We start from the raw sequence: 241,390 nt of genomic DNA, 5'->3' as shown, positions 1-241,390 counted from the left end.
GGTTTCTTGATCAATGCTCTGTCAAATTTAGCCTTTTCTGGCATTGATGGGGGGGGGGCGCAGGCAATTACAGGGAAGGGGAATTTTACTATTACTGTATTCTTAAAGCGTTTAGTTTAAATTCGCCTTCTCCTTCTGATTCGCTTTATTTTTCTTCGCTTGCAAACATTAGCTCCGCAATGTCCTCAGGATAGTATAGAAGGGCTCCGTGAACCAATCAATTAACAGATCTTCTAACCAGACGTGATTGGCTGGTTCTTCTTTGTTGATTATGCTTTGTAAAGCTTGTCTCTATCCCCTTGCTACAAAGTTTGCACGCTTTAAGTGTTTTTCGAGGCTGCTTTTACATGGGGGCAGCATGCAGGCCAAGGAGCGCTTGCTTCCGCAATAAAGATTGCGCAAAAGCATTAAGACCCAGTAGTCTCCTGTATTTTCCTCTTCCGTACTACATAAAGAAATGCAAGTTTTTAGCCTCGTTGGCTAAAAGGATAACAAGAATATCAACATCTCCAGAGCGCACAATGCAAACTGTCTCCTGTCCATTATTCATCCGTAGGGCATGGTGAAGTAGGTAGCAGATTTTGGTATCTGCTTTTCCATGGTTTGTGTTTGACTTTCCCACCTGAGTTACCCCTTTGCTCTCAATCTTAACACAATAATTTTTTCCTGCAAAGTATATTACTCGATCGTTGAGTTGAGACTACTTATTGTGGCGCTAGAAATTCTCTGACGGAGGGGCTTGACCTTTTGATAGGGGGCTATGCAATCGGAGAGAAAGCATGTAATCCCAATTGCAAAAAGACGCACAATCATTAAGATTATGACAGGACATGAATATAACAGACAAGAAAGAACAGCTACTTAGAGCGTGATTAATATTATTTTGTGGGGAACTCGCCTTTATAACAAAATATTCCTAAAAAGACAAAAGACATATGTTAAGAAAGTTCTTTGTAGGTCTTTTTTCATGATTTTTCTATATTCACAACGCTGTAAACTTTTCTGAGTAATAAAAAAAGATGTCATTTAATCATTAAACAGAATAGGAACCATGACACGAAAGTTAATACCTGAGACGGCACCATGGTTGCCGCAAAAGGTGGGGAAAATTTTTGAACTTTGATGCTTCCAGTTTGCTGGAAAATTCACTCATTAAAGACATTTTTACTACTTTACAATACAGTCTTATTCGTAAAATAAATATCCCCGGGTGGAACGCTATTTGACTGTTTTAAAGTGCCACTGAACTGAAAAAAATGAAATTTTTTTTATTGTTGATTCTGGTAGACCTATCATCGCTGATTTCGGAAAAAAGTTTAGTTTTTTAATTTGGGGCCCACAAATAGGGGTTTCTGGGGTTCTTTTGCGAGTAGGTCGTGCGAAAAGAGGCTGGGGCGAGTGACGCATTCAGATTTATATAGTCATTTCAGCCATAGTGAGGGCTGTAAGAAGATAAAACGATACAAATTGTGTAAAACATGACACAAGCATGAAACTTGATAGAGATAGGCTGTTTAATACGCCGAAAAAGATAGGGTGTGAATAGACGCTGACAAATATACCCTTGTGCTATTTATAGACTGGGGTACTAGGTTCCAAACCTCTAAGCAGTAATTGACATAATTTAGCCATTATATCGCGAAACCAACATGGAACGTGGTAGTAATAGGCAGTTTGATACGCTGAAAAAGATAGGATATGAATTGACCCTGAAAAATCCCCCTTGTGCTATTTATAGAGTGGGGTACTAGGTTCCAAACCTCTAAGCAGTAATTGACATAATTTAGCCATTAGATCGCGATACCAGCATGGAACTTGGTAGTAATAGGCAGTTTGATACGCTGAAAAAGATAGGATATGAATTGACCCTGAAAAAATCCCCCTTGTGCTATTTGTAGAGTGGGGTACTAGGTTCCAAACCTCTAAGCAGTAATTGACATAATTTAGCCATTAGATCGCGATACCAGCATGGAACTTGGTAGTAATAGGCAGTTTGATACACCGAAAAAGATAGGGTCTGAATAGACGCTGAAAAATATCCTTTGTGCTATTTATAGACTGGGGTACCAGGTCCTAGACCTCTAAGCAGTAATTGACAGAATTTAGCCATTAGATCGTGATACCAGCAAGGAACTTGGCAGTAATAGGCAGTTTGATACGCCGAAAAAGATAGGGTCTGAATAGAGGCTGAAAAATACCCCTTATGCTATTTATAGACTGGGATACCAGGTCCTAGACCTCTAAGCAGTCATTGTCATAATTTAACTTTTAGATCGCGCAGTTTGATACGCTGAAAAAGATAGGATATGAATTGACCCTGAAAAATCCCACCGTGCTACTTATAGGCTGGAGAACAAGGTTCCAGATAAAGCAAGTTTTTTTCATAATTTTCATTTTGGATCACGATACCATGACAATGATGCTAACAATGATGCTACTGCTATAACCAGGGACGCCAAGACATTCTGGAAGCCAAAACGGATAGGCGATATTTGCAACCACGAATTCTAGATTAGCCTAAATTGATTCTTTTTCATGCAAACGTTTAAAAAAGTTTTACTTTTAAAGGCATAATTTTGTTACTTTTAATCAATTCCATTTAAAATGAACTTCTCTACTTTTTGAGGCCCCCTGACCACGGGGCAATTTATCCCATCTTGACGGCCCTGGCGATAACTGATGCTTTGACAGTGGCAACGCAAGTTGGAAAGTGGGAAAAGCGCCGAAAAATGTGCAATTTGTTTGGTTCTTTAATAGAACAACTTTTTCCCTTGATCAATTTGCTCACTTTTATTCATAATTTGTAAAGCTGTTTGTAAGAGCATTCTTATTCGACACGCTCAATTATTCACAAAAGGTAAATGATCGGGATGAAGTCTTGGTAAAAACTGCACGCAAAAAGTTTGCTTATTTCGTATCGGCTCGAAATTTTCGCAAGAAAATACCTTGCACATGTCTTGTAGTTAGATAGCTAGTGATATTTAGAGCACAAGTATCGCACTATTTTCATCCACTTCACGTTTTTTTGGGTTTTTTATCGCACTCGAAATACAGCTTTCAGTACTGAAGCCCGCATCACTTCCGCGACTTATAAACGTTAATGCGTCACACATTCCTGAAATTCCTCACAGACCGCGCACAAATTTTCGCACAAAAAGTCTTGAAAATCGCAACTTTGAAGCGTTGTAGCTTCAAAACACTTCACAATTCCGAAAAATGAACTTCACCATCGGATTCAGGAGCACTGACTTGACTTAGAACATCAATAAAAATTTTTTTGATTTTTTCAATTCAGTGGCACTTTAATCGATTTTCTGGCAGTCATCCTCATCATTCGCGCAACCAACGCTGAAAGATTGTAATGTGGAGTTTAGCTCCCAGTGGTTTCAGTTTGCAAATTAACGGTTGAAATATTTACGTGCCGAGGGGCGAAGAGGAACAAATCGAAATGAAAATGAAAACAATCAAATATACCATCGACTATTATTGATTTTTTTAACTAACGCCACCACCAAGTTTGCTGAGTAAGCACAAAAAATGTCGAATCTGCTGAGAACATATTCAGAACTCTTGGGGGGAGGGGTGTTATCCATGTGTCCCAATGTGTGTGTGGGTTATTAGATCTCAAATGTTTTTTATGTTTTTTTAATGCTATCTCTTTATCTTTTGAAATTATGTTCCAGTGATATTTTAAAATGTTCCTTACATTGATAGTTCAACTGTCTCTTGGTATGCATCAAAGTATTCGATTTTTGTAACTTTCGATTTATGACTGTGCTCCAGATAATTCTATGTTGAAGGTAAAAATAACTTACAAAAAGTTTTCCAATTCTTTACTCCGAAGATTTTTCAAGTTCTCACCGAAATTTCACCGATTTTTTTTCCAGATTAATTTTTGGCAGCTTGTTTTTTCGTACTATGATTGATTTTAATGCAGTATGTAGTAGCATACACTTGGCTGTTTGGCATCTGTATCTTCAGTTGTTGCAAGGGCAAGAGGATTAGTAAGAGCTTTGTCTATATCAACGGATCCCTTTTCTTTGAACGATGTTGAGCAACAAGTTTTCAAAACTTCTTATATTTCAAGAACATACGTAATTTGAAACTATTATCACTGTCTTTTAGTTTTCGTAAGATTACTACATCAGCAGATAATAACAAAAATTACCAATTTTTAAAGTGTGATAGCAGAAAACAGTCAAATTAGGTCAAATCGCGTGTTTTTGGGCTTTGACCCCCTATATCTAGAAAACGCCCCCCTAAACGCCAAAGCAACATCCGGATTTGTAATCTACACAAAAAATCGAGTCAGAAAAAGTTAGTCTGGTTAATTGCCAGCTCAGGTGATAATGCTCCCCCTCTCACCTCTGGTCTATAAAGGCCGGGTTACACGATCGCTTTTTACTATCACTTTTTTCGATATTTGACCAACATGCTGAAAATTGATCGTGTAACATACTAAAATTGCCCATTTTCGCTGCAGAATTCAGTGCGCTTATCAATTGTTAATCCTCTATCATTTGAAATTTTACTCTGAACGAAAGCAGAGTAAAATCGAGTTCATCACTTTTTTCAAAGCCGCCGACAAATTCTTACGTCACATATTGTTTTGATGAGAAGGGAACGGCCTAGAGTTTCGAGAAAAGAAGAAAAGACGTGAATTGTGCTCAGAAACACAATTATTAGCAGAAAACGAATATAGATAATGATTTGGAGTAAATCGAAGAGCAGTACATTACATTACAGAAAAATAAATGCAGTTGATCATGGTAGAAAGTGATCGTGTAACCCGGCCTTAATAAGAACCAAAATTGCTGAAAATTCTAGCTCTTTTCCATGCAAAGGAATTGAGTCAAATTAGAAAACAGGGGCGGCGCCAAGAAATTCAAAGTGAGGGGGCTCGAGTTGATAACATTATCAAACTAAAAAAACAACTTTTGAAAAAAGCACTGAAATGCTTCACGATATTTTATGCCTATGATTTTATGGGGGCACTCGTTATGCTAGCGGTACATTGGAATGCTGGCGAGAGGTTGTTGAGGGCCCTAGATATATCCAAAGAGGAGGCTTCCTTGCGAGCGAAGCGAGCAGGGAATTTCTGCAACCACGCCCTCCAGATTAGCTTAAAATAAATTTCAGAATATTCATTGCGGTCCTTTTTTGCAAACATTTTGCTATTTTTAAGGCATGGTTTTTCACGTTTGATTAAATCCAGTCTTAAAATGGAATTCGTTACTTTATGAATGAGGCACCATAGACCCCTGCTCATTCCTTGAAAATTAAGCAACACTGTAAAAGAATTTATCGCACCATTCTTTTCTTCTATTTCTATTTTTCTTTATTTTTTTAATTCTCTTAAAAAAACTTTTTTGTAAAAAAGTGGGGGGGGGGGCTGGAACCACAGCTAATTAGCAAAAAGTGCGTTTCACATTTGTCATGGATAATAACCGTATCTTAACAGTCATGGAACATGGTTTTGATTGGGCCGACCGTTTTGTAAGTTGTGGACACCTAACACAACTTTGGAAAGTCTACTCTAACTCTAAGTAGTAGTAGATCATCTTGACTGGAAATCCTTTTTTGTTATTTTTTTGACTTTTGGTTTCACTTTTAGATATCTTCTCTGAATCGGACTGTTTATAAATAACAAATGAAAAAGCAAGTATTTTCTAAAAGGGGCGTGTTTGCCGTCTAAAGGGCTTGACCTCAAAAATTTCTCTTTCACCCCCCATTCAGTCCACCAACCTTTAGAATGGCGCGCGGTGCCTGTGCAGAATTTACAGAAGTCAGGTAACAGCTGAATCTACTCTGGCCAAATGTCTTATCGTCAAATCGACAAATCAAGTATCCTCTCCCTTTAGTTACTTAAAATGGCCGTGTACAACTCAACTTTTTTGAAATATTTTTCAGTTATCAATCTTCTCAAGACAACTAGCAAATTGGGACTTAAGTCGTGGAAATTGAGTTCTATTTTCTTTAATTTTAAATCTGCATGTAACAAAACAATTGGTGTTGTTGTGTCAAGTATCAAGTTCTGTTGCAGAATGAAGGAAACTTCTAGGTCAGTTTACCTTGCAGATCAAAACTTTACCTGGCAGATTAAAACTGAAAGATCTTGTCTTTTTCGGTAAATGAATTTAATATCTTTATTCAATGATAACTCGTTAAGGATAAAGAAAAATGTGTACACAGAATAAGAACTTTCACTTTAAAGTTAGTGATAAGCATCCATTTTCTTATGTTGACAGTGTAAAGATTTTTCAAAAGCATTGAATGGATTACCCGATCCCGATTCAGCTGGTTGTACTTGACCTTAGATAATTCTGTTTTTCTCTAAGCAATTGAACCACATATGATTCAGCTGTTCTTAAAGAAAGGAGTTTTTCAAGCACCCCATTATATTTCCGTGATATGATGCCAGTTAAGACCACTTACGTAACCAAACTCTTACATTCTCTGCTAGAAACATACATAGATTTCATGATAAAAAAAATGTGGCCATTTATGCTAAATTATTTAATAATGAATAAATTCAAGCTAACAATCTAAAAAAATAAAAATAAATGTACACTAATATATTGCAAAGCAATATTTTGTTAACAATCTTTGAGTGAGCTATCGGGTTTTGGGTTCATGCCTTTACAAGCTGGGAAGATTAACAGCAACAGGGAAAACCTGATTAAATCAGGTTTTATTTCCTGTCGTACCCACTTTGCTTTAGACTCTTTTGTTAGACTAAGACTCGTTCGTTAAAAACAAAACCATCAGAAAAAAGATAATTTTCCAATCGCTGAAAATCATTCTGATAAGATATGCAAATAATCGTTTTGCAAAACATCAGTCGAACTTGCGCAAAGCAACACTTTGAAGAATATAAGATACTGGAGTAGCTGATCACAGATACTTGAAAGAATCCTAAAAATTTAGACGGCTACACTTTGAACTTCAAACTAAAGAGATGATCGAGTCGAGTAAGCTAAATAGATGATCGATGTGCGAGGAATAGGATTCCTTGCACCTTTCTATCAAAGAGCCCCTTCATATTTAATTAGAAGCTGAATTCTGAATTCTTATTTTGAATAAAAAAACGATTTTGAGCATAGCGTTGATAAGTAAAAAATTCTAGCCAATCTGTTAGGAAATGTTTCCACTTTAAAGAATCCCAGCATAGCCTTCTCTATGCTTTGGTCCATAGGTTGTTTTCTCTACCAGGCTTAAATGTCAATAGACATTTTAAGAGGTTCATTCACACCATTTGGTTTACAGTAAAAAAAGGAGTTCGTCAGGGATGCGTATTGTCTCCATTTCTTTTGAAACTATATACACGTTGAATATAATGCATGAAGAAATGGTTCACGATGGTGCAGCATTGCTGTCAATGTTGAGGCTCGAACTGAGTTGTTACGTAATATTATCGAAAGTTCACAGTGAAAGCTATGGTCTGAAAATGAATGTGGAGAAGACAAAAGTAAGTTCACTGTAAAAATTCTATACTATAGAGAACGTGATCAGAAGTCTTCATAAATGAGACGGTTATTTTACTACTCTGAGCATGCTTTTAATTATAATCATGATGATTCATAATGATGATTCATGAATTTGCCTTAAAATGTGCCCTGTTGAAACCTTTGTCCATTAACATTCTACGTCACTCTCGTGTACAATTCACAAGCGATTAGAAACTTTATACTTCAATTTATTTTTGTGAGATCTTTTGAGCTACATGTTTGTCATGACAATATATATTTACATTTCATAAGACGCAATGCAATTCATTTCTTTTTCAAAGTAAATTGCTTGCTTTTGGGTGCTCGATCAACATTAGCTATACAATAGTTCGTCACTGCTGCAAAGCAGAAAATGAAGCTTTATTTTGAGTTTTCGTTTAGGTGCATTGACAATGTTGGTCAAGTACACTGACAATGCGGAGAGTAGACTGGTGTAAGATTTAGGGTTAGTTGCCCTTGGTTGAGGGAAAAGTATAAGTGTAATTTGTATACTCTTAAACTTAGCAATAGTTTTTGTCAAGTTATTTCAATTTTAGCATCTCGATATTAAACTATTTGGGGGGGGGGACTCTAAGCTCTTTAGACAAGGGAGCCTATAGTTGTTCAAAAGGATGAAAGGTGTCTTAGGATGAAAGGTGAATATACGCCTAGGTTTTATGTCAGCTTTGTGCACTGTCACAAACTTCTTATAGACACTGTAAATTTTGTCACCCAAGTTCTGTTGGCTATGAAAAGGACAAGGGGTGCAAAAAAGCAAGAATAGAAACGTGCATACTATTTAGTATCGACATGGTGGATGATCCCCTCTTCTACCCCACTCCCCCGCCACCTTGTACATTCACTGACTTCAATCTGTGCTACCCCAAACTACCAAAGGTCAAATTAAAGGAACTGAACCCTATCTTGTATGACGGGTGTCTGGAAATTTAAGCAATGATGTGAACGTGAAGAGGACAAGGAGTGACCATCACAGAATACTGAAAGCTTTGATGTAATATTTCTTACTGACACATCTAGAACTGGCTTAGCGGTGATTCCGATTCACTCGATTGGAAGATGCAAAAAGATGGCGGCAGGATTTGAATATGTACAAGATCACTATAGCGGATCTAGGTAACAATGGATATTCAATATCACTTTCTAGTTTGTCAAATATGCTTCAAAATGTCTTCGTATGATAATTCAAAGTAAACAGTTGGGCTCAGTTGGGCAGTTGAAGTTTGCGAAGGCTGAATTCATTGATGCAAAAAGATTATGGCATTATGAGTATTGTAGGTTTAAGACGGCCTAGCAGTGCAGCGGTTGCCTAAACGACAGGATTCTTTGTGTTTGGGTAACTGGATCATTGGCTAACGACACCCTGTTCGGAGTCCTAAACTGTATAATAGGCTAAATGCCGGCATAAAACGTTTCATTACCATTCATACATTGATCATTTCAACATAAAAATGCCTTATGATTTTTCTGAGAGGAAGGCCGCGATGTTTTTATAAAAAGAGGCCAAGTGATTTGCTCTGAAACAAGGTCTGTATGTAATCCAGATAGTCCCGTCTATTCATGTCAAATGTATCGATTTCTGTGCATAATTCGGTTAACATGACACATCCTGTCAAACCATTCTGCTAAAAAAAGACAATGAAGACGACCTTTCGAAGCGGTAACAGTAGGGTTATACTTTATGTCTTAATCAAGAACAGGAGCTAAGGCAATGCTGTGCTATTCAGTACAATAGACGAGCCAATGAAATTCTAATTCAACTCAACGGAAAAGTAGGAAAAAAGGAAACAGTGGTGCCAAGTTAAGAATGAAGAGAGAGAAGACCCAAATACCTGTTACATTATCGACCAAAAAAGCAAATGCTAAATAGAAATAAAAGGCCGGAAGAGATAAGAGACGTGGGATTTATCATTGATACTTATCGAAAATTTCAAAATCAAATTGCCACTTGTGTAACAAAATTAAAGGCGTTTTCCTTTCAATAAGAAAAAAATCAAGTTTTTAAACATTGAGACTTTCAAAACTTTGTACATAGCTTTAGTTAGACAACTATCAGAATCTGGAGGCCAAGCCTATGTCCTGATGGTCTATGTTTATTTCAAAGTCGTTCTTAACGGAAAAAGGATAATTAGGCCAAGGAAAAAGATATTGAGGAAAAAAGGATAATTGGACCAAGCAAGCGTTGTTTTGTCACTGATGAGATTTTTAGTGACGTCTCATTTGCCTCATTTACCAAAAGCTTTCACTAGATTCCCCCTGACAAAGCGATGTCTCTATATGATCCATTTACCGGAAACCGTGCACTGAGACCCCAAGACGGAGGTGAAAGTCAATGGGAAACTGAGTGTTCTTCTACGCACAGATATCTGTGTTCTAAGGTCGAAAAAGATAAGCAGTAGGATTACTGTGGGATTCTTGCGGTTCTTGCGAGGCCCAATATTGCGATAACACCAAAGCAAGCTTGGATTACTTCATTTTGATTCAGGACTCAGTTAGAATATAACTAACAAACTCTTTTATTACGTGAATAGCAAGCAAGCGGATGTAACTGGTTTCCAATTTCAACTCTTTGTTCAGCATTCACCTGAGAAATTAAAGTCAAGTTGAAGCAGTTACATGGAGAAATAAGATTTCCTTTGGGAAGCAAACAAAAGCTAGATACAACTGATATATGTTGCTTGTTGGAGCAAAAATATGCTGCTTGGTGTACTACACACGGTGAAATAGCGCTTATACTATCAAATAAATATCATGACAGAGACAATCGCTCTTATCACATCGTGTTTCTGCTGCTAATGGTTTGGTACGTTTTTGAGAAAGAATTACTCATTGCAGTTTTAGTCTAGTCTTTTTTTAATTAAAAAACATTTATGCTAAAATAGGACTGTTCGGTGGAATATGCTGAAGAAGATAGAAATGGATTTCTCAGACTTTTGGCTTGGTCGGAGGCTTTATGATTTATGAAATGGTGGGAGTTTTCTTCAGCAAGAAAATATTTGCCTGATAAAGATGAATGTTTCTTTTGAGCAGCGAAATCACCCCTGATGCGGCCTGCACGGTCTAAATATATGTGAGAGAAAGATCCAGAGAAGAAAAACTTTGATGACGGCAAAATTCGATAAGAGGTGTCATAAAACTAGAGTAAGCTCAATACATTCGCCATAGGGTTTAGTTCTTTGTCACCGCGTTATGTATTACTGTAGGTTTTTGCCAAAGCGTGTAATTCTTTGTCAGCGTGTAGTGCAGTTTTGTAGGTTTACACAAAAGCGTGTAATTCTTTGTCAGCGTGTAGTGCAGTTTTGTAGGTTTACACAAAAGCGTGTAATTCTTTGTCAGCGTGTAGTGCAGTTTTGTAGGTTTACGCAAAAGCGTGTAATTCTTTGTCAGCGTGTAGTGCAGTTTTGTAGGTCTACGCAAAAGCGTGTAATTCCTTGTCAGCGTGTAGTGCAGTTTTGTAGGTCTACGCAAAACGTGCAGTCCTTGTCAACGTGTTGTGTGTAGTTCTGTAGTTCATTGCCAAAATGTTTAGTTGTTTATCAGCGTGTAGTGTCGTTCTGTAGCTGTTCGCCAATGTTAATAGTTCTTTGTCATTCGATTTCAAGATAGCTTCAAACTTCAGTTAGATAACAATTTTCTTAAGTAGATTCCTTCGCTTCTCGAGCCCTCATATTGGTTAGAGAGAGCAGTGATGATTCTTCAGGTTAAGGAAGCTCAATGTGGGAGCCGCGGACTTAGTTGTGTTTGATGCATTCCTTTTCAACTTTTGCCATTTGCTTCTAACAGTTTTGTCTTGGGTGATATATAGATATTAAAGAACACTTTGGTAAAAAACAGCTTAGAAACTTTAGCTAGTTAAACATTAAAGCATTATTGCATCTATCTTCAGCTCTGCAAAAGCACCATAAATATCCTCATTGTTGATTAACTGCAAACAACTCTATCTTTAGCTACTTCGATCTTTCACGCAGGACGTTGATTATGATTGACACACCCCTTGATCCAAAGCAATGTGCACGTGATATTTTTCTACTTCAATAGCTAGATAGACTAAGATCTATAATACCATCAATGCCTTAAAAGCAAACAGTGCACTTATTCTTCAGTATTAGCATAAATCTTCAGAGTTTAATAGCTATTAAAGCATATTGCCATGTGATCTGAACTCATGTCTTCATAAAAGGGACCGCTAACTTATTGACCAGATGTGAAAATCCATTCATTTAGTGCAGTGCCTGCAATGCTCGGGCGGCAGTGGCAATAACGCAAGCAGTCCCTAGTACAATGCGCTAAACTTCTTTTTTCTATAAGAACCAGATAAACTATACTGAGGCTCGATGTTCTTGCTTGTTGGATAATTTGAGGCTGTGGTTTTCTCAAAGTTGTTCTTATCCCAACATCAGTTTTTCTACCACAAAATATTACAAAATTGCTTCAAAGATCTTTGAATAGCCAGTTTTCTTGACATTTTTTGTAACAAAATTTATAAACATGAGAGAGAATTTCAAAAACACGTTGCTTTTCTTTTAACTTTTTACCTGAGACTTGTCGTATTTTTGTTGCAAATCAAGCCTCGATGTGTTTATTATGTTCTAAATCAAGAAAAAATGTGTGTTATACTGTTACACGCTGTAGACAGGTGGACACTAAATGTCATACGTCCACCGTGTACACAGCAAGCAAGGCATTATGGCATAGAAACATCTGCATTGTGATGATTGTACCTATAGCTGCATATACCACTGATACAAACCAGAGAAACAAATAGCAAAAAGAAAAAACAGATTTGTTATAGTCTATTCTTTTGTCCCACAATTCTGGGCTTGTCTCCTTATCGTAAAGAGTTTTGGAAGTTTAAAGGGATGAGATGCAAAAGACTGCTGCGTTCTGGGCAGATTTTATGCCTATACCATAAAAGATATAGCAAAGCATTTCTTCTGGGCAGATTAACTGAAACTACCAACAATTCAAACAGGCTGCTCTGAAGATTTCCGAAACATTCTCCATAATGAAAAAATATTCAGAACTCAGGTCTTCCTGTTCTTTTGTAAAATATTCACAATTGGGGATTGGGTATTTGTGAAACATAAATTCTTTGAAAATCATCCCAAATAGTAGAGGCTGTGACGTTTGACATTTATATCCTTTAAACTTGAAATCGTTCGAGTCAAGAACATAGTGCTAATTGCAGCATTTAACTGAATCTACTGTGCATTCATAAACCTTTTATCAGTATTGGCATCCAGAGAATATAATCCGCAGTTAAAGATAAATACCCCGAAAAACTACTCTGGTAGCACAACAACTAATTTGTAACTATGCGTACAATTTATTTTTTTAGTCGCAATCAAGTGGATGTTAAAATGGAAGCAAAGACCAAGATTGTGATACTTGTCATGATGTCAGTTGTTTTGAACTTGGAAACAGAAGCAGGTGAGAAGTTTTCATGTGTCATTTGATACATCGCTGGCCTTTAACACAAAGTCAACATAATTTTTTCTTAGTTTATGTATAAATCTCTCTTAATGTAGGCCTAACATGTTTGTTTTCTGTGCTTTTTACTATGATTACTATCATGCTTGTATGTTTGCTTGCGTTCACATTTGACTTCGTGTTCAGTATTATTGTTCTCGTGCTTACTGTGATGTTCACTGCCAAACACGTGCGCTTGCTTAATTCCTTCTTGCGATGTATCATAATCTGACGTGTGTTCATGTCTGTGTTTACTTCAACGTTTAGCTACTTGAAATTTCAATTCTACATTATTTAGCACGATTGCTAATAAATTTTCATCCTTTGCCTTTTTCTACAATTTTGTTGTTCAACAGGCGTGTTTAAGGCGTTTGCTGTATGCTTGCTCCTATTTTGTGTTTGCTTCTTTGTTCACTTCATGTTTAATACATTTAAGGCTGTTATGCTCCTGCTTATCTTAGGTATTTTGCTTGAAAGACTTAAGTAGAAGTTATATTTTGATTATTTTGGTTTTCTCTGATTTATTCTTTCATTTCTTGGCTCCATATAGATTGCTCTTTTTGCAATGTTTGCGAAAACTTTATCAGTTTCTTTCAACAAGAGATTTAATTTTTCTTTTTCTTGTTTGATTTACTGTAAGGTCATTACTTTGGATATTGATTTGTTTTGTTTACTAGTATGTTTGCTGTTATCAAATTCCTATAACCTTCCCTTTTTACTTCTCCTACCTCGAGTTCAATCACTGGTCAGGAAACTGGCCCGAGTAGCAGAATACCCTCTGTCTATTTTCTCATGAAGCTTAGATGGGAAAACGTAGAACTTCCTTATGTGATTTGAGCCACATTAAAAACGATGTATTCAAATGACAATCTTGCTTTCGACAGTTAATAAAATTTTCTCAAATGCTTTAATACTAAGTTAATGACAAAATGAGCTTTTGATCCTTGCATAATTTAGGTGATTTTTCTACCTGTTTAATCTAAGTAAAAATTTATACGTTTTTCTGTCGGATGAGTGTCGGTCTATTGCAACTGATATTCAGTTTAAGGGGCGTAAGAAACATAACAATGCAACTCGTGTCGTTTAAATATTGAACAATTTCGCCAAAAGCATCTCTAGTATGCTGATTAAAGAAAACATAGTCAAAAGATTGCCTTTAAAGACTCATTGCTAACAATGAGCAATCGCGCTCCGCAAGCATCCCATAATGCATTTTTAGACAATCTGAAATCGATTTTGGTTAATCGGTAGAAGTTTACTGCCATTGTTTGGATCGTCGCTACGCTCGCAAAGGCCCATTGTTAGCAATGCGTCTTTAAAGTAGGGTAGAATTGCTGAAAACGTATGCATACTGATTTCTCACGCATGCTCGGTTCAACAAAAAGTACGTCTAAATGCTTGCTGATTAGGTTGTAGGAGACATGTGGAGAAAAGAATGTGCAGAAACCTTTTGGACAGTTGGGTTTCTTTGAAAGTCAATCTTAATTTAGATTGTTTAAGCACATATTACGCACGAAATGATTTGCACTCAGATAAAGGTCCATATTTTTTCATATCTTCGATTGCACGTCTGTAAAGGTTTGACACTTCAGTTTTCCAAAATGGATGTCTTTGTCCAGGCTTTAACATACTAACTAGGGGATGGGGGCTTTTGCCCCTGCAGCCCCATTGACTTTCCATTGTTTTATACACTAGACTATTGTTCTCCTCGTTTTATAAACAAAGGTTTGCCCTTGCAGCTAATTTTTCTTGGAAAAAGCTATGCCTTTGTCACATTGAATCTGACAAAGATTTCAGTTATTTTGTGCTTGAATTCAGAAATTCTAACGAGGATCCTGTCGACATCTGAATCAACGTGTTTCTCCACTGTACATAAAACGAGCCATGCTGCTTGGTTGATCCTGAATTCCCAAAAATCTAACAATTATTGTTTGATGTAAATGTTCACATAATCTCTATATGGCATGGATTAACTTGGCTTTGCAAAAGCTTATGATGAAAATCTTAAAGGATTTATGAAAAATGAAGTGCCTATCCAAACGATTTCATCCCAAGATTCTATAGCTTTCACAGCTTAATAGATATGAAAATTCTGAAAACGTGGTTTTAATAAACGAGTTCTATCACAGCAAACCAAATCTTATTGACACTCGCAGCATGAGATGATATTACATTTGATGATATTGCCTTTGATGCATACGATCAAGATTTTCTTCTGGGGCCTAACGTACTTAACAGAAATCGATTCTCTGCAATGCATCTTTCCTACGATGGGGAGTAGGCCTGGGTATATTGATAACGGCCATATGCCGAAACAGACGACAGACCATTAACAGGTGCACTGCACAAAGATTCATGCTTAAAAACCATGCCTGAAATCCATTAGCCTGCGCCGCAGACCCAATCCTCCAAAGAGAATAAGGGAATTGGGTCTGCTGCGCAGGCTAGAAAACCATGTGTTGAAGCCATTCTTTCTTTCAACACTACAAATTATTGGAAACCACCAGGAATAAAAATTATCCTAACATTCAAGCATTATCATCCTCTTTTCCAAGGTTTTCCTTCCCCTTTCTTGATGGTTCATACATTATCTTAAAATATTAGACAAAGGATAACTTATTATGTTGCAATATGACATCACAGTCATCTGCGTTGCTTATAGGGTTTCTTGTTTTTTTTCCTATGTCCTCCGTAGGATGCTATTGTGAAAATAATCTAGCTTCATGCTTGTAGTAAGAAGTAGACTATATCATTGTAAATCGCTCCTTTATTTTGTAGCTACTTTGCCATCGATGCCTGGCCTCTGTTACATAACAGGGTATTTTGCTGTTCACTCTCCTCTGTACCGAGACGGAAGAAGATATTGTGGGACAATCAACATTCAAGATGGCGTCCTTCTCCTCGAGGCTTTCCGTTACGCAATCAACGTTACAAACAATATCGGACTGCTACCAAAATCCTTTACAATTGGCTATCAAGTTTTTGATACGTGCAAAAGCACTTCGGAGTTAAAGAAGCACTTCATTCCAACAATATTAGCTAACAATAAGATCCTTGGAGTTGTAGGCCCTTACACGTCAAGTGCGTCTGTCCTTGCTGCAAATGTTTTCAGTTTATTCCACACAACAGAAATAAGCTACCGTGCCAGCAGCCTCGAGCTGGAAGATCGTGGTAGATACCAGAACTTCTACAGAACTGTCCCCTCGGATAGATACGAGGCCGAGGCAATAGTCGATATTCTATTAAAACATAAGTGGACGTACGTATCTTGTGCCAGCTCTCATGAAAAGCAGCTGGGGCTTCTTGTTTTAAAGTCACTTATAGAAAAAAAAGGTTGCTGCATCGCCAATCAGGTGTTGTTGCCAGAAATTCCCGAGGTATCATCATATGACGATGCTATAGATTCTGTCACATCAAATGCAAAAGTCAAAGTAATAATTCTGTTCACAACAAGAGAGGACACTTTGCAGCTTCTGCTGTCAGCTAAGAAAAGAGGCTACACCAATAGGGAGATAGTTTGGATAGGAGGGACAGGATGGGGAAACCTAATGCTACCGAACAATTTAGGCCCACTAGGACATGGCTCCATTTCATTGCATTATAAATCGCACAAGTATGACGAGGAATTTATAGACTATTTTAAGTCTTTGAACCCCAGTAAAAATACTTACTTGGCTTTCAGGGAATTTTGGGAGGCAGTCTTTGGATGTACGTACAGTACTAGTGACCGCACAAAACCACCTTGTACTGGACGTGAAAAGCTTACCGAGGGAAAAGGCCTGCCCCAATTAGCATCTCTAGGACCAGTAATGGATGCAGTGTTTATTTATGCGCAGGCGTTGAAGATCGGTCTAGAAAAAACATGCGGAGAAAACATCACTCCGAAATGCTTTTCAACTCATTTTGACGGAAATATTGTCAACTGGATTAGTACAAGTCTCGCTAACGAAAAATTCAAGAGTTTACATGAAAGCTCGAATATATCATTTGATGCTGTTGGAGGGGTTGAAGGAAAGTTTGAAGTCTTGAACCTGCTTTGGAAAGGAGACCGTTATGAATATCAGAAAATTGGCACGTGGGAATCGAGTGGTAATGTCCGATTAGTTGTTGTTAGAAACATGACATGGCCTAACGGAGAATCTGGTATTTTTATTTCGCGGTGTAGCGAGCCTTGCAAACGGGATAGGGGAGAAGTCCAACTATCAACTTTATCATTAAAAGGAATTAGCTGTTGCTGGAACTGCAAATTGTGCAAACCGAACGAAATCATTTCAACAAATGAATCCTGTCAACCCTGTAGTGAAGGCTTCAAGCCTAATACGGCGCGAGAACGTTGCGACAAACTTGCTGAAGATCATATATCATTTACACATCCGGTCGGAAAAATTGCAATCGCTCTTTCCGTTGTCGGAATATTACTTACAACATTTGTATTGGTTCTTTTTGTATGTCGAAGTAAGTGTCCGGTTGTCAAAGCATCTAGTAGAGAACTGAGTTACGTCATGCTCCTGAGCCTTTACATATGCTTCACAGCGGCTGTAATTTTTCTAACACCACCATCGAAAATCATATGCAGTATTCAACGTTTCATTGCAGGACTGAGTTTGAATCTATGCTACGCATCCTTACTTTTAAAAACAAACCGTCTATACAGAATTTTCAAGAACGCAACACTCTCAGTGACAAAGCCTTCCCTTACCAGTCCTACGTCGCAGCTTGCGATAGTCCTCGGGATTGCATCTATTCAAGTCCTACTCGGAGTTGTTTGGTCTATAGGTGACCCACCGAAAGTATCCCGACATTATCCTGATGATAAAGACTATGTTATGATATATTGCAATACAGATGCGACCATATTAAATGTTAATTTGTGCGTCTGCCTAATCCTGATGCTTGCTTGTACGTTTTTCGCGTTTAAAACGCGGAACTTCCCGAAGAACTTTAATGAGTCGAAAAGCACGATGCTCACGATGTATGCTAGTTGTTTCGTATGGGGCGTCTTTCTGCCGATTTTTATACTCTCCGATAACAAGAGCAACTACACAAGAACTTACACAATTGTTCTCTTTTGTGATATAATTGCCTACGTAACTTTAACTGGCCTGTTTGCACCAAAAGTCAGGATGATTCTTTGTCCTAGGAGTGTCGTCGATGAGAGCTCTGGTGGCGTGCCATCTCGCGCGGAAATCCGTACATTGAAAAAAAATACATTCATGTCACGTGCAATCATCTCTTCATATCCAGCCGTCACATCACAATACATAGATGCTGTGGAGGAGTCATCTCCTGACCATGAAAATGATGGACAACATCAATCCACATCAACAACAGATCTGCATCTATGATTACTGTTACCAAGAAAATATCCAGCAACGTGATTATGCGATTTCCCGGAAAAGCAAAACGCTACACGATATTTCTGAGAAAATCAACTCCCAGCTCGCTCTTCCTATAAAAGTTGACGTATGGCTTACGGTAGTCGGAACATGAATTGAATTCTCAAATAATTGAACCTGCCCTATGATCTGTAAAATATAATGTTGAATTTAGAGCTGAGCTGAGCTGCAGTGCTGAGAGCATGTAGCCAATTTCAACAATTTAAAAATAACAACTTCCTTAGCATGTCTCTTTACTCTCTAAAACTCTCTAAAAATATTCTGATAAATGAATACAATCGCTCTCTCTTTTTTTGCCTCCCTGATAAAATTCTTCTGAAAAATTAATGATCTTAGAAACACAGTGTTTGATTTCCTTTCTATCATTGTTTTTATTGTAAACCAGATATCCATATTTTCTCAATGAAAGCTTTTGTTCAAAGGCCCTTTAGGACTCTTCACCCTGTTTCTAATTTCAAATGAATTATAAGAGGTTAGCAATGGCCCTTATCTTTAGGTTCATTCAAACTCAATTATATCTGCGCCAGTTTTCCTTTGCGACATTTTTTTGTATGACGACAAAAATGACGAGGGAACGTTGTTTGTTGAAAAAAATATTTGCGAATAAAATTGTTATATCAAATATATTTCCACTAGTTAATTCGACAAATATGAAATACTTTTTTTTGTTAGAGAAAAGGTTTACAGAGCTTGATTAATAAGTATTTGAGAAAAACGTGAGAGAATGTTTGTATTCATTTTGAATTTTTGCTGCATCTTTATTATTCTTAAAAGTTCTTACCCGACGTGACAAAGCAGTTTCAACATCAGGAAAAGATAAATGGTTAGGTAGTTTTCAACCAGGTAACGGTGCGTGACTGGTAAGGGAGCGTAACTTTAGACATGGCATCTTTATAAGTTAGAGCTGGGAAACTGCCAGAGAAAAAAGGTCTTGAAAACAAATCGCTAATTTTTTATCCGTAGGCACGTCTTCTGGAGCTTTCGGACGAACCCGAAACAAGGCGCTGAAATAAATAATTCCTACAAACAGCAGATTCTCTGTTTAAAATGCTTCTAGCATCTGTCAAAATATTTCTAGCACCACTCTCAAACTACTGCTAGAAAAAGTAACGTCTCCTCTTCTATGCCTTTGGGTGTAGCCCGTGTCACTTAGTGTAACAAACGCAATATACATGCAACTAATGCATTACATACGTAAGAACCATCTGGTGCGGCTGACGCAACATAATTGCAACAAATGCTCTTAGGACAATATGCTGGGCAACAATAATCCTTTTCGTAGAATAAAGTTTGAAATTAGAAATTAAAATTATTATTTGTCTTTTTATAAAAATGTTCCCTTTTCTCGGGTTCCATTTTTGTCATGTTTGCATTCCAGTTCTTCTTAGGCATTGCTATATGGGTCTAGACCATCAAAAAAAGTTTATTCTCCGTATATTTGTCTCTCCTGAGGTTCCAGGAGAGTCGCAAAATCTTTCAAGCTTGCGATTTCACTATGGCCGAAACATAGTTTGCAACTAGCGCTAGTGTTTGCGTGTGATCCATTATGGCGGCAATAAGTTGGTCACGTGACAGGTGGGAATAATTTATTACCGCGTTCAGCTGTTAGAAAGCGGTATTTGTAATTTTTTTAAAAAAGCTCTTCCCGAGAAAAAAAAACCACAGCAAACAAGTAAAAGCACAGCTAGATACATATGTAAATGATTTTAGATAAACAATGTTTCGAAATCAGCGAAGATAACTGTCCGTTTCAAAATCTGTATGGTTCCAATAACGCGTTGCTATGTGTATCCAAGACTAGGTTGTCATCCATTATTGGCGGCAATAAGTTGGTCACGTGACAGGTGGTAATAATTTATTACCGCGTTCAGCTGAGATTTTTTTACATTTGCTAGATTTTGCATGAAAAATGTTTTCCGCAAGGCACAATAAAATTTCAAAAACTATTATTCAAATAGGTAGAGCTTTTAGGCCTATTCTTAAGGCCAAACACAAACCACAAAGCTTTTTGGAATAGTATGTGCGTCAGTGACTGAAAATTTCTTCTGAAGCTTGAACATAATTAATGAGCATGGCGCTGCAGGCTTAACAGATTTATAGCTGCTAGAAAGATACAACTCGTGAGAAAAAACATTTTCATTATTGCTTGATAAATCAAATACACATGTGTTTGATCACACTCGAATTACACATTAAAACAGCAGATCAAGCTTAAAATGACCCTATGCATAACATAGGCAAAGCTAAACGTCAGAAGTATGATAATCGAAGAAGAGGTCAAAATGACCCTCCCGAGCTTTAAAAACCAAACACCTTTACTATTATATAAAGATTACAATTCAGCGATATTTTACACCTTTACCAAGAAGAAAGAATGATATAATCAAAGTGCGACAATACAATAAAAGGGTACAATGACCCTCTTTGATGTCCTGGTAGCAGATTTGGGTACAATGCGCCAGCCAGGATGAGATTCGACTTTCTACCATTTGCATAATCCCAAATGAGCACAGTGGTGCATTTAAGGGGGCAACTAGGGGCAGTTGCCCCTGCCTCAACGAGTTGAAGCAAGTCTGGAACCCCTTTTTTGGAAATTGTGCGCCCCTTTTTTGGAAATTGTGCGCCCCTTTGAAAGAATGAGAATCAGATGAAAATGGTTCTGGGACCGATAGGTTAATTTGCTTCAAGGAATAACTCAGAGTTATGTTGTTTATTCCGAAAATGGATCTAAAATTGTTTGTCGTATATACAGCCTACTCTCGTGACCGATTTTTGAAAATTTTTTAGTGCCCCCACTACCAACTGTCCGTCCTTCAAATTTGCTCTGGATCCGCCCCTGAATGGGCAGAGGCTAATTTAGTCGTTTATGTTGGGAAGTTGTGTATAATGAAGTCAGTGGTACAACGGCCCCAGTAACCCATTATTGTTAAATAGCAATTTGTGTTGTAATAATTGACCATTTTAGGTGTTCTGGACATCGGTGTTTTCAATTGCTTATCGATGGTTCTTTAAATGTCATCATTCTAAAAAATGGTGCCGAAAGAAGTGTTTACCATCACTTTGATTACACCATGATTTTGTTCAGCAGTACAAATCAGAAATTTGACTAAAAACTAAAAATTTGAATTGAGGAGAATAACTCTGATAGGTGAAATATTTGGGTTTGAGCGAGTCCCTTAAATGAAACCTTATTGGTTTTGAAGCACTCTTTAAAGAGACTATTTTTGACAAATCTACTAATAATTCTATATTTAAGCTTAGAATCCTGGATTTTCGAGTTTTCGGTGATTATGACGATTCAATAAGTTATAAAAAAAGCTTTACAAGACCCTAATGTAAATTTAACTTGCTGGTTTTTTCACAAGGAGCCAAAGCTTGACTACTACGACTGCAGTTTAATGAATAAACAATCATGGGTATAGATTAGTCTGGCAACAATGCTTTGTAGCAATGCAATATGTATATGTATGCTCGAAATACCACAAAAGAGTGAGCGTTCATTGCCTGAAAACTTTGGTTAACTAGAGCTTGTTTAAACTGGTTTATTCATTGGGTCTAGTTAAATCATTTGCTTCGAGGCTGAATTCTGAACCTCTCACCTTGGAGGAAAAAGTGCGAGTTAGGTTACTGAAAGCATAAAATAGGTCTAAGAGTTTCCTAAAATGTAACTCAGGGAATGGTTCTTTGAAAAGGTGCAGTTTTATCTGATAGACTAGGAGTATGCAACTTTTGGGAAGGATTAAGACAGAATTTTGCGTTGGAGGTAAATCTACCAAGATGTGCTTTTGACATTCAACAAAGATAACATCGCCTGATCACACGTGATGGGTGATCTGTCTATGTATATATGGAACAATATGCGTTTAAATACCTTAGCCTTAATAGCAGTGTCGGAAATGGGTACCGGGGATGAGTTTGTTCATATTGCTTATGTTCTTTATCCAACAAATATGAATAAAAATCCGAAGAAATTACATAGAAAACCAGCTTATACAGTTTTTGACTTGTCTTTCTTTTTTAATAATCCTTTTTGTCATTTGTCATTTCTATTCTCTAAAATCTTCAATTTGAATGTAGATGCTGTATTAGCAGGGCCTTTGACAAAGGGGGCATGTCAATCACTTTTCCCAAATCAATAGAGCTTTTTTCAAAATATTTTGTTATGACTGTTAAATTTTTTCTCCCCCCCCCCCCCCCACTTTCCAACCTGTGTCGGAGCCCATGATTAAGGAACTCAATAGCTCACCTATGTCGTCTATTGAATGGCAATCACAACCTCCCCCCCCCTCCCCAAGCCTATAGTTTCAATTTGACTGGAATGGCTCTGAAACATATATTACAAGAAACTCGCCGACGTACAATATTGAAACGATGTATTGTGAAGTAAAGTATATTTGAAAGGCAATGTCAAGTGTCGAGATAAGCTCGAATGCAAATTAAGTGATCTTCCCTGTAATGTTAACTGTAAAGTTAAAAAAATGAATGTCTTGTATTAAAATCTACAACATAAACGTTATTATCGTGTAGCAGAGCTTATGAGTCATAGTTATCGTTCTGTACTGATAAGTTGGTTGCTGCAGTCAACATGCTTTGATTGGTAAGGCTGTTGTTGCTAAGGTTGTCCTCGAGTGGCTTTGGCGAATCTTCCACCTGCTCTCCAACGTTGACCCTGCGCACATCTTCCGTTCTCCTGAATGCATGATCCGTCTGCGACAAGATCATCGTTCCTGTCGCGGCACTGTCGTTCACTGCAGACTTACGGAAGAGCAGCTGAATCTTTGGGCCAAAGAAACCAACAAGGGATATGAAGCCGATTACGTCACAGAATATTGCCAAGGTGTACGTGCGGAAGAAAGACTCCAGATCGTCAGATAGCAGATATGTTGGCAAGAAAACACCCCAGGCAAAACAGCTGAAATAAAGGGTGTACATGATACTCTTTGTCTCGTTGTAGTTTTTGGGAAAATGTCGTGTACGGAAGGCATACCAAGTGCAGGCTAACATGATTACGAGGCAGATAAATAGATTCAGGATCATGGTGTATGGATCCGACCGGCAGAAGATGATGTAATCAATGCGAGCGCTGGGATAGACGACATTTACCGTTGGAGGGTCACCAATGATCCAGACAATACCTAGAAGCGACTGTGTAAAGATGATGCTGAGACTAATGAGGGTCTGCGAAAGAGGGCTGATAAGAGATGGCTTTGCTGTAGACGATTTTGCGGAATCAAAAATGCGGAAAATTCTGTTGGTCTTAAGAAACAGTGGTGCGTAGATGACGCTGAAACTCAGGCCCGCAATAAATCTTTGTATTCCGCAAACTATAACAGATGGTATGCTAAGAAAAATTAAAGGTGACACAAAACAGAGATAGATGCCTGAGAGCATGATGAAACTAAGCTCACGCCCAGAAGCTTTAACGATGGTCGATGAGTAGAAGTAGATAAACATGGCTACTGTGATTGTTGTTCCAAGAAACCCAATGCACGAAAAACAAACTACAGCAGCACCAACTTTATCAGAATACTTAACGGTTCTTTCTGGAAGCATAACACACGTGTCTCTATTTTCGTCAGGCCTTTGTCTCTCCGGACAAGAGACACAAGTCTCATTCACGATCATTTGATTAACTTTGCATTTCGAACAGGTCCAGCAACACAGCACTAATGCTTCGATTTTGTCCGGAATTTTGATCTCGCCTTTAGACCTTTGACACGGCTCACTACAGACCGACTTTGGGGCTACGTTTGATGCAACATCACCCCAAAAAATCTGTTTGTCATCAAGAAAAAGCTTTCCTGCTGTTGTGGAACTGCTATCCGCTCGCCAAGATCCAACAAGTTTGTAAGCAAAATCTGCTCCATTTGGAGCAAAATTCAAAACTTCATAATGACCAATGACCCCTCCTCTTGAATCAAAGGTAATGGAACGGTCACTTGGTAAAGACTGATAGGGTTTCTCTTGAAGTTTTTTTATTATATTCCTAGACACAAGAATCGCATGGAGGATGCACAAATGAGGAAGGTAAGAGCAAGATGGTAGTACTCGATAAAATCCACGGTAAGCAGCAAGAACTGCATCAAACACTGGTTGAACATCTGTGAAAGGATGCCATCCTTTGCCCTCTTCCAGCTTCTCCTTACCAGTACAAGGAGCTCTCCCATGCTTGTTCGGTGTTTGACCTGTAGAGCAGTTGAAGATTGCCTCCCAGTATTCAATGAAATATGTATAATTATTGTTTACTGGGTTTAAAGAAAAAAAATGTCTTTTAAAATCTTCGCTGTTGTTTGATCGTTTAGGAATCAAAGTCAAAGCACCAGAAGAGACATGTTCCAGCCCTTGCATTTTCAAGTCCAAATTTCCCCAGCTTGTACTTCCAAGCCACACAAGCCTGCCTGGCTCTAGATTGTTCCGTTTGGCAGAATTGAGCATACCGTAAGTATCATCCTTTGAAGTAAAAAATACCACAACGCGTACTTTCGAGTCCTTAAGGATGTGATTTAGCTCGTAATCGTATGAAGCAGCAGTGCGCTCGCAAGGCAAGACGGTCGAGCGCGCCAAACATCGCTCATTCGCATTCATAGCTGCACGGAAGCTGCTGAGAGTTTTTTGTTCGTAGTTACTACATGACGAAACTGTTGTGACATATGTCCAGTTGAAACGCTTTATTAGATCTACCAAGGCATTGACTTGATAACTGTCCGAGGGAACCGTTCTCAGAATTTTCTCGTGACGCACACGATCATCGAAAATCGGCGATCCAACGGCGTAACTCAGCATGTTTATGACCCAAACATTGAAAACCTGGGACATCTCAGATGCAGCATCTGCGCTGCTAGGTCCAACAACAGCTACCATTTTATTTGCGTATTGTTGCATGCATTGATCTTTTATGACTCTTTTTAATACTGTTGAACTATCACACGTGTCCACTATTTGGTAACCGATTTTGTAATCAGTAAGGTTAAGACTGTCACCAAACTTAAGAGCGTATCGGAAGGCCTCGAGGTAAATGATTGCATTTTGCGTGTCTATTTCTCCACAATTCTGAGTCACTGTACCGTCGGAAGAATGCAAAGAAAAGAATCCGCTGAACGTGTAGTCGCCGGGCGCTGAAGGCGTATCCGCTGTTGATCGATAAAACAGTTATTAACTTTTTAAAGCATGTTATCGAGCAGAGAACACAAAAGTCATGAAAACATTTTATAGAGTTATAGAGTAAGTCATGTCACTGGACGACAAAACATGAAGCAAAGTACTTCATGTGTGCATTTAAGCTCACGATTGGGGCTAGAAACAAGTGTGTTCATTTATAATGCTCAGGCACATGATACAAGACTGAATATTTTACTGTGATCGTTCATTTAGATTATAATTACAAAGATTGAAGAGAGTGAAGAAAAATGATGAAAACAAGTTCCTTGATTAATTGTGTGTATTTCTGAACCTATATATACTTAAAAGCCAGGCTGCTGCCAGACTCACTGCAAGTTGTTTCAAATATTCTGTAAGGGGCCTAATTCCGGATGCAATCCATATGGGTTGTACGAGAACTGCAATTTTTCAACCATTTAAAGATAATGATGTGGAAAGATTGAAGTCTTTGGTAGGAAATCAAAAGACTTTTGCTCGGATGAAGCCCCGTATGCCGGGGCGAAATATTAGCCATCAATGATTTGTGTGTTTGTTGTTATTTTAATCTCGTCGCGTTGCGGTGTTCCTTATAAACTACTATTTTATCGATTTTTCGCCGCAATAATTCCATCGGAGTCCGTCGAGCAGCCTGCTATCGTGACCTTTTCTTCATTCACATACGGGACTTTATCAAAGCAAAAGACAAATCTGAGAATTTTACTGACTGATAGCGCAAATGTTTTTTTTTAATTTGAAAGAAAAGTATCCTTCGTAACTATCCTCTTAATAATTAGTCTCTTTTATAATCTATATTTGCCTCTTTGACCTTTTCGACCCTGATTCTAACGATTTACGCTCTGAGGAGTGGCCGACGAAAAGATTAAGTAGTTATAATGAAAAATGTTTGTTTTTTCAAAGCCATTTTTAATAATTAGTCTCTTTTATAATCTATATTTGCCTCTTTGACCTTTTCGACACTGATTCTGACGATTTACGCTCTGAGGAGTGGCCGACGAAAAGATTAAGTAGTTATAATGTAAAATGTTTGTTTTTTCAAAGCCATTTTTAATAATTAGTCTCTTTTATAATCTATATTTGCCTCTTTGACCTTTTCGACCCTGATTCTAACGATTTATGCTCTGAGGAGTGGCCGACGAAAAGGTTAAGTAGCTATGTTGCAAAATGTTTGTTTTTTCAAAGCCATTATACTTTTCAGGCCATTTCGGATAATTCAAGCAAATTTCTGTTTCTATGAATATTAGAATAATTTGACAATATACAACATACCTGTAAAAACTAAATGAATGTTGGCGATGACCGTTGCAAATAAAAGAAGAAGCAGTGGTGGCTTAGCCATGTCTGCTAATCTTCGATGTGGTCCTTCAACCTAAAACCAGATTGGAATCGATTACAAATCCGTTATTGTATTCTGAAACAGAAAGATTCAGAATCACATAAGATGTTGTTGGCCATCTCTGTATCACACAATCATAGAAATTCAAATTGACAATCGTTAATCACGTTATATTCATATTTCAATCGTATATGTCTGTTTTAATGTAATAATGATAACGATAGCCTTAAAACATGACAGGAATGATAATACATTCTGGTTAAGAGTCATTCGTATATGCTAATGGGGAAGGCCAGAAACATTTCAAAGTGATTTCTGTAGCATTACGAAATAGCAAAAAGAAAGTCCCAAATGTGGATCTTGCAGTACACCTGAAAGGTAAGATTAGTCAAAAAAACATGATAAGTAGAATTTTGACATGTAATCTGTGAGCTCTTACCAAATGCTGAATTGTTCTTACAGCTCTGACCAAATATCTTACACAAAACTCATACAGGTCATATTGTTTCTATATTACCGTAAAAAAGTACTTTTTCGGGCATAAAGCAGCAGAAAGATCTTAAAATAGAGCAATCTAACTATTTTAGCATGTTTCTCGCCCATTTTCACTCAGCTAATTAACCACAACTACCAGTAGCTGAGCAAGCCACTATGTTGTGAAGAGGGGTTAAAATAACGAATGTTGTGACCACGCCCTTTAATGTGATCCCTGTATAAGAAAAACAACGGCCTTTTACCAACACGGAGCTCTTATTTTTGAAACACCCATGACTAATTTTTGACTACATAATTCGTATAGGCAGTTCCGGATTCATAAAATGGCACCTCAGAGAATACTTTGCCATTATATTTCTCCCTCACTTAAAATTGTGTCATCGAATTTTGACGATCCTGTCGAGAACTGGAGTAGACGGCCTTCGAGTCATACCCTTGGCGCCGCTATTGCCAACAACTGGTGACGACAAAGCCCACTGATGATACAAGAGGATTTAATAACAAGTTAAAATTGTGCTTTTATTAGCTTGGAGTCTTCAAACAGAGTTAGAGAAAGAGAGTTGAGCAGATGACGACAGGAAAAAGAGGCTAAATAATGTGTAAGAGAGATATAAGACGTGGAAAGAGCCTGGACGGAGCAGATGCTTAGCGTTTAGTGGGATGTAGAATGGAGATTCTCCGCATGAATGCTTCACCGGAAAGAATTGCCCGAATAGAGACTGAAATGCGAAAAATGCCTGATTAGGGGGGAGATGGGTGGTTGTAGCCAGGTACTGCCCAGGGTCCACAGAGACTGCTTATATGCTAATAATTTTAATCTGCCTGAAATTTACGAATCTTTTCGAGAACTGTATACGCTGTAAAAATTATCTTGATATTCTAACAAGATCGGAAAAATATTTTTAGCTGTGCAATTTTGTTTTATTTCCTTAGGATTAAGCTCTATAGAAACATTGAAAAATGAAGTACTATGGTTGCAGAAAAATTTATAGAAATATGCAGACTTTGACACTTTGACTCTTGTGAAGAGACTTTGACAAAAGTTACGTCATAACAAAGATGATCTAGGATGATTATGATTATGTTCATAGTTGTGATCAAAACAAACCTGATGCTGATTACGGCGACGATCATGCCAATGATGGCGATGATGTTGTCGTTTATTAAGGGGATGTTGATCACGATATAGATTGCTCACGATGTCGATTGATCACGATTAGATTGATCACGATGTGAATAGATGACGATGTAGATTGATATTGATGTGGATTGATGACGATGTGGATTGATCACGATGCAGATTGATCACGATGTAGATTGATCACGATGTAGATTGATCACGATGTAGATTGATCAAGTTGTTTATGACTAAGTAACATCTGCCCTTGAAAATGACTGTGCGATCTGTGATGAAAGCCAGGTCATAAAAGATGATAAAAAAACATCTAGCATCTGTTGTCGAATTTGGTCCGCTTCGCATCATTCCATGGAAAACAACAAACAAGCTTTTTGAATCGAGCTGTTTTGAGCAAACAATACAAAATTTCTTTCATCCTTGTATTATCACGCTTTCAATGCTTGATTGTATCTGCACGAGAGATACAGCGCAAGGATGTTCGCGACCACGTGTAACAGTTAATCTTTCAACAAAATTGAACCGAAATTCACACCTTAATAAACTGTAACCAGCTAGTGCAGTTAATTAAGGTACACCTTTGTTTCAGGTACATACAGCTGCTAGCATCAGTGACTCGATCGCATAATCATAAAAATAAAAAAATTACTCATAATTTTCTTATATAAAAGAGATCGATCAAATTCTTATAGCTACAAAGAAATGGGAAACTGTTGATCCTTCAAGACTTTTGTAAACATATGTAGCAGTGTAGTTTTGGTTTTCACTGTAAGTTACTGCGAGTTCCTCAGCGCATCAGTTCATATTGCTATTTCTCTTATCTAGACTTCTCAAAAAACGATTCTCTTGACTGGTATCGCCGATAAGGCTTCCATTCTCGTGCCAATGAACGTATGCAATTGCAGAACGTTACTGCAACCCTGTGTCTCGTAAAATCTACTAACTAGGTGGCTATGCGCCAATCCGTTTGGCTGAAAACCCCCCAAAAAAGCAATATCTTGAACGTCGTCACCGATAGAGTGTACAAAGAAAACATCGTTAACATCAGTTGCTATTGAGTCTACAAAAACATTAGCTCTCTCTCTCTCTCTCTCTCTCTCTCTCTCTCTCTCTCTCTCTCTCTCTCTCTCTCTCTCTCTCTCTCTCTCTCTCTCTCTCTCTCTCTCTCTCTCTCTCTCTGCGTATTCGGCTTACAACTGTATCATTGTTCACCTTGCATGACATGACATTTGTTCATCCATTCATTACTTTTGTTTGCAAGATGTCTTAGGATGTTAAGATCTTCTCTTGTTTCAAAATATCTTATTTGCAATCGTTGATGGTATTTTGCTGCATCTACTATGTCATTGTCAAGCAATACAGCCGGGTTATTCTTTTTCTTCCACAAAATTTCTTTGCTTTAGGTGGACTTTCAGAGTAGTATTTTATAGACTGTTGACATGGTGTGCTTGTTGGTAACCGCAGTATATGACCAAATATTCTCCATCTTGCTTCCTTCATTTCAGCGCTCAGAGGTTTTCCTCTGCTCTTCTCGTATGTTGTGTTTTCTCTTATCATTCCATACTTCGATGGATGCAATCCAGTTCTTTGCTATCATTTTTTGTGAGTGTCAGTGTTCCAAGATTGTATGTTAACACTGTCTTTACAATTGATTTGTAAATCTTCGTTTAAATATTGACTTGCTTGCTCATCTATAATTTTTTGCCGTTGCTTGAACTATAATTGAAAGTTTCTCCCTTCTATTCATATCCCGGTAGTCACCAATCAAACTTCCAAGTTTTTTAGACCATCTCCATTTTTCTTTCCTATTTACCTTCTTATCTTTTATATTTCTGTTAGTATGCTTGATATATTTTTTCTTGTTTCTTTTCATTTAAATCTTTTCATAATGTTTGCAAGGCACAAACGCCTGATATTCCATCTCCTTGTGGGGATTCTATATTTGTTTTCACTTTTTCTCTCTTATGTTTTCCAAACAGAAGCTATTTCAACTTGCTTAGATTTTACGCAAAAATTTATTGTCCCTTTAAACCTAAACAGAAGAGCTTTTTGTGGAATCTTTTGTAATGTGTCTTTTGGTTGCCCTTCTCCACCCCCTCCCTCCCACTGTCCCACTTGCATCAGAGCCTATGGTGATAAACGCCTTGCCTAAACAAGTTCACCCGGCAAGTTAAAAGTTGGTACCAAACGGTCGTGAAAAGTAGCCAAGCAAAATTGGTTGCGTTTGAGATAAACAGTTATTCTTACTCCGGCACCGGGCACAACCTCTAGGACGCTGGAAAACGTCTCACTTAGAAAATGCATCTTTCCAGCAATTATTTATAACCAATTCGGTTGAGAGAAAATTTCAATTATTGTAAAAATAGATATAATAACTTAAAGATAAAACACCAAGCCAACTAAGTTAGGAAAGTCAACATATCGTAAAACAAGATTAAACACCAAGAAAATGAACAGAAAAGGGTTCCCAACCAAGAAGAACTGGTACAACTTAGGCCCAGTTGGAGTAAGCATTCTAAAATTACTTTAGTGTAAACTTTCCAAAAACTTTCTAACCTATTAATGCAGAAATGTTGGGGGGGTGGGGCTATAGCCCCTGCTAACCCAATAGCTGCGCGGTGCCTGTTCTTAGTATGTATTACGTAAAGTTGATACACAAGGTACTTCACCAATCGATCTACAAGACTGGGTACGATCTCTCAATGCTCGTTTTATTTGGCGATCAGATAGGAAACAGCTCTGAAAAGGATCGCAACAGAATGCAAAAAGGGGAAAATACGGAAAAATTGAATGAGGCAACCGTCTCTCGTGTTGCAAAGAGAGCATTGCCAGTAGAAGCGAAAAGAACATTAAAGTTTGGCGAAGCAGGCATTCGCTAGCTGATACGTTTGAGCCAAAGCGCCGTTTCTACCTGATAGGTTTTCAATTCTGAAATTCCCAGTGCGCCAGCCTCAATTAATTTAATGGAATAATAATTGTTTTGTCAACTTTGCTCATCGGCCTCCTTATCAAAAACGTTGTCTGTTGCACTTAATGCTGATTTCCACTAGGCGAATTCTTTCGCACGAATCGATTTTTTGCCAATGTGAGCATGCGCGGTGACATGTCCTGAAATTTCGCAGCGATAAATTTCGATTTGCAGAAAGTGCATCATGGTCCTACTCTATCGCTACGACTATTTATTCGATTCGCGCAAAAGAATTCGCCCAGTGGATGCACTTGACAATCAGGCTTTACGCGCTCTTTAATCAACAGAAGTGTCACAAGATCAAAACCTGTGGTACAAAAACCATCGCTCAAAACAACAACTGCCTTCCACAACGACCCTAGATTCCACTCATGGCTCTTTGCTGCAGTCATTTGGACAATCCTTGTAGGAAGCACGATTTGCTGAATGTCATTTTTGCACCAAAACAGATCCTGAACAGACAGGCGACCGAAGGAACACTATTTTCATCATGTTAGCTCCTTGACCTAGATGACAACTGATACATTTTTTCTGATTCTTAAAGTCTGCTGCTACCCTCAGTGATGGAAAACAACCGCTTTGATTTCACTTGCTTTCGGACGCTTTCGCTTCCGTACATAACCTAAATGCAATTCACTCTTCCAAGTTTGGTGGCTCTGAGCAGAGACAAGAGCAGCGCATTGAGCGATTCATGGGCTCCGACACAGTTCGGAAAGTGGGGGTGGGGACAGAGAAATATTTTTCACCCATAACAAACAACTTTGAAAAAAGCTCTATTGTTTAGCAAAAAAGTAAGGGGGCAATTGCTAATTCAGTTCAAGAAAAAAATTTTCAACAAAAAATTTAGTTTTAAACTTCTAAGCCACTACGCGATTATTGTGATGAAAGTAAAGAACACAAACATCGTGTCTAAAACTAGAGACTGTTTCCACTGCACAGCAAAGCGATTAATGATACAAAAAGTACGCTCTCTACAGTCAACATGGCACACCTTCGAATGAGCTGCGCATTAAAACGATCAGCAATGTTTATGCTATAACGAAAAGGCAAAACGGATACGACTTGAGCTGAGAAAGGGAGACTAGATTTGTGAATAGAAGCATTTTCCAGCAGAAAGCTCCAAGCTATCCTCAATAAAAATATGAAGAAGAACTGCAAATGTAACTTCTAACTTCTATTTAATGGAACAATATACAATTCAAGTGCAAAACTCTTCGTTTCCAAAAGTTGCCGCTGTAAAATGGTGTTGCATTGCTAAATTCCCAACAAAATTTCTGGTTTAAGATGATTATCACAATTATCCGAGCGGTTTTCCTGTTTCCATTGCATTTATCGCGCAAAGGCGAAAAATTCTTCCCTTTACTTTCCAAAATCAAAATTATCCTGCAGTGGAAACAAGACTTGATCGACTCAAAATTCAATCATCTATTGCAAATGCCATTTTTTTAAAAACGTGAACGTTTCGAACAGAAGAATTTCAGAAATAGATTCGTTAAGACCCATCATTACTAAAGCTAGCGCTGAAATCGCCATCATTCCTTTCGGGGTGATATTATCAGCCAAATAAAGGTCATTTGAACTTCTTTTCTCTAAAACAACTATAAAATTTGCTCATGAGAGTTCAGCATCCAATAAAACATAATATTTTTTTGTATGTAATTACTCTGACGTCCCGGTTACGAAACTCTCTTAGGTATTTCTGTGCATACACTCATTTGTTACAAGAACAATTTTTTTAAGAACGCGAGCCTAAAAATCGGTCAAAAGTTAAGAACAAATTAAGAACAAGCTGAGGTTGAGCTACTGTAAAATACAATTTTGAACGACACTTTATCTCAAAAAACGAGAATTTTTAGCCGTGTGTGGGTGTTTTTTCAGTGAATATTCAAACTTGTCGGCAAATGAAGGTTGTCTCAATCACTTTGTTGGCAAATGAGGCCTGAACACCTCTCTAGAGCGAACAAGCTAGCAGATTTTCGAAAAAATCAAAAACATTCAGCCTGATCTCAAACTTACTAGTTCTTGTAAAAAAAGAGTGTAATCGTTTAAGTTATATCTATGAAATCAAATATGAGGATTAATCATTGCCACCAGAAAGACTGAAGCTCTAAGAAAGCCCCGCTACATACTTATTGTTTGGATTAGCAGATCCATCTGCAGGGAATCAAAGTAAGTTTTAAACAACTAGAATCGAATCAAAGCTTTTTATTTTGTACCCTGGGTGTCAGAGCCTCAGTGAAAGAGTAGATCGGCGAAACAAAGCTCGACCATCTCTTGCACTGTGGCTCTGGTACCCAGAGTGTTCATTCTGCTATTCAGGCGTAGATTTGATATTCACACAGAAAGAATAAAGTTCAAAACAAATTTACTTACTGCATCCAAGTAGAATGATCTTTTCACTGCTAATATCGACCTGGAAGAGGATGTCCAAGCTTTTACAGGCTTGCCAGACTTTTTCGGTTTCCCACACTCGCAAAGACCAGTGTTTCTGCTCGAGAGCTTCACCAGACTTGAGCTGAAGTGTGAAGACAGCGCAAGTTTAATATGAACTTGACGTTAATTAATTATTTAAATGATGCATATGTTTGAGAGAGATTATTCCAACTATAGACCTATGGAGCGTTACCAGAGCTTGACCTGGCAAAATGTTGACAGAAATTAGCAAGCCAACATCAAACTAAACTCGATGAAATATAAGGAACTTTTTAATCTGCCAACTCCATTTTGTAAGGGCCGTTTTACTAAAGTATACTTTATTAAAATTCGCAAAAGCCCGTAAAAGTCAGTTTTCCAATTCGCTCGTCAGCTTTAAACTCTATGTTCATATCTAAACAAAATATGAGAAAAAATCTGCTGAACTTAATTTCTTCGGATCACTTTTTGCATGACATGGCTCGAAGGCTTATTGTATTTTGCGAAAATTTTCACATCATGCGAAAATGCGAAATTTCGCAAAATACAAATTTCGAGGTGGTATTTTGTAAAATGAGAACACTGATTTTAAAAACTTTATTTGCTATGATCAACGACCGAAAACATGCAATTAATATTCAGGGCGACACTGTTCATGCAAATAGCCTAAATGGGACACGTTAAATGGAACATGAACTAGGCTATTTGCAGGTGAAATAAGCCGGCTCGAAGAATAAAACGGGCGGGGATTTTTCGGCCCAACATAGGTACTGTTAAAACTATTTAACATGGTCCAGGCCAGTGTGGGTACAGAAAACTCGGATAGTGCCCAAACTAGTATGATCACTGGGTAATAACAACATGGACAGAAATTTGGCCTATATTTCATCTCTCTTGAGCCTTTGCGTAAAGCAGTGAACTTATGCGCCGCGTTATGTTTGTTTTCAAAGGAAATTGTAACAATTCAACCAGCAATTCTTCAAGCATAAGAAGGTTCTGAAAATTCCCTATCTTTAACTTTGTCCATATTTTCGGCAGAAAAATACCCTGTCCTACACTGTCAGAACTGGGGCTCGTCCTAGCAATATTTTTTCTAATCTCCTACCATTCTATAGGTAAAAATCAGCAAAAGACATTCACGGGGTCATGCTATTCTAGAGGTAATCCTTTCAAGAAAAGGATTGTCACTTTAAAGTTTAATATTTTCCATATAACTTTGATAGGTGAATCATTTCTTTACCTTATTTCACTTCCCTGCTTGCTCTTTTCATAGCATCTACGAGCAAGATCCCTCTTTCAGCCTGCCCACCCTCGCCACCGGCTTCCCCACCTCCCACGCTTTTCAGTTGGATTAATGCCCAATCTTTATAGTTTCATGAAACCACAGGCCAATTCCCTAAAATACACTGTAGTAGCTTCAGGCTTTTCAAATAACTACAACAATCCAGTTAAAACGCACAGAAAGTATTCTTTTACAATGTCTAACAACAAAACAGTGTCAAGTTTTTGCAGATTTTTTAGACCAGAGCCTGGGATGCAATTTAACGTAATTGCCATAATTCTTCAATCTCCTCGAAACCTTTTTCTGTCTTCACGCGGAGGCGAATTGAAAAACAACTCAAAACTAGCGCTTCTACGCTAGCATTGCAAATTAATGGAATTAGCCAGAAGAACTAACTTTGCTTGCTGTGGTTTAGCAGATTCTGACAGTGCCGAACGGAGGGATTTCAAATTAGACAGGAATACATCTAAAAGAGTTAAGGCCGTTATCTACCGAAATTTCATTTTAATGTCTAAGGCCATCTAAGGCTCTGTCATTTTGATGCAGTCTGGTAGCAGGTGAACACTTGTGAAGTGTTACATTCAAACATGAAAAGGAGAGTGCAGCTGAAAAAGAGGTTACCAAAATAGAAGCTATAGCAATAAGGTTGTTGATGACCTTCAGTTCGTTATGTGGTTATCAATAAATGTCGTTTTTAAGGACCCGTTCTCAATAACTTGCTCCCGAATACACAGAAAACTATAGACGGTTTCGCTTTTCATAGACTTTGCTCCATTTTGAGGTATTGACGAATTTGAAAATGTTTTGCACGTAATATTTAAATAGGCTATAGCTCCACGTCGACATACCCAAAAATCGTCCTTAGAAATCAGAAATTTTCCAGAAAAGGGGTGTTGGAATAAGTGATTGGTCGGATTAGGAGGGAGCCTGAATATGTATGAGGGAAACAGGGTTGCAGGGGAGAAAACCAGAAAAAAATTCAAAAACAAATAAAAAAATTGAAAAACTAGAGTCCCTAATTTTCTTTTATCAACTTCTTATCATTTACATCAGCACCATACATACAGTTATTCTTTGGGGGCTGGGACCTATAATTAAATAGAATCATAAAGATCATTTGTTATAAATGAAAATTTCCTTTTTATTTTTGTTGCTTTCGAACAATGATGTCCCGTATGAGTTTACTCCTTATATTATACTGCATATGCAGAATGCAAGCGCTCAAAATGATACAAAATAAAAATTGTGCTGTTTTTGTCTAAATTTAATTAAAAAGATTCATCGCTATTTATTGTGTTATCACTGCACTGGTTTTGGGTGGGAAAAAGAAAAATAAATACGTGCATCAATTGGGCTTGAATAACGTTTTCTTCGGTGGAAATTTGTTGCAAAAATAAGGTACTTATTTAATAATCCGGCCTTCTAGAGAAACGGGATTTCAAGAAATTCTGGATAATTAAAAAACACGAATAACGGCAGAAGCCAGTGTAAATAAACAAGATAAGTGTTGTGAAAGTTTATTTCTAAAGGAGGCATTGCAATCTAATACACTAAATTCTCTTGAAATAGCAAGCGCGGATCCAGCCTAAATTCTGACCTATGCAATGCCAAGGTTGTCAGAAAGAAAAGCCACGCCCTTTTGTTTTGGAAACGCCCAAACTTTTCTCAATAAAATTTGTATCTCTGATATTGAATAGAGGATTCAAGAAAGGAATTCTAAGGAAACGACTCTCAAAGAAAAGACTAAATTTATCTGCAATCGAAGGAAAAAGGTGCTGAGAAAACCTACTCCGGTAGGATTCGAACCAAGGCCCTCCACTTTTCAAACACAGTGGTCACATCAGCAGCGATTGTCAATTGCCATTTCATTGGTTGTAACAAACAATTGCATACGTCTACTCTAAACAATTGCATAGGTCAACTCTGATTCCTATTGGTTGGCTGAACCGCTGCAGAGGCCAACTCGGCTTCTGATTTGCTAAATCAAATCTCACCTATGCTCCCGCCAAAGATTGCAGAGGTGAAATACACTCTGATTGGCTTACAAGCCGTTCGCAGAGGCCGAGCAAGCGGTGATTGGCTCTCGAGAAACAAACAAGTTTCTGGATTCAGAAAATACGGACCAGATAAATGCCACTCGACTATTCTGTGCATACGCCGAAAGGTAGTCAGCAAAGTATATGTCCTGCTGTCTTCTGCATATTGTTGGTATCAACGGGGGCAGATCTAGGACGGACGTTGCTGAAGAATTTGCCAAAGAAAGAATTGATTAAAAATTTTGAGAGTTTCTATTTTATTTTGTTGTTGTGAAAATCTGACTTATGCTTCTGCATATATTGCTATAGTCTGGATCCGCCTCTGAATAGGATTGAATTTTTGGCTGAATGCACAATGTCTCGCGCTTTCTGGCAGCCATTTACCGTGACGAAAGTTTCTGTTAAAGGTTTTTCACATTTTTACAGACCGGATGTTCGATGTCCGGATAAGTGATTGATCGGAAAAATGATAAAGTACTGTATTCCGAGGCGCAGTGATCCCTCTGATAAAATAATCACCGGTAAAAGCCGTTTCTTTGCAGCTGCAAATTCAGTTAGGCCTATACGACGTCAAAAACATGAAATCAACATCCCTGAATCACAGTTTTGTCCAGACTAAATAAAGTCATTTCTTTTTCGTGAAAGTGCCTCCATTAGAATTAGTTTTTTTCAATTATAAAGCACGTTAGAATAAGCTAGCATCTTGAGTCTGTTTATAGCTCTGCGTCGTATGTTTTGCACAGTGACTCCCATGGATGGTCGTGCCCATTGGCCACTGCGCAACAGAAATGCGCCTCCGCAATATTATCCCAAAAAATATTTCAGTGATCTAAGGAGCTCATATAGCAATTGCATGGCACTGCATTACTTTTCTGACACGACAGAAACAAACTAAATTTAAAAGTATAAAAGCTGCTTTTGTGTCTCCCCTGCCTCTGGCTGATACTCAAAATTCATTTTCTTTCCAAAGTGTGATGGAGGTTCCTGGCAACTTTTTTTTATTTTTGGTATTATTTACCCAAAAATCAGTTCACAGGATAATAAAGCTTGAACAACAAACTTTTTCTAAAATTTTATCAAATTATTGCAACAATGGGACCAAAATATACACCTGTGGACTCAGATTTCAAATGTATAATAATTGCAAGCACTATTTGTTTTGCACACATAAAATTTAGAATTTCATTCAAAAAAGAGGCAAAAGTTTGGCTTTAAAGGCAAACTTGACTGTGAAGTGCAAGGCATGTATCAAGAATTAGATGACAAATGAAACAGATGAAACAGAAATATTAGAATATCTGCTGAAGACAGTACTGTCATGCAGCATTATTGATCTAGCCACAGTTAAAAAGCACTAAATAGTGAGTGGCAGAATGAAGGCAATCTTTCTTTAAAATCCTTGAGACCTGCTTTTTCATCAGGTTTGTTGCATAAAGATTTGTAGGTAGCCACTTTGTTAAGCTGAACCAAACCACTCACAGAGATTCACCAATCAATTAGATACTTAATTTAAGGTTATGCCTTATGAGATAATGATAAACTACACCATGTATGACAATATTTGAAAGTTGCATAAGATGAAATAACCATTATAAGGTTTGAATAAAATTCCAATTGAAAAGCAGCATTAAATTAATCATTGAAAAACAGATCATGACAATTTATGAATAAACAGGGCAGCATACACAAATGAAGAATGTTCAATAAATTTCTTCAGTGTCCAGCTAGGTGGAAATACTGAGATCAGATGACTGGGGTCAAAAATTTAATACAGAATAATCATGAGCCTGAGAGCTATTGCAGACAACAGTGTTTCTTGAGCAAAAAATTAAGGGGGGTATGTGTAATAGCTTAAAGATTATTTTACCCTGCTTATTTAAGACAAACTGACTAATTCATGGAGAAAGTTACCTATATTAAGGAAAATATATGCACACCCAAGGAAACTGCACACAACCAAATTACATGGAAAGCAAGGGAAAAAATCAGAAAATCACTAGGCTGAGCTTGAAAACATATCATCAGAAACATAAACAAAATCATCAACAGGTTGATCAATGCTATTTCATTTTTCCCTTTCACGTGTTTTAAGGAGGGTAAAACTCCAGTAGAGCTAATTTGCAAAGAGGTTTTCTACTATAAATACTTTCAAAATTCAGAACTTTCTACTGGGAAGATTCTAGTCCAAAAATACATCAAACACCTCGTAACTAATGTAAAATGAATAGATATTTATGTACATTTTGCCCCAAATGTTCATAATACTTTCGTCTTGAACACCTAAGTATACTGTTGTCAAAATAATTATTGATTATTTTATTGATTGATTGATCGAGTTTATCCTGTTCAGTGTGCGTCTCTCTGGTACAAATCCGAGCGAAAAACTGCCATATTTTCCATTCTGATCACGTTAAAAACATCCAGATGATATTCAGATTATTGTCCATTTTCTAGATAAGATAGCATCTTGCACATTTGAAGATCTTGATTCTGTTTAGGTGAATGAGAACTTGTTCACCTACCAAAGGGTTTCATTGGATTGATTCCATATAGGCTGAGTCAAAATAACTATGAAACAATCCCTCCACAGTCGTTAACCAGTTTCCTGATAAATTACAACGGTTTATTGGACTGGAACATTTACATGCACCATTTAAATCACCCTGATATCACACCAACATCCACAAACGCCTGCAGTATTGACAAGTAGGCCCCAACAGGGTGCAGATAGTCTTGCCTTCAGAAACGGGCACGACCTCGTGATTGATTTCCTCCAGCTTCAGCCAATCAAACGCTGGAAATCGTACCTCAACTATTATTATTATTATGACGAGGTCGTGCTCATTTCTGAGGGCACGACTAGAATTGTTTTTCTCTATTGTTGGGCACGACCAAATCACAAGGTACCAGATTTTGGGCACGACCAATATGAAACCCTGTGGATTTCTACTCCGCTCCTGAAATAATTCCAGGGGCCCTGGGCGATTCGAGTAGAATTCACTTATGTCTGCGCGATAAGCTTTGTCGATTTGTCGATTATACGACTAATTTTTGTCTATATTTCAAAACTTTTCGCGGAGCAAAATAAATTTTTGCCAATATGTGAAAACCTTACTTTTGGAAGTTTATGGTCGTGCCGGGCACGACAGGCACGACCTTTGGCTTCGCCACTGGTTTTGCAATGAATCTGACAGCAATTAATATTGGATGTAGTGCGATATGGCGCTCAGTTAATAATGTTATACAACTAGTTTTGTCTGTCGTGCATCGTGTTTGCGTCAGTCATTTTGTTTGTCATCGTGCCATCTCTATTTTAGTTGTTATTAGTCCATTTACCGTTAATTTGTGTCATTAGGATTTTGTGTGCGTCACTCATGTTGTTAAATACGTATGTTCTTTCAGTGCAAGTCCAGTCGAGTCGAAGTTGTCGGTAAACGAAGTCGTTGTGTTGTAATTATTGCTTGCTGCTAGTTTATACTATCCCTGCTGAAGAATCTTGGTTTTTAAGAACGTTATTGCGAACGGCAGTCTGGTTTATGATCTTTATCTGCCCTGTAAAACTTCGTAGTTTTACATTGGTTACCACGACGTGACAACTCGTGACCTTCATTTGGAGCTGAAAAAATGATGCCGCTATGGATGTCACGGAGTGGCAAATGTCCCCCAAAAAATTCAAATGAATCCCTGTGAGTAGCCGGAGTCTAGAACCTAGCAGACAACGCTCGGAATATCCAGGGCCATCCACCTAAAGTTTGGGTTTTGGTAAGAGTCAGAGTTTGTTCAATCTGAACGTTGATCCTTGAAAACGTTCTAAACGATTGCAAGAAATGTGTATGACACACCCAAAAGTTGATATGTTTAGGCCGTGCCCTATTTTGTCGGCATACTGATGACTGGCACCCCCCCCCCCCCCCCCCCCACGTGAAAATGTTTAGCGACTGCCCTACACATTGAATCCAATGCAAAACCAGAGATCAGGCCAGTTTGGTAATATTTTTGGCAGAATTCCCGCAGAAGATGTTTAAAGTGGTCTGTCGTGGGCTTCAGCAGCTCATGATTCCCAACATGTAGTTAAAATCATACCAAAACTCTTGGTTTTTATCATGTTTAGCTGCCAATAATGTTCTAGCCCCCTCAATCTGTAATATGCTCCGCGGTCTTTGTCAGTGGTTGACTCTCTTTGAAGCCTATTCTGTTTCTAACTTCGAAATACCGCAGGTGATTCCATAGTCCGTAGAACGTGTCCGTAAAGAGTAAGGAGTATGCTAATTGCGGAGACCGTTAGTTCTTAAATGGAAGTGGAAATGATGTGACAGACTGAAATCGCTAGCAAAATGCAGTATTGCCTTTGTATAATGGTCGGTTAAGCAAGAGCCATTTTTGTATTATTCAGCAATTTAATGAAGAATGCCATGTTTATTTGCTTACACACGTGTATTTGCTTTGGGATACGAAGGATTTATCTCAGGCCAAACCTTGAACTGGAGCGGAAAAGACACGTCTCTCAGAAAGAGAAAAAGACACCTTACTATGCAAATGAATCAAGACCGCTTTGTTAAAATGCTGTTGTTGTCTCCCTAAGCAAAGCAACTCATTTCTCTTTCCCAACAAGCTGAATGTTCTACACCGTATGTTCTAAATGACGTGGTTATTTTGTCAGCCTGAAGCAAAAAGTATGCAAAAATAACCTCTTTCATCAGTTGCAGTCAGAGTCTACTTTTCCCATTGGCAAATGCCTTTATTCAAAATCAGAGAAAAAAGAAATTCACCGTCTTGCCCGCCAAATGTCTTGGTAAATTGCACTCAATATTTGCACCATGCCAATAGCAGCCCCTCTAAGTAATGCCATTCTATGTCATGTTAAGATCTTCAGTTTTGTTCGGTTGTTTCTTCCCGGTGGTACGCATAGTAAACTCTTTAACTTCAGGTAGTTACCATAGAGAACTCATTAGGCTATCGTATGATCGTATCTATGCTTTTCCAATGCAATCCTGAGATTTTTTGCACAACCATTAAATATCAGTTTCTAATCACAATGACTCTACTTTTCCCCATTTGTTGTATTAGGATTGCCACGTCGAAGAGAAGTGTAGCCATCAACCTCCTATTATCTTTTCATTATATGCTTTGCTTAAGCCCCAGTCCACAAATGACGCCCACATTCAACCAAAACTGTTCAATAAGGCTTAAATATATATAGGGTGGATTTATAAGCCAAGAATACGACGTGGCCTTCAATAAGGATCACGCAGTGGAATGCCTCTGCAGTAACGCATAAAGCACGTACACATTTGCTGGTTTAGAGTGAATGGTCCCATGTCCCATGATTATTCGCTGTGTAGGCAGGGTTGTCGCCAAAGGGGGTATGGGGGTGTCCCCAAAATACTGTGTTCGTCGATACAAAAAGGGTTTTTGCAGGCAGAGAAGAAATTCCTTATCTCACCCTGTTATGATTGTAACCGTTTTATAACAATTGTAAGGTAATAACATTTCTATAGCAGCTGATCTTTCATGGCATTAAAACTACTTAAAAATGAATATTTCGAACGCTAAATAATGAAATAAAACGCATCGAAGAAGCATAAAAAATTATTTATCTTATGAATAATGATGTCCTACTGAGAAGAAAAAACGCCTGGCCGCATGCCTGTTGTAATCAGAAAATACTTGTTTGAAGCTTTAAAGATTTCTCCATTGTAAAGATATCGACCAAATTTCAGCAATGAAATTTTTATGTTTCACATTAAAGACCTCATGTACAAGCAAGTTTGAACCAACTTTTGAGCATTGCCACTGGTAGTCCTACTCAAGATTTGAAGGCTCTGTTACTAAAGGTCTTGATATAGTGTATCCGTTTAGTGTCCTCTTTAAAGTGTTAAAGTGTAGTGTACTTTTAATGGAAACCTGTAATAAGCCAAGAAGTATTGTGCTAAAACGTTTTCAGTGTATCAAGGGCTAAGAGCAGAGGATGTTTAAAAGATATTTCTTACATTTGTAGACCCCCTCTGACCCCCCCGACCAGCTCCGAACAACCACCTAATTCAAAATATGAAATAAGCATGATTTTTTCGGGTTGGTTCCAAATCATTTTTACCCTGTTAACCCAGCTCCTTTAGAAACGTCCGTTCCCTATCATGCTGTAGTCTTTTGGCCAGGACAACAATATGAACTTGGCACCTGAGTATTCAATTAACGTAATGGCCTGTAACAAAGACTACACGGAGGGGCTAATAAAAGAAGGTGGGCTAAATTGAGAGGGGGGCTTAAAAAGAAATTACAGTAATTAACATAAGGACTGTAACAAAGATGGCAGTGGTAAGTCTGGTTATGACTGCTCTAATTAGCGCTAATACCAATAACATTTTACTATGACCTTTTAACTTCACTAGGATCTTACTTCTCAACAGGTTTTGTACTTTTTAAAGTAAAATCTATCGTCTTAGCTCAATCACAGACATCTAAAGTAATTACAGAAATGTTGACACCCTCTTAACTAAGCACCGACTGCTGTTCCAATAAAGTTCCAAATTAATCGATGTACATCGTTCATGAATCAGTCAAATCGAAACTACGATACGCTCATGTCGAAAATGGAATGGTCTAAAGGGTCTTGAAAAATTGATCGTTATCAAAAGCCTTGCAAAGAAAGGACCCGTTTTAATAATGCGACTGAAGACATGTATGATGTCTGGGCATACAATTGGAATTCGGGCTTGATTTTGCCGCCCGTAGCTAACGTTGTGCCGTCTCCAGAAGTGACCGCGACGCTAACAGTTGACGCTTACAATTAACGCTAACACTTGACGCCAAGAGGTGATTGCAAAATGTACTTACCCACTCCCAGCCTTGTATTTCTGCGTTCAGCCAAACATTTTGCTATGTTAACCGTTGAGAATTTTTTCTAGTAGTCTTGCTATCGGGTCGTCCTACGAGTGCAAATGTTTTAACATCAAACAGTACGGAAGCAGAGTTAAACCCTATGCAAACGCACAACACATGTTGACAAAGTTGGTCAATGCAATTGGAGATTCGTAGAAGAGATCGTCCGAATACGTCTTAGCCTGCTGGCGATGGCGATCAGTGGGCATTGATTCAGCGCTTGATTAATCAATTGCTATAGCTATTACCGCATGGTTGCGACACCAGTTCAAAATTTCCAATGGAGATCACTGATGAACCATTTCAAACATAAATCACACCACTAAATCAGTGTTTGTCGAATCAATTGTCGTTCAGTGATGCAATATTTCAAACAATGATAGCTCAACCGATTCTGTGTTTGTCTTGTCGGTGAAGAAATGGATAGTGATTCCATTCACGAGGAAATAAATCAAACAATCACAACATTAAAATGTAGTGTTCAAGTATTCCTTCCTAGTTAGGAGGATATCAGCATTCACTCGGTTCAAAGGTGGCAAATAAATCGAGTACTCGGTCTATTTAGCAATACCTCTAACACGCAATCTTTTCTTTCCTCTTATCAGGAACCAACCAGATCCGTGAGGAATTACATAGTTTTCTCGCCAAGAAATATTGACTTTAATTAAACAAACAATCATCTGATAAAATTTTTGGCAAAGGAAACGAGCGCTTCCCTGCAGCTCAAAGTATTGTACAACAGACAGGGAGGCAAAATTTTCAAAATTTCATCAAAGAATGGCTTGTAAACTTGATAAATTTTTTAATGAAAATCAAACGATAGAGGTTGCAGGCAATCGATAGATATAATGAAACCAATTTAACTTTGCTGGTGGCAGGAACAAAAGCAGAATTTATTTACTTAACAAACTTCTTGTGAAATTCTTTAGCAAGCATCTAGGGCAACGGATGTTCGGTGCATAGTGGCAGAAACTTGTAAGACACTGTCCGTGTATTAGTGATGATAATATTTCGGCAGCGCACTTTTCTTTTTATAAACAAAGTAGAAAATATCCATCAATGCCAATAAAATCATGCAATTTTGATAAAAATTTACTACTCAACTCAAAAGAGACTAAACTCAAACAATCTAATAGTATATCCGTTAAGGTGTTATTTAGGGTAGGAAAAAAGTATTAATTTCTTGTCAGAAATATGTAAAAGTGGGTAGAAAATCGTGAATTAACTGACTATGTAACGAGAATATCATAACAGCTCGGCACAATGGGTATCCTATAGAAAGATTTCTTAAAAGACATTTTGTCAATGAATGGCTACCCTGGCTATTTGACTCATTCGAGTGTAATAAACTGAAAGCATAAGATGAACTGAATTGGAGGATTGGATTACAGAGAAGTCGCTTTTTAGTAGCTCTTTAAGAATTATGATTAAGCAGCCCCGTAGGAACCGGGGGGCTGGGGGGCTGGAGCCCCCCAATAATTGTCAAACTGTAGCATGTTTCCTTTATAACAGTGTACTGAATGAGAAGGAAAACAATGGGCAGCCCCCCCCCCAAATATGAATTTCGTTCCGACGGCACTGTTAAGATTTAAAAACACCACAAATATCTCAGCCAAAAAGAGGAGTACCTGCTCTAGGATTGATTTGCCTCTGATTAATTATGTTACAATCTTTTGCATTTGATTGGCTCTCCTTTATACAGAGATATAAACCTGAACAAACACTCTGGTCTTGGAAGCCAAAAAGAACGCAGTAAGGCCTGCAGAAAGGCCAAAGTACATTGTCTAGTTTTAAATGCACTACCACGCCATAATTACGGCCACATCACTCTTTTTAGGCCATATATATAAATGATAAAATATTTTATTTAAATACTTCACTATTTCATCCGTGGTCTTCAAAGGTATTAACCACTAGAAAAGAGAATGAAACTGAGTCGAAAAAAAGAGAAAAATAAAAGATAAACAATTAAAATGCAAAACCTGTTTGTTGTTTTTTTTCTTGATATTTTTTGGTTTTGCTTTCGGTGAAGAAGTTGCAAACATGTTGGTATTTAGAATGACACTTCAAAAGATGTAACACTTATGAATTTTTCTTCTAGTACCTTTGTGGGAAAATGACATTGCTCACATAAATAGTGTAAGTAATCGTACGTGATCTGCAAAAATCTCCTCGCCCAAAATCTCCCAATCCCAAAATGTGCAGTGAGAAATTTTCCTTGAAATTAGATATGGATAATGTAATGACTCAACATATTTTCTTTCTGCAAGCAAGTGACAATTATGCTAGTTTCCTCATTTACTATAGATTTAACAATATAAACTTTAATTCATATCTTTCAATAAGACCCACTTCACGGAGGCCAGTAACCCAATATACTCTGACCGTTCGGTGTACTTAAATCTCGATGTATTAACATATTGTAAAATGATCATTTGTGTACTACCACCTTGTTGCTTTGGTGACAAAGCCTATAAGATAAATCAACGGTGGACCAGTTCATTCATTAAAAGCGATATACTTTTTGAAACAAAGGAATGAAATATCGTTGCTAACATGGCAAGTATCTATGCGTGGTCAACTCGAAACTGCACATCTTTCACTGCTTACCTTATCCGATCCGGGCTAAAGGAGAAGTCTCTTGCTAAAATGGCAGCTTGGGCTCGACACGACGTTTGGCAAAAACGGCAATCGTAGTCATGAATAAAGTTCCCGCTTTTTTCTCGAGCATCCACAGTTTTGTTTACAATCAATCAGTTTCACTGCTTGGTACAAAGTTCCAAAACGTAACATTTCCCAATAGCAAAACGAAGGCATTTTCCATGAAATTGTCCTACTCATTTCAATCACAAGTAAGTAATATTAAACAGACGATCGGAGATATATATACCATTTAAGCCCTCGGCATAATATGCAGCACTTATTTCTTGGAACCGAGGACTTTGAGTTGTAAGTCCCTTCTATTTGGGTCAAGGGAAAAAACCCATGACTTCTCTCAACTTTGAGGTTATCTAGAGTGAATTTCTGGTAAAGTCAAAATTCAAACAGAAGGGGGTCACTTGGAAACAACAATCCCCCTTCTTACGCCTCTGAGATGCATTGTGTGGAACAGATTGTTACATTATACTTTCACCATAGAACTAACAGATTTTCACCATAGTTCAGGTACTTATATCGAATCGATGAGTAACGATGTCCACGTGCTTGATTCATGTAAAACGTGTCCCTGGTTCTTTGAGGCACTGAAGAATGTGGTATCAGAAAGTTTTCTAGGGGGGGGGGAGGAGGGGCTGATTTATGAATCACTCCCAGGCCAAAGCTGGCTCTCGCCGGACCTGCGTGTTGGGAAATCGTAGCTAAAGCTACATCAATACGTGAAGCCACGTGGTGACATTGTGTTGTGCTAGGGACAGGGCCGAGACACCTTGTTAATGGACCCTTGTAGTTAATAACAAAAAGCCTAATCTCTTACGCACTACCTTTAAGCTATTCATTCATTTTTCTATCCCTCATCCATTATTCGGAACGTAGAGAGAGAGGACTTAGTCGCAGCTAATCCTTGGCATCAACTCTATAACGCTTCGAAATTGACTAAAAGATCATGTTATCAGCATATATGAATTCTTACTTAGACTTGGTGCTTTTAAACTCTCCCTTCAAAAGGCTGTTTTGATTTGCTTTTGAATCAAGTGAGGAGGATGGGGTGGTATTCGGTTACTTTTGCATTTGTGTGAATCGGAGCATCTTGTTACCTGGGTAACAAAACATCGCTGGCAGGCGACAGAAAAAAATTGATGGAGCAAGGTAGGAGAGATGCAGAAGTGGCTCTTCATTGAACATGTTGGTTTACTCAGGGGCATACTCTGGGTACCAGAGCCACAAAATTGATAACGGGAAAATGTAAGTTGGCAGCGGAGAAGCGGAGGTGCATCTACAGTGTCTTAGAAACTCCTTCGCTTGGTTTCCATCAGGGCCATGAAAACCCTGGCAATGCCACTATACAGCCCTGGCAATGTCATTGGAACGGAGTCATTATCAGGGCAGAAGCCTATGGGGGCGGGGGGCGGCGGGGCGGGGTGGCCATGCCCCCCTTTTTTGCGAAGCAAGTAGTTCCAAAGTTGCCGTAAAAGGGGAAAGAAGCCTTGGTCCCCTACTTTTGCTAGCCCTGGCCCTCCACTTTCAAATTCGTGGTGTGGGCCTTGATTGAAGAGCACAGGCTAGCTATGATTGGAGATATCTTTCGACAAGCAAGGCTATAAAGACAATGCTTGAATGTGTAAAATGCAAAGGTAGTATAGTACTTTCTGGCCTCTTCATCGAATATACCTCCTTTAAGTCAAGACGCCGGAACATATTACAGATCGAAGGAGCTAAAATGTTTTGGGGGGCTATTCGTGCTATAAACCAAGAGCAAGGCAATTTTTGTATGGTTTTAAGAACATTTTGAAATTATTTGAGGGGAGGGGGCTAAAGCGGTCCCTACTTTAAGTCACGACAATAATGCATGATCTTAGGCACTGCAGCCGTCTACAATACTTTATCCTCGAATTCACGAGGCTCTGGTAACCAGGGTAGGTACTAACAAAAATATTTTTACATGTTGCAAGTAAGATCTTTACTGTGGAAGGCGGGTCGAGTGTTACAGTAATTCCTACAAGAAATAAAGACTGCAAAAGCGAGAGACATCAAATGAATTTCATCGGACATTGTATGATTGCACTTATGGGTATATTAAACAGAAGGAACTTTCGCTCGATTCACTGGGTACTACGCCAAACTGTCTAACCTTGCATGATTCGGTTGCATATCACAGTTTCAAGAAAGTTTGCCTTTGCCCATCTTATACTGGGCGTTTACAGCCTTTCAAGTATTGCAGTTTGATGCATTTGGGTATGATTAGAATTTAACTTACCTAGCAGCGCTCCAAAAGCTTTCTTTCGTCTGTACTTCCAAGAAAAGTTTATCCTGATTACTCCTCTCGACAGCATGGTCGCTTACCTTCGAGCCTCTGAAGGATGCATTTAATTGTCAATGTTACTTCACCTCATAATGCCCTTGGGAAGCCATCAAGCATCACCACGATCTCTGCAAGCACATTCACACAAGCGTAACAAAATTTATTCAAATTAACTCAAAACTATTTAAAAAGGAATCCCTTAAAACAATAGAAAGTATTTTCTTCTTTGAATTCTTCCAGGCTCACTTTAAGGAAACAAACACTAATTATTCTTCAGCAAAATATATATTGCTATATATTTTTGCTTTTGCTACAATTATTGCTAGAAACTATTTTATGTTTAATGAGGGCTGCACGAGTAATGTGAAAGTTTTGTTTTTTATTTTGAGAGATAGTTGAAAGATTTTGGCTGACAAGCAGCTATTTATAATAGTCACTGTATTTCAAAGTAAAGAAAATCAGGTGGGTGTTGTCCTAGAACCTTCAGTTCTTCTTTTTGATTTAAAATTGAGAAAGCTCCCTGAAATTTGCATAAATTCACTTTTATTTTGCACATATTTGATTTTCCAAAGTTGTTTTTAGATTTAAAATGGTGGGTACCCATAAATTAACTAATTCATGCATTTATTTGTGGACACAAGAAACAAAGAAGCACATTTGTTTGCAAATTTTGTGAGAATCACCTTTCTAGTTCGTAATCTTTCGATTCTTGCTTTGCTGCCATTTTTCCTTATTTCTTTTACTTTCATTTCTCTCCTAATTTGTAGGCTTCAGTTTTTTATTTGTCTCTTTTTGCCAGGTTTCACTTTTTTCTTCTTTGTGTTTTCGTTGCCATTTTATTCTATTGATCGTCTTACTTAAAATTCTTCTTTAAATTTCCTTCTTTTGATTTTCTTTTTCTTCTTTCTTTCCTCTTTGTCTCTATCGTGCTTTTTTCTCTTTTTACTCTCTTTATTGTATTCTTTTGTACCTTTCAATTTGTTATTAAATTCTCTTATTCTCTTTTTTTGTGTTCTCACCATTCTTTTCTTCATCCTTCTCCTTCAACTCTTTCTTTTATTTTCATTCCCAAAGCTCGACCACTGTTGGTCTTACATTTACGTGTGTTGTATATTTTTTGTACTTAGATGCAATTGATCTTTAAGAGTATTTTTTCTCAGCCTTCCTCGATTTTTTCATTTTAAAGGAGATCCAACCAGTTAAGCACAAGGTCTCCAGGCCATCTTCTTCACTCTCTATATAGATTGTGAAAATCTTTGTTACATATCATTCGAAAAAGTTTTAAAACAAATACAATATTAACGATAAGATGTGGTGATAAAAAGCTAAAATTCAATTTAATTAAGTAAAAATCTTGATACGGATGAAGTATGAGAGGGAATAATTATACAAAGTTTCGCAAATATTTAATCAGTCAACTTACAACGAGTTTATTAAACTGCTGGAAGCGAATTTTTACGTTGAAAGTATTTTTGCTTGTCAAACATCATATCATGTATCAAAGTAGCAGAGAGAGGCAATAACACGCAGTTTGATCTAATGCCAAAGCAAATGACGTAATCAAAGCTGGTGAAGAAGAAAACAGAGATGATTGGCTTTTCAAAAATATGCAAAGGGTCGACACGCGAAACAATACAGCCTCTGGGTTGATAATCATTTATGACAACACTATCAAATCAAAGAGATGAGAACAGTGTCAGCGAGGAGATGATACTTAAGGTCGTGCTTCTTCTACTTTCATAAAACACCATTTTACGAAAGCCAAACCTATCAATGCATGACAGCTTAGTGGCAATTAAATAAAACACTTTGCTAAAACATTACCCCCTCCCTGTAAATGACATAAAGAATCTCTGAAATGAAAGTTATTAGAATCATGAAGAAATAAAGATCACGATTCGACAAATGAGGAGTGATGCCTTGAGAAAAGAAAAAAAAGTGATTGGAAAATAGTGGTGAAAGAGGTTACAATTTTAGAAAGAAAATGAGAAAAAAGCACGAACACGTTGTAGTAACGAGACGGTTTTTTGCAGTGATAAACAGTAGAAGTGTGCAGTGACAAATATACGACTCTATAATATATTGTCGTATAATATATAGTGTTAAAAGATTTAGAGATACTGCTAAAAAACATCACAAAAACATTTCTACTCGGCAAATGAAAAATTTCAACGAAGAAAACTTTCTTAGTGATCTTCAACAAATTGACTGGAAAAGCATTGTTTCGAATACCGATGATATCAACCTCATCGTTGAGCAATGGACAAATATGTTCTCGTTGATTCTTGAAAAACATGCTCCTTTACGCTGCAGGAGGGTTTCAGAAAAGTTTTGCCCCTGATTGACGAAGGATTTCAAATGTTTGTCTGCTACAAGATACAGGTTAAAATTGGCAACTGTACGCTCAAAATCCAAAATTTTCATGGATGCTTATAAACAAATGAGAAATAGGGTCAATAGATTAAACAAAGATTTAAAGCGCGACTATTTTACAAATAAGATTGCCCTTTCCCAAGGTGATCTTAAAAACACTTGGAAAACCATTAACATGGTTCTCAATAAGAAATAAAAAAGGACTCAAATTCAGTCACTTGATGTTGATGGTAAGCATGTTACCGATAATAATGCTGTTGCTCAGACAATGAATGATTTCTTTTGTGATATTGGCAAATCTCTTAGTGACAAAATTCCACAGAAAGCCAACCCCCTTGTTGAAGATAAGCTGGAAGTGAACCCTGAAAATTTACAGTTTAAATTACAAGCCTTTGATGTTCCTCAGATAAAAAAGGTTTTTGGTAAATTCAAAACGTTCAAGGGTCTCGGTCCTGATGGCATTGCTAACAATTTCCTAAAGATAGCATTCTCTGTCATTGCAGAATCTCTCTGTGACATTTCCAACCTCTCAATTGCCACTGGAGTTTTTCCTGAAAATTGGAAAACTGGTTGGAAGGGTTGCCCCTATCTTTAAAAGTGGAGAAAAAAACAATCGTTCCGATTATAGACCGATTTCTGTGCTCCCATTTCTGGCAAGACTCTTTGAGAAATTGATTTGCAACCAACTATATGATTATCTAAACAAAAATAAACTTCTGTATTCTGGCCAATCAGGTTTAGAGCTCTGCATTCCACTGTAACCTGCTTGCTTTCTGGCACTAATGACTGGCACATTAATATTGAGCGTGGAAAATTTACAGGAAATATTTTCATTGATTTGAAAAAGGCTTTTGATACTGTTGATCATGCCATACTTATTCAAAAGCTATCAAAGTACGGAATTCAGGGTCTTGAGCTTCAATGGTTCAAATCATATCTTAGCAGTAGGCAGCAATTCACTAATGGAGTGGAATCTGACATCGGAAGCATCAACTGTGGTGTCCCACAAGGTTCTTGTTTAGGTCCACTACTCTTCCTAATCTATATAAAAGATCTGCCATTCGCCTTGAAAAGCTGCAAAGTTACGATGTACGCCGACGATACTAGCATATCCCATTCCTCTAAGAGCATTGAGGATCTAACTGAAACGCTCAACAACGAATTGAAATGTTTGAAAGAATGGCTTCAGGGCAATAAATTGTCTTTGAATGTAATCAAGACTCAGGCAATGGTAATCGGATCTAGACCAAATCTGAAAAAGATTGGTGAAAACACTGTGGGATCACCTGCATTCGTTATCGATGATTCCCCTGTAGAACTCGTCGACAGTATCCAAGTCTTGGTGTCCAAGTTTACCAATACCTCGTGTGGGACGAGCAAATTAAATCTGTTCAAGCCAAAGTCTCCCGCTCGTTAGGTTTTTTAAAATATGCAAAGAAATTTTTGCCAAAAAATGTACTTTGCAAATTATATAGAGGTATTGTAGAGCCACATTTTCGGTACTGCTGTTCTGTGTGGGGGAGCTGTGCAGAGTTCCGACTGGTTAAGCTTCAAAAATTGCAGAAACGAGCCGCTAGAATTATTAAAAATAGCAGCTACGATGCTCCTGCTGAAGCTTTGATTACAGAGTTAAAATGGCCAACTGTGAGGGATATGATCAGAAGTGAGACTGCAACAACTGTATATAAATCTGTTAATAGTCTCGCGCCTGATTATCTCTCGCATTTATTTGTTAGAAATTCTGAAAGCTTTGTCAGCAGAAAATTTTCAAGCGCTCCACCTAAAATCCCCTATTTTCGTCAAAACGTGCTTTGATAAATTTAGCTTAAAGGACAAGTGACACACTTTTTACCCTATCTTTTCTTTTCATTAACTTAAAGATTATCATTTAGAAGTAAGTTTTTCCTGGTTTAGAATAAAAAATTCTAATCAGGGAGCGCAAAGGGCGCAATTTTGCTTTTTATCACGTGACCCTATGACGTACATTGTGATAACTCGGAATTTTCCTGTCATTAATAGAGAGTTTACGAAACACGACGCGACAGGTCCAGACGAACTGAATTCGTTTAGAAGCGTGTTGTAAACGTTAATATTGCACTGTATACCAGTAGCAGCAATAACAAATTATCACAATCTACGTCACGGTGTCACGTGATTCATTTCCCGCCATAATTTGAAAAGGGTTTTTAAGTAGAAAAATGAAATCAGAAAGGAAAAATATTTCAACAACACTCTCATACAGCATTTTACTTTAAGTTAAAAGAAGAAAAAAATTTGGCGCCAAAAGTGTGTCACTTGTCCTTTAAGCGTGACTGCGAATGACATCTGTCATCTGTTAGCTGTATTGTAGACTCATTTGGAAAGGGGATTTAATTTAAAGGTGTGTTTTTAAGGTCAAGGTCGGGGGTCAGTATCATGGATTATTTAATCACAGGTAAGTTGATGTTCAGTTATCCGTATGCATTTACCAGCCCCCCTGATATTTCAGTCGATCATATAGGGACGAATATCGACAATTTTAAAAGCTAAGCTGTGATTACCCTGGGCATCAGAGCCGCAAACCTTTGCTTCGAAAAATTTGAGATCATTAAAATTTACTCCTTCGATTTCTGGTCGAGAATTTGCGTACAAAATTAGAAGTAACAGCTTTTATAACATCGCGGGGTTTATTCTCCCCAGTCAATCATGCAAAATTCAATTTATCATGTACGCTCGGAAAATTTCAAAAAATCTTTATAAATTGATGCCATAAAAGTTAATTTGACATTTTTGGATCCAAATTTAAAGGCAACAATCAAATTCAAAAGCAGCAGAGAACTGTTTGAAATTTAGTTGCTGGCGTAGGACTGAAAACAAGTGACGTCAGCAATAATAATCTTGGCAAATGCATATTGAGTTCAAAGTTTCACTTTCAAGTAGTCTTCAACGGAAACCAATGAAATAGGTCCAAAGAAATCCAAGACTTCCACTTGTGTCAACTGTAACTTTGCAAAGAAGAAATCTGTAATGATAAGGATAAGATAAAGATAAAAGATAAAAAAAAGCTAAAGGAATCATAAAGGTGCTTTATCACTAGAAAATCTTGCTTGAAAGACAGATATATGCTATCATTGTTTTTCCCTCTGCGGTATGCCAGCAACTCTATAGGGACGATTATAGAAAAATAGAAAAAAACATCAAGAAATTATTCCATTTCTTGAAGCACTCTAGGGCAATGCTGTTCGAAATCTTCTATCATCCAATTATTTTGTATGTTTTTAAGAAGGCATAAAGAAAACCTAGATGCTTGATAATACTACTTCTTAGTGTACTTGTTTTATCTAACGAGGTAGAGCTGTCAGACTTATGCATTAAACTGGAATTTATTTTGTCTTCCATTTTGATTTGCACCATCAAGACACAATTAATCTTGGATATGCATATCACCACAACTATAACAATTTTTTGTACAACTTTCAAGAAAAAAAATACTGTGCACCAAAAGGGTCGAGAGATTACTTTGCTCCAAATAAATTAATTTCCACAGGTTTACCCGGCAAAAACTGAATCATTATGCAAGTACTATGCATGTACAAGGCATGCAGCACTATGCAACAAAATCAAGAAATGCACCAGTACTGTAAATATTATGACATAATCGTCACACATGCTTACATTCCATAAAGTCAAATATATGGTTTCAAATGTTGCCAACAGAATCAAGCTACTTTGATACCAGCTGTGTTAGCATTAAGACAATTTTTTCCTTCCACCGAAAAAAGAAGCAAAATTCATTCGACAGTAAATGATTGTTCAGGCTTTGCACCTTCACTTCAGTGAGAAACGAGTCTACATGGCGTGATAAGACAGGCTTTCGTGCTATCAAGTACATTGGATTGGATTCATATCATATCTGATGTTTGATACCAAGACGCAGCTCTCGGTTGATCAGGAAAATCAATACCCCTCTTTCGATGCAGTTAAGCCAGAATAGATTCTGGCAAACCATAGTGATCAGTGTGACTTCAATTCCTCGCCAGCAACATTGTTAAAGGGCGATTGCTTTAGGCGGTGTTGCTTGGTTACGTAGGTAATTAAAAGGTGAAACTGTACTACATAGCCGTATTCTCTTCTTTTGACTGTGACTTCTTGTAAGGCAATGGCAGACACTTTGGATGAGGGAGTGGGCGATGGGGTAGTCACCCCCAATATTTTGGAGGACAGAAGTCTTTTGTTCTAAAACAATTGAAAAAGTGACGTCATCTTGTCAAAACAATAGGCTGCCCCCTCCCCAAAACAATATGCTTGCCCAACCAAATGTCCACCCTTGCTGTAAAGAATAAGTGTTTCTGCATTTTCAACTGTTTCTTCTTGATGGCGATCTTGTGTGCACTGGACGAAATATTTGCCCCGGGTTTTTTCGTTCCGCATACGTCTTTCGATTAGCTTAATGTAGATCTTACAGGAGGAGTGTGATAATGCTGTCTTGGGTGAAGCAAGTAGAACCAGTTTTACTTCAGATGAAAACCTGCGATATTGCTGTAGCTTATACAAAATAAATTTTGACCCGGCCATTTCAATCAAAAACTACAAAAAAATTAATTAAACTCACGATGTGATTCAGGCCATTCGACCATTTCAGGATGCCTGGAAAACATGGCTTTCCTTGCGGCTGGGACCTCATCTGCGGTTAGCTTTACCATCTGGAAACAAATTGTTCAACAACTAGTATTTTGATGTTGTGCACAGTCGCAGATTAATGATTATAATCGATGCTTCAAATTACATATAACCAATGAATCAATTTGAACGTGGAGAGACGGAAAGTCGGGAAGTCATTGAAGACATGCTTAAAATACTACATTCCTTGCAGTGCGCGGAGAAGATCTTCATCAGCTGTATCCGCGCCATATCGCTGTAAAACCCTTCTCGGGTCAAATTCTTTATAAATAATTAATGAAGTGTATAAAATATTTAAAGAACATTGCCAAGTAGTCTGTAATAAAAAAGTAATCAATGCCAATTTAAAAAGGGAATGGTCTTAAGAATCTTTTCATGGGGTTTAAATCCTTGCCTTTCCCTCCTGTTCCGTGCATATTTTTCTCTGAAACCGCGTCTGAAATGTGTCACAATTTATTGTATAACGGCCTTTTCGTACCGAAATCAAGGAGTGAAAACTAGGCCCAATCATAACAATAACTACTAGACGACTAACGCTAGGGATGATCGCGTTTATACGGTTAAAAATCACCCAAACCAAATTATAGAATGAAACTGCACACGTCTAGAAAATAAGCATAAAATCAAAACATATCCTTGATCAATACATATCCAAGAATTGAATATCCAAGAGCTGAGTTTAATATTAGAAACTGAAAAAAACATTCAATATAAAACCTGCTTCTACTATAATAGCTTTGAAGAAGCCAAGTGGTCAGAGCCAAGTGAACAGCAGTGCTAAATTGATTTCCTGTGGCAACAACTTTATTCTATTAGTGACAACATGGAGTAGAAATATTCTACTGGAGAAGAAAAACAATATGATCCTTGAACCTTACAACATCCATTTTATCTTAACAATAACAAGAAATCAAAAAGTCCTACTTACTTTTCCGAAAAGATGAACTCTTGTGCATCTGGGGTCCTCAGGATCCATAGAATGAGTTCGACACCAGTCTCCTTGTGCCTCCGAGAACGTGAAGGACGTTTTTGAGTTCAACTCCAAGTCTTGTGCACCAACATCCATTAGCGAAATGTAGACCAGGGGGATGCCTAGAATAGCACCGATGAACTTTTAAGAAAGCTTCAAACAGCTTCAGTTCAAAACCGTTAAATCTGCCGTTATTCTAAAAAACATTCCCAACTGAGACGCTGCAAGAAGTGTGAGTCAGGGGGGGGGGGGGCATAAACGCGAAAAAAAAGAGCAAAACAAGGCAAATTGAGAAAATGGTATATTTTCGAGTGATTTAAGGTTTATGATGAAGAAGAAAATCAGCATGACGAAAACGTTTATATTTCAAATACCTCAATATACCCAGGTTGTACCCCTCTCTGACGTAATGAAAATGCCTACTTATCAAATTGCAGACCAGATCTAGCCCCACAGTTTAGCCTGACATCCCTTCAGTCATTTAGAAGGTATAGATCCATTTAATGGGGATCAATAGGAAACATAAGAGTATTTGCAACAGGGTCCTAAATTGGGGTACTTACCCAAATTTTCAATATGCGGTAATTGAAAATACTAGCAGCTTATTTCAAAGTGAAGAAAAAAGTTAGAAAAGAACGGCAACCCACCAGTCGATTCGTTAAAGTGGACGTCAGTGATGGAAACAACTTCGCCCCAGGGATAACCTGGCTTATGCGTGCAGAAAGTCGTCATTACTGCCCAGTCCATCTGATGCACAATGTAACGTGCTGCAATTTAAAGATTAATCAAAATAGCATGTAAAGCATATCTAAATAAAGCATATTTTTAAATCATTTGGAAAACATTTCACTTTCAATTCAACTTAAACTGCAATCATACCAACAGGCTTAAACTACAGTAAAATACAATAAAACATAAAAGTTATCTGACCTATTAGCAAACAACTGAACTTCAGAGAAGCAAAGGAAAAGTTTCGAAAAGCATAAATTTTTGCTTATTGGTCAGGTCAAATCGATGTTTTCTACATGATAACGATGATCAGGTTGCAGGATGTTTTTACATACCTTAGCGCTTTAAATCTAATTTGTTTTTTACATTATGTACTTCTTATTCAATATAAGCCATGTTTTTACATAGTTGCTTATATTTTCAAAGTGGTTTTTAATTACATATTTTAAAAAATCTGTAATAAGCAAAGGCATTTTTCCAAAAAATTCGATGGTTGGAGGCACTAAAAAATCATTTTCACCCCTAAAGGCAGGTTGCTAAATTGTTATACAAAATTTCCCTGTCTATACTAAGAAAAGTTAGCAAGGCACAAGGAGGTAGATACTGAAATTCCTTTACAGCCTAGCACCTCTTTGGAGAAGCGAAACCTTTGGTACATTAGCTGTTTTGCATGCCTGCAAACCAAGTTATCATTATCATCGTTTTTTCTCCTTAGTTGATTTGGTAACTGCATCCTCTCTAACTGCAGCAATGTCTCTTTGGCCTACTCTATTATTATCTTGGCTATGTTCCTAGTTATTAATTATCCTAGTGATGTCATCAAAAAGGTCTCGAATAATGCCCAAATTTTCGATGTCTACTCTTAACAAGGTGCTTTTTACAACTTGTCATCTTATATAACGCTATAACCTATTTATGTTTATATTGATCTTTATGTAACGGGACGTGATCTTAAAAACCCTAATAAATCTTTTCTTTTCATAAGGTAAGTGGCAATGTAAGAGGTTGTATATCTTATAAACTACATGGCAAAACGATTTGATAATTTTCATTACTTGATATAATTTTATGGTTATTAATATAAAATTTGATTGGTTACTTTTTAAGGTAGCTAGTTTTGGGTTTGGTTGTGTCATTATCAGAAAGTAGGGTCTATTATTGGCAGTAGTAGGATAGAAAAAATGACATAAAAGATTCAAGCAATGTTAGATTTACTGAAAAGTGATTTTATATCACAAAATTCGAGTTTTTTTCTTGATTGCAACTCAATCGAGCCAGCGGATGAAAGGAATGTTTTCTATAGAGAGTTTATGTAAATATTTTAAAGAGAATAACTACCCATTTTTGCTTTCTCCTGATAAGGTGGCCTTTCTTTCACCATTTGTTCTTTGAAAACGATGCCTGCAAAACAATAATATTCGTAAACAAAAATACATAGATATTATTCTCTAAATCAAAATCGAAAAAATTTGGACAGAAAATTTTCTGCAAACAACTTCGGAGGAGTCACTTTCATTAGCATTATCAAGAATTTTCGCTAAAAAAGTTTCGAATATACACTTTATTAATGTTACTGTAATATATGCTAAAACCAGCTAATATATGCTAATTTTATGCTAATCAATCATAGGTTACTTGAATTAAGCACATAGGTGCAATAGAAAAGCTGGCGGGAGGGGACAAGAATAGCAAAGCTGAAATCTGCATCAAATCCCTTAAACCCTTACACAAAGTGTTTATCAAGCATTTTGCAATGAATATTAACGACTACGCTGGGTTTCAGAGCCACATAAATTAGCACACCGAATGAGAAGATATGAAACCTTCAAAATTTTATTGCTATTTAGGGGATATCTGGGGAAACAATATTCTAGAGCAATTTTCATGTAGAAAACAAAGTGTCCAGAAAAGTGGCTAACCTTCCTCCAGACAAAAACATCCAAAAAAGGCAAACCTTAATCACAAACAATAGAAAGTGGGCGTGATTTGGGTGTGTCATAGGAGCTCTGTAAACATATGAATCCAAATCACATCAAAATCTTCGTGAAAACCATATAAACAGATATGATATGCATCAATGCATTAAATGACTACTTGCATCATATTGTACACTGTTTTACAGGCTAGGACGGACAAAAGAAAAACCAAATATGTCACAACCTTCTTTGATTTGTCCGATGATTAAAGATCTTCTTCCAGATCTATCTACATACAAACGAAAAAGCCGCCATTTCGTAGATAAAAGGAGTTAGTTTGGACTCCAGTGGCACTGGTTGGACACGAAAATCGATATCAAAGTAAGAATAAGAATCCTAAAATGTTACATCATTCCAATCCTTACATATGGTTCCGAGTGCTGAACAGTATCTTCTACGATGAGGAAGCGAATCGAAGCTTCAGAAATGTGGTTTCTTAGACGAATGTTAAGAATATCTAGGACAAGACATGTCAGCAATAAGGAATGCTTCAGATAGCAAAAACACAAAGATCATTGTGGAAAGACATCAGAAAAAGACAAGGAAAATTTATAGGTAATATGAAACGGAAGAAGAGTTGGAACAAATTGTAATGACAGGAAAGAGTCAAGGCAAGAAAGCGAGAGGAAGGCAGAGACAAATGATGTTACCATCCATGGTAGAAGATTTTATGATGACAACAAACGACATGCTAAAGATCCAAGAAAGTGGAAGGCCATGACCACCTACGCCAATGATGAAGAGGGAGAGAGAGAGAGAGAGAGAGAGAGAGAGAGAGAGAGAGAGAGAGAGAGAGAGAGAGAGAGAGAGAGAGAGAGAGAGAGAGAGAGAGAGAGAGAGAGAGAGAGAGAGAGAGAGAGAGAGAGAGAGAGAGAGAGAGAGAGAGAGAGAGAGAGAGAAAGAGAGAAAGAGAGAGAGAGAGAGAGCTCCTACTAAAATATACGGGGTCTTAACGTCTACTATAATTTTATAAGCCCCGCTCCTTCGTATAAGCCACTCTCGAATAATCTGCCAAACAACAAGAATAAATAAGCCCCAGGGAGCTAATTCGAGGATTTACGGTATTTCAGAGCAAATCTCCAGACCCACTATAGCTTGGAACAATGAACAAAACTCTTGATTCGTCTTAATTTCAACACCGTATTCCCTCTATAGAATACTGTGGCGTTCATTAAAAAATCAAACTTTTGGATGCGGCATTTAATTGAGGGTGGCGTTTATCAGAGGGCGGAGTTTGTCAGAGGGCGGCGTTTATCAAAGTAGAAGTACGATGAAAAAGATAAAAACAGATTTTAAATAAGTTTTCTTGTCCCAAAACCACGTAATAAAGAAGGTGTGAAAGTTCCTTCAAAGTTCACAAATATCAAGGAATGGAAAATGTCAAGAAATGTCAATATCCCTGTCTCCGTCAGAGTCCTCGTCTCTATGAGATAAAAACTTTTATGGCTTTCGAATAGTAAGCTTTTATGGCTCTTCGTTACTTCTTGTTTGGTGTGTTTTCTAATGAACGCCGCTTTTCAAGATGGGTGGGTTTTTATATAAATGGCGCTGCGTTCACGTTCTGCGTTATATACCTTGTCTGTCGTGAAATCGTCACATTGTTCGAAATATTTCCGATGCATTGTGCTGACACATTGTCAGCATTGTTTGTTGGTAAATCGCATTTGATATCCAGATAGGCTGTTGTCCAGATACGCGGATAACAGAGAAGGAATTAACACTTGTAGAGGTAAACACTGTGGATTCCGAGAATCAAGCGCGGATAATTTGACTATAGCGCAAGCTACGGTTACTATACCGTAAATCCTTGAATTACCCCCCCCCCCCTTCGAATAAGCCCCCACCCTAGAACTAAAAAATTTTCAATAAGCCCCCCTCGCATAAGCCCCCATCCAAAAATATCAAAAATCGGGGGCTAATTTGAGGATTTACGGTAGTCTGGAGTACAGAATATAGTAAACAAATACCCGCATATAAGAACCTGTGAATTAAGAACTTACAGGCTGAAATTATGAAATTAGACCCCCTTATTTTCCTGCAGTGGTTTTCCCCTCGGTGGGGTGGGGGTTTCCATTGGAAACTTCTTCGATTTACTTCCGGGAATGTGACTGTTATGCGAACAGCCAGTATCGTTTAGTGCACAAGCACAACAATATTTGTCGTAATTAGGTCGTATTTGCTATGTCCGATCTCTGCAATCCTTCAAAAGTACGCAATAAACTGACCTTGCCGGTGCAAGAACACACCAGAATACGTCACAAATTCCTGATATTCTTCCTGGGCTGCGTTTTTTTATTCGAACAAAAACTGACGAAAACAAGTACCTTAGAGCTTGAAAAAATTATGTTAACGAAAAGATATGCAGGAAGTAATTACACCATTCGATTCAGCACTGCCGGATTTTATGAGGTTTTTTCATTTTTCATGTCTTTTTTCATTTTCCAAGTAGGCCGTGCCAAGTACGTTACATCAAATACATCAAACAAACATTACAACAATAGTGGAGCCATAACATATTATTTGTTTTGATAATCGCCTATACTTCCGTGTCTTCCCAGTTTCTGCGATTCGAAATTGATAGAAATGTTTTAAAAACACAGTCTTACCTTTGGCTTGCACGCCAAGATGACAGAGAATGAATAAAGTGAAAACAATCAGCATTGCTTTGGAGTTCATTGCGTTTGTTTCGACAGGATGCGTTTATGGCGTCTTGCTAGGAAATATGGCCTAAATAGAATACTAGACACAGATATCACATGACCGCTATCACATCACCTGCTTATCACTAGACGCGTTTTTTGTAAGCAAGCCGTTCCTCTTTCTTTGTAAACAACAGCGGGACAAGAGGCATGGCCGGGCTATTGAAAACACTCAAACGCCAATATCGCTAAAGAAACACTATTTCGTACAAATATTCTCGAACTTCCCTCAAAGCCTGATGCAATGCAATGACTATTTGAAACAAATTTTCGCTGACCCGATAAAGATAGAACGTAAAAATATTTCTTGCAGTCATTTTCTTGAAATCGTTTAAATATTTTGCTTTTTTAAAGGCATCCTTTTAGCACGTTTGATTAATTTCAGTCTTAAAATGGCTTTCATTACTTTGCAATAAGGAAAAGAATCCAGCCTATCTTTGTATCGTCGAGACAAATTGGTCCTTTCATCAGAAATGAAGCAATGAGACAAAATCTACTGACCCCCACATGAGCAGGTCTCTGAAGGCCAGCAGAGCCAAAGAGACTCATCGAAAATCAAAATTTTCCCTGGAAGGGGGGCATGAGTCCGGACCTTCTAAACACAGACTGTCCCTCAACACCCTAAACACAGTCTGTGTGCACTATGAGTGCTGCGTTCTCCACACGTAAGTTTCCTGACAATCCTCTACAAAATTGATTAATTTTTTTGCCTCTGCGAACAGTGCAACTGTTTTGTCTGGATAATACAGTACTGAAGGGCACAAAGACTGTGTGAATGTGAGAAAACTTGAAGTGAGAATGTTCTGGGGGGTATGGGGGCGCCCCAATAAAGTTTTGAATTTTATCTTCTTTGTCTTTGCTGGCCTTCTAGAGACCTAATAGCAAGACAAGTCGGTCGTATCAAACTTTTTTAGAGTTTTCGTCGCCCTATTCAAGCTTTGGTGCCCCTGAAAAATGTCAGCTGGGGGGGGGGGGCCTGGCAGGCTGCCACTGGTACCAACATATGTAAATAACGGCCTGTTTTAATTTGGCCAATCTGCCTATAGGCACCTTTATTCCACTGTTACCTACTAACTAGAAAACTCGATTCAATAAATGCGTTGCGTGTGGTACTACGTCAAAAATAACGATAATATAGTTAGCAAATGTGGAAGGATTGGTTTTGGTTGGTGATAGTGGTCGATTGGTTTATGTGTGTGCAAAGGATCTGACTTGGTCAGAACAAACTTAAACCAAACGTCACAACAGCCTGGTACTTTCCCCTGCCAGCATCACCTCTGTCGGCCTTGCAAAATATTCTCAAGAGTCTAAATGAGGATTTGCATTTGGCGTTGTTTAAATTCCAAAATGGATTGGCGCCTCGACTGTTCAAAGATTATTTCAAGAAAATTGTACACCAGAAGGAAACCCGTGGGAATAACACCAATCTCTTGCTCCCAAAAGATCGCACAGCAGCTGGTCGAAAGACATTCCTGTTTCAGGGATCAAAATTACATAACAAACTACCTGATGCGTTGAAACAAGAACAGTCTATAATGAATTTCAAGAGACAATACAATCAACTTGACAGTGAATTTTAACTTCTAAATAAGTAATTTTTAGATATTTTTAAATTTGATATTGTAATTTGTAATTTTAATTTTCTTTTTAACTTTAATTTTAACAGGACCTTGATTGATAGCAGCTTCTGAGCAAGCTGACCAAGTATATATAATCCTGTATAAATCATTATAGATTATAGATTATAGATTATAGATTATAGATTATAGATTATTATTAAATTAATATCGTCAGCTCAGATGCTTGCCTTAGAGAATTTAAAGCACTTTTCTTGGCTATTCAAGTAGATAATAAACAAGTGTGGGCCTAAATTTTATTATAGAAAATTTTTAAAATGCCAATAAATTTTCTTTTGTTGTGTCCGACATGTGTTCAGGTTAAAGTGCCTAGTAAAATATTGTAGTTTGCACAAGAAAGAGGCGAAGAAAAATACACAATCTGGGACGATAAATAATTACAGGATCTAGAAGTCGAATTTAAAGTCATAATACGAAGGGTCGAATGTATGAACTCTCACGTAGCCATCTTCACCGCCGCTGCTGTAACTGCAGAGGAAAGGAATACGAGGTTTGTATGGAAATGAGATTGTTTTAAAAAGTAAATCATGATAAAAAATATCAAACGTTTGAGCACAGGATGGAAACGAAATATAATAGCTATTAAGCGGGTGCAGAAGATGTGCATTTTGATCGATCGATCAGTTATGACATACAAAATAATCAGCTGACAATGTCCCGAAAGCCTTTGGGATAAATATCATCATAGGACCCAGCAATCCAACTACAGAACAATGAATTGCAGGGACCTACAAATCCCAAGAAATAACCTTGAATTTGTCAAGAAAGGCTTTCACTATTCGGCTGTGAAAGCCTGGAACGATATTCCCATCAATATCAGAGAGCTCTCTACAGTTGGTAAATTCAAAAAGCAATTGAAAAGTTATTATACGAGCTGAACATAACATAAAACACGACTACCTGGAAGAGCAGCTGCTATAAGATAGATAACTGTGCATAATTTAGCTTTAACTGTAGATAAATTATATTAATGTAACTAGGGTATTTATTTTCTTTTTTGGTATTTAGTTGTAAGCTGAAGGGATTTTTGTGTATAAAGAAGTTAAAATGAAAAAAAAGGAAAATTTCGAAAATAAATAAGTTAGATGATGGGTATCAGTTAGGGACAATCGCGGAACAGGATTGTCCGTTGCCATGAATTAAGTTGCTTCTGGTGAACTCACCTTTTACCATCCGGATGAAAAAGAACACTGTTTATTGGACCGAAATGTCCCTTGACCCGCCCGATTTCCTCTTCGAATATCATATGGAAAAAACGAGCGTCAAACTTCCCAACACGAGCTGAGGTGGTTGTCACATCCATAGCTTCTTGGCCGCCACCCATTACAACCTGAGACAACAAACGAAGACAAAAAATAATAAGAGTTATTCTATTTGGTTTCATTCCTGACATATTATGATATCACTAATCTGTTGCTTTTAATGCACCAGCACTTGTTCTTTCTCATACTTTGACAAAATGAGCTTTAAATGCTTATCAAGATTCTAAAGGGAGTCCCAGTCGAGACCTCCCTCCCAAATCCCATTTAAATCATGTCTATCAGTGAGAGTATAGTTTGAGTAAGATTGAAATAGGAAAAGTTCAACTACAGAGAAAACAAGAAGTCACGAAAATTCTGCAAAAAAATCCATTATCATAGACTCCTCTTCAAGATTGGAAGTACCTACATTCCTGTAATATCCTGAAATCTCCAGAGACATCACAAATAATATGAAAACATCAACAGGGTGAGTAGTATCAACAGGTGCCTGATGATCGCATTAAGCGTTAAACTCTCAGCAGCAGCTTAGAACCGTCCTTTTGTATGCACAAAATATCATGAACAGCTCTGCATATACGGCATAGAGCACTTTATGCAAGACCAGAAAACAGTGATGTTCAAGACATCCGTACGACACTGTACTCTATTTTCCAGGCTTTGAAGAAGGTGATATGAGGAAAATTTACTTAATTCTAAAGCGAAATCCAACGACGATGGTAATACTTTCAAAGCCCCTGTTGCTTAGACTACTTTTTATTCCCAATTTCGTAGGCTGCTTTTTGAGCCCCTGTTCCAAGAGTAATAGCCTCAGTACGGAAACGAGTTCAACACATTTTTCTCGGCCTAGAGATGTGAAACTATATATCGAGTTTCAAATAAGTCTTTTTCATATTCTAAGGCTTGGAATTGCAATAAACGACACTTACATGATCCCTGATTGGCGATAACGAGGCTGAATTAACAGGTCTCTCGGTTTTGAAAGTCTTCAAATGTTTGAATGAGTCAGAGACGAAAAGCTAGGAAGAAACAAAACAAAATCATCAAACATCGAAAACAAATTCAATTAAGGACAATTTATGTCGCAAAATGTAATTATAAAATATTTTAAGATGGAAAAGTTAGGAACATCTCCTAGGCTTAAAGGGATTGTGGAAGGATAACAGTGTGTATTTCCAACGAGCAAAAAGTGAACACAGATCAAGCCTACTGCATTACTTTGAGAAAACATTTCCTGACAGCCCCTTCCTATGATACAAATATTTTCATAACAATTAAACGCAAAATATTGTCCACTTTTTTAAACGCCCCCCCCCCAAAAAACACCCTCTCATAAAAAATCGGAATTTTTCGAAAAAGAGAGAGCGGTTTTCAAGCTATTTAAGTTCATTGCAAAAAGAGACTTTTCAGTACTAAAAGTGAATATCCTCTTCGTAGATTTTAATTTAAATATAGGAAACAATTTTTTTCAGAAGCCCTTTTCCAGTGTCACCACACAACAGCTGGCAAAGCCGCCACACAAAAAAGGAAAAACAATAAAAATCAATTATGAATATTCATTGACATTATCACAACTTGGAAAATGTCTCAAAAAATGCCAACTCATTACTAAAATTTACATATGAGCATCTAACCAAAATAAAAATATTCTAGAATGAAAAACTTATAGAGGAATTAAACTAAAAACCTCAAGAAATATACGAAATATGTAAACTATATGAGTACCTTGCATTTTAAAAACACCCCAACGCTAACAAGAAACAAAATGATTTATTTCAGATTTTTATAAAATTACCAACTTAAAATCTCTTGTTAAGATTCTCAATTGTTGAAGAGAAATGGAATGACAATGAAGATAAAATAAATTAAAATATATACCTTTGCTGTTGTATCTTTTGATGCTGTGATGAACATTAAATCATCTTTTGATTTCTGAATATCATTAATAAGCTTTGTGTGTTCATGTATACGATCAATTTGTTCACCAGTCTATAAGAAAAGAACCAATTTTCATTTGAAATTTGAAATTTCATCACATTTACATTGTCAGGGTTTAAGTTATGTTTTTTGTAAATCTTTGCTGGTTTGAAAGTTTGGCCTTGATGTTTATTTCGAATAATTTCTTCATCCTCTATCATAATCAATACATTCTGCAAATGGAACCAAAGGTACAAAAGTTGTGGATTTAAGAAAACAAGCTCTGAAAGAAAACATCCAAAGAAAACAAGGCTGGAAAACCTTTGAGTCATTGCAACTTTAGGTAAAGATGGGGATAGCCTAACAAACAATATGGTAAAGATGGGCTAACTCCAGTCCAACAGTTAAAGTGAATACTTTACAAAACATATCATACCCATTTCAAATGGAATACAGCTAGGGGGTCAAGCCTGTCCTCTAATGAAAAGGGGACAATAGATTGTTGTCTTCAAAAAATAAATTTAACAGGAGATAGCAGAGTAATATCATATAGGGGATAGCATTGGAGTCAGGATGGTAGGAGTACAAGTTAAATGTTGAACTTTCCTTACAATAAAATTGAAGTTTCCACTTCTAAATGATTCAGAAACTAAGCAGTTGTATGATATGCAACAGGTAAATTAATAATAAAGGGCTTGTATAGAATATAATTTCAAAGCAAAATTTGTCAATAAGGCTTAATTAGAATTTTGAAATCATGCATATATAATGTTACAGTGAGTCTTTTAAAATATATCGTTCTACACTGCAGGGAAAATAGAAGGAAGACACAAAAGGGGCTAGATAGCAACATTCCTTTAAAGAGAATACTTTGAAAAGACTTTAAACAAAAGGCCACACACAGACAGTAAAGTATCTGATAACAAATTATCTGGTGTCTTTATCAATATATAGTATCAGTAGTTTAAACAGATAACAATATACAAACAAATCATTAGACTGGCATGATGTCATATCCAGCACAAAACTAATTACCTTCACATCCCATTTGCAAAGCAACCCGTTTTCATGTCCAGTTATAATGTAATCATCGCATGGTCCCCATACAGAGGCAGTAACTTTTGGTCCTTGAACAGGCATGACTATAATAGGCTCAGGTCTTTCACCTGCGTAATTGACATGAGAATCCACATATTATGACAAAAATCAGATTATAAGATGACATATACATACAAAAACTACTGTTATTCAACATAAAGTGCTTGATGAGGTATAGGCAGAGCTGTGCACACTTTTGGTGCAAATCACAGGATGGTTCTAAGTTCCTACTCAGAGCATAATTGTATATGCATATATGTAAAAGTCAATGTGTTGTCTAAAGTTCTTCATTTTTCTGAAGTATCAATGAGAAAAGCAGAGGCATACCTTGACTAGATCATTTAAAGATCATATAGCCAAAGAGATAAGGACAAAGACAATGTGTTCTTATTTCACCTATTGTCAAGCAATTTAACTGACTGGCCCATGTAACTAAAGATTTTATTGACCACACGTGCTTTTGGATGTCAGATCAATGAAAACTGCAAGATGGTAGTGACTTTGAATGTTTATTAAATGAACAGCTTCAAATGCTCTGTTTAAAATTTTAACTGCCAATCCTTCAGTAACGTAAAGGAGAAGAGGACCATAAACAAAGTCAAATATGATTTACTAGTAGTATTGATACAGTAGACAGAATCACATCAAATTTATGATTGGATGCAGAATGTGTCTGAATGGGGAAATGAATTGAATGGCTTTCTGTGGCCTCAGAATCATGTGGTTAAATCGATTGACTTTAGCTTACTTAAGTAAATAATGTTTGGTAAATTCTAAGTGATTTGAAACATGCAAGCAAAGAGATTTACCCTGGTAACAATTAATAGAACTAGCAGCAAAGGAACAGCAGATAAAGTCACACCAATATCATACTACGGTGGTAACAAAACAGCAGATAATTATAATGATGTTAACTTACTCAAGCATTGCTGAAGATCAAAAATCTGAATCTGACACATTTTCCCCATGGCCGCATCAGTTGAAATCATAAACTGCTTTGAACTATAGGCAAAATTGCATGTTCTTACAGCAGATTGAGTGGGGATTTCTGAAAGCTTTTTTCCAATTTCTGTGTCCCAAATTATAACAGAATTGTCAGCAGCACCAGTAACAAAATGGCGGGTATCCCCTTTTATACAGTCATGGAAAAACTGATTCAGAGGTAAATTTAAATACAATTGAAACTGATAAGAAACCCTTAAATATGTATGTTGCGTGTGGTACTTCATCCAGAATAACAATTATATAGTTAGCAAATAAATCTAGTAGCAGAATGAAAATATAATAGATTGATTGTTAAAAACACAAAGTTTCAAGCATGTACTCGTTTTCAAGTGTTTCTTTTCTAGCCACTTGATAACGAGTACATGCTCAAAATGTTGTGTTTTTAACAATCAATCTATCATATTTTCATTCTGATACTAAATTTACTTGCTAACTATATTATCATTTTCTTTAATATCACTGCCTTTGACTTTAACTACATAAAATACTGGAATAAATTATGAACAAAGTAGGCCAACACTTATTTATATGCTTAAATTCAAGGTAAAGAATCCTTATGTAATTATAGATTTGTAAACTTTTTATAGCTCTTGCTTCTTAAAAACCTAATTCAATCTCTAATATATTTTCTTATGCTTTAAATCTTAGCATTGTTGAATTTGAAAGTAAAAATGTTTAAAATATATTCTTGACGCTTAATTTGATTTGAATAAGTACGATATTTCATCTCAAGCCAAATCAGACTGAAAAGTCAATTTTTTGTTGGAACAGTCTCTATTTACTTCTTACTGAAACAGCATCCAAATTATGCACAAGTGGTCATTAAACAGGTTTCGATCAGAAAACACCACAAAACCAATATACATGCCAACCAAATCCTAAAAAACACTTCACTACTATTTGTATATTGAAAAGTTATTGTGCAGAAAAGGATACATGAAATATCGTTTGTCCACACTGCTCCATTATGCCCATTGTAAGTCCCAAGTCTTTCCCCATTCAGTGAATACCAAACTGTTGGCTTGTTGTCCTTGGCTGTTGAGAAGAGAAGATCCCCTTCTCTGTTGTACCTAATTTTTGTAATTGACCGCTCATGGCCATGAAGCAATAGAGGTTTCTGGGGAAAAAAGATGAACAACTTGTGGTGCTGTTTTTGTAATCATTAAACAAAAGTAATTGTCATTGTATTTTGTTATATGAACCAAAAACAGAAAAAGGTGAGTGTTGCAAAATTTGTTGCAGTCCACACTCACCAGTGTGGAATCCAAGTAGCTTGCGCCGGATAAATCTGGCATGGACTTACGATTTCACATTGTCTTTCTATTGTTTACTGGTATATATCTGGCATGAGCTTTACATGGATTCCACCCTGGACACTCAGAATCTTCCTTAAAGTATTCCAAAGTATATCTAGCTACTAAAACGTTAGCTACACATCTATAAGTTTATATTGAGAATGGAAGTAAACACCAAAATAAATGAAATGGAATTACTAAAGAGAAATGCTCACATCCATGGGTGTTTAAATCATTATATTTAAAAATCTGCTTTAATATTTTTACTTTCTATGTGAATTTGAAAGATACATACATTTATCTAGAAGCAAGAACTCCTGATAAACTTTTAAAGAGCAATTGAAAACCATATACCACAAGATTGTCCCACTCAAAGTCTGATTGACCAGGGTAGAATCATGTGTCTTCTTTGCCATAGGCTTCATATGGTACACAAGAGAGTTTTTGCCAAGACTTTAAAAAGCGATGAATATGGAAAAGACCATTGTTGCTAAACCTTGCTGAATGTGGCTCTTTAGGAAATTACTTTAGCTGTCAATTACTAATAAGTTTACATTCTATCAATTAGTGTGCTATTTTATTACGTTTCTTAGCAAATATTTACTATAGAAAAAAATCAAATATTTGCATAAACAGAGGAAGGGTTAAAATGAATAACAGCATTCCTTTCTAATTCCTTTCGTTACAGTGCAAACCAAATAATTTCCCGAAGCCATTGATGATGGCATCGATGTCATTGTCATTACTTTCGAAAAAGACTAAATGTTCATTAAAGATACAAAAAATACGATAGCTTATTTCGAAAATTGATTCTTAAATAATGTTACTTACCATTTTGACAACGGTTTCCCAAAAATGATAGTTTTATTGGTACAGAACTGAGGACCTTCCTCGCATGCTTTAAGAATTTTGAAAAAGAATATGGCGCATCTAGCCTCCTTTTCAAATCGATTCGTCTGAACTTGAGACGAAATCCTACGCAGCTGAAAGACTATGTTGTGTGCACTGGTTGTGTGTGTTCATTCTGTTTTTATGGATACTTTAATTGGTTAATAAGATAACAGATCGCTTTACCAGTTACCAATTGGCCACGCACTTTTCACCGCCTGCTTTTTTGCTAACTAATCCTTGAGAAACTTAATAATTTGTCAACTATGCAAGAGAACTTCCCTTGTAACTCTATCTAAAATGGGTTTGATTTTTCTGCAATTCAAGCTGATCTCTTCGCTGAATAATTGAAACGCGTGTTTTCAGGCAAAAATATCGTCTTATTTTAAAAATTTATTTCGGTTTTGGAAAGAAATATCCGTTCAAGGAAAGAGCCTTGAGAATGATCAAGACACCAGATTCAACTATCGTTTCAATTTTCAATCTACATTCATTGATAAAATTTTCATTATAACAAGGGTATAAATAACATCATAACTGAGTGTCAATGCTGATCAATATTGATACCAATTGTAAATAACTAATCCAAATTTTTAACATAGCAAGAATAAATTTCAATACTTTTGTACTATTAACATTAAATCATAAACTTTTACAACACACGAGACTGCAACTAAAAAAGATAAAAATTGGCTGTCAAACGTTAAACATTACTCTGGGGTGTGGGGATTACACAATTTTAAAATAGGGATATGTCAGTCGATGGGGTTTCTATTCATGGAAAATTTCGGGGGTGTGAGGGGAAATTGGTGAGAGGTAGCTATAATCAAGGACCATTGAAGAGTTAAAAGCAGGAAGTGATCACGTATTAGCTATCCATACAAAGTATGAGTTTTGAAAATGCGATCAAAACTTACATATAAAATGAAAATTTTATGTCTTGCAGTATCTATCTTATACTACCCCTTAACCAGTAAAATAAACGAGAATAACACAGACAACGCATACAACACAGCGTCCAATGTTGTTTTTAACACATTCGGGGGACTCAGGTCAAATTCTGAAATAGTCTAATGACGCCATCACATTGGAACTCTATATTCTTTAGAAATGAATCATAAGAAGAGCACATGAGCATTATTCTAGTGGGTATCAAGGCTACAGTAGCACATGTCACTGTACGAGGGTAGTTACGATTTTGACTTTGAAGGGGGGGGGGGGCGAACATTTTTATGGTCAACAAATAGGAATGACTATGTTTAAAATAACGTAAAGCGCTAATGCCCAAACATGTAAAAACCAACACAGTCATAGGAGAGAGGGTTAAGAGGCGACATTTTCAAACTTAGTACGATCCACGAATGTCTTGTTTTGGGGACTCTCTAGAGTATTGGGTAGCCCTGCCTCTTGCCTACCCTCTTACTACCCCCCATCCCCTTCTGTGTTACTGTGTAGTTATTGAGAAGGGATCATTTTTCTCTACCTCTTCGCATCCACATTGGTGAAAAACATAAAAAACCGTAACAGTTAAATAATCGAAAAGTTTTAAATTTGGCGTAATATGAAAATCCGTATCTATGCGAAGTAATAATGCGCGATATCAAATTCAATAACTATTTCTAACAATTCATGTCTAGAAAAACTATTTGCAAGAAAATTACGGGCTACCGAAAGACGAGAAAATTTGGTGTCCCTGTGTACTTTTCAGCGAAAAGTCTTCCATCGGGTGTTGGATCGCTAAATGCTAGTTTTCCCTTGCTTATAACAACACCAAAAATGAAATTATTCCTGAAAAGAGAAAGCAAATTGTATAGTTTTTTATTTATCTAAAGTCTGTGTATAAAAACATTATTTGTAATTTCGCTCAAAATCAAATTTCAAATAATTGAACTCAATGCTAGCAGTTTTAGGCCTATGAGGATGGTTTGACTTTACCGTTACGTCCCCCCCCCTATTAACTTCATGGCAATTAACCCCTATTTATGAGCGTTGGACCACCCTTCCTTTACCGTAATCCCTCTAATGAACACTGCCCTCTGATAAACGCCGCTCTCTTTTAAACGCCGCCTCAATAAAAGTTTATACGCTTACTATTCGAAAGCCATGAAAGTTGTTATGTCATAGGAACGAGAACCATGACGAAGACAGGGATATTGACATTCCTTGACATTTCCATAACGTGAACACATCTTTTGTGAACTTTAAAAAATTTTTCACACAATTTTTATTACGTGTTTTTGGGAAAAGAAAACTTTGAGAAAAGTCTGTTTTTATCTTTTTTCATCGCACTTCTCTTGTCATTTTTCATTTGACAAACTTTTCATTTTGTATTAAACGTCACCCTCTGATAAACGCCGCGTTAAAAGCTTTGATTTTGTAATAAACGCCGCGGCGTTCTTTAGAAGGAAATACGGTGAGCCTTCTAGAAAGGAAGACGTTTATGGGCTGCGGGGATCAGTGGAACGGGCCTACTGGGGAACGTAACGGGCAACGTAACAGAAAAGAAGCAAAAGTCAGTTCTTGTCTGGCAAAGCTAAGTTTTTAGAAAACAGTTTTCAAGATAGTTTGTCTATTAAATAGCACCAAATACCTGATGGCATCCACTAGCCTTTCTGCAACTTTCTTTCGTCGAGACTGCTTCAAAACCCATATTCTACTAATACCGCATAATGCAGGAACAGGATTCGCACTGTCGATAAAAACAAAATAATACGTACGACTCAAATAAATAAGTCTAGTTTTAATAGAGCTTATTTTTGGAGCCTATGATAACAAATGTACTAATCTGAGCTATTTGGTGTGATTTGCAGAAAGTGCAGTCAGTGCGACAGCCTTGGTAGGCAAATTTTATGAGGATACATGCAGGCCAAAACAAATCAAGGTCAGGCACCAATCTTGATACTGAAAACGACTATTATAATTCACTTGTAATTTTCAGATAATCTGGTTGCTTTACACATGTATAAGGCATACACAGGAAAAGCACTTATTGATACAAAGTTTTACAATTCTACTCACGCTACAAATTTTCAGGGTCGTAGCTAGCGGGGGGTGTAGGGGGTGTGACATCACACATACACAATTTTCATTAGATTTTCAGTAAATTTCAAGTTGGTGCAAAAATTTCCTGTTTTTGCGGTAAAATCTTATATCGGTAGGTGAAATAGCACTTAAATTTCACTTTATCTATGTCTTCGTCGGCAAATTTTACTACTCTTGACTCTCCATCCTCCTAGTCTGGAAGGTCAAGCTACGCCACTGCAAATTAGAAACCAGACTTAATATACCATGCGTAAGCCACTAAAGGAAAACCGAGATTAGTATGAGATCGAGAAGGCTTAAAGATGTTTCGGGAACGGCAAAGTATATGCTATACATGCTTATATCCTTGGCAAAATAATTTTATTTTGATGATTTTATTAAAAACGTTGGATTAGGTAATGCCTTGGTACTTGTATCTTTGGACTGCAGTTTTCAAATGAAGTTTCTCGCTATGAATAGCCTTATGGCTCTAAATTGGTTGATATCAAGTGAAGCCCCTGTCCTTAGGTCATTATAAAGAAAGCCCCTTTTTAGAGGCTTGTCCGTCCAAATTATGATTCATAGTGAGACCATGTAACTTGAGAGACTTACCTGACCGGTGTCCGATATTCAACTTTTGCATCTGTTTTGTTTCTTAGTAATACTACGTAGAGTTGAGCTAAGATACGGACGGGTTCTTAAATCATTTTGAACCAAACATCTTACCTGCAGCACCATGACAATGTTGGCACCCCAGAATTCACTTCTGGGCTCGGAGTACCTTGATTAGCTATGACAGGGTAGGCCTACAAACAAAACAAGAGTCTTACAGAGTCAAAAATCATCGGCGGTCATACGGCCACTGGGGAGTGCCTTTAAAAAGGATTTTGTGAACCACACCCAAAGGATTTTATTTCCATTGCTTATTGGCTTATTTCCTTTGCTGAAAACTTTACTGGACCCAGGTCATATACCTAGCAAACGATTTTCTGTGTCCATTCGATAAAATGAAAACTGGTTTTCTGCACAGATTAAAAGCTTCAGCTTGCTTTCGAGAAAGTGCCAATTCTTCAATAATTTGGCAGCGTCAAGTCGCATTGACTGTCTACAATTCATAGAGAGCTTCCACAACTAGAGAGCTGTCCTTCAATATGTTCCTCAGCTCTGGTAACAATAATAATAATGATAGTGATATCGATTTTTATACGGGGTTAAACACTTTAACGTTACTGCTGTTATCAATATGCGTCCTGTCTAACGTAAAAAGGGAAGTAAAACTTTTGACACCATATTGAAGTGTGTCTAAAAGAATGCATGGATCATAAAACAATTACAGGAACTTTTCGAGGTTGGAGTGAGTTTTGAAAAACCTTAAGTGACAAGGATCTACAAATTATAATACAAACTTTCCTCTACAGAAATTTTTCTAGGGATCAACAAACCAATGTGTACCTTTGAGACGGGAACTGCGATGGCGCAGCCCACGATCTTTTGCATTGAGACGAAAATGAAAACCTAAAAAATTGTGAGCGAAATTGTTACAGCAATATCTAAAAAGAAACCTTGAGAGAATAGCATCTTGCAAATGATTACAGTAATCGTCATAAATTTTGGCCACGAAATGAAACGATGTCTGAATGCCTAGTTCGTTTTTGAAAGTGATACGAAATAACAATATGTAATTAATAAATCCTACTATAACGAATACAGACAGTTTTTTGGAAAGAATACAGACAAGGTTGAAGGCTTACAAAGGGTACTACACAAGTTCAATTTGACAACTTTGGCCGAAATTACTTTGGCCAAAACGTTATCTTTCGGCCCTAAATATACACAAATGAACCTAGAAAAGCTTACTTTTTCAAGTGATGAAAGCTCGATTACACCACGTGCGAATCCAAGTTCGCCATCAACAATATCGCGGACGTCTGAAATCTAAGGAGAAAGACAACAATAGGCTTGTTTCATTACTACGACAACCGAGTGTGATTACATTTGATAAAGATGAGTTGAAATAGTTTGAAATTAACAGAAAAAAAATACTTTGATATTTCTTGTCACTATAAATTTGTGAATATATTTTCAGTAGGTGTGAGTAATAGCTAGGATAAAAACCGACCTTCTGTACAGGACTTCGAAAAACAGTAGCAAACTAAAATATATCTGGTAATATATAGGTAATATAAAAATATAATGTGGAGAATGTAAATTAGTCGTAGTATTATTTAACCAGAAGAGGAAAGAAAGGATTTTTCGCTTCAATAATATTTTTGTTTCGAATTATTTGACACTGGATAACTTTTTGTTGACTTGCATCTTGCATCTGTTCACTTTATTGCATGATTTCAGATTACAAAAGTCCCACGGCAGGGGCGAACACTTGGTCAAATATTGGGGGGAGGGCAAGTCTATTGTTTTGATAAGATGACGTCATATTTTCTCATTTTTAGAGCAAAATACCATTGCTTTCCAAAATATAGCGGGAGTAGCTGCCCCCTTGCCCCCCCCCAGGTATCTGCCACTTTCCCATTGCACGTTCCCATCATTTGGCCACAAATTATAAAGTTATAGTAAAGATTTTTTTTATGGCTTATAATGTTAGGACCCAGTGGGGGAGGGGCCTATGTAAAGGCTCTTACAAGGGGAAAGTGGGAGAAGTTAAAAAGACAGGAGGAAGGTGATGTCAAGTTTGTTAATTATAGTTTTGGTAAGAAAGCTGGCTATTGGAAATGGAGGAGCAAGAAACAAACAAGCAAATTTTCAGCTAAGGCCGACTACTCACCTTTTTTAAATGCAAACTGTTATCTTGTGCATTCACTTGGATGATTCTACCATCATGAAATTCCTGTAAAACTCTCTCACTCTTCCATCCCTGTGTTGGAGACATTGTATGTATATAAATATTGTATTGTATTTATCATACTGAAGATATAGATAAGTAACATTTCTTAAATCGTGGATGCATTACAATAAATGACAATTTTACATAATTTTCAGGCTCAATGTCTTTGTCATGCGCATACAAGATACTGCTGTGAGCAAAGTTGAACATTATACTAAGATTCACTTATCAACAAATATATTGAAAAAGAGTGGAGCAACATCTGAGCACAGTGGAACTCCTGAACCAGACTTGCTTTACTTTGGCTTCTAGACTTAGTCTCACAGACAAGCATGAGAAGAAAATATCTACCATTTGAGAGAAATATCTACTTGTATAGTCAATCATGCAGTACCAGATACAAAGATTAAACTGTAATGCAAAAAAATTAATGGTAAATTATTAAGCAGATTGGCCATTCTCTTCATTGATTTTTTGTAGTAGCCCCACTGTAAATCGATGCTCTTGTGGCTTCTGTAAACTTGAAACAGTTTGGGCAATCATTTAATTGGAAAAAGATTCAGAATGAATACTGAAAAAGATTCAGATAATCCTAATCCCAAATTTTTTTAATCTCAAACAACACAAGCTGTACCTCAAGATCACATGCATCTATGAATACACAAACCTTGAACTTCAGTTTTTGCATGAGCTTTTGGTGATATTTGGAGTGTTCTAATGCATCCTCGGGTAAGGTCTTTGTATAAACCATTCCACATGCTTCACAAGTTGTATGTCCGAAATTCTTCTGCCCAACATCCTGAATTTAATGAATTTCAAATGAAAGAAGAAGACACCATTTGGTAGAAAAGGAATGTAAAAACTGAAAATAATAACAGGGGCCATATTAGAGGAGAACCAGGGTGGCAAAGATCATGGCCACTGCACTTTTCAGTATGATACATACTGTCAATGTTGAATACCTTTCTTTTCATCATTGTAACCCTCTACAGCTCTTTGACTTCAGAACAAATTATTATAAAGAGAAATGACTTCAATAAAAGTAAATACAAGTTAGAAATGAAAGGGCTATTACCATTAAAATGCTATCATGGTTCCATCCTAGAAAAAACATGAACAGCATTCCACACTTTGATATCAAATTCTTTCACATATCAACAACCTTGCAATTAAAAAAAAATAATGAAGGTACTCATTCCCTCAGGGGCGGCGTGCAGTGTTATTACCGTTATTACTGTAATAACACTTTTTCCAAAGTCTTTATCAGTTTGGTGCATTCATCTGCTAGACACAACCAATGACGTAGAAATAATATGGTATCTGTCCTCTATTCATCTGAAGGGGATGATAATTACCTGCTAATCCTTAACCACAGGAAGCCTATTTTGTTTTTCAATGGTATTTCAAAATCGTTCAAAGCTAGTTCGAGGCTCCCGGTCTCATTATTACTTTCGCGTTTCTAATAACGGAAACAGCAAAGTCTTTGTCACGGGACTCACCGATGACGTAAAATTCAATTGTTCTTGGTCCTTGAAATAAAGGAGCCTAGCATTCCCGTTATTACTTCTGGGATTCTAATAACGCGGCCATTTACCTTTCGCCAGTGCTGTTTTATGATTTTGCTTGTAAGTTAGCTGTTTCAAAATGAATCGTGTTGTGAAAGATCAAGTGAATGACCATCGTCTGGGTGTTCAAAGTGTTATTATTTTGTATCTCTAATTATTTTGAAACAGGTGGAATTAACTCACTAGCAACGTCTCGAACTGAAAGACCGTGCCAGATATATCTCGTCATGTATTTTTCTATAATAAATTTTTAGCCTGCATCTTTTCAAATTTTCTTTGTACATTTGTAAACTGTAGCTATTCAAAATGTTGCAAGTTGCTTATGTAAAGGCATTTAAAATGAATGATGAACTGAACTGAACCTTGAATGTATTCAGAGGGCTTTCACGCAGTGGTTTCCGTCATTACAATCGCGATTCTAATAACGGGCCCACATGGTGGCTCAGAGGAAGGGGCCGCCAAATATTTTTCACGACTAATCACCACTCGAAAGCCCTTCAGACAAATGTTACAGCCCTCCAGTTTGTTTAAAAAGACCAACAGGAAATCAGGCTCTTCATAGATTTCTTTTTGATATGCTAGCAAAGAAGTATCTGCATTTATTTTCTAGGAGATACAGCACTAAAATTGCCAATTAACTTAAAACTTTCAGCATTCGCTCAGATTCTTAGTTGCTTACAAAAATGTGTATACCCGACCAATTTATGTCTTTAGTGACTTTTTGTTTGTTGTTTAGAGTCAATTGAAGATATGCATATTTCCCCAACGTATGGCTGGGCCAGATTGGGGGGGGGGTTTGTTGCAAAACCCCTATACCCCTCCTGCTGAGGAGGTTCAAAATTCCTTCATAAAGAAATTGTTAATTTTCCTTTTTCATGCATTTTCCATACGTTTGAAAAAGTAATACCAAAAAAAATTTACTCCCAGCCGCCCCTGCATTCCCTTCACTCTCCGTTAATACTGATGTACATACAAGCAACAGCTTTAAGATATCATTAAACTACTCACAATATACAACTGCTCCATCTTTTTGGGACCCATTCGCGGACTCAGGGTTTGCCTCTTTTCCTTCTTCTGTTGCTTTTTAGGTACTTGTAAATCATCGTCTGTTTCTGGACTTGACTTTGCAATATCAAATATCAGCTTTTGATTGAAGGTTTTTTTATTATTAGGGGAATGTCTTTCAGGTACCAACAGCTGTTCTTTCCCTTTCTGAAAAGCACTAGAGACAACCTTCGAGCCACTATCATCTGATTTAGTTCTGTTATTTTCATCTTTTGGTGATGTTCTCTTGAAATATCTAAACAATCCAGTTCCATTTGTATGGTTCGATGGAGTATCAGTTTTGACATTTTTAATGCAATGTTTGTCTTGTTTTTTGGACTTATCATAATTTTCCAACTCAGATGAGGAAAAACAACTTCTTCCTTCTTCCTCGTCTTGCAAAGATTTTGTTTTATCTGATAATGACTGGTTTAATCCTCTACTTAGTATGCACTTTTTGCTAGAGGTATTTGTACAATTTTCAGTTTTCCCATCTTTTACAGATTTTAACTTATCAATGAATGAACACAAAGATACACCTTCATCATCACTTGCAATATTTAAATCTTCGGAGGATATTCCATTTCTGTCTTTGCAGTCTATTGCATTCTGATTAATGTCACATGAATCATGATCGGATGAAAATGAAAGAGAGAAACTAGAATTATATTCACCAATTTCCAAAGATTCTGAGCGGGTTTCAGATTCGCCATTGTCCAGAGAAAGAATATCATCACTATTTGAATCATAAGTCCTACAAACTTTATTAATCAAAGATGAAATTTTAGCTCCTACTGCATCTTGTGATTCAGTATCTGATGAAAACATTGGACTAATTGTCTTCTGTACATCAATACAGACAGGATGCTGGATTTTCTCATGTGAATCATTCATATCAATAGATACATCTGTTTGGGCATTCACTTTCAACTCAGTACCTCTGTTTCTAATGGGTTCCTTCCGTGATTTATTGATTTTCCTAACATAAGGGTTTCTCTGTTCCTTTCTTGTAATTCTTCCATGGCTGGCACCTTTCTTTGATTTACCACCTCCATTTATGTTTCTTTCTTTTGTAGAGCTACTAATTGCCTTTTTACTAAGAACATCTTTTCTTATTCTACTATAATCAACATTCCCAGATGCCACGCTCGATGAACCATAGAAACTTTTTGCCTTTATGACACCATTTTCTAGACCTCCAGGAAAGCCTTCAGAGAAATTGCTGACAACCTGTCTTTGCAACTGGCCTTCCTCTTTTGATTCGGAGCTAATTCCAATTCCATCTTCATTATATGAGTTACCAGGTACTTTCTTTTCAACACCAAGATCCATTTTATTGTCTAAAGTCTTTTAGTGATAAACCCATCATCTTTTTCCTTCCACAAAAATCTGAAAGAATAAAAAGTTTAATGATAAGGACTTTGGCGCATTACAAGTTCAAGATAAATATTCTCAACAACTTCAAAAAGAAATAATAATAAATTCATATATATTATATATACAAATCATTCTTCAAACCAGACAAAAAAGAGACAAAAACACACATCTGACCAAGTCTGACATTATGGATGCTATGATGAACACTATTCAAATGCAAACATTCTGCTAAAATAAAATGAGGCAAACAAACATTTTGCTAAAATATGTCTTTCTCCAAAAGGATATGGTTATTAGAACCCACAACTTTGGTTATTAGAACCCACATGAACACCACTCTGGACCAGAGGGACTGTGAGTGCCTATTTTCAAAAGATCTTCAAAATAGACCAGGGTTGTCCAAATTATTTTTTAGGTGGGACATGAATAAAAGCTTTCTGCACTTGCGGGCCAGGTGAATAGTTATGCAAATCGTCAACAAATTTTTATGGAACATTAAATGTATTGATAATTACAATAGTATGAATAATAACATGAAAGAAACATTTATATAACAAAGGCATTAATGTGAAATGTTAGTTTTCTTGTTAGCAGAAAGTTTATTTATATCGCACATTAAACTTGTAGTTAATGTGCCAAGAAGGTTGTGTGAATTCTTCTCTGTATCCTTTTGATTGTAGCTTTAATAATTCTGTTCAGCTTTGTAATAAAATCATCTGCTCATAATTATCATAATTATAAGCAAGTATGCCTAATAATGAATCATAAAATTTTTAGTGGGATGGAACTTCAAAGACATAGCTCAAGGACCAAATTATCAACAAAATTTATTGACTCAGCAAGGGCCACAGAATAAGCCTATGCAGGCTGGGGATTGTATTTTGAACACCCCCAACATAGACCACCAGGAAGATAATATTTTAATGCAGAATAGTGCCTTGATTGGCTTAGACACAGAAGGCTAGAGAACATATCAGCAGTTTAGTTTTTTGGACAAAGTGTCATCTCATTCAAAAAAACTCATTGATGTATTAAACTATAGTCAGGTGCAAATGCAAGAAATCCGGGGTAGCTGCAAGCATATACCAGGTTTACAATCCTCTTTGGTTTTTATAGAGAAGTTTGAAATTCATGCAAACCTGTGGCAATTTTGTGTTTGAAATAGAAGAAAATTGAGATGGAAAATGTCTATATATGTTTGGTTCATTTTATGCTTTTTCTTAGCACCTAAAGTTTGCAGGTTTCCCCTCTGCAAACTTAGAATCTTAGCCATAACAGTACTGTTGAATTAAATGAATATGGGATGCACTGGTTTAGGGATAGCCTTGCTTGTAGTGTACACATTAGCACAAAGAAAGCAATGACAAACCATCATCTTTGTCAAACTCACCCCTAACCAGACATGCTCCGGTCTGCAGAGTATGGCACTTTTCGATGAGATCTCTGGTGTACACGAGCAAAAAGCTTGGCGTGCCGGTGTGCACCACCAAAAATTTCTGGTGTGCTGGTGTGCCATAAAAACTTTGCTTCTTGCGCGAATAAGTTTACTTTGAAAATTTGAGACTGCGCGCCTGAAATCATACACTATTAGTTATTTTTATTGTTAATAATGTTAAATGCTATTGTCTAGGGATCTAGGGGATTTTGCGCTGCCAATATGCAAAAGCGGGCTGATGTGTGCGCGGGCAATTTATTGCGGGCGCGCAACAAAGTTTCCAGACTATTTTCACCTGTTGTGGTTAAAATTTGTAAATTTGCATTTCACCGTAATAATGTGTGAAGTACACTGTTGAAGATAGCGTAAGTTTTTTTTGTATATTTGTCAAGTGTTACTTGACTTGTTTTTATCAGCTGACATTTTCTATGGGACCTACCCAGCCACGCCCATCTTTGTTGCCACACCCAAAAATACCCGGCGTGCAACAAGTTTTGCACAAAAATATCTCCGGTGTGCACATGCCATACTCTGCAGACTGGGACATGCTCAATATGTTATTTAGGCCGATCATACCATCCATGCCCAAAATCGTTCTGAAAGGTGTAGCGATCGTTTAGCGTTCTTTCTCTAATCACAGTTCAAGTGTCGTATCATTCTATTTCTAAGTGACCATTACTAACTCTTCATTAAGCTAATAGCAAAGTAAACAGTAACAAAGACTTACCTTCGGCGAGGGAAACACAGAAAATGGCGCCAAACAGGTGGACAGCTGATGTAATTTGCGAGGGTAACTCCTTCGCAGTAGAAAATATAGAATAGAGTTGTCAAGTGTTGACGTCACAAAAATCTATTTTTTAGAATTTTTTTTTTTTTTCCAAAACCTGAAAGAGCGTCATGAAATTCATTAATCAGGTGTGTGGCAAAACCTCCAAAAGCAAGCAAATTTGCCGATAAATGACAAAGGTACTAAAAACTGTGTTTAACAGTGCTAAAAGCTGCCAACGCTAAGATTGCGACTGTCCACTTTGGTCTTTGTTCTAACTTTATAAACTCGTTCTTTTAGAAAAATTTTCTAGCAATAAATATGAAATCTAAACAAAGCCTTTATCAGAATAAATTTTTCCACATTTTCTTCGTATTTTTATTCAATTCTTGCCACTATTAATTCGTATCTTGCAATCTTTATATTAATTTCAATAACGCCATGCACCTGCGAGCCATTGCAGTCATATTAATGGAATGAATGTTTTATAAACGACCTGGGCACAGTAACTTGTTATAGTGAATCCTGGAGGGCTTTGTCATAAAATGGGTATGAAGGAGCGACGTACATTGACAAAGAATATCCAATATGTTTGAAAACACAAATAAACAAGGGAAGGTAAATTTACTTTATCTTCTTTCGTCATACAGGCCTTTTCAAATCAGAGATGTATTTGAGCTAATCTTGGGTTAGCTGGCTACCGATGAAATTAAATGCTAGAAAATGGTTGGTAGGCATCTGTAGTTCAGATACCATCCAATTTTTTTCATAGCAGCATATGAAATCTGTCTTTTTTTCAAACAGCGATGATACATAAATGTATATAACCAACACCGTAATTCATATATATATATATAACATATATAACCAATTGAATGGAATGATAAAGACAATTTTTCTGCTAAAATCTCCATTACTTGTTCTTTAAGCAAAGAAAAGGACAACTCTTTTAACCATTTAATAAAGCAAGCTTTCTTTAAAAAAATTTGCTAACTAGCATGAAATTTTGAAGTTCTCCATTGTCCTTGACAAAACAAGTTTGATCTTACAGTTAATATTTTTTTCCTTCTTCTCAGCCGGTCACGCCACTGCTGGCGGGTGGCCCCCAAAAACCTCTCCACGCTTGACAATCTTTTGCCGCTTGTGTCCATGTACAGCTAGTCTGTGCTCCAGACCCCTTACAGGCTACGCACAGCCGGCTTTTCCGACTCGCCACCTCCATTTTGGTCTTCCTCTGACTCGTTTCGTTTCGGTTAACATTGTTGTTATCTTATTCATAATATTTTAAAACATCTAAAATGGTTATCTGTTGCCTATTTTCAAACTATTGTCTCGGATCATTTATCTTTGCGCAGCTGCAAGTGTAGAAAAAATTTGCTTTGACTATAATTAGGCACCTTTTCAAAAGCCTGCATCAAATAGTTGACTATATTACATGTCTTCTGCATTCACTTTTTTAAAGAGCTGCATAAATATGACTGAAAGGAGGTCGAATCAAAATTGTTTTACAGTTATTCGTTTTGTATTATGATAGCTGTCATACATTGGACTCAGGAGTATATAGGAATGACAGCGTCGATGAATCCAACTGCAGAACGATAAAGCCATGGCAGTGTGCTCTCTTTCAAAAGTCGTTTTTATTTCTTACATCATTTTCTTTATTCACTTTGAGATTCAGGCAAAAAAGAACTATGAAAGACGGAGGACTAGCAGGACTGGCATAACAAAAAAAAGGTTAAAGATATCGTGTTCGCCAAAGTCTTGTGGCATATCGTCTTGGGATAACTGGGGAGAATGTTATACGAGTTGCGGTGAAGGTACGAAATCAAGGTATAGGCATGTTGTTGCTTCTGCAATATGTGGAGGATCATGTAAATATTCTCTTGGGGAAAATGCAATATGCTATGACTTCACAGAGAGACACTGTAAAGTTGGGTTATGGTCTGCGTGGCCTACGTGTGTGGGAGTCTGCCCAGGAGAAGCAGTAAGACGTAGTAGATATAAAACTATCAGAGAACGATGTGTAGCCTGCACATATGAAACGTGGGATCAAAAGATATGCAATGGAACCGGATGGACAAATTGGAGCACTTGCAATGCCACGTGTGGATTGAATGGGACAACGACAAGGACGAACAGGTGTCTCGGACCGACAACTTTGGTTGAGCAACTTGACTGTTTTGGGACATGCTGTTCGGACAGCTGTTCTCGCGGCTACTACGAAATTGGGGAGCTTCCAGATTGTAAATGCGTTGTGAACAAAACCCATTGGATCTGGAGAAAAAGTAGCAGCGCATATTTGGGCAACCAGTATTGCAAGCACGTCTTGCCAATTCTCGGGATCTGGTCATTGCTGTATATAGGATACTCTTAAAATCAGGTGCGAGCATGGAGACCCCTTTCTTTCCGTTTCGTCATTAATCGATTGCTTATATAGTCATCATAATAATGTCACATGTCATTGAGCATTAGAAGAATCAAATACAGTTTTTTTCAATAAAGCCAAACTCAAACAAAATTAGCTTTAACACGCCCGATTCTTTTAAGCATTCGCAAAGCAACTTTCATGGTTCTTCGAGATTGAAACAGCGAAAAATTGAGAAAAATGATTAGTCGTTCTAGGAAATTATTTTTGTCCTTTTGTGATCGATAAGTTGGAGAGGTCTTTTTGTATTAAATTATAGAACGAATACACCGATTATGCAAATTATTCTTTAGAAATAGGTAATAGGACGTTCTTATTTGCCCTTGCTTGGGGATTCCGAACCGCAGATCTATTGAACAAGGAAGACAAAGATATATTGGAAGAGACAGCCATGTTAGAAGACGCAGATAATGTGGAATGATGTAGAAGACGCAGTGAGATAAATTGGAAGTCGCAAATCTATGGATAAAGAAGACAGATTTATCAAAGACACTGGCCTATTGGAAGACGCAGAAAATGCACATTGAAGAAGAAGACGCAGTGATATTAGAAGACGCAGTGATATTAGAAAACGCAGATATATTCTGAGACGCAGATATATTCTGAGACGCATGAATAGTCGAAGACGCAGAAAAGATGCAGGTATAATAATTAGGAAAATGCCGATTCGTTGATAAAGAAGATGTGGATAGACAATATGCAGTTATATATATTTTCAAACGTTTCAAAAAGTAGCAAAAAGTGTACATATTAGTGGTACATTCCATTGTTATTGTTATGCTTTATCTAGGGGTGTCAAATGAAGAAGAATATGTTTCTTTAATTTTTTTTTGACTTGCAATGCACAAAGATTGTGATCTAATCATATATATCTATTCGATAAAACATATACTCGTGTTCACTTTATTCGCCGCTAATACTGTTGCTTGATTCCCTGCTTGATTCCCTGCTTGATTCCCTGCTTTCATTATTTCTGACCGTATAAAAAAAGCATCTTGAGAGAAAATGCGAGAGAATGAGACAACCAGGGTAGAATTCGAGCCCAGCCCGCGACCAAATTCAAGCGTTTATTAAAGTTTTAGACTTTAATTGTGCATTTATTTTGGACTATAATGTACAATTTTTCAAACATTTCTCCCGATCAAATATGTGAGCAATGATTGCAAATAGTAATAGATCAATCAATCAGTCACAGCGTTGAACTGATTAAACCAGATAATTATGTGATCACAATGGATGGACCTCATGGATGGATCAATTCGCTCTCTAAAAGTCCCTCGGCGATTGAAACTAATCTTTGACATGAATTTTGCGGAGTTTGTTCATGTTTCCTTCCTTTTCCTGCCCATCTTCGTCTTCGTCTTCATTCTCGTCTTCATCTTCATCCTCGTCCTCACCTTCGTCTTCACCTAGTCTTCATCCCGTATTCGTTCTCGTCTTCATTTTCATCTTCATCTTCGTCCTCACCTTCGTCTTCACCTCGTCTTCACCCCGTCTTCGTCCTCACCTTCGTCTTCACCTCGTCTTCATCCCGTCTTCGTTCTCGTCTTCCTCCTCGCTTGAATGCTAATCCTTGTCTTCGTCTGCTTCTTTGTTGTCCGTTTCTACCTCGCCCTTTCTTTGGGAAGCCTTATCAAAAATGTGTAGTTTATTTTTCCATTGCAGTCTTTAAATTTCTAGCTTTTATTTTGTTTCAAATGCATTAACAGATTCTAGATTCTACTTTTGGCAACTAATTCTATCTCGTTTCTCCTACAAATCGAAATAAAACATTTCTCAAGTAGAAGATTAAGCTTTTTATAATTTTTGGCCCGAGTTCACGACGCCGAATTCGTTTTTCACAACGGATTGGTTTTCATTTCTGATCTCACATTCAAAATGGAACTACAATTGCACAGGGTCGAGAAAACTCGTTAACCTTCTTCCAGACAAAAACATCCCAGAAGGCAAAACTTCCTCACAAAACAATATAAAGTGGGCGTGGTTTGGGTGTGTCGTATGAGCTTCTATTGTTTTTCGTGTACCTTCCTCCGGTCAGTGGCCATGCGACCGTAATGTTTTCCTGACTCTGCATTTGCAAAGTCTTGTCTTATATCGAAACAAAGCTAGATATGTTTGACTTCAGTCACTACGTCATCCTTCCAAGAACAAGCCTGGCTTCTATGTTTTACCAACAGTATTTCAGGGTCACCATGTGCTCAAAAGGCGGAAGCAAATATGCCACAAGGTTCTAGAAAAAATAATTATGTAATTCCATGAGTCAAGAAGATACCATGTCACAAGTTGAATAACGGCTTGAAACAAACCTTCATGTTAAAAACTTTCGTTTCACAAGACATGCAGAATTGATGACAGCTAACCAATTTAATAACCAATTTGACTAGGGTGCGTACGAAATATTTCCAATTATTAAAAAGAAAACATCGCAAGCGGAGATAAAACGTACGACTTCAATTTTACGCCGTAAGATTTGAAATCAGAGAAATAACATGAGTTCATGGATGTAGAGAAAAAGCAGAACCCTAGTCATATTCTCTGGAGGTCTACCAGGCAAAGGTGTTAAAACATTTAATAAACGTTGTCTAGGACAAACTGACCATAATTCCGATGAACTTAATCCGACGGATTAAATAACGTCTAACATTTCATCTTAAAGTTAGTATTTTGAAGATGAAATGGGAATGGTATTTTCCGACGATCAATTGCCTATTTTCTCTTTCATTGACACAAATTATAGAAACAAGAACTTGTTCGATGTTCAACTTCGTTCTTTGAGTTACTAAATAACAGCTTTTTGAAACATGGTATTTAAGAAACTTTTAGAAACATTAAGTACCAAAATCGAGATCAAGATCGCACAAGATTTTATGTATTGCGAAAATGTTACTTCAAACCAAATAACAACTACATATAGTGTAAAAATTCTTGAGAAGTGGCCTTGAAGACGTAAGAAATTTGAAGGATATCTTGGTAAGGTAGGATATCTACAACACCTGCCAAAAACCTCAGCAAACGACACCAGATGTTTAATTTACCATGCGGCTTGAAGGTGCCTTTGAGAACGTTCTGCGTTATAGGGAAACCTAATTGAAATGCTACATTACATCGCAGTGCCGTTAGAACGAAATTCATATTGAGGAGAAGAGTTGCCCATCGTTTCCGTTCTCATTCAATACACTGTTATAAAGCAAAAAAATACTGAAGTTTGACCATTATTGGGGGGCTTTATCCCCCAGCCCCCCTTGGTTCCGACGGCCTTGCATCATAACTCTATGGTTGCTCAATGCTCACATTTACAAATCATATCCAGTATTACACTCATATCAATGTTGCTGTGATTGCTTTTAAAGAAACATATGCTTTCATCAAAACTCGTTTTTCCAGAATATTCTTTTTGGCCCAAACACTTGGGGACCCTTGGCTTTGTGCTTAGAGGCGCACCCCGTGCATCATGCCACTGATGTAGAGTTGACGCATGCTTTCTTGCATCCACAGACTCTCGGAGAAAACGAGGTAATATTGATGTGTAATTTGTGAACTATTGTAAAAAACCAACAAGAAGATGAGTTGTTGTCTCCGTTACTTGCTTCTGTAACACAAGGCATGGCAGAGTAGTATCTATAGAATTCAAATCATTGGAAAACCTTATGATAGTACTTAACTTCTTATTAGGTACAAGCATTTCAGATTGACCAAAATCTGTTAAGTCTGCTGCGAAAATTAAGCAGCACAGACACCACCAACAGAAATGTTGAAAAATGAAACAGTGTGACCAATATTGGCAAAATATAATCCTTCTCGTGTAAGTGTTTTGAATGGGAAACAAACATACATGAAAAAGGAGTGATTTATAACAAAACAGAATATTTTTATTAATTCATTGTGAGACCTGGGCCTGTTTCTTATATCAATTGGGTGAAATTGGAGAATTTTCCACGACATATGAGAAAATATGCCGCGTGACAGTGGTTGACATGCACGCTAGTGTGCCACAGGACAGTGGTTTACATGCACTGTGTTATATGGTGTGCTCCTTATTTAGATTCGGCGACACGTTGAAGATTTCTCCATATCCACCTTTTTCCAGCTAAGCAGAGATTAAAAATAAGCTTAGACTTGAAATGCGACTAACAATCCCTGTATGAGTCTTTTAAAGTATTAAGTGTGATTGTGATAATCGCCGTCTTGGAGAAGACTTAAACTGTGGGTAGAATTTTCAGGTTCTGCTAAGCTCCAAGAAGGAAAGTAATTATTCTTATAAGATTTTTCGGTTGATCTAAAAAGAGAAGAGCTTTATTTCCTGCCATTATAGCTATCAAAATAAAACAGAGCTTAAATTTAAAACTTGCCTTAAAATGTTTACTAGGCTTTGCCGAATGAAATTTAGAAAAAAATTGCCTTTAACAATGTGATTTGTTCGGCACTAGCCAGGTACTCTTATTTTGCAAAATAAAGTAAGCGCCAAGTTATGTGGTAAATAATACCGTAGTAATAAGAGAACAAGTGTGTCTTAGTCTCACCAAAAAGAAACAAAAAAATACTAAAAAGTTCGTGGTAAGAAGTTCTTGGAATTGAAAGTGTCTACCCCATTGGACATTGCGGCATGTATTCTCACAAATTGCAAAACCACTCGACCTATGGCCGAAAGAGATAAAATATCAAAAAGTAGGTTTTGTTTGGATAAAAATTTCTTTGATAAGATGACGTTGTTGGAAAGATTTGTGCTCAGTCCTATGTACCATGTGACATGACATATCAGTCAGGGAGTATGAATCTTACATTTTGGGTGATAAGTTGTTGGTAGTGTGTTGCTAGACATTACTAAACAGTTTAAAACTGGCTTTGAAAAAATCAAACATTTTGAAACATGCTACTAAAGCTTTTCGTCAGACCAATACAATCCTTCGAATGTTTTAATAGACTAGAAGTGAGTAAAAGTAATTCTAACTATCCTCAAAGAATTGTTATCAGAAAATCAGCTTTGAATAGAAACCGCTTATTGATAGAAAGATAATACAAGTCAAACTCTGGGTAGCCACATCCTACAAATAGGTTGCTGTGCAGGCGCAACTCTGTCGGTGTTAACTATGGGAGATGGTGTTTGCCTGATGCCTGTTTAACAAAGATTTTCTTATCAGGTTTTTCAATAAATTCATCGTAAGTATATCAAACCAAAAGGTAGCAGCAATGTCTATGCCTTCTGTTGTTCCAAAAGCTCGTCATACGGCAACGGTAAGTTACTAGATTCCCTTATTTGATAACCATTCTTAGGCCGAACAAGTTTTATACTGTTATCGTCTAGAAAATCGTTATCAGAGGTTAAATGAGTAGTCTTTGCCAAATGATATACCCATGCTGTTTTAGCCGGAATCAAAGTGCGTTGCTGTGATTAAGGATGTATTTATCTCTGAAAGCTTTTATGAAATTTTGATTTTTAATGTGATTTTAAATAACATTAGATTGAAGCTCGGCGATTCTTCTAAGTAGTTAGAATAATCGTAAGGAAATAAACTTCAAGTTTAGATTCTAAATCTGTATTTACAATAAGCAGCTTACAGATTTGTCCTACATTATGGAAACTGTTGATGAGTTTTTTATTTCTATAGGTTTTAAGTACTTTTGTGATCCTTCTTAATTTCGACCAACATGATTTGTAGTTTGTTGAATTTACAAAACTAATTACACAGCAGCTGGCATGTAAATCAAAATTTGAGGCCTGCCTTTGAAGAAGTATGTTTTTACAGGTGTCTGTGGAAAGTATTAAGTCTTTTTATCCTTTGCTATCCGTCAGAATAGAACATTAGAGTGAGATCTATATTGTGAATTTCGTCTGGTGGGTGTGGCATAAATTTTCAGTTAACAATTCCAGGGGTATGGGAACCATTTTTGGTGACTATAAGTATTTAAGAATTGAAGTATTCAAGATCTCAGGCTAGTGAAATTGGCTGTATCAGCAGTCAACATCAGATGAATATCTTTATGTTTGTATATATATCTTGAGTGGGGCACAACTTTTCGGCCTGCTCAAGAACCTTGCCTACAATATCCTCCCAGTATGTGTTTATTAATATGAAACCATACTGTGGTTAGAGCATAGATGCAAAGTATGGTAGCGCATTACAACCCTTACTCTTTCTGAAAGAGCATTATGAACGTAGATCACCTGTAAGCATAATTTGACGGAAATTAAGGATATCAAAATCATTAATTTTCAACCTGTGATGTTTAAACACTGGTTCAACTTTACCTTGCATTACTTTTTGCCAAGGTTTTCAAATAACTTGAAATTTTGTGGTACCCATTGACAGATAACCCTAAGTGATTTTTCTTACCCGCAATTGATTAAACCAAGTATTTCATACAGAGGTACCAGAAGCTTCGTAATGCAATGGGGGCAGGACCGGCAGAAAGGGCACCTTGGGTGTCAAAGTTTTCTGATGAAGTAGATCGGGAATCCTCATTTAGCCAACCTGGTTTTGAATATAACTCCTCTGAACTTACTCTTTTGCTTTCTTTCTTCAAAGTTAGTACAATCTGCAGCTATATTAAAGCTGAATAAAGTCGAACAATTTAAATGAACAACATTAAATCTAATTCAAATCAAATATAACTGATGTTGCATACATATTTCTTCTAAAGATCACAGGTATACACCAATTCGACTCATAACCTCGTTTTGGAAATTTCTCCAAACTTAATTATACAACTTTTTTAAGCTCAGATTTGGTTTTAGTGTCATAATTTTTGGCATTGCTCTCAATCCCAATCTGAGGTCAAAAATTTTGTACAAAAGAATTTGAAGAATTTTTCAAAACGAGGCCGTAAGTCGAATTGGTGTATTTAATGATGAAAATTCTGACGTTTTTCTCCTTAATATTTGTAAAGTTGGGAGTACCACTTTTGTTTGGAACTGAGTTCCATATGTGGCTAAATCTGTTTGACAAAGATCTTGAGAGCAGAAGGAATCATATTATTCTACTATTGTTAAAAAGGCTTCTTCTTTCTCTTCTACTTCTTCTTCTTCTTCTTCTTCTTCTTCTTCTTTTTCTTCTTCTTTTTCTTCTTCTTTTTCTTCTTCTTTTTCTTCTCCTTTATCTTCTCCTTTATATTTTTCTTCTTCTTCTTCTTTTTCTTCTTCTTCTCCTTTATCTTCTTCTTCTTCTCCTTTATCTTTTTCTTCTCCTCCTTTATCTTTTTCCTCTTCTTTTCCTTCTTCTTCTTCTTCTCCTTTTTCTTCTTCTTCTGAGTAATAAGCTCTAAAAATGATTGTTTGCATCATTTATCTTCTTGTGAAAAACCTGCCTTAGGTATGTTGAAAGCATTCTGGTACGCTTTAGCTTTACCACTAAATTTGTGAAAAAGTAGAATATCAATCACAGAAACTTGCAACTTGTTTTAGGTCATTTTTCTACATGGCCTTGGTGACACAGGGTATGTGAACTCATTAAGTGACTTTTATTCTAAATATTAACTAAACTTATATCTCTCTTTTTATCTCAACTACCTTGTCAATTAAAAGGTATTACTTGCCATTTTTCAAAGGACAAATCTTTACTCATCTCTTATTTACTCTTCAGATTTTCCAGCCCACTTAACATTTCATTTTCATGTTTATATATTTTATAAGACCTAAGAAGTATTTACGATCTAGGTACATTAAAGGAATTTTCGAAAGCAACAATTTCAGATTTACTAGCGCAAAGTCTTCAACAATTTTAACACCTTAAAGTTTCTAGCATAACTGATAAACTGAATTTTTTTTCAGGCATGGATGGTGCCAAGCTTTTGAAGAAATTGCAGAGCCATTTGTTAAGTACCTCTTTCCAACTGCGTGAGTATCTATTTAGGTCATTGTAACATTATTTAGATATTCTTATCTCAGAATGGGCTTATAGTGCCCCTGACATGACCAAACTTTCTCTGTGAATGAGGAGAGTCACCAGCCTCTCTGTAGTTACAGACATAGGAATTATGAGGTGTGGTCACATCCAGAGAAAAGACCAGTATACTGCTAGATAAGCATCACTTTCCAGTGTCCTAAAACTACCTTCAGAAGCTAGATGGCAAACAATGCAATGCAACAGTACAATACCCAGAAGAATGACATGCAATACAATGTAATGCAACAATACAATACCCAGATAAAAAAAGAAAATTTATTTTGTCAAAAATATCTGAACATTGCAAATCCCCTAAAATTGATAGCAACTTATGTCTGTAAATGTGTCTGCCATGTTAGTTTTCAATATAGTTTTGCCCTAACTAGCAGCTAGAAATTTCAATAAACACACATGCTGGCAAGCTCCCAATATTGATAATATATTTCTACCTTTTTTTATTGCTCTCTGTTTTTCCAGCTATCGTTTCTTTATCTCTCGATGCTGGAGACTCTAACCCAGATTTGGTAAAAAATGCAAATATAATGTGTCAATGCATTCTCAGAATTAAGGTCTCCTCTTGTTTAAAATGTCTTATTTGCAATCGTTGATGGTATTTTTCTGTTTCTATGATGTCATTGTCAAGCATGCAGGCAGGGTTATTCTTTTTCCTTTTTCTTCCATGGAATTTCTTTGCTTTAGAAATTTCTAGTATCAATGCATTGAAAACTAATGATTTACTTTCACTCTTAGTTTTACAGCCTCCCAATTCATTTTCATCATTATTTTTAATAGGAAAACCACATAGATGAAATAAAATACATGAAATATTGTATGCATATTGAAATGTTGTTTTGCTGCAGCATTCTTTTATCAATTAGAACAGGTAATAAGCATCCAGCAAAAATCTGTCAGTATCTGAAGATCCCAAATAAAATCTATAAATATTGTTTTCTGTCTATTTTTAGAAAAACCCAACCAGTTACATTAAATTTTGGAATGAAAATGCCTTCTTGGTAAGTTTGTATCAAATAAATGGAAGTAGTAATATAAGCTGATAAATGCCTCAATTTGACTGCCTTTTACAATTGAGGCAAACCACTAAATCATTAAATAAAAACACAAGAGTTTATTTAATGGTTTTTTGTCTGTCTAATTACAAAATGGCATTTTTTCAGACAAACGTAATGTCAACAATTGCTTCTTAGAATTTCTCATCTCATTTAACATTGTTTCTTTAGAAAATCCAATCTCATTATCAAATAAATCCATTACTGCTAGGTTTGTTGAATCTGCCTAATTTTTCATCTTTTAGCTAAATCTCTTAAGTTTCGGTTACCCTCCATTTATCAATTATATAATTATTTTGCAAAACAGTCTAAATAATTGATAAATTAGAAACTAAACAGATTTGTTATTGTATGAAAAGTCTATAGGAAAACTTCACAGAAATTCTCATTAGCTGTGTAAATAGATCAAGGAATTCACTCTCTATTTAAATTATTTACTGAATCTAGGCTTCTGCAGTTTAATGTTTCATTTATGATTCTCCAGGTTTGATATAAAAAGTCTTAGTTTTGATGCAGACGAGGACACTGCTGGTATAAAACAATCATCAAATTTTTGTAAGTGAAAAAGAAAGCCTTTGCACATTTTTTATATGATGATATTGAACTTTTATATCATGATATTGTATGCATAATATCATGATATATCATTTGCATATACAAATAATATCATGATATTATCTTAATTCTTGTTACTTGACTTAGGAACCTACCCATCTGGAACACATTATTTTCTCTCTCAAAACTACATAATGAAAACCCCACATTATTCCTTGTGGCTGAAATGCTGATTCTACAGCCTTTTCTACTGAGCTTATATGCCAATCAACAGACAGAACAAGAACTGAACTTGACTATCAAGCTATGGTCAATTTTTCAATGTTATAATAAACAAATGTAATAAAAATCGATTAATCAAGTTAAAACTGACTTTTTTTACATTTCAATAAGGATGAAGCACGTTAGAATTTTCCATGACCATTTGAGGTTCCAACTGCTTTTGTGTGTGGAATGGGGACCACACCTTTATTCAGATTTGATTGTTATATATGATTTTATTTCTTGCTGGTTTTGGTACTAATTTATTGTTATAATGATATTTATGGTTACGATTGTACTAATAGTTTCATTTTCTTCTGGCAAATTGTAAGTATGTGATCCACCCCTACCTGGGAAATTTTCATCAGTCTTTCAAAGAATAATGTGGACCATGTTTCTAAAAGTGAGGTGGGAAGGGGGGGGGGGGTAATTACTCCTCAATAACCTCAAGGCTTTGTTACTCTCTATGCCTATGCTGGTTTATCTTTCTCACAGAATTAAGATAGTTTAAAAAGATTTAAAACATTTACTTTTGTGATGAAAAATATTTTACCTATTAATCTGTTATGAACAGGCTATTTCATGTAATTTTTTCAACTTTAAATCGATATATAAAATTTTGTTTTGTTTGTTGTTATCATGTGGAACTTCAGTCACTGAGATTTCTTTTTTCCACCATTGGTTAATTAGGAAACTGTTGCATTTTTGTTGTAGTTAATTGACTTGTATTTGATTCATGGACCCTCGACTATTTTGCTGATTTATGAGATTAGATATCCAAGGAGAGAGATTTGTGAATTGATTAAAAGATGAAAACCTGCAATCTTGTTGCACAGCAGTGAACTTCTAAGTAACTCCCTCTGTCAATTTGAAATTTCATTATTGAATTGACGTCATGAAAGAACAAATTTGTTTTAGAAACAGCGATCATAACTACAATCTAATTGTTAGCAAGCATGGCAAATTGGTTTTCTGCCTTCTACTCGTAAAATTGACGCTTAAAATCACAGCTAAATAATTAAATCTTAATTTTTCAGTGAGATCACTGGTTCAGGAAGAGATCAAAAATGGAATATCTCCTGACAGAATCATTATCGGTAAATTTTTCACCACAAATTCAGTTATTTCTTCGCAGTGTTTTCTTGCAAACCGCAGCCTTTTCGCTAGCATCTTATCATTTCCTTAAATAATTGCATTTGTCGCCTGCATTTCTTGTATTAAATGAGATACTCTACAAAGATAATGAATGATTAAGTCATAGCAGAGAAACAGCTGCTCAAAGACTCGATTCATTGTCAAATACAGTTCTCATGCAATCGAAATCAACTAACAGAAAACCATTCCCCGTGCCTTTTTAAGTTGCAATATCATCATAGCACTAAATTTAATAGACATATCACTGAACAAAAAATGTTTGCAGAGGTATATAATTTATTGTATATATATATCGTGATGTCTACGATCTATAGATATTCTAAACGCATTATCTTGTGCTATGTTTTAACATCAAAAGTATCATTGGTACCAGCATCGCCTTCTTTTTCCGGACTTTCTTCTGAGGTCCCGTTATTTATGGGCCCCGCAACTGATAATAGTCTTTATTATCATCTTTATTATCTTGGTCTGATTGCAGTAATGAGGCCCCGCAACAGATGTGTGTTCCCATGTTCCCTAAGAATTTAATGAATTAGGATAGATTATGATTTTTGCCAGCTAAACAGCCAAATATCGCATCATTAGAGAACGCCTGTATTAAATCTTCCTATTAAAATCTTGTCCAAAACGACGTTTCTCGTTGTACAAAAAGAAAAAATTGCGATTAGCTGGTTCAGATGGGATTAGCTAGTTCAGACGGGATTAGCTGGTTCAGATGACATAAGCTGGACTTAGTGGATCTGTAGTCGTACGAATCCAGACAGCAAGGTCTGAAAGGCTCTTGCGCAACCGGTATAGTTTGCGATAATATTTTCAAAACCGGCCTAATATCGTGCTGCTTGCCCGCAAAGCATGCCGGTTGCGCAAGGGCCTTTAATGCTTCGCTTGTCCTTTCAGAACGTATCCGATCATTACAGGGCTTCAATATAGATGTTTTTGTTCTTCTCGAATCTAGGTGGATTCTCTCAAGGTGGAGCCGTGGCGTTGCATGCTGCATTCACATCGGATGTGACGTTTGGTGGTGTGGTCGCTTTGAGCACGTGGCTTCCAATGCATCAGCAATTCCCTGCGGTATTACCTCGTTTTCATTTTTTGCCCAAGGCTACTAAGTAGAAAGCCTCTTGTCTTCCATAAAGATCATCTGCACTTCTCTTACTTGTCTTGTATCACTTACACGCCTTCTTTTACGCGTTTTCTCGCGTATCAGTTTGCGATCTTCCTGTGATCTCCCGTGTGTACATCTGTTGAACGCTTTCTTGCTTGTAAAAGAAGTCTCCATGTACTTTTCTATGGATCAAAGAATATTTTTCTTTCATTCCGGCTTTTGAATATCTCTAGCGCGCATCTTTGTAATAGTTAGCAACTTTTATGATTCATTCCCTATGTTAAGATCTCTATAGAGTGCCGGATTCTTCCGATTTCGAGTGAGCATAGGCGCTCTGTCAGCAGTAGCTTTTCACTCAGCCAGATCGTTATATGTTACCATCTGAGACAGGTGGCCTAACTGAACCCCTTGAAGATATAACCGACACAGAAGTACCTCTAGATATAGCTATGAAGATTTAGAAATTCTTACACTGTTGTCGGCTCTTCCCGGACAGTTCATAAATATATAATTAATGTTAATTTATTTAACTATCTGTTGAGTTATCCAGTTATCCCCATGCGTGTCCAAATGGCTCTTTATACATGGCAGTGTGAGTTTCAGGGTGTTCCAATATCTTTAAATTATTTCTGTAATCTGTTTGATTTTTAGGCAAGCACTGGCAAAAATCAAAGTACACCGATTTTTCAAGGACACGGTAAATTGACACCTTTCTTGTACACCGGAATTTCTTTGGATGATGATTTTTAGTGTTGTGATAATTATTACACTGAAAAAAACCGTTGACTTCTAACAACACACCGTGGTTTGTTAATCAGAAACACACAAAGGGGTTAGCGTGTTCTTTTTGGGCACCGGGGCTCCATCCCGACTTTTGTGGTTAAAATTGATAAGGTACTGGTTGGGCGACCTCAACAGTCTTGTACTCGCGTTTCCAAATGGCCTATTTCGTTCCACAACTTAGTTTATATATTTCCTAGCGTAGAGTTTTCAATCTATGTGCTGACGTTTTGTACGCTGATAAGTGTCAGACGAGAAGCTTAAGTAATTCAAAATGTTTGCTTTTTTCAATGCCGTTTTTAAATTTTGTACAACAAAAAGATCTACCACAGAAAGATCTATAAAAATTATACCGGTCTGTTTTATCACGATCGTAAAGACAGCACTTTTTGATGTGTAGAACAGTGTTGTTCAAGGCTGCAGCTCCGAGTCTCGCGCAAAATGCAACCATTAGGCAAGTGCGGCAGATTGTCAGGCAATAGTGTTGCTGATATGCATTCATCATCCCTGTGAAAGCAAAGGAAGCCACCATCTGCGTGAATTTACTTGAACAAATTGCCAATGACAAGTTAATGACGATAGAAAAATGTAGCAAACAGTAAGCCATAACAAAATCTTCAACAGTATCATTTTCTGATTTTTAAATGTTTTTGAGACTGTACAAAGAAAATTGCTGATTTATGAATTTCTGGATCCCCATTATAGTTCATAGAAAAGAAAACTAGATCCCGAAAGGAGGACATTGACCATTGACCCAAAAGGACAGACATTTGTATGACCCAAAAGGGTTGTTAAATGTAAAATGTAATGATGATGATGATGACCTTTACCGTAAGTCCTTCGAATAAGCATCCCTCGAAGAAGCCCAACCCTAAAGAAATAAGCCCCCACTCTCGAATACACCCCCATGGGTTGAAGTAACGGCAATGTGTTTGCTCCAAAACTAACCATCCTCAAGCAGAGGAAGAAAATTTATCTTCGTAATATTTTTGACTGCTGCTAAATAAGCCCCCACCTTCGAATAAGCCCCCCTTCGAATAAGCCCCCACCCCAAAAATTGTTTGTTAAATAAGCCCCCGGGGGCTATTCGAGGGCTTGCTGTTTAGTACTTTGTTTGTAGAAATTTTTGGTATCTTTGCAAAATTTGCTAAGTAGAATATGTTGATTCATACACTCTTTATTATCATTTTATGATTAAACTATTTGCTCTTTTAGGCGATCATGATCCCGTCGTACCATACCAGTTTGGAAAGATGACTCATGAATACCTGAAAAAGATGAATCCGAGTCCGGTTTTTAAAACGTATCGTGGAGTTTCTCATAGTTCGTGTGAACAGGTAAGCCAATATATACTTTTCTTGAAGGCGAGTTCGCATGGTTCTTTTCTTGTGACACTGCTCTTCAACTGACTTCCGTATAGAATTCTTTGGTGGCACGGACTGTCACACAGTCACTGCATATTCAGTAATGATTTGAGTTTTCTGACAATTGGGCCATTGAGGCAACACCACACTTTCCTATTCTTGTCACATGGCGTAATAAAAAAATTAAGCCAATGGTCCATATTCTCTTCATACATTATCTATCTTCTACTTCATTGTTCCACTAGAACTTTTTCAGTTCTGTTGTGATTCCCTTATCTGTATTAACGAGAAATGCATCATATGAGCATGCGCAACAGGCCAAAAGCAAAAATTTACATTTAATGGCGCCTCACTGCATTTAATCAAAGCTATTATATATCATGGCTCACTGCATTTAATCAAAGCTATTATATATCATGGTTGCATATGATATCATGGTTGTATATAATAAACAGAGTTTCGTTCCAACTCTTCTCATGACACCCTTTTAACTGCGCATGTGCATATGGTGCAAAATTTTGAAAAGCTAAGGGTCCTTCAGACAGATGCTGGTTCGTCTCTCCGACAATTTCGATTTCAGTTCGCAGCATAAAAAACTTTGGACAATCTTTAAGGCAATCGACAGATACTTGTGTGTCTTAAACTACCTATCATTCAACAATGGGCCAATCTACTCGCAAGCGTATTGATTGGCCAGATTTTAGTGTCAATAGTTGATAGACAAAGGGGTGTAAGCCACTCGTGTTTTGGTCGATTGCTTAGAAGATATGGAAAATAAAGATCCTCCTTGATTTTCCGTCTGTTGCTCCAAATGTCTTGTTATTTTAGAGTTTTTTCAATCGACCAATTGTTGCTTTCCTTTGAAAACTTGAATTATCCGTCATTTGCTGTATGTAGCAACATCTATCGATAAAATTGTTGTGGCACAGATTTTCATGCTTGCCCGTTACGAAGTTTAAGATATTTTCCGTAATAACTCCGATATAAACATGTCATGTTGCAAATTTCAAACTTCATTAGTCAGAGAAAGGGGTTAAAGTTGAACTAACGAATACAATTTTACTCTGCAATGGCAACATAAAGATCTCTCCGCCCTCGTGTCCTTTGAGAATGTTCATGTAGCCCGCGCTAAATCATTTAGCGGAGGATGTTCATGTAGCCCCCCCCCCCCCCCTCAATATTCCCTGTTACTGACGTCACTCATAAAAAGTTGTAACAAACGCAGAGACCGGCAACTCGAGTAGGCTGACTGATTAATTAATATAATTACACAACTTAATATATACGACATAAACATGAATTAACATAAATTAACATTTACATAAATTCGCATTCATAATCCAGTCATATTTAAGCAAAGCGTCATTGCGTAGGTAAACGAATACTGTAATGAATTGTTTGCTCCAGTACCTTATTCCTTGTTTTTTTCATAGGAAATGTGTGACGTCAAAGACTTTATTCGAAAATGCTTCACGTGAGCAGAATGTAATTACGTAATCAAATTTATACAGAAAGTGAACGTATGTGCGACGTAACGGAATTGAGTCCTTATAGACTGGACAATTGCAATAATATCAATTGTGAGAAATTAGAGCTATGTCATATCGTTTTCAATGATCACGTTTGCACCTAGAACTTAGAGGACAGGGTGAAGTCAAGTCGATGAATACGAATTAAAATTGCTATAACTATATAATGTCTGTTGTTCCTATCTAGAACGCCCCCCCTTTCCTTTAGCATTGTTAACATGTTTAGATGCGTTTCAATATTCTTGCGTAGGCCAATTAATATATAGGCTTGCAAGTTGAGAGTATTCCACTTCGCAGAAAGCAGCAATGAATCGATAGCCTGAAATTTTATCCCATATATTCACCCTAACCCTAACCCTAACCCTAACCCTAACCCTAACCCTAACCCTAACCTGCTTTTGTTACTGTGTTATTTTATGGTTAATTCTTTGAGTTATCTCCTGACTTGTCAAAACTATACGATCGAAATAAAAGGCGGCTCCATATCAGGAGTTTCATTAATTTTTTAAGTTGAAGGCTTACATTTAAAAATAGGCGTCTATAAGTTGACTAAAGTTTGTGCAGTCCTTGTACAGTCTTACTAAAGTGAGGGTCAAAGTAGGCGGCGAAGGTTTGGTGAATAAGCGGCGGACTTTCGCCGGTTGACGGCTTCTAATGAAATCTCTGTCGTGTTAAATAAAGAAAAACGGTAACGTACCGATGATAAACAAAAATGACAAAAAATAAATTATCAATAAAGGATATTTTGCCCCGATAAACATCGTTTCCTCAGAGCAGCTGAATATAGTTTCTTAGCCATATCCTGTTATTTAATCCGATTTTTAATTAAGGCCACTTTTTCTGATTTGTTGTTCTTTTAAAATTTGGTCATCGATCAGTTTGTTTTGACTTTTTTCTTTTCACTTTGTCAAACAAAAGAAGCCCGAGAGAAAGCGAATCACTTCGATATCCTTTGAGCCAAATCAACTTCATGTAGTCTTTTATCATAACTTATCTATATTCAATAATAAAACGAAATTGTTAAAATTCATTAAAGTTTTAAAACCGAACTGTTTGCTTCTGTATTGTGAGTCTCCATGTGACAGATTTTGTGAACCAGTCTGCGTTTCCACAAAGACCTGCATAGTATTACTGTAATACCTCGAATAGACCCTATGTATGATTGTTATTGGAGGAGAATTAGGGGGGGGGGGGCTTGTATAAATTATCTGAATTTTGTGATGGTCGCAAGGCCAACGACCTTAAAGAAGGCACGAAAACGAAAGCGTTGCAGCTAACTCTGTTACCGTCGCTTTTCAGAAGATTGTTTTCAAGTTTTGGCTTAATTGTTTGATGGAAGATGTTCACTTTGATGAACATCTTCTATTAAAATGATGAGCACTTTTGGGGTTTTTCGGATCCATAATGATTCGGTACTGTGTAACTGGGGTTTACAGGGGGCTGTGTTTCTTTGCTTTACAGAGAATGGGTTTCAAATTTTGGCTTATCGGTTTGATGGTAAATGAACACTTTTTAAAGTTTTTTTGGATCCGGTACTGTGTAAATGGGTTTATAGAAGACCGCGTTGAGTTCGGATCGAAACTGGAGCATGTCAGTTCTGATCCGGATTCATTTGTATCCGCTCTTGCTTAAACGGAGCGTTAATTTTATGAAGCGGACTCATTTACGAATTCCTGGTAAGAAAACTGTGCGAGAACGCAAATATATTTGTAATGCAAGCCTATTCTGATAGATTTTTTGTATTTCTGATATGGTCTTGATTGCAGCAAGCGTTGTGTTTCTACTGCTGCAATCTGCGCCCTTATCGGTTTTTATTCACACCCTGTGAAGCGACCGCTTAAGAGACCTGAACCGGTCGCTTTTAGAGGTAATTTTTGGGCAGGCGCTAAGTTGCCGATCTAAAAGCATAACTTATTCACTGTATTAGATATTTGGCTAAAGTGATGGACAACTGATAGCTTTATAAAGATAGATGTCACGTAGAAGCTATTGTTATTATTATTATTATGATCTCTTTATTTACAGTTGGTTTGAGCAATAGTTAATATATATATAGATAATTATGTAAAACTAATTAATACCAACTATTTATAAAAATAAAAATAAAAAAGTACAATATTAATCTACCTATTTACATATTTTACAGCTACATTTGTCTCCCTTCCAGGCATTAATGCCGTTTTTAAATTTGGCTAAGTTTCCCACATTTTTGATCGTATCAGGCAAGGTGTTCCAGAGAGTGCTTCCCCGGAATGCCAATGAGCTCATCCCAAATGATAACGTTTGGTAGGCGAAAGTTGCAGCGTATTTTTTATTCGTAAATTATAAGGCAATTCCTTCTGTACGAAAGACTCTCTCATAAATGAGGGACTCTCGTGATTTAATAATTTGTATATCTCTGTCATTAATTTCTGTAAGTTTTTTTATAAGTTTAAGCTGGACTTTTGGCGTCCTTAATCGAAGACATTGTAGCTTCTTTAAAACAAAGGACCATTTTACGATTTCGTCCTCAACTTTTGGCTCTAGTGTCACCCCACTGTGAATTGGTCCTTCAAGTTGAGTGACTTCAGGTCCTGGGAAATTTGTTATAGTTTTAATTTCTTTCATTTAATTTCAAACAAATATTTATTACTCTCAATGTTTCCACAGCAAGAAAAGTCAGCTTTGTTATGATGATATGCTCGACAATTAAACTAATATGATTAACAATAATCTGTTTATACAGCTCAAGGACAGCTTTTTCGCCAGACAAAGGTCTTGAAAAAAAGGAATTCACTTTTAAAAGCACTGACGAACTTTGACAGTGATAGTTATATCAAAAGGAGCATAACAATGATAAAAATAGTATAACATGCTTTGTTTGTGATTTCGCTAGTTCGTTGAATGTCAATTTATTCAAATATCTTTATCTTTATTTCTCCCATAAATGCTAGAAACGCTGTTTGCGCGTTCTCATTTTCTCACAGGATAGGAAGAGGCACCGAACCAGTCGGAAGTGGAGAGAAGTACAAGGTCAGATAAAGAGATAATCCTAATTTCTTTGATATTATAATTTTTCTTCCTTGTAGAACATATAGTTTTCTTCCTTCATTTGCTTCATTTTAAATTTATATCAAATGCTGACCTTTTTCTGTTGTATTTTGTTATTTTCTTGCTTCATTACAATGGCACAAGGATTCAACCAACACTTAATAGAACGTTGAACCCTTTTTAAACAGACACCAAGGTAATGTTTTTCAAAGTTTCGTTTTTAGCATTGATTTGCCACTAGTTGCCTGATGATCGCATTGACAATGAATCTCTGCGCGTTAAGTTCTGTTCCGGTCTGTTCTCCTCTCTTCTGTCCTGCTCCATTTCGTTCTCTTCTCTTCTCTTCTGCTCCATTCTGTCCTCTTCTCTTTTCTTCTGTTCTCTTTTCTTCTGCTCCGTTCTCTTCTCTTCTCTTCTTATCTCTCCTCCCTTCTATTTTTGCTGTATTCCTTTTCTGCTCCCTCCTTATCTCTTCTCTCCTGTTCTCTTCTCTCCTTTTCTCTTCTCTCCTGTGCTCTTCTCACCTGTTCTCTTTATCTAGAATATGAATACACTTCTTTATACACAAGGTAACTCCAGGATTACCTAGAAAGCGGTGGTTTTTGCTGCAATGATCTTGTGATGCTCTTTATCATCAAAGACATCTAAAGCGTAGATTTGAATTCGTAGAATGAAACAAGTGCTTATAAGAGCGCTTCTAGTTGTGAAACTTTTTATGAAGTCCTGTTTACTTATATTCTTTAGAAGTGTTTTTTTCAAAAAGTGATATATGTTTTATCAGATTAATTGTTAGAAATTTCACAGACAAGTAAACAAAATTTCAGAATCTGCGAGACAGAAGCAATTCGAAAGAGAACCAACCTGAGACAGAGTTTGACATGTTATTTCAAGCCATTTCAGTTTTTATGAATAATTTAAGAGCGTGGAGTGGCAATATTTATCATAATAAAAATCTCAGGATCATGCCTAATCGTTAACACCAAAAGCAGGACAAAGGGATGCAAAATCCAGTTTTTGGTTTTATGCTTCAAATTATTACCCCAAAACTTTGTACACTATGTAAATGAACAAATTAGCACTCGCTGAATCCCAGCTAAAATGGGGAATGAGAGTTTGTTAGCAAGTTCTCTAACCATCGGTGACCGCGCGCTTCAGTGGAAAAGCAATACCGCACTTTTACCACTCGAAACTAAAGAAAATGTTTTTGCAAAATTTCATTGCTCAAGCTGAAGAGAATACACAGTGATTTGTAGGATAAATCTTTTCCAAAAAAACTGGCACTGCATGTTTTCTGTAGGTTTTAGAATTATATTCTCAATAAAGCAGAGATTTTCTTCGATCTTCGATGACTGCCGAGATTTTCTAACAACTGTCACGCATTCTCAACACCCCTCCCTCTTCTATTGAAACGGGCTTTAGAATGCGTTTATTCATCTTTATATCTGAAGAAGTAACAGATAATCATTTGTTGCTCATAGGCCATATTGGTGTCGGCATTGATGTTTTTAGTATGTCATCCTCACTGTCAGTAGCGTATTACCTTTCATTTGTAAAGAGTTTTTGCTCAATGTGCATCCAAATCCAACATTGTGTCGATTTGCGCTTGAACTGATTGCGTCAAAATCAAAATTCGTATATTTGAAAAGATGCCTGGAAAATCATGTCGATGCATCAGCTGGATGTTAATGCGTTTTGGGCTCCTTTCACGCAAAGAAAACTGCGTTGAGTTATTGTTCCTTTCTTCTAAATTGCGTTATGGGCGGAATTTCTGGCAATGTATATTTGTAAAGCCTGACGCAGAATACAAATTTTCCAATAGGACAAAGGGCTCCTGGAAAACTGTGAAGTTGAAAAGGTGCTTTTAAGTGTCTTTAAGGAGATATTTCTCAAGATTTGCAGAATTTACGTTTCCGTATACGTAGAATCAAATTTGGGAGCTATTGTTCCTTTAATCGAAATTTTTTCAATTTAATTTGAGCAAAAGGTCGATGCTCTAAAGGCCACACACTTATCGAGCGTCAAATTAATTCAGCTGCAATTTCTTACGTAAGCAGGATACAAATCGTGAGGTGTGTATCTGTGACGAAAGATGGAGGTAAGCATGTAATGATTCAATGCTGCTAAGAATTTCTATTGAGAATGTGGTGCTTATACTCATTTTTTTGTTACGATTGGTTATAGAAGAAGCCGCTAAAGAACTTTAAATACTGGTTAAGGATTGTTTAAAGAAATTGTATAACAGTAGCTGATTTATTTTTAACAAAAAAATGCCTGTAATGTTGACTCAGAGAGTATGTAATGCGGTTGTTTGTTTAAGCATGGCAAGGAGTTGGTCCGTTTGACTTGGTAGCACGGTTACCTCTCTTGTGGATATGACAGCTAGAAAATAGCGTTATCTATCTGCCTTTGTTATTTCCGCCCGGCTCTAAACGTGAATAATCTTGTCCGCCGTTTAAGAATGGTACAGTGTAAACGGGGTCTTATAAGAATGGCACACATTTCATTCGAAACTTGTTAGCTCAGATATTGTGAGCTTCTTAAATTCGGTCAATACCGAAACGTTCAAGTTCAAACGATTCTTAGCCTACTTGAGAGTGTTTTAAGTTTATTGATGAAAATCTGTCTTTTCAAGGTGCAAAAATTCTTTGGCTCAGTGCCCGCATATTAAAACTTAGAGATTCAATGCGCAACCCTTGCAAATACCTTTTACTGCATTCTGATATTATATTGAATTCAAAATCTCAGCCGTTTTAATACCCCACGAATCTAACAGTTCAGTTTGCCTAAAAACCAAATTGATATAGCTATGGCAAAAACCATGGGCTTTTCTACCGTGGGTACCAGAGCCACATATAACATCTAAGCGGAGAGACGGAAAGATTGAGAATGGAGGAGCGTTTGGGTTAACGGATTGAATACCACAGAGATATTTTTAACCATACGTAAACACTCCGTCCTGGTGGAGTCGCTTACGTAAAAATCTTAGGTCCCTAGATGAATAATAAATGATAAAGTAAGTGAACCAAATGGAATAGTGAATAGCAAATCGTCCCATTGTCGACTGAATAGATAATTTGAAAACATGGTTTCTTCTTTGTCTTTCAAAGCGGGTATTGACTTTGTCTTTGCTTGTAAATCAAGTTGTATTGTGCTTGTGACTGCAAGAAAGATTCGAATTTGTTTATGCTTGGTTGGAGGAAACAAATGCAGACGTTAAAAGGATGAGGCGACTTCTTTTAATGCTTAAATGGTTGATGCATGCTCAGCCGGCTCATACAATCCGCTCTTTTGATTTTAGGCCAAGATGATTCTTCGAATTATGAGCTTCATCATTCTTTGCTGTTGTGCAACTGCTTCAGGTTGGTGTCGTTTTAGCATGTCTGAAGAAAATATTCAAAACCTTAGTTGATTAAAAGAGTCTGTTTTCACAAATCTAGTATAACAATATCCTTTACTCGTTATTGATTCAGAATTGTAATACAATTATGCGAATGTTGCTATACGTTTTCGAGTAGATACTTCTGATGTATGACTTCAAATGAAACTTACATGCCTACAAAGTTACCTTAATCATAATTAGATTATTCAACCTATTTGCTTGGACACAGCTACGGCTCTTTGAATTACAAAGCTGATTCCGTTGAAATTACACATATAGCGCTGGATAAAAGTCTACATTAGGTTTGTTCCTTTGAATTCAAATCTGTCTATCGTGCTCGTGCGAGTACTGGCCGTTTTACATACAGATTCAGAACATAGACAGTTTGGAAAATAGAATTTTCAGCCATTATTAATTGTCACCTTGCATTTTCACCTATAATCAAAATGAGTAACACATCACCCTGTTAACAGAACCACCGACAAATACCAACTTTTTGTTAAAATTCAACTTTGTGCAAAGATCGTTATTCAATCATCCTGAAGTGTATTCTAGAATCGAGAGTCTGGTTTTAAATACTTTCTATGCTTGGTCTGGTGTACCGTCACGCTGCATGAAAAAAAATTAATCCTGTGAAACTCATATATACCAATGAACCCAATATTTTTATTTTTACAAGCAACATTTTGTTACAACGTTCTACACAATGTCGACTCTTTAAAGTTAAGGGAAGCGTGATAGAAATAGTTTGGGCAATAGGCAGAAAATTGGAAGTACATCCAAAAACGTGTATTACCGTTGTAACATCTTTTATATTCAAGAGACCTGCAATACCTAAACATGTTCTTTGATTTTTATGGATAGGGCTTTAAGCTTTCGCATAGTTAACAAGAAATCCGTTACCATGGACAGAGCATTCAGTCAAAATGGAATCTAAAACTTTCATAGTGAATTCTATTGCAACGAGACTCGTCACCAACAGTGTTCTCGTATAAACAAGTTACCGCGTGTGCTTAACTTGTTCATTTAGGAGGGCTGCGCACTGCCCATGCCAATGCTAATCCGAAATGCAAAGACTAATTTAGTTTGTCATATGTTCTATATTCTGTGCCGTTTACGTCGTAATTCACTACTCTGTCCTCGTATTGGACAGACAGCCTCGATTTCACATAACACTACCCAACTAAAAACGCAAGCTCTTTGGTAAAATTCCTTATGAAGATTTTGCAGCCCTTAAATATGGTATTACACACTATGCTACCCGCGAAATTTTTACAGCCATCTTCAAGATTGAGTGTATCCACCATGGTGAATGCCACCATGCCAAAATCCTCAGTTTTCTGCAGTTTTTCTCAACTTTCCCTTCGTCTTTTTTGAAACAATTTTACTCTGGATGTTTTGTATAGCTTCAATTAGTTCAGTTGATTCCTGCTGGGGACATGTGGTTTGGGACCGCAGAAATAGGTTATCGGAGCAAGGTTGCTACATTCTTCGTAATGATTATCAAAATCTTAAAACCAGGCGATGAATCCTCATTTCTTTGGTCCTTAGCACACTTAAAATCTCCCTTAAACGATTTCACTACCCCCTCTCCTAATAGGTATCATGATCTGTGGCTAATGCTTTTATAAGAGGTTTCCAACTATCATTTATCTATAACTATAAATTATTCCCTTATAGTATGAAATGCAGGATCCTTTACGTGAGTGAGTGATGTCTCTTCATGGTGTTCGAAGGACTTGCTGCTATATTTGTGACAATATGCACTGACTACATGTGAATATTTTGTTATGCAGGAAGTGATGGCGAATATCAACTGCAACGATTACTGCTAAAAAGTCATGACCCAACTGTAATACCACGTAAAGATACGTCGAAAGCTTTGGAAGTCAAAATGGACGTTGCTCTGAGAAGTATCCAATCATTGGTGCGTTGTTAACTTTCGTTAAAGATTAATTTTAGAGATGAAGCTCCCGTTGAATCCCGATAAGCCGCATACCTGATTATTCGGACTTTTACTATATCGGACTGATATTCAATCCCATCGGATTTTCTACCTTATTCAAGTTAATGGTCGTACCCTAAATAAGTCGGACTTTTAAATTCGCTTAGTCGGATCATTTTCTTGCTCTTCTTTAAGGTCCAAATAGATACGACCGAAATTAGACCAAAATAGAGACCGAAATTAGAATAGTGCTCTAGTGAATATTGGACACAAAGCACTGCATTTCTTATAAGCTCCATTGACATACACAAGCAAATCATTTTGTTTTGCGATAGCTTCTGAAACCTCGACAAGACCGAAAAGGGACTAACTATTGGGTCACTGGGTGGGTTGGCATCTTGTATTGGAATGCATCTATTGGTTTTTCGCAAGTAATGGTGTAATAAACAGGAAACGGCTCAAAATAACAGATGTATACATTCTTTTCAACAGGATGGTAAGAACGAGAAGCTTCTCATATCAGTCTGGATGCGATTGGTGAGTGAGAAAATCTATTAGATTAATTTCAGCAATGGTTTTTTGTTCCTTTGGGACTGTGTTTATGGGTTTGACATCAAATCTTGCCTCTCGTGATTATGATGCATTGTGGGTAGTGCAAATGTGAAGAGTGAAGGCTGCATATAGCTTTATCATTAATAAACATGGAGAGTGAAGGCTGCTTGTAGCTGAATCATGAATAAGTGCAAAAAATGGAGGCTGCATTGAGCTATGTCATGAATAAACGTGAAGAGTGAAGGCTGCTTGTAGCTGAATCATGAATAAGCGTAGGTCAATTATAGCTTCAGTTTCAAAAGTTTCAACGAGAGTAGACTTTTGACACTTAACTTGGCCTTGAAAAAATGCGGCTTCATTTTTCTCCTTACCATTTTGTATTTGAAACTTCCCTCGCCGAATGTTTATTTGACCCAAGTTTTCCCTAATCCAGAACTGGAAAAATGATTTCCTTACTTGGGATCCACGCAACTATTCTGGCGTTGACATGTTACATTTTGAAAGCCGGAAAATTTGGACACCAGATGTTGTGCTTTATAACAGGTTTGTCCTTACTTGACGTTCTCATTCACTTGTACACATTACTGATACACATGCACATTATCCACACTAATTGGTCCTTACGGTGACACTGAAATTGAATACAGTGTTGGCATTTCATCTGTAAAGCAACAAAAAACTCATTATCTTTTTCAAATTGGAAAATCGGGAATACTTTTTCAAGTTTGACAAAGATAATCCGATTTTCGCTTGGAAATTTGAGCGCGCTACAGTTCGTGTGTGAAGTGGTTGTTTGCTGTTAGGCTAATGTAATGTGGTTTAAAACGAAGAGCGATTTGACTTTGGGTTTTGTGTGGCACCAGAAAATGCTTTGATTGCTAATCATTTCCGTTTTCCAGAGCTCGCCCTGCTCTGGGGCAGGACGACAGAACCTTTGACGGATTAGCGAATTTGGTTCAGTGGCCATTTGGGGTGGCCGCACTGGAAAATCAGCATTTGTTTACTAACAAGCTTAATCCATTTTCTCTATAAACAATAGAGATTAAGTGTGTCAGAAGTTCTTCAAGAAATCTTGTTCGGTGCGTCTAGGGCCTATGAGTACATTTGGCTTTGTGTGAGTATTTGACTGCAACGTTTTTCAGAATATTAAATTTAAGTGCTAAGAACCGCTTCCGTCGGCCCTGTTCCATGCTCTCACTGTACGGCAATTCCATGGATGTAGATAATTTGTTTCCTAACAGTTTTTGATTATTTTATGTTTGTAAAGTTCTCCTAGTGTATTAGCTTTAGGCAAATTAATATAGGGAGCATAGATGGATTTATTTTAGAGCAATGGATTGGTGAAGATATAGAGGTATCTGAATCTCCCTGTTTGTTTTAGCGCCGAGAATTCAGATACCGGACCTATCTTTGACAAGATGAAAACAGCAGTGGTTGTGAAATATGATGGAACAAGCCAATGGTTCTGTCCTATGCTCCTTAAAAGTGAATGTTCCGTTGACCTTTTTAAATTCCCATTTGACAACCAGACTTGTCCTTTGATATTTGGTCTATGGGCTGTGCCAATGTCTGACATCCCAAGGGTCAACTTAACATTAGTAAGTCAATCTGGAGATTTAAATCATTACGGAGCAAATGGTGTCTTTGAACTCAATGGAATGCCGGGAAGGCAGAATATTATCTACTTTCCTTGCTGCCCTGGGGTACCATTCACCCGTGTGCAATATGACATTAAAGTCACAAGAAAAACAGTATTCTATTTGATAGACTTCTTTTTCCCTTCACTTATCCTTATCGTATTACTGTTTATGTCATTCACCCTACCCCCAGAATGCGGGGAACGTATGACACTTTCAATTTCTCTTCTTCTTGCCTTTGTTCTTCATCTTTTGCATGTTTCTGACCACATACCCCAAACCAGTGATGCTGTGCCGATGATAACAAAATTGCTGAATGTATCTGTAGCCTTGAGCGCTTTAACACTTGTGTCCTCGGCAGTGGCAATCAAGTGGTCCTGCTACGAAAACAACGGCAAATCTGTTCCATGGTTTATCCGTGTAGTGCTTAACCGATTTGTCGCTGTTGTTGTATGTGCAAAAAAGTCATGCTCCTCAAATAGTTCTGGAAACACAGTTAAATCCGTGCAAACCGTCAATGAAGTTGGCAACACTGATCATCCGAGTATTTTAAAACCAGAATACAAAGAAAGCAATCTCAGAAGCCAGCTACGCGTTAACTCCGAAGAAGCTGACATAGCCTCTATTACGCTACGTGACAAAACTGAAGATGAGGCTGCTCCTGCTCAGCAAAGTGGAATCTCATCAAATGGTACGTCGAATTACAGTTACGAGCTTCTTCGTTCAGTTTGCGATGGCCTGCGCATTTTCACCAGAAAACTTGACGAGCAAAAGGGGGAAATATCTTACCTTAACGAATGGCGTTCGGCTATTGTCGTTTTGGACCGGGCTTTGTTCCTCTTTGCCCTCATTAGTATGTTTTTTATAGTCATTTATTTGTTGTTTTTTGTATCAAAATTTTACATTAAGTAAAGCAGAACTTGTAATATGCAAAATTATTTTTGTAGGTTCGAAAGTATTTCTTAAATGAAATTATAGTTTCCTCACTTTCGTATGAATTGTGTGAGTTGAGATTAAACGCCTGTGTATAGAAGGGGTGATTTTTGTATTGAGTGCAGGCATGTTGCCTTTCTTCGTAAATTTTTTATTTTTGAAGAACTTATTAAATTTCAAGTTTATGTAGGTTTTTCAATATCTTTATTGCTATTAATCTACACAATAATTTGGGGTTTTGTAATCGTTTCAATACATTTGTAAAACAATCGTTTAGTAATCTTAGTCTCATTGTAGAATTGTACTTGTTTTTAAATTTATTTGTTATCTAACAACAAGGGTGATGAATTGGTACACTTCCTTATTTCTACCTTGATGCTCCTTAATTTGTATCTTTAATTTGCCAAAATTCGACTTTAATTTTCATGTGCTTTTTCAACTTTGGGACTCTACAAATTCTTTTAAGTTACCAGTCAGAAGGATATGGTCGAATATGGTTAGAAGAAAATTGTCATAGACAAATGGCAGAGTAAAACATAATGAAATTTCGGAAAAACGAGTTTATTTTCATTTGCTTGGTGGAATATGATTTTAAAAAGAACCTACGAGGTCCTTTAAGCTGCGTAGAGATTGAGAGTTTGAAAAAACTTTTGAAGACAATATTTTAGCGACCTAAGAGGGAAAAATTTCTTAAAGATTATAAATATCGTCTTATTGTAATACACCATTCCCCATTTAATTTAAAACATTTCCCTCCGGAAATATTCTTCAGACCTGCAACTTCGCCCAAGAAAAATTTTGGTTTGTTTTCGATGGCCTTCTCGATGAAACCTCTCGTTAGTATAAGGAGCCACTATTTCTTGGAGACTGCTTGAATTTAGGTATGATGTTTTCTTTTGAAGCTATATGACCAGCGCTTGAATAACTCACGACTTGGTTTTGAATTGCCAAATTTCAATATCAGAGCACGTCTCCTGGCAAGCCCTTGGGATGCAGTTTCCCGTCCTAAAATATCTAGAGATAACATTTCGATAATTGGAATATTCTATAGGTTTTCCCTATTGGGCAATGCACCAAGCATTCCGTCGTGTCATTTTAATCAAGTACTACAAACATTTCTAACTAATTCCATTGTAGCCCCGCTCAATAAATACTGCTTTTCGGGACGCAAACTTTCAATGAGCTCTGTTGCCAGCAGTTCGTTAATTTTTAATGTATTGACCAAGAAATTAAAGTCGATTAAAGCATAAAACTGCTTAGACGTTAAAATATGGAACATGGAATGATACAGCGATGACTCGCCTATGTCTGAGGGCAAAATTGCACAAAGCTACATGGAGTGGCACGCTCGGTCAATGCTGTCGGACCAAAGTTACCATGGAAGGCCTAAAAATGGCCTCTGGAAGATATTTTGGTAAGAGAGAATAATCTTTTAGCTAACCACAACTATTGGAATGAAACTCAAAATTAACAATGTTAGAAAGACGGAAAACAGCTAATAAAGTAAGGTTTTTCGCAAGTGGACGCGTAGGGAGTTAAAAAGGAACCTCGCTAAAGAAGACTAGTAACTGGACTTTGTTCAAAGCATGTTGCCTTGCTATCAACCTTGCCTTTCTCTTTAGACCTATTTTTCCATAGACGCTATCTTACACGTATTAGACCAATCACTTTAATTAGCATATCTGCTAGAAGGGGCCATAGGCGTAGGAGACAAAGGGGCTTGGAGGGCTGCAGCGTTCATAATCAGGCAAAATGTATTGCATTTAAGGCTCCATTTGGGCAGTTCCATCTCAATGAAGCAGTGCTATTCGGGCGAGATCCATACTATACTAAGCCCCCTGAAAGCGTTCAGCACCCTCTACGTCCATTGAAGGGGCTAGCATTTGAATATGGTTTGGAGATGCTATCAATAAAAAAACCTTTTAAAAATTTTTGTTTAGTAACGCCTTTCGTTTGAAATTTCTTGGAAGAGGGAGGGTGGAAAACAGTAGGGGTTCCGTGGAAAACTCGCCAATTATAATTTTTTTGCATGACAGCAAACTTCAATGGAAAGTTTGATCAAAACTATTACAACAAACTCTATTAAATATTTCTAGTTACACAGAACAAATTACGGAATCGTTTATGGTCTTGTCCACTGGCGTAGAAGCCGGGTGGGCGCAAGATGCACGTGCACTTTTCTCCAGGACAGAACCCTTTTTCTTTTCAAATGCATTTTCGTCTAAAAAGTCCTTTTTGCTGCAAAAGTGCCTTTTTATTGTGAAATCTCCCTTTTAACGCAAAAACAGCCTTTTGCATACAAAACACCCTATTTTACTGAAAAATCGCTTTTAAGCAAAAAAGATTTGTCCGAACGTTAAGTAAGTAGGTTATTAAACTCAGAAGGTTATAATCTTATCTCTGTAGTCCGTGTTTTAGCAACTCCAAGATTGATCAAATCTCTTATTGGTTTATTTGTATTTCAAAATAGTACAGGGGGTGACCTTACAGATCATGACTGGCTAGCAACAAGGTGATTAGCATCTGAAGAATCGTGAGAGAAACTTTGATTTGAGAAATGGTGGTTTGAGAAGCTTTTGGCAGTGCTCGTGGGAAACCTGTAATCAAATACGTTTTTTAATCAATCAAAGAGGTCTGTGGGAATATTTCTTATCTTTGATATCCATTCTATCATATGAATCCTCTGTTGTTTCTTGTATTCTATAAAACGTATGTCAAAGGTTGACTCGTTACATCAGAAAATTCAATTATGGATGGCTACATTTGACGTAAACACTAACGGCGACATTAAAGTAAAGGATCGTCTTAAAGTATTGAGTAATTCAGAATTGCATTTTGTTGTTGCCACTTTTTGGAATTAAGACGTTAAATCTCCAACAAGTTTTCCAACAAACAATTAAACCCGTTTATACTTCTGTGGTATCTAATGATCGTATTTGGCGTGAAGTTTATAGGCGTATGAGATATAGGGGCTGGGGGATTGCAGCCCCCTCCCCCCTAATCATGAAAAATTATTGCAATCAGGTTCCATTTGGCAGTTTTGACGCAATAAAGCAATTATTTTTGGGCAAGATCTAAACTACGCCCCCCAAGCATATGATATCGCTCCCAGGCATACGCAAGACCTATTGTGTAACTTAAAGTAGTAAGTATGAGCCATTTCATTGAACAGTGCCATCGAACACACAAAGGCATGCAAATCACTTTCTACGCAACATCGTCAACTCTGCAGACTAGCATTAAAAAATATGTTGATGTACTCAATACATAATATAACACAATTATGCAATATTTTCTTCTTTTTTGTGTTCATTGTTTAGGTTGCTAAGCGTTTTAAGTCTATTGTTTTCTATCTTTTCCCATGTAACAAACATTGCCACAATATAAGAAAACTCCTAATCAGGAGTATGTTGATATAAAGAGGGTAATATGAATAGGTATAACATGTGGCAATGAAAGAAGGATAATGTCTCAAAGAAGTAAGATGATCACAAACTAGGAAAAAGGCAACTTCACTTGGAACCATTTAACTATAAGCTTTAATTCAAATAGCGGCTACGTCTGAACTCAAACTTTCAAAGGTTCACAATCCTGATAAAGTAATGCCGATTTCCTTTAAAGATTTCGTTTTGAGCAATCCGGCTGCTGAATATACTATCCCGGACGGTATTGGTTGAGACTTTTCAAGAAAATGTGATGCTTCTTTTCTCCTTTATAAACATTTTCCCCCACCCGTGATTCAATGTTGTATGCATGTTTCACAAAGTCCAAACATTTTGATGTATAGTTCCTATAGCAACAACACTTTGCAAAGATTGTTTTAGCTCGTAAATATCGTCGGTGGATTTCGAAAGATTATGCAACAGGCACTCACTTGACGTTCTGCAATGCTGTTTGACATTAAATTCAAGACCAATCTGCTGTACTGGGGTCTTTCATATGAATCTTCTTTTTGGGTAATCTGATCAGCTCAATTATGAATAGCTAATGCATATGATAACATAAGCAGTCTCAATGCATATTGTTTTTTGAATTTAAAAAACCCAATTTGGCTGATGCGCTACTAGCAAACAAAAAGAAACCAATGCTCGAAATAACTGATCATCTACAATATTTAACATATAATTAAGAAATGATGAAAAACGGTGTACGACAAGGTTGAGTCTTGGTGCCTGTAATGATTGGCGAGGTCTTTTAACTGGTGATTTGATACGTAATGCTACAGGCAAAGTAAATTAGCTGCTATGTTGATGATCCATTTATCTTGGCATTTGGCAATGATGAATATAAATCATTGTACGTAGTACTATCTAAAACTGCCTATAAAAGCATCTATGAAATTAGCAAAATCCTTTGCTTTCTGGGATTTCCCTATCAAAATCAGGTATTTTCTTTACAAATGATAGAAAAATCATCTCTGAATGTTTACATAAAGTCAACTAAATAATGTAACATAGGATTATGGCCACTAACTTTTATTTAGTTTTTCAGTTTTATATTTAATGAATTTCTTATGTTTTTAAACATTGCATTACAAATTAAGTGGTAGAGCCATTGCCAATCAACCATGCTGAAAAACAAATCTCTGAAGATTATTTTAAAAAGAAATTGTTTGCAAGTTCTTGTCAACTGTGCAAAATAAGTGCAAATAAATCTGCTTTTGGGAATCTAAAGACAGCCCCAAGATATCATTACTTCTCATTATATCATTGCTGTAGTTTGAAATTGTCATGTTACGAATATTCAATAAAAAATTGACATGAAATGCAGCACCCTTCATACGCTGCAAATTTTATGAAAGGGAAAGGCTTAGAACAGTAACAATTCTTCATCTGTGTCCAAGCTATAACTGTCACTTGCTAATCTAGATATTTTACGATAAGAAGTGTCAGGCCTAATAAATTAAACTCTTATAAATCAATTTTCTTTTCAAATTATTTCAACAACATCTTCCATACTTTCAATAGATGTGTTCATAAATGCCTATTTTGGTACATTGCTTCTGCCAGTGGACCAGCTAGTATAAATGATGATGCAAGATTGCGCTGGGGCTTAGGGAATGGATAGTCTCATTTTCATTGGCTCGATAGTTTGGTATATTATCTCTCAAAATAGTCCTTTGATATTCTAGATGGTGGTATAGAAATGGACATAAATTACTCAAAATAGCTCGATTGATTTTTGAGGTCACCCTACTAGCAGATCCCGTCTACCTTGTTCATTTATTTGGCATGCTAGTTTGATAGCGGCATTATCAAACGCCTATGTTGTTAACCAATTGTCTGGAAGGGCCCTTAACGTTGTTCAAACGTAATACACGCACCTGAAATCAAATGGAATACCCTATTGTGGGAAACACAGCGAATTGCAATGAGCCTCGCAATACCTGTCAGAGGCATGTCGAGGTATGCCCATTTATGCCTATTGGTATTGTGAGAACAAGTAGGTCAACTTTGTTTACATTGTTGACATGACTGGAAGGTAGTTTCCTCGTATCAAACATCTATTTAATAGTTAGAGTGAAATAACATGACAAACATGACTTAGTAAATATGATTTGGGACAACACTGCTCTATCGCTTGTGATCAAGAGAATGATGACGTCATATTCATGCGATGTATGGCTTAAAATACCATCACAGCCGATGGTGTAATTGGAAAGAAATCAAAAATAGCATCAGATATTTTCATTAAAGTAAGTCAATTCTTTTGAAATGTGTTTTGTCACATTGAAGGCCTCAACCCAAACATAAAAAATTTTTCTCATGAGTTCTTAAGATAAGAATTATGTTATTTCATAAGGCTTTGTAGAGTTTCATGGTAACCAAACAATGACAGGTTTTCACAGCTTCATGGGAAAGTACTCCTTAGCAAAAATGTCGTAATCTTATTAGGCCTTTGTGCTGTCATGTGAAATTATTACAGACTTGGTTGTCATTGCTAAAAATGTATCGCTCGTTATATAAGTGAATGTATGACGAAATGTTAAGGTGTCCAATCGGAACCTTATCAACCAAATAGTATGAGTCATCTGTATGAATATATAGAATAGCTTCGATGTAAAAAGCTCTATAAAAAGATGTTTTCATTCTTCCATTCCTTTCGTTCTTCCAAAAAGGAAGCTTTATTTCAAATTTTGGCATTTAAGTCTTTCTCTGTTGCAAACAACGCTTTTGTGAAAATCCTTTTTGACATTGGGCACAATCGTTGCTTCCACAAGAGGTTTCAAGAAGATTCTTCTTAGGAACTCTTTACGCTGACTTCATCGCCAGTAATGGAAAACGCACGAATACGTTTTTATCACATTTGGTATTGAATCTTCGATCAAGGTATGTGAACATATCACGGCAAATATTTGACGAAGATGTGAAAAACTTTCTTGAAGAATAACAAACGTGCATGTGTCCTGTTGTCTTCTACAGCAATTTCCAATATATAATTATTGTTTTGCGAGATGAACACACAACATTGAAAACACCAATATATTCATGTAAACATCAATATACAAAATATCTCATTACATACATCTCACCGTCCATCTATAATACTATATATACATTATACACAGCAATATAAAACTTATCCCTTAGTAGCGTTTTGTTCTATACATCCAAGCGTGCACAACTCTGCTTATACGGCATAGAGCATTTCACAACAGCCGATAAAATATTAGTGCTCGTCTACAGGTCTACAGATAGATGTGCACATAACCAACAACAGACACGTTAGGACCTTCACAATATGCTGCCAATAAACAGTAGTAAAGTACCCAATTTGAATGCAAAAATTAGATCTGATCAATGCAGAACCTTTAATAAAGATATCAAAACGTGGTTATGTTTCAGACAGTCTGTTACTAAAATCCTGGCGATCATCGTGAAAGGGCCAGAGCCACTTCATTCCACGACTGTTTTTCATTTGACGTTGACATTCCAGTATATTAATATTTCTCCTAATATTAGGAAAAATCAAGCAATTTTTGAAACTTTATAACTTCATGACATTAAAACTTTTCAAAATCTGACAAAGCGTTCTAAACAGGGCGATCAACATTCAATACTGATTTTCAATAAATGCCAGTTTCTCCAAGCTCAGTAATTTGCAGGGGTATCTAAACAGATTGTACCTTGATGATAAGATGAAAGAAAATGTAATAAAGTATCGAGCCATTTGGCAATATTTGTTCAAATTTTATGTAATTTACGCTTAGATTTAATATTAGCCAAGAAATCAAAGTAACGAGCTGAAGATTGTGTTACAAAGAGATGATAGAATAAATGCAATTGTCAATAAACCTTTTGATTCCATATCAGCAACTGTATTATTTATTTGCCTGCACAAATGAAGTCTCGGAGAAAGATCTTTTTGTCTTCAACTTCTCTGATTAAATATTTCTGCTAGAAGATTTTGATATTGAAGATTATTAGAAAAAATTGATAGTCGGCAGTAGAAAAACTCTTTAGAATCTTACCATTTTGTACAAAATAAAGTCAATTTATTAATAAAAATATTGAGCTTTGCAAAAGAATCAGAGCTTTGGTGATTTTAAGGGTGGCATGATTGTTTCCAACCTATCAAAAGAATCATCTGCACATATTACTCTTGATTAAACAATCTTTTCAGGCCACATGTGTCAATTGAATGATTCTTTTCCTCCTTGCAACTGCAATCTGGAACGACAGAATGCAAAATTTTTTATATTAAAATAAGCAATCAGTCTGGGTCGTCGCTATCAAATAAACTCCGTCCTATAACGATCCTATTCGTAGATTTACCAATATCAATTGCCATTGAGATCAATGAAAAGTAGCATTTAAGTTATGTTATCATACATTGCCAGCAAAAATGCCCATCACAGTTGGATAAAGAATTCAAATCTTTCACATCGCGATTCTATTTCTTTTCACATTTGCAAGAAGTTGAGAAATATTTGAAAACTAGATTTGTGTTTAGTAGCTACTTTTCTGTTCTCTTTTCATGTGCTGGTTTAAACATCTTTAGGGCATGCTCATGATTTATAAATAAAAAAACATTTTCGTCAATTTTCAATTCTATATGCCATTATTATACATTGTCTGAGGATATAAGCGAAAATTTATTCAAGTACAACCAGAAGCTTTATTTTACAATATAAGAGGACACAAACGAAAGCAAATCATGGAAAGATGCAGCTTCAACGTTCGTAGAACATATTTCAGAAAAAGGAGTCATTTAAGACTGGGATGGTTTATGAAATGAAGTTATCAACTGTTCGTCAGTGCAACATTTAATGCAAGCATATGTTCGACTGAGAAAAATGACAGATTCCTCCACACTTTTGTCGCGTGAAACAACGCAACAAGGCTTTTTAGGTCTTGCATCCTTTTTTACTTTAAACTGCTGGAGTTTTTATCGCTATTTTATAAGTGACTTTTTACAATGCTAAAATTCATGTCAAGCTCTACCTTTTTGCAGATAAACATCGCTAAACATTGAATTTTGAAAAGATTCCTCCACACTTTTGTCGCGTGAAACAACGCAACAAGGCTTTTTAGGTCTTGCATCCTTTTTTACTTTAAACTGCTGGAGTTTTTATCGCTATTTTATAAGTGACTTTTTACAATGCTAAAATTCATGTCAAGCTCTACCTTTTTGCAGATAAACATCGCTAAACATTGAATTTTGAAAAGAGGGACAATGCATGGGCTCCGACAAAGGTTGAAAAGTGGGGGGGGCAAGAGAAAATTTAACACCCATAACAAAAGATTTTGAAAAAAACGCTATTGTTTTGCAAAAAAGTGGGGGGGCCAAGGCCCCTCTTCGTTGAAGGGGATTCTTTTTTGATGGAAGGAGTCTATCTATAGATGGCTTAAAAAAAGATTATGTCATGTTTTTTGTTCAATTGAGCAGTTGAGAAATATGTCAATTAATTTTCACAACATTGCTTCTAGGCAAAGGCCTGTTGTGAAACTATTACGGATAGAATCCTGTGCCTAACTTTCAAACTCCATAGTCCTTTGTGGATTTGCATAAATGTTTCATATCAATTTTGTTTCGATTTAAATGCTTTCTAAAAACTTACTCGTCCTTTTCAATATTTGAACAATAATTCAAACTTTTTTCATAAAATAACCCGACTTGAATTTCAGAACAGAAATCTGATAACATTAATTGAATACATTTAATCTTTATTCCATTCTAAAAGTGTTTTAAACATATCATAGAGGGAACTTTTTGTGAAGAACTCTAAAGAAACATTACTTTATATATAAACAAAGAACCTTGCCGCATATTTTCTCAGTTTACAATACTTTTTCAAACAAGCTGAGATAATTTTGTTCTCACGAGCGTTTTGTTCCTTTTAGACGTCAGTATTTGCTGATAAGAAAACTTCAGATAGTGTTTCTATCGAGGCATTGAGTCTTCCTCAGCAACTTAAAGAGTAGGATTTTATCTACGTTTTGCGATCAAGCAATAGGCCTTTACCTTGGGTACGTTGGATACCACACATAAAGAAAGTGCTTCTGCTCATCCTGTTTATAGGCATCTAATTTCTAGCTTTGAAAATTTCCTCAGCAAATAAAGAAAACAAGGCAGGGTCTGGGTGGGAAACTTCGACTTCTTTTATTTTAATTAGTCTACTTAAATTATTTTGAACATTTGATCGTCATGTTTCTGAGCTTTTTCTACCACTAAAGCTGATTTTGAGATTGGCATATGCATTGGTCATGCTATTTCACAAATTGCTTTAAATCTTATTTTTGTCTAAAGAGACATTTGAGTTTTTTGGGCCGTTCGGAACACTCATATCTAGTTTTTGCCAAGTATTATTTAGTTTATCTGCAACGCTTGCAAATGCGATGATGTTGTTAAGGGAAACGTGATTGGAATGCTGTTACCATGATTCATGCTTCACTGTTCCAACTGGTTCTTCTAACCTTTTTTTATTGTACTTTAGCTTATAAATTCTAAATGTTGGTATAGAATTTGGACCGTTTGTGTTGACAACAGCCCAGTGACTGCTATCTAACACTCTTTCCTGTGTGCTGTTTGGCTTTGAAATGGATTGCCTTCGTTTGTTCTCTATGTATTGTTGATATGAATACTGGTACCCAGTCCTCCTTTTGTGATGCAGACAAAACCCCGCTCTACTTCTACCATTACATCACTTTTGTTTTTTTTCTGGCGCTATTATTCAATTCACGAATATTTTCATGTAGCACAGCAACTAAAAAATAATGTAAACGTGAGTTTATTTAGATTTGTAGCTAGTTATCGAATCAGTAGACCAGATGAACAAGCAAAGAAAACATCATTCTTTCAGCAAGCAGGGGGTATCATAGGCAAGCTGTTTCTTTGATTCCGAATAAGAACAGACACTTAAAAGTGCCCGATACGATACTAAACAACAGGAATAATATTGTAACCTGGAGGTCTTTAAGTTTATTGTTTATCTTTAAATTCTAACTGCGGCGAACGCATAATTCACGCATCATTTAACGGCCTTTATAAATTTGTAGGTGTTTGTCACCAGTATCAAAGGAACCAAGATACGCTGTAAGGAAAGGATCTGTCAAATTCAGTGTTTTGAAGACGACAAGTAACGCTGTGATCTTCAGAAGATGGTTAGCAGAGATCGACTGGTATTACCCTGCTTTTTCGCCATAATCATCTTCATTGAAGTCTTTGCATTTGTTGAAGGTGAGTTTTGATAATCATTAATAAAATCAATGCATTTTCACATTTTGTATTTGGATTTTTACAAGTCACTGAAAAATTTTGAAGATTCGTGAAAATTTTCTCTTCTATATTTAAGGGTTAAAGCTGAATCTTTAAATCTATACTAAATATGCGATCTATACACTTTATTTAACACGGTTTCCTATTGTCGCTAAAAGTGACAAAATGTTTTACTTATGTTAACTGCAAAGGATCAAACAAACAAATCGCTTGAGGTTTTTACAAACATTAGTGTCGTTTTCAAACATTGGATTAAACGCAAACAAGATAACGAAAAACAAACACAGTAAATCTCCAGAGATCAAAAGCAGACTCCACGGAATGACAGAGACAAAAGTTGGTATGTACAAAATACCTTCTGAAGAAAAGCTCTACATAGAATTATGAGGAATTTAAATGCATTGCTGGTGCATGGGGTATATGACTTAAAGAAAACTGATTCTTCTCAAGATTGAGAAATTCCATGAGCATATTATGAATGCTTTACTACTGGAGGAGGGTTGGATATCTGGTGTTTACAGAGACTTTCTTGGCACTAAGAGTCCTAAAGGATCTTTGCAATATTAAACCGTAAAAATAATTCGATGCACCTGTTATTGCCGTTAGAACTTTGTGCATATTTATGACTTAGGGGACAGTAAAATTATCATAGATTTCTGATAAATGAGTTTGGAAAAGATTGCTTTGAAAGATACGACTCACAACAACCCACGTTGTCAATGGTATGTTGAAGGGAAGGGTTTCCTCGCGTAATAGAGAAGAGCAATTGCCTCTAAGATTCAATATGATCCTATTTCGCCTAATCGAGCGAATCACATCGATTGTCGCTTAATAGAAAGTATGTGTACTGCCTTTCGGTGAGGATTTTGGTTGGACCCGTGAGCTTTCATCCCGTTTGGCAGTACCGTGCACTTCTATTGCCACATCACAGACAGTCATATGGTTGTTGCTATGCCAGCTAATTAATCAACCTGTACTGAAGATGCTTATATGCAGTGAAGCAAGTCTGCAACCGACTGCTTGAAAGATCAGTGGAAAGAATTCCCTTTCAATCGATTCTCTAATACTATTTCAGATAACAAATACCTTATATCAGATTAAGAAGAACAGCACTTAAGCATCAATATACAAAGCTGCAAAGATTTTTGCTACAACTTAAGCAGACAAAATTAATTAAAGTTTCACACAATGTTTATTGAGTGCTATCCTTTTTAATTAATGTGTGCATATTCATCCAGATAAAATTCTATAGCAATTGCTATGCATTTTGCAAGGACTATTTTGACATCTTGTAAAGGATAAAAGATGACGTGTTTCAAAATATTTTTCGGTGTCTGAGACGCTATGGTAACACATTCAAATTCTGCAACATTTGTAAGCCTACACGTCCCACACAAATGCATTTAAATTAAAAACAGTAACATTTCAAAGGAGAGAGAAAAGGCTGAAATATTACATATTCTAGAAGATGCGATCAATTGAATTACTAGATGAAGAAAATATATAAACCAATTGCCTGCATGTTGAAGTAATCTAATTGTTATGAATTACAGCTCAAAAAGTGAACCTTTTCAACCATCGTACCCCATTTTGCTAAAACCATCATGCTAAACAAGCTCTCTGATTTTCTATTATGCAATTCGTTCTATATACTGTACAATAAAGACACCCGTTGTCTGAGAGGGTCTGGCTCCTTGCTTTCTTGTCTTTCTAGAGACTAATCAAAAGCACAATTTCGTCTCTCAAATCACTTTCAATTTGTCTTCATATCAATTTTATGTTTGAATTTTCTCTTCTTCGAGATTCTTTATCTGAGGATTGTCGAACAAAAAGTACAGAACACATTACCAAAGGTTTTCAGCGCTTTAATTAAAGATTGAAAATTTATGCTACTCAAAATATTTACTCAATACTCTAGTTTTTTATTGCATGCTTTACTAGATTTACAAATACTGCCATAAAATTCAAATGAAGAAAATAGAACTATCTTTCCAACATGCTATGTCTTTATTACTTCACCTTGATGTATCAAGTAACAACAACAAAATTGATGTGAATATGACCCGAGTTAAGAAGATAGCGATTTTAAATTAATTCTCTGTCTAATATGCTTTGAGTTAACAAAAACCGATTCGTTTCATTACAAATCTATACAACCAAAGTTGGTCACTAAACGAGGATGCAATTTCTATAGCTTTAGTTTCTTTCTTTCTTCACTTTTTCAATTTAAGATGAGTAGAGATTGACAAACTTTAAGTAATATAAAGTTTTAAGAAGCCTAATTGAATGGAAATGTTAGAGAAATGTATAAATTTTGGGAAACACAAAGTCACATTGGTGAATAGTATTGCTCTATCGCTATGTTTTATGAATATGTTGTTATGGGATGAATCACTTCCATCCATTTTGTTAACAAACATAGTTTATACTATCATCCCTTCGATATATTTCCAACGTTATTTGATTATTAGAAAGTTGAATATATCAAAACGATAAGCAGATGGGAAGAGATTTATTTAATGGAATTCCTGACCAAATCCTTGTGATAATATCTTAGTGGGTAAATTAAAAGGAGCCACATGATTCATTCTAGCTATGAGTTTCCGTACAATACATTTCAACAGCACCTCGTTGACATGAAAGAAATTTTTCAGCTATTAGCTTAGTTTCAAACTATTTTTTTCTGAATTCTCTTTCAAACACTTTAGATTGCTCAACCATCAGGTGGTCCTTGATTTCAACTTTAATCGCCAATTCTACAGACACTGTTTCTGCAAACTGAGTTAACTAATTCGCCAAAAAAATTATTAAGCTTGAAAGCGTTTAACAGCGCTGTGCACGATATTTGGTGCGTACAAAAGGACGGTTCTAAGTTGCTGCTCAGAGTTTAACGCTTAATGCGATCTTCAGGCAATTGTATATCAAAATATGCTGATGTGTTTCTGCACTGCCCCTGCAATCCAAAATTGTCAGATCCACAAAGTTTTGACTTTACTTTCTGGCTTCCCTTCTCTCTGATGCATCTACACCTAAAGCCGTCTACCAATAAGACTACGTTACTCATTAAAAAAGGCGAGGTTCTCATATATGAATTCTAATTCCATAGGGTCTATTCTGTACCACCACCCATTCAAAGGCGGTGCCTCAGGGAGAATGTGGGAGGATGTTTCCTTTCTAGTATTTGCCAAGGTTGACATATAAATCCGACAAGAAAATTTAGGGGGTAAGGTGACAGATTGGGTGAGGAGAGAGTTATTTCGCCTAGTTTTGGAAGTCTCGGGTACTTTCCCTGTGTCTGTCGCTTCATCACACGAACACACACAGTTAGGTGAAAATTGCAAATATCTATTTAAAAGTTATACTACTATATCACCAGGAAGTCTGGAAGATCTCATTGCTTTGCGTCTTAAACCAAGGATTGCAGATTGATCACTTGCTGCGCATGGATATGCAGGGAGTTGCAGCCTTTTGAATAGGAACAGCTTATGCAACAAAGAGCTAAGTTGCACAAAGTCAACTTCAAAATTGCATGAATAGCTCTGATTATCATAATCGTCAAGAGAATTATAATTTTTGTGTTCCAGGGACTGGATCCGAGTATGCCTTGAAGACGAAGCTGATGTCAAACTATCTAAAGACAGTTAGGCCAGTCAAGAACTACAGCAACCCAGTTGATGTTAAATTTGATATTGCCTTGAGAGCTATCGTTGATCTGGTAGGTTTGATAACAACAGTTCTTCTTGATCCGCCGAATTCTGTGTCGACATTAGGCAAAATCAAAAACTGTTGCTCAAAAGGAGTTGAATCTGTTTGTGACTAAACCTTTGTTTGTGTACACTTCTCTTTTCATAAAAGTTACAAAGACTAAGAACACACGTACAAGCGAAAAACAATTAAGTTTCTCTTTAGTTAAACAAAACTGCGTAAAGAAGGAGAAATTTACTTTGCGCATTCAAAATATAAATAGTGGATCTTTTTGTATGAAGTTTCTTTCAAAAGAGGCTTTACTGGAAAAAATATTTCTTGAATTTATTCAGATACCTCAATTCAATTCTCTCACAATTGTAACTTTGCTCCTTTCACACAATTCTTTACTTGCGGCGTTATGCAGCAATCAAAAATACATTATAAAACTTAACCAGCGCTTTGCAAAGTCATTACGATGGTGTTGGTGCTCTTTTTCTTTCTTCCATGCCTTTTACCCATTGGCCACCATCCAATCACTCTTTACGTTTGCTTTATTCGCCTCTGCTATCATTTCTGCTTCTCTTTCTTTCCGCTTATGCTCCTGCATCCCCCTAGCCAAACCTTCCATTGTCTTTCCTTCCCCTTACTGCCCCTTCCCTCCCCTCTCTTACCCTCCCTTTCCCTTCCTTTCCCTCTCTTATTTTCTATTGCCCCTTCCCGCCCCTCCTTCCACTTCCCTTCTCTTACTTGCTCTTTCCCGCCCCTCCAGCCTCTTTCCCGCCCCTCCAGCTCCTTTCCCACCCCTCTAGCTCATTTCCCGCCCCTCCAGCTCATTTCCCACCCCTCCAGCCCTTTCCCGCCCCTCCGGCCCCGTTTTTCTTCTTGCTGTCCCACCTGACTATTGTTGTTTGCATTCACGGTGCCCTACAATAGCATATAAACAGGTTATCTACATGTTTGCTACTTTCGGGTTATTGAAATTGTTTTTCCTTTCAATTTTCAGGAGGAAAAGAACCAAGTGCTCACATCCAGCGTATGGGTGCGGATAGTAAGTATCGATGAATCAAATTTGATAATTCGCTGAGTTTGCTATGAAATCAAAATGTCTATGCAGCTAGTGGCGGCACCAAGGGGTGGTATGGGGGGTAATTACCTCCCCACGTTTGTCGAAGCATGGTCTACATATTTCGTCTAAAAACGGATTAAAAAGCACTAGGTAAGGGTAGATCATATTTCCTAAGGAGATTTGACCTTACAAATCACTGAAACGAGGCCGATAGGGCGTGGTCTCACGGGTAACACCCATTACCCTCCCACTTTGCAGCAGCTGGCGCTGCCACTGTATGCAGCTCCAATCTCAAATTGATACCTATATATGTATGTATCATAATTCGAAAGTTGAAAGAAGAGGGTCCAGTTATGTATACAAAAAGCTAATATATATGCAAATACATGTTTTACCATTTTGTCCTAAATGCTCCATGCCGTATAGGCAGAGCTGTCTATGCTTTGGTTTATAGAAAAGGTAAGGTTGAAATTGCACTTAAAGCCGTCCTGGCCTATAATCACATATATCAATGAAAGACTATACCTCTTTTGACACGAGCTGAACAGTATCCTTGCGGAAATTATTTTCTCCTGCAAGTAAAAATATATGTATTGATCGACACTTAAATATTTATTATGTATTTCGCTTTTTGATGTTTTACAAGACATCAAACATTGTTAGCTCTTTTCTTCTCAAGAAGGATCCTTCTTTATTTCTGCAGTATTGGAAAGATGAGAATCTCGTTTGGGATCCAAAGAACTACAGCGACATCAAATCAGCTAACTTTCTACCGAAAGAGATCTGGACACCAGACATTGTACTTTACAACAGGTAAACTATCACTAAGCAAAATGCTATCATATGTGTCTAGAAGCATCGTGACGATCGATTGATAGGGAGGGGCAAAAAGACAGGTTTCCCATCGACCTTAACAAAATTGTATAAAATTTAAAGTGTGTCTACAGGAATATTGTTTCAGACGGAGCAAGTAACTTTTGAGAGTATACAGATTACAGGTAAGGTAAATCATCTGATTCCGCTATGGAAACCCGAAATAAGAGTCTTATGAAGCAATACCGAGATGCAAAGCCAAATTTGCAGCCTCGGTGATTATTCTGCGTTCATAGACGTAGGTAATCTGGGTACAAGAGCCACATAAATTCGTGCGCGGAAATCGAAGGTAGGAGTAGACATTCCTTCTCAGCTAGACTCTTCTCCGCTTTTCCGCTTGGATTTCTATTAAGGGGGAGCTATACATAAAATCGATCATTTTTATTGGTACATTTTTAAACCTTTGTTATTCAAATATCGTACAACATATAGATTAATCCTATATCTCTTCTAACAAGGGAACCTTACAAGTCTTAGATGGAGGAAAATAATTTTAAAAGCTCCCCCCTAAAAGGAGGAAACGCTTGCTTGAAGTTGAGGACTTCATGGATCAGAAATTGAAATGGATGGTTGCCCCACCAGCTTAACGCAATCAGAATTTTGTTCCTCTGATACCCAGGGTAAATGGGTTGCATAGACTACGTTACCCGTGCATTTTTGTACATCGTTTTGTATTTCCGTTCATCCTTTGTTCACAGTTTGTTGCAAAAATGCAAATAAGAAGACAGATTAGTCAAATGGTGATATCATTAAAGTATAGTTTTTGGTATTTGAAAATTGGGAAAAGCAATGTTCGAATCTCATCCAGTTTGTACAATAATTCATTACAATTGAAATTTCAAGGGATTCAAAATTTGGCCCAGATTGATGTTCTTTGAAACACTAACAGATTCGAAAACATAACTCTATATGAAGCTCTAAATCAAACTCTTTTTTCTAATATATAAGTGAAAATAAATATGGACAATTCTTCCATAGTGCTGACAATAGAGGACGAGGAATCCTTGAAACGTCGATGACAACAAACATTATTGTCAGTTCTGATGGCTCATGTTCTTGGTTTTGTCCGCTTATCCTTGAAACGGAATGTGGTGTCGATATCAAATACTTTCCATTTGACAGACAGGTTTGTCCAATGCGATTCGGTCTGTGGACATATAGCGGACTGATGGTTAACTTCTCAATCGTAAGAGATTCAGGAGACACTAAAAATCTGGTTCCAAGTGGCGAGTGGAATCTTGAAGCCATGCCTGGATGGCGCAAAGTCTTCTTTTATGATTGTTGTCCAAATGTGCCATACCCTGTCATTGATTATGACGTCATAATCATCAGGCGGACAAGCTTTTATTTGCTGAATTTGATTTGGCCTGGAATATTGATTGCCGTACTGGCAGCCATCACCTTCCTTCTCCCGCCCGAAAGTGGCGAAAGAATTGGCTTAGGTATTACAAATCTACTGGCCATGATGGTGTTTCTCCTGCTTATTTCTGAAAGCATACCGCCAACAAGTGATGCTGTGCCACTTGCAAGCAACTTCTTCAGCGTTGTTCTTGTCCTCTCCGCTTTGGCGCTAATCGAGAGTTGCATCGTCATCAAATTTCTGCATTACAGCAACTCGGACGTCAGCGAAGTGCCACGATTTGTTCGTTATTTCGTAAACGATTTATTGGCAAGGTTAGTCTGTATCGATGGGTTTTGCAAGAAGCGGAATTCGGTGGACCTCCATGAACCAAAGGGAGTGGAAAACCCAGTTATGAATGGCAACTCTAATTCTGATATTGCACTCCAAAAAAGAAAGCATTCATTTGAGGAGGACAACGATCTGAAGATAATTCACCGAGCTCAGATGAGCGTTGCTGAAGTAGAGATCGCCGAAGGAGTAAAGAAGATTGTTTCAACCATAACAAAGCAAGAGAAGTCAGACGATGCGAAGGCTGAATGGCGCAGGGCTGTACAGGTTGTCGATAGGTTGTCCACAATTGTGTTTCTGATTGTCCTTATTGGCGGCTGTGCTGGAATATTTGCTTCTTCGCCGCGATTCTTCGTTGCATGATTTTTGGATGACCGGCCTACTTTTACCGAACACGTTCCTGTTGTAGGATCAGTGTATGAATTTGTAAATTCATTTGTATTCGTTAAACCGAAGTTTCAATGTATCCAGTAATTTAAAGTTGAGTTGAATTACTTCTGGCAAACTGTCGATATGAACCAATAGCGTTGAATAAAACGGCTCTCGTGACACTCTACATACGGACAGTCTTCTTCAATTAGATCATTGTGTACACAAAACAGTTCATCGAGAAATAAAATTAATTTGCTGGATTACTTTTATATGGACATTAATTCGCATGTTTTTAACAAAAAAAGGACATTAATTAGTAGGATTCTATCTAACCATTAATTCTCAACATTGTGATGTGAATACAATTGTGACAACATGTATTCACAACATCTTAAACTTGACAAGCTGGGCAGTTTGAATGATGCTTTACCATAATAATAATAATAATAATAATAACTGACGATTTTAAGTACTATAACAAAAATGGCATGTGATAATGGTGTTTTGTGATAAAACTGTTTATTTTATCGACTTTTCTTCTAAATTTGGTTTTGATCATCGCTATCCTTGCAAAAGGGATATCAAGACATTTGAACCCAAGCTATGAGAATGTGTCAGAGGCACAAATTGCCCCAGGGATGATATCTAGGGGGCTGAGATGGAGCAGCCCCTATTAATGAAGTACCGTGTTTAATCTATTAAAACCCTCCTTCTAATAAACGCCAATGTCAAATATACGTCCCTGTTTAGCCAGATCTCTGATAAACGCCCAGGGCCATTATTAAAATTATTATTACCGTAAGACACGAAATCTAACCGACACATCTAACTTAAAAATCCTAACGATGAATGAATGCCTAACTTAAAAAGTTTAACTTAAAAAGCCTAACGATGAATGGATTATAAACGAACGCAAAACATGCGCCGTTGCCCTAGCAATACAAAGAGGTACCTACCTATAAAACCAATGTTTAGGTCCTATCCGAATCGATTTTTACAGGGAGTCGGGGTCATAAATGATCACAAACTACAGAACAATAATAAAGGCAATTTTCATTGATACGGTTGTTTTAAAAAGTGCAAATTGTTATATTTGTGCTGTAATTATTTTTCCAGTCAGTTGATATTCACTGATCTTCTAACCTATTCTAATCTCGTGGTGCTGCACTGATGAGCCCCGAAACAGGGCAAAACTGTCCAGGGCTTTTAATTGATCAGAATACAAACCTTCGTTGGTATTTTCAAAGTAGGCAATAAACGTTTTGATTTGAAAATATGAACCACGATTCATTGATTTGATGCTACATTTCTTGCTTGAAGCAACTTGTGATAGACGGTCGCCATCTCTCATCAAACCGCTGCAAGTCTGCACCGAAACGAGTTTATGCAGCAAACCTATACACCAATTCAACTCACAGCCTCGTTTTGAAAAATTCTTCAAATTTTTTGTTTAAAATTTTTGATCTCAGATTCGGATTAAGAGCAAGAATCTTAGTCTACTTAGAAGTTTTCATTATGTTATTACTCGCGATATTGATTTTATGACGATATAAAGATAAAAAATTTGTAACGGATTTGACCGTAACTGGCGACTAAGAGGGCAAATTTTCACCCGGAAAGATTTTGTAGTCAAATCCCTTGCAAGTTTTCAAATCTCAGTTCTCCGTAAAATCTAAAATACAGGCACAAGCAAATTTAAAAATTGTATCCGGCTTAAACTTAACATAATGCCTCGAATAAGCGTCCGGACGCTTAATTATTTTTTTAGGCTCCAGGATGGGTGCTTATTCGAGGGAGGCGCTTAATCGAGGGGGTGCTTATTCAAAAAATAGATTTGGAAGTAACTAAAAAAGATGAATGTGTTTTTAATTGAAACATGTTATTATGATGAAAAGGAATAGAATTAGAATGAAAACTTAAACAAACTGTGTTGGTCGTTCAATCTTTCTTGCTGAATTGCCTTTCAATTATGTTTTTTCGTCGAAAATTCGAATAAGCGCCCGTTTCTGAAGGTTTAAGGATGGGCGCTTATTAGAGGGGTGGGCGCTTATTCGAGGGAGCGCTTATTCAATAATTTCACCTCTAGGGTGGGCGCTTAATCGAGGGGCGCATATTTAAAGGGAGCGCTTATTCGAGGCATTACGGTATGGTGATCAGACCAATTTTGAGCTGAAGAAAGTGTTTGGAGAAATTCTCAAAACGAGGCCGTTAGTTGAATTGGCGTATTGTTTCTTCCTCCTCTGACCGCTCGAGGTTTGTGCACGCGCACTTCAAAGTTGCCGATCGAGATTTCCATTTGTGCGTATTTTCTATTCTGTGATAACGCTCTCAAACAGCGAAAGTCGTAAGTAATTCATTATTCTAATAACTCTTCACGGTGACTATAAATTGGTTTTGGAGGCAAAAAAGAAAGCATTGACGTTTTTACAACAGGTAACGATTGAGACACAATGACCTTGCATTTATTCAACGTTGCATCTCACTTTTTGTTTGCGACTAGAGCATACAAATACGTTGACTCATCTTTTCTATTATATGTACGCACCCTGCAAAGAACTTTGTATTATATAGACAACGGGAATAATATTGTAACCCGGTGCTTTCAGGCTTATTGTTCTTTCTCTAAGAATATTCAACGTATTCATAGTTTACGCACCAGTTGACTTGGTTTATAAATCAGGATTTTTGCAGCAACTAAAGATTAACGGATGTGCATTGTAAGGCAAGGAGCTGGGACTCAAGCATTTTAAGAGGAGGTGGCTGTAGAGGAGGTGCAACGGAACATGGTTAGCAGATATCGATTGGTACTGCTTTGTTTTCTCGTCATCATTACAGCCAGTCTTTTTGTTGAAGGTAAGATTTTCAGATTGACAAGTAATACAAAGCATTGCAGTGTCCATTCGATATTTGAAGCCGTTATTTAATCGTTTAGATCTCAAAATGATAAATATATGAAATCTTCATATGTTTAAATTTCCTAGGTTAGAATGATCTTTTGGACACATTTCTTTATCTATAGAGTTTTCGATATTATGGTATCGAAGTTATGTCACAGTGTTTTCAAATACTTTTAATCTTAAATCTCAATACAATTGTGCTAATATGCAGTAAGCCGTGAAAGATCAAACATTATTTTCATTGTAGTTTGTCATAAAGATGAGTCATGTTTTCAAACACTGAGTTTATTTTAACAAGACAACAGAAAACAAACAAAGAAAATCTCCAAAGATCAGAATAAGTATATTTATGAAATGGCACTGATTAAAAATTGGTTGCTAAGAGCAACATGCCTCTGCAGAAATAGAATAGAAATAAGACCAACAGGCATCATTTCTCAAAAATGATTGATAAATTGCTGGCTCATTGTTTTTGTTGCACTTCCTTTCTAAAATAAATGCATGTTAAAGCAACAGCTGTCATTCAACGATCTGTTGTATGAGGCTGCTGTATACCTCCGCCTTCGACGAAGGGGGGGGGGGGCAAGGAGGCCATGGCCCTTCACTTTTTTTAAAAACAATAGAATTCCAAAATATTTTGGTATGGGTGTTAAAGAATCCTATGGCCGGCCCCCCCCCCCCCCCCACTTTCCAACCTGTGTCGAGGCCCATGCTTATTCTTCGAGCATAAGACTGTTTTTGGTTCTTATTCGAAAGTGCATACACAAGATGTTAGGGACATGCGCAATAGTGACTGAGTCCTTTGCGCATGCTCCAGCCATGTTATGAAGGGGAAGAGAAGGGGGCTTAGTTGACAGATTATTTGTTACTCTCACACGTAACGATTCCTATCTAAAGAAGTGGACGAGATATTTGTTTACATGAAAGTGTGATCAATCCTTCCCTGAATCTACTTCAGTGTGCATCTTGAGTTGAGAAAGGGGTCGTATTTATCTTTTCCGATGCCATCATTATTTAAATGAAACGCAAACCAATTCCACGCTTGCATGACAGTTCAGTAATAAAATGTACCATGTCGTTTGAAATATGGCATTGGGAGTTCACTTTCTTTCTGCACAGAGGAAGTGAACACAAGAAAATATTTTCATGTTACAAGGGAACTTGTCTTCCTGCCTTCTCCCACGGCGCTATTTCTCTGGCTACTGACCAACTTTCTACCAATAATAATATTTTAAAATTTACCAAAAGAATGGTATGCTGCACTTCTTGTTGGGCTTTCGAAACGTGAAAAGGCGTATAATCTGAAGTCATTTATAGTTTTTGCTTAGAGTTATTACAATATATTTACACAATAAACTATGCTTACAACAAAGTAGCATGAAACTAAACTTCTGCTATTTTTATTGTTTGGTGTTGTAATCGCGGTCTTGTAATCGCACAGTGTTTATTTAAAGAAATGTTTTATCGCGTTGGAGTTCTTCGTTTGTCATAAAGAAAAACGAATATAATTATTTGCAGCATTATCAGGCTTTGAAATAAACAAATCAATCTTTGGATCCAACTTAAATCTGTTCTATGGCACCATTTTCAGTCTTTTTGTACCAAATCAAATTTAAGTCTATGTGTCAAGAATACATTTTTCGGGTAGTCTGAACTGAGCTAAGACAAATTTGAGACTGTTCATACCATTGTCGTCTTTTTCCAATAATCTTTGCAAAGGAAAACGAATTTACCTAAATTGAAATTTGGTAGATGAATGAAATGCTGAGAGCAAATTCCACTAAAGAGTTCTCAAAATAGGCGATTGCTAAGAAGTATTCCTAACTAAAAATGAAGTCCTGCTGCAGCCAGCTGCAATATGTTAATCCTCATATTTGCTCTATGATGGCACAAACACGTTTTTCTCTTCTAAATTTCAAAAGATTTTAAGCAGATCAAATTCTGCATACTTTTCTGCAGTGCTATTAGCCTCCTGTAGGGGACGCTGCTAAGCACAAGAAGAGATATCTTGAATGCCACGCGTTCAGAAATGCTTCTTGATGGGTCAATTCAAAAGAAGCATATAAGAATTAAATCTTCTATAGATATACTTTTCTTCATGTCTTTTAGCATCGAATCGGCTTTTGAACAGCCATGGTTGCCATAAAGAAAATCTTCAAAGTCTGGGTATTTTCGCAAAATGATCGATTGCTTTATATAAAAATCTGAAATTGTTTGAATCAATCATCAAATGCCCCTGTCTGTTTTCTAAGCCATAAAGAATTTCTATTTTGCACCTTTAACTCATATCTGGCCTCTGAATTTCAAGTCTAGCTGCTGATTCTTTTTGTTTAGTGGTTTATAAACCCTAGAGAAGGGAAGATAATTTAGCCTACTCTTCGCTGATACTTCAACCCCTTGTTAGTTGATATTTTGCCCCTCCCCTCTGGATTAGTCAACCCCTTGCCAGAAAATTTCTGGTTTCATCTCTAAACGTTCGGCGTTCTTTGTTGAAGGGACTGGATCCGAGCATGACTTGAAGAAGAAGCTGATTACAAACTATTTAAAAACAATTAGGCCAGTCAAGAACCACAGCAACCCAGTTGATGTTAAATTTGATATTGCCTTGAGAGCAGTCCTTGATTTGGTAGGTTTGCTGACAGAAATTTTCTTAATCTACAAATATTGTCTCGAAATAAAATAACATTTTGAAGCTGCTACACTAAAGTACTTAGAATTATTAATCCGTAGATTTATGTAGAAAAATTAAGAAGGCCCAGCTTTTGACTAAGAATTAGACTTTTTCTGATAAAAAACGTTTTTAAAGCAATGAAACCTGCTCCGAGGTTTAGAATTATAAGGAAATTGTGAACAATTTTTTTGCGGTACAGATTTTGAAAATGGCTTTGAAAAAAGCAAACATTTTATAACATAAACTATAAACATATCATATAAACATACAACCTTATGCTATAAAATATTTGCTTTTTTCAAAGCCATTTATAAGGAAACTCAAAGAATATCGTTAAGTAAGGTTAGTTCTAATATTTGATCTGGCTATCAATTGACAGTGACAACAATCTTTTTTAGAAATAAAATTCCGTTTTCAGGGGGATAACTTTTAGTCTTAATAGATTTGAAGTATTGAAGAGGTGCACTAAACATTTCTAGAAGCTCTATAGCAGTAACACTTAAGTTTTTTTCAATAGTTAGAAGCTAACTGAACTTAAGCTTAGAACAAATGAAAATCACTGCTCTATCGGTTTATCATAAAGTATTCGATGCCGTTAAAGCAGGTCTGTACACGTTTTAATTCGAACTATATATATACGCTACATCTAAAACGATATATTGAGTTGTACTCAAGATTGCCTGAGAAATGTTTAAGACTTCATCACATAGTTTTTCGCTTTAATGTTTCATTTGATTTTAAATGATCTTTTTAAAGCTGAAAATTGAATATTCCTCATGTTCTATGGTCTTTCTTTTTAACATCAGGAGGAGAAAAAACAAGTTCTCTCTACTAGTTCGTGGATTCGAATTGTGAGTATAGCAATAATTATTTTGAGATGTTTGTTAAAAATATAAGCGCTTGGGTGCATCGATGATTAGTAACGTAAAATTAAAAAAAATCCTGTATAATACCAGCACATAAAGTTGTTTAGAGACAGAAACATAGGAACCGCGGAGCATGAGAGGGAAGGGTAGCTCCCAACTGATTCTAGAAGTGACCATTGGGAGGAGTAAGTAACTTTTTACTGTCACAGTGCTTTTTTCCAGTTCAACAAATCAACTATTATTTTCTCTAGTACTGGAAAGACGAGAATTTGGTTTGGGATCCAAAAAACTACAGCAACATTAAATCAATTAATTTTCTCGCAGAAGAAATATGGAAACCTGACGTTGTGCTTTATAACAGGTAAACACCGGTTGTTATTTGCAATTAACTAAATGGGTTGTGCTTTATGATTCAAGAAAAAGCTTATTAATTTACAAGCCTAAGCTATTTGCAATTTCTTAGATACTTTTTGTTTGTGTTTTTTATGTTCTTGTTAGGCATGTCTATAAAAAGCTGCGAAAATAAGCAAAGCACATTTTAAATAGGTTGTTGATAAAATTTAAGACTGAAGCTCATGATGAGAAACATTCTATGCAAAATTCTATTGAATCAGTGTAAAAATTTTGCAATAGTGTAAGAACTCCACATTTTTTAGCGTTGACAACGATGGAGGTGGCATTCTTGATACGTCGATGACAACAAACATAATTGTCAGTTCTGATGGCTCCTGCTCTTGGTTTTGTCCGCTTATCCTTCAAACAGAATGTAGCGTCGATATCAAATACTTTCCATTTGACAGACAGGTTTGTCCAATGCGATTCGGTCTGTGGACATACAACGGACTGATGGTTAACTTCTCAATCGTAAGAGACACAGGAGACACTAAAAATCTGGTTCCAAGTGGCGAATGGAATCTTGAAGCCATGCCTGGTAGGCGCAAAGTCTTCTTTTATGATTGTTGTCCAAATGTGCCATACCCTGTCATTGATTATGACATCATAATCATCAGACGAACAAGCTTTTATTTGCTGAATTTGATTTGGCCTGGAATATTGATTGCCGTACTGGCGGCCATCACCTTCCTTCTCCCGCCGGAAAGTGGCGAAAGAATTGGTTTAGGTATTACAAATCTACTGGCCATGATGGTGTTTCTCCTGCTTATTTCTGAAAGCATACCGCCAACAAGTGATGCTGTGCCACTTGCAAGCAACTTCTTCAGCGTTGTTCTTGTCCTCTCCGCTTTGGCGCTAATCGAGAGTTGCATCGTCATCAAATTTCTGCATTACAGCAACTCGGACGTCAGCGAAGTGCCACGATTTGTTCGTTATTTCATAAACGATTTATTGGCAAGGTTAGTCTGCGTTGATGGCAGCAGCAAGAAGCGGAATTCGGTGGACCTCCATGAACCAAAGGGGGTGGAAAACCCTATTATGAAAAGAATTTCTTATGGTGATATTGCTCTTCACAAAAACAACCCTTATGGTGATAAAGCTGTTCACAAGATCAAAGCTTCACGGGAGGAAGAAAGCGACCTCAAGTTAGTTCGCCGAGCCCAAGTCCAGATGAGCGTTGCTGAAAGGGAAATCGCCGAAGGTGTAAAGAAGATTGTTTCAACCATAACAAACCAAGAGAGGGCAGAGGATGCTAAAGCAGAATGGCGCAGGGCTGTGCAGGTTGTCGATAGGTTGTCCACCATTGTGTTTCTGCTTGCACTTATTGGCGGATGTGCTGGAATATTTGCTTCTTCACCGCGATTCTACGTTGCATAATCATAGGATGGCCTACTTTGATTAAACGTATTTTCTTATGAGGGTTCAGTGTTCGAATATGTAGATGTGTTTATTTTTTTTAATGAGAACAAAATTGTTTATATACCCAGTGTTTGAGGCTGATTTTCTTCTGAGAAACTGTCAATATGAACCAGTATTAAAAAATAAAAGGGCTCAGATGACACTTTACATTAAAACATTTTTGTCTTAGCTTCTTTTGCTTTTATTGTGGTGTACAAGGTGTTTTCATTTCCTCATTGGTAACTGCCCAGGAGCATTTGTTTCTTCTTCGTGCTTTAGCGTTTGATGATTGTCTCAAGGCATTCGTTGACACAATAGAATTATCCATAAATAAACAGTAAGTGCACTGCGAAGGAGTAAACGTCTTTATATTGAAAGTTACGTTCTTGTGATTGTATTCATTCGAAAGTTTACTCGAACTCTTCGATATCCTCGTTATGAATTATGAATACTGGATTTTTATTTGTCTTTATCATCTTGAAGTAGTGCGTTGAATAACATTCATTTAGCGTTTATAATATTTGCTTCGTCTATGACCTTATTAAAAGAAATTGGTTTTGTACGATAAAAATGTTTTTTTAAATTTTGCCTGTCAGTCTATCAAGTTAAAAGGTAGTCTCGTACTCTCATATTGGAATCCTTTCAAGGGCAGGGCAAAGCCTCTGTGACAATGGCAGGGTGTCTAGTTCCTGTTCTCGCGGTTGATGGCTACCCTTTCTGTGGCGACCCACTACTCAAATACTACTTTTTAAACAAGGACTTAGCTGGATGTCGCAAAGGTTTATCAATTCATAAAGACTGAATTCAAATTTTTAAAGAACCTCCAAATCTCCCCCAGTGTATCTACAACCATTCAATATATGAAGAATAGTGAAGATTTTTCGTTTATTAGAGGCAATTAAATTGGATAAAGAAGACGTACAACGAAAATTTGTTAACCGATAGGTGAGTCCAGCCTTTTTTGGCCTAGCCTTACACGGTGATAGATGTTCTGATTTCGCAAAGCTAATTTGTCTCGAAGCAAAATGTGACTTGTTCAAGACAACTTCATCTTCTTAATTAATTTCGAGTCCCGATTTCTCAGTAGATTGAGGTTAAAGATTCTTTGACATCCAGTAAGCAAGGCATCAAACAAGTGATCAAAATTTCTTGGAGAAACAAAAGTCCCACCAACACGCCCATTTTTAACAACCTCGTTTGGGACATAACTTGAAATTTTTCTTCCAAGATGGCAGCTATCGTAAGGAGAGTTATCAACACAGCCAAGGCACCAGCTGCCATTGGGCCGTATAGGTAAGGATGGTTACAGGTGTTGTGGCAAATTTTGATAGAATATTGTTTGTGGCATTAAATAAATGTCTTTATTGGTTTATTGAGGCTTGCTTTAGCAACGCATCAGACATTCGTTAATCGCCGGTTAGGCTACCTTAAAATTCGACGGTCCCATCCCATCCACAACCGAGGAAGCTTTTTTATAAATAGATGTAGCAATGTTTATTTAATTGGTGTATTAAAGTTGAAATCATACAGAATTTCCCATGTAAACAAATATATTAGTGAAATTATATTTCTTGTTCTATCAGAATTTCAGAAATTCGACTTACAGCCTCGTTTTGAACATTTTTCCAAATCTAGTTATATAACTTTTTTAAGCACAGATTTTGTTTTATCACCATAATTTTATACCGGATGCAATTTTTCATATTGTTTGTGAATGAATTTTAGATTTTACGGAGAAATGAAGTTTGAAAACTTGCAATGGATTTGACTGCAAAAGTCATTATTGGTGAAACTTCAGCCCCCCCCCCCCCAGTCGCCAATCATGGTCAAATCCCTTAAATGATTTTTATCTTTATGTCATCATAAAATTAATGTCTTGAGCAACACCATGATGAGAATTTCCAAGTAGACTAAAATCGTTGCTCTCAAACCGAATCTGAGGTCAAAAATTTTGTACTAAAGAATTTGAAGAATTTTTCAAAATGAGGCGATAAGTTGAATAATCGATGTAATGATCGACAAAAAAGTAATGCCAAAGTCATTTTTCAATCTAATGATTATCTATATGCCAATTGAAGCTGAATTAAAATCAATGATAAATATTAATACTCTGAAACAGAAAGCTGATGACAGTATTGGTTTTAGTTGTGAAATGTTAAACAAATTTCATGTTAATTGGCTTTATGCAGTTCTCATTGCACCCTAAGATTTTGTTATCCAAAATATTTTTCAGAGCAGATTTGATTATTCCTTCTTTCATTTGTTTTGTTTCATGTCTTTTCTGTTACAGTCAAGCTGTTCTTGTGAACAGTACACTCTATGTGTCAGGGCAGCTAGGACTTGTTAGTGAGGTACTAATCTTTTTTCATATCTCTTTTATCTCTCATTTTTCTTCATGTAGTATCACCTGCATTAGCATACTTGTTCTCAATAATACCTCTATTAATCATGGCATCGTTTATGCTTGCATTAAGTGGGCCTGACCACAAGATTTTTAACAAGGGAGCAGTGAACAGCACACCCAGTAATTTCCAAGTGAGCTATTTGAAGATTTATTAAAACAGAAACATAGAAAAATTAATCTCAAGGAGAGCAGCAATTTTGGAGAGCAATCTGTAGCTCCCCTCGAGCCTTTGAAGGGAGTAAGAGCTATTGCTCTACTCAAATGGTCAGGCATGTGCTTATTATGTGCTTTGAGCTATTACTCAACTATTTGTTGGGTTGAACTACAGCTTGTTAACTTGTAAGCTAGTAGGGCTGCCTGCATTGGCTGTTGTAGCCTCTGTTCTTATTGTTTAGTAAAGCCTATTTCTATGGCAATTATTCGTTAATATTTATCACAGTATGGATATTTATCATAGTATTGACTAATTTGACCTTTGTGCAGGAAAATCTTCTTCACATGATGAGACTTTTTCATTTTTGTTTAACATGATGATCTCTTATCAAAATATTTATAACAGACACTTTGTTTTTTGTGGAATTCTTATGCCTAGATGCTACATGAATGTTTTCTTTGGAGAAATATTTTCTCTCATTTTTTTCTTGTTCACACAAGAAGGCCAAAATCCAGCTTTGTATGCACACAGTATTCAGTATGGCTTTGGATGAATGGAATTTCTTGTTGATTCTTGTCAGAACAAAGACCGCATAACTATGAATAATAATAGGGAAATATTAGTTTGATGGATATTACAGGTCTCTCTAGGAAAAAACAACCCAAGCTGTAAAAAGCCCTTGCCAGTTTAGCTGTGTGGGGCTATTTAGCCCTTGCAGGACCGTTGTTAATTTTTTTATGTTTGTCTATTTACAAAAGGCAAAAATACATTACCTTACCTATTCTTTTAAACATTATTCACATTATTTTTTTATTTATTTCTACCTTTTAATTTTCTATTACCACTCCTTAAAACGAGACAAAAGAGGAACAGAACTTTTTGGAATGTTGCGAAGTTTTGTTAGTTTTTGCTGATCAAATGTGGCTTTTTGGGAATGCCTAGTTTATATGTTGTGACTTGGGAAAATAAATTGTTTCATATTTGACACCATGGTGTAACATTTCTCACTTCAATTATTTGCTGCCTTAATTGCGCTTTATGTTATTCCTTTCGTGCAAACACATTTCCTATTCTATTGCAAGTATTAGCAGATAATACAATAGTTTGTTAACATGTGATAAACACATAGACTTTTTTCTCTTTATTTACTAACACCCTGATATTTAGCAGTATGTAGTACAAACATTGGGAAGCTAAACTGTGCAGATTAAATGATAGCATTGGTTTCATAAACTGTGTGGGTGGAACAAAGCCCTCAAAATTTTATTTTGCTTGGGTTTTGTGCAGGTGCAGGCTATGAGAAAGGCCTGATATTAATCAAAATTGGTATTAACTCCTTCAGTAGTTAAACTGTGAGAGAACATTCCCTGTTTCAATTTAATTACATTCACATATTTAAGGAACACATTTAACCACAAGATCAACTTTTGTGGAACTTTTTTGCCCTTGCATACAATGCTTGCCAAGTATAATGACATTTGTCTTTATAAACAGTCTATTTTTTCTACTCTATGCATTTGAGTAATATGCAATATTTTGCATTTAGACAATGCAGTTTGTATCAGATGATGTACAAGCTCAAGCAAAGCAGGTATAGTTGCATCACACTCACTCACTACTTAAAAAGATGTATGAGTTTGTCTATGAATTTGTTTTTTACATTTTGCCTGAGTTTGGTTATGGAAACAAAGGCAGTGATAGATTCTGTCCCATAATCTCCCATTGGATCTGTTAAAAAAACATTAAAACTGTACCATTTTTTATAAATTTTCTTTCATTTTATTCATTCATTCATTCCAGGTAGCCTCTACGTGATCCGTAGGTTGCTAACCATGGTCCTCCAACAAACCCTGTCACTACACCTACTTTTCAGGATACCATAATTCTGGATGTTAACCCACTCTTTAATGTCGTCCATCCAAGTCCTTCTTTGCCTACCGCTAGATCTTTTTCCTTCAATGTACCCCTCCACGATGTAACAAAAAACTGCTCCACTTGATCCTCTTGGCACATGACCAAAGAGTGCAGCTTTTCTCTTTGCTATGATGGTAAGAAGCATAGGGGTTACATTCATTCTTTGTAGCACTTCTTCGTTGGAAACCCTATCTGTCCACCTGATCTCAACAATCTTCTATAACACCACATCATTTTATAGGCCTTGCAAAATATGGGACATATTCTAGAAGCTGCTGGGACAAGTTTTGACAAAGGTGTGTCCTGATACTTCTCTGCTTTAATAGTATTTATCTCAAGGTGATTAACATTTATTATTCTTTTGACATCTCTTTGACATGAGCTGCTATCCTTCTTTTGACAAAGATGTCACTGAATTCAATGAAAAACAGATCTGCAGCTAGAATATCATGTAATGAGGATTTTGCATATACATCAGCTAATTTTTTATGATAAAGTACAAAACTATCAGGACCTTTATATGAAATTTTGCTATAGAGAGGCAATAGATTAATCGAAACTTTTCCATTGATTCTGCTAAACAATCTAATTTTTGATAGCAATCCCACAAAAGCAAGTTTGATTAATTTTTTTTGCAAACCAGGTCTTAAGCAAGAGCATTTTTTAGTACATGGTTATTGAAGAAAAGCATGAAAATATCCATCCAAAGAAAAACAGAACAGAATATGCAATATACTTTCATGTCTCAAATATTTTATAGATTTGTTTTTATTTGTCTTCTCTGAATAAATTGCTGATACTTAAGTAAAAGTAAGGTATTTGCATCCCTATGAGATTATCTGCTGTAGATATCTTACTCGTTAAACAACGTTAGAAAATTGAAAACTAAAGCACGTTAGTGCTAGGTATGAAATGATTTTCCAGAAAGCTTCAATTAGTCAATAGAGGTCATTGTTTTGAGAGGTAACAAGGCTAGTAAATCATCAGCAATTTCCAGGAACCTCAATCTCAGGGAAGCTTCTCGAACACGTATTTGCATTTATCCCCAACCTCAACCTGTGTGGCAGCCATGATCTCTAGATCCCCCCTGTTTGTTATTGTTGTGAGAAGTTATTTCATGTTTTAACATGCTTGATATTAAATCATGTTTTTTGTACATTTATTCATTAAGTCATGTTTTTGTGACTGTCTGCCATTGCTTTGTAAATATGTCGCTTGCAAAGTATGCCTTCTCAGAATAAATATTTTTTTGAAATGTTGAATCTTTCTAAATAGCGTCTAATTGTTGGCAATTCTATTATCACCATACCTCTACCTTTCTTCATGAACACATAATTTCTTGATATTTTAGTTGTCAAGACAACCGTCCTGCTTGCTGACATAAACGATTTTGCCAAAGTTAATGAAATCTATGGTACATGTACGTATTCGATCCTTCTTACGAATAAGCACTTTTATCGCATTGCTTTATTATCGCATTGTTGAATACCTGTAGTTGTGTTTCAATACGCAAAGCAACCCGGATACGCCGCGTATTGAGTAAGGATGTTAGATTAAGCCGAATTCTTATTGCATTTCTTATTGAAGGGCATGCTGCCGAAATATTTCTGAATACAACGATATACCTGCATTTACTGCTTACCTCACTGTCCTGTCGAGGGGCTTTAGGTGAAAGAAACTTCACTAATTTGAAGAGAGTACAAATTAATTTTTTCTCCACAGAGCTACAGAATTTCGAGCGCGTAAACAGAATGCAAAGCAGAAAAGCGTCTCCACTCCTATCTTCTCTTTCCGCTCTCCAATTTATGTGGCTCTGGTACGAAGGATATTGTTGGGCGGAAATATTGCCGCGAGATCATTTCATCAGTTTGTAACAGTGGTAGACTATTGCAAAACATCCCTATTGCCTTCCTTTCTGATATGGGCAGAACTACTATTATCCGACCTGTAGATAAGAGGTTCTGTTCAATGCATTTATCGCATCTTTCCGATAATTTTGAAAAAAGTATTGAAACAGCATGCAGGAACAATTCAAAATGATTGGAAATGACACAATACAGAAAGGTACCACTCGTGATCTAAAAACATTCGAAAAAAGTTAAAAGGTCGTTGTTATTGATAAAATTGATTTTATGCACTGTTGTATTTTCCGTAACATTGGCAACACCACCCCCCTCTCGGCCAGGGAAGGAAAAACCCTGTTTAAGACGTTTCCTGTCACCTCAGAAGAAGGATTTCGAAACGGTTTAATCATTTTTCGATACTGTTGAGTCATGAAATCTAATAAAAAAGCTGAAAATGTGTGGAATTACTGTTGGAAACTGTAATGGCTTTATTTTTGCAAGATCAATAGTGCTTCCTATAAGGTGAAAAGGTTATTTCAAGGATTTTCTCTGGTCTTGAGCCATTCTTGTTGTGCAACAATGCTTAGCCTTTTTGAGCCATTCTTGTTGTGCAACATCTGCTAAGGATGAACTTAACAAAAAATTTTCGAGAAATTCTTCAGCTCCGCACATATGGGATATTGTAGTGAATGTAAAAATAAAAATTCTGCGAAAAATCCGAAATAAAGAGTGAAGGATATTTTCAAACAACTCATGCGATGTCTCTTTTGCTTCGCTTATGCAGAATCTTGCCTTTCCAATGTATAGAAACATGTAAACAAAATTTGGCTGTATAAAATTAAATGTGTTGAACTCTGTGATTATTTCAAAATAAAATTTTGAGTGCCAGGGGTTACGTGAAAGCGAGTCAGATGGGGTTTAGACCCCGTAAACACCAGATTTCTCGAAACTTTCGGAAATTTCGCTTATGTGTCGTAAATTGTAAGAAAATATCCTTACTACTTTTTTTGCTGGTTAAAATCGCTGATGGTGCTATTGATAATTATCAATTATTTAAAGGTTTTGCCAAACAGCGAAATTATTTCGCCACATTTACGACGATGTTTCGAACATTTAACAAGATGCTTATTGAAAAGGTTTTTTGTAATTTCCCTTTGTGTTAAGATACAAGTTCCAAACGAATAAACAAACAGATTTTCTCCACAAATGATATATATTTTATACACAAACCACTGAAATTCTCAATCGTATAACCATAGTCAAAATATAACCATTAACGTACAAAACTTGGCATGATTTCAAAACGTATTTACCGTCTCGTTACTTTTCAATTCAAAAAACATATTACTTACAAATTATGCTAATTATGCAAATTATTTAATAAACTCCATAAACCAATGATATATCATAATGCTTCGTTATTTTCTATGCATCTTACACGAAGATAAAATAAGTCTTAGTTTTTCTCTTATTTATCTTGCTTACACACATTTGCTGTTTTCAGTTTTCAAAGAACCTTACCCAGCGAGGGCTGCTTATCAATGTGCTAATCTCCCAAAGGTATGATAAAATTAACCCTTTCTTCATTCAGTCAATATTCTTGAAGAGATTTAACGTCTGAAGGCCAGGGGGGCGCTCATCCCCAAATCGCTAAATACATGCAAACCCCTATTTATTTTTTTTGAATATTAGAAATGGCTTTGGATAAAGTATAAAATTCCTCCGAGTGTATAACATCAGAATTATGATCGAAGAGTTTTACGGGAAATATATATACCCTCTTGTGGATCGAAATAGGCCTATCAGAAATGTGAACATGTGCTGGTAGATTTAACCAATCACTGCCGCATACCTATAGAGAATTTTTCTACTTGATTCCATGAGGCAAACATATAAGTTTTATGAAAGTTTTTTCTTGTTGTTGTTAAAGAGACATTCTGAATGTTTTTCTGTATTTGAAGATAGCATGAAATGATGGAAGTATAGCATACTAAAGTACTTTTCGTCCGACACTCTTCATAGTACAAGTGTCGGATAATGAACGAACGTAAACAGAAAATTTATACACAGGTGTGGATCGAAAGTAACTAGAAAGAAATGGTCTGTCGTTGCAAAGGTCTGGGATACGGCTTTTGACTTGAATAAGGAAAATGAAATAACGAAAATCCGATGAAATCACATGAAATCGCAAATCATATGAAGTTCGACAATCACACGAAATCACAAATCATTTGAAAGTTCGACAATAACATAAAATGACAAATCATATGAAATTTCGACAATCACAGTAAATCACAAAATATATGAATATTTGATAATCACATTAAATCAAAAATCGTCTGAAAGTTCGACAATCACATGCAAGCAAAAATTGAGCGTCAGTCACGCAAAGTGAATATCTATGTTATCATGGGTATGACTTAACCCGATTCACCTGTATGCCAATCAAATGTTCTCTGTGCAAAGCCAAATCAATGTTGTGTATTCATTTATTATTTCATTTTCTCGTTTTAAGCTTGCAAGAGTTGAGATTGAAGCAATTGCAGTTGTCGGAGATGTTGTCGATGCTGCGCAGCCAAATCTGTAGCTGAGACGTCGCTCATCAGAATTGCCAACATTTTCCATCAATTTTCTTAGGTTTTTATGAATTTTATTCGGGAATCGTCAAAATTAAGTGTGTAAACCGTTAATTAAATTGATTTGGTAGTAAAATCGTGAGTGATGTTGCATTGAAAATGCCAGAAAAGTAGAAACGTTCTTGCTTGCTCTATTGTCTACCACAATCGACAAATAAGGCCATTCTCCAGCATTGTCAAATATCATGACCTTAGAACTGAAAAACACCCATTCAGCAACGAAAATTGTTAGTGAGGAAAATATGCTGCTTCAACAAATCATTTCTTAAGGTTTATTGCATGAATTGTCTCCAATGTAGAGTTGGCCAACAATCGGTAGCCACTTACCAAATGTAATGTTACGTTTGGAACAAATGACGAAGCCCCATCAGACCCTGGTACTGCAATCGAGTAGATATGATTGTTGTATGGAAATGTATGACAAAGGGGGTTATTTAACTTATGCTCAAGGTAAATCTGTTTGAGGACTGTACCAAATGCACTTGGTGCATTTGCAACCCCTATCAGGTTTTAGTTTCTGCTAGTACTGGGGATAGCCGTAATTTTTCCGCCTTTTTTTTAGTCGGCATATTTTAGATGTGTTTTTCAAAATGGATATAAAAAGACACGATCATTAGAATGGCACAAATTTTACAAATAGATCGATATTTAAGATCATTAATGCAAATAAAAAAAGGAATGGACTCAGTACAGAACCTTGTGGTACACTAAAAGTTATACGACGATACCACAATGCGGCACTAACTAGGAAAAAAAACCCCTCCAGCTCTGGTGATGTTGCTTTGTTTTCTTCTGTTAAAAGAAAAAGTATTGATCCCTTAGGTAGAGTCCCTTAGAAAATGCAATGGTTTTTATGATTTCCACTTGTAGTTACTCAATTGAATTTGAATTATGCTATGCTTAATATTTTCTTGACTAAACAGTCAAATTACTGATATAGACATTGCTTGTGTCGCACTGACTGCATTTTTAATGGAATGCTTGACGTCATATTTGCATGTCTGGTCGCCAGTCCTCTTTGACATAGGCGTACAGTTTTTTTTCTTGAATGCCAGTGAGTGTTACGCCATGGTCTGATCGTAAACTGTCCAGTATCTCGCTGTCGATCATTTTCATTAGCAATGCTCCATTGACTTGGTTTTCTCTACAGAACTCTCCCAAAGAGTACAATTTTATGGCTTGCAATCTTTCGGTGACCTCTTCTTCTGTCCATTTTGAAGGAAAATCTCCAATATGGTTGGCATTAACGTCTGTTGGGGTTTTTTGTGTTGATACTTCTACGTCAGGTTTCCAACCAATAAGATACTGTCGCAGTTTCCTTGCTTGGAACCGGGTCAAATTGAGGTCTGTAACCATGTCTGCTTCGCTTATGTGGAGGAGAAGTTGCCCGTTGATCTGTTCGTTTCTAAATGCATCTGAAAATTTCTCTAAATGAAGACGATTCAAAATTCTGCTTACATCCTCTATACTTGAGTTGCGAATTGCTGGGTCCACTTTTGTGGTTTCACAGACTGGTGACTGTATAGGAGAGATTGTGGAGTTTTCAAATAAGCAACTTCCTTCGCTGAAGGTGGTTGTAGGTATCCGGCCTAAGGATGCAGGACGCAAGGCTTTAGTTGTACAATCTTTACTGGCAATAGTTTCATAATTTGCCAGATGTACGGATAAGGTATTTTTGTCTGGGTTTGCAGGAACATTGAATCTTGGCGTATCATACACGTGCTCATCTTTATCTCTATCAATGATTTGTTTGCTTCGAAGCAGCGATGATGGCTCCAATTTGTATGGGTTTGGAGATGAGGCATGCACTATCTGATGCCACTTTTTGCCCCAATCAAATACAGGCGATGAAATCTTCCCACCACTGTCACCACAATTCAGGTCTTCCGTACTTTCTGTCTGAAGATCAGGCCCATGTTTTGGACTAGTCATTGTTACATACACAGGTTCTTCTTTCTCGACCCAGTTACCAATCGTTAACTTAACATCAATATTCTTGGGAAATTTTACTTGGTATTTTTCTTCGCCAATGTAATTAAAAGCATGAACAATGTCTTCAACATGCATCTTTTCAATACAAGCTATCCTGTTTGATTCAAAATTCAAATCCTCTTCTTCGTTGTCAAGAGGTAAAAGTTCTACCCATATCGGAAGTTGCTTGTCCCTTAAATCCCTGAGAAAGAATTCCTTGTCTTTCTCCTCAGGATTCACAGTTGCTTTGAAATCTCCACGAACTGATGCAAGCAATAAGATGCGCAATTTTCTGCTCCCAATTACGATAACTGACAAATTCTGGTCGTCATTGAATTTTATAACTTGAAATACAGTCCCAGCATTGAATTTTTGACTGTACATTGTAAAATCCCTTTGATTTTCGATGAAACGCGGTAAACGCTCGGAAGCATGAAGATCTCTCACGGTACGATATATCTCGTCAGGGGTGGTCGTCAACTTCACCTTGATTTTGTCCCACGACGGAATTTCCAACCCCTGGCCCTCTTGATCGACGGTTTTAATGCAGCGTATTTTCTGTTCCACGCTACATATTTTCAAGACTTGGTCCGCATCCAAACCCTCGTCTTCATCGAACATAAGCCCCTCTGTGATCTTCACAATAATAGGCAAAATGCTTCGTGTAATAACACAACTGAGGCTCTCCGATTCAGCACCCCATCTGATTGATTTCCCATCCACTTTTTGTACAGTCTCCATGCTAAGAGTGGTCTTGTCACATGCAATCAAGTCAATGAAATGTTTGCCCTTGATTTAAATCTAGAATTAATATTGAAATACTATAAATTAATTGATTGTTGCGTCATATTTCACGTGTTGTTTGTTATTTTTTGATCGGCGGTTTTACAGGCACTCTTACGAATGCACAAAAGTACCTTAACTGAAGAAATCTGGATTATTTTGGATTTCCAAGGACAAACTGCGCTTCAAAGGACAGTAACAAAAACAGACACACTTGGCTGGAAGCTGAGACGAAAGATATTGGCTTTCCCACGGCTGTATAAAAGGTTATCGAAATATACAGAATTCTTAAAACTGCACCCCGACATCGCTCAATTTTCAATTTAGGTTTTTATAAATTATAGCTTATTGCCCCGGAGGTTAAGCACTTTTTTGGACTTCTTTGCGGAGAAAGATCCAACCTCCTACCTTTTTCTGCATTCCTTCTACAGAAGATAAAAAACTGAAAATACCAAAACGAAAGAATCACTTTTATTTATGCACCCACTTTTTACATGATGTTGCTGCATGTCGCTGTAATACACCCGTCTCCTCTCTAACTCTTTCCTCGACATTTGAGTTTCTCCTCCAACCCCTTTCATAAATGAATTACATCTTGCGACTGTATCGTCCGGTCTTACCGAGGAAGAGGAAGAAAAAGAGATGCCAAACAGGGTCGGTAACATAAGCCCCCTTTCAATTTTGTTTGTAGCTTGATTAATTTTTCAGAGCGAAAGAAATTTATTGTTTCATTATCTTATTTTACAAAGATATTTTGAAAGATGAGTGGGATATTTGATCTACTTCATCTTAAGAGCCAACAATTTCCGCATTCCATTTTTGTCACCATGTTGCCGAACCTTCGTGGATTAAAACGGAGACGCGAGTGGAATTTATGACGGGGAATCGAAATATTTTTGCTCCTTGACGACTCTGGTACTTGGAGTATTTTTAACTATACTAATAATTGCTGTTGTATGATTTGGAAGTTAGTTGAAATATGACGATCTGAATCAGTGGCGGACTAGCCCACCGGCCCATAGGTCCGTGACCCATTACGACCCGTTACAATGTCCCATTACGAATGATAAACGTCATGGATTACATCAAAACTAAGGTTGAATATAGCGTCATTATTTTATGCCTAAGTTTTGCTACTACAAACGCACTAAAATTTGACACTTACATATATGTCTTTACCCTTTCTTCACTTTAGCTGCTGGTTATCATTTAGTTGGCAATCATATATCTGATGATTCCTTTCTCTTTCTGACAAACCACGTTGTTAGTGGTAAACAACGTCCCTACCCGAATGCTTCGAATTCCATGATTCCCTCCTTGTGATTTTCACTTCACGTGTTTGCGTTGTTGTGACTTCTTGTTGTGACTTTCTGCTTAGTATTGGAGAGATTGCTTTCTCTTTCGGATCTGCAGCAATCAAACCCAGGTTTTTCAATGTTCAATGTGTGTAACTCGATCTGCCAAACTAGGAAATACGGATTAAACATGGGGAAGCCCCTTCAATCTTGAAAGTGGAGAACTGATGAAAATCTGATGGCTCTGAAGCTGGATTTGGCTAGCAAGAAATAAGAGAAAGGGGAAGGAGATGCGTGTAGCAAATAAAGAGGAGAATGGGAACGGTAGAGGCTGTTGAGATGTGACTTATATTTACTTATGTATGAATATGAACATTTACCATTATGAAACAATATCCTTTCAGTGGTGCCTAGTTCTCAGACCGCGGACCACGTTTTTGTTAGTTCGATTAGCAAGATGGCAGATATTGTTGTTAACATTTGTTTATGTTGAATGCGTTATGTTACCAATAATCCATTGAGTTTTCTCCAAGTTTTACCTCCGTCATGAGTACAGATTTAACAGGGGTAGAAGGGAGAAAAAAGTGTGTCCGAAGCAATCAGTATAGAAATAAGAGCAGAGGAGATTTGCAAAACCTAGGATAATAGGAAGGGAAAATGGGGTCAGTCTCAAACAAAAGAGAGAGGAGATAGAAGAGAGTTGGGAAGATTCAGAAAAAAAACCACTAATTGAATCAGGATCGTTGTATTCAACTTGAAATTGGATTGGCTATTGAGGACAAAATGATATTTGGCCTAAAGTTTTTATCTGTGCATTATGCTGATATGAGAGATGCTAGGTAAGGCTATGATCTGTTACCTCCCTGCCCCCCCCCCCTACTTTCGAGCGCACCCTTGGGACAAGAAAATAAAAATGGTTGGCTAGAAATCAATGGAAACGAGAGAAGAAAATGGTTTTATGGAAAAAGTGTGATTTAAGTAGCAAGAGATTTCGAGGCTCTCGAGATTTCGAATCGAGGGGTTTTCCTTCTATTACACATTTAGATGGTGAAGGGGGATTTGAGGTAGAGGCAGGTTGGCAAAATTCCCATGCAATGTTTCTAAATACTGTAAAAACCATAGATGAAGGGGCAACATTGCGTTGTGCGCATAAATGCAGAGTAATCTTTCAAACATAGCCCTGCATTAGTTTGGTCTTGCCTCAAGATACGCGTGTGCTATGTTCAGTGTTTTGCTACAAGGTATGGCCACAGAACTTCCAAGAGAGTTGTGACGTAATGAAAAATCTATTATAAGAATGTTTGACTTTTAACTAGCTAACCTGAAAGAAAACTTTGAAATGTATCGAATATGCAAAATCATATCGAACGTGGGCGAGATATGGCGAATCAAAGATTTGAAGTTTGCTAGCAGATTACCGTTATTTTAGTTTGATTCATAAATTATTTGGTTAGGAAAGAACTGACTTCAGTTTAAGTAACCAAAAGTCACAAATTCTAAAAATAGATGTTTAAAACGTCATCGCCTAAGGAAGTCGAGACCTTGACCATCTTACTAGGCATGGAAAGGTGGAATTTTGCGTCGACATCATCAAAAAAGACAAAACTGTCCTCATTTCATCTACGTTTAGGTGATGATGCCAACAAGCTAATGGTTTAGCTAGCTAACTAGCAGTCGCATCCTAACCAGGCTCACCAAGAGAGGACAAGGGTGGGGCGATTGCCCCTGTATCCGTATGTAAAGAGGGCCCCGCTGGTTATGGAATTTTCTCGCATTATAGGATTATTGGTTTGGGTAGAAAGGGGCCTGGACATGGGGCACGCCCCTGGGTAGGGTGTGGCCCTCGGCAGCCCTGACCTTAACACCCCTGAAAAAATTTCTGTCCCAAGTGTAAAAAAATTACCAATTTTGAGTTGTTTGCTTGCAAGGAAGCGATGAATTTCACTTTCCAGTCAGGATAGGTTGGTGTTAAATTTCTTTGTCAAGAACGAAAGCGCAGTAAAATGGAAATCTCTTCCTAAGGAAGAAAAAATCAGAACTTCTTACAATCCTTTCAACTTAGAATTTCATACCATGCTTGTAACATGAAAAATTACGCAATGCTTCCGAACGGACTCAGATTTTAATATTCCTCTTTCAAGTATTTTGTTTATTATCAGAATGTATAGAATATTTTCAGAATGTGTTTGTTTATTGATGGGACACCCCCGTCCCAAGTCGAGATAATGTGCATTATCACCTTTCTTCTTGTTTGGAAAGCTGGGTGGTCATTATGTCCTTCATTTCTGGTGCAGAGCGCATTTTCACATAAATCCTACGTCCCTGCGTGTGCCTTTGTTGATTAAAAAAATGTAAGATACACTGATTCCCAGAACCATTGTTACCGTAGTCCCATGGTATGCGTTTTTCCGGGCTTTCAGTTCCCAACAGAACTACGGATTTCCCTCTTGTTAAAAATCTGATCAAGATACCTCAAAATTAGTAGTTTAGCCTAAGGTTGGTCTCACATGTGAAAGAAGCCAAAGGAGGAGAATTCATCACAATCTTGCAACAACTTGAGTTTTCAAGGAATTATACGAAAAATAAGATGTAAACTGCTATGGTAAGTCTTGTTTTTTTCTTAAAACTTTCTTCTTTAAACTTACAAAGCTTTCTTCAAATTGCGTTTGTTGCAAAAAACATTTGTCCTCTGCAGTAACCAAGAATCCCAAAACTGCAGTTTACACACGTTATTGAACGGAGGGAGCTGGCCAACCGAGCCATGTGTAATTTGCTAATGTTGAGCAAGGGTTTGAGTGGTTAACGCCCGATATAAACATGTTAGCATTAATATACTGAAATGCGTGCGGTACTTTTCTTTCTATTCCATTCGTCGAATTCCATATTCCTTTAACCCTTTTTAGTTCTATCATCGCTTTTCTATTTTACTTGATGACGGGCTATGCTCGAAACGTCGTTAATTATTTTAAAAAAAAATTTCCTGGTACAATTTACTTGCATTGATCGTTATTTATGTTAGCATTACCCTCAGATAAAACTGCAAACTTCTGGTAAAAGCTTTCTTTTTTTATCAGCATGTTCTAGGCTTTATGTGTCTTAAGTAGTACTTTTTCCTTCCTCGTTGCGTTTTGCTTTCAATGAGAAATTATTACAGGAATGTACTGGCTGCAGAGTTTTGAAAATGGTCCCACTTTCTACAACGCGATCAAGCGTGCTTCTTCGCGGCAGCGCATAATAATAATAATAATAATAATAATCAATTTATTTAAAGTTGGCGCTACATAGCTATTTACAAAGAAATGAGCTAATCCAAGCCAACTGTTAAAACTACTACATCAACTAAATACATACGAGATTAAATACATAAAATTTTAAATACAAAATGATCCATTAAAAAACTATAAAAACCTGAGCTATTTAAAAGATAGAATTACAAAAAACCAAGCTGTGGCACGAACGTCCTACATAGTTTGCATGTACAGTCTGTGCCATTCCAGCTTTTAATTTCTTTCTTAAACTCATTAATAGATTGAGCATTCCTTATGTGCTGAGGTAAAGAGAGCCAAAGACGCTGCCCTCTATATTTGATAGTTTCGGTTCCATAAATGGTTGTTCTTACTCTTGGTGCCATAAATTCATTATTATTTCTCAAATTATAAACAGCATGACGCTCGCAGAAAATCTCCCTCATAAAAGGAGGGTTGATATTTCCCTTTGTTTTAAACATTTCAATCATAAGATTTCGCAGGTGTTTTACATGAATATTTACCGAGCCATCATTTTCTAGCAGAGTGTTGAAGCTAGAATCATAGTCTTTGTATGCAATTCTCAGAGCTCTTTCGTGTATTCTATTAATCTTACTATTCAAGTGCCTACTGTGGAACATCCAGACTAGTGGACAATATTCGAATTGGCTAATTACAAATGCTCTCATTAAGATTTTAAGTTTATTAGTGTCCATGTATCCAGATATGCGAGCGAGGGCGGTGAGTTTGCTACCAGCCTTCTTACATAACTTACTGATATGTGTCTCAAAACTGAGTTTTTTGTCTATCACAACACCTAGTAGCTTTTCCTCTTCCGAGTTTTCTATGATAGAATCTCCTACATTAACTTTAACCTGTTGATTACAACTTTTGCCAAGAATAAGTAAATGACATTTGTTTGTATTCAACTTCATAAAGTTATCAGCGAACCATTGGATAGTTATACTTGAGTCATTCTCTAGCCTTGCAATTACATTATTGAGATTTTTATCGCACGCATATAGAGTTGTATCATCCGCGTAATTGCAGATATCCGTATCCATTAAGGAGAGAAGTAAGTCATTTATGTAGATGTTAAAGAAGAGGGGACCAAGAACTGATCCTTGCGGAACACCAAGGAGCAATTGTTTGTAGGTACTGAATGATCCATTAATCTTAACTCTCTGATGCCTATTTTCCAAGTAGCTGTTAACAAGACACAGTGCTTCATGGCTGAATCCGTAAGCATCTAGTTTTGCTATAAGGAGGTCATGTTTAATACAATCAAAGGCTTTCGAGAGATCCATAAGGATTGCGCCAACATTTTCTCCCCTGTCTAAGCTTGCTTTCCATTTTTCAAGCATTCGAGCTAATGCGTGCTGCACATTGTACCCTTAAGATGGAAGTGTGTTTTGTAATGATTTGTGTGAGGAAGTGAAGTCTATTAAATTTGGTAGAACTTGTGGGACCACTTGAAAATTAAAAGGGTGTGTATAAAATATATATTAGACATATGGGTAAGCTGAAATATTTACTGTTGCAAAATGCTCGATACAATATTGGCAGGAATGTACACGTTCTCTTGGTGGGTTGGAACTGGATGGTTTCAAGATGCAACTGCTAGTTTTACGCTCATAAAATGATTGATCTCCAGGCAGTTGTGATTGTTCAGTATAAATTTCATATTCCATAAGTTGCCTGATGATTGCACTAGAGGCTCTTGCGCAACCGGCATGCTTAGCGGCAGCTGTCTTGAGAAATTTGTTGTGTTTGTATTTTCATGCAGTAGGTAATTAGGCCGGTTTTGAAAACATACTCGCAAAGCATGCCGGTTGCGCAAGAGCCTTTAAGTGGAGTTACATCTTAGAGCTGCTCTTCTCCGCAAACCAAATCGCTTATAGGTAGTCGAGCATTATATGAAAGTAATCTTAATCCAATGTGACATTGCATATTGATATGCCTACGAATGGGCATCTCTCGCACCTTTTTGTAATATTTGACTTGCTATCTTTGTTGCTGTATGTAAAGCAGAGCAAGCAGAATACAGTCATTTTAACAGGCAATGGTGCTACGTCCAAATCAGAAACAGGGCCAACCACAAACAGTCTCAACATCACTCGTTTATTTTCTTTGAATATGTTTTGAAAATATTCAAAAATTACAGATAATTTATCGCAGTAAAAACAAAGAATTAAAATGAATTAAAAATTAATGCCAGTTTCACCATCAATTGAGGAAGTTGCAGTCTCTTTTTACGCATCGAAAAAAGCAGAGGTAATTTCACAACGAAGAAAGAACAAATTTGTGGTTCTGGAGAAGATACAAGCAATAGTTGTGTGAAGTCTTTTATGAGCACAATAAACGTAGCTCTGGTCGATACGATTTATTTCAGAAGAATTACCCCATCCAGAAATGGCTTCAATTTACCTATTTTCTACCAAAGGATCTACAATTTGACAGTTATTCAGACAAAAATATGCCATATTGTGATGTCTTCCAGATGGAACACAATAAAATACCAACGTGTGACGTCATCATAAATTTATTTCTAGATTATTTTAGTATTGACCACATATTGTGATTTATCATGATTACTCTATAGAGCTCCTTGAAATACCTCTTGATATGCATAACTGGTTGGAACATTGTTATGTATGGTTGAGATAGTTGAGTAATGGCCAATGAAAGATTTGAAGTTTGCTAACAAATTGCTGTTATTGTGGCTTGCATCATGAAGAACAGAGCTGAGACCAAATTACAGTGATTTTATGGGGAAAGATTGGCAATATCTCAGCTTATCGGCAATTTTCATAATGCTTTTATTAGATGCGAGGTCAAAATGTCTAAAAATAGATTTTGGTGACGTCATCACTTTGGAACTCTATTACCGCACCAATAGCAGTGAGCTGAAATAAGAGAACATAAATAGATAGAAGAATGTCTTGATATCAGTTCGAATTATTCATATAAAAACGATAAGAAAAGGAACGTAGCGTTATCTCTCGTATATCATAAAACGATATAAAGTTGTTTCTATTTTGGTCATTTTGCTAATTAGATTTATCAAAATCTTATATTAAATGTTGTTTAAATGTACTATGTTCTATCTGCAAAATATTACCTACGCTTTTTTCATTATTGGAACTTAACCCCTAAAGGACGGGGAAAGTTGAGCTTATTATTATTGTTGGAGGGGGGGGGGGGTAATTTAACATAACTGCTTATCTGTTGAAATAAATTGTTCACTTATCAAATTTTGTATTTACAAGTATAGAGGATGGGCGTAGTCGATTTTAATCGCGTCATTATAAACACACACACAGTTAATAGCTCTTAAATTGACTCCGCCTTCCCAAACTTTTTCAATGTTCCCAGCAATCTTGATTTTAAAGACAGACGCTGTTTCTCAGTTATCTTAGATTCTCAGTTTTACACTTATTGCTAAAAGACATATTGGCTATGACTTTGCATTTAGAAACACAATATGCTTACCCATATACCAACGCGGGTACCCTAAAGATAGAGACAGTCACTCCTTGCTACTCTATATGAAGGCAAGCAAACGAGGGTACCCCTATAATCTTTGTACTTATCTTGTAGTTAAAGATAGCATCATCAATCAATATCTACATCATATCAGTAGAAATGTGGTTTATAAAAATGTGAAAATAAAACTATCTATGTTTTTCTCCCTAGTTAAGCAGCCATAAAATATGGTTCCTCCCTATTTGTCTCATAGGCGGTAGGTTTTGCCTACCTCAGCAACAATCTTTCACCGATCTAATGAATCCCCTTTTAAAATTTTTAGAATATGTGTCATTTGGGCCCCTTTGTATAACCATGTTAACAAGAGACGATAAAATACGTTTCTAATTTCCTTTTTCTGAAAGTTTTCTTAAAGCCTAATCTCAAGTGAGAAAAAAAACTGCGAAATGCGAAAAAGTTCGCGCGAAATACGTCTTAGGCATGCACAGTAATCTTTTGCTGGGATTTCTCGCGAAGAATTTCTCTGCGAAAAAAAGTTAAAATGAGTTTAACTTTTTCGCTTTTCGCTTGCGAAATCCTTCAACAGCCAATCATATTCCGTATTCTTTTGTCACGCTTCCAAACTTTACATTCCAATGTCGTGAGGTCAACAAAAGCATTCAAAGGAATTTGTCGCGTGAAGTATTTCGCAGCGAAATTTCGCAAGACTTTTTCACACTGGAGATTGGGCTTAAGTAAGGTCTCATTTTGGCCGCCATCCTTTCAGAACATAGTTATTAAGCTTCTTTTCCTCTATTCTCCTCAATGATACTCCATGATCTTTCCGTACACTTTCTAGCATTTCTTCGTCAAGAATCTTTGTAAGCAATGTCCCATTGACTTGTTGTTCGCTACAAAATTCAGCAAAAGAGCTTAACTTCAACGACTTCATTCTCTCGAAGACATCCTTCACAGTCCATTTTTCTGGATCTTCATGTGCCATTTCGCCGTCACTTTGTGACTCATCTGCATTAAATGACATAACCTCCTCATCGAGCTGCCAGCCTCGTATATATAAATAGAGTTTGCGTGCTTGAAATAGGCTCATTTCAACATCTGAAACGAGGTCTGCCTCGTTAATGTCACCGAGAAGTTCTCCGTCAATTTGTGTATCAATGAATAGCTCTTTGAACTCAGCAAGGCACAGCTTCTCGAGAATCTCACAGATTCCAATTACACTTTTTTCCAATACCTCACTGCTTATCACGTCAAATTTTTTACTGGCTTCCAAGTGATGAGAATCGCGTGTCTCGATATCAGAGTGTTTTTCGAGAATCTCTTCATCTTTATTAACTTCAAATTTTTTGTGCTCTTCTGAAAGGCCTTGAACTTCTTTGATCTTCTTCTCTACTTTTTGTTCTTCTCCGACATTTGAAGATTCAGGCACATTGCACCTGGAAACACCCGCAGATGGCACTTCGACTGTTTCTTTTCTGCCGAAAGCAGATTCTTCGATATTCGGCTCTGTCTCTACATGAAAGACAATATCTTCGTACATGTTTTTTCGCCTTGCAGCACGGGTGCTCTTTACATCACACGAATCAGAGTTGATCTGGCTCCTTCGCGGTGAGTTTGTTTGAGATTCAGAGAGCTCTTCAACTGCATTATATTGATCAGTGTTTGTCCCCTCGTCCTGGCTTGAACCTCCTTGCCCTTCAGAGGGAAGAGGAAGCAAAGGCCTGTTTTTATCTATAGTGCCCCCCGCCTCGTCTCCGTAACAGAATTTCGCTGCTGTATTCAATGGTAGGCTGAAAGCAAGCGCTTTTTCTTGCCAGCTATCAGTTGAAGAGTTGCTTCGGGTGGAAGTTCTCCGAGAAAGTGCAGGTTTGGCATTCATGGGCTGGTTACCATCAGCGATATGGGAATAAACTGCCTCTTCATCATTACCCTCTTGTGTTCCCATGGGTGGATGTTCATCTTGACTTTGGAACTCTCTCGTTACTTCTGTTGTTCCACAATTAAGACGAGGGGAGCGCTGAGGTACAGCCGGGGGAACCATAGAATCTATGGCTTGGTACATGTTCTGAACAACTGCCTGCTTATGTGTAATGCTCCCATATCCTGTATCAACAAGGCCTTTTCCAGCGTTTTTAACGACTTTTATACTACTTGGTTTTTTGGGAATCCGCGGTGGCACTTTTGGCAGATTTTTCTCCAGCTGGCATTCAGAAGGAGCGTCTTCTTTTTTACAGTCCGAGACATTGTTTTCTTCTTGTGGTCTAGCGTCTGACTCGACTGCTTTCCCCCCCTTCATAGCATCCACAGTTGCTTTCAAAGCAGCGTAATCAGCAGTGTTGTAGTCACCATAGTATGGGTTCATGTGCAGGATGTATTGTAGTACTTCTTCATCAATAGGCTCCTCCACAGGCTCTGCTATGGTAGAGTACTCCCCCATACTGTCATCTTCTACAATAACACGGCCTATTTGCAGCCGAACACCAAGGCTACGTGAAAATGTCAAGAGCTTCTTTTTCCCGTCATCATAATTTGTTCCATATACAATGTTTGACGTAAGAAGCTTTCTGAGTTTTACTTTGCCCATAAGGGGGCCGTAAGTTGTGTTTCCACCCTCAGTCGACTCAAATTCAACAAATATAGGAAAGTCATTATTGACTAGATCTTTTATAAAGTAACTTGTAACTGCATCTAAAGGTGATGGTACTTCTTTAAAGTTTCCAACAATAGAGAAGGGTAATGTTAAACGCTGTTCCTTCTGACCATAATGTGTTACATTTAGGCCTTTACTCCATTTTGAAACTGATCTTACCAAGAACACGGAGCCTTCGGGATATGTCTGCTTCTGGTGTGTAAATTCATGCGTGTTTGTGACATATCGAAGAACAGGAGTTGCATTGCAAATATCAGCCACGTACTTGAATGTGCTGTTATCCTTCACCGACAGCCGAACAGTATTTTCACAACTGACGGGAATGTAGAGTTCTGTGTCTCGATAGTCGGTTGCAATTATCTTGTCCATACTACAGACACCATGGATACTCAATATCGTCCCATTCTCGAGACATTCAATTTCATTTATCATATACCCGTCCACAACTTTTACAAGCACAGGAAGCTTAAATGTGTTTACGATTTCGTCCAGATTATACGTATCGGGGTACCAGACCACGTCTTTACCGTCGAACTGGCTAGTGGAAACCTGAGTTCGAAGTTCCATACTAAGATTGCAAACGCAACTCAAATCTCACAAGCAATAATAGGCCTAAGCCATGAAGTGATTTACCGATTTACCAGGCAAGTTACTGACTCACCGCGTTTAATTTGTACGAGTTTCTTTCGAGAGCACTTTCCAGACGACCATGAGAGCAGCTCCTCATTTTTTTAAAGTTTGTTGAACAAGCTTGCTAAAGTCCACTTAATTTCACTAGTGTTTTAAACGAACTGCTTCATACAATTCTTGGAAAAATATGGTTTCAGCGGACCGAAAGAGGAGGACTTAGAACGTTGTGAAATTTGAGAGCAGAGGAAACTTCCTTGTAAACAGAGAATTGTTTTATTCAAATCAAGCGTCAAGAAAATAACCTGCCATTGTTACCTACATAACCTACATAGCCTACATAGCCTTAAAAAACTTTGTTACCGAATTCATTTGTTTCTTTTATATTAAAAACAAAAGAGCCAGAAAATATCCAATTTGTCTCGTGACCATTGCGCTTTGCGAACTTTAGCTGAACACAATTATCATAATCTTCCTTAAAAAATATTTCTGAAATCCTTTTCCAATCACTATTTTCCCTTAGTCTATGTATCTTTAGCGCCACTTTTTGCACCCCCAGTTAGATAGGGGACAATGTTGGCAATGCCTCCAGGCACCCTGTTAAGTATCGACGTTTTTAGAAAACCCCGCCAGAATTTCAGGGCCATCTAAATCTGAAAAGGGGCAGTGCAGCCTCCAGCTTTGCTAGGCTTGTAATTTTTCACCAAAATAATCGACACTCTCGTTTGAAGTTTTTGAACCATGTGGAAAAGAGCTTGGACATAAGACTACAGCTTTTACGCAACCGCAACGCCCATTGTTTTGGGCAAGCCGCAACGTGCATTTTCAGCAAATTTGTTATAATTTTCAATTCTGAAGCATTCTTTAGTTAGAGCATAAATCCAAAAAGTACAAATGATTCTGGCACAATTAATTCTTCACAACTTCATTGCATAGCTCATTTTTCTGTTTTCTGTAAGTTTCGAACCAGCACTTTTGATTTTAAAACAGCAAGTCCTAGGTAAACGTTAGTGCTTCAGTGCAGCTATCGTTCGATCGTGTAAGGGTATGCCTATCTCTGTACGGACAATGTTTCGTGCAAGGGCATGTCTATCTCCGTACGGCCAGGCACGAACTGCATGCGCAAACTAGCAAATCTCCAATCCCTGAAAGTACTTTACGTATGTGTCTCTAAGGAAAACTATGAATATATTTGTTAGAAAAGTTTCTATTTCTTGCTGTTTCCCTTCTCCTTAGCGACGCAGGAACCTGGGAGAACGTGCCCCCAACTTTTCGAATAGAGAGACAGTGTCAACTTGCAGCTGACGGAGGTGCACCTTTTGCGCATACATGTTCCCCACATCCCATTTTTTAAAATCTTCCTTCGTACCTTCTTCTGGGTGCCAGAACAGAAAAACGACAGATAAAGACAATTTTCGTTTCCCCTTAAAAAACTATGCAATCATATAACGTTTTAATACAGAGTTAAAAGCTGATATTAACAAATCTTTCAGAATTATGATACTTGACAGAAAGAAGCATCTTTATGAATTTATCAATGCAGTTCTGCCTTGATTATATAACTCGATGGCAATAAAACTAACCTTTAATGTTCTACTGTACTATGCTTGATAAATGGCGATTTCAATAGCACATAATAAAGACAGGTACCTCTCTATAACGATAATGTAGTGAGCGAATGTAGTGAGTAAACGACGTGTTCTTAACTATCACAATTTATCTCATTCTGGTACTCAATTTACTCTTTCGCTACATTATCTTCAGTATTCTCTACCATTCGACCCTGACAAAGGAGCTATACCAATATGGAAAACCAAAGCACCTTCCCAGGTTTTTCTAGATTCTACGCATATTTGCTGCAACTATATGGAATTTTTGGGATATGGACAAGGCCTTACCCAAGGATCATTGCTCCCTTTCTCTGCCCGGAGAAATACAATAATCCCCGTTGGTACGAAATTAGGCATTACCATAATATCACATACCTTAATGGGCAGACGAAAAATAACATATATTGTCGTCGCTGGGTCATGGCCCCTTCCATCCATCTATTATGTGAGAATTCGCAGTAGTGGTTCAAGTAAATATGCATACTCAAACGGGGGAAGGATTAAGCTGCAAAAATATTGTTCATCTTTCAAGTGAATATCACCTTAAATAATTTAAACGGCTTTATTAACATAGCAAAACATGTTATGATTTGACAAGATTTTCGCAGAATCGAAATGTTTTTGACAGGGTCAGCTATTTATATTGGCGTGGCCAAGGCATTTTTCAAGTTTGAAACTTTACCTCACCGCATCTATAAATTGTGCTTTTGAGCTTTCCAGTCATAGTATTGAATGGAAAATAGCAATAGAATTATCAGTAGGGTGTGTCCGACCCCTGCACCAACTTTTTTGATCGAAGTTCGAGTAAAACGTATAAAGTTTTTCTTCGAATGCTGCACCAGGGCAGTTCTAGAAAGACATCGAGGTTGTTACAATAACTAAAAAGTAGCTTCCTTCAGTTTACTTCTTGGCTTGATCGTTTGATTTTGAGTTGTGAAATGAACACCACCGACTCTATTAATTCTGTTACATAAAGAAAGTGTTTCAATCAACAACGCCAGCAATCTTTAGCATCATTAGCAAAACCGAGACATTTTAGTACTTTCATAAAATCTGAAGATACATTAATCTGAGCTTGGTATAATTTTCTATGATGTAGAGAAGGATGCGCCAGTGGCCTTGTTCGGAGAAATGTGAGAAACTTGCTACTTCTAGGAGAAGCACGAATATGACAAATAGCTAAAAGATACAGTTTTCAACTTATAAGTAACGAAAATAATAATGCTACGCTAAGTACGCTAACATGTATGTACAAATCTCTCAACGTGTAGAAACCTATTATCTCTATCGTTATTTGTGTGCTGTTAAAGTAAATCAATTTCAATTTGGGATACAGGCCTAGCTTTCTCTATTTGCAAACCCCCGTCTTTGCAACTATATAGTCTCTATACAAGGAAGATTTATCGTGTTATTTCATAACAATTGTGTGCTGCGTGCGTGTGATGGTCTTAGCTAGCGATGAAACACGCAAAATTTTCTATTTTAGGCAATTTTATGTTACTTATTGCAATGAGAAAGCAACAGAGAAACATTTCCTTAATTGGGAAAATATTGATGAATCTTCTACTGCCAAAGGACATCTTCAAACCGATGCTACTGAATATAATTGTTTAAACAAGGTTGGTTACCATGTCTGAAATTTGGCTTCTTAGTTTCAGACTGATCCATGAGTTAAATTTGATCCCATTACGTTATGATGTAGTTTGACAAACCCTGAACTTACTTATAAATCCCCATGTCTGGTTAGCAGCTACCCACAACTGATGGAAACATTCATTCACTTGATCATAAAAAAGTTAGCTGTGATAACAAATACAGCAAATTGAAAACAAATCACCATTAGAAATGTATTATACCCACTTAATTTTCGCAAACTTAATTGTTTATACACTTGGATAAAAACAAGTCAAGGGTCTCTTCTCTTATTCAGCAATTTACAAGTGGCAATACTTTCTGGTTCCATGTCCAGAAATGAAATGTCAATTTTAATCTTTCTTAATCGCACAGCATCTCCTGGCACGAAACTGTACAAATTATAAATTTGACATATATGTCAATTCTTCTACCTCATTCTTCAGCTGGTTCCTCTGGCTCAGGCTCTGGTTCTGGCTCTTCTTCAGGTTCAGGTTCCGGTTCAGGTTCTGGCTCAGGTTCTGCTTCCGGTTCTGGTTCGGGTTCTGGCTCAGGTTCTGCTTCAGGTTCTGGCTCAGGCTCTGGTTCTTCCTCAGCTGGGGCATCTTCAGCTGGGGCATCCTCAGCTGGAGCATCTTCAGCTGGGGCATCCTCAGCTGGGGCATCTTCAGCTGCAGCATCTTCTGCAGGAGAATCTTCAGCTGGGGCATCCTCAGCTGGGGCATCTTCAGCTGGTGCATCTTCTGCAGGAGTATCTTCAGCTGGAGCATCTTCAGCTGGGGCATTCTCAGTTGGGGTATCCTCAGCAGGGGCATCCTCTGCAGGAGCATCTTCAGCTGGGGCATTCTCAGTTGGGGTATCCTCTGCAGGAGCATCTTCAGCTGCAGCATCTTCAGCTGGGGCATCTGAGGGGGCACTATCGCCTGTAGCCCCCTCAGTTGTTTCGCCCTCTGCAGGTTCTGTTGCTTCCCCTTCAGCAGGTGCATCACCTTCTCCATCTGCAGGGGTGTCACATGCACCTTGGGTTTCTGCTGCAGCAACAGGTTGGGGTTCAGCACTCTCTACTTCAGTAACATTTTGTTCTTCAGGTTGGTTGTCAACATTGGAAGTTGCATCAGTTTGATTAATATTGATAACAGTTATGTTGGTAACAGTTTGATGATTTTCATTGTGGTCGCTATGGTGACTGTGATGACTATGGTGGCTATGATGTGACCCATGACTTGCTACAATAGAAGAAAAGAGTGGTCAGATTAATGTTATTCTTAGTGTTCATAAATCCTGATTCAATCAGGAATGAAAATTTGTTGCAGTTGGGTGCCATATGAGCACCATATCTTCGATAAAATTAGAATAGAATATCATTTATTATTTATAAAAAAGATAACTTCATCAAATTTGATGCTTGAGAATTAAATTAAAAACAGCTTAGCCTGCAAGCAAATATTTTCAAAAATCTCAAAATCAGTGATGTGGCTTGACCTTCCCTGTTAGGGGGAAGGAGTCATAAAGAGTAAAATTTAACCTTTAATAAGATTATATGAAGAAAAATCTAGGTGCTATTTCAGCTTTAAAGATAGGCAATTTTAGTGATCTTTGTGGACCAACTGAAACTTTACCAATCAACTCATGAAAGTTTGGGAGTGTCAGACCCCCTTCTAGCTACCCCCTGCCAAAAAGCACTACAAACACCTGATGCCTGCAGACAAAAATGGTTTATAGGTATGGCTTATACATGTATTAGAAAATATGTTTTCAGACCTTTGGTATTGATTTTGTTAATGTACAAAGGAGGCAAAATAGGCTGCCAAAAGGATAATTGTCAAGATTTGGTTTGTTATAAAATGTTGCCTTTGTCCCTTCCAAAACAATAGTATCTGGTACCATTTCATCATACAAGATTAGAGTTTGTTGGAATTATGATGATGAAATTTACATTGCCATGTTTTAGTTACCCCCTGTCACAGAAACAATGGACACCTATTTGTTTAATTGATTGACATGGTGCTGCAATCAGTAACACCTCTATTATTGTATCTTGTAGCATGATATTCAGCATTAAAGTCTTCTTGTTGTTGTTTTTATAAATGTCTGCAGTGAAAAGGTTTCGTTTGTTTATCTCTATTTCTTAAAAGAGCCAAAAGTCTGCAGAATTCTAACAGACTTATGCTTTTCGCAGACATGTCTGTTTTGTTTGCAGTTGCTTAAGCCTAAAATTGTTTGCACATCAAGAACTGATATAAAGTTGGCAACAAATTCAAAAAATAAATGATTGATGGCTTAATGCATCACTTACAGGTACCAGCAGAGCATCAATAATAATTTGTAATCAAGAGATAACTTTGGACATAAAATATGATGGAAGATATGATACTGAGAACATTTTTCTGTGAATAATGTGTCAAACAAATGTTTTAATGGATCAGTAAAGAAATTTTGGTTAATTCCTGCTAAGTTTTAAGATTTTTGACATTGACAAATCTGAGGGTGGATTTTGGTTCATAATAAAGAAATGTGCAAGAATAAAGATTTTAAGTTTATTTCTGTATATTATACAAGTAGTTTTAAATAAGGCTGTTTCCTCAAAAGTGCACATTGTAAAGATTTGGTGTACAGCAGCTCTGCAATTAATAAAAGATCATTAAACAGGCAGGTAGATGGTATATTCCCAGCTGCAAGTAAATTCTATCTTCCCATCAAAGAGATTAACACTAATCCACTCGGTACAAATACATGTTAGAAATTCTGTTTACAGAATTGAAATTCATTCTTCTCTGCAATGTAGGCAATGATTGCAAAATAGATCTGTCCGGTTCAATCCATAAAAGCATGTACAGGTCCGCTGACAGAGGGGGGTAGCTGGAGTGGGTGCCCTGGGCTTCAGTCTATTCCGAAGCCTTTAAATATAGAGTCAATATTAATCATCATATTCTGGAATCTATATTTGTTATTAAGCTACCTCATTGGCTGCCCTGGGGCCCAGCTTTGCTCTTGGCAGCCCTGGCTCTGTTTATACCAACTATATGACTGACTGGCAAAAATGTAATTTTCATTAAATCCTTTCTTGTATGGATTACACATGAGCAGCAGTCATTCTTTTTAATACATTACAGTAAAAATTTACAAGTACATCTTACAAAATACCATTCTTAAAGGAAAAAATACTCTAAAAACACAACTAAGATGATACCCTGAGGAGCAAATGATTAAGTCTGCCCTGGGGCCACTAAACACGAGAAAAAGTGAACAGTTTACTGAGTTTCACACATACAAAAAACGAGTAATGCAGATAGGGGGGAAAGTCGAGGCAGTGCCCTTATGCTTAAAAATTAAGTTTTTTATATAATTCAATGATGATGTATCATTCCAGGCTTTCTCTCATAAGAAAGGCTGCTTTCTAGGAGCGAAAGCAGGGCATGGCCCAAAAAAGTTTTGGCACCAATTGGGCCCATTGTGGCATATGCCCTCAGGTCTGTCTTGCCTAGCTGTGGCCTAGCAACAAACATAACTACAAACAAAATACTAAGAAAAAGATAAGGTGGTGTCAGATAAACAAATCTACAAGTTTTGTAGATAAACTGCAAAGTTAATAGTAATATATTTATATTAAGATAATATGATAAATCTTTATCACAATAAAATAATAGCTCCATTAGAACCTTGCATGAAGATTAGTATATCCAAATGGTTGCGAACCAAGACTCCAGTGAGAAGATCACATGGTTCCTTGTCAAAAGAAGAGAAATGGAACAAAAAGTGCTCAGTACCCTTAATGCCTTCTATTGTGGGGCGCTTTGTGTGAACTGTATCACTAAAATTGTGTTTAAATTTGTGAAAGTTCAATTTGCTGAGGCCAACCCTAAGATATACCTACAGGGTCATAAATACCAAAATTGGATTTCGTAGAACAATGTATTACGTATAGCAGTTTGGATTTAAAAACTTTAAAAACTAGCAGCTCAAAAGTTTATATTATAATGCAATATTATTTGTGATAAAACATTTTATATTTTATCTAGCAGAACTTTACATTCATTTTGAAACTCAATGTAGTAGAATAAGCCAAGAGTGTCTAGCATATCAATAAGACTTGTATCATGGATCAGGTTGTTGAATAATTCAACAAATCAACCATCGGTTGGCAAGCAGTTGAGTTTAATTTGCAAATTGGGAAATTTTTGTCAGTCTTATGTCATGATATTTTGTCAATCAAAGTATGACCAATTTTAAAAAAATTAATAGGTATGACAAATCTATATGAAAACACCTTTCCTGGCATATTATATCAAAATTTACTTTAAGATACTAAAATGCAACATAGCATCAATTCATGTTTATAACTTAACCTATAATTTAAGTTCCAAGGATGGCTACAAAATGATAATTTAACACATTGCTCATTAAATTCTTTAAGCCACATATGCTATATCTACCAAAAAAAATAAAAATTCTTCAAAAGACTGATTTGGAATTTACCATAAAATGTTTCAGCACATATCAATAAAAAATTAACAAATTTTAATTCTAATTCGACAATCAAAACATCTTATGTGCTTGTTTTTACCTAAAATCTTTCATTTTTTTGGTTGTAAAGAAAAAAACCACAGTACATTTGGTTACTTTTTGACAGATAAATATAACTCTTGACAAGACTTTTTGTAAATTTAAAGATTGCTTGAGATTTTTAATGATTCTAGTAGAAAAGTGAAATTAGAAATTTTTAAAGGCAACATAATTTACTAGTTCAAAGTGGTATTCAGTCATGCATGGTGAGAAAATTCAATGCTGAATATTCAAAGCTCAAGTTCACAGTTTAGATAAAATAAATACAAGAAATGTTGTTAAAAAAACTTTGCGCTATCCAAATTTAAATTAGTGGTATCAGTTTGCATTATAAATATCGAAGTAGTCGTCTGGCAAATCCATGACATAGATCAAGGCAAAGCCGAATTAAAAACAATAATAAGAGATAGTGCTTATAAAGAATTGTCTATTGAGTCGCTCGGAGCAGGTGTACACGACTGCTGATTGTGGCTAGCAAGTACACGACCTTTGCAATTTTGACTGTAACTATGACACTGAACGATAAAACATCTCTTTTTAAAAGTGAATCGTTAAATCTGCAAGACCTTTAACGAAAAACCAATGCAACCAATTAATAAATCCAAAATAAAAACATTGACCGAACAGACTATTGACTTAAATCAAAAACACCGAAATGTAAAATGGCCATCAGACATCCCACTTTTCCACCCAAGGGGCAGTAGGGCATAGAGAATTCCCTCGAATTTATTCACAAGAAGATCACGAGGTCGCCCGATTCGCTGACACTAAGGCAAGTAAATGCAATTTTATAAAATGATGATCAAATTAGGCCTTCTTACATGATGAATCCCGCCTTGATCCATGAGAGCTTTTTTTCTTGTGCTTTTTGTGATCGGAACCATTTGCTTTGGGTTTTGAAGCAGCAGCAGCTTTCGGCTTTGGAGCTTTCACAGCAGCATTCTGAGACTTAACTGGCGGAGAAGTGCTCCCAGTTGTGACGACTTGAGTGCTTGGAGTACAACCCATTATGAAAATGAGAAATCTGGAAAGTTTTTTATTGAAAGCGTACAAAACCACGCGAGGACGGGTCTTGAAGTCGAATTCGAAAACGCGGGAGAGATCCGATGAAAAAAAACGTTGGTTCAATCTTTAAAAATATTCCAGGAAAACATGAGCAAAGCTAATTCGACGATACCAGTCTTAGTTTCAATCCGTTATCAAGATGTTCTGTTAATTCATCGAACAAGACCTTTAAAAGCGGGCTGATTCTAATAATCCGAAATCAAAGGCTGTTTCCATCGACATTACTATGGTTTCTGTCCCTTGTTGACATGGCAACTGCTCTCGTCAACTCATCAATAGAGCGCCGGGGGTTCGCTAATTTAGCTCCATCTCTTTATCTCTCTCTCGCTCTCTCTATGGGTATCATGCCAATCATGGGCGTAGGTGGTCACGGCCTTCCATTTTCTTCGATCTTTTGCAGCATGTAGCATTTCATTTGTTGTCATCATATAATCTTCAACCAAGGATGATAATTTAGCTAAAGAAAACAAAAGGTTTTACATTTGTAACGAAAATGTCGAGAAATGTTTCTGCCTTTATTAAAATCAACTGATTTGTCTTCTAAAAGTTGGTTTTGAGCCCCACTACAATCATTTCAACCAACCTAGATAAAGAAAATGTTTTATTTAACTTTACTATGGAGAAGAAAGAATACAAATATGTCATTAATAAAAGGCATAAAAACATTGGAATGAAAAAAGCAAAGGACAAAATGGGTGGAGAAGTTAATCGCTTGTTCAAAAATTTGCTCTACGGGGAGCCGGGGTTTCATATTAATCATAAAGCCGATATTGTAAATCTGCTAAAACAAGGAGTTTATAAAGGGATGTTAAGAACTATAGGAACCCCCCCTCCAACTCCCTTGAGCACAACAGCCAGCAACAAACGTGGTGCTAGCCCCCTCGGTAACCCCATTCTTTCAGTAAGCTAATTGAGGAGCGAGCATTCGAAGTTCAATAATAGCTCAGTCTTCGCCAGGTGGGAAGAAAAGTTGAAATTCCGGTGGTTCGTAATAAATGTTTGATACCTGAAATATGCCCAAACTTCTGCAACATCGAATGTGGTAATTGTTGTTTCTCTACTACTGTAGTTTATCAGCAGATTTCTATATTAAATTTCACACAACATATGTAAGGAGAAAGCATTCCAATGTCTACAAGCAACTTTAGAAGGCAAGTTGTTGTTCCAAGGTTTTTTGCCTTGCGCCACATTCTAACGTCATTGTGTATGTTCACGTCATTTTTTAGTGTCCGGGACAACATCAACATGGCATGATTAAGATTGGTAAAATCACACAATAAAACAAATTGAAGCTATAACAATATAAAAATAAGATCATTATCCAAAATGTCCCCAACATTATTGTTTCTGATGCTATAGTATGTGGAGTGGTGTCAAAAGGGCCGTAGCTATGGAGGAGTGGGGGTATGACATACCCCTTCGAAAAAAATCGTGGAATTTTTTACATCCATGGGGACTTCGTCGGTGAATTTACAAACTTGCTGGAGTATAAAGGGTGACTCACTCGCTTTGTTGGCAATGGGACCTAGATGCCTCTTATGCCAGTAACTTTTAATTAGAGCATGTAGCATTTCATTTGTTGTCATCATATAATCTTCAACCAAGGATGATAATTTAGCTAAAGAAAACAAAAGGTTTTACATTTGTAACGAAAATGTCGAGAAATGTTTCTGCCTTTATTAAAATCAACTGATTTGTCTTCTAAAAGTTGGTTTTGAGCCCCACTACAATCATTTCAACCAACCTAGATAAAGAAAATGTTTTATTTAACTTTACTATGGAGAAGAAAGAATACAAATATGTCATTAATAAAAGGCATAAAAACATTGGAATGAAAAAAGCAAAGGACAAAATGGGTGGAGAAGTTAATCGCTTGTTCAAAAATTTGCTCTACGGGGAGCCGGGGTTTCATATTAATCATAAAGCCGATATTGTAAATCTGCTAAAACAAGGAGTTTATAAAGGGATGTTAAGAACTATAGGAACCCCCCCTCCAACTCCCTTGAGCACAACAGCCAGCAACAAACGTGGTGCTAGCCCCCTCGGTAACCCCATTCTTTCAGTAAGCTAATTGAGGAGCGAGCATTCGAAGTTCAATAATAGCTCAGTCTTCGCCAGGTGGGAAGAAAAGTTGAAATTCCGGTGGTTCGTAATAAATGTTTGATACCTGAAATATGCCCAAACTTCTGCAACATCGAATGTGGTAATTGTTGTTTCTCTACTACTGTAGTTTATCAGCAGATTTCTATATTAAATTTCACACAACATATGTAAGGAGAAAGCATTCCAATGTCTACAAGCAACTTTAGAAGGCAAGTTGTTGTTCCAAGGTTTTTTGCCTTGCGCCACATTCTAACGTCATTGTGTATGTTCACGTCATTCTTTAGTGTCCGGGACAACATCAACATGGCATGATTAAGATTGGTAAAATCACACAATAAAACAAATTGAAGCTATAACAATATAAAAATAAGATCATTATCCAAAATGTCCCCAACATTATTGTTTCTGATGCTATAGTATGTGGAGTGGTGTCAAAAGGGCCGTAGCTATGGAGGAGTGGGGGTATGACATACCCCTTCGAAAAAAATCGTGGAATTTTTTACATCCATGGGGACTTCGTCGGTGAATTTACAAACTTGCTGGAGTATAAAGGGTGACTCACTCGCTTTGTTGGCAATGGGACCTAGATGCCTCTTATGCCAGTAACTTTTAATTAGAGAATGGAGAGGAACGTAGAGGGACATTAATAAACTAGCAATAAGCTTTGTTAAAAGAAGCCGAGAAGATTTTATGGCAAAGTTTAAGAGAGCTGTCGTGTTTTGAAGTGACTATAGCTTGTTCTTGAGTCAATAATAGCAACATGAGAGTTGTAAAAGAGGATTGGCGAGGAAAGGAGACGTTTTGCGTATATATTTTGGCATGTTGCAGGAATCAGATCGGTTTGCAACTGCTACGAAGAAACAAATGGGGTTGGTAGAATCTAGAAAACATTATGCTTTCTTGGCATGAAGTTTTCCAACGATGAAGTTATCGAGCCGGAGGAAAATTATCTAACGATACAGTAGTTTTGAGGAAGGTCAATGATGACTTGACAAGAGTGTGTAAAATGAGAGGAATTCAACGTTGTACTCGAACATTATTTTTTCTCGACAAAGCTTAGAAACGAAACCAAAATTATTTCACTTAACTTCCATTTTTCTTAAGAAAACTTTAATAAAAAAGATGTGAAGAAGTTTTGAGGAAGGCAAACAGGGCAAAGTTAAGGTTTTTTTCTGAACCCCGTGAGCTAGAGATACAGGCAATAGATAAAAGCTGAAGCGTGTTTGTATTTTAAGTAGCCAGGTGGTACGGATTGACACGCCATGACATCAAGTGAACTAGAGTGAATCGCTTAAGATATGTATTAGAAGCCTAATTCATGGTAGCAGCATGAAAAATGTCGATTGCAGACGTAAAAACCCCAAATGGGACTTGTTAACCATAAATCACCGGTTGGGTTCCTATTGACAACACAGAGATTTTTATGATCGACAAAATTACTTATTAATTTCAGACATCTAAATGCAATTCAATGTTCCAAATGCAGTTCAATGTTCTAAATGCAATTCAATATTCTAAATGCAGGTCAATGTTCTAAATGCAATTCAATGTTCTAAATGTAAATGTTCTGTTCCGACTGAATTGAATACATGGTTAGAAATGATACCTTATCAATGTTGATTTTACAAAAGTGTGAACGCAAATATACACCAACATGAAGCAATTTTAGAGATTGCACTCTGGAAGCTATTGACTGCAAGTGTTGTAGGGGTACTGTTTTTCAAAATATCAATCCTTCGTGAGATTTTTTAATTGATTTGCATTTTGTTGAATGACTTTATTTCATTTGGAAGAGAATTCCAAATCTTTGGACCAAAAAAGCTCATTGACTTTAAATTTGTAGCTTTAACATTGGGGAGAGAAATGATATCATTACTTCAAAGACAGTGGACTTTTGGACAAAATACTCTTTCATATAGGCTGAGTTCAAGTTGTGCAAAGTTTTTTATCCTTCAAGTGCTAGCGGCCTTATAGAGTGAATTTTAGTAGATTTAGTCTTGACTGGAAGTTTGGAATGCAATGATATTTAGTCTGAGAGCGCTAATTGTAGGGACCTCTTTTTTTACTTTATCAAGCTTACTTTTGCTTGCATTACTGCAGAAATCCCAAATAAAAGGGGCAGCAATTGAAGTGAAAAAGAATGATAATGAATAAAAGGTTAAAAGTCATTCTTTGCTACCCATGAATTGAGGTTTGCTACCCTTTTGATTCCGTTTAGCTGTATGGCAGCTTTTTTGCAGACTTTATCAATATGGGGGTCAAATGTTAGTTGTTCGTCAATCTGAATTGTAATTAGAGTTACACTCGGTTTTATAAGAACTAGTAAATTTACGGTCAGCCTGGCTGCTCTTAACTTTTCCAAAATTGGAGGCATGGTTGTTCTTAGTTTGTTCTTGAATTTGTCATAGTGTAAGCAGTATCATTGCTATGCGCTCCAGGGAGGTGTTCAGGCCTCGTTTGGCAACTAAATGAGTGAGACATCTGTTATTTGCCGAGAAATTTGAAAGTACACACAAAAATGCCCCTAGATGACAAAAAACTCCTTGTTTTGAGATTTGAGAAACATTGTCAAAAATTACATTTTACAATAGCTTAGCCTAATCTTGTTTTTAATTTGTTCTTAACTTTTGAAAAAATTTTAGGCTCATACTCTTAAAAAATTGTTCTTATAACAAAAGTATTGTACTTAACTACTTACATTCGTTTTGAAGCCATATTTTATGTAAAATTGTTTAATCTGATTGTCGTTTTCGCTCCGTTTTCGTTGATTAAAACGCTGTCCGTTCACATTTATCCGTTTTCAAATGAATACGATTTGAATACGATAGGTGTTCACACTATTCCAACAAAAACGCTGTTGGTGGCCTCATTTTTGGAAAGAGGCGTTCACGAATCCTCAACAAATTGGCGTCATTATGAATAAAATTGAATAAAAGCAAATCGTGAAAAACTTTGTAGTAACAGCTACCAGTCCACTGTGAATTCTCAATTTCAAAATTTTTAAGATTTGGTGGGCTAGAAACCACGTATTGTGTTGCCGTTGCTAACGTATTTTGGTGTTCACACTGAAAATCGAGCGTATTCAATGCGCACCGTATTCGAAAGTATCCGTTTTCACTAGCGTTTTCAGACATCAACGTTTTCATGGCAGAAAACAGATTAGTTTAACTTCGTTTTCATTTGATTGGATTCACCCAATTAATTGCACCTTATCGGTTTTCCGCCTCTTATCAATTATAAGCCTCTTATCGGTTTTCCCCTTACGCTTAAAGATACCCCTTGGGAGAGACAGGAGGCATCAATGAGAATTAATCTGTTTAGAATGCTAACGAAAGACTTGTATTTGCAAAGCAGGTAACCCCTTCGGCATAAAACTTGATTTCTGAATCGTAATTTGTTTAAATCTATCACCTGTTTGTTTGCAATTTCGCATATCTTTCATAAATCTAAGAAATCAAATTTTAGCAAAGTCAATCGCCGTCAGTCGAATCGAGCAGGCAATTGCAATATGCCGACGTTTCCAAGTGAACATCAATGATGCTAACTGTAACGAGGCACACAACAGCCCTGTTTTTAAGCCCCTGTCAAGATTAAAAAAACCCGTGAATAATAATAACAGTGAATCCCTCAAATTTGGCTTTGCAGAATAGGCAAAGTGGCCTTTATGTGGGGTTAAAGCAGATTAAGTCAATCTAATATTTTGTATTTTTTTATGTTCATCTCAGTCCAATGTTGCACAGGATGACCTTTTTAGCGTGCAAACGGAGCCCTGGGTGGTGTGCTGTTTTCAGGGGAGTTGTTCCCTTTCGCGCACCTAATGGTTTCCCTAGAAAAGTAGGCAGTTGTCCTGTTGCCAGTATCAATACTTTATATCTTTCTTTAAAATACTTTGGGTTGAGTTGATAGGATTTTCCGAAACATGACGCCATTATAACTTTTTGCACAATCTCCTTTTTCCAGTAAATGCTGCCCGATAGCAGAATCGCATGTTTTAGCCGTAGTTTTAGATCTGCAAGACCGAGTTTTGTTTCTAATGCTAGAAAGGACATGCTGTTTTATTCTACCGTCTCCTCCGTCTACTATGAGCTTGTTAAAAGTTTGTGGGCTTTGCACACCTCCGTTGTCATTAGGGAAGCTCTTAAGCATGCCCATGCCTTAAGGTCAGTTGATACAATCAATGTTTACTGTTTATGTTTATGATAAAAGTTCTTTCTGTCACTGTTAATACAATTAAAACAATCAGATCTCTTAAGAAGCGATTTCAAATGAAATTGTTTTCCTTCAAGCTTCCTGTAGGAAAAGGTTTCTAAAACCAACAATTTATTTACGTTCCATGTTACAACGCTTTTAATTTTGTTTGGGTTTATGCATTTGACTAAATATTAATTTTATCCTTGTTGTGTTTATAATTCATCTAATACTTATGCAGTTTAGTCAAGTATTATTGTATTTTCAATTGTCCTTCCTAAGCAGCGTCGAGAAAACATTACCTCACTAATTTTTATGGACACACCAGAACACACCCATTTATTGTAGGAGAAAGGAAATGCTCCATAGATAGCTGCAAACTGAGTACCTCTGATCTTCTTTAAACGCTGTCTGAACTGCAGGGATCAGTCCTTTGAATTAGGTGTATTTAAACTTCGACGTAGTCGTCCGTTCCAAAAAAGGCCACAAACTAAATAATTCAAAAATAGGCACATGCGCTTTGTCTGATAGGCCAGTTGGTGGAGCAGGTACTTTAGCGTCAAACTCTGCAGAAATAGTATTTTGAGAACGAAGAAAAAACGATTTTCATTAAATGTATTTTAGGCTTCAAATATCACAAGGCCAAGAAAAACCAGACTTATTACAAGCAAATAGCTTTGGAACGGAGCAGCCTCTTCGAATTTTATCTATTTACATTACTTATGTCGAATGACATCAATTGGAGGTTTGAAAATTTGCTTAGAGATCTAATTCTCCTTAGTGTCTACTCTTATTCTGAGGTTACCCGTAGTCATCCGAGATACTTTAAAGAGACCCCTTTCCTCTGACTTATATGTCAACTTTCTCACCTTTGTAACTGAGAAATGAACCCGTTTAGCTAACATAATGGGCTCCGACATAGTTTCAAAAGTGAGGTGGCCAAGGAAAAATTTATCACTCATAAAAAAAATTGAAAAAGCCCTTTTGTCTTACAAAAAAGTGAGGGGGCCATGGCCCTCCTCCCGGCCCCCCTTCGTCGGAGACCCTGGACATGTTATAAGAAAGCAGATCTAGAAGAAAGGATCCATTTTCTACACTATGATATTCTGTTCTGCTACTTCACTGGGGATAAGAACCACAGAATTTGAGCTAAGAAATTGAAGATAAGAACGGATAAGCCGAAGAGCGCCCACCTGAGAAGTCTAGACGCTTCTCCATTCCTATCTTATATTTCTTAGTGCAGAATTCTGTGGCTCTGGTACGCAGGGTACTATGTTACGCGATGATTCTGTCACTCTTATTTCCAAAACTTCACTTATTGGATAATACTTAAGTTCTAACTATGATTTCTATTTTAATAGGTTTATAGGCTTTTCTATAATGATGATAAATATAAAAGGAACACACTGTGAAACAAAACTGCCAACATTTCTATCATAAATTGCAAATAACCTTACATACAAGGATCTTCTTTTCTTCAAAATATTGCATTGGATTGATTTCCAGATTCCAAAATAAACTCCTCTTCTACGTTTCACTGTCATAGGTTTGGGGGAAAACCACCCATTTTTCAGAGGTTTTCTAGATTGGCTTGGTACACCTCTGAATGAGAGTGAACACGCCGGGCCATATTTTGTTTCCCATGATAAGTGCTCGCTTCCCTTATCCGTGACAAGATTGACATATCGTATTTCAAAATGAGGCCAATGTCATGGCAATAATGAGATCTTGTCTGTTATGTAATATTTTGTTAAAATTTAAGTCGTGTTTGAATAGAAGCCACAGTCGCATTCCCGTGGATCTGTAGATACAATAACGGGCTCGGGATCTGGTTATGGGGCTACCAACATGCGGGTTTTAAGGGTTTTGAGCCATGGCCCCCCCACTTTTCCAAAACAATAGAGCTTGTTTCAAAATCTTTTGATTTGGGTGTGACATTTTCCCTTGGCCCCTCCCCTCACTATCCAATCTGTGTCGAAGCCCATGGTACAGTGCTAAGAAGTGCCAACATTCGTCTATTTGACTGTTGTGGGGGTAAAGCTATTTCTATTTTAAGGGGCTACTAAACCAAAAGAGGACCCAGGGACCTTTTAATTTTCAATTTAGTACATTTACTGAGTGTACAAGTCTGGGCAAAATGGGGACGACAGCCAAAACTTCAGATGTGTACTTAGTAATCCTTCAAATAACTTGTTGCTATGATTGTGAGCAACAATCTTGTCATTCCGAATATTTGGATGGTTACATCAATGTATCCAAGATACAGAGCAGCTGATGTATAGCGGTTAGTTTTCCTAATCATATGGCATTGAGGGCCTTTTAATTGATGCATTAATTATTTATTGTGACTTATCAAACGCGGAGCGCACAACATTAAAGCAGTGGTAAGAGCCATCTCCTGACAAAGATATCAACATAAAATTTTGTTTTAAGCTGAAGAAAGCTCTTTGTCTTGCTTAAACACAATATACACTCATTTTTTCATAAGAAACGAGTACTAGACAGTCAGAAAAAATTAAGAAAATTCAGTACTCGAAGCAAAAAATTAAGAACCTATTAAATCGTGGTAAAACTGAGAACAACAAAATTTGTAAACTCCAAGAATATGACTGCCCTGTTGGCTTAAGGAACTCTTAAGAAACAGTGAGTATTGAAATTTCCAGAACTTAAAGAAACTGGCGTACTAAACATCGAGATTTGTTTCTTATAGAAAAATGGGTGTATTTGTTTCTGTTTCTGTGTCTTCTGTAGTTTTTAGTTCAAACTGCAAAATGTAGATACGCATCAGGTAACTTGGGCATTTTTGGTAATGACATAATATGTGGGATTTATCAAGGGGGTAGAAATCCGTCTTTCCCTGCAGATTTTTGTTGAAACCAACCGTTCTGGTCATTTCATACCAAATTTCCGCGTCGCAAAACCTTTTTTACAAGACCACAGGTGAAAAAGTCCGCAAATCTGTAAAACCTTATAAAGATTCCGCATTCCATGTGCATTCTAGAGAAATTTCGGATCCGGCAAGCGTAGAGAGTTGCGTCATTATGTCGAGGAATTGCCAGATTTATGAAACCCAAGACAAATTTTTTAAAATTCCATTACTTTGTAAACCCTGATAACCCCCACTCCATCGAGAAGGGGAAAGAATTGAATCAGAAAGATGAGATCATAATTCTGTCTGACCAAATAAAGACCTGGCCTAATTTTCCAGCAAAAATCAGGTCATAATTCTGTCCTCCATGTACCTTTTTTCTCTCTGCTGTTGCCTTCTACCTTTATGCTTTTCGTCTTTCTCTGGATTTAAAATTCACAAGTTTGCTCTTTATTGTAAAGGTGAGTGAAATCGAAAAAATACTCCATAAAAAGTTTGCATCCAGGCTTTGTCCAATCACTTATCTTCTTTCTGGCTATTTTTCACAACTTCTGAAATAATTCCAGTTAGAATCAAACCTCGATTGCAGGTCTGTTCCATTCTAAAATTAGGACAGTTACCCCCGGGATTTTCTTCAGCCATGTTGTGCAGTGTTTAGGCAGTTGTCCTGGTTTCCATTCCGCCTGGCTCAAGAGACCGCTCAATCAAAGGTGCAATTTAACACAGATATCAAAGGAAAACTACAAACATTGTTGTAGGAAGATTTGTTTGTAGCAGATGTTTTTCCATCGAGTTTTGCATTCAAATTATGGCAGTAATAAGCGACGCCATTGTCATTTCAGCGAGTCTTGTCGCCACAGAAACTCTTTGTACAACTGTGTACATCTTGCAAAAAGCGATTGTTGTACTGTAGTAGACACACGCGGGATAACAAATTAAGGCAAGTTTTAGCATTACTCAAGAAGCTTACCACGCAATTTACCAAAAATAATAGGTCGCCAATTCACAAATTTGCCTGTTTCCTTGCTCAACCGTGACCGAAAACAGTGATAAGAAACTGTGCGAGATGGAATAAGCAGAGGCGAAAGTATTGGAGACAAATTTAACAATCTGGACGTCTCAATTCAAGGCAAACACAAAAATGTAACTCCATTCAATCTTTTCAGAAACTCAATGTTTGGATTTTTGACGCAGGCTAGGGTGAGGGGATCCTCGAAATTTTTGAACTTACGAGGAAAAGTTTGCAATTACATCTTATTTTCTTTTCTTTCCGAAGGATATATTATGGCAGCAAAGAGCCAAAAAGCCAAGATAGTACGTTGCCCCAGTAAGCAATTACTTTTGTTGAACTGTGAAAATGTAAGAGAAAAAGAAACAGGATTATTTGTATAAACTTTGTGTTGTTGCCAAGACTGCTAATAGCATTCATCATTCGCAGAGTTAAATTTCTCACCTCTTTAAAAAAGATTCATCTCAATGGAACCTTTAACGGAGAAATACAAATAAAGTGCAAGTTCCTTTCCAAAGACATCACTAAGGCCAACATGGGATAATGTAAAAGTCCACTTAAGACACAAGAAACGTTAAATCCTACACAATCTGTCTCGCCTTCATGGCTTATGTAAAGGCATTATAATTATCTGTCTGGTTTTACAATTTTGCAAGGAGTGGTACTCATCCCCTAAAGTTTTGCCTTCATTAGCAACATAAGCTCAAACGCAAAGAGTAAGATCGGGCTTGGGCTTTTTCAAAATTCTAACCAAGGAGCAGTTGGACCATTCCAGCCCAAAGGATCTTTCAAGGGTTGCTTTGTCTTCCCTTTTTTATTAACAAATGCCTCCAGTGAAAAGCCACAGGTTTGACACAGGCACAGGAATATCCAAACTTATAATGCATGTGCTTATGTTGCAAGGACCTTCAATTCGCAAGTGATCTAGAAAAGCAAGCCTTCTGCTAGTGTCTAGACCGTTTCTACAAATGCAAAATTCTTCGCTAGCGTTTGCGCTGGTGTCGTTAATGAGGACCAAAAAGATACCATTGCATGCAGTGACTGTTTAAATGAAAAAGGAGCGATTACGTACCAAGTTTTATTTCTGTTGACAATGTTCTGTTGCAGTTTTTGCGCGCAAAAAAAACAGTGACTCTACGCGCCACAAATTCAATACATCTCCATCTCGGCACAAAATACCGAAAAAAGGAAGTCTCAAATTAGCCTTTCATCTTTTTTGACTCATTCTTCTCAAATCATATCATAATCATTAAAGATTAATCATTTCAAAATGTTTTACAGCCAGACCTCATTCTTGCAATCGTTTCAATGAAACGTAATGAAGCGAAAAGTACTTCAATTACGGGCTTGCTGCTCTAACAAATCATCTTGCTCGCAGATGTAAGTTTCAGAAAAGCAGTAAACGACATAAGGGATGCAGAAAGGAGGGGAAGAAGGAGAAGCTTGTTCAGTCAGGAAGGAGAAGCTTGTTCAGTCAGTAATACCACGTAATACCGAGTATTCACTCAGTGGAAACATTGCCTATTTCGCTTGGAGAAAAATGGCCGTTAACTCAAATTCTTGTTACCTTGAAATCGAGCTCCAATTCTGTTGAACGGAATGGAAACAAGAAATAATTTGTTTTTGAGCACCAGACCATATATTGTTAACCAATCAATAACAACAGCAACCTTGCAAACAGAAGAAGAAATACTTGCTGAACTCTGCGGTGATAAAGTTTAAAGAATAACAGAGGATCCTAGCAAAATTTAATAACTTCATATAACTTCAGCTAATATCATAAGTCTGAGTGACGTCACAAGGGACGATTGTTTGCCCCCAGGCCTCTCAAATGCAATTGGCTGCCTTGAGTGCCGGGCTCTTTGAAAACTGAGGCCATCATTACAAGGGATATTAAAGCTGGTTGCAACCTCAAACCTTTCCTTACAATTGGAAATATTTCTATTAAATCTCTTATTTTGTCAATTGCTATCTTCAATCCCAACTTCATATATCCTCTTCATGTTTATTTAAATTTCATAAGGAAGAATATTTGGTTATGGCCTAATTTTATTGTTGCTTTCTTTCTTGGTGCCCCCGTACTACTAATCACAGGCTGTTAAAGGCACGATTATCCCAAAATAATTAAGCTAGTCTTTATTCATCATGTGATAAATCCTATATCATCTTTCAACTGTTGAATAAGCCATTATGTATACAATCCGATAATACCGTGAAATGTTAGACACAAGGGATTATGAAGGCTCTGAAAGAGTTAAATAATCGCACAGTAACGCAAGTCTGATTTCTTATTAATTAAAACAGCTGAAAATGGCGAGGATCTTAATCGTTATGTTTGAATGTATTACTTGGGATTAAAGTTTGCTTGTGTAGAATCATAACACACTTATGGGTTTAGAATACAGTGCCTGCCAATAATTTCATAATTTTAATGGTATAAATTCTATCATTGAGGGTAATTTTGGCATTTGACATTTCAACATATATCTTTTTCAATGGTTTACATATTTATTCTTTGCCAACCTCCTAATCACATTAATGGATTTTCACAAAAAATTAGAGCTCTGTGTATTTTCAAAATTCTTGAAATATTTGTTTTGAGTACTGAAGTTTCTAAAGTTTTTCCTGATTGTTCAGTACACGTTTCTTATTTTATGAAATATGCTTATATAAAAAATCATTTCACGTGCTAATTTATTACATAAAAGCGAGTGTAGTTTTGGAAACATCACTAAAGTCACAAATAAAAACTTTTTATAATATCCCACGTCGTTTTAAAGCAAAGCAAAACTTCTCTTTCCAGGGTAAGAGAGGAATGGCTGAATCTGTCCTTAAAGAATGACTTCAGTACAAGGATGGATACCCTGGATACCAGAGCCTCTGTGACAGAGTGGATCGAAAACAGTGTAAGGTCTTTTCGATCCACTCTGTCACGGAGACTCTATTGACCAGAGTGAGGGATGGAGTGCTATGAAAGGAGAAAGTGGGTTGTCGAAAAAATATCTACACTAAACACTGGCAAAGAATAAGAAAGGTGCTTTTTTGTAGTAATGAAGGGGCTCAACCCTCTGAGTCCCCTGTTCTACGCCCCTGAATCATCGTTCCAAGTCTTTTGTCAGGAATCGTTTTCAACATGACTTACTCCCATTCACGTGCCATAGGAAGTTACTATGCAAAGAATCTTCATAAAAATGGCTATTTACCGGTCTGATATGAAGTGCTCGATACTGTATAGGCAGAGATGTACACGCTATTTGGTGTACAGAACAGGACGGTTCTAAGTTGCTACTTCCTCGGCTACTTCGAGTTTCATTCTTAATGCAATCATCAGGCAACTGTTGCATAAAATCTTCAAAATTTTGAGACCCCCATATCGGATATCTACGGACGGATCAACATCAACATCAGATCAGTTTCCATTGATGATTATTGTTCCTTTACAAAGCAATGTCGTTGTGAGTGGGTTTAACGTTGAAAAATCCAAATTTTGTCAAGACATTGGTCACACCTGGCTTAGAACCTTCTAGTGATCACAAGCTGCTCATTATCGTTGTTAGCTAAGCCTGTCATCTGGTCTGTGATCTGGTCTTAATGAAACAGCTGGTGAGAGTGACCCTACTTATGCGAACTCGTTCATTCATGAACGCAATTATTCTGAAATAACTCGCCTGGGAGAACGGTGCGTCCCCCATTTGTGCATCCCTGCCAGCAATATGTGGACTTGATGTATAAGGGAGGATTGAAAAGGTCAAGGAAATTCATATGACTTTCTAAATCTCGCCCTGAAGCTTGCCCCCTCGCCACTGGATTGTTGTGGCGTCGCTGGAAATTTACCACCTCTCGAATTTCGGAATTTTTGGCATGGACAACCTATGCGAATTCGCAAAATTCATAAAAGACGGTTTTCCTGTAATTTTCATTCTACGCGTAAAAACTGTTGAAAATTCTTTCTTGATGACACCTTTTCACAGTAGTGGGGCGTTACGGGAAGCGGGGGTCTGGGAGCTAGTTATTGCTCACCCCAGCTATTCAAGTTGTCAGAAACCAAAACATTTCAGACAAAGCTGTGGAGGCCATCTATGTGAAATTGTCTACTTTGATTTCGCACTTAGATCTATTCAAGCAACGTTCTGAGTAGATAATAAAAGTCGGATTATAACGAAAGTATCCATCATTTGTACTAGCCGCAGATAAATTAGTTAAATTACAGTTCGAAAGTTACTCAAAGTTGGAGCAATTGGTTGAATAACTTTCGGGCCTAAGTTTCGCCGATTATTAACAAAGGTGGTTTGGTCACAGAATCTGAAGATCCACTAAAGCAGTTGCTATAAATTTAAAGAGAAACTACAAGCAGATCAATCTGCTTTGGAAGAGTGTCTTCAAATTAATTGCATGTCGATGTTTTCAAGACTCTTCAGAGTCACTGGCATGGCATCTTGGATTATTCAGGCCTAACCCGGAACGCTCAGGCCTGTCAGAGTTGGTTTGGACAAGACATTATTAAAATCAGTCCGTTATACTTTTTTGTAAATTTTAGAACCTATGAACTTCAAGCTACACAGATAAAGTCAGTTTGCCAGATAACACGTGTGGAAAATCCCCTATCATGTTATAATTAGATTTTACAAGCTACAAATTGTTTGACCACTCGAGAGGTTTTTAAAATGCCTTTATCCGATTCTGAGCCTCCTGCTTTACCCGAAGCCAGGAGCAACAAGCTTGACAGAGCTGGATCTGTTCGCTTTAATCTTCAAGTTTTTATTCCAAATGGAGAAACGAGAACAGTAAAGTATGGAGAATCATCGGATTTAAAGGTAAATGAAAGATTTTTTGTTAATTCATGTTCAGAAAAAGATTAGTATCTTGTTTCCTGATAAAGTAGACCATTATCTTTTAGGGTACAGTGATACATTTTTGGATTTGTTATGCTACAATTTAGAGGATTTGCAACTAAGTTTAAGGTTACGTGATTCATAGAGAAATCGACGCTCAAGGATGAAAGTAACCGAATAATTTTTTAAGATACAAATCAATCAACCAGGAAGTTTTGATAGTTATCGAATGCGCTGTCAGACATAACTGTATAAATCTTAAAACGACAATCAAAGTGAACTAAATGACGAACAAATTCAATTTGATTTTTTCAAAAAATATATATCCTAGTCAGGACATCAGTTCTTGAACACATTTCTATTGTCACATATCACAACTACACTGGACTTGTCCTAAATTCTTTCTTTCAGCCAGTGGTTTTACTTTTGGAAAATCTTATTAGATATTGTTGTCTGTATATATTAAAAGTACAGATTTTATGTTAAAGATTTTATGATTACAGATTTTATGATTTTATGATTCTTAAAATCTTTGATCTTATGTTGCCACCTTGAATACACACATTTGTTATTCAACTTGTAAAATGTTATAATTCCCCTTTCTTTATGCCTTTTCCAAACAGCTTTAGGCACTTTTTGGCACTCATTTAACTTTGATTAATTCACAAAAGAATAAGAAATTTAAAAACCTTTACAGATCAGAAACTTGTTTATCATGTGGGACAAGTCAAACTTTTCCTTTAGGTTGTAGGACAGACTCCTTCCAGGAAGACTACTTTCCTTTTCTTAATCCCAACATCTTAATGTAATAGCAAATCAAATATTCTTGAGACATGTTTGTCATGAAAGGATGAAATATTTTCTACTCACACCATTTTAGAAACAGGAAGTGATAGCATCTATAGATAGTAGATAGTAGCTATATAGGATTATCAGTCAAGTTTCTATCCTGGGTTTAGAGGGCTTGAATATTTTAGTCATTTTGTTATCTTGTTAGCATAATGATCCGGCCAACTGAGAGGGGGGCAAAGAAAGCAATTCCCCTAGGACCTGTAATCTAAGAGGGGCTGCTTGTATTACAATTTAAAGAATGACTCTTAATAACATGGTAATTTCAAGAAGAACAAATCTTATATGACTTGGAAGTTAGACAATGCTTTGGAATATAAATTTGAAGTAAGAAAGACATTTCTATGCATTTTAAATCCATTTTGAACCCATTTTAGGTTGATATATTTGGGTAGGAAGGAGCTCAAGCATTGATCCCTCATGGGCCCTGATAATCATCATCAATCATAATAATAGTGATTATAATAATAATTGATCATGACAACCACCAGCACCATCATGTTTAATCATCATCAGTCATCAATCATCAGTCATCAATGTCTATCAATGATCTATCACCATTGATAATCACCTTTATCATTTTTAACCACCCATTCAAACACCCCATTTTGATTTCCTTTTTAACACCATGTTGTAAAACATGTCAAGGTGCCATTGCCAATTTGCCATTACAGAGAAAACTTTAGACTAAACAATATTTCTCCATACTCTTTAGATTTTGTGTTTTAATAATGTATATATATATAACATAGTTCTTGTTAACTCCTGTTATAATGATTTGTTCTCATTCTAGACCATCATTGAAATTTTAATCAAGAAACTGGGTGCAAGCATTTCTATCGCATCAAAGTATTATGCCTTAAGACTTGAGCATGAATCAAGCAAGGAGCACTTTTGGCTTAATTCTAATATGCTGATGTCTGATGTTCGAAACAGACATGAGGATAGAGTTGGTAAAGAAGGGTGGAGGTGAGAATTTGTTTTTTCAATCTATAATGGCATTTAATTATTTTTCCTTACTATAATAACTTTGTTCTTTTCTGCTTGTATACCACATTAGTATAAGGCGTGATGGAAGAACATTCATAAGACTAAAGGGCTAGAAGTCATTGCTCAAAGGAAGTCAGTCCAACTATATGCTTAAAGCATCTTCAGTACTATTTGATATCTTTGCAATCAGGCATTGACAAAGAAGAATAAAAGGGAATAAATGAATAAACAAACCCCTTTGATTTAGTTAGACACATTCTACAATACCTATGTAAAAGCAGGCCTTGTTTTCTTTTTGTTGGCCTTACTGTGCAGATACTGTTGCCTTTTATGTCCTTAATACATGTGAAAAGAAAGAATTTATGATAAGCAAAAGGTCTGACCAATTCATAGTCATTGCATGAAAAGTTTGAACTATTCAATCAAGTAAAGTTAATGATGTTGTACTCGCTAATTAGTAATAATTTTTTGGAGTACTATTGCCAGAATAAGTGGTGGAGTGACTGGTCATTGTCATCATAAATAGACAGAGAACTAACATGTTGCATGGCTTTGTTGGTTTCAAGTTCTCTTATATCCTCGCTGGACCCACTCAGCTCATGGTTTCAAGGGCTAAGAACCCTAGAAGTCTGTCCCAAGCAAAATTCTAAATTTTAGTTGACTGGATTTGAAAGCCATTAGCACATTGTTGTACCTTTGGAGGTCAAAGTTTTTATGTCTACATTTGTGGCCAGGCTCTCAAAAGCCATTGAGTGGGAGTTTATTCTCACAGCCAGCTGTTGATTTTCATCCAAAAGGTCTATGACACCATGTTTATATCATCTCTGTGTTTAATATCCAACAGTAGACTAATTGTAAATTATGAGGATAGCTATGAGGATAGGCTGCATCTCACAAGTAATGTCAATAACAAATTTTTTCATGAAATTGGTCAGTTTTTTAGTCCTGTATTCTTTATCAAAACGTGACAGTTTTCTCTGTTGTGGCAGACTTTTTCTGAAGCTATTATCACTGTTAAGGGTTAATGGCAGCAGAAAGTTGTTTTAGGGCGTTAAGGAATATGATTCTAAAGTGACTTGCGTGCCAAATGATCTTGAATGGCATGGTATTCCTTTGTCTACTACTAGTAAATGATTATTTTCATGGAAGAAAAGCTTTTAGATCCACCTTGGCTTTGAAAAAATGGCAACTTTATCTGTTCAGTGGTCGAAAAATTATCAATTTGCCATCACAATCTTTAGCACCTGTTATTAAAGGACAATGTGTCCAAAAGTTATGTCGTAAACTTCCAATGCTTTCCTACTACACCAAGCTAGCCCAGGTATTTTCTATGTAATTACATAAGTCAGTGACAATCTTCAGCAATAAAGCTGATGTTTTTTGCAACCGAATAATGTTTCCTACATATGTTAATATTTTGTCTCTTGAAGTTTGTCATATATTGTTTAACCATTGAAATACGAGTATCATAGGTAACTAGTAATATATATATATGTGGCTTATTATTGAGGTGACCTATTCAACCACGTTTGCGATATTGGTGTGGCTGGCGACGTAGATATTTGAAAAGGTGGACTTACTTGACCTCATTTTTCACTGATAGTTCCTGAATCGTGGATTAAGGGAAATGTTAAGGAAACTCTGTGTTCTGCAACTACGTTTTATGGAATAGTCGTTAGTTGGTGGTAGAAGCAAACATCCTTGAAGGCAATGGTTATGGCTAGTTTTTATAAGAGAAGCAGAACTTAGTGAAAGTTTATGTGTCTCTAGCTTTTTCGGATTTAGCTAGTCCATGAATCAAGAAACAAGATGCAAGGAGTCGTCTCAGTTGATCGCTATGTTAGGCTAATGCTACGATGAGGGATTCATCACATTTTACCTTTCGCCCCAAAGACATTTAAGCTCTTTTTCTGTCCTCAAAACACCTCATTTGTGTGTCATTTGTTTACAAAAAATGTTTACACTTCATCCATTTAAAGTCAATGTAAATGAGATAAAAACTTATTTAAATCTTCAGCGAAATTGTGATGCGGAGGAACGCTTTGCACGTTGGTTTGGTTTGGATACCGATGAAAGAAATACCCACATTACGCTTGAAAACCTCGTGTCTTCGAGGTTTAGGGGATCTTGATCGAGGGACGTCAGATGCTTTTTGTAAAGGCGTTGGCTGTGGTGGTCTATCAAACCCGTACCTTACCACCATTACCACAAATTGAAATACTCATTTATTTCACGATTCTTGCAATTCTTAGGAACAAAAGACCAACCAGATGCTAGATTTTATCTCCATAATGGTCACTGGAAGGGTTGAGTCCTGTTGAAAAGGGATATCCCAAATTTTAATTCCAAGATTTTATTTCTGACGGTCTTCGTGGAGTGCAACCTCTTTCCTGACAACACTTTTTGTTACAAATGTTACAATTGTATGATGTGAAGTGAATTTCATCTCGTTCTAAAATATTTTATTTTCATTAAGTAAAATAGGCTTCGCTTGTTTGCATTTGCAATTCTCGATCCAACAAGTGGAAATTTTGCAAATACAGAGGATAAAAGGGTGTGCAGTAAGAGGTTTGAAAAGAAAAGGCTTTACAACCTCTCGATCAAATTATGACATTATTTTACCATTTCTTTTCACCCCACTTTCAAACTACAGTCATTTCTCCGAGTCTATATTTCATCTTAACAAGAGGATCAAAAAAGTAAGCTTGCAGGCCCTTGTTTGAGGTTTAATGAAGAAAAGAAAGCAGTCGAACGCGTGAACCTGGAGGGAGTAGCCACAATATTCCCGGCGAGGACTTACTCAGTCAACATACATGATTTCGTTATAACGTTCATATGTTTTCATATTTGAAAAGACCACATGAATGATTTCATATATGATGTTAAAATCTCACCCCTTCGTTAAAGTGTAAACATTTACTAAAACATTGAAATTAGGAATCACAAGTCTTGATAGTTGACTGTTTCCAAAATTTAAAAATTCCTTTGCGATTTTCTAATTAGTAGTTGAAGTTCGCTAAATATGTTGGCCTTTAACTAATAAGTTACGCATAAAGTGGTATCAAAAAATTATGTTTTTCCTATACCATCCAACCTTCATCTCCCGTCTCGCAACTCTTTATTTGTAACATTGGAGACTTTAATTTTCATATCATGGATACTGAATGTGAAAATTCCTCCAGACAAGTGCTACTTTTGCTTATCAAAAGCCCCTGACCTCCTTTCACTACCATCTCACCATCACTCCCTGATGGAACTTATATGTCAGTCTTGGTTCGTGATGCTAATTTTCTATGTTTTTGTTAAAAGGGCGTCTTTTGAGCTATGTTTTATTGTATACAAAATATGGCCTATCGCAAGGGCTGTTTTTTAATCTGATTATTCAAAACCAGTGATACTACGAAATAATCTCGTTACAAGCTTTTTGCGTGTTGCTTTGTCTCTAGGCAACATCACATAATTCGTCAAGTTGTATGTTGTTTTTCATGTACTCCATCCATCGATTTTAAATTCAAGGATTGCTTGACCACCACTATTGTTGTCGGCCGATACTTCAATAAACAATTTCGATGCCACATCAACATTCCACGTCTCACAACATTAAGAGTTTAAACCTGTATGTTTTTAAGGCTTTATTTCCGGTTGCAGTAGTTCAGATACAAAACTTAGGGTGCATTAAGAATGTGAATTCCGCACAATCCCGTCTTTCACTAACCAACACTTATACGCCCAAATTTGAAGGCTCTCCCTACAAAGTTCCCATTCACAGATCCGCCGAGAGCTTTTCTGGGGACTGGGCAAGAAGAAAGATAGTGATCCGCAATGACGTCATCACTTTGGCTAGCTCTTTAATCCAGGGCTGGTGGGGATGGACTAAACCAGTATAAAAGGAAGTTTTATCTGTATAAACCTCCTGGATTTGACGCGAGGACAGAAAAGACATCGGTTAAATGACAGAAAAGGAGTTTCGTTGTTCATTAAAATTCAGCTGTGTTGTTTTCTTTTGTGAAAGTTGCGCTTGGCTTGTTACGCACAAACAAATAAGTAAAAAGTTGAATTGTCGATGAATTAGTTATTTATTTCATCAATTTAGGGCCTCTTTCAATAATTTTCTTATAGAATTTTTTCTTAAAAATTGTTGTTTTTTAGCTCTTTGACTGTGTTAGCACTGATATTTTTGTAATTTTTTCTATTAAGGTGTTTTTATGTTGATATTTTTAAGGTAAGCAAGCCTCATCCCGTAGGGGGGTGGGGGTTCTCATCCAGAACCCTGTTTAAACGAATCTTCTTTCACTGCAGGTTTACACTGAGAGTTAGATTCTTCACTAAAGATTTACGAGAATTTTACAAAATCGACAAAACGACTTACTACTTCTTGTATGACCAGGTAAAGCTATTTTTATCTGTAAATCTTTTTTAATCGCGGAATATAGTCGCCATTATCCATCTACTTTGACGTCAGTTTCCATAACAATGAGCTGACCACTTCTTCATACTTTCTATTGTAACTTTGTGGCTAACTTTGCCAACTCTTTAACCCCTAGATATACTTTCTTTATAAGCCGGTAACCTTTTATCGTTAGTTGTAAACGTAACATGATTCTATGTTGGCACTAGATCATGGTGGAGATACAGACATGACGTTATTGTTATCAGTTACGTAAGATCGATTTCCGTGAAACCTAGATTTAGCTAGAATTTATATCACCTTGCAATAATCTTCTTGATAATAGAGAAACGAATCGGAAGAGTATCAATGCAAAATCTTGCAGTGGAATATCTAAGCTAGTTATTTTCCCTTCAGGGCCTCCTAGAAGCTAGGGGGCCTGATGTTTAGTGATAAAGCCTTTCTTCGGTATTAAGTACTATTCTATTGACCATATGACAATATGCGCCTTTAGAAAAAGAGCCACAAACGTTCTAAATCTTGGAAAAGTATGTTCATTTTTAGGGGTTGGTCGAGGTTTAATGTATGCACCCTCTCTCAGTTCTTGAGCCAACATCATATATGACCAGCTTTGTTCCCCTGTTTTCAGGAAATGAGGAGCATAGCACGAAAAATCATTTTTTATGTTCCTTCAATATCACAGAGTCCATAATGTCCTTTTTCTGCTCACAGCAGTAGTTTTGAGAAAGGCCAATGCATAACTACGAAACCATGTTTGATTTTTTTATAATTCCATTTCTAATAAACCTTAGTATAGATATATAAGGAGAATTTTGAGAAAGGTGAGTAGGGCAAAGTTTCATCCGAAGGAGGGTTGAGACATTTTCTGACTTTGAAATGTCACTCCGCCTTTTCGGAAAATTTTTAGACTCCTGTGGACGAGAGACTAGTGATGGTGCAGTGGTACCGAATTTCTTCGAAATACCCTTGTTTATTGTCAGATTGCCCCCTGTCGTAGCTTTTCACTGACTACCCTGCTGAAAAATGTTCATCTCGAACCTCTTCATCTTTAAGCATCCTCTTGACACGGTATTTAGAACTGGATCGATTCTTTGTATTGCTGTATTTCTTTGTTCTGCAGGTACGGGCGGATTATCTTACCTCTGTTGCGGATTCCGTCGATCAGGAGACAGCTTTTCAGTTCGGCGTCTTAGAAATGAAGCGGTTTTTTAACAATATGCCACAGGCGGCGCTTGACAAGAAATCTAATTTTGAATTTATTGAGTAAGTCAATGTTATTCATATGAATAATTCAAATCTATTGAATGTTTTCTATAGAAATATGTTGGATTCTGTTCACAGTCTTATTTGTCTGTTAAAAATGTAGGCTTAAGACAAAAATCCTATCATGCTTAAAATCATAATGACTATGTTTAAATAATGTATCATGGCTTCAATAAAAATGTTCGAAAAGTGCTTTCCTCGTAATTTGAATTACAATGTAGTATGATATTGGCAATAAGAAAACTCGATTGAAGAATAAAAACGTGCCAAAATTGTCATAGCTTTAAAGCAGTTTGTGCAAGGTCTTTTGTAAACTATTTTTTGCGATCATTTTTTAATCATTGTGCTTATAAATTGTACGATTATAATATGAATAAAACAGCCCTTATAAATTGTGAATAGTATTGCTTATTTCTTACTTACTGGTTAGAATGTTGAATAGATTAGGCTCAACGTCAATTTTTTTATTAGCATAAATTCGTTGCTATGATCCCTTTTTAAAGTAACATCTTCTAAACAGTCCGTTTAAATTAAAGTTTCTACAAGATTTGTTATGCACATTCGTAGACAAGTGAAAACTTGTATTCAAGGTAAAAGAAATAGCCAATGCAAGTCGTTGATATAAAAAATTTATATGCAATGCAAAAGGGTTTGATATTTTGAGCCGAATTTTTGTTAAGGGTGAATCTACCCCCTTGACCATTTCATAATAATTTCTTATTGTTCATCATTTCCTTTCAATTGTTCATCGCCATCCTTTTTATCCCCTTGTTTTTCCTTATTCTTGGTAGATCAGTAACGGGGAGAAAAGAGATTTTCAATTTGAGTTCGGGATTGTTTATTATGGAATTTAAGCAGAGCTGATTTTTATTTTTTAATGTTGCGAGAAAATGACTCATGCGAGCGTACGAGCGTATGATTTACTTGAAACATTCTTGAGCAATTCATCTCATCAATGTATCTCAAGTTGTCATTTTTTATAGTACTTTTTTCAATTGTACTATTGTAGAATTTTTTCGTCAACAGAAAAGAGTTCGGACTAGGCCGGTTTTTGCCACCATCCATTACAGACAACATGAAGGTAGCGAAATTGTTTCCTGTCCATTTTCCACATTTTTTCTGTGTCTTGTCTCAGAATACTGTCGCCGAATTTAGAAACAACGTACAATTTTAGGAGCAGTTGATAAAGCTGTTGTCAGTTATATAATATATAATTCCATATGATTTTGAGCATGCTATGAATGAAACATTGACAAAGTACTCAGAATCCATTTTGGCCTAATATTACCCAGCATCGGCCGACAAATGTTTGGTATCGACCGAAACCTTCTTATCAGGCAGTGGAAACATCAACATACTTAACAGCTACAAATAACAGAACATGAATTCCTTCTCAATATTTATTTTAATGGAGAAAAGGGTTCCAAAATGATGACGTCACAAAGATCTATTTTTATCGTCTTTTAATTTAGACTGCATAAACTGATAGAGAGTTATCAAAATATAATTTTGTCTGGAAATATGCAGTGCTAGTCAAATGTGTTGCAACTTGACCGATGTATGGCCACATGAGCACATTCATTTTCTAGATAAAATAAATTCAATGTTTTCTTGGTTCTTGAATGGGTGAACAAGACCAATTTAACAGTTCATTTGCAAAACTTGGTTCTTGCATTTGCCATTGTTCAAGGTGCAACAGATTTAAGTACTATTATACCTTTAGGGCATTTCATGATGTTCTTTTAGGTTATATGGTCAGAAGTAGAAAATACGTAGATTTGTATGGTGTCTTTGCTTCTTTAATCTGAAAATAGAAAAATGGTACCCTTTGCAACTAGAAAAAGACATAGTGAAATTGGCCTTACTTTTGAGTCAGTCGTTGTACTGAAGTTGAGATGTGTTTATGTGAAGTACACACTGGTGTGTCAAAATGTGTTGATTACATTTTCACGGTTGGCACAGGGTTAGTTTAAAATGAGATGCTTGAATATCTTAACTGATGTGACATATGTTGTTTATTTTTTATTGCAGAGTAAAGATATACGCAAGAACATTCAAAAACATTTTAAGCAATTTTCAAATTTAACTGAGGATCAGTGTGTGTCAGAGTTCTTCGATCGACTTGTAAAAATCCACAGATTCGATCTCGAGGTCTACACCTGTTCGTTAGGGGTAAGACAACCTTTTGTACTTATTCCCACATTTTAATAGCTACTACTGTCAAGGCTTTCACTGTTATAAGGGCTTTCGCATGCTTTCGAAATTTTACTTAGTAAATTCTTGGTTTTGCTTTAAAACTGTCATATTTTAATTTTTGAGGACATAACAGCCTTACAGTGAATTAAAATTTTCCTGTCCGTAGAAAGTTTCGTGTTGATATTTGAGGTTTCTATATTTGTGAGTGTTTATATCTTTAAAAATTAAGGCATATTTTTATTGGTTTTTTATTAACTAGAGCCTTGTTTAGCCCTCATTCAAGTCTTCAATTTTATTGTATCCAATGAAAAACAAAGCACTGTCCTAAATGTTCTCGTGTTTGCTACCTTCGTTTTCCATACAAAATACTACTTTGCTGATATTCCAAGCCTCAACAAATATTTTCAATATACATAATGTTAGACAAAGAATATTTGATTTATCTCACGGAAAAGTTTTTATTTTTAGCCCATAGCAACAAATGTTTGTTTGTATATTAGAAAAAGCTATTGATTTTCTAAGTTAAGAGTTTACAGAGGGTTTTAGGGAAATTTCATTGTCCAACAAATTGATATTTTTCATAGCTTATAAATGATATTTCATTACGAGACTGGTCTTGTATTCAATTGAAAACGTTTGATTCATTTTTATTGAATTGAGCGCTTCGTAAGGCAGCTCGGGCTAAAATTAAACTAAAAGTTATCATCTTCATATTTTCTGCTCCAGTAAGATAATAATGTTGGCGATCCTTCTCCCATTTTTTGTTAACGGATTTGGCTTCTAGTTTATTTATGTTAGTGACGTGTTTTTCAATAATTGTAAATATTCGATAATTGTTTATTCGTCTTATTTCAGAGTGGATGGTCGATCACAGTCCATGCCGTCATTGGGCCTAATGATGGTATAAGTTACAGGGCACAGGAAGGGACAATTGTAAGTTTCTAGGGGCAGTTCTAATTTCCTTTTTGCTTCTGCTGTTGTTTTGTAGGATGTATCACGAATAGCATCAGGAAGGCCGGGAGCCTAAATTCAATTTTTAAGTGCATGTTGGTATCCCTCCATGTTAAAGGTAAATTTCTTTGTCGAAACAAGGGTAGTTTCTGTACATTTTCCGTGGGTCAAGTAGCAATCAATCTTGGTGCAATGAAATCATATACAAATAAAATCCCTCTTTTACTTTATAGGTTTTGTAGTAGGAGATAATCGGCTAATCAGGAACATTTAGATGTTAAAAGGTCTAATAGTCTGCTCTTTTTAAACTTCTGGAAAACCTTATATTTGCGTAAAACCAATACTTGTGTATTCTTTTGTAGATTACACCAATGGCTAATTTTAAGCAGATACGCTCTATAAAAATATCAAAAATGGGTTCACAACATGGCAGTCACGCTGGGAAGGCGACCATCACACTTCAAGTCGAGGGAACAAGCGAGGTAAAGATTGCCTTGGTTTATACTTTTTGAAGTCTCATTTCCAACAAATGTTCTTTTCAATCTGTTTGAACGACAATTTCAATGGGAAGCTTCAATTCATACGGCCTCCTATATAGTCAGCTAAGAATCCTAAACCACATTGCAATGCTTACTAAATAAGACATTTTAGCCTTAATTAAAACTGGAGTTTATGCCAAGATTTTTCTGCATTGGTGAAAGATAATTATTGTTTTGCCATACAAAAATATTTGAGCTTGCATTTTTTTTATCTTGTTATTGGAGAACCAAATTTGCTGCGCTGATATTATGGCTAATCTGATCAAGGCTTTCCAGGCCAAGAAGCATTTCGCGTAACTTCAGGGGAAAGGCATTGTTCATAGCATTAATGAAAAACATATTCACTCTACTTTTGCACGTCCAAGCCTATTGCTCTTTTTCATATTGGCTTTGACTCATTGCCCCTAATCATCCCCTATCATCTCCTCCCTCATCACCCCCTCCCTTTTGCCTCCCTTTTGCCTCCCTTTTGCCTCCCTTTTGCCGCCCTTGTATTTCTATATTTCTTTATCCTTTCCAGCCATTAACCTTCACTGTTGGATCATCACACAAAGCAACGGAAATGAGTGAGCTTATCGATGGCTACTGTAGCATGTTTGGCCTCACTGCAAGCACTTTGATCATTAAGCGTTCAGGTATGTTTTTTCCGATCAATTATATCTGTATATGTTTGCGCTGAAAAAGAATAGCGGATTTAAGGATAACAGCAGTTTGAATGGCGCATTTAAGCGCACGAATTTATTTCAATTCATCTCATATGTATGTTCTTAGTATCTGTCCTGCAAGGCTTTGAAGCTGGGCGCTGGTCTTCTTTGACCAAAGGCCTGGGCTCGATAAACGCCAAAACAGATATCTGGCCCTCTTTGAAAGTCTACTATTAAAGGGTATCGGCCAAGGAAGTTGGACTATGATTCGGCAAGCTGGTGGAGACCAGAAGGAGGAAGAAGGACTATTTCCTTGAGTGTTGGGGCTATAGACAGATGATGGATTCAGAGGATGAAAGATGCTAGTTTTTAAAAGAGACCAGCATTGTTTGTTCAAATCGTTGCTCGGAAGATCACGGATGCCTGGATCCTCAATTGATTGATTATCAATATCGTAATAAAACTAATATATAGGGAGGTTTGATTGTTTTAATAAGTTCCATCTTTCGTATTCACGATTGCCCTTAGTGATCTCCTTCAAAATGATTTTCCAGCCACGAAAACATGTACCACTCTACATGTTGTGCTTTCAATTTGTCACAAAAACCTGTTTTGAAGTCAAGGCTTTCATTTGTTCTTGAAACAAGGCTTAGTTTAAAAAGGATGTATTTTTCTTATGCTTCAGTGTTTTGCCAGATTCGTTAATTAGATAAAACTTAATTCAATAGAATCCTCCACACGAAGCCTTGTTTCAATGAAACATTTCTTTTTCCATTCAGCAATGGGTGTGCCAAATGTGTGCCGTATTTAATTACTGTATCTGTTGAAATATTTTTGCCTTTATGAAAAATGCTAGAATAAACACTGCTAATTTGTAAAATGGATTAAAGCAACTGGTTTTATCTTTAAATGAAATTTTGCAATTATCAAAACAAACAACCCAGTGGTCTTTCATTTGAGGCGAACAATAAACGTTGTTCTTTGATAAACATGCTGGCAGGTGAACGCCATCATGAAATATCCAAAAATAATTAAATAACGTTGTAAGTTTTAACGTTATTGCAACATTGGTTAGATTTGCACAAACTTTGACAAATGATACAATTTATTTTGACGATTTTTGAAAATCAATGAACTACATAATGATTTTAACGAAATGTTTTGTCACTAAGGCCCACCGCTTAGCATAACCTAGTCTTTTCCAAATGTAAAACTGACCCGCGTAACCGACTGGGGATATTGAATATCGCTATATTTAGGCCCTTGAAGGGTAAAGTGTTTGATGCGTATTTCTGATTGGTTTGATATACACCTGGCATGAATTTGATTGGAAGAAATATACCTGTCAATCAACAATGACCAATAAAATCATAGTCTGTTATAGACATATTTATTTCACCAAGCGGATTTGAAATCGAACTTTGTTTGCAAAAAATGATTTTTCCTAACATAAACGGAAATCATAAAGGGGGCAGGGGTTATCAAAAAGGACTTTTGTCTTCAAATCGAATATTTTGATCATGGAACTGGAAAAGGAAAGGGTCACTACTCATGAAAGGGGCCAATCGTAACATTTAACTGCTGTTTTAAAACAATTTTGCCACAAAACATAGTCGCCACAGATGTTTCTGTTCTTTTGCAATATTGGAGATGGAATGAAGCCAAAGGGAAAGTTATGATAATAATTCCCGAATGTTGCTACCAATGCCTGAATCCGCAACCCTAAATGATATAAGCAAGATGTCTCTCTATCGAGTAAAGTAACTAAGGATACAAGCTGTTATGAATTTGCCTAGAGACACTGACCATGTGACGCGGTGAACCAGTCCTGTTGGCAAGGCAACGCTATAAACAAAACATGAAACACAACAGTTTCTAATTACGTCTCTGTGTGGGTCAGCTAACATCCTTAAGCTTTAACTTTAGTTGACCCATTTGTAAATTCAACAACAATTCTTTGAAACGGGTATTAACGTCACAGGTTGGTTTGTGATGACCTCCATTGATTTCAATTTATCCATTGTGTCTCAACGTATATGCTAGATGAATCGCGAAGTCTGGTAATCTAAGACTCTTTACGTTATTAATCCAATTTGGTTTTTTATCTAAAGCTAAAGCGTGGTTGCAAAAGTCTTATTCAAAACAATTTTTGGTGGTACAAAATGTAAAAATACCTTTGAAAAAAGCCAATATTTTGAAACATTCTTAAGTCTTAGGCAAGCTGCACTGTTTTGGCAACGTTTACAGTCATCTGCTCGCGTTTCCAATTGCCATAAACAACTCGGTATATTTTCTTGAGTTTTCGATCTATGTTCAGATTTTTATGCCCTTAAGAGTGTAAGACAAAAAGCTTAAATGTTTTCGAAATGGTTGCTCTTTTGAAGCCATTTTTAATTTTTTTCGGGAACCTAATAAATTAGAATAATTTCTAGAAACAAATGTCAGATATTTGTCCCTAGTCACTCAGTAGAAGATAACAATACAATCCCTTCAATATAAAAACTTACAACATTTATATTTTCATTTATTTGTACTTCATATAATACAGTAAAGAACTTCTTTTAAAGAAAAGCGAAAAGTACCATGTTCCTTGTAAAGTATATTAAATTCTTGATATTTCTGTGAAATTTTGTGCTAAAATCATTAGCTGTATTAAGAAATCAAATTCTCCTAAATCTTTAAACTTTTTGCTTAAAAACTTAAAAAGATTTTAAACATTTCAGAGATTTTCAACGTCCCATTATTGCCTACGAGCTATTCTAGTAAGTACTGAAGAGTGTAAATTTTTTGTTATTTAATACACTTATAACATATATACTTATAACATATATTTATGCGACATAAATGGTGTATTTTTTACATTTTCTTGCCATAAATATTTAAAGTGAATCAAAATATATTTAAAAAAATATTAAAAGTAGGAAAGGTGGATGGAGCAACCACTGCCGATCGTTGCTGTTAAGGAGCATGCGCACAAATGATCAAGTTGATTGCGCATGCTCTGACTGCACCAACGGGAATTGTTTATACATTTGGGAGATTTTCAACAGCGACATTAGGCAGATTGTTATGGTGCCTCTGGCTGTGACGTTTATTACATTTTCTTGTTAAAATATTTTCCTGCAACGTAATTTTCTCATAAGTTCTAATAATTTAACTTCTGTAGTGATTAAAATTAAGTCTCCACATTGTTGCTTGAAAGAGGTTTCTTTATCTGTAAATCCGGTGCCTTTTATTTTATTAATCTCAAGATCGTTAATTTTGGTATTTCGTAATATTTTCCATGTTAAGTTTTAGGAAACACTAAGGATTTAGCTGGTAGAAATTCATATATGTTAAATTTCATATAGAAGTTCATATAAAGGAAGAGCATTAGAAATAAAAAAGTACTTTCTTTAAACAGAAAAGAAACAACTTATAGCAATGGTTGTAACTAATATAGGTTTAAAGAAATTAGACTTTTGATATTGAGGTTAATATCGTGCACTTTAATTGCCTGCGTTAAGATATTCTCTTAAGTATCTCCCTAAGTATGAGAGATTTGCTAGCCTGGTATATATTTAAGTTTAACATTTTGAGCTACCATCCTGATACATAACTCATTGTTTTTGTAGTATCTCAAGCATAACTTTGAAACATAACGCTATTGAAATTATAACGGGACGATAACGTACCGTTTTATCCTTATCACTGCCGGACGATATCATACATGTTCACACGGAAGCACTGACGAATACAGAATTAAACGACAACGATACTGTTTATACGACCGAATCTAAAACGATTTTGACGTAAATCAACAAGGTTGTGATAATTTCAAAGTTAAAATTCCCCTCATATTATCATATCTTAGTTACATTAAATATAGTAAAACACTTGTCGAAACAGAATTGCCTCAGCCTTTAATTTTTTTGAATAAACAAATTTTCGCCGCCACATTTAAAATCCAAGAATTTTTCAGTCTACATAGTAGATAAAATTGTTCCTTAAATCATCATTAAATTTCATTTGTGAACTCTGATAAAAGCAAATTTATTTTGCATCTTAAATATAAATTGCGTAACATGCTCTTCAATAAATAATGCTAAAGGTATTTCTAATCTAGAGTCCGAATCGTTTCAAAATCCTCCACTGCCGCCACGGCGTGATTCAAGTAAGTAGTTTTTAAAATATTATCTTTCCTAAACACTTTCATTCAATTCCTTAGTTGGAAAGAAAAGTCAGCTCTACCTTATATTGAGTTTTTGAGTGTGTCTTCATAAAAATATGTATTTGAAGTTTTTTACTTTTTACAACATAACCTGAAAGGGTACCAAGTAATAAACAGTTACTAAGCCTGTGCAGATATGGTCTTTTTTCAGGCAAGTTATAACACATTTAACTGACTTTGAACTTTTCGAGGTATTGCTTGATACTCTTTCAGGTTATATGATCAAAATTCAAAAGTTCTAAAGATAAATTTTATGACGTCATAACGCTCTTTAAGATGTGTCAAATTCTTGCCATTTATCAATGTTCAACAAAATTTTAAATGTAACAGCTAAAATATTGAGTACATTAAGGTACTACGTAATAGATGTGATGCAAAAAATATAAAATCTCATTTAAAAATTGTGCTGATCTTGCATCAAAATGACTGGAAAGGTGCCCCAGGATTGTGTTTTGATAGGATTGTGTAAAATGCCTTTGAAATCAAGACTGGTAACTTTCGCCTTTTCAAGCTGAGAAAAGTACAAAAGTGGCCTTTCAGCTTTTTCTGTATATTTTGTGGGTTCTCGATGTGAATGAATTTGAAATCATATTTTAGCGTGTTGCTTTGCTGGTATCTCAATCTTTTGGTCTCTACGGTGTCAGCTTCAGCCAGGGATCGTGGAGCATCAAACAGATATTTGCGTTTTAGGCAAAGCTTTTTAAATGTGCCAAGAACTAAGTGAAAAATATTTCTTAGGATCCTCAGGCCATTTTGTCATGATTGTTACCAGCTGTCATTGTATCCGACATCTTGTGCAAGTAAAGATGTCAAGATCTGTAGACTATCCTGCTATTTTGATTCCCTTGTCATTTCTTGAATTCTTGGAAAACAATGATCCGGTTCTAAAAAAAGCTCCTAAAGGAGTTAGAAGCAATTAGAAGCAATGTTTAGCCTTATGTCTATGTAGAGCCATTGGCTCCCAAAGAGAATTCAATCAGTAGAAAGCACATTTTTTCCTGCATATTTGTGCACGACCAAGGAGCAAGCTAACTATCAGTTTCTGCCACCACTGACCAATCGACTTCATAGATTACTCCATACGTACGCCAGATAATGGCCTGTTGCTTCTTGGTTTTGTTTTAATATCGTAATAATATGGTTATACAGTTTTGTTGATGCGTTGTTTTGATACAGAAATTTCGAGTATGTCGAATATGGCTAGAAAATCAATTTTTCTCCCCACCTACCTTATTAATATATCCAGATCCAGTACTTACGAATATGAACAATTTAGGGCCTGCAGCTAACTCTGACTTTCTGTTACCTTTTACAACTAGAATAGAATGACACTGTCACAAAGTTGACTCATTTCAGTTGCGTTGCTTTCATTTCTTACCTACTCACTGCAAATTGTCCCAGCTGAGACATAATGCTAAAGGAATGAAATACGTAGACAATGAATGTCCCAGGCACTACTTTTTTAGCTGAATACAATTTTTTATCATATGGTCAGTTTTTCACTATGTACCAGTGTAAAGTACCATGTCCTGAGAAATTTAAGCAGTTACCTAAATTCCCATTGGTTGGATTATACAGTGGGTTTTTGTTGAGTTTTCTAATCGGCAACGTCGGGCTAATTCTTGGGGATTTATCAATTGCCAACACGCTACAGACCCTTTTTAACGCAAACCTCTGACTCACGGACATATTTAAGACCTGTTCTTCTCTTCGTGTATAACAACTGCTTTGTGCTCCAGGTGTTCACACAGTTGCAGATGCTGTCATTGTGTTTTAAACCCCACCCCTCCCCCGTATTTATTTCCATGCTCATTCAGTTTGCTTTTCCTTCTTGCAGATAGCTGGAGGTCTCTCCCGTCACTTCCAAAACCAGATGATCCAAGGTATCTATGCTTAACTGTGTGTTGTTAATAGCATTCGACCCTTCTAGTTGAATATGCTAACGTACTGGAAAAATCGCTTTGTCTGTTCCAACGTTTTTAAAGGAGATTGTGTTTCTATCCTAGTGCTAGGGCCAATAATTTATTCAATCTATTCAAGATAGTGTTTCCTTTCTAGTGCCAACAAATCAGTGCGAGAATCCACTATGGTCAGTTTGATTGATCAGAAGAAACTTACAGAAGCAACCTCCCCAACCAAAAAGACTTTCAATGGAGGTACCCTATGCTTGTCACTGTCTTTCTTTAGTTCGTTCAATAGTTTATGTCACCACACATTATCCATATAAACGAAGATGATATCATATTACTGTTTGCTGGTCTGTCTTGTAGTGTTCGACGCTGTATAGGGCTGAGTTATGTTACAGGTATAGACCTGTATGTGCTTTGCTGTGTAGAACAAGTTAGTCTTAATTGTCATAAATGACCATGAACGCCAGCAATGCCAAAGGACAACAAGCAATCCTGATATAGATAACGTTGAAACTCAATACGCGTTTCAAACTAAATACGACTATCAGCCAATGACGATGTTATGCTCATCGGCATACCTTGACCTTCCTGGCCGGGAAGGGGTATGAACGGTATGCCGGAAAAGACATTCGTGAAAGCAGTATTATCCCTATCTACCTAACTTCAAGTGATTTGTTAACCAGAAAAAGAATTGGCCAATCAGATTGGGTGTTACGTCCTATTCCCACATTCCTTTAGACCAAACTTCAGCTTGTAGGACCCTGGTAATGGCAGGTATAGTTCTTAGTAAGCAACATAATCCTACTGTTTAGATAAAAATAAACTGTTTAGATAAATATAGAATACATTTTTTTAATCAAGTTTGCTTATTCGTTTCTTTTTTCAACCATAACCGTAAAATCGTCAAACCTTTTTTATTGTTGTACTTTTTGGTCGCTATTCGTTAGATAGTTTTATTTTTGCTTGGCAGATTCAAACGACTATTCCGAAATTGATTGTCTAGATGAAGACTACGCCGAGGTCATGGCCTGTAAGTAAATTCCATACTTTCCATATGATGTAACCTTAAATTTATGAGTTTCTTTATTGCTAGATTTTAGAACTAAATAAATTCTGTTTTGGTAATGCTTATGTTTTGCCTAAGTTAAATCAGTCGGGCCCAAAAGCTGACGCTTAACGCTTGCTACTCGACTTACTTCTATCGAATATGCCAGTTTTATTTTTGCTAAGTGCTTTTCAACTAAAGTGCATTTTCATAAAGCGAGTGATTGTATCTAGGTTTATAGAAAGTGTTTTTGTTATTTTACGATGGCTTCTTATTTCCGATGGCTATTTCACATTGTAAAACATATCAACGACAAGAGCCCCGTTCTCCATTCAGCAAAAAATATTGCAAGAACTAGCAGGATACAATGCGCAAAATGCGTTTTCTCTTCTTTTATTGAATAGTTTGTGTTTATTTTGAATTGACGCAGTTGTTGTTCAGAAGCTCAGTTGTCATAAACATGAAAGGACATAGTTTTGTTAAAGATTTACCTCAAATTTTAATGCATTATATATGATAAATAAGATGGAAGTTTACATCCTCTAAAAGGTACTGGAGAACGTCCCCTTTTGGCATTTATATGTACGAAGATTGAGTACATGTAGTTTAAAGTATCAAGTGTTTTCTTTCTAGCAAACGACTACGAAATTCCCCAGGATAAGTTGAATTTTTGCGAAATTATCGGACAAGGCCAATTTGGGGATGTTTACAGGGGAACTTACGATTGCAAGGTGAGCATATCCGTTGTAAATGTTGTAAATGAAACTGTTTCAACGTTGGCTGATTTTTTGATCCATTCCTGCCAAAAGTTTCAAAGGCAAATTCGTCCATCCAACTCTCTCCCACATCCCCTCTTGACTATCAGCATTGTTCCAGGGGAAAGGGGGGCTTGAAGAAGTAGTATTCAGGAAAAGAAATTAAGGAAAACAGAAGCACAATGCAAATTGCTTGGTTTTCTAAGGAGTTTTAGCAAGCATTGTAACGTTATCGACAACAGTAGAATGCTGACAATGTAATATGACAGCGCCGTTATGAGAACTTGTATTATAAGGCGGTGCAAAACTATTAGTATATGGATGTAACAGCGTTCTTAGATCTTAAAGATTTTTTGTTTATTATACTGCTGCTTGGTTAACATTCTGTCTTAAATATGATGTTGCTGGTTATTTTTCTAGTCACTAATTACTAACATGTTAGCGTATATTATACTTAATGATCTTTCTGTATCCAGTTAATCTTCGCTGAATCTTGAAAGCAAATAGTCCTATATTCTTTACAAGTCTCTCGCGAAACAAACAATTGTTACATAGGGCGTTTCATTACACATAACACAAATTTTCTGTAAGCCATAGTGTCCCTACGCTGTTTACCGGTCTGTTATGAAGTGCTCTATACCGTATAGGCAAAGCTGTACATGCAATTCGTCCAAGTATATGATATCATATGGTACCCTAGTAGAAGCCCTTCGCCAAGCTCAGCATTTTCCTTAAAGCTTCCTTTGAAAATGCATTCCTCTTTATCAAATGTTATGTTACAGAGGTTTTTCTTTCTATATTTTCACACCATACAACAAATAGACATGCGATATCAATATGGAAAGATATTCAATGTATTGTAACGTCGTGTTGCGTTTGCCATTGTGCTTTGCCCCGTTCGATGCTCAACATTTTGTCACTTCACACACCCCAACTGTTGTTTTCATTTGATGCATGGTTGATTAACTTCCTCAATTTGCCAGAAAGCGAATCGCTGAATTTACTCTTTGTATTTTCCTAACAGGATGGCACCAACATGGAAGTCGCCATAAAGAGCTGCAAAGTCACAAGTGAAGTCGAAGATAAAGGAAGAACTGACAAATTTTTAGAAGAAGCCTGTAAGTTACTGTTAATATTATTTGTTGTTTTATTCCTCTTTTTTTCTTCTCATCCAACTTTCTCCTACTCTATCTTTTACTTCCTCTTCTACTTCTTGTTCTTATTTTTCATTCCGTTTATTCTCCCTATTTCTCTTTTCAAAACCTTCTATTATTTGTCCTCTTCTTCTCCTCCAATTTTTCTTGTTCTGGTTGTTAATCTTCCACTCGCACTTCTTTTTCCTCTTCTTATTCCCCTTTCTCCATCATTTTCATCTTTGTTTTCCTTTTCTAGTTTCTATTTCCTCATCTTCTTCCTCTTTTTCTTCTTCTTTTTCTTCTTCTTTTTCTTCTTCTTTTTCTTCATCTTCTTCTTCTTCTTTTTCTTCATCTTCTTCCTCTTTTCAGTGAGTGACCTTTTCAGGGTCGCTGATTTTACTGAGCTTTATTCAGAGTTCCTTGTTAACGTCCTTTTTCCCTTATCCCCTATTTCCAAGACACACAATAAATAAATCGATCTCATTTTGTGTCTTAGCAGTTAGATATGACTCTTTAAATAACTGGAGAAGATTTCTTTAGTCTGTGTCTGAAAACTGTATTCTATGCCTCGAAGAGATAGCACCTTTAAACTTCTGTATATCTTGAATCGTTGTGCAATTGTAGTTTCTGATGCTTGCTGTTGTATTTTGCAGTTATCATGAAACAGTTTGAGCACCCTCACGTCGTCAAACTGATTGGTGTTGTATCCTCAGATCCTGTATACATTATAATGGAATTGGCACCATTCGGCGAGGTATGTAAATTTTCAACCATTTCTCTCTTTAGTTGACTTCAATCTACGTCAGGTGTTATCAGTTCTGTTAAAATAAGCTTCTAGACCTGCAAAAATTTTATGATAGCACAAACAAGTGGAATAATAGCACATAGTGCTTAGCTCTTTCGCCCGACTTTCTTAAGGTTAAAATATCAGATAATAACCAATGGTAAACAAAAATTGGTAGCTGGGTATCGAAAGTAGTGCGAGAGGAAGAATGGTGCGTTTGATTGGTTCCTTGTTTTGACCAATCAGCGATCACTAGCTTCTCAAGTTGGTTAAGAATCCTGGAATGAAACATTAGGCAATTTTTATATGTTTTCTTTAGGTACTCAGATTTACTTGATCATCGCATTATTTGTATAGTAGTTACTGGTTCAGCGATGTAATATTGAACATTTCGCTTGGACAATGGCAATACTATTGGGCCGTGAGCCAGCTCTTGTAAAAGTACAGGTAGAAACCAGCAACCCATTAACCGAAATATTTGGGTAAAGTTTTAAGGGACAACAGGATTGGCCTCGAAACTAACCCTTCCCCTTGCGACACCTCTGATATTATTACGCTTTGCTCTTTGTTGTTTTGGTCTGTTCATGCTCACGTTTAAAAATAGAGTGTTATGACTTCTTCATTCAAGAACTTTGTTTTCACATGGAGCTTTTACGTTATGTAACAAGTAAATGGCCCTATGATCTTTCTCTTTCTAAAAAAAGTTGATAATGTGGAAGTAAAATGAATTGTAAGGTTCTGTCAGAACTTATTGTAAAGTCGCTTAAAAACTAGCTAATATACTTGGCTGTTATAACACCATCTCACATCGCTAGAAAATGAATGAATGATGATGTGAAATTGGCAAGCAAAGTTCTTTCTTTTTAATCCGTCTAAGGCGCACATATAAGTAAAAATGGTTAATTTGATATATGATCGCAGATAAGTCTTGATTCGGTAGACTGAATTTAATACCACGAGATTTGTAAAGCAGAGACCAGCGTTCATTAAAAGTCATTATAACAACAGGATTATTTAAGGTGCTGCTAATTTGTTTCGGCTGTAAGATTTATTTCTATTGAAAATGGCGTTCGGAACGCTCTGCTTCTTTATGGTTTCTGCAAAAAAGGGATTATTTCATCATTTTGTTTTTTTAAAGAATGAATGATAGATTGCTCTGAGCTTCAATGAGATCAATGTATATTTTTTATATAATATAAGTTCGTTTTTCTTGTTTTTCTTTGGAGTGATGTCTGTTGAATGAGTTTTGTAAACTTTGTCAGAGTGGAAGATTGATCTTAAAGAAATTTGTTTTTCGAGTCTAAAAAGTTGTTCCATAGAGGAGTTTTAGTGATTTCTCATATTTAGAATCTAGATTTTTATCTTATTTAAATTATGAAATCTTTTATCGATTGTTTTTTTACCCGGCATTTGGTCAGAAATTTGTGAATTGTAGCTGTGACGGAAGAGAGAGTACACTAAGACTAGAGTTTTTATGCCTGTCGACCAAATAAATTCAATTCAATTCGATTTCATTCCAAAAGCAAGTAGCGGCTAGATTCAATGAACAGGATCTCGATTATTTACCCCTGAACATGTACAGATTTTCAAGATGTCTTTAAAAGAAGAGCGAAATTTTCCTATCGAAATTATCAATTAGATGTTGTTGGCTGGAAAATGCGAAGATGTTGTGAGATTTAGTATCAACACCACAACGTAGATTTTCGTAGATCATTTTTGTGCAGAGGACAATGTAAAATCGACAATATAAGACATTGAATTCATTCAAGCTGGACTTTCAACTGTTAATAAATTGGGTCCGACTTAGCGAATGACCGACTTCTCGTGGTACGACTTTCGACTCAAATAAGGCAGGAAGATCTAACGGGAATCGCAAGTCAGTCCGACTTAGTGAAAGTTCGAGTTATCCGGGGTACGACTTAACGGGGTTCAGCTATATTCAAATTGATTAGAGAAGGCAACGAGTTTGTAGATCATTACGATGCGAGTTTTCCGCGCCAAAATCAAACAAGGTGACACATGCATTCGACAGTATTGTCTGTTTGTTAATCATTATTTATAATTTTTCATCTTTTTTCAGCTTCGATCGTATCTCCAGAACCAGCAACTTCGAATCGAGCTTGACACATTGCTCTTGTTCATATTCCAACTCAGCACTGCATTATCGTACCTCGAAAGCAAGAATTTCGTCCATAGGTACGGTTGGTTTGATATATGATTCGTAGATTTTGTCGATTTGGCAGATGCTGTATTGGCAAGACTATGGAATGAAATGTCTAAACAAGTCACAAAAGTATTATGACGTGAATTGAAGCCAAATATTATTTTGTATTATGCAAATATTAAGCTGATATATAAAAGATTGAATTTGCAGAATGTTGTGATTATTGTCGATTTTTGTGATTTGGTGATTGGTGTGATTTGATTATGTAGCCCTTTTATTGGTTTCGTGTTTTCTCCTCCCGGAAGTTTCCATCACTGACAACTCTAGATCTGAATGCATTTCCAGATTTTTATTTTCTCTCTTTACATACCATTGTCATACTGGCATACTATCATATCATTTTTACATAAATTTTTTTAATATTCTTTATTTGTTAAGAGATCAAATTTTGTTTTTCTTTAGAGATGTTGCTGCGCGAAATGTTTTGGTTGTTAGTCAGAATATTGTGAAGCTAGGAGACTTTGGCTTGTCAAGATGGATGGCCGAGCAATCTTATTACAAAGGTATTTCTTATTTCCATTCGAATCGTGTAGAAAATTTTATAATCAGTGTCCAGATACGATGGTTAACGCATGACTGATAACCTTGAGAAATATTGACTTCGACTGTAAGTTCAAATTCCAGAGCCAAAACTATACTAAGGTTATTTTATTGGTTTTTTTAAAGTTTTGCTCGCTTCTTCGATGAATGAAGGACGCCCCAGTACCCCCTTTCTCCGACATTTCTGGAACTGGTTAGAATAATTTGCTTTCTCCGTACTTCTTTTTCGGCTGCGATGTGTTAGTTTGTTTTGCAAAGAGAACTTCTTAAAAGCAAAATTTAAGAAAGGTGCTATGTTTTGACGCAGAGACTCTTCGCGAATGATTCTGTAAGAATCACACCAATATATGTCGTTATTATAAAAACATCTCTCAATATTTTATCATATAAAATATAACTAGGATCCAGGTAATTCTAATCGACTTCTTTCTTTTTCTTCCAGCTTCGAAAGGAAAACTGCCCATTAAATGGATGGCCCCAGAATCGATTAATTTCAGGCGATTTTCGACGTTGAGTGATGTTTGGATGTTTGGTGTTTGCATGTGGGAAATTCTCATGTACGGCGTCAAACCTTTTCAGGGTGTGGCAAATGAAAAGGTTATCGGCAAAATCGAAAACGGTGAACGGCTCCCGCTTCCACCCAATTGCCCTCCTACATTGTATCACGTGATGATGGAATGCTGGTCGTACGAGCCATCAAAAAGGCCTCGATTTCAAAAACTAAAAACGAGATTATCGTAAGTTGTGTCGTATGCTTCCAAACTTAAATACTCGATAGTTCTTTTGCCTCTCTCATTCTTTGTCGTGCACCTGTCTCTGTTTCTTCCCCCAAAATGGTGTATTTCGTGAGAGAGTTAAAAGTACTCGTAGATTTTTATGCATTCACACGCTTGTAATCCCTCGTCATTTTTCACAACCGTCTTAGAATTTGGCCTTTGACGTTTTTAAATTCGTTGTTTTACTTACACGAAAATTTTTGCGTTTTCAGCAATTTAATGAAGGAGGAACAAGCTGCTCTAGAAGAAAGAAGAAAACACGAAAAACGAAGAATTATAAACTCTATGGCTTTTGGTAAGTTGAATTTTCGTCAAAGTTCTTGTATGTTGACACGTAGAGCTTTGGGGCCTCTTTTGATACAGACCCTAGAAAGGTATTTGCTCCCATATCCGTAGCCTTCAATTTTCAGTTCAACTAAGCAAAACACAAGCTTATCTGCAAGCAGGCTTTTCTCTGTTATACTGAAGGCTTTTCTTCATTCACCTCGCCTGCTTTTCAATGAGCTTCTTCGACACCTTCCCAAGGACCTAATGCTCATTCTAATCTTAAAGATAACTTGGGATGAATTTGGTAAACCAAGAAAACGTCCTTTACGTTTTTTAAAGCCATGATAAACGTTTCCTAATGCTTCAATCGTAAGTTTGAGCGTGATATCCAAACCACACATTGTCACAGTATACTAGAATTTCACTTCGTTATAGTATACTAATGATGTTTTCGGTAAATAACATTGTCGGTATATAAAATTCTTTGAATGTATTGTCAAGGGCAAGGAACTGAAAATTTAGTTTCATAAAGACATGAGATTAGTTAAGCACATAAGCTTTATTTGCTCTGATATTAATTGATATTTCTCCCATTTTGCCACCAGGAATTGATGAGGCACCCCCAAAGGTAAGGAACATCAATATATCCTGACCATTCAAATAATCCTGGAGTTGAACTGCCCAACATTTCCTTGTTTTATGTTAGAAGCAGCTAGGGAGGGACTGAGATTTCTCATTTACTTTGTCTTTACATCATGAGGAGTAAGAAAAGCCGATTCATCTTCTGTGCGACGTCCGCTAGGACTATTAACCTATTTGTGATTAATATCGTGAAAAAGGCCTTGCGTTAATTTTACGCGGCCTATTATATCTTTTTGTGGGATAAGATGAATTTTTATAACAATTATGATGAAACTGAGGCAGATGTTCTATTTCTCCGTACCTTTTTCCTCCTTAGCCTCCTTGAACTCTGCCTTGCCATCCCCCCCCCCCCGTCTTCCACTTCCCCTGCCAGGGCTACTGTCCTCTATAATTCTAAGTATTTTACCACTTTTTGTGACAATGCAAGCAACTTTTGAGAATAATATTTTCTAAGTTGTTATGTGTTGGATGATATAAGGATGGCATATAACAAGTTTCCTCTCTGCTGTATAACAAATACTTCTCCTACATATGTTCGTATACTCAACTTACATCAAACCCTTTTATTTCTTATTAGCCTGCAAGACCCGGTGTCTTCAACATCAGCCAATTTCTTTCGACAGGTATGATTATATTAGCACCTCTTGTTATCACCTTTTTACTTATAGTAAAAAGATATTTCAAATTGGAAGTAAGGAATAACGGTGACAGATTTCTACTTGACGTTTTTCAATACATGGTGACTACCTTGCAGTTTTAAAAAGAAATCAACGAGTCGGACCATTTTACCGCCTTTATATAGCTGACAATGTAGGATAAGAGCTACTCTTTCTTGTAAGGGTATTCCCTTTGCCTCACAGTTTTTTGTAAGAATTTGACCACAGACACATAATTGATGTTCAGAATTATTCTTCCATTGTTAAGAGGTGTCCGCTACAGGCAGGGGCGGACACTTGGTCAAATATTGGGGGGGCAAGCCTATTGTTTTAATAAGATGACGTCACATTTCCCATTGTTTTAGAACAAAAGACCATTGTTCTCTAAAGTATTGGGGGGCGATCGCCCCCCCTCGCCCCCCCAAGTGTCCGCCACTGGCTACAGGAGAGTGTCTGTAAATAAAGGGTGTCCGCTACTGTAGGATGTCTGTTTAATGGAGGGTGTTCGCTTAGCGGAGGTTGTTCGTTTAATGGATGGTATCCTTGAATAGAGTCTGTCCGCTACTGTAGGATGTCTGTTTAATAAAGGGTGTTGGCTTAGCGGAGGCATCCTTAAATAGAGCCTGTCCGCTACTGTAGGGTGTCGGTTTAATGGAGGGTGTTCGTTTAATATGGGTTACAGTGTAATTGATAACATCAAGATCTTTCTTGCTTGAGAACGCCCTATATGCTTATTTAAAGGTCATCTCAGAGCATTGTTATGGGATTTTTTGGGATTTCAGCCAGCCACTAAGTTACTGGGGGCTTCTTTAGACATCTTCTCGCGGTATGAGCGACTCTTGACTTAAAACTTTGTTGTGTGTATACGCTTGATAACTAATTCAATCTTTTAAAAAGATTTGTAAATGTTATATTACCATTTTAATCCAGATTTAGATATAATTGATAGCTTATGTTAGCTGTTTATGTTGTCCACACAGAGGGTGGTGGAAAATCATCGACTTTGCCGCGCCAGCGAATGAACACAATTTCTGGCGGAAACGACCCGAACAGAGCTTCAACGCTCAATATTCCTAGAAAGTCCCCAAGTCCATTGGCACGAGGAAGTGCCAATAGAATGTCTTGGTCGGGATCACGTGCACATGCACTTCAGGTGAGCCTTTTACTATTGCAGTATTCGAAGGATAGGGAGGCAGGGGTGATGTAGAAAGGGAGGGTTTTAGGGATCAGTGGACATGAAGAGGTAGAAAGGGAGAACAAGACAGAGGGAAGTAGAAAATGAATGAGGTAGAGGGGGAGGATAGAATGGGAAGAGAGGGACAGAGAAAGGTAGAATAGAGACGGAGGGGCAGGGGGAGGTAGCAAGGGAATGAGAGACAGACTTATATATTGTGATTTATCATTCAGGGTAAAGAAGCTAGCTGGGCTGCGTATGAAATCCACATCCCACTAAAAGCGAAGAATCTTTTAGCAGACGCATAATAGATTATTGTTAGGCTATCCTTGGACTCCAGATGTTGAGTTACTCAGGGACATTAAATACAAAAGCATTGAGTTTCTATTTTATTTTGTAGCAAATTTTAATTTTCTTATAGCAATATTCTATTTGTTTTTTATGCTCACGTTGCTTGTGGGTATATTTTTACTTGGGAGATGCCTGTTGTTAACCGAATTTGTAAGTCAATAAAGGATAAAATGATGTTAAACACCATTAAAGCATTAGGATATTGCACAGTCAATGCTGAATCAAACTATACAATCACCTTAGATTCTTCTTAGTCATTACAGTCGGGTTAGCGGAGATTGAAAAGACTATTATAGGATGCTTTTATGCTGATATGGTTGCTAATGTTTGTGATCTTGTTTTTGCTGCTTAGGAGGAGCATGCGAGAAAACAATGGGAGGAAGAGCGTCGACGTCACCTTTTGTTTGAAGAAAAGCAGAAATTCGAAGACGAATTGCGTGTACAAAGAGCACAGTCAGATGCCGACTCGGAGTGGCTGAGGAAGGAGGAGCGGGCTTTCTCTATTAGCAATGGAAAAAAATCTGAATCGGTAAACATAACGATAATAATTATTTCCCTGAAAAATTTATGATGAATTCTTTGAATAATTTAAAACTATATCACTTAGTAAAGGTGTTTTCTAAAGTTAGCATTCTGAGACATAATGGCAAAAATGAAGAGAAAGGTTTAATGAAGAGATGTTATCAGTAGTTGGAAAAAGCCAAAGTAGAATATGGTTCAGTCATAGGTCAATTCTCGTGGTTCAGATATTTCAAAGTGTTACAAGATAGTGACAGCAATTTAAAAACATATACCAGCAAAGTCGGTTATTATACTATTATTATTATTTTTATTATTATTATTATGGCTAATTAAGTGATTCACAGACACCTAGATGTTAATTGGTCCGGATAATATAGGAGGGAGCAGTCAGCAACAAGCTGACAAAGGCCCCATTCTGCCATCTCAAGTTAATTACATAGACAATGTCTGTCTCAAAATCCTGGCTGTTCCTAGCAGTGCTGTCTTTTGTATCACCTGTAACTTTACATCAATTCCGATCTTTTCCATGTGCTCTTCAAAGCAATATGATATACATCCTAATGCCCCAATCACAACAGGGATGACTGTCACCTTCTTCATATTCCACAGATTTCCGATCTGCTTCTCTAATGGTTGATATTTCTCAATTTTTCTTGTTCACCTTTTATCCTATTATCACCAGGAATGGCAATATCGGTTATATTCACATGCTTTTATTATTATTTTGGTATTTTGAAATATATGACTCGTTTTTCTAGCAAAGATGTTTGTTTTCCTAGGGTACATCAAAGGTCGATAGTACAGATAGCGAAAGTGATGAGAAATCGAGCGTCGCAGTGGCTCAGGAATTACCTACGCCTGATGAAGAGTCGCAATCGTCAATCGTTGAAAATAGCCTGAATGTAAAAGGAAGTGAGTAACTTTCATCATTATGGCGCAATTAGTTTCTGTCACTTCTTGCAGTTTAACTATTTTATGCACGGTTGTTAAAAGATTTGATCAGGTTTTTCATGGTAAATCGAGGTACCAAAGAAGCAATGGAGAAAGAAACAAATATTTTAAGATAGATATTTTTCATGTAATTTATTTGATGCACAAAGTGACTGCTTTCAGTCAGGCTTAGAACTTTTATAAAATATTCCTATCCACTTCCCAATGTCATTTGCCACCGCTTCTCGTATTGTCGTTTGCGTATTTTGTGTCTAAAATGCAAAAATGTTGCATATGGCATATGAATTGTTGAGTAAATTCACGGTTTTTTTCGATTTATGAAAATATTTTCTTATCATAATTGAAATTCTACACCCTTCCCCTTTAGATATAAATTTTGTTTCGTTTCTGGGAAATTGAGGTCGTCAAATGGTTATTTGCAACATTTAAAAACGTGAACGCTCTTCTTTCGCCCCTCAATATGCCCCTCTAAAACAGGGCTAGAATCATTCGCCTATTATATAGCGCCGATAAGGTAGATGAAATCATTTTGGTGACGGTTTTTACTGCATCAAAGGTCCCTATCTAATACATATGTTGAAATGTTGAATGTTGAAAGTTGGTGTTTTTGAGTTATACATAGCGAGTGAATGACCCTGCGTTTTTTCTTCTTCATCGACAAAATTTTGTTTATTTATATTAATAATCATTAGATTTTCTTAATGATCTGTCTAGACCATGCCTGATTGATTCTGTAATTAAACGACTGTGACCGAACGACTGTGACTGACATCTTTCTGACTGCACGACTGTGAGGCTGAAGCTTTATTTAAAGACATAATTGCGTTGTGTAACTGTTCTGTAATGATGTTAGCCTTTGCAATTTAAAAGCTTCAATTGAGAATAAAGTTTGTTCATATTATACAGAAAATAAAGCAATATTGGATCATTTTTCTATAATTAATGCATTTGTAAACTGTCCAATTTCTAGTTAAAACCATTCCCAATCCTATTATGCCGATCATCCTTGTATCCTAAAAATTTTTTCTTCCTCATAAAAATATAAAATTTGCTACGTTCTTTTGCAACAAGTTGGAGACCGACTGCCACCTGTAACATGCCTTTCCTGTGCTGTGCAACGCATCTTTTTTGCTCTCGCAACGGTTGCCTGAAATAGGACTCTGTTCTACATTCTGCAACGCTGCCAGCATTTTTATTGTCATTGCGCCGTGGAACATCTGTTTTTGCAACTTCCAACACAATCGTATCTTTGGCGCATGTGCAGTTTAATGTTTACATTGCAAAAAATGACTCCAAAGACATTGTGCGGCCTTAATCGTTTCAAGTTGCAGAAATCATTGCTGCGTGTAACACCCCTTACAAAAATGTTTTGCGTCCCTTCATTTATCATTGCGACACATATTGCCGTGAAATATTGCCCCGTGTAACACTAACAATATCCCCCCTGTGTCTCTATTCATCATGAGTAGCTGTATTTACCTTCTCTTAAAAAATGTCCTTGCTGTTTAGGGCCGATTATCAATTTTGACTGCTCCCAATTTTAGCATTACTGCGAAGGAGTCGACCATTATCAGATGTCAAGCCACAAGAAGCGAAGATTGAAGATGACACAGAAAATGGGGTAGTTATGGTATGAGAATTATCTTCAATTAAGGCTTCCTATTTCTGTCGTCTTCACCCGAAAAAAGCGCTTCTGTCCTGTGAATTGAGATTTCTAAATCAGGGCTGGCAAAGTCGTAGTTCAGTTTAATCCCATTAAGTCGGATATTCAAGTGTTTTATTATCTTATATAAAATGTTTTTTTTATAATTTTTACTGTATTTACTTTATCAACAACCATTTGTGGATATTTACTTTATGTATATTGTAATTTTAAGTTGGCCTAAATTAGCTTTTACTTTAGCTACCGTATTTTCTCTAAAGAACGCCGCGGCGTTTATTACAAGCTCCAAATTTTGGATGCGGCGTTCAATAGAGGGCGGCGTTCAATACAAAGTGAAAAGTTTTTTCAAATGAAAAAAGACAAGAAAAGTGCGATTAAAAATGATGAACACAGACTTTAAACAACGTTTTCTTTTCCCGACGCTTTTCCCAATGCTTTTCAAGATGCGGCGTTCAGTAGCGGGCGGCGTTTATCAGAGGGCGGCGTTCTTTCCAAATGGTTGGCTGAAGGTGCGGCGTTTAATAGAGGGCGGCGTTCATTCAAGGAAATATGGTACTGTAATTTTGTTACAATGTTTTAATGAAATTGATGATAATAATAAAAGTGGGGGAGGGTCCGACTTAGCGAATATCCGACTTCTTGGGGAAAAGACTTTCATTGAGTAAGGTAGGATCCAATTGGATTTGAAAATCAGCCTGACTTTGCAAATACTTGACTTATCTGGGGATTGAAAACTACCAAAGAAATTTTTGCCATGGAAGAAAATAGGTCGCTTAGGAAATAGGGCAATACGAATTGATTCAGAAACAGAGGCGGAACAAAAAAGGCAGTACGTGTGACAAACGAATTCATGATTGGTATTGATAAATTTGATACCCAATTCAGTTCATTGTGCTCAGGGAGTCAGAGTGAAGTAGATCGTCCAGTTCATACTATGTTCTCATTTTTGTTTGTTTTTGAAATTGTTTTCGCTTTTTGGCAAGAGCAAGAAGAACCCCGCATCCTCACTCTAATTGTGCCCGTGATTTCATCGCATTGTAGTTGAATTCCAATACCAGTCAGCGAGATAAGTCGTAGAACACTCCTTCACTTCGCTTCACTGCAAATTTTTAGCACAGAAGTTTCTTTTTTGATAGTTTTGCAGTCATTAATAAGAACTCCCTAGAAAAGGTGAGATTGCCGGTGCTAAAGACTACCTCCAGGATCGTAATAATTTGCTAGACATTTATATGGCTTTTTGGGTGTGAAATATATCACTGTTGTTCTTTATGATTATTATTATGATTATTAAGAGAGAGAAACTGATTTGCCAAACGCCTCCGCTGCATTCACCTTTTCCAAACCTTCCCCTTTGCTTCAAGACATATTCCAAGCCATTTTTGTCATACTTAAGGTACCGTGTAGTATCCCAAACTCTCTATTTTCTGCAGGTAAATTTGATTCGTGAAATACCTTATTTCCTTTTAAAATCGCGATTATTAAGGAGAGTATATATTAGCTCAAATGGACAGTCCTATCTCCTCGAGCCTCAAGCCTGCGCAACATGACCCCTGTAACTCCCCGCAGCGTCTCTCCAAGCATTCCAGCCTAATATTTTCCTTTTCTCACGCTATACACAGCTACGCGATATTTCCTGGTTCTCCAGTCGAACCATTCTGTTGTTTGTAGTTTATAACATGAAAAAGTGTATTTTGTTATAGTGAAAACAATCGTAGGTTCCTTACTATTTTGGGAAACTGAAAAAAATTTCTTAGGCAATATCTTGTGATGTCGAGCATCGATATGGAGAGCTGTCATTGGTCAGATCAAAATCTGTGGTGCTCTTCCTGTCCCTTTTTGGCTACTTTTTATGTCCCACGTACGATATTGTAGTTTGCTATTCAGTTTTCACTTTTCAGTTTTGCAAACGTTGTATACTTGGATGCAAGCTGGCTGAAAGGAAGGGACAACAAGATTTATTCCTAATTGTTCATATAAATAGGACGAACAATTCACACCCAGGTCTACCGGCCGGGATTCCAGGCGTCGTCTCCTTGCCGAAATGCCATGTTTCCTAGTGGATGGGGTCAACGAACTCAATGTTTAAATCGAAAGTTTAAAACCAGTGGCCGTTGCAGGCTTCGAGGCTGGCCTTTCTATCAAAATACGTAAATGTCCAAGCCATCCTTCACGAAAGCCCCCCTCCCCCCTCCTTAGAACCGTCCCCAGGGTTTTTGGCATATGTATCGCATGATAGGCCTGCTCAGATACATAGAGCTTTTGACAATGCTTCGTCCTGTTTACATAAGCTCCTACAACCTGGTTAAGCACCCCTGTGAGATTTCCCCTAAAGAGAGTGGAAGCAAATTAAACACAGGGAACTCAGACCACAGACATACAAATTTAAGTTCGTTTGAAATAGAAATATCACAGACAAAGATAAATAAGAAATATGGACTTCCACTATCTTTTGAACAAAACACCTTTCAACGCGCTTTTTAGAAACCAAATTTGAGAGGAGGGAAGCTACTTATAAATTTAGTGAAAAAGATACAATAAGGTGGATGGTTTAATATATGGTACTCTAATCTCCAACATAATTAGATAGCAACGTAATTAGATAGCAACATAATGATTCCCATGCAATGCTCCCTTAAAGGCTGTGTTACTATTAGGAAAACGAATAAGCTTACCAGTTTTAAAAGACATTTCAGCTTGTTAAGAATTATATCAGTTTTTAATCCCATTTATTACCTGATCGCACAGAAACCGTTGTAACATTTAATTAATAAAACTAGTAACCGCTTTATTCACCAGTAAGGTTTGATGTGTTACGACTTTTATTAGATGAAAATAGATTAAGTTCTTTTTATTCTATCAAAGAAACGTTGTCATCGGTGCCTGTTACAAGTGATTTTTTTGGATGATTTTCCAATTCGGATAAAATGAATGAAAAAAATTTTGGAGCTGCTCGTATCCGACTAGGAGCTGAAGTACGGCATCTTTCAAAAGGATGTTATTTCTTAATTGCATATTCATGCGTTCATTTTTTGATCGCCTCAAATTCCTTGTTTCAAATTATATCCGATTATGTCCTTTGTTTATGGGTCCTAAAAACGCCATATCAACTTCGCCCTTGTTTCCACGGTAGGGTGCCGCTGTGAGGCGCATAAATGCGCAGCGGGTTTTGTTTACCTGTAAAGTAAGTCGTTCCTTTTATTTGGGAATTTTTTCTTTTCTTTGAATGAAGAATTGTTTCTCTGTACACAGATTGAAAATCCTGAACCAGAAGCTTCGCCAGAAGAGGAGAAAATGGAGGAAGAAACTACTACGAAGACAAACGCCCCTGTAGCAGATATTGACCCGGCACAGGACCCTGTTTATCATAAAACGACTAGTGTTGTCAAGTCCATCCTTGAATTAAATACAGGCGTTCAGATCGCTAGGCCAGAAGAATTTGTCGATCTAGTCAAGGTATGTTACTTTTGTGATCCATTCTACTGCGACCAACCCGTTAAATCAACCCAAAGGTGCATTCTGGCAAGTTTTAATGTAATCAATGTTGCGACTGATATTTTTCTACATAAAATGTATTCATTTTTATAAAATGTATTCACTTTGCCCTGAACCTTGTTTTTAGGGGTATGATTCAGTAATTGTAATTGTAAGCTTTTTTGTAGAGTTCGTTAACTCTGTGGTCTTTCTTGCGATTACAGTCTGTTCCCTCAGCATACAACACTTTTTATTAGAAAAATCGCTGACTGGTGAAAGATTCTTGATTTTTATGCGAATATATATATAATATGAACGGTAAGAATCTTTCAGATCGGAGAAGTCTTAAAGGGTTGGTTGCTATGAGTTGTGGTGAGGTGCAGAGAAAGTAGTACACACACAACGGTCTTAAAATTCCCCCATTCACTCAGAAAGTGTTAGGAAATATTTGCATCTTTCAACCCACAATATGGTTTGCTTTCTAGACCTTAAAAATTGATTACGATTTGAAATAGCGAAATTTAGTATTTATTTTCTTGATAACATTTGTACATGTTATCCTTAAACAGTATAAGTTTGAACAGAATTTGGAACACTGCATCCAAGAATCATATCCCTAGAACCAGGTGGACGGACGCAGTAATGCGGCCTTTTTTAATTTTTGTCAGCTTGTACGTCTGAAGGCTGTTCCTGGAACCCCCTACGTGAAATCTTCCTCGATCTCAATCCACTTATGTTTTTCTCATGAAAGCGTTTATAATAATTTCAGTTTTAATATGAGGCTAGTTTTTCCTATCCGTGAAGCCATTTTGTCACACATCTTTTACCGTACTAGATTTCTAAATGCACTGATTCTTAAATCAATGAATGACTTTTTAGAACATGATTTAGAACAAAGAAGATGCGATTTTTAGGCTCTGCTGTTCAAAATATAGAGATTTTCACGTGGATTCATTGAGAGCGAAATACAATACTACCCCGTCACTAAGGAACTCATTTTGTAAAAACAGCCTGCTTTGTTCCTTATAAATGGACAAAAAAATAAATCTCGCAAATGTCCATGTATATTTGATTAGAAACCTTGAAATCTGCTTTAATGTGGGTTATATTAAACCAAATATGGACAGATTATTGAGATTGGTTTTAGCTTTGATTTGACAATGCTCTCCTATGTTAAGATAAGAAGCAGTTAATATTAACTACCAAAGGTATTAGCCTTCCAGACTAAATCTAAGGTTATTAGTTTCTCATACCAGGGTAGATGTGGTGCCATCTGGCAGGCTGCAGTTTTTTATTAGTTGGTTTCTTAGTGGCGGGGTAATACTGTAAACACGTGACCGGCTTTGTTTGATTCCTCTCTGCTCTCAAGCGAAATTATTTTCAGGTGATTGGGTCTTTCACAAGCCTCAAGAGTGTTCCTATAATATGATCTGATACAGCAAATAAAATATAAACAGTTGAATCCTTCAGATCTGTATGGATTGGACATTCTGCATCTGCAACCTCTTCGTTTGCAGATTCACATGGTTGGCGAAACTTTTCCCATGCTGATTTTTCAAAGGGGAATCTAACTGGGTCACAAATTTTTCAAACGGTTTCCTGTGAACGATATCAGGCGTTCTCGTCTTCTTATCGATCCAAAAGCAACTGCATTGCTGAGCAGATTTTGGGAGCGAAAATAATACGAAGTTATCTTTTTGGGCCGATAATGCAGCGGCAGTTGCAAACCTCATTTTTGCCTGGCATACAATCCTTCATACGACCCCCTATATCTTGACCTGCAATAGTGACTGTCGGTTATATTTAACGGTCTTAACAGACCAGGAAAATTGAGACTGAGGTGTTCAAGGCGGGATCATATCTTATCGTTAATGCAAAAAGTGACCAATTTCTCTGTCTTTAAGATATTTTCAGTATAGTTTTCGTACGCTACACCTCTGGTACGAGAAGGGGTAGCCAGACGTCAATTTATTGGTACCACCCCTTTTTCCTTGGCTTGTGATAGTTCCTGTTGGTTTAATTTAACGATCTCGAAAGACCGGGGAAAATGATAGTTGATGGGATGTTTGAGAGGGGCTGGGATGGCTGTTCTTGTTAATGCAAAAATGACAAAATTTTGCTTCTTTCAACTCTTTTTTGGGAAACTTTCCTTATAATTTCCCTAGCTCTACATCCCCAGGCACGGTAAAGGATGCCTTCTTGTGATGACTCACTTGTGCTAGGCCCAATTTCAAATAAACAGGGCTTGAAAAGGAGAATAATTGTTTTGGTTATCATGTTAGCTATATGATAGAATTAACAATGTAGATTAAAACGATTTAACTGCAACGCTGTTTTCCTTTGTCGGTTTGCTCCCTGATTTACTTTATTTGCTGACCGAGAAAAGATAAACCAAAATCACGTTAGCAAAATCTTGTTTATGATTAAGCTAAATGTTTCTTTAAGGCAGAAAAATACACAACGTGAGACCGCCTAAGCATTGAATGAATTATGAAACATTTAATATACAAATTAACAAAGCAAGCTGTAACTTATTTAAGTCAAGAAATATGTTTGCAAATAGAGACAATTCGATACAATAACTGAGTCTTCTTCACAAACATTTTTATTTACAATTATGATTATTATGTCAAAACTGCAAAACATTTCTCTTCGACATTGAGATATGGATTCTGACTGTTTCAAAGGTTATCCTCTGTAGAAATCTATCATTTTAAATTTTTCCGCTTTAATTGAAATTTGCAAGCATTTTTTATGGTACATAATTGAAAAAATGGCTTTGAAAATAACAAACATCTTGAAGCATGCACTAAAGCTTTGATCCAATGTTTTGTGTTGATGATTTGGCAATTTCAGTGTTCTTATTCCCACTGTATGAATTCAAAATTTCTCCGTTTTGCAGGTTGTTGGTCTCAATCTAAGAGATTTCTTAGCAACTGTTGACTTGGAGATTGAGAGCCTCGCTTCATCAACTCATAAAGAGGTAAGAATTACTAACTTTAGCTGACTAGAAAGTAAGCTCTAAAGCTCGCGATTTACTGATAGTTCAACAAAGGATCTTAATCAGGATTTTGTGAAGAATGTCCATAGCTTTGCAATGCAAGAATAAACGAATCGCAATGTGAATTAAAGAATGTTAAAGGTAATGTGCTAAAGCAAGCAATTCTGCGAGGGTTCAGCCATTACGGTCGTTCTGTTTATCTATCCTGCTGCGAGGTTAGCTTTTCATGTGAGCAGTTTTGCATCGCAAGAATACTAACCAATCGCAAACCGTTATTTTGATGGGTGGCATTTGATGGGTGGGTATACCCAATTTGGGTATACACAGTCCTTTTATATGGACACATTACCTTTAATAAGAATGATTTTCTTTAATTCTTTTTGCGCACGATTTTACTACCGCCATGTTACTTCCTCTACAAGCATTTGTAAGTTTTAGTTCCAAGAATTTCAAAAGTGTTAGTTCCTTTATTGACAAATCGATTAAGGAAAGCCGAGATCAAGTAACATCAGCATCTTGCATTTGATAACTCTATTAAAAGTCACATGAGATTATTCGATAACGTGATTATCAAATGATGTTTACTTCATCTGAGCTATATAATTTTATAATCAATGTAGCATAGACCAAGATGGCTACACAGCTTGATTAAAAGGGACAGTGGGCCTGCTGGAAAATCGAGATATTTATTCCTTTTTTACTGGTGTTTCACCCACCCTGCCCATGAGCTGCTCCCTCATAGCACACTTCTGCTCCTTTGCGACACAGCACACATGCACAATCACGTATATAGACATATTTCACGTAAAAAACCACGATCTTCAATGCTGCTCAGCTTTCGGTTTTAATTGCGCACTTTAAAGAACATGGGTCCACTCACCCCGAAATAACGACACAAGGTCTCTCACATAAGCGCGTAACTTCTTAGACCGATCCTTTATTAAACAGCGCAGATCATAGTAAGTTTCTTTTGTGATTTTGTGCTCCTCCGCTTAAAACTTAGAATTCAATACACATTTTGGTACAAATATTCCAATGCTGGTTTTTATTAAGGTGGAAATGGCTCACAAGGTCCTATCATCAGATATGGCGGAACTGATCAATCGAATGAAACTCGCCCAGAAGTACTCGAACACCACGTTGGACCAAGATTATAAACGAAACATGCTTGAGGCGGCACACGCCCTTGCATTTGATGCGAGGAACTTGTACGACACCGTCGTGAAAGCACGATCGACTAAATCGTGACTATTGTTACGTACAAGCGTGATTGAAGCCTCATCGCCGACGTCTACTGTGTGTTACTAGAGGTATTGTTGAAACTAATCCAGTTGATGAGCAATAACTAACGTGTAGATACATTCAGGTTCCTGATTCAATTTTCGCCGTTATTTGTAACCGTGAAATCTGCGGCTCCGTCGTTTGTGCCCATATGTTGTATGACTTTATAACTGCATTTTTTGGAATGCATCGTCTTCCTGTTGTTTGTGCGGTATGAAATGTAGCATTTTGAATCACAAGAATAATTTTGGAGAGCTTGGAGCATCGTTATAGGTGGCGCTAAGTTCGAAATTTCTTTCTTTTTCAAGTTTAATGTTCTGAAATGCTGTCAGATTTGTAACTTTAAGTTACTTTTTGTTTTTTCTTTTTGTTTTCTTAATGTTAACATAGCTATATTACAGAAATAATTTTTAAGCAGAAATTTGTTGTCAAAGAAACACAGTGTCGTCAAAATTATAGAAGACCACAATCTGAATGGGTTCCTCCTTTGGTTTTTCATTTTCTTAATGGTCAGCTCTTTTGTCAAAGCTCAAGTCTTAAGCTTCTAAGTCTAAAGTTGTAAATGATGATTTAAGCTCTAGATAATCTATATATCGACTAACTGAGAAGATTTTAACAGGTTACAGATATAGTTCTGTCTACCTTTGAAAAGAGTGACGAATTATATGGGGTCTTAAAGAAAGCGAAACACGTGGGCAGAAACATGGTTATTGACATAGCCACGTGGTAAATATGACAGAAGGAAATATGACCAATAATGACATCCCCAATGAATTCATTTGCCGGCTTCTATTTCATTATGCTACTGAAGACCATTGAAAATAGATAAAGTGATATCATCGATTGTCTAGTTTTTGCAAACGTTTTTTGAATTAAAGAGGGGGTATTGGATGGCCTCTAGTAATCTGGGTGTGATATGTAGGGTTTACAGAAGGAATAAAAAGGGTTTCTGTTAGTTTAGAAGGGGCTTGAGAATTGTGTCGTGTAAGATGTATTATAATAAGAATGTTAAAGTAATTTGTTAACTGCATTTTCAATTATATAACAAATTGTATCATTTCATATATATAACCATTAAACGTTAATATGCAAGTTGTCGGTGCTGAATAATTTAGGGAAATCGAAAGTCAAAAAATGCGGAATTACAAAATAACTTTGGTTAGTTGGATATCTTCATAAATAAGGAAATTAATTTTTACGTCTTTTCTTGTAATGTTAAAGATCAACTCGTCATAAGCTCGTGTTGCTCATTTAAAGATATAGTTTTCGAGATGTTTAGCTTTGAAAGAGTCAAAGCATTTCGTATTTGAAAATGAAGGGTCCTTTCGTATCCATTAGGGTCCGATAAGCATCCTCGTATCCATCAGTTCCATGGCAACTGCCTCGTAATGAATGTCTTCTACAAATTCCGTTCAGTGTACATTTTTTGCGCCTGCATCAATTTATAGCAAATTTGTGGCGTACTGATATGTGTTGTAATAAAGTTGTTCATCTAAATGTTTTTTTAGATCACGCGTGTTTCCTACTAACTTGTCTCATGCGTTGCTTGAGCCTAATCGCCTATTTCGATCCATTTTTACCTTTTATTAAATATAGATAGTTATATAGATTGAATATTCATTTATACTTTGTAACAGCAATCTCTTTCATTTTATTGTATGTCTTGACACTGTCAGTAACGCGATTCCCAATTCGGAAAGTTTTATCCGGCTCGGTGGACCATTCTTGAGAAAGTCTAATGTCAAATATTCGGTAAATTGATGGTGTAATGAAGTTCTATTTATTGAATTTTTTAGTTGGGATTAGAAATTAAAAGAACACCGTAGAATCCCTTTAAATGTGTAAAATAGGTTAAAAATTTTATTTATTTTCATAAATTAAGATATATTTTCAAAAAAGGCTGAGATATGGCTAGTTAAAGACCTAATATCTTATAAAGGAGTACTCACATTTTGACCTGACTCAACTTGTACTCTTTTATGTCGTATTACCTGATCCATGACCAATTCGCAGAGCCAATATCAAATAGACATACTTAGGAAAGAGACACTACTCATTTGGTTATTGCCAGTATGCGTAGTAACATGTCCAACAATTTAATTTTTTAAGATAAAGGTTTTTATGATGTTATCTTTTTTCAACATCGTGTTAAATCTTGTTTCTGTTTTGAAATATATTCCGCCTATGCTCAACTTTAGGCTAAGCATGAATCTCTATTCGCCAAGAGGGACACACGTGTCTTGTGTGTTTTGTTTCAACTACATTTCCCCCGGCTGGTTAATTGATGGACTTTGGATTGTAACTTGTAAGGTTACCCACCATCCTACAAAGTAGACACGCATCCTACGAATAGTGATACTTGAATAATTGTCCTTGTAATTTGAGATCAGGATTATTTGTAAGCCTGGTGCTGGATTTATAAACCTTTGTTGTTCCTAGTTTTGGCCTACTCAGACACTATTGACAAAAACACAAATTGCGTTTCACTTCACTTCTGTATTATGTTCTTGCAATTGCCAGCCAATGTTTTCGCAAGTTACACTCATTTTTATGGTAAACAAATGAATAAGTATGGTACTCCAGTTTCTTTTAGTCCAACTAGAACCTAGCACGTAGGATACTATTCATGTCCTTTCGCCACCATACAGAAAGGTAGATGTTAATGGTAAGGTTGGAAATCTAGAAACAGTACTGCCAAAACCCTGCTAGATCTTTATTATACAGTACTATAGGTGAGCCGGGAGTTGAAGTTATATAACATGGTAATTTAAGAAAACGGCTTATCAATTTTCTAATGCTTTCCTGCCGTGATTTCTGCTTGCTAGCTTTTCTTGAAAAGGTAGCTCCACAACCTTATTATTCTATGCAGTCCTCTTATATCCTCTGTTCCGTTGCCTTGAATTCAGTTGGCAAACATTGGATATTAAGTTACATATCTTCACTTTCATGTTTAATAATAGGTTGCCAAGATTATAAAATTGCATAGCAGTCCAAGATGTGACAGCTTTTAATGTTCTCTTTGTTTTCAACCGTTATATTTCTGGTTTTTGTCAATGTTGGAGTTGGTATCTAAAATTTCAACATTGGCATGCGGTTTAGAGATATTATCTCAGGGTAATGATGTTATGAAGGAGGAGCACTTTAGAACCGATGTGTTAGCGTTGGCAAACAGACTGAATTCAAGGTAAAATTATTTGATACCTTGCAACCAGTTCATTTTAAAATAATGCTGAACTTTTGAATTTTTTTTATTCCAGGGCTCCTTTGCCCCCCTCTCTCTGGGTGGGGCTGGTATTGTTGAAGTTGAGTAGGATATGTTGAGGTGGTAGGAGTTGCTTGCTGAAGGCTTTGGAGACTCGGGGGTCGAGTGTCTTTCCAACGTGTAGTGTTATTGTCTCAATTTAGGTTTTTGTTTGAAGTGAAACGGAAATCCGTGATCGTGCAGATTGACTAAGTTTAAAGCGTTGGTATCGTCAAGGGATTTAAATGATCAGTCGTATACGTCCGGGGTGCAAAATAATTAGACGGAGTAAAAATCTTGTGGCATGGCTATTATATTTTGTTTCAGTTGTGTTGTTTGTGGTGTATTTTATACATGATGAAATAATATGATGAAATGAAATCATATTATATGATGAAAAATATGAAATATAAACTGCCTGCCATAACATGTTCAGTAGAAAACCCACAAGTGATAATTTGCGGTTAGCTTACTTTATTTACTTTGTGCTTGGCATACTCTTATCAAGAAAATGAGAAATTATGCAAAAGAAAAATAAATCATGAAATAACGGTCAATATTTAAACTTCTTTCTACTTCATTTTTTGTGCCTTGCATTTCCTGATATTTCTCGTGACGTCAGGAAAATTGTTGTTGTTGTGCTGTTGACAAGTTCACGTTTGGGGCCTAACAAACTTTGCCGCATGATGGCGATACGTCGGTTTTAATATTGCCATGCAAAGCCCGTAAAATAATCTGGTATGGTTGCCTGCTGCAGATATGTTTTAGTATGGATATGTGACCTCACGTGTTGTTAACGAAATCCCCTCTGGGTCGAATTTCACCTGAAAGTCGACGCATGGCACAACAACCCGAAACGAGTTGTTGGAAAACTCGATACGCTAGAGAAGTTTAATTTCGTTATTGCTTGATATTGGAAACCAAAAAGGCAGGATACTACCAGCATAATTTCCAGCCTAGTTTTATTGGTTTTTACTTTTCCCCGAAACGCTTCCACGCGGGTCGAAGAAGCGACTTCTTGTCGCAAAATTCGAACTTTTCTATTGGGGAGCAGCGTGGCCTTTCAATACAGATCCCGAAAGACTCACTGATTTAACGATCACACCGATAAAAGGTAATTTGTCAGCTTTTATATAAATTATGTAATCATTTCTATGTGTAGCTTTTGGCCAGTTATTTGTATTCTTGAATTTGAAATAAGATATTTATTTGTTTGTGAATTGTACTAATTTACTTGAATTGTACTTTCGTTTCGTTTTACTTTCTCGTTTTACAAAAAAACACTTCAAATTTCTTCTAATGATAATTCGGTAATTTCAATACACTGAAAACTTTTATTGACAGATACTTTATTTACCTTTTACTTTATACCATCGGGTTCATGCTCTGCGGAGCGTGGAGAAAAGTGGAGGGGGGGCTAAAACCGAATAAAAAGAGTGTTAAGAGAAGTGGGGTATCTGCCGGGGGGTACTCCCATTATGGCCTGACAGGGGGGTCTGGTCAGGCCATAATGCTAAAATTTGAGAAAATTACCCTCAAAAGGTAGTACTTTTTGACAAAACCCCTCAAACGGTAGCATAAAAACCGAAATTATTTCTTTGGTAGCATTAATTTATTTGTGCTTTCCTGGTCCTTTTTTGACAAATTTCTTTATTATTGAATGTTGTTATTTCGGGAAAGATAAATCTTTTCCATTATATTTAAGAAATCGCAAGCTAAACTGAGCAGTTAAGTTATTATTGAAAATGGGCCATTTGGTAGCCATTCGGACTACTCGGTAAGACCCTCAAACGGACTGGACTGGGGTATCTGCTGACCCCCCAGTTCAATATCTATTGTTTGAAAGGTTATTTAACATAGTTTATAGATTATTGAGAGCTAGGATGAAGTGTTATCAAAATAACAACAGGGGGCTCTTATGAAAAATGTTGCAAAAACAATAATAATTATAGAATTGAGCTACTTTTTTAGCTCAGCCCCCTAAGCCCTCTAGCTCTATACCAGGGTGCATTCCATGTACTTACACTCAGAGATCTTTGGTGTATACTCAGATTTTTTGGCATTCCAAGTGCAAACAAACATTTTCGTCAATTGGCATGCTAAACACGAAGCCACATACATAGTTTACATGAAAAAGAATAACCCAAAGACTCATGCACCAAATTTCTCTCTATTAATAAGTTTTATTTGTCTGGTGTACAATATTTACAGTTTTACTAACTGCTCATATATTTGGCATACCTAGACAAATGCCCCAGTGGACCTTTGGCATACAGTTGACATGAAATGCACCCTGGGCGCTATTCTTTATCCTTTTTTGGGAGGAGCAGGGGCCCTGGAAAAACAGTCCCATGTAATTTCAAAAATTCTCTTTAACCCATACAAGAAACCATCTGGCTCAGATATTAGCAAACTTTTTGGGTCTCAAATCCAAAATATGCCCTGACACCCTGTGCCTCAGGCAGCCTATATACTTGCAAATGACCTGTACTAGTTATCATCAAGTTCAGAGAATCTTCCTTTATTCTTTAATAGATCGTATTGTGACTGGGCATGAAATTCAAACTATCAATAAAGAGGGTTGTAAATGAACGATCTCGCCAATCTTTGTTTACCGTGCCTTAGGCCATCGACTCGAAGAAAACAAATCAGCTTGGTTTTTCTGTTACGTCTTTTCTCCAGTGAAATGAAAACTAACTCTTTACAAAACTAGGTGTATAGACATAAAATGAGTGGACGCGACAAGGGTGTTGTTGACAACGTAACTATGGATACATAGACAATGGAAGGTGTGAATGACAAGATTAAAATGAGAAACATGAATACGTTTAACAATGGTCGCTACAATTCTACAAGCCTGTAAAAACAAATGAGTTCTGTAAGTTTTATTATCTGGTTTAAATTTTCTTGAAAGGTTTCCTTTTTGCAATATGGCAAGAGCCCCTGGCCAAATACTTATTATTGGTGAACAGCTTCGCCTTCGCATGCATGAAGAGGCAGGGTTAATTGGAGACAGGAGATACCATTTCAGAACATACACTTGCTGTATAGTTGGCAAAGATGCAGTTGATTGGATGGTTAGAACAAAAGAAGTAACAAGTAGAGAAAATGCTGTGAAATGCATGAGACTGTTGCAAGATAACGGGGTACTCCACCATGGTAAGCTGTGCTAGAACACTTGAAAATAGTATTGATTGTGAAAATCATTTTTCTTGAGAAGAAACCAAACTGCTTATTTTAATTTGCATATTTGCACCTGGTACATGGTACAAGACCCACAGAGTTGGGAATGTTGACCTTCTCTTGAAATTGATCAATTATTCACTTTGTCAGTAACTAAACTTTGTTCAACATGTCTCCGGAAAATACAATTATATAATTATGAAATACATGGCTGAGCCCTTCCCCTTGTTCATGTCCCAATATGGACTAATATGCTTTTTTTGCTATTACAACAGGTGAATAGAACATTTTGTTTTCACAAAATTGCTTTGACATAGTTAACTCTGGCTGTAACCAATTTACTTTTAAGCCAATGTTGTTGCTTTTCCATCATTTGTGGCATGCAAATGAAAATCCTTACCCCTTTTGGTTGCAGTGTGTGATGATCATGTTTTCAAAGATGAGTATCTGTTCTACAAGTTTCGAGTTGATGATGGCACACTGTTCATTGAGCCAGAACTGGAAATATACAGTAAAGGAATCAAACTGCACCAGAGGTATTACTTTTGTTTACTTTCAAGAACATCTGATTAGCTGAATACAGAGAAAAAGAAGCTTAAGTTTGATAAGTAGAGTATGTGTAAAGTTTCCAATGAAAAATAGTAGTTGGTTAAAAGACTGTTTTTCATATCAGAAGTCAATGATCACAGAACTCCTTAATTGTAGCTTTGATCAGTAGATCCACTTTATTACATCAAAACACACCAAAAAAACTGACTAATAATAATAGAAGAAATTTGTATGATGCCAATTTTTTTCTTGCTCATTGAAAATATCTTTATCATTCTCTTTATTCTTCTGTGTTTTAGATTTTTGAATTCACAGAAAAGTTTTGATGAAAAAGATTTTAATGCCATATATGTTTTTCACAGACACACTTTTTTCAAGTCATTCAACCATCTGTGCTTAGTTTCATGTATTTTCAGGATATGTGCTGCTGAAGACAGTTTCATAACTTCAAACAACAGTAAACAGAAAGGAAAGCCAAGTCATAGTTTCACTGGCACTGAGCTGGTATCTTGGCTTATTGAGAATGGTGAGACTAAAAATCACACTGAGGCACTTGATTTGGGTGAGCAACTGATGAAGGTTGGAATTCTAAGAAATGGTATGCTCCTTCCTGGTTGAGTTTTTCACTTTTTCATTGAATATACCGGCAAGCAGATGGACTAGACAACTTTTCAGTCATGTTCTCACAAAAAAACTTATGTATGTTTTTGAATATTGCTTTAAGCTGTTTGAAATTCTAAATGGCTGAAGAATTGTTGGATAAGATTCTCCAGATTAATCATTGGATTTTGACTATGCTGAAAGTATTTTTAAAGTTGGCTACTAAAATAGAGCTTATTACCCGTACCTGTCTTTTTGAGATTCTAAATAATTCAAATATTGCAAAAATAGTAATATCTATGTGGGCAGCGGTATAAAAACTTAACATATACTAAGCACCTAAATTCACTTAACACATACAAGCATCAAAATTAACATATATTAGCTATCAGTGTACACTTTTCAGTGCGAGAAATTAAATTTTTAAAAGTGTGCACATATTGCAAAATGGGTATAAAGCAATGAGCAGTTCTGAGCAGTATTTTGTTATTCTATCAAGGGCTGTAGAATAATTTACCAAGATGGCCAAGCTAATCCTGAAGGTAGGGGGGGACCCAATAAGTGTTTTTGTAAAGTTGCCATTCCAATAGTGATAGTTAAGCCTCCTGATCTTCCCCTCTGCTCTACCATCCTTGCCTCATTGGTCCCTAAGAAGCGAATTGACAAAGGGAAGCCCCAGAAATTTTGATAACCAATATAAAATTTGTTACTAAAGCAGAAAATTAGTTATTTGCATTGCCTCAAGTACTCTCTTCCGCATATGAACGATTGTATTACATCCCTAAAAATCATTGTTTATTCTTAAGTGCAAGGAGGGATAGAATTTCAAGAAGATGAAACAGTTTATCAGTTCGTTTTCGATGTCCGACCATGCACGCCTCTTTACAAAGCGCTAGGAGTCAGCCTTGAGGAAGATTTATACGGACAAAAGCTTCTTGCTGATGCTGTTGAGAGACTGGGGCTGAGTCCAGGTCAGCAACATTACATACACAAGCTCTGGTCTGGTAAGCCTTTGTCCTGTATACTGGAAAATATATTATTGCATTTTTCCCGCGAAATTTGTGGTAGTGATTCCTGGCTGGTACTTCATCTTCCACTGACGATGCGTTTGAAAGAGACTGTCAGAAAACGTGATAGATTATTCATTCTTATATTGTACAAATTTCATGACTTGTAAGCTATGCTTATGTTGGATCAACTCTAGATTTGTCAAGATTTCGGTCAAGAAATGTCACAATTTACGATCAGGAAACTTTTTCATTGACAGATAGCGTTCGAGATTGCCAGACCATAAGGAGATTTGCCACGATTTTTCTAAAGTAGTCAGACTGTTTGGTCAAAATAAGCGGCTTATAGATCGACAGATATTTAGGGTCGCCAAGAATTTGAAAGCTAGAGGTTTAGAACCAGTAGGTAATTAGAAGTTGATTCCAACGAAATTTTAAAAAAGGAAGAAAGATAGATAATCAAAGGATTTGTGTTTATGAATTTAAAGTTTGAAAGTTAGCGGGGTGTAGGCTAAGAATTGACATTTGCACATAGGTTGAGGAATGCAAAGATAAAACCATGAAAGCATAATGAAAACTAACTTTTATTTGTTTTCTTATTTCGTCTTGCAGGGAAAAATGAGCCTTTTGTTAATGAAGACAAATCATCTAGATCATCGGAAGACGAGGGTGATAGCATTAACCAATCAGGATTGAAACCAGGTTTGCAGCAGAATTGTATATTGCTCGCAAGGTTTTGTCGTTATAGCCAGGGGCGCCTACACAGAAGGGCTGGAAGGGCAGCTGCGAGGAGGGGCAGAGGGGGCAAGAAGTGCCCTGAAAAATAAGAAAATACTATAGAATTTTATCGATAATTGATGACCAATTTGACTACTCTCTTTATGTTAATATCTATTAGAAAATACTAGAAAGATTAAAACACTAGCACAAAAATGCAGAGAATGAAAAGTTTTTATAAAACCAAATATTTTGAATAGTGACAAGACTATTTAATACCCATTTTTATGTATGGATAATTTCGTCAACATTTCCTCTATGTTTAGAATCTCTGATCTGTATGGGTGGCGCATATTCAAGTTAATATTTTATTATGTTGCCCCATCCACGCCCCTCTCTTACCTAGGAATGCTCGATTATGTTAGTAGAAAAATCTCACGATTTGCCCTCGGCACCAACACTGCCCCCTGCCCTAATCTTGTGCAGGCGTCTCTGGTTATAGCAAATGCGACCACAAGGCAATGCGACCATCAGTGATCTTCATTAGTTTACGATATTGTTTTTCTCTTTGATTTTCATTTATATTTTATTGATATTCTACACGGTGTTTTAGGAAAGTCATTCAAGTTCATTGAAGATTTTCGAAAGGATTCCGATATGAAGTTGTTAGGTTAATGAGATGAGAGTTGAACAGCTGTTTCGTTGCGAACAGTTATTCAGAAACCCTAGAATATTATTGAATACTCTAAACTGCGAAAGTCACTGCTATCCTTTCAATAACCTATCAATGGGCTCTTTCATAAAGGTAAATCCATCATGGATGTAAAGAGATCGTTAGATGCTAGAAAAATCTGTAGGAATATTGTATACTTTTTACAAAATGTTAATTGTGTGATCTTGCCTGAAGGGGTCTTTTTGGCAAAATGTTCTATTCACAATAACGTGCTGTCTCTCTGATTATCTTTGTAGATTAATGTTTATTAAAGAAATAGGCTTTAAATTTTAGCACATTATTACGGTTTTAATTTTATTTGCAATAATGTAGATAAGAGAAAATTGAACCAAAAACAATTTCATAGATGCTAGATATTTCAGATAGAAGATAAAACCCGGGCACTTTTTACGGAAATTTACGAAGAGTAAAGTGATGAATTTTGCTAACATTGTTTGTTGTTGTTACTATACAATAGCTTTTTTCTCATTTCTGCAGTTGTTCTACGCCACATGACAGCTGAAGAACTTACGGGAAAGAAAAGCCCGTACATACCACAAAACATCAGAGTATGCAATATTTTTGTTAAAAAATCATTCTAAGAGTTTATTAAGATGCAGTGTTGAAAGTGTCTCATTTTGGCCAAGCTTTGAAATGGATGAGATGTCCAAAAGCTAATGGATTTTGAATTAAATTAAGTCTAACCCATTGATAAATAAAGCCTTCCGCGTGTCTTATAATTGTATCCCTACAGTTTGTACAGCGTGAACCAATATGTTTCCGTTGCACGGTTAAGTCACATGTTCAGTTAAGTCACATGTGCAGTTAAGTCATATGTGCAGTTAAGACACATGTGCAGTTAAGTCACATGTTCAGTTGTGTCACATGTACAGTAAAGTCACATGTTCAGTTGTGTCACATGTTCATTTAAGTCACATGTTCAGTTAAATCTCATGTCCAGTTAAATCCTGTTTGTCAGTGAATCCCTTTTCCTGGCAATGTGTCTGCTTTCAAAATGTAATGTGACGTTCAAAATGTTTGTTAATTAGTTTCTGTTTATGTTACAAGTGTGTTGATCACATTTGAAGTTAAACACAGTCAACTGATTTTGCACATTTAGAGTTATTTCATAATGCTATTTTGGAAAATATAATAAAAGTAGAAAATTCTAAAAATGTTTGGTGAAGTCATCACTTCGGTACTCTATAGCGATAAGATCAACGAACAAGCATCTTTTGTGTGCTATTTAATCAGAACCTAGGCCCATTATCCTAGCCCACCCATTCACTGACATAATTACCGTTGTAAGAAGAACCCAAGATCTTTACAACTGTGAATCTTTACGTCCTTGAAGTTTGCATAACACGTATCAAAACTTCTTATCCTTGCAGATAATGAGTGATTCGGTAGGTTTCGGCTTCGTTGTTCGTGGCGATGGCCCGTGTTATGTTCAAACAGTCGACCCAAGCGGGCCAGCAGCATCAGCTGGTCTTAAGGTAAAAAGAGTATCTAAGTAATATTCAAGGAATGAAGTATTAATCGGCTTAGTTGGCTAATCAAACATGCTTTGGCTCTTTTTGTCAACAGCTGAAGGCCCAAATATAAACCTTGTGGAATTCTTCGAATTGATCTCTTTCGTAGTCTGTTGAAGATATCTTGTTTTGGTTCAACTTATACTGAGATTGCCAATAATATATAAAAACTCAAGTATTTTTGACAACATTTGATAGGATCCTGTCTATTATTTGAAACTGCAAAGAATTCTGAAGTAGCAATACAATGATCGTATTACCAATAGGCCTAAAGTCAATGTATTTTTTATATATCTTCATATGTATTCATCTTTTACTTTGCTCTTTTTGTTCATTCAACCGTATTTTGAGGCACTGAATGAAGTTTTAAAGACGCAGGGATGGCGGTATGGGATGTCATGGGCTGCCCCCCCCCCCCCCCTCCAAAAAAAAGTTCCCAATGACATCCAGTCGGCAGCCCAATATAAAAAAGGACACTTTGAAACTGTCGAAGGAGGAATTTATTTTTTTATAAGAACCATTTTATAAGAAGTTCAGGCTGGCTTTTTGACTTTCAGTAAAACCATTAGAACTATGAGGCTGGATTGTTCGTTCTGAAATCATAAGGGTGCAAAAATGGCAGCTGCTAATTATTGTGCTTAAGGAAAGTGTTCAGGCACCATTTGCAAACAAAATTTGAACAATTCCTAGGCCTAGCCATTGTCACTGTCAACAAGATTTTTCCATGATATTCAGTCAAAGCTGGGCAAGATGCCTGACCTTTACGTTGTCGTCGATCTTTTTAAAAGAAGGTATACACGATTTGATTGACAGATAAAAGCATTTTTTCACTCATTTTCAGAACATTTTAGGATTTAAAGATACTTTAACGGGGAGTTCATGAAATATGTCGGCAACCATTTTTATACTCGTCGGCACTTTGATTTCTAAGATTGTTGGCACATCGTGTTTGAGTTTCTAGCACCACCCCTGTAAAGACGTCAACAATTGTCGTAAGAAGTAGCACAAAGAGTCAATGGGAAGTCACAGCCCCTACCCAGAGATAATAATTAGAAAAGAGGGCCCACGACGAAGCAGTTTGTGGGAGAGTTGATCCTGTTTTCTGCTAACCTTGAAAAAAATCCTTTTTGGCTAGCACAGTTTTAGATACGTCAGCCCATCTACCTCGAGATGTGTTTTCTCTTTTGTAAATGCCTCTTTTGAGTTTCAGCCTCCATTTGTCTGGTTTATTTGTACCATAGGATCAAAGTTTTCAAAGGTACACTTTGGCAAAAAGTTTGAAGTAAATAGCGAATCCAAGTTTTTATTTATGGAAGTTCCTGAAGTCCTAATCAATGTCCTTCCTTCCGTAGGTACGACAATACATACAAGCCGTCAATGGACGCAATGCGCTTACTATGAATCATAAAGAACTAGCTAAAGAAATCATGAAGGGACCAATGGTAGATTTAGTTACCCTTGTTCATTTCCGAAGCATATCTCACGAGTAATTAAGAGCCGCCTGCGCAGGAGGGATATCCTAGCAACAACTGCTGATGTGCTACAATCAGTGTGCACGAATTTAGTGCTTTAAAAACGCTGTAGCTCCATTATCCTAGCAAAGAACTAGATGTGCAGTAAAAATACCTTGAATTAATGAGATTTTTCGCGCCTAACTTTAAGATTTTCTGCTCATACCCAGTACCAGTGGCGGCTCTTGCTAATGGGCATCTGGGGCAATGCCCCCTCAAAAAGATTCAAAGAAAATCTATGATATTCATATTTAATTTTGAAGATCTGTGGTTTTGAAGATTTAATTTTGAGTCTTACTGTGGTTAATTATTTAAGTTTTTATCTCTTCTAGAAAAAGCTCCTTGCTATCCCGTCTCGTCCTTAGCCTCGCTTCTGGCCCGCTAGTGCCTTGAGCGATGATGTCATTTTACGGGCAAAGTTTTTTTTGCCCCTAGCCGACATGCGCACAAGCTAATTTTCGACCTCGAGCATTGCGAAACGCGACCTGTGATTGGCTTATTTGGAGGAATTCGGGGCAAGAAAAATTTTGCCCATAAAATGACATCATCGCTAAACAACAACCACATCTATATATGCTTTTTCTTCTGCGCTCCATGACGATCAACATCGAGCCATGAATACAGTGAAAAATTTGCAAACTCGACCTTTCTATCGATTATCGCAATATTGATGGTCTGCCCTCCCAACTGTGAAAGTCACGAGCCGCCACTGCCCAGTACCCTACTCTAACCACATTAACATGAAGCTTATGAACGACGACAAGACACCGCACCTATTTTCAGAACTTACATGAAATAAAAACCTTTTGAAAAATGAAAAACGATTTCTTGAACAAAGTTTACGTGAAAGATTTCTTGTTCTGGAAATACCCTCTGGCTGCATAGATATCATAGGTTCTATACAGGCTGTTTGGAAATGTACTTGCTTAGTGTTGGCCTTACTGCTGCTTACTTCCTTTCTATCTGTAATGAGTCTGATTGGTCAGTCAACAGCCTATCAATCAAATAGCGACCAATGAAGGTGCGTTTTGACCTCGACTAGGCCAATAAGATTTTTTCAAGTAGATGAATACAAGTGACCGAAATCATTCAAGCTACAACAACTGATTATTGTGGACCAAAACTATCTTTCCGTAATTGAAAATTGTATCCTTTGGCGTATCTGCTTTGAGCAGTGTTGTTATGAATCTGATTGGCCAAACTTGACATTTTAATCCAGCCTTCCCTCTATCCTCTCACGTGCATTTGAAAAATTGTCTTCACTTTTCTTTCATTTTTGCTCAAATCTCGAGTAAAAAACGGGTAGCAATATGTACATCTTGAAGTTGATATTAAAAATGAACACTTGATGAGCCTATTTGGGCGATATCCCTTCTTGATCATCTAGAGCTTTGATAATTGTCCACCTGCTTGCCAGCCGTTTTTTTCTCAAATTTGTGGTTTCTACTCGCGAAACAGTTGTTCTTACTCACCAAAATCTCAGTCTTTAACCTCGCAAAGTTTGTCTTATCCCACTCTAATCTTGTAGTTTATGTTGACAGCTGTTGTTTCAGTTCTTTTTTAAGTAGGACCGTCCTTCGCAGGCCGTGATATTGTGCTGCTTTCCCATCTGAAGTCTCATGTTTAAAATTGATTTTTATGCTGGATTTCCTTCTCCAAATCCCTTCGTTGCAGCAGGCGCTAAGGATTTACATCCCCCTTCTTTCAGTGACCTGCTGTTTTAATTTAACAACTAACCATGATTAATTTCATTTCGGCCCCAAAATAACCGTAAAACACGTCTGTTATGAAAACAGTAGACATTGGCCCTAAAATTATACAAGGTTTCCCTCTTTTAAGCAGGGCCCGCGCCACTAGAGGGGCCAGGGTAGACATTCCCCCCCCCCCCCCCCCACTTTTTTGCGAAGTAAGTAGTTTTAAAACTGCGATAAAAGGGGTAAGAAGCCCTAGCCCCCTAAAATTTTAGCCTTGCCCCCCCCCCCCTCCCCCACTTTAAAATTCGTGGCGGGGGCCATGTTAAGGCTGCAATGATAGAAGATTTGGTTGTAGCTCTGTTCTGAATGTACATTGAAAACTCTAAAAATAAACATTAACAACAAAGGGCAGATTCATTCCCTAAAAGTTCGTATTTGACATAATGAAATTATCCATCCCCAAACTTCTCTGGCCGAACCATGTCCTATGTTTAAATGTTCAGAATATAAAATAGCCTTTATATATGCCAGTTATCAATTGATAATCTTTTGGGCCTTTTTATGAATTTTTAAGATTCGTACCCCTGTGTCCTCTCCATAAAGACCTGAAAAAGCGTTGTTGACGTTGTTAAATTTGTAATGATACAGCAAATTATACTGCTTGCATTTTTTGTTTTTCCTATTTTAAGGAATTTTTAAACCTTGTTTACTTTGTAAAACTCGGTTGTTATATTTTCTGTATATTGTATCTTAAATTTG

At 36.7% G+C, this 241,390-nt stretch overlaps 14 protein-coding genes across 25 annotated transcripts; 8 read left to right on the top strand and 6 right to left on the bottom strand.

The window, feature by feature from the left end:
• The first annotated feature begins 9,029 nt into the window (after positions 1 to 9,029).
• Positions 9,030 to 18,607, top strand: LOC135688766 (metabotropic glutamate receptor 8). Its single transcript, XM_065205755.2, has 3 exons — positions 9,030 to 10,308; positions 12,844 to 12,935; positions 15,753 to 18,607. The coding sequence occupies exons 1-3, from the start codon at positions 10,301 to 10,303 to the stop codon at positions 18,317 to 18,319; spliced, it is 2,667 nt and encodes an 888-aa protein (XP_065061827.2). The 5' UTR covers positions 9,030 to 10,300; the 3' UTR covers positions 18,320 to 18,607.
• A 435-nt stretch (positions 18,608 to 19,042) lies between these two features.
• Positions 19,043 to 53,957, bottom strand: LOC135688767 (metabotropic glutamate receptor 3). 2 transcript variants are annotated; one of them, XM_089109885.1, is made up of 6 exons: positions 49,709 to 53,957; positions 48,981 to 49,153; positions 44,024 to 44,115; positions 33,833 to 33,974; positions 26,795 to 26,894; positions 19,043 to 25,500 (listed from the first exon to the last, which is right to left on the bottom strand). In XM_089109885.1, exons 5-6 carry the CDS (start codon positions 26,862 to 26,864, stop codon positions 22,904 to 22,906), a joined length of 2,667 nt encoding a protein of 888 aa, XP_088966011.1. In that variant the 5' UTR covers positions 26,865 to 26,894; positions 33,833 to 33,974; positions 44,024 to 44,115; positions 48,981 to 49,153; positions 49,709 to 53,957; the 3' UTR covers positions 19,043 to 22,903. The 2 variants fall into 2 exon arrangements, with proteins under 2 accessions (XP_088966011.1, XP_088966010.1); XM_089109884.1 differs by lacking the exon at positions 49,709 to 53,957 and having other exon boundaries at positions 48,981 to 49,396.
• Positions 53,958 to 54,138: 181 nt separating this feature from the next.
• On the bottom strand, positions 54,139 to 62,520 carry LOC135688771 (protein CREG1). The gene is made up of 6 exons (XM_089109886.1): positions 62,339 to 62,520; positions 59,095 to 59,157; positions 57,675 to 57,794; positions 56,986 to 57,149; positions 55,990 to 56,080; positions 54,139 to 54,399 (listed from the first exon to the last, which is right to left on the bottom strand). Exons 1-6 carry the CDS (start codon positions 62,406 to 62,408, stop codon positions 54,296 to 54,298), a joined length of 612 nt encoding a protein of 203 aa, XP_088966012.1. The 5' UTR covers positions 62,409 to 62,520; the 3' UTR covers positions 54,139 to 54,295.
• Positions 62,521 to 64,432: 1,912 nt separating this feature from the next.
• Positions 64,433 to 71,612, bottom strand: LOC135688769 (eukaryotic translation initiation factor 3 subunit I). Its single transcript, XM_065205762.2, has 8 exons — positions 71,474 to 71,612; positions 70,284 to 70,464; positions 69,262 to 69,471; positions 68,280 to 68,410; positions 67,206 to 67,316; positions 66,257 to 66,346; positions 65,232 to 65,398; positions 64,433 to 64,536 (listed from the first exon to the last, which is right to left on the bottom strand). Exons 1-8 carry the CDS (start codon positions 71,474 to 71,476, stop codon positions 64,455 to 64,457), a joined length of 975 nt encoding a protein of 324 aa, XP_065061834.2. The 5' UTR covers positions 71,477 to 71,612; the 3' UTR covers positions 64,433 to 64,454.
• Positions 71,613 to 71,989: 377 nt separating this feature from the next.
• LOC135688768 (uncharacterized) lies at positions 71,990 to 83,619 on the bottom strand. 3 transcript variants are annotated; one of them, XM_065205759.2, is made up of 9 exons: positions 83,542 to 83,619; positions 79,967 to 81,391; positions 78,061 to 78,192; positions 77,334 to 77,423; positions 76,409 to 76,486; positions 76,004 to 76,066; positions 75,278 to 75,357; positions 74,121 to 74,219; positions 71,990 to 73,318 (listed from the first exon to the last, which is right to left on the bottom strand). In XM_065205759.2, exons 2-9 carry the CDS (start codon positions 81,332 to 81,334, stop codon positions 73,195 to 73,197), a joined length of 2,034 nt encoding a protein of 677 aa, XP_065061831.2. In that variant the 5' UTR covers positions 81,335 to 81,391; positions 83,542 to 83,619; the 3' UTR covers positions 71,990 to 73,194. The 3 variants fall into 3 exon arrangements, with proteins under 3 accessions (XP_065061831.2, XP_065061832.2, XP_065061833.2); XM_065205760.2 differs by lacking the exon at positions 83,542 to 83,619 and adding an exon at positions 82,770 to 83,497; XM_065205761.2 differs by lacking the exons at positions 71,990 to 73,318; positions 74,121 to 74,219 and adding an exon at positions 74,253 to 74,830.
• Positions 83,620 to 91,057: 7,438 nt separating this feature from the next.
• LOC135688749 (acyl-protein thioesterase 1) lies at positions 91,058 to 102,750 on the top strand. The gene is made up of 10 exons (XM_065205723.2): positions 91,058 to 91,237; positions 93,405 to 93,436; positions 93,771 to 93,836; positions 94,851 to 94,898; positions 95,437 to 95,507; positions 96,806 to 96,865; positions 97,879 to 97,994; positions 98,680 to 98,725; positions 100,024 to 100,145; positions 101,606 to 102,750. Exons 1-10 carry the CDS (start codon positions 91,193 to 91,195, stop codon positions 101,648 to 101,650), a joined length of 651 nt encoding a protein of 216 aa, XP_065061795.2. The 5' UTR covers positions 91,058 to 91,192; the 3' UTR covers positions 101,651 to 102,750.
• Positions 102,751 to 103,991: 1,241 nt separating this feature from the next.
• LOC135688738 (neuronal acetylcholine receptor subunit alpha-9) lies at positions 103,992 to 113,525 on the top strand. 2 transcript variants are annotated; one of them, XM_065205704.2, is made up of 6 exons: positions 103,992 to 104,713; positions 108,030 to 108,090; positions 109,907 to 110,037; positions 110,548 to 110,592; positions 111,041 to 111,150; positions 111,989 to 113,525. In XM_065205704.2, the coding sequence occupies exons 1-6, from the start codon at positions 104,585 to 104,587 to the stop codon at positions 113,154 to 113,156; spliced, it is 1,644 nt and encodes a 547-aa protein (XP_065061776.2). In that variant the 5' UTR covers positions 103,992 to 104,584; the 3' UTR covers positions 113,157 to 113,525. The 2 variants fall into 2 exon arrangements, with proteins under 2 accessions (XP_065061776.2, XP_065061775.2); XM_065205703.2 differs by lacking the exon at positions 103,992 to 104,713 and adding an exon at positions 104,747 to 106,826.
• Positions 113,526 to 118,660: 5,135 nt separating this feature from the next.
• On the top strand, positions 118,661 to 131,692 carry LOC135688741 (neuronal acetylcholine receptor subunit alpha-7). Of its 3 annotated transcripts, none has more exons than XM_065205712.2 (6): positions 118,661 to 118,872; positions 123,677 to 123,857; positions 127,481 to 127,611; positions 128,587 to 128,631; positions 129,353 to 129,462; positions 130,501 to 131,692. In XM_065205712.2, exons 2-6 carry the CDS (start codon positions 123,779 to 123,781, stop codon positions 131,573 to 131,575), a joined length of 1,440 nt encoding a protein of 479 aa, XP_065061784.2. In that variant the 5' UTR covers positions 118,661 to 118,872; positions 123,677 to 123,778; the 3' UTR covers positions 131,576 to 131,692. The 3 variants fall into 3 exon arrangements, with proteins under 3 accessions (XP_065061784.2, XP_065061780.2, XP_065061781.2); XM_065205708.2 differs by lacking the exon at positions 118,661 to 118,872 and adding an exon at positions 119,279 to 119,506; XM_065205709.2 differs by lacking the exon at positions 118,661 to 118,872 and adding an exon at positions 123,357 to 123,499.
• Positions 131,693 to 133,727: 2,035 nt separating this feature from the next.
• On the top strand, positions 133,728 to 140,699 carry LOC135688740 (neuronal acetylcholine receptor subunit alpha-7). 2 transcript variants are annotated; one of them, XM_065205707.2, is made up of 6 exons: positions 133,728 to 133,928; positions 134,276 to 134,437; positions 136,977 to 137,107; positions 137,959 to 138,003; positions 138,270 to 138,379; positions 138,675 to 140,699. In XM_065205707.2, the coding sequence occupies exons 2-6, from the start codon at positions 134,368 to 134,370 to the stop codon at positions 139,786 to 139,788; spliced, it is 1,470 nt and encodes a 489-aa protein (XP_065061779.2). In that variant the 5' UTR covers positions 133,728 to 133,928; positions 134,276 to 134,367; the 3' UTR covers positions 139,789 to 140,699. The 2 variants fall into 2 exon arrangements, with proteins under 2 accessions (XP_065061779.2, XP_065061778.2); XM_065205706.2 differs by having other exon boundaries at positions 133,728 to 134,017.
• A 296-nt stretch (positions 140,700 to 140,995) lies between these two features.
• Positions 140,996 to 148,878, top strand: LOC135688751 (2-iminobutanoate/2-iminopropanoate deaminase). Its single transcript, XM_065205725.2, has 7 exons — positions 140,996 to 141,102; positions 142,100 to 142,160; positions 143,914 to 143,958; positions 144,523 to 144,577; positions 145,633 to 145,701; positions 147,630 to 147,685; positions 148,641 to 148,878. Exons 1-7 carry the CDS (start codon positions 141,038 to 141,040, stop codon positions 148,710 to 148,712), a joined length of 423 nt encoding a protein of 140 aa, XP_065061797.1. The 5' UTR covers positions 140,996 to 141,037; the 3' UTR covers positions 148,713 to 148,878.
• Positions 148,879 to 149,022: 144 nt separating this feature from the next.
• Positions 149,023 to 164,109, bottom strand: LOC135689201 (uncharacterized). The gene is made up of 2 exons (XM_089110131.1): positions 160,294 to 164,109; positions 149,023 to 151,528 (listed from the first exon to the last, which is right to left on the bottom strand). Exons 1-2 carry the CDS (start codon positions 162,753 to 162,755, stop codon positions 149,749 to 149,751), a joined length of 4,242 nt encoding a protein of 1,413 aa, XP_088966257.1. The 5' UTR covers positions 162,756 to 164,109; the 3' UTR covers positions 149,023 to 149,748.
• Positions 164,110 to 164,227: 118 nt separating this feature from the next.
• On the bottom strand, positions 164,228 to 171,930 carry LOC135688744 (uncharacterized). Its single transcript, XM_065205718.2, has 2 exons — positions 171,442 to 171,930; positions 164,228 to 167,283 (listed from the first exon to the last, which is right to left on the bottom strand). The coding sequence occupies exons 1-2, from the start codon at positions 171,626 to 171,628 to the stop codon at positions 166,493 to 166,495; spliced, it is 978 nt and encodes a 325-aa protein (XP_065061790.2). The 5' UTR covers positions 171,629 to 171,930; the 3' UTR covers positions 164,228 to 166,492.
• A 13,951-nt stretch (positions 171,931 to 185,881) lies between these two features.
• On the top strand, positions 185,882 to 226,314 carry LOC135688737 (focal adhesion kinase 1). 3 transcript variants are annotated; one of them, XM_065205700.2, is made up of 30 exons: positions 185,882 to 186,668; positions 188,329 to 188,504; positions 192,825 to 192,912; positions 194,054 to 194,196; positions 195,223 to 195,277; positions 196,228 to 196,368; positions 197,248 to 197,325; positions 197,706 to 197,825; positions 198,403 to 198,517; positions 201,250 to 201,288; positions 202,632 to 202,679; positions 204,574 to 204,619; positions 204,795 to 204,892; positions 205,617 to 205,676; positions 206,325 to 206,422; positions 207,471 to 207,564; positions 208,236 to 208,336; positions 210,447 to 210,562; positions 210,993 to 211,093; positions 211,573 to 211,867; positions 212,119 to 212,201; positions 212,779 to 212,801; positions 213,393 to 213,438; positions 214,452 to 214,624; positions 215,349 to 215,525; positions 216,298 to 216,430; positions 218,014 to 218,099; positions 221,382 to 221,585; positions 224,506 to 224,586; positions 225,658 to 226,314. In XM_065205700.2, exons 1-30 carry the CDS (start codon positions 186,519 to 186,521, stop codon positions 225,850 to 225,852), a joined length of 3,363 nt encoding a protein of 1,120 aa, XP_065061772.2. In that variant the 5' UTR covers positions 185,882 to 186,518; the 3' UTR covers positions 225,853 to 226,314. The 3 variants fall into 3 exon arrangements, with proteins under 3 accessions (XP_065061772.2, XP_065061773.2, XP_065061774.2); XM_065205701.2 differs by lacking the exon at positions 201,250 to 201,288; XM_065205702.2 differs by lacking the exons at positions 201,250 to 201,288; positions 202,632 to 202,679.
• Positions 226,315 to 227,667: 1,353 nt separating this feature from the next.
• On the top strand, positions 227,668 to 240,813 carry LOC135688743 (DEP domain-containing mTOR-interacting protein). Of its 3 annotated transcripts, none has more exons than XM_089110090.1 (9): positions 227,668 to 229,069; positions 232,041 to 232,285; positions 232,725 to 232,845; positions 233,275 to 233,456; positions 234,265 to 234,429; positions 235,078 to 235,167; positions 236,393 to 236,463; positions 237,286 to 237,390; positions 238,779 to 240,813. In XM_089110090.1, the coding sequence occupies exons 1-9, from the start codon at positions 228,939 to 228,941 to the stop codon at positions 238,914 to 238,916; spliced, it is 1,248 nt and encodes a 415-aa protein (XP_088966216.1). In that variant the 5' UTR covers positions 227,668 to 228,938; the 3' UTR covers positions 238,917 to 240,813. The 3 variants fall into 3 exon arrangements, with proteins under 3 accessions (XP_088966216.1, XP_088966215.1, XP_065061788.1); XM_089110089.1 differs by having other exon boundaries at positions 234,265 to 234,462; positions 238,779 to 239,173; XM_065205716.2 differs by lacking the exon at positions 227,668 to 229,069 and adding an exon at positions 229,103 to 230,240 and having other exon boundaries at positions 234,265 to 234,462; positions 238,779 to 239,166.
• The last annotated feature ends 577 nt before the right edge of the window (positions 240,814 to 241,390 follow it).

This window comes from Rhopilema esculentum, chromosome 9 (genome assembly GCF_057945365.1).
Source record: "Rhopilema esculentum isolate cy_ngs chromosome 9, ASM5794536v1, whole genome shotgun sequence".
NCBI classification, from domain to species: Eukaryota; Metazoa; Cnidaria; class Scyphozoa; order Rhizostomeae; family Rhizostomatidae; genus Rhopilema; species Rhopilema esculentum.
The sequence above is the reverse complement of the archived record's forward strand: the minus strand, read 5'-3'. Positions and strand labels throughout refer to the sequence as shown.

Coding starts and splice junctions, on each gene's coding strand:
- LOC135688740 (XM_065205707.2), top strand. CDS start 134,368: ATGGTTAGCAGATATCGATTGGTACTGCTTTGTTTTCTCGTCATCATT. Junction 134,438..136,976: donor AGCCAGTCTTTTTGTTGAAG/GTAAGATTTTCA, acceptor TCTTTGTTGAAG/GGACTGGATCCGAGCATGAC. Junction 138,004..138,269: donor CTAGTTCGTGGATTCGAATT/GTGAGTATAGCA, acceptor TATTTTCTCTAG/TACTGGAAAGACGAGAATTT.
- LOC135688741 (XM_065205712.2), top strand. CDS start 123,779: ATGGTTAGCAGAGATCGACTGGTATTACCCTGCTTTTTCGCCATAATC. Junction 123,858..127,480: donor AGTCTTTGCATTTGTTGAAG/GTGAGTTTTGAT, acceptor TTTGTGTTCCAG/GGACTGGATCCGAGTATGCC. Junction 127,612..128,586: donor TGAGAGCTATCGTTGATCTG/GTAGGTTTGATA, acceptor TTCAATTTTCAG/GAGGAAAAGAACCAAGTGCT.
- LOC135688769 (XM_065205762.2), bottom strand. Junction 67,317..68,279: donor TTTGCAAATGGGATGTGAAG/GTAATTAGTTTT, acceptor CTTTTCTTATAG/ACTGGTGAACAAATTGATCG. Junction 66,347..67,205: donor CAAAAGATACAACAGCAAAG/GTATATATTTTA, acceptor GTTTCTTCCTAG/CTTTTCGTCTCTGACTCATT.
- LOC135688749 (XM_065205723.2), top strand. CDS start 91,193: ATGTCTATGCCTTCTGTTGTTCCAAAAGCTCGTCATACGGCAACG. Junction 93,837..94,850: donor AAGTACCTCTTTCCAACTGC/GTGAGTATCTAT, acceptor GTCTATTTTTAG/AAAAACCCAACCAGTTACAT. Junction 97,995..98,679: donor TGCATCAGCAATTCCCTGCG/GTATTACCTCGT, acceptor TTTGATTTTTAG/GCAAGCACTGGCAAAAATCA.
- LOC135688766 (XM_065205755.2), top strand. Junction 12,936..15,752: donor GAACTTGGAAACAGAAGCAG/GTGAGAAGTTTT, acceptor TTTATTTTGTAG/CTACTTTGCCATCGATGCCT.
- LOC135688767 (XM_089109885.1), bottom strand. CDS start 26,864: ATGGCTAAGCCACCACTGCTTCTTCTTTTATTTGCAACGGTCATCGCC. Junction 25,501..26,794: donor CATTCATTTAGTTTTTACAG/GTATGTTGTATA, acceptor ATCGATCAACAG/CGGATACGCCTTCAGCGCCC.
- LOC135688737 (XM_065205700.2), top strand. CDS start 186,519: ATGCCTTTATCCGATTCTGAGCCTCCTGCTTTACCCGAAGCCAGGAGC. Junction 197,826..198,402: donor AAGTCGAGGGAACAAGCGAG/GTAAAGATTGCC, acceptor TATCCTTTCCAG/CCATTAACCTTCACTGTTGG. Junction 201,289..202,631: donor ATTGCCTACGAGCTATTCTA/GTAAGTACTGAA, acceptor TTTCTAATCTAG/AGTCCGAATCGTTTCAAAAT.
- LOC135688738 (XM_065205704.2), top strand. CDS start 104,585: ATGTCAATTTATTCAAATATCTTTATCTTTATTTCTCCCATAAATGCT. Junction 104,714..108,029: donor GAAGTGGAGAGAAGTACAAG/GTCAGATAAAGA, acceptor TTTTGATTTTAG/GCCAAGATGATTCTTCGAAT. Junction 110,593..111,040: donor TATCAGTCTGGATGCGATTG/GTGAGTGAGAAA, acceptor TCCCTAATCCAG/AACTGGAAAAATGATTTCCT.
- LOC135688771 (XM_089109886.1), bottom strand. CDS start 62,408: ATGAACTCCAAAGCAATGCTGATTGTTTTCACTTTATTCATTCTCTGT. Junction 57,795..59,094: donor TCAGGAGAAAGCAAAAATGG/GTAGTTATTCTC, acceptor TTTAAATTGCAG/CACGTTACATTGTGCATCAG. Junction 56,081..56,985: donor GAGTTCATCTTTTCGGAAAA/GTAAGTAGGACT, acceptor ATTTGTTTCCAG/ATGGTAAAGCTAACCGCAGA.
- LOC135688743 (XM_089110089.1), top strand. CDS start 228,939: ATGTTGGAGTTGGTATCTAAAATTTCAACATTGGCATGCGGTTTAGAG. Junction 234,463..235,077: donor CATACACAAGCTCTGGTCTG/GTAAGCCTTTGT, acceptor TTCGTCTTGCAG/GGAAAAATGAGCCTTTTGTT. Junction 237,391..238,778: donor CAGCATCAGCTGGTCTTAAG/GTAAAAAGAGTA, acceptor TTCCTTCCGTAG/GTACGACAATACATACAAGC.
- LOC135689201 (XM_089110131.1), bottom strand. CDS start 162,755: ATGGAACTTCGAACTCAGGTTTCCACTAGCCAGTTCGACGGTAAAGAC. Junction 151,529..160,293: donor TATGTTCTGAAAGGATGGCG/GCCAAAATGAGA, acceptor ATTCTAGATTTA/AATCAAGGGCAAACATTTCA.
- LOC135688744 (XM_065205718.2), bottom strand. CDS start 171,628: ATGGGTTGTACTCCAAGCACTCAAGTCGTCACAACTGGGAGCACTTCT. Junction 167,284..171,441: donor ATCAAGGCGGGATTCATCAT/GTAAGAAGGCCT, acceptor CTTCTATTGTAG/CAAGTCATGGGTCACATCAT.
- LOC135688751 (XM_065205725.2), top strand. CDS start 141,038: ATGGCAGCTATCGTAAGGAGAGTTATCAACACAGCCAAGGCACCAGCT. Junction 142,161..143,913: donor AGCTAGGACTTGTTAGTGAG/GTACTAATCTTT, acceptor TTTTGCATTTAG/ACAATGCAGTTTGTATCAGA. Junction 147,686..148,640: donor AATGTGCTAATCTCCCAAAG/GTATGATAAAAT, acceptor TCTCGTTTTAAG/CTTGCAAGAGTTGAGATTGA.
- LOC135688768 (XM_065205759.2), bottom strand. CDS start 81,334: ATGGATCTTGGTGTTGAAAAGAAAGTACCTGGTAACTCATATAATGAA. Junction 77,424..78,060: donor TGCAAAAACTGAAGTTCAAG/GTTTGTGTATTC, acceptor TCTCCAACACAG/GGATGGAAGAGTGAGAGAGT. Junction 74,220..75,277: donor ACATTGTCATGGTGCTGCAG/GTAAGATGTTTG, acceptor TTTTATCGACAG/TGCGAATCCTGTTCCTGCAT.